This window comes from Polyodon spathula, chromosome 10 (genome assembly GCF_017654505.1).
Source record: "Polyodon spathula isolate WHYD16114869_AA chromosome 10, ASM1765450v1, whole genome shotgun sequence".
Taxonomy (NCBI): Eukaryota; Metazoa; Chordata; class Actinopteri; order Acipenseriformes; family Polyodontidae; genus Polyodon; species Polyodon spathula.
The window spans coordinates 42761827-43050184 of NC_054543.1; the positions used below are offsets into that span (position 1 = coordinate 42761827).

The 288358-nt window shown below is 36.7% G+C and overlaps 14 protein-coding genes and 1 long non-coding RNA gene across 24 annotated transcripts in view; 5 read left to right on the forward strand and 10 right to left on the reverse strand.

Moving 5' to 3' along the window:
• LOC121322346 (transmembrane protein 163-like) overlaps window positions 1–1830 on the forward strand; it is a 31809-nt gene extending 29979 nt beyond the window's left edge. Inside the window, exons 7-8 of the mRNA XM_041262186.1 lie at window positions 1134–1275; window positions 1702–1830. Coding sequence (XP_041118120.1) covers window positions 1134–1275; window positions 1702–1762 — 203 coding nt within the window. The 3' untranslated portion in view covers window positions 1763–1830. The remainder of the gene's footprint in view (window positions 1–1133; window positions 1276–1701) is intronic.
• A 5525-nt stretch (window positions 1831–7355) lies between these two features.
• On the reverse strand, window positions 7356–88723 carry LOC121322345 (alpha-1,6-mannosylglycoprotein 6-beta-N-acetylglucosaminyltransferase A-like). The gene is made up of 17 exons (XM_041262185.1): window positions 88582–88723; window positions 68891–69308; window positions 61243–61410; window positions 43290–43366; window positions 42221–42310; window positions 40639–40710; window positions 39733–39894; window positions 38803–38972; window positions 35913–36047; window positions 32764–32897; window positions 29005–29138; window positions 19213–19362; window positions 15302–15448; window positions 14412–14528; window positions 13110–13184; window positions 9225–9382; window positions 7356–7660 (listed from the first exon to the last, which is right to left on the reverse strand). Exons 2-17 carry the CDS (start codon window positions 69117–69119, stop codon window positions 7462–7464), a joined length of 2217 nt encoding a protein of 738 aa, XP_041118119.1. The 5' UTR covers window positions 69120–69308; window positions 88582–88723; the 3' UTR covers window positions 7356–7461.
• Window positions 88724–95426: 6703 nt separating this feature from the next.
• Window positions 95427–114476, reverse strand: LOC121322347 (protein mono-ADP-ribosyltransferase PARP14-like). The gene is made up of 17 exons (XM_041262187.1): window positions 114230–114476; window positions 107472–107584; window positions 107188–107218; window positions 106613–106867; window positions 105651–105875; window positions 102710–104973; window positions 102297–102527; window positions 101732–101953; window positions 101409–101505; window positions 100589–100738; window positions 100221–100283; window positions 99835–100011; window positions 99094–99300; window positions 98233–98853; window positions 97843–97991; window positions 96588–96762; window positions 95427–95991 (listed from the first exon to the last, which is right to left on the reverse strand). The coding sequence occupies exons 1-17, from the start codon at window positions 114414–114416 to the stop codon at window positions 95705–95707; spliced, it is 5454 nt and encodes a 1817-aa protein (XP_041118121.1). The 5' UTR covers window positions 114417–114476; the 3' UTR covers window positions 95427–95704.
• Window positions 114477–115824: 1348 nt separating this feature from the next.
• LOC121321962 (protein mono-ADP-ribosyltransferase PARP9-like) lies at window positions 115825–121677 on the forward strand. The gene is given in 8 exon segments (XM_041261348.1): window positions 115825–116770; window positions 117259–117486; window positions 118000–118221; window positions 118640–118663; window positions 119162–119783; window positions 119938–120077; window positions 120303–120459; window positions 120874–121677. Coding segments are annotated over 8 exon segments (2586 nt in total). The 5' UTR covers window positions 115825–115885; the 3' UTR covers window positions 121182–121677.
• A 95-nt stretch (window positions 121678–121772) lies between these two features.
• Window positions 121773–128470, reverse strand: faima (Fas apoptotic inhibitory molecule a). 2 transcript variants are annotated; one of them, XM_041260369.1, is made up of 5 exons: window positions 128389–128470; window positions 126318–126453; window positions 125826–126054; window positions 124845–124894; window positions 121773–124212 (listed from the first exon to the last, which is right to left on the reverse strand). In XM_041260369.1, exons 2-5 carry the CDS (start codon window positions 126426–126428, stop codon window positions 124063–124065), a joined length of 540 nt encoding a protein of 179 aa, XP_041116303.1. In that variant the 5' UTR covers window positions 126429–126453; window positions 128389–128470; the 3' UTR covers window positions 121773–124062. The 2 variants fall into 2 exon arrangements, with proteins under 2 accessions (XP_041116303.1, XP_041116302.1); XM_041260368.1 differs by lacking the exon at window positions 128389–128470 and adding an exon at window positions 127433–127710.
• A 4402-nt stretch (window positions 128471–132872) lies between these two features.
• Window positions 132873–154225, reverse strand: LOC121322349 (extended synaptotagmin-3-like). Of its 3 annotated transcripts, XM_041262190.1 has the most exons (24): window positions 154004–154225; window positions 153516–153906; window positions 145980–146021; window positions 145746–145880; window positions 145553–145629; window positions 144218–144287; window positions 143704–143793; window positions 143098–143153; window positions 141671–141791; window positions 141117–141293; window positions 140789–140871; window positions 140601–140649; window positions 140188–140277; window positions 139816–139878; window positions 139653–139721; window positions 138510–138581; window positions 138117–138203; window positions 137311–137460; window positions 136286–136701; window positions 135685–135783; window positions 135163–135294; window positions 134255–134360; window positions 133774–133823; window positions 132873–133552 (listed from the first exon to the last, which is right to left on the reverse strand). In XM_041262190.1, exons 2-24 carry the CDS (start codon window positions 153843–153845, stop codon window positions 133516–133518), a joined length of 2601 nt encoding a protein of 866 aa, XP_041118124.1. In that variant the 5' UTR covers window positions 153846–153906; window positions 154004–154225; the 3' UTR covers window positions 132873–133515. The 3 variants fall into 3 exon arrangements, with proteins under 3 accessions (XP_041118124.1, XP_041118123.1, XP_041118125.1); XM_041262189.1 differs by having other exon boundaries at window positions 153516–154225; XM_041262191.1 differs by lacking the exons at window positions 132873–133552; window positions 133774–133823; window positions 134255–134360; window positions 135163–135294; window positions 135685–135783 and adding an exon at window positions 135967–136092 and having other exon boundaries at window positions 153516–154225.
• Window positions 154226–160523: 6298 nt separating this feature from the next.
• On the reverse strand, window positions 160524–163528 carry LOC121321411. The gene is made up of 3 exons (XR_005950936.1): window positions 163441–163528; window positions 162918–163031; window positions 160524–161178 (listed from the first exon to the last, which is right to left on the reverse strand). It is a non-coding gene; the product is annotated as an uncharacterized LOC121321411 (long non-coding RNA).
• Window positions 163529–164080: 552 nt separating this feature from the next.
• LOC121322326 (cilia- and flagella-associated protein 221-like) lies at window positions 164081–169357 on the reverse strand. 3 transcript variants are annotated; one of them, XR_005951024.1, is made up of 7 exons: window positions 168884–169357; window positions 168429–168509; window positions 168044–168151; window positions 166883–167051; window positions 166186–166344; window positions 164866–164966; window positions 164081–164229 (listed from the first exon to the last, which is right to left on the reverse strand). XR_005951024.1 is itself a non-coding variant. In XM_041262139.1 (5 exons), exons 1-5 carry the CDS (start codon window positions 168998–169000, stop codon window positions 166316–166318), a joined length of 504 nt encoding a protein of 167 aa, XP_041118073.1. In that variant the 5' UTR covers window positions 169001–169357; the 3' UTR covers window positions 166150–166315. The 3 variants fall into 3 exon arrangements, 1 of the variants encoding a protein (XP_041118073.1); XR_005951023.1 differs by having other exon boundaries at window positions 164081–164966; XM_041262139.1 differs by lacking the exons at window positions 164081–164229; window positions 164866–164966 and having other exon boundaries at window positions 166150–166344.
• An 11058-nt stretch (window positions 169358–180415) lies between these two features.
• On the forward strand, window positions 180416–199531 carry LOC121321963 (secretin receptor-like). The gene is made up of 16 exons (XM_041261350.1): window positions 180416–180452; window positions 180714–181133; window positions 181696–182194; window positions 182427–182535; window positions 192119–192220; window positions 192949–193081; window positions 193621–193724; window positions 193982–194079; window positions 195382–195514; window positions 196317–196470; window positions 196898–196958; window positions 197069–197138; window positions 197253–197344; window positions 197644–197782; window positions 198014–198055; window positions 199247–199531. Exons 1-16 carry the CDS (start codon window positions 180416–180418, stop codon window positions 199418–199420), a joined length of 2367 nt encoding a protein of 788 aa, XP_041117284.1. The 3' UTR covers window positions 199421–199531.
• A 2832-nt stretch (window positions 199532–202363) lies between these two features.
• On the reverse strand, window positions 202364–205593 carry LOC121321528 (voltage-dependent calcium channel gamma-like subunit). Its single transcript, XM_041260513.1, has 2 exons — window positions 204833–205593; window positions 202364–203197 (listed from the first exon to the last, which is right to left on the reverse strand). The coding sequence occupies exons 1-2, from the start codon at window positions 204851–204853 to the stop codon at window positions 202622–202624; spliced, it is 597 nt and encodes a 198-aa protein (XP_041116447.1). The 5' UTR covers window positions 204854–205593; the 3' UTR covers window positions 202364–202621.
• A 1683-nt stretch (window positions 205594–207276) lies between these two features.
• Window positions 207277–211433, reverse strand: LOC121322354 (acyl-CoA-binding protein-like). Its single transcript, XM_041262198.1, has 4 exons — window positions 211310–211433; window positions 208590–208707; window positions 208272–208334; window positions 207277–207614 (listed from the first exon to the last, which is right to left on the reverse strand). The coding sequence occupies exons 1-4, from the start codon at window positions 211316–211318 to the stop codon at window positions 207541–207543; spliced, it is 264 nt and encodes an 87-aa protein (XP_041118132.1). The 5' UTR covers window positions 211319–211433; the 3' UTR covers window positions 207277–207540.
• Window positions 211434–211655: 222 nt separating this feature from the next.
• c10h2orf76 (chromosome 10 C2orf76 homolog) lies at window positions 211656–216252 on the forward strand. 3 transcript variants are annotated; one of them, XM_041262196.1, is made up of 6 exons: window positions 212028–212135; window positions 212446–212586; window positions 212992–213042; window positions 214994–215031; window positions 215353–215434; window positions 215566–216252. In XM_041262196.1, the coding sequence occupies exons 1-6, from the start codon at window positions 212126–212128 to the stop codon at window positions 215640–215642; spliced, it is 399 nt and encodes a 132-aa protein (XP_041118130.1). In that variant the 5' UTR covers window positions 212028–212125; the 3' UTR covers window positions 215643–216252. The 3 variants fall into 3 exon arrangements, with proteins under 3 accessions (XP_041118131.1, XP_041118129.1, XP_041118130.1); XM_041262197.1 differs by lacking the exon at window positions 212028–212135 and adding an exon at window positions 211656–211744 and having other exon boundaries at window positions 215353–216252; XM_041262195.1 differs by having other exon boundaries at window positions 212024–212135; window positions 215353–216252.
• On the reverse strand, window positions 215382–223955 carry LOC121322351 (metalloreductase STEAP3-like). 2 transcript variants are annotated; one of them, XM_041262193.1, is made up of 5 exons: window positions 223871–223955; window positions 220546–221026; window positions 219909–220436; window positions 218783–218947; window positions 215382–217380 (listed from the first exon to the last, which is right to left on the reverse strand). In XM_041262193.1, exons 2-5 carry the CDS (start codon window positions 221005–221007, stop codon window positions 217081–217083), a joined length of 1455 nt encoding a protein of 484 aa, XP_041118127.1. In that variant the 5' UTR covers window positions 221008–221026; window positions 223871–223955; the 3' UTR covers window positions 215382–217080. The 2 variants fall into 2 exon arrangements, with proteins under 2 accessions (XP_041118127.1, XP_041118128.1); XM_041262194.1 differs by having other exon boundaries at window positions 223866–223922.
• Window positions 223956–235778: 11823 nt separating this feature from the next.
• LOC121322142 (complement C1q-like protein 2) lies at window positions 235779–237604 on the forward strand. Its single transcript, XM_041261682.1, has 2 exons — window positions 235779–236568; window positions 237166–237604. Exons 1-2 carry the CDS (start codon window positions 235984–235986, stop codon window positions 237343–237345), a joined length of 765 nt encoding a protein of 254 aa, XP_041117616.1. The 5' UTR covers window positions 235779–235983; the 3' UTR covers window positions 237346–237604.
• A 32222-nt stretch (window positions 237605–269826) lies between these two features.
• Window positions 269827–277289, reverse strand: marco (macrophage receptor with collagenous structure). Of its 2 annotated transcripts, none has more exons than XM_041260434.1 (16): window positions 277118–277289; window positions 276719–276817; window positions 276011–276370; window positions 275816–275860; window positions 275352–275441; window positions 274946–275053; window positions 274663–274707; window positions 273484–273582; window positions 273320–273373; window positions 272851–272949; window positions 272696–272749; window positions 272423–272476; window positions 271557–271598; window positions 271084–271173; window positions 270599–270772; window positions 269827–270267 (listed from the first exon to the last, which is right to left on the reverse strand). In XM_041260434.1, the coding sequence occupies exons 1-16, from the start codon at window positions 277236–277238 to the stop codon at window positions 270137–270139; spliced, it is 1665 nt and encodes a 554-aa protein (XP_041116368.1). In that variant the 5' UTR covers window positions 277239–277289; the 3' UTR covers window positions 269827–270136. The 2 variants fall into 2 exon arrangements, with proteins under 2 accessions (XP_041116368.1, XP_041116367.1); XM_041260433.1 differs by having other exon boundaries at window positions 276719–276820.
• Between the last annotated feature and the right edge of the window lie 11069 nt (window positions 277290–288358).

Below are 288358 nucleotides of genomic sequence, written 5' to 3' on the forward strand. Positions count from 1 at the left end.
CTGTGCTGATGAGACAAAGAGCTCAGTTAATTTCACTTTATAGGTCAGAGGAGAAAGTAGTTATACTTTCCTTTTTTTTAATTTGGATAAAAACATTTTAATGTTGAATATAGTTTTTATCAGAGTGTTTTAAAGCTAAAATGTAGATTACATTCGGCCCAGAATTCAACATTTTAAGCATGTAAAATAAAAATGTAAAATAAATGAACCCTACCTGTAAAAGGGAATTATTTTAATCCTGTGCTGCATAACAGGCCCTGTCACACTGAAGAAAATCAATCCTAGTTCTGACCTGTAACACCAAAACACAATGACAAGTAATGCTTATTTGTTGGGTCAGCACAAAAAAAAAAAATCCTTTTAGGACCAGTAAATATCTTCCCGGGTAGTGAATTCTTGTGTAATCTTTTAAATTACATGAAAAATGTGAAATCCTTTAAATGAATGAAGGAAAATAGCATCTGGACATTGGTGTTGAACTAGTTAGGTTGTTGTCTATTGTTAACGCAGTTCCTTGCTCTGTTAGTCTGACAATAAGATACTTCGGGTGAGACTGAGACTCAGTAGAACAAACAAGATTGAGTAAACAAGTTTAATAGTTTGCAAACCCGAGCGCACACTCAACACACACAGGTGTTTTAGGAATACCAAGCTATGCTCTGACTACGCAGAGCCAGTAAGCACAATATATACCTTGTAACCTACAGTTATTGCGAGCCAATCACAGAAGCTTAACTCAATATTAGCAACAACTTGGAAGATTAAGATGAGACCAATCATATGCAACAATAACAACGTATTTAAATTGCAAGCACCCTAAAATAATAAGTAAGTCAGTGACAATTCTGTGAAGTGCCACGGATGCAGCTTGCGGTTGCTAAATAAAGAGAACTTCCTCTTTCTAGCTAGTAGTCAGTATCTTTCCATCCCTTATATGGGATGGAAAGGAAGTATGTTCACAAACAACTACCCATAATGGTGGTAATACATTATTATAATATTATACCTAAATCTTATAACCCGTAATAGCATTTAAACCTGAGCATGGAAACCCTAACCAATCATAGCAGTAGCAACATTGTAATTTTCCTACCACAGGAGCCCCTCCTCATCACCCTTTTTTTTTTCTCCAGCTTTTAACTCTCTTGTTGGAGGGATCATGGGATTCTCCATATTAATCAGCGCTGAGGTCTTCAAGCACCACCCTAAGGTGTGGTACCTGGATGGCATGACAGGAGTTCTCATTGGACTCATTATTTTGGCTTATGGAGTAAAGTAAGTTTAAATAAAATGTTCAGTTATAACTTCATTTAAGTGAACTTTTTTTATAGGTCCCACAGAGGACAGAAGAATGATCCAAAACACCTTGGCTCTTGGGTTAAACGGAGTTCGTTTTAGTTTATAAGAAGCTGTGTGCAGGATGCGGATTCCAAAATGGGCAGAAATGGGTGTGGTCACCTAAGTGGGCGGGGCCCAAATGGTCCAATGTGCTGTTGGTTAACACATTACACAACCACAAGGGGCAATGAGTACTGATTTGATTCCAGGTAAACTGGTAATGCATCCTGTGGCAATACATATTTCAGTTTACTGACACTAGTTTTTCTGTCATATGGATGGATGGATGGATGGCCCCTTGACTTCAGATTATACATGATGCAGTATCGTTGTGTAACCTGAAACCTTCACCTTGTATTGCAGGTTGCTTATTGATATGGTCCCTCGGGTGAGACAAACACACAATTATGAAACCTTTGAATGAGTCACCTTGGGAACAATGACAGCAAGCACGCCTTCCAGCCCTGTACATTATTAAAGATTTGGAAATCAGAGGAACATTGACCAGTGTTATTTATTTCATTTATCATGCAGTTTGTCATTGTTGCAGTATTTCATTCTTTGAACCCAGCATGTAGTCATCACAAAGAAAAGCAAGCAGGAAAAGAGAAGGCAGCATCACCGCTGCCTCCCTTTGAGTGGTTTAAGGTGGTGTGGAGTGAATGGGGATCCATCAGATTGTATATTGGACACAGCACCTGCAAGTCTTTTTGAATGTCGTCTTCAGCTGAATCATTTAAAATCTCTTGAAGACACTCTTTTTAGTCAGTTTTAATAATATAAAAATGAACAGAGTTAAAAGGAATATATTTTATTGGATACACCTATTCTTCAAGAAGCACACGAAAGGATATGAGACCACACTGGACAGTCATCTATTGAAGTTAAAGACTAGCTCTCAGGGTTCAACTTTTTAAAATCTTAACTAAAGGATCCCTATCCCCTTTTCATTATTTTCGTCATGTACAACAGTCCACAAAAAAAGAGCAAGGGGTTTTTAACAGGGACCATGATTTAAAAGCTTTAAACAGAGCTGCAGGAAAGGAAATCAATGTCAACCAATGTGCTGCCCTCAGACATCAGTCAGGAGGTCAAGGGCAGCAGAATCTACATGGTGAAATGAACTTTTAATAAATTGCTGATAAAAAGAAAAGCACACTTGAATGTTTTAAATGGTAGCTGACAGCAACTGCACTCTTTAATCATTATTTCACACAGGAGCGAGCTGCTTTGATGGTATTAGCTTTATTCCTTTAGCAGAAGTTTTGAAGAGAATTGCTTACAACTTTTGAATTGCTTTTACCCTGAATCTCTATAAAAGATGATCTCACCAGTCTGCCAGTAGCTGCAGGATTGAGTTACAGGATCATATGGGTTTTGTGCCACAGTTAAGTTTCAAATTCATAGTGCCTGCATACTGTACATTAGAATCTGCAGAAGTTAAAACTCTGCTAAGAGAAATATAGCAGTTTCTATTGACCGCCTGTCTGGACGTTAAGATTTTTTTTATTTTGGATCATGCTGTTCTTTGTTAATCACATTGTAAGAGTTTCTTTTGGCTGGAGTTTGAGATCAAGTTATGCAGTGTGTTCAGTTCCATTGTAGAAATTTGTTGTCCCGTGTTATGAGTTTACAAACAAGAGGAATTTATAATTCGTGAATGACACACGTATGTGCTGACGTGCTGATCTTGTGCGAGTAATGTATGATAGGAATCCCAGCGGTATGTATGGATCTGTATTTACACAATGTCCAAGATGTGCTGGAAACGTAATGCTCTCACTCTTCCTGATTCATCATCATGCCATTGTGTCTGTTTTTAGCAGTAGTTCTTTCTAGACCTGGGGTTAATTACAGTAATTGTGCAATGAAATGTACAAATGTAGTTGAACCTTGATCGATTGCAGTTCAATTATGCGTGTATTTGTCATTCAATCATTGTATATTCAACCACTTTTGCTGACCCCATTTGTTTGGAAAAAAAACAAACACTAAAGTAGTAGTATGTTTCTGTATTTGTGCCTGTGATTATTGCTGGTTGTTTAGAATAAATAAACATGTTAATCTGTGTAGTATTAATTATAGTAGCATAATTGTAACAAATTTTAATTGACATTTTAGCAAACAATTCTGCTGTAATTGTACATATAATTAATATAATTATAATTTACCCCAGGTCTAGTCTAGTCTAGTCTTTGAATTCTGCATTTTCTTAAAATGTTATAAAATATATTATACTGGTTTATGGGTTTCACGTGCAATATACACGGAATGATACTTTGAGGTGTACTTGGGCATATCATGGCCATTCTTTCTGTTTGGTTTTATCCTGTAAAAAATGAGAACATGCATTTGGAATGTTTACTTCATCAGTGTCAAATTAGATATATAAAATATTTCAGGGGTTGCTGTACACAGGCACCAAAGTCTAGTAATCTGTTGACGCTTTGGGTAAAAGGTCTACAAGAACTTCTAATAGTCAGGCAAACTGTACAAAAAGACACACACCAGTGTTTCAGTTTGCAACTGCCAAACTACTCTATCTGTTTACATTTTTCTGTTATATATATATATATATACAGAATTTGTGCAGAGCAAAGCTTGATCTGCTTAAAGCCTATAGTACTATAAGAGCACAGCATTAAGAGTATTGTGTTAAATGTATAGCTGTAGATACTGCATTAGCACTACTGACAATGTATATTTATAAAGAATACACACAAAAAAGGAACAGCAGTGTGGAAATTCTGTGTCACAGAAAAGGTTTATTGAAAAATAAAGTTTTATCCTGCAGTCTACATCAAAAACTTGTGTTTATTTCTTTCTTTATAACTTGAGTTTATACACAAGCAACCAGTCTGAACCCATCAGTTCATAAATAGTACTGTACAGAGTATACAATCTACCCGACCTAGACTGAGACTGCCGGAGTGTAGACACGGACAACACTCACACATTCAGAGTGTGCCAAACTGCTGCAGCCCTCTGTCAGGAATAACAGGAGTGACATTAGGCCGACTCGACGCATTCAAATTGCAGGACTGCATTTTCTTTAAAACAAGCTAAAAACATTAAAAAGGAATACTGTAAAGCCATAAATATTTGCAACTAAAATAACTGACGAATCACACCCATAAAACCTATTTTTCTCCAGAAATGTTGCTGACCTGTTGCAATATAAGAATGTATTGTGAGTGGAATTTGATATTCGTAGCAAAAAAGAAAAACGCATAATATAAAGGCTTGTAAATATTTATTGCTTTACAGTAATTGCAAAATGGATTCTAAATCCGAAACAGCTACAGGACACAATCGGAAAGGGGTTGAGGGAGACAGCTCACACAAGCAATACATTTACTGCAAGTTTTGTCGATTAGCAGACACTCCATCCTGTATATCCTTGCAGGCATGCTTTCTCTATGTTTACAAGAATTGTCTTCAACAGGGAAACTTGCATGATAGAAAAATCCACCACTACAATAACGAGCAGATGCATCCACTGGTGCTTGAAAAAACATTACACCTCACAAAGCAATTTACACATCTGAAAAACAGCACTGACAGCCTGCTTAGCCAGATCCAAACAAAAGATCTGTTTCTATGTAGACAGCTGTTAAGGTTATTTGTTTATTTCTTTAATTGATTTTTTTTTTCTTTTTCATTGAAGGTAAGCCCACTATTTAGATGGTATCAGACTATTCCATTAAATCTACTCAGCAGGCACTAGTAGTTTCTCTAGCTCTATCTGTGGACAAAACAACAGCAAATCTGCCCATCAAAGGCACATTATGAACTTAAACAGTATATTGGCTGCAGGTAATTGTCTCTATTTACAAACATTTAAGCAACAACATAATGACGACAAGAAATAATAAGACTTAGATAAAACAAACTAAGAAAACTATGCCGAATGTAATTGTGTACTGAGTACAATATAAAAGGAAGTTCTTACTGGCATTTAGAACATATAGGGCACATTTCTTATAGTTTCTTTCTCCCATTAAACCCCCCACATCTGTTTCAAGAGAACATGCAGCAATTACTGTGTAATTGAGTTCCCACTCAGCAGTCATACAAGGATGATTTTGGAGAAATAATGAGCATATAAATACCTTAATTTAATAAAATAAAATAACCATGCTTTTTAAAATCAAGTTGGGTGCTAATAAAAAATGGTTTTCATTTTCATTGCAAGTCATTATAAACCAGTAAGTCCCCTGCCATCAAATAGTCCTGCTTGTGACCTTTCTTGTTCAGTCTTCCTGTGCTCTGAACCCTATTTAACAAAGGCAGGCACATGGTATTTTTTTTTCTTTTTTAAGTTAAGGTTACAGTAAAAAGATTTACAAAACAAAACTTATTCTCAAAATGCATAGGTTTTATTTATTTTTTTAATATGTGGATACCAAAAATATGGATATACCATAAGAAATAGGGCCAACTATATATATATATAGTTAAGTCAATTAAATTATTTGTTAAATAAAGTATCTTTAAAAAAAAAGTTTTGTGTCTCATAAATAAACTGCAAAAAATAAGTAAATTACAATTTTTAGCAGAAATTTAAAGCAATAATTCTGTAATCAAAATAAATAAAAGATTTACAAACGCCACTTCAACAATATACAGTGTAATTATACCTTCAGTATTGTTTTAGCAAATATATTCCTCAAGACAGTGCATTTTCTTTTACAACACTTTAAAATGTTTGATTTTTCTGCTGCTTTCTTTGCTGTAATGCTACCTATATGAACCAAACGAAAAACAAACATTTTGCATCAGGAACAGCCTAAGCAACCCTGTTCATAGACTCCCCTCTACCTGCCAGAGGCTCACTGCCTTTCCACATGGCACGGCCCCAGGCAGATTTCTTACTTGGGGTTCTGTAATTAGGGTGTGAAGCACAGTTTAGTTTTGGGCTATTATTTGTTACCAAATACTGCCACCAAAAAACAGCGCCTCACACCTGCATCTTAAGAAGAGTGAAAACGATGCAGAAAGTTCAGGCTGCACTTATCTAATGGAGGTTGCAATAAATGACCTTTAACCTTTTGATTCCCAATGTAGTTCTTTTACAGAAGCAATTCACTGTGCCCTTAGGTTAACTTAGGTAGGTAAAAGAGATGACTGGAACCAGGCAGCCATCATAACTGGGGACATTTGACTACAAAGTGGAACATAAAGGTGCACAGATACGACACGTTTGCACGACACATGTGGATGCAACCACACAAGGATTATATACATATTGCATATTGTCACTTGGTAAACAGACTACGCCTTGTTTATTAACAGCTTACCTATAACTTCTACTGCTATATTCCCTACACACCCTCTTCCACGTAACTGGCTATAGAAGTCAGTACATTTATATAACATGAGATTTGTACACTTACAAATACAGTTAACATTCTTTTCTAGATTGTTAGTTTTTTTTTTTTTATATTACCTCAGGAGAAACTACAGCAAACCTAGGGCTAAATGATTTCTGTGGATGTCATCTGTTGAAAACCTAGTCGAAAGGTTTTTTATTTTATTTTTTATCTCTTGGATAATAGAAGCTGGACATTCAAATGATCCACTTTGTTATCCAACACCTTCTTTACTGGCCCCCCATTGCAATTTGAGATGGAAATGAATTCTCAAATAGGTAAATGTTCAAAAAACACATCAATGCCACCTTAAACATTTTAGCACCACAGCCAGCCTGGTCTGACAGTTCTTTATGCGAACATTTCTGTTAATTTATTTAAGTTTGATTGATTTGAGTTTGTGCAACTTCTAGTGCCTGGGTCATTGCAATGTGCACAGCAGTACAATCACTGGACCTCAATTGTGTATTAAGTGGCCACTTCTTTTGTCATCAGTCTCCATTTTCTCCAGATATTCTTCCATTCTTCTTTGTGTAGATTTCAAAGTTGTGTGCGGGTTAATTATAATTCTATTGTCTTTTCTAACATCAAACATTCCTTTTTGAAAAAGGATGCAAAGAGAAGATACGGGTTGTTTTCCTTTTGACTAGGCAAGTGTGTTTCTTCTCTGCCCAGTAGAGTGGGTCCCTGTTACTGGGCTGTGGACATGTGTGGACCTCTCATGTCATTGCTTCATGACGTTTGTCAGCTGCTAGAGACACCCCTGGCAGAGTGCAACCTGTCCTTTCATGTAGTCCCGACAAGGACAGATGCGTTTAAGGTTTGGATGAGCTCCAGCACAGCTGAAGAGCAGCAGGTCGCCCTGAAAAACACAGTGCTTCCTCCCTTCATCATAGGCTGGCACCACATTGTCATTTGTAGACTCCACGGTCTGGCATTCTATTCCGTACCTGAAAAACAGTAACAGCATCATCACTCAGCCACAGCTTTTTATCTTTAAATGGATCTTTTTATCTTGCCAATGAGGTCTTGCTTACTGTACAAAGCAACATGCCACTGTAAACCACAAAAGAAGATGAGGAAGGATAAACTAGGACATCTGGTGGCTGGAATCTGGAATTACAGACGGGTTTAAAGACATTGAAGTGGAGGGACACTATTAACCTTGCAGCCCTATCAGCATACAGCATTAACGTTTTACATGAACATAGCGGAAGACAATTCCTGTTCTGTAAGTTAAGGTTATAATGTGAGATGTGGGTGTGGGCAAAAGTAAAGCAAAATGCACATTAAGTTTAAACAATACTTGCTCTGGTCATTTAATTGCATATATAATTAAATATATTTGTTTAATATATTAAGAATCTCCCATTTTCTTGAACAACTATAACATGAAACCTGCAGCGTCCTGGTATCGCACACAATATACACTGTATGTTTACCACATTCTTCCATGTTTTTTCCAAGTATTTAGTTAATATTTTTCAGTTTGTTCACATTCCCCAACAGTAATGTTAGAGTTAGTGACAGCTAGAAATCTTCTTTCCTTGTGTCAGATTGGAATGATTATTCTACTACCTGTGGCGTATAAAAGCGTTATTTCAGGCTTTGCTGTCGCGCAGAAAACAAATAAATAATAAATCAATAAGGGATCAAATCTTACAGGAGCTATTTATTAAGCAAGGCTTTAATGATAAGAAACTTTCTTTAAAAACATATTCAAAACTACTTTTAAAAATGCTATGGAGAGCTTCATTTGGAGCACTCATGCTGCTTTATGGTTTGTGTAGCTCCCAGTGCTCCTTCAATGCGCATGTGTATGCCCCCCTCCTATATCATGCTTTTTCTGCTGGCAGTATAGCGTCATACTGCTAACACTACAAAACACTGTAAAGCCCCATAGCCATTACTGCCTATAGCTGATGTTCCTTTTTTCATAGCACCATCCAACAGCAATTAAAAAGCTACTGAGAATGACTGTGAACAGGATGTTTGCTAGAGGCTATAGGTATTTCATTATGTATTTGTTTTTCAATACCGTGGCCAAGGTTTGGGTCAAATCCGTTTTTTCACTTCCAATTACTTTAAGAAAATTCCCAATTCCAATTCCCATTGCCTTTTGAATCAATCCCAACACATCACTGATCAGCAGCATTCTGTTAAAATGAGCTTCTCACAACTGCAAGCAAATTCCTTAAACTGAAGTCACTGTTTGTTAGTAAATTAAATTGGCTTCAAATGAAAGCAGTTGAACAATTACTATGTTACTATATTACTAAAATATAAATTCCAATTATAAGTCTTTCAAAGGCATTAGAAATTGATTTTAAAAAGGAATTAGAATTGAAAAACAGGCCCTAGATCGGACTGTGGCTATGAAAATCAACAGGTAGTTTTACTGTTTAAGTCATACATTGATGCCAGTAACAACTGGACAACCCTAGCTCTGATTCACTTCAGTAAGAAATGTTAAATAACCCTCTAGTGCCTCATGTATTTGTATGAGGTGCTCACCTGAGCAGGTCTTTGTCCATGTTGAGGTGCTGGAAGAAGGAGGGCTCACAGATTAGCTGTTTCTCCTGACAGGCTTGTTTGCAGGACTTCCCCGGTTCAGTGACCTTCACCTGGAGCGCACTCAGGGGCGGCCACATCACTTGACCATGGCAGAAATCCTGCAAACGCAAGACAGGGATTATTATTTATTTTATTTTATATATATATATATATATAATTCACTTTGTGTGCCAGACAAACAAAATAATTTATTCCTGCCAATGCATTTCATTCCCTTAATGACAACCTATTCCAGTTCAATCCAGAACACAATGAATGGAAAGTGCTAAATTACCAAAGATGAGGTGTTTGGAAATGATGAGCTTCTTTTCACTACTGTAATCTCCATGTTATAAATAACACAAACAGTGGAAAAATACAATCTCTCATCTGAGACATCTGTCGGGGCCTAGAATAAAAAATGTTAACCACAATATAAATTTATTAACTTAAACATTTTTCATTCCCCCGAAGAGGCTCTGTTAAACTGAACAAGAAGTTCTGACAAAGCAGCTCATGTGATGTTTAACAAAGAGCTAAATGCAAAACATGACCGTACACGGACAAAGGAAACAAGAATGAAAACAATAGCAACTATCAAAAAGAAATAGCTGTCGCTCTTTCAAGCTTTTATGCCGTTTTGCTTCAATTATCCTGCTTAGACTTTCAGCTTCCGAGCGAAGAACCTCTGGGACCTTAACAGTACTGATTCAACCACAAGCCTCTAAGCTGCACCGACGGCTGCATGGAGACATGGGTGAGAGGCTGCACAGAGACACACGTGACAGGCTGCACAGAGACACGCGTGACAGGCTGCACGGACCAGCAACAGGACAAAGCGTGGCAGATACTGACTGGTTCAACCTGCTGTAAATCATCAGATCTTGTTCAGACAAACATGTTAGAATCTACCGGAGCATGAACTGTGTTAGACCCTATAGAGATTGAAGATTCTATTGAACAAACACATAAACTGTGTTATTGGATTCCTTATGGGAATTGAAGATTTCATCGTGGAAGAACAGAACAATAGGAAACTTAAAGGGACAATTCTGAACAGCAGGCTGTTTGTCCAGGCATTCAGGATTGTTAAGTATAGCCTTTGATCTGCACTTTTACACATCAAATCTAATTGCTTTCAATGTAGCTAATTAAGCTAATTGAATAACTAATTAAGCTACATTTAAGCTTTGCATAGGCATTGATAAAGGAACTAGCAATTAGATTTAATTGATGTATTTACATAAAGAGCTTTAAGTAATCTTGCTATTTTGATAGACAAGTATGTTTAGACTGTGATGTTTAAGGTTGATAATCAATAGATTTGATCGATACCTCATACATATTTCTGACTTGATATGACTCTTCTGTATTCAGTAAATTTCTGCTATTCATTAAACCTGCTTGTTGTTTGATTGTATTGTTCATTATAATTCCTTGATCTAAACAAACTTATTCAATTGGTACTAATCACAAGCACATAAACTATAATTAAGTTAATGTTTCTACAAGAGGATTCAGGAAGGTGCCATGGCTTTTTTTTTTTTTTTTTTTTTTTAGTGTACAGTACTCTTTCATGATTTGATCATATAAAAATTTTGCTAATTCACTGATAGACTATGTAGACAGTAAACTGTACATCTACTGTAGTAACAAACTGTAAATGGGTCCTTTACAAATGTAGTATTTCACAATTTAACAACACTGTACCTGTAAACACAGTTAAAAGGGGACTGTTGTGTGAGATTTTCTTTGCAATGCTTTCTGAGACAGCTGCCTAAGTTTACATGTTATATGCACAAGTTTCTATACCGATCACCCCAAGGCAGTATTGGACACCATGTTCATTTACACTCTACCAGGCATCTCCATTGAGGCCACATGATGTCTTAAACTAGTTATCTAGGGTCCTTTTTACAGGAGCATGAAACATTGGAAGCCATTATCCCCTCAAAGTGTAACCTATCAACATGCTTCACAGTTGTTGACAGGAGAAGCTATTTTAGTTTAATATGATAACCTTGAAGCCACACGTGCTGGTGATTATAAATAGCACTGTGTATGTTGCCTACAGTGTCTTGCAGGCAAGGTGGTGGTGTCAGAGAGGGGCTGCAGTGCCTTTCAAGCATTGAAACCTGGGTTCGAATACATCTTAGGGGTAACAAGGGAAATTAATTTGGTGGTCTGACTCTAAAGGTAAGCCCAAAATAAATAAAGTTCATGCACGCAAGACATAAGATGAAAGGGTCTTATTAGGTCATTATTAGGTTAGAAAATTGAATACAAAGTTATCATCAGATGCCTCATTTCCACTGCGGACCGGGGCTGGCACTGGCCAAGGAGACTGTTTTTCAAACGTAGCCAACCTCTGAAGTTCTTGTCCTGCCTCAAAAGGTCACTGGGGGATAGTATTGTGCTGTGCAGCAGTACTATAATCAGAGAAAAAAAACTGCCTGAACAATGGCTGGCACAATTGAAAGAACGTTTGTCGCTATTTATCTTTTTGTATTCCATCGGCCGTTCTTTTAAATTTTGTCCCGGCACTGCTGTGGTGTTCGACTGATTCCATGTTCGCCAAGGACTTTGGCTATTTTCTCGAACAAGTGTATATTCCACATAGCGCCTATTATTTCCAGAATTCAGAGTCAGCAAATTGTTGAAATAATATTGCACTGCAGGAGTGAAAAAAGCTTGAAATGTGTAGCTCTGTTCCAGCAGTGGAAACACATGTTTTTACGACCAGAGCAAGAGCTGTAAGCATGATAATAGCAGAGGTCTAAGCAGAAGATGGAGACACTTTCTACTTTGTGTACATGTAGCAATAAACAGCATTACAAAAACAAAGCAAGATGGATAAAGTAAAACACGTATATTCAATAATGTACCAGCAACCCAAAGAAAAGAAAAACGAGAGTTTCTCATCTGGAATAATTTTTTCACATTAGAATAACTGTCAGCACATCAAGGAGACTCATTAAAACAGGCTCTTTTGAAGCATTGTGTAGCTGAAGATGAATGGCACCAGTGTTAGTGAAGCATTTTCCCACATCACAGGAGCTGCCATCTAAAATATATATACATTCCAACCTGCTTAATTATGCCATTCCTCGGCTCGTCCAAATCAAGACAGATTACCCTTGAAGCCTTCAACTCTTAAGTACTCTTGTGAGTGGCAGGGTGTGCAAAGAAAAACGCTGTAAACAAGCAGCGCTGAAATTCTTGCATGTGCCTTGTGTGTGTGATGAATACTAGACAGCATCGCACTGCAGTATCCAGGAAGATTGATCCTTCTTGATTCACTGTTGAAGGGCAGCGTGACTCTGCCACAGGGCTGTCTATTATAGCAGCTTATCCTCAGCAAGGACCCGGAACAGGAAAAATGTGAATATATATATATATATATATATATATATATATATATATATATATATCGATTTATAATATCTGTGTTTAATTAAGTTTTAGGAGCTTTGATGTAACTGTTCCCAAGTTTGTTAAATTATACTGATGTTGTATGATGTAAGTTCATTATGTCCTCTAGCTTTTTGTGTGCTTTTCTTGTTGATCTGGCAACACAGATGCACCTCATTCAGTCACTGCATGCCCCATGGGTTGAACTAATTATCTCATTTAATTGTAATATGCAGTGCATTTTAAAAACAGGTTTCAGAATCACAGCTGGCTTCTATTACTCTACATTTCTACATAGTCTTAGGATTTAGTTTTTTTAAAACAGTTTAATCTAATTTGGCGGGGTGGGGGTGAAAACAGTGCAAGTGCAACCCTTACTAATGTATCCTATTAGTAAGGGTTTACTTAAACAAAAAAGAGAGAAAATTAAATGACCTGGTTTTCGATGAAAGCGTTGACTCTTTGCAGCATACCTTCGCAGGTGAACTCATACGGCAGATATGGCTCAATCTATTAGACAAAGGAAGACAAACCTGTAATTTTGGGGGTTTTAAGGGTCCCAGCATGTCACTGGATAGATGTGAATAGGAAACATATACTTCAAGGTAAAGGTTGCTACACAAATATGAAGAAAACAGAAACACACTGAAAAATAATAATTCTAACATAAGCTGCCTCTCTCAGCATACTGTATACTTAATTATTTGCTCATCTGAACTGCTCTTACTTATCAGATCAGATTGGAATAAGCCCATTAAAAGTACCTTTATAACCAGCAGGATGGCATTTCCCATGGTTGTAAATAGATTTTAAAACTCCTAATGGCAGCGCTGCCACACACATCGTGGTCAAAGCCAAGCTCAGCCAGTTATGTCTTTAACCTCCAGATCAGCTATTTATCCTGCTAAGGTCAGCCTTTTGAACTCCTTCAATTTCTGTACATCTCAGACTAGAAACAGCTGGTTTAAGGCCTTACGCAACAGAACACAACTATTTAAAAACGTTTTCAAGAAAATAAAACTGCACCTATCCAAAAAGCAGGACTTCTGTACAGAAACTAAAAAAAAAAAATGCAAAGGCCTACTGTATTTTTTTTTAGATGCCAAATCTCATTGACAAGTGCACAGACCTGGATATCTGACAGGCTAATCCAGCATCCCATTTCTAAAACAGTAACTCAAGAGCAGGCCCCTGTCCATTAACATCCTGGCATTCAGCAACTTGGACTTGAAGATGCCCTTGCACATGAAACAACCCAGTGTTCATTTGGTAAGGTCCTGCCCATGATACATGGCAATGTTCCTACCCTTCAAACCATGCTGTCCAAGGGGAGAAGAGAGGCACCAGGCACACATTATTGTTTGTTTCCCCTTTTTATTGCCACACACAACCACACATAGATTACCCTATAAAAACTTGTGATTGTCACTTTGACACCACTTTAGAAAAGTTTTGTTTTTGATATAGCTATATAAATTTGCAATACAATGTTAGTGCAATCCAGCTCCTTAAGTTTAAAAGACTTTGTTTGTTATAAACCCATTAACACCAACTACTGAAAATGTTAAAGCAAATTAAATTGTGTAGCTTTTTTTTTTTTATTTGAATGTAAAATGTTAAATAGACATACTGACAGTTTGGCAGTTACTTCAATCACCATAAAGCTCAGCAGGCAACAAAAACTAGTGCAGACACTAAAAGTGAAGTACATGACGTGAGCCTATACCCTTACTGTACCTTCTGGCTTAGAATAGCTTTGACTGCTTTCTCCACTTCAACAGGATCCTCGATGTTCACTGTCCAGACATGAGGTTTCCCGATATACACTTCTGCGTAGGGGTGCTGAGATGTTAACTAAAAAACAAATAAGCAAGCTTTAATACTCCTTGAATACTGTTTCAAATAGTTTCAAAGTCTGTTCCTCCATTTTAAAACAATATGAATAATTTTATGAAAATACAGCGTCTCAATTTTACACCCACCAAATCAGCTTGGAATTGGCTGATCTAGAGACATGATTGGGTCTACCATTTGATGTGGGTGCATGCAATGTGCAACTAACTCCATTCACACTGGCTGTGAAGAATTAATAAGCACAACATCTTGACAACAGACTTCCACAGAAACAGGGCTCCAAACTTCCAACATATGTTGAAAACAGTACAGGAGGAGTCACAGCTCCAAGTCCCTTCACAACACTAATTGTACTACTTTGATCCTGCTCCATTTTTGCAATTAAAGCACAAGCCCTTGCTTGTTTTAAAAGACAGAATCTCCTTTCCTGTTTTGCTTTGTGGCTGGCTGCCTCTAGCTCTATCCAGACTATAGCGCAACATACAGTATAGGCCTGCATACTGACTTATTTTCTTATTTACAAAGTAGTGTTAAGAGAATCCACATTGGCTCTACTACAAACAGAAATAATATACTGCACTGGTGAATTAATTCCCTGGACAAGACATTTATCTACTTCCTGTATCCTGTTCTGGGCATGAATTATTCTTTGAATAAGTATCTGGAGGTCTAAAAGATTACATTAACCCATCAGTGCCCACAGAGAAGTGTTTTCTATTCTATAAATGGGTATATCTGCTTGTTCATTAGAAATGAAACTTGCAGAATCTTACCTCTCTCAGAGTTGGCTTGCCTTTGAAGAAGTCTGTGTTCTTGCTGCTTTTCGGTGGGTTAAACTTTGGATTCAGGAAAGCGCAGCCATTAGCAATAGCTTCCAATGGAGCTGGCCCTTCATAGGGGAAGGAAAGGCCAACAAACAGCTGCAAGACAAAAGAGCAAGAAGAGCAATCACATGGAAAGCTGTTTCTAATGGTTTGGTATCATTTGAAGGTTCATTCCAAGCAAGTAGCGCACTACTGTACTGGTTACATTCAGTTTTACTGTTAAGTGTCCTAATGGAAGTTTATAATCCACCTGTGAAAAAATCATAGTGTGTTTTCCATTTCTGGCCAAATGCAACTCTCTGAATGCAAGATTATTTCACATTTCCTGTGAAATAACCCTACATTCAGTTCACCATATACATAAGAGGTTTTCAGCCAAATGAATACACTATATTACAGAATCAGCAAAATACCCAGATTGGCTTATCCAATCTGACCAAACTAACTCTTCTAAAAACGTTTCAGGAACATCACAATTATCAGTTTGTTTTAGACAGAAAGGGCACATTAGCTCAATGCAAAAATAAATCAAAAGAGGGTATACTGTGAAACACTGGCCAGAATAGCCCTTCTGTGGAATGCTGGAGAGGTGGCTGTGGAGTAACCATCCAGAACAAACAGAAGGTCACTTCACAAAGACACAGCCAACAACAGCCCCTTTCACTCTGACTCTAGAAAGTACGAGTCAGAAGTGTGATTACAGTTCAGCTGAAATACCACAGGCCTTCTGGCAAAGCAGGACATATAGTGAATTCTCAGCTGGTTACATAAGGGTGTAAATATGCTGCTCAAACTCTTTGTATCTGTTATTTGGCTGAAACTGCTGTTATGGAACATCTGTATCTTGGATCTGCAGTCCCAGTTTAACAACAACAGATGGCAGCAAAGATTAATAATAATGACAAAAACTACCACTGTTCTCAATTTACATGGATGCTGTCAGCTGTAACAATAACCTTTATTAATCATATTGTATTGACATTGTTTAAATTGAAAGAGAAACAAAACCAAAAACAACAAAAATCTCAATGAAACAAACAACACACTGCAAAACTTCAGTATTATTAATGTCATATTAAGGACAAAGTTACACACACACAAAAAGGCATATGCTTATCATAGAAACAAAAAACTGTATTTGGCATACTGGTCTAAGTTTACCAAGTTGTTTTTTCTTTTTCTCACATCAGCCCATATTCACTTTAACGTTATCTGAGATAACAGGCAAGAATTCAACCTCGTAAGTTCAAGCTGTCTAATACGAGACTGCCATAAACACCAAATGAAAGGAACGATTCAGGCTTTTCAGTGCCTTGCTTACTCCAAAGAACTGCATTTACTTTACATTTAATAGAAGGGAAGTAACTCCGTGCTGTGATACCCCACTGACCGTGGAAGACTTTGTACTAAAACATTCTTACGTTTTTAATTTGCATGTTTATTCCAATGTTACACACTCCTGTGCTAGGATTAGCAAGCCACAGCAGCCAGGCCAATTATCAGTCAGAAAGCAAATATGCTGAGTAAACCTTTTATTTTATCTTAACTGTAGAAACAAAAAACAAAAAAAAAAACTTGCAATGGATATCTAAGCAAGCACATTAAGTACTGGCTGCTCACTAATAGCTCAATGACTGCAATCAAGTTTGGTGTGCTTCACAACAATCCGACCTATTCATTACACAGTCACAGCTTAATATTAGCCAGTGGGGTTTGAATATCTGCTCTCTATAATTTGCTTTTTACTCCCATGCTCTGCCGTCAATGTGTAAAGTCACAGAACATATTTTAGATAAGGGCGATTAAGGGCATTTTAAAATAAATTTACAGCCTAGGGTTATTTGTTATACTGTTCACACATAGTAAATGCAGATCGGTTTTATAAGAATGTAATATTCAATACATTGCAGTGATCTTGCAGATGTGTTATGGCTTTACCCACAGAAAAAAGAGAGCTGCCACATCTTGGCTATAATCAAATTCAGGCCTAAACAAAACAAATCTGACAAAGGAAAAGCACTCATTCTGGAAAATACAGTATGCAAAACCTGAATAATGTTCAGCAAAGTGTCCTTATCAAGCATTAGAATGGCTGCAATTCCTGTACCAGCTCTACAGGTATTTCAGAGTATATATTATGTCCTGTAATGACTTGTCTGCAGCAAAAGACATTGCTCAGGTCACACAGGAGCAATGAGCAATGTGGTCTGATGAGAGGGAAGCGTCACTGTGGCAAACAATCTTCTACTGAAGGACTGCTTTATTTGTTACACTGCTGCCCTGAAACAGGTGGGAGCTGCAGCCCAGTGTTCCAATGTTTGTTGTCATCACACTGCAGAAACATCACGGAACATCGCAGGCAGACGATAAGATACGATTAGAACACTATGGAGTCACGCCGTACCACAATACAGCACTGCTCAAATATCCTGGGCTTCTGCTTTTCAAACAAGCCCCCTCACATGAACCTCATGTGCAAACCTTGCACACGGTGGCCCTTGTGTTAAGATCTCCTTTTCCAACTGTTTATGTAAATAATCACTATATATATATATATATATATATATATATATATATATATATATATATATATATATATATATATATAAAAAGCATTACAAAAACTACAGTGCTGCATTCTTTTCTAACCGTGTAAAGTTAAAAATGACATTGCACTTACGGGGCTTCGGACCTCCGCAGTAACTAAAAGCTATAATTGAGTTTTGAATTTTCAGAGGTCATGGTCAGCTACATTCACTCTGCATTAAACAGCTTCGGTACCATAAGGTGTTGTGCTGCATAACACTGAGGTGGCACTTTTATAAAGCACCTTCAGCTAATGGATATTCAAAAAACCCTTTCAAATGCCTGTCGGTTTTGTTTGCTGAATTTAGTCACTTTTCCTCTCATTCGCCTGGGTGTTTTATGACAGGTTTGAAGATACTGTATGTCTTTTCTCAGTTCAAGAGTGCAATTAGGGATTCAATCTGGAAACAGATATGATGCTTTAAAAAAAATAAGTAATATATATAAGTAATTTCAACAGAGAAGGGCCTGATTTCCTGATAATTGGTCCAGTTTTATATGACTCCACTACTAGTCTCTACGGCATATCTGAATCACACAACAGGGTATTAATCATCCTGTTGTGTCTCATTTCACCTATTCACATTCAATTTCTTGCAGGACTTGGGAAAGGTCATGTCCATTCTGCATGCACCTACACAAATACAAGTTTGCTTGGTTAACATTCAGAAAGCCTTTCACATCAGAATTTTTTTTTTTAGTTTGCAACTAACAAAATATTGACTTACAAGTCTAGTTATAAACCTTGTACTCATTGAGACACTACAACACCAAACAGCACCTTATACAGGGCAAGCATTGGTGGACATTACACAGGGTGTGCATTACATTCAGACAATGACAGGAATCAAAGGCACCATTCAGCCAGTCAGGTTCTGCACAATGGTTTCTGAATGACAACAGTGTGATTTGTGATCATATTAATACTTGATTCACCATACCTCATTTAGGTTTTACAAAACAACAGAACATCTGCAGGGCACATTGAGGCCTTACCGTATTGTTAGATGAGCAATACAGTAGACTGGGCTTGTAATGCAATGATATTAAAAATTCCCCAAAATATATACAATGCCACATTTTGTTTAGATTTGTTTGTAAATGACTTGGTGTTTCATGTGTTGCGTGTCTCAAACACAGCGCGATCCATTTAAGCTTCTTCTTCAGTGATGTGTGACTGAAAGGTTAAGTGAATAACATGCACTTCTTCAAACATCCTGCAGTCTAAGGGACTTGTGCACAAAGGAACAGCCTGACAACCTCTTGCCATTTACCTTGGTCTCTCTCAGTAGGAACTGTAGTTCCCGGCCACTGAGGATGCCATGGTTTTTCACGTAGCTGGGCAGGTGGGCTGTGCTCGTTCCGTGAACCGTGCCGTGGACCTCCGTGTAGGTTTGAATAATGTCCAAATATTTCTTCTTGTCCTGCAAAATTCAAAACTTTGCATGAGTAAAAATAATCCTCTGTACGGTGTTCGTGATGAAGCCCACCCCAGTGTGTGTGTGTGTGTGTTTTAAATGGATGAACAGATTGGTATCACAGGGAAATGTATTCCAGTGGGTAGGTATTTAAAAACTTTTTTTGGCTGCGTACATGACTAGGAACAAGATTATATATAGCAGCTTACAGTCGCTAAACTGAAAGGCCTGCCACTGAAGCCAAAACCTATGTACAGTAGTCATTCCCCTGAGCATTGTTTTAAGTGCTGAAGGTTTCTGTGATTTGAGCCACTGTAGCACGCCTTTTGCTCGTCATAATATGCCGCATATGTCTGAGGGCTCGACCTGTCAAAACACGCATTACCATTCCAGAAACAACTGGGAGGCTGTCTCAATGGACACGTTGGGGAATGGGAATGTGGAAATACCATTTTCCTCACTGAAATCCAGGAAGTGAAACTGCAGCCCTCAATTTGGATTTGGATAACTACACAGCCGGGGTGAGCTCAGTTCCTAGCAGTGCCAGTGGATACTCAAGAGAATCAATACACCAGCACACTGGAACAACAACATACTCAACTGCATAATTTATTTTATCACCAGTCTGATTACATTTATTGTAAAACTAGACACGACAACAACATGCTTCTCTGCCAACTATCAACTCTTTTGCATTCAGTAGGCATAGTATATTTCAGACATATTTAAGCCAAGAGAGAAAAACCTGATGGAAAATGTTTTTATTGTAATCCCTTTGAAATGAAACAAGTTTCTCACACCTTAAATACACACATTCAGTGACGGCTTATTCTGTTGATAAAACACATGACAGGTTAAAGCTAAAAAAAGGTCTCGAGTGTCAGTAGAAATTTGCTTGTCAGTGATAACCAAATTGAATTTGAGAATTACAGTAGGCTTGCCAAACTGAGAACTAAAGCAATCATTTTCTCTTTTCACCTTCTCTTTGGAATAATGGGTTACAATATGTACCTAATATGAACCAATAGCCTCATTATCTTCACAATTCCATGGGTACTTTTAAGTTTAATTAAGTGTACAGATCACTTGCAGTTCAAAGCTATCTTAGCTGTACTTGAAGTTACAGGCAGAAACTGGGTTGCACAATGTATTAGAAGTGCATTCTTTTTTCTAAACAATATAGTCAGTCTAAATGCAATGGTGGCGGATACACACAATGGCTTTTGCCTGTGTGGTGAAGAAGTGGTAGCTTTACTGGGTGCAGCCATCTGAAGCTCCTCAAACTAAGCTCAAACTAAAACACTTGGTGCAGTATTATTAACACGATACAGGGATTATAAGGTGGGAGACTGGGGTTTTGCAATTTCGACAGTAATGTACAGTATGCTTTCTTTCCAAGACAGAAACTGTTCTGACCTATAAATAATATTTACACCACTCTGCAAAAAGATATGCATCATACAGCGTGTTCATCGAGCTACCATGATCACAAATGGTAGTTACTACTTCATACATAACTCAAAAGACTCCCACATGGCACCCATCACACATTTTCTAAAAAAGCCCTCTAGACAGCTAAGCCTTTTTTTCACCATCATTACTGTATTCATGAGAGAATTATCAGGCATATATCCCCAGACAGGAAATACCGTAAAACAGTGTGAACAGCGGCACATCTAATACTGCCACCATTAGCTCTGCTAATCCTACTGCCGGTTCCTCACACTAGCACTACACTTTTTAGATGGCTGAAATGTTCATTTAAATCTTTTAACAGGAGGCATGGGAAGCTGTTGAATCTGCTCACTGAAACGATTTACTGTAGCCCCACTTCCAATATAGTTTTTGTTTTTAACCACAGCAAAATGTGATAAAAGACACTATGAGAAATCTATTAGGATAGACTGCTGCATCTTCGATAAGACTGTCTTAAACTGTTTTGAAAAACTGAAGTTTATTATTTTTTTTTATTTCAGCATTTTCCAACGCTCCGGATTTTTAAATATTTATTACCGGCTATTTGCAAAGCACTTTTTCTTCGTAGCGATAGAAGACATAAAGCCTCTGGGGTTTTGTCTCAGTCAGTCAGTAACTTGCCTTTCTCATTCTGTATGAATAAGAAAGTAGGACTTACATTAAACACAGTAGACTTTGACAAACAATCTACAGGATGTTCCCAATATACAACAGTTCACTTCACAGAAATCAGGTCATTTCTTATTAAAAAAAGTCCATGAGTTCCAAGTGCTAAAGATGTTTTTAATGTATAATGTTAGCAGTTTTTTTTTTTTTTTTTTTCCAAATACATTTTTCATGTCATGTTACTTTGCTGAGCTGGGTTTAAATTTCAGGCATGTTATTTTGTCTTTCTAAATAACCAAATCAGACAAAAATGCTTTCATAATTATTTTTGGCAGATTTTTCTAAACGGTAAATATTTTCAACCATTTAACAGAGCAACAACCTACTTCAAACACATTTTGACCCTGCAAAATAAAAATAAAAATTTTCATCATGTTTTTAAGATAACCTTCATTCTGACATCTAGATGCTTCTATAATACTGTATCATCCCAGCTTACATTGGGGGGATGGACAGATGACAAAACAAATAATATGAGCTGTACTGCAAATGATTGTTTGGCTTAGCTTTAGACATCATAAGCTTCTTCCACATCCCATCCAGCAGACATAATGAGTCCTCAAAATTCAGATGCAATCAGGTACTGAATGCATGTCAGCAGTATTAACAGCTTTTTAATGACTTTACAGTGATGAAAATATGGAAAGCAGCAGATTATACACAAAGGATTTACTTTACCAGTGCAGACTGGTTAAACACATGATGTCTATTTGCCATCTGTAAATGTATTATAGACCTCAGGAATCAATCACTTGTTTTTACACTGCAAGAAAATGGCAGTTACATGTGTGTGAGAACAGTCTGTACAGTACAGTACCAGAATGAACTGCTGGTCAACACCTCTGAAAAAGATCCATGTAAAATACAAGGAAATCAGGCTTTAATATTTCTGGGAGGTATTCAAATGTTTTAAACAATGCACAGTAAGACCAGCTGCCCTCCCTCCCATGACCATGAAGTTCATTTGGTTACAGGTAAAATACATTTAAATTGGCAAGCACGCTGAAAAGTAAAAATGATGGCATGATTACTAACTGTCTGGGATATAAGACACTGTGAGCTTCAGGATAATTTACAACTATAATAATTTATAACTACATAAGCAACAAATGAAAACACTACTCAACTTTCCAGGCATTTTGCAAATATATTACATGTTCCCCGCCTTATTGTAACATTATCTCTGATGCTGCTCGACTTCCAGCTCTGTTTAATCCCCTTACAATAAAATCCTTTGTATCCTACAGCTTACTGTCACCTAGAAAATTGCATCCAAAAATACAGAGGACAATAAAGGTGGAGAGAATCGACACTATTCCTTAGATTTACTGCTGGAGTCGCTTTAGAAATTGGAAGGAAATTGTGAGTACTTTCTATTTATGAAAAACAGTGTAAACCAGGTGCACAGACATATGGAACTAGACAGGCTAAAACTGATGTTCATACCATCAGATGGACAAAATTACTCTACCAGATAGAACAATTTTAATGTGTTCACTAATTAGCATTCAAGATAAAAAAAAAAAAAAAAAAAAAAAAAAAAAAAAAAAAAAAAAAAAACTAAAACCCAACAGTTTCCTTCTCGCTAGCTTATCTTTGTTTGACACTAATCACAGATGCTTCAAAAATACAGTTTTTACCTCAAGGGTTTGTGTGTAAATTGCATGTATATGCTGCGTGAGAAACTTTACCATGGGCTGATTCAGTCATTTCCTTACTATAAAGCTCACTGATGAAAAAAGTCAGCACAAGATAATTCCTACTCTTAAAAAGAAAAAAAAGTTAATCACCAGTTATTTCAAATAGATTAAGGTTTATTTAGAAACTTTAAAGCCTTACATGTGATCGTACGCCTTCCAACATAAAAAAAGTTACCACGGCAATGTAAAAAGAAAAGGGGTGCAGTATATCAGGTGTTAATAAGAGGATGCACCTGTTCTTTAAAGGCTGAGTGAGAACAGCACCATATACTGTTGGTAGATCAAGCAAGATGGGTAAGAAACTGACTATTGCTAACTAGTATACTATTGCTAATTAGTATTATCAAAGTGATGTCTGTATAGATAGCCAGGGATATGCCTCTCATGCAGGGGATAGTAAAGGCACTCATGCTCGTATAACTGATGCTGTTAACATGATAAAAAGATACTAAAATGAATCTAATTTGATTGCTGCATGAAGGCATTAACTGGATGCTCTTCTAGCTCTTCAGTAGGATCACACTGTTTCACAGAAGAAGATAAACAGTAGTGCTTTTATAACTCACTCAAATTGCAACAGCTAGCTGCAACCAACAGGGAGGACAAAAATAGCCTCACAAATATTACTGGGAACAAACCAATCTCTGAGACAAAGTGTGCGTGTAACATGATTCACATTCTGGAACAAGACTGCTTGTTAGCTGGAAGTCTAATAAAACAGTTCCTGAACAATTAAATATGGTGTTAGGACTGAGGAGACCAAGCATTAATTAATAGCAGTATCAATGTGTGTGTGTGTGTGTGTGTGAGAAAGAGAGACAGAGAGCGAGCGACAAAACAGCATGTTGGTTAGAATTGCTCAAGGGAGGGGCCAAGCATGAACGCAAGGCTTGTCAATAATGTATGTGATCAATATACTGCACTGGGTAACTAAGATCACACCCCTTTGTAAAGCTCCATGCCACATAAAAAATAACCTGAGACTTACAAACACTTTGATCCTTTCGGTCAGCTCTATAAAAAGGCAGGCCAATTTTTCTGCCTGAAGAGAACATGAACAGCACTGTTAGAGGGATAAAATAACCAGGATGCTGCAAAAGCCCTTCCAAGTACCGTTTCCATGGAGATAATGCTGCAACTAAACTGAGCTGACCCGACTCTCGAAAACAGGCTGCTTATCCAGCGGCAGTCAGTCAGTCTGCAGACTGTGTATCAAACCAAAAGAAATCTGCTCCAAACAGAACAGGACTGCTCTTTCAAACAGAGATGTTGTCTGACAAATAAATCAGTCAAATACATTTTTGATACAGCATTAGCATGAAATGTGTGAGACTCAAAACAATATCCTGGCAGACCTAAAGTAACTGTGTGTCAGAGTGTAATCTACCCACCCACCCCCAGGACATTTAAATTGTAGCCACTAATCTCAGACAGATCTTGAATATTTTCACTAACTTTGTTGTTCAGTGTACAATCCTCTATAGATGCATTACAAAAACAAAACAAACATTAGGTGCCAGGTAAAAATACATTTGAACGTGTCTTGATATCTCTGGATCTGCAAACAAAAAAGGCAAGTTAACACTGCCATCCAGAGACCTACTGTTGGCAGTCTGATCCCATAAATTAAAGTTGTCACAAAGAACTAGGGTGGCCCGCCTCAGTTTTATTGTCAGTGGCCTGTTATTATTATTTGGTGTGTAGTTTTAAATGCATGTACAGTGGACATTATGCAGTGTCCATACTGTAAGCAATGAAATTACTAAAGCATTACCCTAAAATAAATTATATTTGACAGCACCTTCAGTCAAGATGTTCAGCTCAACAATATCGCAGCTCAAAATACAAATCTATCATTGTTAATGGTGGATATGACTGTGATTACAGTAGTGCAGTAAATATCACTGGGAGCTGTCAAATAAAACAATAGTTAAGACAATTTCAAGAGACTTAATTAGACTGTAATAGTGGTGTCAAATCGACCTGACATTGCCTATTTTATCTGAATAGACTCCTTTGTCTGTTCTTCTAAATTGTAGAAAAGTCGTAGCTAAACAAAAAAAAAAAAAAAAAAAAAGCTTTTTGAAGCCCAAGGGGGTTACATTTTGTAAGGAACAGTCAGATATTCTTGACTTATTAGCTGTACATTCAAGTATAATGAATTCTTTCCCTTTAGCTGTTTGCACATGACGTCAGACAGCTCTGACCATGACTTTCAGTCCTAAACAATGCCTTACTCTGTTGCTCTCCATTACTGATACTGCTTGTGTCCCGATATCACAGTGCCCTATCTACAGTACAGTACAACCCCAGGGAATACAACCACTGTTTTTAGAGGAACAATGAGAAAAACGTAAGCCCGTAGTTCTGGAAGGGAGATGAGTCACCAGTTTTTACAAGCTAATATAGATAAATAATGTATGAAGTAACTTTATGATAAATATGACACATGATTGAACATTTAAGCACATACATTTTTACAGCAGCCTTAATTACAGCCCAGTGTTTACACAGTTGTGCCTGACGAGCTGTGTTATCAGAAACAGAGCTGCCCTACTGATTTCACACTTTATTTGATTCCGCCTCTCTTTTTGCAAGGTCATCTTCTTGTTTGCCATTCCTACCTTTATTTATGTGAAAATGCTTTATTTTGTAAATGTGTCAGAGGTAGGTAATTATACACTGCTTTCATTTTCACTGAAGCAGCAAGCGATAACATGTCATAGAAACCAACAGATGCTAATTTGACAATTTTTTACTGTCAAATCTAACTCATCATTAACATTTCTCGTTATATGGTATACACTGTAATCTCAGAACAGGTGAAATAACCTCTAAGCTCAGTGTTGTCTGAGCTTATAGGTTATTTCCTAAGTGTTAAAAACAAAAACTAAAATGAAATGATTATTTTTCTCCCCCCATTAGGCAAGCAGAAAGAAGACAGATGGTCACTTTCTTCTTGAAATTTTATTTTGTATGTTTTATTTTTTGAAAAGGGAATGCACAGTCATACCACTGTAGAACCATAAGATGCAGTTTATATTTTTTCCAGTTCTTGCAACAGGATGCACTGATTGACAGTATCAAAGGACTTCTTTAAATCCAGGAACAGTGCCCCCACCACAACCCCTGATCCCGATCACGCAGCTCTCCAGCACTTTCTATAAAAACTAGATTAGCCTTGCCCTAAAAAGCAAATGGCCAGTCACTAAAAATATCCAATAATCTCAAAATAATTCACTAGTTGCTTCGCAGTTGCCCTTTCCACAACCTTAGCTAGAACCGAGAGAAGGGCAATGGGTCTGTAATTACTAATCTCATTTCCATCTCCAGATCTGCCCTCTTGCCTCCAGATGGAAATCAACCCTGTTGGAGTGACACGTTAACCAGCTCTGCAACAAGCTGAATTATCCCATCACTATTACACTTTTAAAATGTTGTATAGATGTTGCAAAAATATCTTTAACTTTAGAATCCTTCAATTTGTTAATATCTTTCCCTATTTCACTATAGTTTGTAGTATTAGGTAGTAAAACAGAACTATTCTGATAATTACACTAAAAACTCTGAGCACCCCTGTCTACTAGCTCAACAGGTCCAAAATCATTAGCCAGAAGCCTATATGGAATCCATGATTACACTTAATGAGTGCCAAGTAATCCCCAGAATGACCTATAGCTCCGTTCTTATCACTGGGGGAACTTGAATTCTGTGGAACAAATAAATCACCCTTACTCCGAGTACTAATTTACCAAGCTAACAAAACATGTGCAAAAGAAAAAAAGATCACCTCTTTTGTCAGGGGATGCTACAAGCTGTCTATGAATCATTTACCAGAAATGTAATAGCAAGTCAACATTCAGGCAACTTCAGTAAGGAGCTGAGCTTTTTGACAAACTTTCCCAGGTCAAAGAAGAAAGGCAATAAAACTGATTGTGTCAGCAGTGGCACTGTGAGCTAATCAGAACTAATGCAAATGTCAGACGAAGGGGACGGGGGATTAAAGCGATTCATTTGAAGCAACTTCCTATTTAAATCTAACATTTTGATCAGGATGCTTTTCAGTTTTATGACTGAGGACTAGCATATATAATGTTCACAGATTTGCCAAAAACAAGTCTCTCATATAATGGCGTTATTAAAGCACATTAATCCTCAGTGGTGCACCTCACAAACATAAGCACTGTATTTCCACCAACTGCTACTTTCAAACTGTACAGAGAATTAAAATAATCTACAGAATATATAAACACTTTGTAATATGTATTCCAGACAACCATGTATTAAAGATCACCTGTATAGAAGAAACCTGTTTACAAAGACCAAACCATGTTGTATAACAAATGCATATTTTCCATAGTATATTGTTTATGTACACACACACACACACTTTTATAGTGTTTATGAGTCAAACAAAACTTCACACAGGGTGCAAGTCAAGAACAAACAAAATATTTGGGCACTTTTAGTTTAGTAAAAAAACAAACAAACAAACAAACAGACAAACAATAATCACTATTTAATATCTGTTTCAACACTACAAGGACTTATAAGGTAGGTTTTGTTACACTTTCCTTCCTTGTGGAAATTTTCTTGAACCAGCAAGGACTATAAACCAGCCCACACCCACACACAGAAAGGGTTTTTATTTAATTGTGTGTAGATTTGTTTTGAATGAATAGGAAGTAGTGTAATTGCACCTGACATTCTGTAAAAAAATAAAATAAAATAATAATAATAAAATAAAAAGCAGTTTTATAGTATGAACTGAACTGAACTGAACACCAGCCTGCTGCTTAACACACAGCTCGGTATCTTACTGAATACTCAGCTAGCTGGATCTTCCTCCCACAACATTCTGAGAAAGCATCTAACAAAAATCATCTTAACATTGATTAACTCTCAAGCGCTGCACAATATGTTTCTTCTGGCTAAACCAGCAGCCCAAGCCAGTTAATGGCATGGAGCTGGAACAACGAATCAATAGTTTCAGAGGAACAGAGCCCTTTTTATCCATTTTATTTGTGATTTGCACGCAGGCACCTCAAGGCAATGAAGAGGACTGTGCCATTATTATGCTTATTTACCAAGAGGCACCTTGTGATGTGTTTCAATCTGTTTCATCCCAGGAGGGTTAACAACACTACACTGCGGAAGGGAACATTTTTAAACACGAAGCAGCAATAAAACCAGGAAACTACCAGCAGATTAATTTTATCTATAAAGGTATATATCATTGTTATATTATATATCATTATCAACTTCTAAGAGCCCTTTGCAAACTGTACTGCAAGCACCTGTATTCAGTTCCAGGATAGCTACTGGTATCATCTGTTAACAGTCTGTTTTAGTGCAGACGATCACTAGTTTTAAATTAGTAGCTGGAGGGCTTAGATAGTACAGTTTCGTATCTCATATAACCAATGCGGCTAAATTGCTGTACGAAAGTACGTCATCGAAAGGCGTGTGCTAAAGAGACAGTGGGGGTTGTTTTCCACTGCTTTTCCCTGCATGATGCAACCTCATTAATAACACTGAAAATAAAAATGGCTACAAATGTTTGCTCAACTTCACCCATCTTCGTTTGTATGCATGTTCAATCCCACAATTGAACAAGACCTTTTACTGCCACACTGCTGCTTCCTCAGTCAGCTATACCTGACAAAATTACACTGGAACGCAGAGAGCCATCTTTTACTACACCTCGCACAGACCATCCAGCTCAGCTACACCTGGGAAAAAGCAGTGAAAACAAGGCACTAGATAAGTTTTTTTTTTTTTTGGAAAAAAATTAAGTTTCGCTTACCTTCCAGAAGTTAGCCACTTTTCCATAGACAAGGGATTGATTTTGCCTTTTGATGTCATCAATATGCTTTCTGTCACTGGCATTGAGGTGCTGCTCCACCACAAATCCAAGAAAGCTGTTGTCTGGTGTGTGCGCTGCAGGTAGAAGATGAATGACACATCATATTCAAAACCATATCTTTTACTAGTCACTGAATATGTTGACTGTTTTTTGTGCTGTAAATTACAATATAAATACACAGGAAATTCTTTGTTTTTTTGCTGTGAACACAGCCATGAACTCAATGTGATGCTGGAAAGTAACAACTTGCCGGACAACAGTTTATCTGATTTTATAATCACCCATTTCTATGTGACACACCACAGCTTGCCCACTGTGATTTTCACTGGTGTCATTATTAAATTCTTCTTGATATAAAAATGAATATTAGTCACCCGGATTAAAATGGCTTTGGGGTCCACCATTTATTTTCCAAAACCTAACTGGCAGCTTAGTAACATTATAAATCTGACATCTGTATAAGAAATTTAACCTTCAACACACTGTGTAATAATCCCAATTTCCCATCTGGATCATTCCTCTAAATCAATGGCAGAAGCTAGATATAAAATGAGCAACAGATGTGCGCAGGAGTGTGCAATGAGGAAACTGATCTCTAAGTCTTCAGTAAAAATAAATAAATAAAAAACTAAATTGCACTGCAAAATATAATTTGTACTGCAGTGGAAGAGTGTAATTGAACATGGAACAATGCAAAGCTGCTTCCAGGGCATTGATAGGCACACTGTTTATTTGCGTCTGTTGCCCAGGTCAACCCTACTTTATCAAAAGCACTGTGAAATCGCATACCCGACCTGCATGACACTGGGTCCTGCCCGGGTAGGTTCTAACCAGGGTACAGCAAGGGGCTTTAGATGTACTAACATCTACAAAACCACAGGTAATTTATTTCTGTAATTTATAATAAATATGGGTCCTCAAACCTAGGCTCTCCTGGCTCTTGAAAAGAACAAGCCCACGAGGTGAACCTCTTCTGTGCCTGTCGGGAGAGGGATGGATGATCTGTTTCAAGACCATATCACATCATCTTATTGGCATAGTGACACTCATTATTAGTTTTTGGAAAGTGCTGGGATGCTTGCTACAACAATGTTTTCCACAGCTTCTCTGTTCTCACCAGAGGTCTCTGGGGTCTAGAAGCTTGTGGTAATTTCTTCTGGACATTCCTTATTTCTACCCTGTCCTGCTCACAGTAGTTCTGTTTCAAAAGGAGAACATCTACACATTACATGATATTAAGTTATTCTACTTAGAAACATAACATATTTAACCCCTGCAAGAGAGATGCTAGTATAATTGTCTGTATCGTCTTTTCATGCCTTCAAGCACAGCTCTGTAGCACACTGTGCACCAGCCTGTTCCTGAATAAAACCACCAATATGTGTTACACATGCAGTTAATAATAATCTCGCTAACATTTTGCTAAACTATAGTATCTGTTATAGAGGGTTACGCCAGTCAAAACAATATAATAGTTGTTCACAACTGGATAAGTAACTAAAATAAAATCTTACTGTTAAAATGTGTTTGAATGGCAGGTTTGTTCGGATTTGTAGATTTATTTTGGGAGGGAAAACCATTTGGTCACAAACTGGATTAATGGACTAACAGCTTTACAGTTAATTGCATTAGAGGATTGGACAGAAGCCTCCATATCAGAAAAATCCTGTATGGTCAAGTGAGGACCTGCAGACGACTTATTATTGCATGTATCCATGGCAGACCTGTAAGCTTCACTTCTGAGATGATAATCAGCCATTTTAGAGATTGGTGTTTGCACACAAAATACTACACTGATAAATTAATGTTGGCAAAACATTTAGTTTTGAACACAGCTTTCACAGTACTTTCACCTAATAGAATGCACCAGGCTGTGACAACTGTTTCCATCAGTTAATTTGTATAAAGAAATCTGGCAGATAAAGAAATAATACACTGTACATGTGGAACAGACGTTATTCTATATGACTTCCTTGTTTTTATAATCAAGTAGCTTGATATACTATAAATCAAATAATTAAGCAAAGTACATCCTTATTGAGGACTGCTTTAAACTAAAAAACAGTAAATATCGAGCTCATAATACTGCATGTCCCACTATGAAAGTGTGATTTTCCTTTCACAGACTCGAGACTCTGTGATCATTAAACCTCAGGATTCTGTATGGACAACTAACAAGGGTATTCAAAACATAACTCTAAAACAAACTAGTGCAGGTAACTCAGTTACACAGCTGTTAGTAGCTCATTGGTAAGAATCCCTCCAAGCTGCAAGGTTGCAGTTCAAATGTAGTTTTGGATTATTCAGTCTATATGATCCCATGGAGCTGTTGAGAGTTCCACGTCTTTAGAATAAGATGACAGACACACCAGTCCAGTCGCTCTGCAGATGCTAATGAATACTTATTTTTGTAATTATCAGGATTAGGTGGCCTATGTCATACCCACCAACTAGTTCTCCATCGTTTCTGGTGAAACAGATCAGGAAACAAAAAGGGATGGTCTATTAAGCTCACAGTTTTGCCATCACCAATGTATCTCATGTAACCTCTGGTAATTAACTGCTCCCTGTGGCAGCAGTTACAAGCTGAAATAGTTATTTACCAGTAACGCCTGCCCTGGAAGAGACTTCTATTATCCACATATTCATAACACATATGCTAACGAATGTTCTCTAAATCCTGGCTCCACTGCTGGATAAGCCTTTCCAGGATTATATTACAGGTTATTTGACTCATAGTTTCATCATCTACTTAATGCAATTGATTTTGAAACTATCACCGACATATGACAGAGATTATATATATGTAAGTATGCCAAGTATGTATACATGTTTGTAGGATTATGACAAGAAAAAGGCCCTTTGCCCTTTGAAAAAGTCCATAAATATTTCATTTCTATCAGATGCATTCTACTGGATCTAAACCTGCACATTACCTGCACCTCGAGTATACCATCAACTCAGTGATGGGAAACAGAAATTCACAGCACGTCTGCAGGGGGCTATACTGTATATAAAACAACAATGAAATCATACCTGAAGGTACTTTATCCTCCCACTCTCCCAAAGAGAAATCTACAGCAGCAATATAGCAAGGATCCGAATAAACTCCAGGGTCAAACTGCATAAACAGCTTGATTTTCATAGCAACACTCTTCATTCATATACTATAAATGATAATAAGTACTGTCGAGTCCAGGGTATTTCCTAATACATGCAGTCTGAAGTACAAAGACTGACATTCATTGTCATGAGACTGCTGCCAAGCAGGGGAAATGGCTGTGGAGGACCTGTTTCCTGGTGTATCTTGGTTCAAGTATTTTCACTTTATTATAGCACCCTCCAAAAAAACAGTTCCTACCCCAGAAATAGCAGATTCACACATATAGCTAACACTGCAGTACAGATACCTCAACCTCTGACACACAGAAGGTAAAGTATGTTACAATGTTATCTTGCCATAATCAATACATCAGATATTATTTGGATAAACACTTATTATTCAACAGGCAAAATCAATTAACAATGTTATAATGACTTTAAGAAACATTCCAGACTGCCACACTGGTTATCAATACAGGCTACTGTGCTTTTTTTAATTTTTATGCAGCGGAAGGCTTTTGTTTTTACAGATGGACTGGCTGGTGATGCAGTCTCCTCTACAAGATAAAGAAGTACAGACAGGACAGATTCACTCACGAAACATGGTGTTGAACTGTTGGGGATTCAGATTCCACTTTCCCCAGGGGGTCTTGTGTCCCTTCGACTGTGCATACTGAGCGTGGTTGAACTCGGGCTCAGTGCCAAATGAATCCAACACACGAAGCATACACCTAAAAAGAGGAAAACGTGATCAAACGTGAACTCCTACATGCAGTGATTCATTTCAGAGACATTCTTGTTTCCTCAATGGTGCATTCTGGCACATTGTTTCATGGTTCAAACATGTGCTAGACTAGTAGTGGTCTGCTTGTAGTGCCTGGCAAAGTACTACATTAGTGCAATGAGGGAGCTTTATTTCAGTAAGGCAAGATCAACAAGAAAAACTGACATCAGGACCCTGCAATACAAGACTGGCTGGAAAACAACTGGTATTTGCTAAGCAAATCAATTAAATACTCTGATGCTAAATATTCTCTTCCACTCAACTTAAATATACCCCTACTGCTTGAAATCACTCACGTTATACAGAGTAGTGTGCAAAACTGTGGGACCAGTCTACTAAAAATTACCTTTGGAAGCTATAAAACAAACTGGAATTTAATCGAAGTGCATTCTAAAGAAGTTGCGAGCACAGATAGCTGAACTATGGAAAAAAGCAGTAAACATCTACACATAAATCAACAATAGTTTAAATATTGTCTTTCAGAGATTTAATTATAATCTTTTGATACTGAAGCTATTCATAAATAAGTTAGTATTCCTCAATTTAGCTGCATATTTACTATTACTTGTTGCATACTCTGATGGGTAACTTGACAATATTACTATTTATTTAGATGCTGCCTTTATCCAAGACTACCCCATTCATTTATTAATTATTGTCAATTACAGATGATGTTTCTCTGTACTTGCTGATTATGCTTCGGATACCACACCTTGACAACTGAGCGATGCAAGCGATTTTACTCAAAGTTTTTCCTTCTTTATACAAGTTGAGGTTGTTATAATAATAATAGAAAACACTAATGGAGGCTTTGAGTAAACTGTTGATGCTCATAATGCATCAGAGTAGAAAAATTCAACATGACTAAGACTTTTGCAGCAGTGTGTATGTATGCATGTATGTATGCATGTCGATATATACAGCTCTGGAAAAAATTAAGAGACCAATGCAAAATTATCAGTTTCTCTGGTTTTACTATTTATAGGTATGTGTTTGGGTAAAATGAACATTTCTGTTTTATTCTATAAACTACTGACAACATTTCTCCCAAATTCCAAATAAAAATATTGTCATTTAGAGCATTTATTTGCAGAAAATGATAACTGGTCAAAATAATAAAAAAGATGCAGTGTTGTCAGACCTCGAATAATGCAAAGAAAATAAGTAATTTTTAAACAACACGACACTAATGTTTTAACTTAGGAAGAGTTCAGAAATCAACATTTTGTGGAATAACCCTGATTTTCAAGCACAGCTTTCATGTGTCTTGACATGCTCTCCACCAGCCTTTCACATTGGGTAAAATAACATCCAGGTGACTTGTATTTGAAGCTACAGATGTTAAATTAGACCAGCTTGAAATGTGAATGTCAGACAATACACATATTAAGCATTACAAAAGGTACAGATCTCCATTTTCCTTGTATTGGGGAAGAATTCATTTAAACTGGATGATTTAAGTCTTTGGACACAGAAACTAAGCAGTATTATGATGACTCTCGTTATTTTTTAAAATGACTAATATAGTTGACAGATTTAATTCTCTGAGCAATTTATTCACTGTCCCATTTAGATTTATAACACCTTTACCATAGTGATATCACCATAAGTATCTCAAATAGTATCTTCCCTAATAAAAGGCTGCTGACATCGCAGCAGTAGTGAAAAACCAATGTACCATAACAGTAAATTTATTACAACCCAAGAAATGTCAGGAATATGAAATATTCAATTTTTCTATTGAAAACAGGCCACTGAAAGCCAGCTGTTATAACAAGCTATGACAGCCAGGGATGTTCAATGCAAAGGATTGCAATTACAGTTATCATTGCATCTACAATATCTGCTTTAGACAGAGGGTATGTTGCACAGATTTTCATTAAGAATAATCCTGCATTCAATTGATCAATGTCCACATTGTTAGATCAACAGAAACAGCCCCCAATTTAGTGGTACATTAACTCATTTGTTTCATTTGACACAAATACTATAACATTACACTTATGACTTATCAACCAAAGGACATTCTGCCTTGTAATGTAGTTCTACTAAATTGCACAAATTTGCAGTTGATTATACAGTATGTAGAGGAAGGGTCCGACCATTTTATTGGGAGTTACCCCCAAGATTTGCTGGTACATTCTAATATGGAATAAAACACTTGCCACAGCCTGCGTGGTCCCCAGATCTCAGTCTGAGTATTGCTGTAGGAGTAGCTGGACAGTGGAATCCATCAGAGCCCATAAGTGCTAGCATCCCTGATACAATTGTACACTGCATAATGAATGGACTGGTATTCTATCAGATCCACAGGAACGCTGCGGAATCAATGCATCTATACCCACGCTGTACAGTAGCTGTAATTCAGACCAACCAAGTACCAGAAGTGTCAACCCCCCCAATTGTACATTTAACTTCAACTTATATAAAAATATGAGAGATTAAAGGCAGCACATGAACTACAATTTAAATGGCTAGATGGGTGGGAAGGTGGGGTTGACCAGAAATGCAAATTATAACTTACCCAAAACGAAAGCAGAATTTTAAATGCAAATGTATGTTAATCCTCTTCATGCTGATTACCATTTTACTGCACTCACTACCAAATACAGTACTGTGTATGTCTGTCTAAAACAAGGTGGAAGGCAAGGATTTGGAATCAACCCATTTTAAAATCAAGCGGAGCTTAGATGGCAAGAACAAGACGCAATGGGTTTATTATATAAGCTCCACCATTAACTGTGATGTTTGCAGTCGCAACTTGTCATTCTATCAGGAACAGAGTACAGGAAATTCTAAGCTGACTGGCTGATGGCAACCAAACTTTACAGAACGCTATGTACAGATTTAAGTCACACGGAAAAGAACAAATAACCTGACTGCATTCTAGCAGAAACAAAACAGAAAAAAGTAACTATGTAATAAGTTACTGTGATACAGGGAGAAGCTGAGCAACACTTACTGGTAATGTACCCAGGAAGGACCAAGCGTCTTCTTGAACTGAGTGAGCCCAACAATATCGATGTAAATCAGCTCCACCACTTTATCACCCTTGGTTGGGCAGCCAGACTTGTTGCCAACTACCTTTCTCATTATCCTGCAGAGACGGAAACACAAAGTGACGATGAAAAACACAACCAGGCACGCTGAATAATTTATGAACCAAAGGATATATTTATATAGGCCGCAAACTACAGAATGAGTGTGTTCGGGGTGGGGGCTGGGGTGGGGGAAACACATTTAAAAAACTGGGAAAAGAACATTAGCGCATAAGCATTCCTTAATGGGAGAGCAAGAGACGCGTGTAAGCAATGATGTATGGTAAACAGTGCTGCATGTTCCTTGCTTTTGCACTGTGCCTTGTGATTAAATGGGAGGGATTCCACTGTTCTGTTCAACTGCAGCAGAACCTGCTGATCCATTCCTGTGATACCTATAGATCCATTTCTAAACACTTTCAACCAGAACCAACTACCTGATATTGGTTTTAGTACTTTTTCTTCTTTGTAGTAGTTCCAGAAAGGCAGAAGCACAGTACATAAAAGTACAAAACGACCTCTTCGCTTTCCTTTCGTTTAAAGCTGAAGACTTTACAGATAGAGCGTCGTCTATTAATTATTAAACCAAAAGGTAATAAGTTACGATTGTATGCTTGACGATCAGATTAATTTGACTCTAAGGAACTTCCCAGAGGAAACCAAACCTTCCAATTTAACTGGGGCACTGTACAAATGTTATACTGTATACACTGCCTTGATCATGACAAATGTTACACTGTTGCAATTTGAGCCATTCCTGAGGGACATTCTGCTTTTTTTTTTTTTTCTCAAGTCGTACCATCAGGTAACCACATTCTGTGCTACTGACATGGTAGTGGAGATTTGGGATTTTGTTCTCTCCTTGGTGACCACATGGATAATCTTACACCAGGTAAAGACATAGGCCTCCATGTGTGGAGAAGTTTGATAAATATCACTGTTCCCCGCTTGCACTTTTATTTTGGTTTCATCTTTACAGTTAAAGCAGTTTGAACAGATTGTCTAATTAAGGATGGCATCTGTGCACGCACTCTAGCTCTGTCATCATTTTGCAAACTTGATATGCCAAATAAAAAGTTTATTCTCTACTAATTTAAATAAAAAAATAATACCCATATATATATATATATATATATATATATATATATATATATATATATATATATTATATATATATTTTGTAAACACATTTAAATACTACATGCCAAACTGGCCTTGGGAAACCAAACTTGAGAGGCAAGGACAATAAGCGTATTACGTTGCACTATGCAAAAAGGGTACGACCACAAAAATGCATTCCGTCACACTACAAATAATTCCTATACACACACTGTAACACAGTGGATCTCAAAAGTATTCACCCCTCTTGGACTTTTCCTCATTTTATTGTGTTACAATATGGAATCAAAAGGGATTTAATTAGGAGTTTTTGCCACTGATCAACACAAAAAATGTCCATAATGTCAAAGTGAAAAATAAAATCTACAAATTGTTCTAAATTAATTACAAATAGAAAATAATTGATTTTGCGTAAGTATTCACCCCCTTTGCTATGACACACCTAAATAAGCTCTGGTGCAACCGGTTGTCTTTAGAAGTCACATAATTAGTGGAATGGAGCCCACCTATGTGCAATTAAGGTGTTTCACATGATTTCAGGTTAAATACACCTGTCTCTGGGAGGTACCACAGTTGGTTAGCACATTTCCTAACAAAAACTACATCATGAAGACGAAGGAACATTCAAAGCAAAAAAGGGATAAGGTTCTTCAAAAGGGCCAATCAGGGGTAAAATATAAGAACATTTCCAAGGCACTGGATATCCCCCCGGAGCACAGTAAAGTCCATATTAAGAAATGGAGAGAATATGGCACAACTGTGAATCTGTCTAGAACAGGCTGTCCTCAAAAACTGAGCATCTGGGCAAGAAGGGCACTAGTCAGGGAGGCCACCAAGAGGCCTATGGCAACTCTAAAGGAGTTACAATTACATCAAATCTCAGCTAGAGTTTGCCAGAAGGCATGTGGGAGACTCTGAGACCAAGTGGAAGAAGATTCTATGGTCTGATGAGACCAAAATAGAGCTTTCTGGCCTGAATGCTAAGCAATATGTTTGGCGCAAGCCTAACACCACACATCACCCTGAGAAAACCATCCCTACCGTGAAGCATGGTGGTGGCAGCTAGTGGATGCTTCTCTGCATCAGGGCCTAGAAAGCTCGTGAAAATAGAGGGCAAAATGGATGCAGCAATGTACAGAGAAATCCTGGAGGAAAACCTGCTGAAGTCTGCAAGAGAACTATATTTCATTAACTGTGGCTTAACCCCTTGCTTTTTACTGATAGCAATAAAAATACAAATTCTAGGCCCACTGACAAATAATGGGCTAATGTTGCTTTGCCAAGTGTGTGGAATTTATTTAGGACACCAATCTTTCACATCAGTGCCAAGCTGCCACTTTTTGATTGAAGTCTTTCTTGGGCACTTCAGGATCAAAGCGGTTCAACAGAAACACAGCCGTCAAGGTTTGCCATCTGAGAGGCTTTCCGAGCCTGCCCTGACACCTCTGTCTCACCAGCTTCTTGCTATTCTCAGTCCCCCCCCCCCCCTCCAAAGAGGGTGAAGTAATCTGGGTGTTAAAAAGGCAAGCTAAAATGAACAGCTTTCATTCACAATGAATGAATCCTATTTGAAAATAAAATGCCAAAGCTTTCATTAAATTCCTCACTCTATTTAAGACATGTAAAATTCAAACATGTTTCTTTTACTTATTTATTGTACTAGATAACTAGGTAAACTGAAATTAATATGCTTACTCCTTCAGCTCAGCCAGTGATGCTGAGATCCGGACGTCATGGCCCAGTAGGTAGAGGGTTGTAATTAAATCACTCCACTGGACCAGCTCACCCAGGGGGCCACCACTGAATGCATTCTCCGCAATCTTGAAACCAGATTCCTTTGTCAAGAGACCCAGGTGAACGAGTATCTGCAAGAAAGAAAAACAAAACTGATGTTAACAGTTGCTTTGTGAATTCAGGTAATTACACTGCACAACATTTTAATCCACAGCATGGGGAAACATTAAGTACATTTGCTCATTACTCCTCCAGTCAGCAAATCTTTACACGCAGCTCTCAATACAAAACCTGAAGCAGTTTATTAGACTTTATTTAATAGTATTACCCCAGAATTTAATAGTGTACCAAAACTATTGTTTCTATTTCAAAGTCTACATCCATAACTACAAAAAACAATCAACGGTAGAATATGTATAAATACAATTATTTGACAAACGTTTACTCACTTCGCTTCGAGTTAAAATGTTTGTCAATGAAATGTCTAATATATTTCAGGAACATGCAGTAAAAACTATTCATCAAAATACCGTACCATTCATGGAATACATTTGTGTGGACAGTGAAATTAAGTAAAATATATTTTTGTAGCAGTGGTTATGATGCAAAATTTCATTAAAATTACATTTTAACATTTTTTGTGGTAATATACATCGCTCCCACAGAGAAAGTGTTGTATACAGTGATTGCTAGGGAGTTTTGCAAACACTCCAGAGTTTACAAATGGTGCTTTGAATATTTTTGACTCAGACTGTCATAATTTCTGCCTTATGTAATAACAATCCATAACAAAGATCTATAAAACCTGAAGCAGCCAAAGCAAGCACACAGCCATCTTACACATGTGCAGGCTGTAACGATTCAATGAATTAAGTAATTGATGAGTGCCACCTTTTTCCGCTTGTGCTTCACAAGGTTCTGCTTCTCAGCCAGGGATCGGATGGCTCCCATCCAGGCATCTGCCATTCTTTTTATCCGCAGCATCATCCAGCGGAATTCCTCACGCCTGGACATCACTCTGTACAGCTCCTCAAAACCCGTCCGGATTTCAGACTGCAGGGAGTGGGGGAAGGGGGATGTAAGAGAGAATCCAAGTGGCCTTCCATTGAAGAACATGTTCGTCTTTTAGACTTAGAACAGAAACCCGCTCACCGCTGGCTGTACTGTGTACCATTAACCTAGGGCTCTGCAGTGAATACCAGGTACCTACTACGAGGTACTAGGCCTGAAATGACAGTGTTTTTCATATGGTAATCATAAGATATGTAGTCATGAAAGATATATAGTCCTTCCATCGACAAAATGAATAAAGACCCATTAACACCTGAATAACTGAAAATCTGTTTCCAAAATATCATCGTGACAGAAAATCATTGTACATTTTCAAACAGCTGCAGACATTTGTACTGTGAAAGTCTTTACAGTAAGGATGTAACGGGTACAGTCATTTACCATCTCCTAAGCTTTATGCTATATTTTACTACAAGTACATTACAATTAAGTTTATTGTAAAACAAAGTCAAGGCGATGCCTTCGAGGCAACTTTTTTTTTCTTTTTATAAATTTAGTCGTCGCCAATTATTATTTATTATTTTCTCCACAATTTAGTCGTGTCCAATTAGTTTTAGGCTCAGCTCACAGCTACCACCCCTGCGGGAGGGGCGAAGACAAACACAAACACACATCATTCCCTCAGTACTGAATCAAATCAGCTATAGATGAAGCTACTCTGCGGCTGGCGGCGGAGGGGTTTTTGTGCAGTGCAGACTGGAGGTCTGGGGGTGTTCTGCAGCTTACCTTTGCCATTTTGTTAGAGTCTTCATTGGGATTTACTGCCCTCCATGGAAGCCGAGGACACCAGTTTTCAACCTGGTTGTAAATTTAGCAAAAAAAAAATCAGAATGCATACAAGAGCTGCTAAATATCTTATTCGAGAACAGAGGAAATATAACTAAAACGCAATGCTGGATAAACTGGAGTGTGCCCCAGTTTAATACTAAACCAGTATTGTTTTAATGCTAGTTGGTGTAAATAATAAAAATGTATTCTATGAATCTGTATGTCAACTAGGAGACATGACAAAACAGCATATTTAGTACTTATGAAAATGCAAACAAGAAATGAAATCAAGAAATACAACATGAATGCACATACTCTGTAACTAAATGATTCACTATGCCTGCATCAGGGGGATGCTTCATAATAATGGAGAAATGTCAAGCTCTAAAGTGCCCATGCTTTCATCTGAATGAAGAGCTTGCACAGTGCAGAGCTGACAGGTTTTATTTTAAATTCAGCAGAAGATAGTATCAGCAGAACTGATTTAATAGATGTAATTTGCAATAAAACAAACCTTCACTCAAAGTATTCCAAAACAAAATTACAAAATAAAACAAAAATGTCCAGCTCTGTGATTTAATCAAAAGATTAAAGTTTTCAAATGGTACACATGATGTTTTTTTAAAATAGAATATGTGCTGTAAAAAAAATTATGGTACCAAAGAAATTAAAAAGTAATCCGAGATCCTAAAATGTGTCAGTGAAACAATAAGATTTAATAAACAGCTGTGCAAGCTGTGAAGATATCAAAGGAAATGCTTTCTTAATAAAAAAGATGCTTGTTTTTAATTTATATTTTAATATGTCTGGTATGACACCTTCTGATATATTTCTGTTTTTCTAATTTTTTAAATAAATTCACAAGTTAGAAGTGAAATTGGGCTGTACAGCACTTTCATATTGCTTCTCAGGCTCAGATTCCACAAGACATATCAGTTTCATACAGTTCCCTTTCTCTGAAGAACCATTTCCTGTGGAAAAATCTACATTATCAATTAGGACCCATCATTTAGTTTCTCGCCAAAATCACCTTTTTTGCATTTCACGATACCATAAGACAGTTATATTTGGCAGCCAACACAGCCCATACATCTCCATCTGCGACTGAATTAGAATTTCTTTTCACGCTTACACCCAAAAACATTTAACCCCTTAACCTTTGGTGCTGAAAGTTAAACCCTAGATTAAGTACGTTGGATGTTAACCTGGTCCTGCCTCAAGGTTAATGGCAGCTTATTGTCTCCATAAACGATTGGCTGCTACTGTATATTTCACTGCAACTGAAGGCTTTTGTTAATGTTGTTAATGTTCTGCAGATTTTTCATTTATCTCTGCAAACACAATCTAATAGATTTTTTTCTTCTGTAACTCTGCAAGTATAATTAAGAGATGCACCGGTCATTTCCCAACAGAACACTGGCTTGGGTTCCCCAGGCAACAATTATACATTGCAGTTTAATGTTTTTCTAAAAAAAAAATAAATAAATACATTGTATACTACAGTTTATTTTGTCACTTCAAAACAAGCAATGTAACTTACCTCACTGAGATAAATATAGAAAGAACAGGTGGACCCGTCCACACCATAGCTGCCATAACACGAATCTGACTGCCACATGTCCTTCATCCACTGCAGGGAGCAAGAGACAGGCATACAGTTAGACTTCATTAAAGATAGCCACGAGAGTAATATTATGAATGACTAGGGACAGGAAATAAACACACCAATCATTTATCAGGTTCATCATGGAGACACTGATATGACTCTTCTACCTGTTTATCAGGCTGCCATCTGCCCATATTTTACATCTGCACTCCAGCTTGTTTTCTAACTTAGTTTACTGGCACTAAACATGCTGGAGGTAGAAAGAGGGCCACTCTAAAAGACCACACAAGAGCCAATTCATGTGTGAAGGTTAATACAATGCACAGAGTACATGTAATCTAAAGAAACATGTTTTTAAATTGAATTCATTATTGCTTTTTATTGCATTTATGAAACTGATAAATTCCTCCCTCAACCAAGATAACAGGCCAATCTACGTGGGCCTATCCATTCAAATGTCCTAATGTAAGATTAATTAATTAGTCGATAGGTTTTACTGTACAGCTGACAGCATCAGAGAGCTAGCTGTCTCAACCCTAACTGCTTATCAATGACTTTAACGCATAGTGATTCCTGACAGCCAGTAAATCGACACATGTTTATTTCATATATTCTCAGTCTCAAAAGTGTACGATGTATAAATTATCAGTGATTCTCACAGTACATATCTACGATATATATATATATATATATTAATATATATATATATATATATATATGCAATGTATGCCCAAAGACATTTTTCGTGTCTACTATGTGGTTTTAATACAACCACAGAAAGTGACATGATGGTGTCTTTCACGACTACTAAACCGCATGTATTCTTGGCGGTCGTTTTTTTTTTTTTAGAGCTTTATAATCTAGCCACCAGATTATTTAGCTGGATGGAATTAAGCAGTCACTAATTTAAAAAAGGAGTAGGCGGCTGGAGAAGACACAGTCAACAGAAACAGAATCTGCTCTCAGAGATAAGACATGCAGGAGATGCTGTTTTCTGGCTTACCTTCACTTTGCCCTCGCAGTGAGGAAAGCCATCCATGGGAGGCAGTTCACACTGTTCTTGGGCGCCATTAATGAGATCTGCAGAGGAAAAAAAACGATTGTGGTTAGCTTACACGATAAGCACATAACATGGAGTTAGCATTAGTGTTACATTACTAATGAACTCCCAATCTGGCAACTTCGAAATGCCAACATGCTGAAGCACTTTTTTCTAGCTATCATCTGTGGTTAATACAATAAAAGGACTGTTCAATTAATGTCAGCTTCCATTTGATTCCAACTAAAATTACTGCACATTCAAGAACCTGTTGCAAAATGCAAACCTTTTCCATTGTATTAAATAATACTGTAAACCAGGGGTACTCAATTACATTCTCTGGCAGGCCAGATAAGGCAATGTCCAAACCTTGGAGGGCCACGGGGGACCTCAGATGAGCGTACTGGTGGTGGGTTGTTTAAATGGTCATGAAAAGTTGACTATCGAATCATACTTTATATACAGCAACATAACTTTGGAACAATACACTTGCACCAATCAACTAATACATCTTGGAAATAGCCACTTACAATGACACAATGTCTGATCACCATTTAATAATAAAAATAGAAAATAGCAAATACATTGTTTCCTGATATTTTTCTGACACTATTCAAAACAACAAATAAACAAATACCTGCAAACAAATAACTATATGTAAAACTGTAATATTCTAGAATAGATGGTGAAGGGTTTATTTTGCTCCACTGAATTAACTATAAAAGCAGAAGATGACAAAACTTACAATTATGCAGTTTTTTATGTGTGTATAAAGCAGAAACAGTACAAAAGCAGACCTCGCTTTTTAATTAATTATTTTTTAATTATCCCTGCCATTGTAGCTTCTTTGCAATAAACAAAGTGGCAAATAACACCTTTTCATAAAGTAATGGTATTACTGAGTTGTTGTTTTTATTTTTAAAGCTGTGCACTTGAAAACCGTCAAATTTAACTTAAATAAACTCTAAGAAATAAATGTGGAAAAGGAGGCATTGCACATGTTTACTACTCTCCTCATAACAGAAAAATAGGATCACAACAAAACGTTGATCACTGTATGTAACATTTCCCTTGCTAGTTTGGCCAGTGTCTGGAAAGTGTGAAGCATTTCCAAGTGATGTGCATTGCCTGTATCCCCTGTTTCTGACTTACTCGCCAAATCTGAAGCCTCCATTTGTTTATGTTGTGTTAATACCACACATCAACAGCCATTTCAGACAAAAACATGGATTTTTGCCTTCAGATTAATCTGCGATGATTGTAAGAATATTCAGATAGTTTCACCGCACTAAAGAAAATAATATTAACTTTTACCGCTGTTTTCATATTTCACACTAAGCTAAATGGGCGGGGATTTGTGACGCATGCCAAAATAAAATCTCATCAGAATGAAAGCTGACCAATCGGCTCACTTGTTCCTGATTAGCTTGCCAAAAAAAAAAAAAAAAAAAAAAAAAAAAAAAACCTTGTTAGGGGAACAAATACCCTGTAGATAGCGACAACGTTACAATGTTGCGTAGCAGCAATTTCAGCTTTCGTAATGAAGGACAGCTGATGCACAACGGGCCAAAAGGAAGGCTCTCCAATTGAAATGAACCCTATTATTTTAATATTAGTAAATTTAATAAGGGCAAGACTGGGTTTATATTAAAATTAATGTGCAGTGAAGCATTATTACTGAGTATACAATAATAACAGTCTGGATTAATGCATTTCATTATTATGGGTATTTGCACAGTAATGGTTTTGCTGGGGAACATCAGCTACTTGACACACCCTGCTTATACAAGGCAGTGTTATCAACAGCATCCCCTGCAGGAGCACAGCAGCAGGGCTGAGATGCACACTGTAATGTTAAATGATTCAGGAAGTACAGGGGAAGCAGTCTTACTGGCCATACCCAATGAGATGTCAGTGCTATTTAAAGATGCATTACATCAACCACGCATTCAATTATATTAGGAGCAAAAGGTTCAACTGGAACAGTATTTTAAAGGCAGACTATGATACACAACTAAAAAAAAAAAAAAAAAAGGAAGAGATAGTGTTGTACAACAGTTTGCAGACCACCTCAGCCAAGTATGCCTGAAAAATGGCTCAAACTAAATCCCTTAGTGTGAAATAAAAACATACTGTAACATAAAATCAGGAGGGGACACACACACACACACACACTTTATAAAACAGACATACAGCAGACATTTACTATGATGTTTTACCACCGAAGGTTTGATTGTTGGTTCATCTTATTCTATACCAAGAAGCAGGTGGAGCCAACAGAATTGAATCATGTGAAAAATCTACATACTGTAAGTCAAAGATGTATAATAGGTAAGTTTAGAAAGCAAGCGTACATTTTCCTAACGCCCCTCTGTGAAGACTACAATGTGGCCCTGTGTGTGTTTCTTTGAAATGAGACCACATTATTGTGTAGGCTACTCTGTGGATTACTGTGTTGCTGGTTTCATAACCACATATTTCAAATGATCAGGCAATAGATTAAGGCTTGGCGTCTCGTGGTGTTTGCATGCTTGCAGTTGTTTGACAGTGGTGGCCAAGCAAACAAGACATGCATACAATACACAACATGCAAAAACATTTTCTGGAACAGACTGGCTCAAGCATAGCAACAAAAGCATTTAAATGAAAATTAAAAAGTGAAAATGCTCAGAGACTCTTTCAATGATTTACAAGTATGCTATGAAGCTAATAAAGTGTAATTATAAAAACAAAATGCATCATAATTTACTAAGCTTCAGTGCAACTTTTATTTCTAAAAAGGAATAGCAAATATGGTTAATTTTCTTTTTAAACTACAAATACTCAACTGGTATGTTCTTAAAATACATGCACTAAGCTGTTACTAACCAGTTCTTTCAAATCAGATATTTCGTTTTCTTCTAGGAATAAGCAAGGAGAATAATTTACAAAATTACAAGATGCAATATTTAAAAAGGTCCAAAATTTACCTCTAGTCTTATACATAGTGCTTCTGATTTTCAGTTTTAAGCAATAAACCCCCTATACAAATGAATTACAGTAACCTACAAAAAAAAAAAAAAAAAAAACTTCATCGCAGTGGCAATGTCCCTCCTTCCTGGCTTGTACCTCACACTGATTCGTTCTGAATACTTTAAACCCACCCAACTACTGAGTGGCAGCAAATTCCTACATTCCTATTGGAGGGTTGTAACATGCCTGTGAGATTTAAAACAAGATGTTCTTGCTTGTAAGATTTAATGCTCTATTACAGTACCACGATAGGGAGTATTTAAATGCTCGTGGAATTTAAAACAGAATTTAAAACAAATTGTGACGAAACGCCTAAACACACGAAAAAGAAAAAGAAGAATATGGCCGCCGTGACCATAAGGATTTCATTGTTGAGAGACAGCAAAAGAAAGAACATTGAAGTGTGCAAGTAGTGTTGAGTTCACATATTGTGACAGAAAAAACAGCCACGAAAGTACCTAAAAACAATAATTTCATACAGTATATAAAAAGTGAAAGCCCCGAAAAAAACAAAACAATTTACATAAAACTCAAAAAGCTAAAAAATAAGCACCAAAAAATAAAATTAATAAAAAAAAAACAGAAGCCCTACTTATACAGTACACTTGAGATTGCAACTTGCATTCTGCAGTGGCAATGTTTTGTTCCGGTTCCAGTTTATTGGGCATGTAAAGAACCCATGTATTTTTTCAGGTTGACACGACTTCATCAGACAAACAGATCTAACAGCATGTACTTCTTTTACTGTATCCTTCACTCTCTGAACACTTCTCCGGATTCAAAATCGATGTTGGGACACTAAACCCATACCAGATATTTTAATTAGTTTAGGAGTCCAGTAGCTTTTGCATGTGTAATCAATCCACTGCAACGTTAAACCTTTTTTTTTCTTTTCCGATCAGCAATTTTTTCAGCTTGTTTGATAGCAAACGCTTTTGATTCCAGGAGCGACATGAGAAGGTGCTTAACTATATTGCAGGCAAACTGGAAAAAGAATGCGCTTGTCAATGTCAAAAAATAAAGGACAAATAACCCTCATCACTCTGTCACTACATTGTTGGAGTGACAGAAAAGACAAAATATCAGATTAGTTTGTTTTACATTTGTACAGCTTCACTTGACGTTACTGGAGAACTTGTATCTCAACCTACTTGATCACAGCTTGAACACTAACAAAATAATTCATACTTCAGGTCTCCACTGAAATCTATCCTAACACAGCTTGTACTTCAAGGTGCAGTAAGGTGATCCTTCACCAACAGGCAGGGTTGCAGTCAATTCCCAATTCCCATTCCCTTAACAAGTCTGTTAGTTTAACAAATCAGTGACCTTTTAATTGAAGACTGGGAAATTTGTATTAAGGTTTCAATACTTTTCAGTAATTACAGTTGGTAATTTAGCCTGAATTGAAGTCCAGTCAGACATTACATGATCCAATTTGAGTCTGTTACAGGCCTTATACAGTGGCAAGTTACAAATCACATGGGCTTTCGATTTATCTAAACTCAAGGCAAATCAATCTACATGTACATGTGAAATCAGCTGACAGTCCAGTGTGATGCCTGAAACAACACGACTAAATTATATAGAGATGTAAATATAGACTGTAGAGGAGGCGCATAGTAGGAAACTATGGCCCTCAAAGGAAGAACTACAGTTACCAACGGTGGATTATAATCCCCGAAGCGCATAGTTATTGATGTTTTTTTGGCACAGAACTGTCCGTCTGATTTTCTCACTGCGGCACTGAATTCTCAGAGGAGTCTGATGAGTTGTGAACGTTGTATTTATTTACATCACTGATTTGTTTGAATTTTGGAAGTCAGAAAACACAAAAGCGAAGTTTTAGTGTTTGCAGCATCTTTGCTTGGTAGTATGTTTTGTTTATATATTGCTTTGTTGTGTGAAGAGAAGAAGGTCATTCAGTGCGATGACATAATTTGAGGGAGTTTGTGATCATAAGCGGCGTCACAGGGACAATAGTTGGATCTATTTTGGACACGTGATGAGGTTTTCACCAATCACATGCCAGAATTTATAAAGGATATTATATATATATATATATATATAGCCCCTCACTGTACTACGTTTTTGGATATATCGTGGTCCTGGAGGCACCCCATTTTTACAATCTAACTGCGCGTGCCTTAGCTGCAATAAACTGTAAATAGGCAATTGCACTTAGAATTACTGTTCGTTTTATTTCATACAACACATCACAAACTAAAACATACAAAACAAATAAATACAAAGCATAAATATCATACTGTTATCATATACGCACGTATTGCATAATAACACAAAGCAAATTAAATATCTACTTGCTGAAGCATTTTTTATTTTAGCCAACAAGGTGTTCACTTGTGGCAGCAATGCACTAGCAAAAGTCATAGGGCAGTGACGTCAGCTCTCTAGCAATAAGCCTCCTATGTTTGAAATGGGATTATTTCAATGCAGCGGGTTTGTGCATTTCAGAAAGGGGAGGAAGACTCATGTAATTAATTGGAGACTTAAGCTGACGAGATGCAATTAAGCTCCGTAGTATGAATTAAAATGGTGTGCTGCTTTTTATACAAAAAATAGAGGATTTATATTGGACTCTTTCGCCCCAGATAAAATGAGGGAGTGGTTGTACAGTACTTGTTAGCTTATTTGTTTTTCTATATTACTGCATGCAAAAGTATGATTCGATAGTCAGGTTTTCATGACCATTTAAACAACCCCCCACCAGTACTCACATCTTCAGCACCCTGTGGCCCCCCAAGGTTTGGACATTGCCTTGTCTGGCCAACCACAGAATGTAATTAAATACCCCTGCCTAAAGGTCACCTTTGCATATCCAACTGCAGTGGGACCAGAGTAAGGTAGGATATGTAAAAAGGTTGGATAACTGAATCCTGTTTTAAATACCATTATACACATCTGTAACAATTACTATACTCACACAATTATTATTTTGAGATTCAGCCTTTATTAGGGAGCTCCCCTAAATACCTTCTTTAGAAAGACAGTGTATTAACACTTGTGGGTGCCGTGTGGGTGCGTGCGTTCGCTGCTGAGTGACAGGCAGGAGGTTAAAGTTGATACACCCCGCTAGTGAACAGGATTATTTACATATCAACACACTGAACAGGTCATACAACACGTACAACACAGTGTACAAAAAATTTGGTAGGATCTACAATCCCTGAAGTAATCTTCTCTGTTCAATAATAAAACTAACGTCGCTGAAGAGATCAATCAAGAAGGATAAATGGCTAGGGTGGATATGTGATGGGTGGCTATGCAACGGATTACTGTACACACAATGACTAATTTATCAAAGGCACAGCTGTGTGTGCGCGTGTGTGTGTGTGCACAGAACAAAAACGTATTTATTTATTTTTTTAAGAGAGTGTGTTTGAAAGGGAAATTTTAACCTAATACGATGTGTTACCTTTACAGTATCAACTAACAGCATACAGTACTTTCCATGTTAAGTGGTACCACCCTCAATTGTGTCAGCATCTGACGCTACTATGTGCTGTCTCTGTATTTGTTATGGTGGGTATTCCGGTTGGCTGACACTGCTACTGTAATGTGTACTATAATTATTTTAGGTAAATTATTAATTAGACTGTCAACAGGAACAGTCACGGAAGGGGAAGACACAGCCTTTATACATGTAGAAAAAAGGATAGTGGCTTGGAATTTAGCAGAAGTGTTTAGAGCTTTGCTGGTCACATAAGATGGAAAGGAACACTGTAGGTCTGATATGTAGCTGTGAGGAAAGCCTGGGGGCCTGGTTTATTCTAGAAGCCTGCAACTACAAGGTCACATAACAGCTTTCAACTGATATTTTTTTCAGCAGTACCAAAGACTACAGATGTGCTTCCGATAAACAAGAACTATTTTATTTATTTATTTATTTTTTTTTTTTAGAAACAAGTGTGTGTGTGTTTTATTTTTCTGACATAATATCCTTGATCAAGTCATTCGTAAGCCAGAGTCCTGGCCTGGAAAGTTTGAATTTGTAATTACATTTACAACTCTGCCACATCACATTATGCAGTCATGTGCTCATAAGATGAGGGGATAAACACAAAACATCTGGATGACATCCTTAAATTTAGCAAAACATTTCACAACTGGTAAGCAAGCTGTTATTAAAAAAAAAGGCAAATTGCTAACAGTATTTTACAATTCCTCTGCAGTTTCTGTAAAAGAAAAAAATTATTTGTTAATAAAAACATATTAAGTATTAATGAAAACAAAACAAAACCACTACATCAGCAAGGTCTGGCATGTTGTTTTGTCTTGGAGTCAGTATTAGTTGCTTCTAGTCTGGTGGCTCATCCACTCTACTATAGATAGCGAGGAGTGATAATAAAAACTAAAAACAAAAGCAAAAGAAGACTAAACCAATTTTTCCATGAAATCACTGTACTAAAATCCATCAGGAAACAGAATGTGTACCGCTACAAGTTGATATCCTGCTGACACGGAATACCACGCTGTAACACAACAAAAAGTAAGGTTTCTGTAGGGGTGTAAATCGTTTAAAGTTTAAACGTTTGTAAAGTATCAAACTTTTTTTTTAATTTTGTAATCGTTTAAACTTTGTCAAAAATATGCAGGTCAAATATTAAGAACCGGGTGTCTGCAAATAACGGCTACTGGGTTTTTTTCTGTATTAGGTCCTACCCGTGTCACGTAGCATCATTGTCATTGGCTATTCAACTCCCAATGCCCAGCATGCTTTTGGTCACATGACTAGTCTGCTTCTACTGAGGCTGGATCTAGCGTGAAGGAGGTGGGGCCCAGGCATGCAAGCGAAATGTTAGGAAATGCAATAAAATTCAGGCTGAAAACATAACAGGGTTGATTATTGAGACGATCGTAAATGGCATGCAACCAGTTTCTATTGTGGAGGATTCATCTTTGATGTCATTTGTTGAGCCAGATTACAGAAGACTGTTTTGATCGTACTTTTATTTATTTATTTTGCTATTCTGACACTCGAGCGATGTTAATACATTTTTTTTTTTTTTAAAACAGAAGATTGCTTCGATTTTATGTTTAGTTATTTACTTATGTTTTTTACTGCTGCATAGAAGCCCATTTCTGCCACTAAAAAAACCCCAAAAAACACAGAATGTCTCAGAATTCCAACTCAGTATCTCAGAATTTAGAGTGATGTACTTTGTTTAGCTATGCCACTTGGTGTAAAGAGACCACACACTTCTGTATACATAAGTAACATACATGAAGTTATTATATAAACTGTGGCCGGTATTCAGCAGTTTCCACGTGTCAAACAGACTGGACTGATTTCTTTTAGAGTAGAGTGTAAGTGACACATTTTATTTAGTTTTTTTTTTAATAGCTTTTTTTAATAACAGTAAACCTCTTCTTTTATTCTATAAAATAAAATTTGATTTTTTTTTTTTTTGTTTTTTTTTTTGTTCAATATATAAACAGAAGAGCCTGTCCATGCATGAAGAATAATTCTTATTTTATGAAAGTCTGTGACAGAAAAAAGTGAAATGCATCTCTGCTGTCACGGCACACTGGAATGGACTGCCGCTTTCACTAGCAGAAGCTGGGCCACGTAACTCATAAATTGTAACCAACAGCAAATAAAAAAATAAAAAAGAGATCTACTTATTTCGATGTGAATAGGCCATAATGTTAATGTAGTTTTCAAACTTTTTTTTTCTCCTTTGGATAGTTGGGTCGATTTTTTTTCTTTTCTTTCTTAATTTACCATTATGTTACACTGGAAATGTACCAGATTTTACATAAAACAAGGCAAAGGCTAGTGACGGCAGGAATATGAAAATTGGCGCTATATTTAAATGAATGTATTTATCAAATCAAACATGTCCAATATATATATATATATATATATATATATATATATATATATATATATATATATATATATATATATATATATATATATATATAAACACTGTGCAGTTTATCAGGACAGAGATACTCTGTCATGCATTCATCTCCTCTTGAATCGACTACTGCAACGCTCTCTATGGTGGTCTTCCGTCACGGGGCATAAACCGACTGCAGCTGGTTCAAAATGCCACTGCTAGGATCCTTACCGGATATAAAAAAACATGGTCACTTTACCCCCCATCTTACCCAGCTACCTGTAAATCTCAGGATCACTTTCAAAACTCTCCTGCTTGCCTACAAGGCCCTTCATCACACAGGTCCAGAATATCTCTTCAACCTGCTGACCCGCTACGTCCCTGCACGCAAGCTGAGGTCCTCTGACTCTGGCCTGCTTGTTTTACCCAAGCAAAAATGCACCACACTCGGATAGCGCTCTTTTAGCTTCATAGCCCCGACTCTCTAGTACTCTCTCCCAGCTTTAGAGCGTGCAGCTCCCACAAATGCTCGCTTCAAATCAACTCTCAAGACCCACTTGTTCTCTCTTGCTTTCAATGCTCTCTAAGCCTGACATCAGTTATTAGCTGCTGTCTAAATTGCTATTTCAGGTTTTCCACTCCATCTTATTCATATGATTCTGCTTGACACACACATCCACAATGTTTAGAATTCACATCCTAGCCTTTTATTTAATGTATTATGCCTGTATTTCATGTATTTGTATTTTACATACTGTTGTATTTAATGTACTATGTCCTGTATTTCACTGTATTTAATGTATTATGCATTGTTCCTCACTATCTTGTAAAGCACTTTGTGATGGTGGTCCACTATGAAAGGCGCTGTATAAAATAAATATTGATTGCTTGACTGAATGCAGCTGTGTTGTGTTCAATAAATGTTCAGTAGAACGAAGACAAGCCAGAAAATGCATTATGTTTGCTTTAAAACCAATCTGAGATTAGACTGCAGCTGCCCAAGCTTTATTTACACTAACTTCTGACAGTTCACTGAAGAGGATTCTGAACTTATTACTATTGATCTGAAACACATGTATCCGTGCTTGCTAGCAGTACAAAAACAAAACTTGAATCCAAATGAACCATTCAGCCAGGAGGAGAGTTCAATATTAGACAATAAACATGGCATTTATAACATTGCGGTCCTGCACAAACAATACATTTAATATTAGCAAATATGTTTCCACAAGTGATTAAAACATTCAAAAAGCAATTTTATGTCGATTATACTGTATATCATTCTACATTGTAGCCTTATTGTCTGAATATGTCAGAATAAATCAAATAACAGAAGAAAATGCATGCAGGAAATACAGGCATTTTTGCATACAAGTTGAAGTGAAATAACAGCAGTAACTGAAATGTGAAACACTGTAACCTTCCTTGAGGAGAAATGAAGACCTTTCGAGGAAATTCTGCTGCTATATATAAATTAAAAATAAATAAATAAAAAAACAACACACACAGGGGCATTAAAGATGCATTAAAATTCAACTAGTGGTCTTGCTGACAGTTTCCAAAGCAAATCAATCAGAGGGCCACCTGCCATCTTCCACCCATGCTGCTCTTAAAGTTGTCTATTGCAATTACAAATAATGTGAAGAACAAACTGTGCAGTGCATCATTGTGAGCAGTGTCTAGCAGAATCCACTACAGGCATCTCCATTTGTAAAAGTGCAAACAGATGCGGGATGTCCATTATGAAAAGCACTACTTACTGTACCTTGCTCCACAAAACTAAACATGTAACAGAGCAAAATCCAAACACATTTTCCTTTACGCTTGACAGAAAATGGGCCACCATTCAGTGGGTCCCCAGTGAAATAGAATTCCTGCTTAACGGTTTTGCATCACCGCTGTCAACCAGCCCAACACCATGTCAACAGTGTGTCTAGCCTGACACAGACTGGGTTTTTGGCAGACTAATAAACTTCAATCCACATCAAGTGTCTCCAAATAAAAGGTAAGATAGACCTTGAAGATTAGAACTCTTTCAAGGGGATTAATTCCATTGGAATGACCCTTGGTTCCAATCCAGCATTCACATTACAGGTTTATCTGTCTATCTGAGAGCCATGAAGCCCTGTCTGCTACCCAGAGTGCAATGCAGTAGTGTGTGTGTGTGTGTGTGTGTGTGTGTGTGTGTGTGTGTGTGTCTGCACCCTCTACCTCCAAGAAGCCAACTAATATAGTAATACAATATATAATATAGTAACTAATACCAACTGTATGGCTCTACTGCTCAGTGCCAGCCAGTAAAATCAAGATTTAAGCATTAAAAAAAAAAAAAAACATTAGCTCAAATTACCTAAAAGTGTCTTATTGAAAAAATTCATTAGTTCTAACTTAAGAGGGACTTTGGTTGAGAATTCAAGCAGCAGCTCACATTTATGATTCCTGGCATCGCAAGTCACCTCAAAAGCTCTATTCTGTATTATGGCAAGAGAGGCTGTTGCTGGCTGAAACGTGCATGGGGTAGACATCTACTGTAGTAGAGATTAACTAGAAGGGTATGAATAATGCTGCTTCAAAATATGCAGTTAAGGTGACCCCCATTCCCTGGTACACTCTAAATTAGCTGTTTTGGTTGTCCATGTACCAGTAATAAATACTGTACAGTGTGTGGTGAAAACGCTTTATAATGAAACATCCAACAGTTTTCAAAGCAAACTGCAAATTTCAAATCCTGGCTTGTTATACTCAAAGGGGGATGCTTTCAAAATATAACTAACTGTACAGTTGTTACATCACACACCCTCATACCTATTAACCTACAGTAAAAAACAGGGAAAAAACGTGATTTTCAATATCAAAAATTCATAGTAAACCTATCTTTGTTGACGCAGGTAGTTACGGTTGTAACCGATTTGGTTTCGAAGCTGTAGTTTTGTCCTTGTACCAAATGAAAACATTTAGTTTTGCTGAGCATTTGGTAGATATTGAATACACCAGTCGTAGCTTGCCAAAAGCAAGACAATGAACACAGAAGATTATGGATTTTTTCCAATTTTTGTGAATTAATTCTGATAGGGACAAACAAAAACTAAAACAGGTGTCTGATTTTATTTTTCTTAATTGATCTCCCATCAAGCTACCAGAACTTTTAAAGACAAGCAGATTGTGGTATACTAAATAGGGTACCCTGAAACCAATCACAGCCATATAACACACCTCCACCAGTGATTTAATGAGCAAACAACTGACGTCTACAGTAATGAGGAACAGTATACCAACAAGGACCAAGGGAACTGGACTAAAAATAGAGCAATAAATAAAGGGACATCAGTCTCAAATCTATTACTCTTAGCCTGGAGGTACATCATGATCTACAGCTGAGAAGTAAATGAGTAGAGTAAAACCTGACACACTAAACTTGTTTATTTTTTTGGTTTTTAAAGATTCAATGACAGAGCTGGTTAAATCACCTATCGTTTACAGCACTGTGCCTCTGGAAGCCTGCAGCCCACAATGAATAGCAGTCCAAAGTACACCATCCCATTATGGGCAGTAAAAAAAGACAAAGGTTTGAATCGGCATAGAGACTGAACTGCTTCCTCACCCCACTGAAGGTTGATCAATCTAGGGCATGAATAGGACTTCTTAGGGGTAGATTGGACAGTTTCCAGGGCAGCCAGATGTGTGACATATCCAGTTTACACTGTACTGTATTAGGATTTTAACAAAAAGGAGCTTAAATGTACTTTGAAAAGAAAAAAAAGGAAATGTGTCCTCTGCAACATTATTAGGCTTTCATTGTGTTTGACACTTTTTTAAAAGACTATTTCCTCTTATCCAGAAACTACAGCTGGTGTTAACAGTATACTTTTCTGAGCACACATATTAAAATGGCTGGCTAAACCTGGCCAATCCTGACTGTGCGTACTTTATGTTATATGTATTGGTGCATGGGGTGTGATACTTATTATTATTTAAATGTATGTATTTGGGCACGGTTGTTTTTGTTGATTCTCTGCCAAAGCAGTTCATGTGCAGACTGTGCCTGGCTATGATTGAATGAATTTTTTTTTTTTTTTTTAATTTAATAAAATTTTTATTTTTCTTATCTTCTCCCCAATTTGGTAAGCCCAATTATTGTTTATTTCAACCCTGCTCATCGCTGCCACCCCCGTGCAGTATAATCGTAAATCTCGAAAAACTACTCACTTCTAAATCTTTTGTAGTCATTTTTGTATTACTTTAGTATAAATACATGTTAATCTGGATTCATATGTTGTTTTTTTCTGACTTTATGTTGCCCGTTTTCCCATTGGAAATAGTGATATTTTGAAATATCACTGTCCTGGTCACAAAAGCAAAGTTTGTGGGGAATAATAGCCATTTTCTATACTTTTGAGGCATAAGCAATTAGGAAATAACACTTACTACCCAGGAACAAAAACTGCGTTACATAGGGTTATTAAACCGTATCCATCACTGTGCTCTGAAAATTATTGTGTTAGTTGTAAAGTGAACATAGCTGTGTAAGAACATTTATATTTTCAATGTAAAATTCCAGTACCTGAATGAAACTTGCAGAAAAAATGTAAAGAAATATTGCCTTTTCTTGTATCAAGGTCCTGTGGAAGAATATAAAAATGAACATGAAGAAAACTCATGCTGCTGAACGCAGGGAACGCTTTCAAACTTGGGGGCGTGGCAGCACCAAAACCAGCTGGTGTCCAGCTGGATGATCTGCTGAGTGGGTTAATAGAGAGCCAACAACCCCTGCCAGGTATCCCTGATGATGATCACATGAACAGCTCCAAGGACTCGGAGGAAGAACAGAAACATTACGATACATTTGGTAAGATGTTTGTTTTACTATGGGTTTTTTCTTCTGGTATTTATTGTCAACATATTATTCCATCATCAATATTACACAATACTATAAATTCTATGATTATTTTTCAGAGCCAGATGAACAGTTCTGGTGAATGCTGTATCATGGAGGAAGTTGAAAGAAGAAATGAGGAGGAACCAGCTACGTTATCCCGATAAGCCAGTCCATTTCTGTTGTCTACTACTACAGTTGGAACAAGAGTTTGCTCTTCTTCTTCAATGGGGTGGGGGGGTGGGGGTCTTAGTCACCTTGTTGTTTCAAATAAATTGTGCAGCACAGCTGTGGCAATGATAACAATACAGCACTTCCTTGGATGAAAGCGAACTGTCTTTTGTAGACACTGGAAGCGACTATTCCACACACCAAACATGCGTTCCACAAGGTTTCTTGTACGGACATTAGCTTGGTTGTACCGTTGTTGGGAAACTTCTGCTGCATTAAGGTGGGGCGGGAATAAAAAAAAAAAAAAAAAAAAAAAAAGTGCCCTGTGCATAGCCAGTGTTGCCAAGGAAAATACCACCACGTTGTCCTCTTTCGAACTGAGCATACAGGGAAGAATTCTGAAAAATTCATGAGTTGCACCTTTCCAACGAGCAACAATGTTTGAAAACAATAACTGAGGTGCACACACCTTGAACACTGATAGAAAACCAGTTTTTCTGGTTTCTGTACTCCTTGTAATCTTGCATTGCCAAAACCCATCTAATCAGCCAGCTACTTTATGGACTATTCTGCATACAGTTGGTTCACTGACACCCAACAAACCCCCAGTTTCCCGATAAAAATTTCCAGTAGCCAAAAACCTCAAGGTGACCAGAACAGGAGGAAGAGGCTTCCCCCTGCACAGATGCATGAGACAGCTTTGGCTCAAGTAACGTTAGTAGCTATACTACATTTTCTTTATACATCCGAAAACGATCACGGAAGTTAATGTCATTGTAACAGTTAACGGATCACTTCCGTCTACCAGCATTCTTCTCTCTAGTCTTACTGGAACACGCCTGTGACCATTAACATTGTCCAAGTACTCCACTTTCTTCAGGCACCGAGGACAAACTGGATTTAATCTGAATTTAAACCTACCCCCTTCCAAGTTTATTTTAAGCCTCCATATAGTTCTGAACTACATATAATCTACCTTCATGAAACAAGTCAAGAACTACCATACTCTTGGAGTACTTTAAACCTTGTTTAAGAAATTAACTTTTCATTAATCTAGATTAAATGTGCAATTTAGTCCAGGATCAGAGCTAATCGGAATCTGTGAAACCACCCAAAAAAGCACAGCTGACTAATTCCTAATGCTCACCAAGCCTTTGGAGGAATGGAAGGTTTCAAAGGGCTTGCCACACCCTGATCCAGGTATGTCACTGAAGAGGTGGTTTCTAATCTGCTGTTTCATTGTTCAACAGTGCAAAAGCCACCCTGTTATTTCTGTTCTATTTCACTAATGTGGTGAGTGTATCTTTTGTTGAACATAAGTAATACGCAAGTTGGCACACAAGTGTGGTCAAAACAAACAAAATCAGTTTTTTTTTTACCTTTTCGTTTTGAAGCAATGCACTATCTGCAACCTTTTTCGTTTTTGATTGCTGACTCAGTCTAAATGCTGCTGGATCGTAGCTAGACGTATGTTATCCAATGAAACACTGCAGGTTGTACAAAATAGTTTGCCACCAATAGAATGCAAAATTATTGTATACGATCCTCTGCAATAATTATTGTAGATTTTTATTATTAATTTTTGACACACAAAATGTTCACTCGCTTAATCAGTTGAGATTTCCTAGGATACTAAACCCACCCAAGATGCCCATATCTACCAATCAGTGAAGAGAGCCCAGAGTGGTTATTGGCTGCTGTCAAGTGTCAATCAATAAATCCTGTCCAGTTTTCTTTTTGAAATTTAAACAACCTGGACCTATACACATAACTTAATTTGATTTAAGTGCAGGGTACACAAAATAGACAGTTTTCACGTTGAAGAATGAATTTCACAGTTCGTGTCACGTTTTTAAAGGGCTAGTAATGCACTGTATAAGTGTAAGAGAATCCATGTGTGTGAAACGCTTCTCTGAGAACTCCAGTATGTGACGCATTTTTGGTTGCGACGTGGTATGTAGATTGATTCGGCCTATACATGTATGAAAGAGATATTCTACATATCTTGGTTGCTGTGTGGGCATTAATTCAATTAATAATAAACCCACATACATGTACGAAAGAGATATTATACATATTCAAGTATGGAGATGCAAAATAAAATGATCAACTGTCCCTGTCGAAAGTTCTGTTGCAGTAAAGAGGAGGCTACCTCTATTGTTTGGAAAAATGACGATATAGTTGTATTCACTGAAGATAATGCAAATCTAAGTGACTATGCAAAGTTATGTAAAGTTTTGATTAAAATATGACAGCAAAAAGTGAAATGCATCTCTGCAGCCGCGGCACACTGGAAGGGGCTGCTGCTTTCACTAGCAGAAGCTGGGCCACGTAATTAAATTGTAACCAACAGAAAATAAAAAAAAAAATCTAATTATTTCCATGTGAATAGGCCATAATGCTAATGTAGTTTTCAAACCTTGTTTTTTTCTCCTTTGGGCAGTGGGGTTATTTTTTTTTTCTTTCTTAATTTACCATATGTTACACTGGAAATGTATCAGATTTTACACAAGACAAGGCAAAGGCTAGTGACGGCAGGAATATGAAAATTGGAGAGTGCTATATTTAAATACCAATGTATTTATCAAACGTGTCTTAAAACATCAGGATTTGTTTGAATGAGTTTTTATACCAAGCTCTGTAAAAAGAGGGGCTTATTGTTCCTTTAATCTGTTACTGTGAGGGAAGTTTATTTTTATTTTTTTTGAAGCATTTTGACTCAATAATGATCGCTAATCGTGGTTAGAATTTGCACGATAATCGATGTCAACGTCAGGGTTCGATTTACAACACTAGTTTTTATACTGGCGAGGGATAACGATTTATAACGTGTACACTTCATAGGAAGCAATCTCCTTCACATGCATTCGGAGAACTGTATGCTTAACATACATATACCGGAATAACAGTATTAAAGTGACAAATGTCCAGCAATAATTCTTTTTTTTTTGGTGGAAACTATATTTATTATCAAACAACTTGAGACCCCTGTATAAATAAATACTTTTTTTTTTTTTTTTTTTTAAAGGACACACAGTAATAATTGCTTTTATATGCCCATGCAATTCAGTGAACATGTTAAAAAATAACGAACGTTTCATTTTACCAAATGAATGTGTTGCACAAATACATGTGTCATTTGTGTAATGTACTGCTGCAATATTCTACATATTTTCAGAGCTCTGAGCCAACAGGAGGGCTCTAGTGAACTGGTTATTTGTTTTGCATCAAAGTAAGAAAAAGTCAATAAAGTATTGAATATCTTAGCACTTTAGCACTGTATTGCTGTATTTGCTTTACTCTACTCCAGATGATGAAAGGTGCCTCTGTATAACATAGGAGGGGGAATGACAATAATGTTTTATTTAAAAAGAGAACACAATAGCTTTTCATCCAATAGCAGGGTGCCTAGACTCAAAACCAGTACAACTGCAGGCTATTTTTTATAGCACTCTAAAGATTGCACTGACCTGCTAGTATAAATAGATTAATGACCTGTCTTTTTTTTTGTTTCCCAAAAAAACCTTGCTCAGCATGTACTGCTCTTTTAAACTTTTACTCAGTTTGTTATAATTTAACAATATTCCAGGGTAAAATGTTTAGTTTTTTTTTTTTTTTTGTGGTAATTTTATCTCCATGTATAACAAAAATTGAAACACAAACCATACTCTTATTTAACAACAAATGTGATACTGGAAGAATTTTATTTTTACTGCTGTTACAGTAAGATGATTTTCTTCTTTGCTTTTAAATATATAAAGTAGACACATATTTACAAAGTAATATTCTTCCACTATCCCCATTCTCTATGTGGTGAACACAGTTCGTTTTGTGCAAAAATCACTTTAAGACAAGAGAGAGGATTAAAGTTACATAACTGTATTTACAAGGAGAAAGAATAAACACTGTATAACAAACTTTTAAAAAGCAGGACTGCCACATTTCAAAAAGGGACAAATATTTAAAACAAGAAATGTTGTGTTTCATCACATACCTGCCACATTGACTTTCTCTGTGTTCCCTGGGATGGGACCAACAGTGATGGTGGTGTTTGTCGAGTTTCCCCCCGTGCCATTGAAAAGCAGGGTGTCCACTTTGGATTCAAGCCTCCCCAGTCGCTGTACAATGTTATCTAGGAGTACAGCCAGAGTCTTCTTTAAATCTGTAGAAAAAAAATACACACACAATGATCGCTGGTTTACAGTTAGTTATGTCACAAATGCATTACCGTAACTGGTATCACCAATGGCATTTGAACACATGTTTAAATTAATAGTAACTACCAAGCTGAAAGAATTACAAAGTGTTTTCTGTTTTCAAAGGGGTTCTTTGTGCACAGTTCTAACTTGCTCTACACTTTGAAGTTCTCTTGTCTGTTTTAGATGACAACTTGTACTTGACTTCCCCTTTCATGAGCACATATACAAGCTCATCTGTAGTTCACAAGCACTTGGTTCCTAAATTAAACATATCTGTGCAGAAAATGCAGTTGGGTAATCAAAATGGAAGTAATACCGGCAACTTTATGTAGAAACAGTTGTGTAGCATATGCATACTAATTCGAACTCTGTTTAAAATGCTGAAGTTTTTTTTGACAGCCAGAGTAAAGAAGGGACCGAGAGCAGCTGTGTCAATCTTTTACGTTTACCACCTTGCAAATTCTGGCAAGGTGGTAAATTGGTGCAAGGCAAAACAGATGGGATGCATATTTCTCATTTCTATCAATTGTGTCATTTGTGGTTCAGAGACGGACGTGTTCTTTTGCTTTTCAACACAAGTAAAAAAATATTCCGACGTTTGGCCCAGCCCTACTCTTCATAAAATACACAAAACACAGCTGTTTAGTGTAGGATTAAACACACGTTCTTTACTATAAACTGCACCTGTTCAGGAAGTTGACCACTTGTTCCTTTCGGGGCTTTGGCTTCCTTGTTGGTTGTGTCAGAATTTTGCAACGTACTCTTTTTATAATTTTTATATTATATATATACACACACACACACACACACACACACACACACACACACACACACAGAGCACACTCTTAAACTCAGTTGTTGCGTACTCCTGTAAGTCGATCGTTATTGCACTGGGCTTGCAACTTATAAAATAATCGAGAAAATTTAATTTGAAGTTTTAACGAATCAGAGCAGTACAACTGCTCTTTTCAGTTTATTAAATGCTTTAAATGGATTGAGTAGTTACACGCTACTTCAGATCACTGCTAATGGACAGCCTGGGCGTTTCCAGTGCCTTTACAGGTTTAACAGTATTAGTACTTCAATACAGTAATACGAATATGGTAATTATACATTTAGCCTTCAGGCGATAAAATGCAAAAAGCCAAAAACGGCCATTGCTAAATTATAGAACATTTTATATATATAACATTTTATAAAATGTTTTAGAATTTAGCGATGTTATATTATTTCAATCAATACAGGTTAGTTTAAATTATCCTATTCATGTCAAATAACTCAGCACGTTCCCAGCAGGATTGGAACTCTGCGCCAGGCTCAGCTCGGACTGGTTCTGCGAACACCACGACAGGCCTGTGCAGATCTGCCAAAAATATTTTCTAAAACACATTACAGTCATTACATTATTTGTTGCAGTTTCACAAATATTCAATATGTATCCCAAAGATCAGCCTGCTTCCAGTAGCTGTGACAATCTTGGTTCAGTTTCTGCTCTCAGCGAGTCAGTTTCTCCTCACAGGTGTGGGTGACAGTCCTTAAAAGCCTGATACCTGCAAAAACTTGCTGAGCTGGGCTCCCATCTCTACATTCTCATTCCCATCATCAGTGGGCAAACACATTTTAACTGAATCTGGGCCCATCAACGGACCGCACACCCTTGCAACCGAGGCCTACCATGCAAAAGGATCTAATGACAGCACAAAAGGGATGTGCCAGAACGGTCTGTGACCATGAACAGGAGAAAAAAAACAACAAAACACGCTGCTATCTGTAATGCACACATGGATTAATCATCAAATATAAATGGAATGCTTGGAATGGAAAGCCAGAACCCTTGCAAAGCACAGTGCTTCATCATGACCTGAAGCATTCTTGAAAAGCAGCGATAAGGAATGCACAGTTCTAATCTTTTAAATGATACGATTATATGGGCACCTCCATTTCATCCTGTAGAGGATACAAACTAGGGATATTGTATTTAACGTGCTTTGCATAAGTCAGATTAATGGATAGTAGATCATAACATTGGAGCTTTGCTCATTATTATTATTTCATTAAATGAAATAATTTCCAGCTGTATAAAAATACTGTACATATCAGAGAGGTTCCAGCTATTGCAGTAGGACTACAGTACAGTAGCTGAAAAGGAACACATCTCAGATTTCAATTAGACCTATCCAACTTGGTCTGTAATGGGCAGATCAAGTGGCGTATTGTAAAACTAAACCATGACATAATTCTGCTTCCGTAAAATGGGCTATTCAATAATTTACTAGAAAAACTCAGAACAAGTCAGGGCTTTGGTTCTTATTGGATTTTATAGCCAGATGTACTGTTGGGAGAACTAATCTATTGTAAACCATATATTGTAAAACTAATGCAAACAAACAAAGGGCAAGCAACATAATTACTCAGATTAAACCAGCCTACCAGCTCATAATAGGTTTAACAGTAAAATCTGTTCATTCACCGTGGAAGACGGCACAGAGGTTTAAAATTCAGCAGACTGCAAAATTTGATGACGAGTGGCCAAAAACTGCTTGTTTGAGGATATGTACTGTATATCAAACCAGATAGTTTGGAATATATAATGATGTACAGCACAGTACTGTGTGGGTTCTTTTGATTGCTGAGACTTACTAGACTTGAAAAACAGACAGTTCCAGGGTACAACACAAGAAATTGTCAGTTACAGTAATGATATTCTTATGTCTTAATAATAACAAAAATAATGATCCTCTTTTTGAATTTCTGATTTATTTTCTGAGGTGCAGTGTAACAGACCTTGAAGGTGTTCGTCTGCAAATATTAGCAGGGGTATGTACTTTAAACAGTTTACTAGCAGGACATGGCACGCTGATTACAAAGCTACAGCTCTCCAGACAATTAAAAAATACAACAGTGAATGAATGATCCATAATGTACAGAATTCAGCGTTAATTGAGCACTCAGACTACTAGCGATACATACAAGGGGACTGTTCAGCCGTGTTAAAGAAAACCTTTAGAGGAGACCTAAGCATTAGCAGCACTAGTTTAACATGTTCCCCGGATCACAGCTTTGAAATCCAGATGAGATCATATGTGTTCCAGTCTCCACGGACAGATCGGATTGTTCTCGCAGACCTCTCAAATCCTGCAGAGTCCACTTAGCGATATCTTCTTATGGCAATGTTGCCTGTCCGTGTGTATTTCAGTGTTATATGTTGCGTGTTGTGTGTTAATGTTGGTGTATAGTCATTGGTACACGGGATATAAATGGGTCTGTCACACGAGTTGTTTAAAATGTATGTTTGTATTTAGGCAGGAAGATTGCACAGCACTTCACGTGAAGGTAAAATGTAATAATATGCGAGCACAGGGAATTGCACTTTATTAATTCACTTGCTGTTTTACAGAGACTCCAATTGAATGATTGATTAGCAATCGAGTCTCAGTACAGCTGCATAAAAGCTGCATGTTTTCACTCACTCTGGGTTGTGTGTTCGGTGAGTGGAGAAGATGATTGGAGACAGAGGTAATAATAATAATAATAATAATAATAATAATAATAATAATAGTTAAATATCAGTTCACTGTGTTTGTCTGTGTAGTCCGTTTTGTTCGTCTCTTTATTTTGGTGAAAGTGCTGTGTCCTGTGTGTTTTGTCTTTACAACCTTTTATTTTCTGTCTGTTTCATTATTAAACGCTGAGTGAAACCAATCGCTCAGCTTCACCAAACTCCAAACTGTTGTTTATTTCCTGGTTCCTGGTTTCTGGTCTGATGTCACCTACTGCAACCGTCTTTGTGACAATAATACTGTCATACTCTGCAAAATGACACTATAATACAGAAGGCAGTGATAGCCAGTATAAAAAGGACATAAAATGTAGGACTTAATAAAATACACATGGGCACTAAATAAATAAAATATACACAGGCACTAAATCATTTAAGCAAAAGACTGTGGTAAATTGAATGCCTGGTTAAAAATAATGCATCGCTAAATTATTTCGCTTTCTGGACTAATTACGTCATTTGTAAACTCAGTGGGATCCAGGCGACTTCTGTGTCTGCGATTTACTTTTATCTCTTTTCAGATTAATTTTTCAAGCAATGTTTTGCAGATTATTTTATTTAGACGTCAAGCAACCTCAATCTATCTAGCCAGCACAATCACACTCAAACATGAACACTGGGTTTTCTTCAATTTAAATACAGCCAAATCGTGTATGAAACAAACTGTCTTGCATTTTACAAATAATTAACAAGTAATGTGTATACAAAACCTTCAAAACACAGATTTTTTTTCAGGCGACTTCAAGGAGGAGTGCACCGCTTCTATGTGCAATGAGCAATGCTTCCGAACTGTGTAAACGCAATTTGTAAGCCAAAATGTCACAAGACTGAAATATGGAAGCCATATGATTGTATCGGTTAATGCCACAGGAATAAAAATCATATATACAACAACTCAAAAATATTACAGTAAGTGTTCTCAAATAGTTTGATACTGTATACTGCACATCAGCAGATAAAACTAATCACCAACCCCCACGGCATGGAAATAAACACCCTGTGCTTCCATTAGCAATTAAAGAGCGTGTATTGGTTTGTCAATATTACAATATAAACATATTCCCTTACACTGTGTGGTAATCTACGCAATCCCGTATTTCCAGGCTTGTGCATAGGGATTTAACCTGGCTGCTTCATTCCAGAGGAACTGAACTGGAAAGCTTGGCTACTTCATCTCTCTAGACTGGTCACTGTAACAACTGAGTCACGTGTCTAAAACAAGCTTCCTTCACCTAAGTGTAATGTACATCTGTAAAGACAACATGTTCCTTTATTACCTTGGGAATAAAGATAATTGAAATTGAATTGGTGTTGTGTTCAAAGTTACTGGCTCCACAGAGAAGCCACTCTAAAAGATGGACTGGAGACCCCAAATAAGTCATGCACACTCTTACAGTAGGTCAAAATCTGGGGTTGATCCTCCAGTTGCTGTGGGGTGAACAACAACTACACTACGCTGTGAAATTCAGATTTTTTGCATTAACACATCTTTATTATAATAGGCATTGCTTTGGAACGTATGTGTCCTAAGCATACAGCATAGACAAAAATCACTACAGTACAATAGAGTAGAAATCATTTTTGGTCATTAATGTAATATTTGTGTAGTTCGGCATCTGAGAGAAACAAATATCTTCTTCTGTATTTTAAAAGCACACTTCAACGTAATGTGAGCCTTAATAAATTTGGCAGTATATTGTAGCAGATGCAGGAGCATTTTCTAGCTGTAAACAATAAACCAATTTAAAATGTATTCACTGCACGTTTTCTTCTTCTTAATAACCAATGCAGCCTGCATAATTCACTGATGAATGGATTTAAAAAAAAAAGAATGGCTTTTAGTCATAGGAGCAGCAGTTTCTATAAACATTTTCGGAGTGTTTCAAACAGCATTTGTTGTTCACGAGAAGGTAATTTTGAAATCCAAGCTAATCACTGAATTGGAAGCATTATTTTCCGCCCCATAACCACATGTAAACTGTGCTATTCCAAAGGTTCCACTCAGAAAATGAGTGCTATTAAATGTCCAAGTCCTACGAAGAAACTGGATTAGCCAGTATGGGATGACTCATCACATGGTTTCTAGTTAAGAGAAGTCAATGCCGTCTTTCTTTTTTTCTAGTATTTCCCCATATTTATGTTTTAGAATATGTACAGTACACAAGAACAATTACTGTATGGACCAATTTTACAGCCATTTGCTTAAAGAGTCCCATTCTTTAAATAAAGTTCTTATCGGTTGGCTTGACTGTTAAAATTCTTGCCTTTTAGTGCTCTGCAAATACGTGAACACATTATCACTTTACCCCCAGAGGTCTGTGCATGCAATTAGGCTACTACAATACTGGATTATTACATGAATAAGCATCTGCAAACCTGAAGCACGCCTCACACACCATTAGAGTATGACTTACTGTAAAAGATAAACCTACGAGTAAAAGTGGATATGTTTTATCTCAAACAATATCACATATGGGTTAATTAATGACAAAAATATATAATGAATGTACACCATTGTGTAAAAGTCCTGCATAGAACTGCAATACAGTACACTAGTAAATGTATAGACACACTTTCTTATCTCTAGCTTATTTCATCCCTGTCGCAAGATTGTTTCTTTGATTGCAATAAAAACTAAAACACAAGTGTACATTGAAATATTTAGGGCATTGTTAAAATGATAGGTATACCAGGTACAGCAAAACAACCCCTTTTCTTCTGTTTGTTTGTTTTTACAAAATAGCACTTAAGAACACTGCAGGTAGCATTCCTTCTTCCAACAATACTGAAACAGGCAGAGATCGAATGTGTTTCAATTTATTCTAAAAAGAGTTTTGGATCAATAGTAATCAGATTTTTCTAATGAGTCTCCTATCTTAAAAGATCAGGTCTATCTCACGGATGAATCATTTCTTGACAGTTCAAGGCTGATCGTTGCAATGTGTTATCGCATAGCTGTGCCAAGCTGAAGCCACCTTCTACTGAACTGTACCTGCAGCTGACTAACACCTGCTCACACTGTTGTGCTAAATCAATTATTTCTCTTCTTACCAGATCTGTCCTTTCTAGTAACTATAAAATCATAAGAGACCTAGATTCGCTCTGTGTTGCACTGTACATGCAATAGCCTAAAATTAGAGCGGGTGTTTGAAAATGATAGAAACAAGGAGCAGGTGTTGAACCACAGCTTCCCATTACAATCTGCAAAATATGAATATTGCTATCTCCCTACATGGCACATTCACCTAGCTTATTAATCAGTGTATATCATTCTTCTAATCAATACATTTACTGCAGCTGTTACTTATATAGATAGACCTTTGTATACACATTGAACAGTATAGAATAGTTAATTCCACACCACCATTTTTGTGAAAAGTAAATCAAACTTTTAACTGGTAACATACATGTAGTCTCCTTAGATGAACCATCTAGTCTCTTCTCACCCACATAACTTAATCAGTGGACGTTATTATGGCAAGGCCCAGAGTCTACTCTGGGCAGTTTTGTCTGCAATTGTCTCTGAAGGACGAAAAGGCAAAGTAACCTCAGACGACTTTCCTTCAAACCTCTTAGGACACATGAGGAAAAAAAAAAAACAGATCTGTACAGGTATGTTCCCCTGAAAGCGCCCTAAAACTGTTCCCATAGTTCTGTCCTTTGCAATAAATTAATACTATACAAGCAGCACTGATAGAATCAAATGTAAAGGTGAAAAAAAGCACAAATTATACAGTTATAAAACAAAGCACATGCACAATATACAACATCATGCAAATGATTCCATACAATATACAACAACAGTAAACTAGACTAATCATTATCAGAGCACATTTAAGGTGCACCATTACCTAGGAAGCTAAACAAAAAAGTGTACTACCCACCATACGCTGTCATTGTCCCAACATAGGGCCCATCCACCACGTTCTGGTTTTCCTCTGCCAGTGCTTTGATGTAGCGCTTGCTGAGGTCCAGGATTTGCTCCCGAAGCATGCTGCTACTTTCATGCTGAGTCCGCTGCTGGATGGTGAAGTGTAGGAGCATCATGCCCCATATGAAGCCAAATGTCACAAGGAAAAAGCCAAGCTTCTGGGAGGAGAGCTTCCAGCCCATGATCACAAAGTGTGAAGGCTAGCAGAAACAATTTAAACTGCGTTACAAAACGCCACACAGGCCTCAAGAGAGGAGCCCGTTCATGGTTACCAGGGTTTGTTTCTGCCGTTGCTGTTGTGGCCTTCCAGTGAACCGCATTTCCCTCAGTTAGTCAAATTTCCAGTCAAATCAGTGGCACACAGCTTCATCCTGGAAGGGGACAAAAACAGGATATGTTAGGACAGCGTTCTAAAACTATGATGCTGTAATCGAGTCACTGCCAAAAACTGGAAGACCTGTTAACATCCAGTTTAAAACGTTTGTCTTAAAGCCACACAATTACAGGAAAATGTGGATTTGTACTTTTTTTTCCCCCTCAATAGACCAAACTTCCTTTTTCCACAACAACTTTTAAATCAGTTAAAATCTGCTAAGGAATTAGAAACATTTTACACAGCACTGTACTGTATATGCTCATACTGTTGTCTTACATCACAGAAAGAAAAGATCCAACTGATATTAACTAGTACTACCCTATCCCCTTGGATGGGCAGATTTCCAAAATTTATTATAAATGTGTGTTGGTCAAAGGCCTACAGTGCCAATAGAAAGTCTACACCCCCTTTCAAAATTTTCACCTTTTGTTGCCTTATAGCCTGGAATTAAAATATATATTTTTTTCATTTATCTACACATCCTACCCCACAACTTTCAAGTGAAAAAAATATTCTAGAAATTTGTAGAAAATTAATTCAAAATAAAAACTGAAATAGCTTGGTTGGATAAGTGTCTACCCCCTTGTAATAGCAATCCTAAATTAGCTCAGCTGTAACCAATCACCTTCAAAATCACACACCAAGTTAAGTGGCCTCTACCTGTGTTAAATTGTAGAGATTCACATGATTTCCAGATAAAGTCAGCAGTTTCTGTAGGTTCCCTCTGCTGGGTAGTGCATTTCAAAGTAAAGACTCAACCATGAGCACCAAGGCGCTTTCAAAAGAACTCCGGGACAATGTTTTTGAAAGGCACAGATCAGGGGATGGGTATAAAAAAAAAAATATCAGAGGCCTTCAATATCCCTTGGAGCACGGTCAAGATGATTATTAAGAAGTGGAAGGTGTATGGCACCACCAAGACCCTGCCTAGATCAGGCCGTCCCTCCAAACTGGTTGACTGAGCAGGAAGGAGACTTATCAGGGAGGCTACCAAGAGGCCAATGGCAACTTTGCAGGAGGTACAGGCTTTTATGACCAAGACTGGTCAAAGTGTGCATGTGACAACAATATCCCAAGCACTCCACAAATATGGCCTGTATGGTAGGGTGACAAGAAGGAAGCCATTACTCAAGAAAGCCCACCTTGAATCTGTCGCAAATAACGCTGAATCAGCTAGGCTGGTCAGTAAAACATTGAATCCCTTTGTATGGAGAATCTCAGTAGCTAAGGCTCATGGTTCATCAACTGATTCAGATTCAGTTGTATTGTGTTTGCCAACTGATGATGTGAGACAGAACAGTAATTGGATACCAGAAAATACAAATAACAGTGAGTTTTGGCCTTCTTCAGTATTCTGGATGGAAGGCATACCTCGCAAAGTGACCTTGTGTGAGCAGAAAGAAATGTATAGTAACAATGTGTACAGATCCAGAACTATTGTACATGGTGCAGAAGTAACCCTGACACATAACTTAAAACATAATCCTTGCCAAAGCAAGTCATCAGTGACTGGGCCCAGACTTTGTCCGGCATGCAGTCATTTGGCTAAACACTGTAGAATCTTGTTTGAATGCACTGATTCTGTTGGAGTTTCTTTCTCTCATTTAAATATAAACCCAAAAAGATATTAAGAGGATTGAATGCATGAGTTGTGAAAGGGTCACTTAGTAAAATGGGCACATCTGAGAAAATTAGAATGTGAGGAAGGTGTCCCTGCTAAGCGTGTACAAGTGTCTTGTAGGTACAAAGTCAAGGCCATGGCGACTCACACCTGTGATGCAAGACGATGGATTCAAGGGGCTATTGTCGTGTTCGCTGAGCCAACCCGAGCTGAACCTGAGACCGAAGTGGAGTCCTGCTGGGAGCGAACTGAAACCCCGGACACGGATTGGATGATTTAAAATGAAATGTATTAATGCAATAATATGTGTTATGATCCTTTGTAGTGTTTGTATAATCTTTAGTCTGGGAAATTATGTAAGTGTGTAATCAAAAGTAACCCTTAATGCTGTTTTAGTCAGTAATTGTGAAACTTATGTATTTTCTTTATATAAAATCATGCGGTAGAAACTGGTACAGTTTGATACAAGTGTCCAGTTTTGGGCAGTTTCTTATCAAGATGGGCTTGGTTCCCAGAACTGAATGCTAAGTTTCTACAGCACCCTTTTTAGCCTAAGAAAATGTTGTTAAATGTTGAAATAAGGTTTAATATGCTTGCTTTTTACTAAAAACAATGTGTGTGTGTAAGACCATATGCTTAACACTGCCTGTTATAATAATATACATGAAATTGTTTCTCATCAAGATAAGTTTACATTTAAAATAGTTAGTAATTGTGTGCCATAGGGAATAAACTGTTTAGTTTGACTCTGAGTTAAAAGATGATGCAACATTGTCACAAAGATGGCCGGAGTGGGTGGTGTCAGACCAGAAGCAGGAAAATAAACAAAGACAGAGATGGATTTTGGTGGAGCTGAGCAAATGGTCTCGCTCAGCATTTAATGAATTAACAGACAGACAGAAAATAAACGGTTGGAACAATACAAAAACACAGGACACGGCACTGGTAGCCAAAATAAACAGAAACAAAAAACGGACTAAACTTAACAAAACGGCGCACGGACAGACACGGTGAGTTTTGAACACACAAGTATTGTGCTGGTCCCACCAGCACGCAATAGCAATTGTAATTCTCCTACTGTCTCTCCCGTTCTCCACTCACCGAACACCCAACCCCGAGTATGTGAAAACGTGCATCTATATATACTTTTGTGCTGGGATTCAATTACTAATTAATTATTAACTTGAATCCCAGCATGTGAATTAATAAAGTGCAATTCCCCGTGCTCACATATTATTACATTTTACTTGCACGTGAAGTGCTGTGCAATCCTCGTGCCTAAATACACATATACATTTTAAACACTCCTGTTACACAGACCCGTTTATATCCCGTGTACCAATGACTACACACCAACATTTAAACACACCACACGCAACACATAACAGATAATATACACAGGGGCGGGCACTTTGTCACAAACATAAAGAGTTGTTGTTTGAAATATAAAATAAGAAGCTTAAACAAATAATAAAAAGTAATTTTAAAAGTAGAGGATAGGTTTTGAAAAAGGTAAACTTTATGTGAACTTTCTTCCCGAATTTTCTGTGAGCCTGTTTTTTAGAGAAAGCCATGCCTGGTAAAGGGAGGCATAGTTGGCACGCAGAGCGAGAATTCTTTTATCAAAAAGATTATATCGTCAAGGTTAAAATTTAACAAAGGAAATTATCTTCTCACCCTAGAAGAAGGGGGAACGTTGCTAAAAGACATTAATTGTCGCTGGAAATTAGGAGGATTGGTGTGCCACTAGCGAACCAGTTTTAGCTGGTTTGTGTGCCGCTGAAAAAAATAGGAGGTCGGCCGTAGTTCAGCTGAGTTCATGCTGTTAAGAAACTCATTGGACAGAGACATTACAATCTTACACTTAAATAAAAAACAAATAGATTATCTATGAAGAGAAACTCTATATTAGAAAAACATAAGATGGAAGTTCCCTATAATATCTGTTAAGCATACACCTGTAAGGACAGAAGGAAAATTAATTTGAAAAATAGGATGATATGAGGGAATATGTACTTAGGCACCAAATACACATAATCAAATATAATCATAACTGATAGTGTTGTATATATTTTAAACAACACTCATATACTCAAAATAACATTATTCTCTTTGTATGCACATATAAAATAGAGGAATAGCAAGGGTCTTGTGAACTATGTTTCACCTAACTTTTTCGATAAAGGAGGGGTCGAGAAATGAGTGAGTGAGATCATGGTCAAGTGTTTGGAACAGGTGTTATATTTTGAAAAGTTGTTGGCATATGGCTCTAAATTTTTAGGCTGTTGCGTGCCAAAGAAAGATAAGAAGTATCTCTCCATGTATTTCAATGGAGACAAAAACCTATAAAGCCTCAATCAAGTCTTTTACAATGAGGTACCACAATCAAGACTCTTGAAGAAGCTTGGCAGAGTGAAGTGGTCCATCATTTGCAGATCTCCACAAGACAATTCTGATTCCTTTGTTCACGCTACTTTTCCTTAAAATAGGAGATAAGCATATTATCGACATTATTATATCTCACATGTATTGGTTATATTGCTATAAGGTATTGAAACTGTGTTTTAGTTTTTGAGAGAGTGTTATATTGAATGAACTGAAATATAGACGTGGGTGCTCTTTTAGACCGCGTGTATAGCTGGCCCCGTGGCTGCACAAATACATATAAGTGTATTAGGTCATTGGCGTGTGTATAGCTGGCCCCGTGGCTGCACTGATGCACGGAGATGTGTCATGCCAATTGAAGTGTTAATGCTGAATTTGCAACTAACTTAGAAACGCTAATTGTTATTGCATGTTTATGGATTTTGTTGGTATTCGCGAACTCTTTCCAATATTAAAGCATTTTAATAAAGCGAAGGAGCATTGCTCTGATTCGTAAAACTTCAAATGAATGAGTCTTGAGTGTTTTTCTTGATTAAAATATGGGTTATATGGACATACATACAAGCTCGTCCAGTGCTCGAACACAAACCACTAGGAGTTTATATCATCTCTGTCCTCCTAACGTCTCCCCTGAAGTTAAGAGTGTGTGCAGAGTGAATAAAAAGAGTACGTGAAAATCTGTGAACGCAGCAGACGTGACAAATCCCTTTTGAAGCATGCAGAAAAACACTCAGGAGATTCTGTAGCCATGCGGCAAAACGTTTTGTGGTCTGACAAAACTAAAATGGAACTTTTTGACCTAAATGCAAAGTGTTATGTTTGGAGCAAACTCAACACAGCGCATCATCCAAAGAACACCATCCCTACTGTGAAGCATGGTGGGTTATGGGGATGTTTCTCATCGGCAGGGACTGGGGCACTTGTCAGGATAGAAGGAAAAATAAATGGAGCAAAGTACAGAGAAGTTTTTGAGGAAAACCTGCTGCCCTCTACAAGAAAGCTGAAACTGGGACAGAAGTTCACCTTTTAGCATGACAAGGGTTGCATTACAAAAGAGTAAATCCTGCAAGTCACAGCAAGACAGGTGCAATAGTACCGTAATACAATCTTGTTTGAGCCACAGCACTCATCTCCTGTGACTAACCAACATGTTAAGTGAAAAATAACAAAACGAATTTGTGTAGCTGCAGTATAAGGAAGGTCAAGAGCAAATAATAAGAAATCATCAGCATTGTATGAGAATAACATACAAATTTGTCCATATGACATGTGCTGAAGTCATGACTTAAACCAGTACTAAGGCCACCTTTTGCTTTCCATTGAGGTCGAACCCCGTAAACATTTTTAAATTACACTATACTATACTTAAGGTTGACTTGTTTGCAATGCCCTATTCATTTATATATCAGTTACAGATGTGCTGTAGCATTTGCAACGGGCTTCCCTTTAAGTTTGTTTTAATAGTAACAGGTTTAAAAAAATGAGACATTTACATGATTTAGAAAAATCCATGTTTTTCACTGCAAAAGCTTGTGTTGAAATATGCAGTATAAGCGTATTACGTTTACATTCAAAAGTGAGATACAGAGCTTACAGATTATACTGAGGACCCTGCTGCATATTTACAGGATCCCAGTTACAGTAGCAAACCAGCATTACAGCCAACATGCAACTTTATTGGATTTCATAGGAGTTTAGCAACTCATGTTTTGTATTTATTTTGCAACTCATTTTCTAGTTTCTGAAGATAACTTTATATAAAAAAAGCCATCGCTGCATAATGAATTTAAGTGATCAGATGAGTATACAAGCCAATATGGAATTGCGGCCATTATTCTGAAGTATTTGATTTAGATCGAAATACCAAAGCAAAGCAGGCATACAGTTATTATTCAAGGAACCTTGAGTGTCTTTTCAGACTCAAGCACAGGTCATTTCCTCAAACCCTGTTGTGTTTCTGTCTCAACATCATGCCCCATAAACAAATAAGGTGGCCTAAAACTACATGACACCGCCAGACTTTATTTTGCAGTCTACAGTCATTTGCAAGTATCGTTTTTATTTACAGTACAGCCTTCCTATCATTAGAGTTGATTTGCAGCCCCTTTTAAATAATCTTTGCTCACATAATGACCGAGCAGCTGCTGCAGTGCACCTTTCTCTCAGGCAGTGCTTCGCCTGCACTCTTTGTTGCCAGAGTGGTACTTGAAGTCTGTCCAGCTTGCTGTCGAGATGACAACTTATCTGACACCAACAGGATTGAACGAGCAGCACATGCCCCTTTCTCTGAGCTAATGACTTATCTCAGTGTTCTCAAGTTCGGTGTCTTTATCTCGCTACAAAGAAATTCCGCTGGGAATTCCTGCTCAAAAACAGAGCGAGTAGGTATTTTATTCAACGGAAAAGGCAAGATGAACCATTCTGCAAGGTAAAAAGCGAATTTTGCTAAGGCATAGAATATTGTTTGAGGGAAAATTTAAGCAGACAGAAACGTGCAAACAGAGACTCAGCCTGGAAAATGGATGAGAAGTTATGAATTCTACAACAGTACAAATCACTTCAAATTTGCTCTTTTAGTAAGTATCCTGATAACAGCAATAACAGGAATGGAAATAAGGCTCATATTGCATAGCAGTTTGATCTATTCCAGGTTTTACTGCGAGTTTAATAAGACACACCTGAGCTTGTTGTTACCTCCAGGACTAATCAAGTACATGTTCAAACCTGGAATGGATGAAATTGCTATGCTTATTTCCATCCCAGAATACTATGCAAAATGCGTGGCATTCCCACAGAAACTGGGTCAAAAAAAGAGGACAAGCACAGTGTTTTACAGAGTGCAGAAGTACCACAATTGCATTTTGAAAATGCAGGAAGACAGGTCTATTTGGTGTCCTAGTGACTATAAACTGAATATGAACAGCTGTTTTACATTCCTACGTGATTCTCAAGATAAATTATTTCTAAATTCTAAACCCCTTTTTCATAGTGAATACTCTTACATACGAATTAGGCCAAATTGTTTTTTCAGGAAATATTATTATTATTATTATTATTATATTATTATTATTATTATTATTAATTAGTCATTTAGCAGACACTTTTATCCAAAGCAACTTAGAGACTAGATGGCGAACTACGCATCACAACTGCTGCTACAGAGTCACCTACAATAGGACCTCAGTTTCACAGGGCGGCTCCTCCGAAGAGACATTGTAATTTGTAAAGCACTGTAAATCAGTAGAATCCAGCAAAATGGGATGAAATTACCCGTTTTTTTGGTTAACAAACTGCAACACACTGGTTTAAAAATGTAGCTTTTTATAGGTATGTAATTCAGTAAACCTGAACTTTCAGGGTCACCATCTTCATACCATTCTGTACAGTACAGTGGATGTATCTGCAGCAGAAACTGTTCAGTTTGAAAAGAAGTCTGAAACCATTATATTCATCTCATCTCGATTTCTAACCTTGGGCATAAGTATGGAAATAAAGAAAATAATTTAACTGAGCCATTACATGTTCTTGTGTTGTCTTTTATCAGCTGTCTAATTCAATCATTTGAAAGAACAAGAATAAGAAAAAATAGCCCAGCTCTAGCAAACAAAACAGGTTACAGTAGCAAGCATCAGAGTGCAACTCAAGCCTTCAGGAAAACGACACTGTTGACTATACAAAGCAGGTTAAATTAACTTCTGCTGCCTGGGAAAGTTCTGAACTCAGTCAAGACTGCTCAGTGTTCGAGGTATCGACCATTTTGGTTGCCATGGTGACTTTTTTCTCGGTAGGCACTTTCAGACGACCACCTTTCTGCTGGAAATTTTTTTTTCTTTTCAAACAATTTTTATAATATTTTACAACAATATTTAGATGTTTCTGTTTTCACCCAAAAAATATAGTGTTACAGAGCATTTCTCTTTGCAACCGCATAAAAATAACCAATCCTGCAGCAGAACTATGCTTATATTGAAGGCATCAAAGGGGTGTACTTACTAAATTAACTTTAACTTAAAAGAACAACAAATTCTACTATGACTACTACCACTAATAACAACAACAACAACAACAATACTAATAATAATCATGCAGACCAGTGCGGTCAAGTCAGGTGGTAAAAATTGAAAGGAGCTCAAAATATCAGCTACCGGACCATCTGAAGTTAAAAGCAGCAGCAGCGGCACAAACAACAATGAGAACGAATCAACTTCTGAAAGGGAAACGCCCTCAACATCCGAGTCTTGAGTCGGTGAAATGAACAGCTCAGAAAAGACAATTTCAACCATCATGGGGTGCCAGCAGTTCAGCTGGTTACTTCAACAATCTGTGCTAATGCACAGCAGTTATTGTAGGCAAGCAGGGCCACAAATTCCCGTGAATACTGATTTTATAGCAGGCTATTCCTCTTAAGAAAAAATCACTAAATATATCAGCACTGTGGCATGCTAAAGATCAGCAGAACATTTTAGGAAAGCAAACCTAAAGAGCAGAGAATCTCTATGTGTTTTCATCAAATGGAATCAAACCACAATTAAGCACAGTAAGAGGACATGTGCATACAGACAGAATCTGTGGACTGGTTTACAACGACTTCAAGCGCAACATTATGTTTCTTGTTCTCAATGTAATCCAAGTGATGTCCCTATGGTACTATAGAATATTTTGACTAGTCTGTTGGTGTTCATTTCTTTTTTAATTTAATTCATTTATAAAGTGTTCGCGCACAGCACTGTGACGGAGGCTACTGAAATCTGTTTTTCTTTTCTTTTTTTATGTTTTTTAAAATGAAAGCAATGGCCCAATAAAACAATGCCAAAGTTTGCCAAACTATAATGTACTGAAGTGTTACTTACAGTATATGCTGTGTCCACAAAAATTTAAAAAATGAGTGTTTGTTTTGGTACTGCCTTTAAAAATGTTTTTTTTTTTTTTTTTTTTTTTTTTTTTTGTCTGGAAAAAAAAATCTGCATTTAGAGCCCAAGTATCGTGTCTACATTATTCAGAAACATGCCTGGATATGTACATTTTTCTTTGTTACTTAATTATCAAGGTTTACCAGTTATACATTTACATGGTTATTATTTTGAACAATACATAAGTTTGTAGCTATTTAAATTAAGTGCAATAATAGACGACCATTTTATTTTTCTGGTGAACATTTTTGGACCTGCAGGATCTTACTTCGAGCACTGCTGAGAGGAACAACCGAAAAAGACAAGACCATATGGCATAATGTTTGTACAAACAATAGTTTGAAACACGGTAAACAGTAGCATTACCTAAATTATAAGATTAACTATTTAGAAGTTATGCTGAAAAGACAATCACCTGGCTTGAAATCTTCTAGTAGAGTAGTGAAGCGAAACTAAACTAATTACTGTAGAAAGTGATGCTGGACATTTACAGGGCCTGCAAACCTTATTTTTATATTCATAAAATGGCGTACTGGCTATTACCGTGGAACAAAAACATCCTGTACAGTATAATATTTTGTCCAGTGCAAATTAAATGTTATCAGACAGAAACTGTACAAATTGAGATTCAGCCCGGCAAAGTTAAGGAGGCTGAGAATTCTACAATGGCACTACAAATCATTTCATAGTCTCTTTTGTGAACTATCTTTATTACAGCAATGCTATCCAAAATGGCATTCCTATTCTACTTGTTTACTGGGTTAAAGAGGACAAAGCACAAGCCCTTTCAGTGTTTCAGTGGGTGCAAAAGTGTGAGCAATTGCATAAATTTTACTGCTTCATTTCTTGGGTTAAAATCCAAAATAGGCAAGTTACTACTTTATCCACTGCTACAGTATAGCACCAATCACTCTGAAAGAAAGAGGATTAAGCACAGTCCAGGACCTGGTAAACAAGCAGAATGTGGAACATAATCTGCAACATAATACAGTTTGACACATAAAACCCAGAAGCAGTCTGTTACAGTATATTGCTTCATTCACAACATGAAGCACAGGTTGATCTTGGTTAAACTTAACTGGTGTAACAATCCATTTCAAAGCATGAATGTGGATTACAGTATAAACTACTGATACTGCATTATGCACGTGAAGGTTTTCCTAGTTATTATACTGTGCTGTTATTTTTTAATATTGCTTCACTGTTTTTATACATTTATTTATATATAGGGCTTAATTTAGTAATTTAATTGATTCAATTTAGTCATTTGTTTCTGTTAAACAACTTAACGGGCTTTGAAATAGGCCAGTCAAAAGCGGTCGGAACGCAGTGTGACCGAGAGGGCGAGGTTACTGGGCCACCCAGGGCAGAAGCTACTCCTGCCCCCTCTCAATATACCGAACACGTGGCACTCAAGCATGGACATAGTGTGGGGCCAACACAACGTCACCTCACTAGTGCACGCTTGGGGACAGGTTTGGTCTATTGAAGGTAAGGATGTTGAAGGTGCTGGGGCGCTAGTATTTCCGAACTTCAGTATCAAGGGGCAATTACTGTATAGGGTAAACCGTGCCAAGGGCACAGGACAGCCTGTAACACAATTAGTGGTTCCCTCGTCTTGTCGGCCAGAGGTCACGAGGCTGGCGCATGCTATCCCTTCTACGGGGCACCTCGGAGCTGACAAGACAAGGGAGCGAATATTGGCTCGATTTTATTGGGTAGGACTTCATACTGATGTGTCGAAATATGTAGCCACATGCCCAGACTGCCAGCGAGTAGCGCCGGGTCAAGTGCACTCTGCCCCTTTGGTTCCACTGCCGATTATTTCCACCCCCTTTGAACGCATTGCAATGGACGTTGTGGCCCCTTTGCTACCTTGTGATTCCGGGTATAAGCATATATTACTGGTGGTAGATTGTGCAACGCGATACCTAGAATAAGTTCCATTGAGGTCTACTAGTGCAGCTGCAATAGCCAAAGAATTATTGTAGATTATGGCTACATCCCCAAGGAGACTTTGACTGACCGTGGAACTAACTTTCTGTCGAACACGTTACAGCAGGTTTACAAAATATAAAAAATACATCCCATCAGGACATCTGTTTACCAGCCACAGACGGATGGTTTGGTGGAACATTTTAATCAGACTTTAAAGCAGATGCTGAGACTGTTTGTGAATCAGGAGCAAAAACACTGGGCATAGCTTCTTCCCTACCTCCTTTTTGCAGTGAGAGAGTTGCCACAGAGTTGGACAGGGTTCTCACCCTTCAAGCTCTTGTACAGCCGACAGCCTCGCCGCATCCTCAATCTGTTGAGGTGGGGGAGGAGCATAAAGGCTTGTCCAAAAAATTTAGTGCAGCACGTGCTCCTACTTAGATATCGCCAAGATTTCATCGCTCGTTTGGCCCAGGACAATCTAAAATCGATTCAGCAACGGCAACAGCTGCATTATAATAAAAACTCACAAATTCAAACTTTTCAACCAGGAGGCAAAGTAATGCTGCTGCTTCCCTCCTCAGAATCGAAATTATGTGCTAAATGGCAGGGGCCATATGAATTGACTCGGGCTATTGGTAAAGTGAATTATGAAATTAGACAACCCGACAGCCATAATGAAAGGGACATTTATCACATCAATTTATTAAAGCCCTGGCAGGCAAGGAAGACTTATTTATAGCCCCAGGCAAAATATAGGATGACTTAGGCCCCTGTCTAGAGACCCCTAGCACAATAGTAATTTCACTGGAGGAAAAATACCAGATCAGCAACGGGAACTGCGTAAGCTTATTGAGGAATTCATCAATGTTTTTTCTGACTTGCCCGGCAGAACTAACCTTGTTGAATATGACATTATCTCTGACAGTATCACAGTATGACAGAGACCTTACCGCACCCCCGAAAGTCGACAAAGTGGTATTAGCAAACAGGTATGGGCATTGCTCGAACTTGGGGTGATTGAGCCTTCCAGGAGTGAGTGGTGCAGTCCAACTGTGACCTACCAAAAAGGATGACAGCAACCGCTTCTGCGTTGATTTCCATAAGGTAAACGCAATTGCTAAGTTCAATGCCTACCCCATACCTCAGGTCGATGAGCTTCTAGATAGACTGGGAACAGCAAAGTCTATTTCCACTCTGGACCTGACAAAGGGATACTGGCAGATCCCCTTAACCCGCAGTTCTAGAGAGAAAACAGCATTTTCAACCCCTGAAGGGCTGTTTCAATTTAAAACCATGCCGTTTTGTGTCCGCTGCCTTTCAGAGACTGATGGACTAAGTTTTACACCCACATCATGAACATGCAGCAGCATATATTGATGACGTGGTGATTTACAGCTCCACCTGGCAAGAGCTTTTCTAGGGTTACAGCCAATCATTCAGTCTCTAAAGGTAGCCCGGCTGATAGCTAACTTGGGAAACTGTGCGTTTGCCAAGACAGAGACTCAATATTCTGGATTTTTAATGGGGAATGGAAGTTAGTGTTACGTGTGGAAGAATAAGAACGGGAATATTATTTGGGAACCAACTGTAATGTAAACAGAGAAACACACGCTGCGGTATTGCCTGTAAACATTGTTTATTATTTACTGTTGTTACGCCATCAGTCAATTGGATTACAAACCATTAAACAACACTGCACCTGGATTATAATCGTCTGTTTGTTTATTTATCACCAGCACACTGTTAACCACTTTGCCACAATGTTTATAAAGAAAAAAATAATTTCCTTTGCTTGTGAATCATTTCTCTCTCTTGGCGTACTTTAGCGTAATTACCTTTCAAAAGAAAACAGACTGTATTTAAGTGTTCCCTACAGAACAGTAAGTTGTCTAATGTTAAGAGAAGAAAAGCATACAAACCAACGTAATCCCTGACAAAATGCCTCTTTATCTAGGTCGATCTATTTATTAAATACTCATTGGAAAACAAGTATGACAAAAAAACACCTCACAGATATTAAATTGACAGTTTACAGTGTAAGTAATACAAATATATTTCGTAAGCAATCAAAAACGACGACTCATTACTTTCAGATAAAGAAAAAAGTCTATTCCACTCCCCCTATATTCATGCAGTCACAAAGGTTGTCATGCCTGAAGTCACCTTGCACTGGAGCTTGCTACACACAGCAAGATGCTTCACAGACCAATAATACATTTGGTACTGAATAATACTGTCTGCCTATTGTACTGTAGGATCCTCAAAGACTATTTGTGGAACAGACCCAAGCAAGTGACTGTGCCTGTACAATTTAAGCCAGGGCTGGACATTTTAATTACTCTGACACTGTTTTGACATTAGTCTGAATTTATTTAGTATAAAAAAAGGATGAACACTGCTAGAGCTACAGTACAGCACCTTTTTATGTCTGTGTTTGGTAAATGAAAAAATAATACTTTCATGATCACATAATTAAGGTTCTTTTTTTTTTTTTTTTTTTTTTTTTTTTTTTTTTTTTTAAATCACAAAATCAGGGGGATCACACAACATAAAACCAGTATGTTTTGAGATGTTTCTGTAACTCATTAAAAAAAATTAAATTAATAAGTCAGTGTGACAGACAGAGAATGAATCCTAGTCAACAATCTCCCTTCCGACCTGTGAGGGCACTGTGTAACAGGAACAGTGTGCCCTGGACTGGATGGTTTGTCAGTTCATTCCAGGGTGAGTCGGAAGTCAGCCATTGAGAAAAGGGGCAGACTCAAAATAACAGAAGTCATTGCCTTAATGCATTAGATTGTGTGTATGTGTGTGTCTTCATTATTGTTATTATTATTTTGGGACTGAACTCTGTGGGTTTTAACTGTGCCTCACACATTGTTGCGTCGGTCCAGTTACTGTTATTTGTAGCACAAATAGAGAGCTGTTTTTCACCGTGAAGTGTGTGGTGTTTGTTATTACTGAGCATTGCAAACCACTTTGCCACAGTCAGTCACTGATTTTAAAAATGATTAGGACCTACAGCAATAAGCTGTTTGGACCAAGACACCAATCTGGAAAACCATAAGAAGCAGGGTTACGGTCAATCCCTGTTTTTCAATTAGAATTGCATTTCCAAAGCCTTTTTAAAATCAATTCCCAATTCCAAACACCCCATTAATCAAACTTGCAATAGCAGTATTCTGTTAAAATGAGCTTTTCTCAGTGGCAACAAATTACTTAAACTTAAAGTCAGTAATTAAAATGGCTTCAAACGAAAGCAGTTGAGCAATCACAATTATGTATGCACAATATCATTCACCCCTCTCTAGTAGAATCTACAGCATTTCTTGTGTCCACTCCATTAGCTGAGACTGACTTTGGCTACAGTAGCACATACAGTAATTCCTACCGTTATAATCTTGGAGTGCTGCTGATGGAAATAATCAAATTGCTTTCTGTCCAGGTGGCATGGAAAACAAATCATAATGTAGTACATAGTGCATTTTTTTAAGAGATCATGGGTTGTGTTACAGAGTGTGGTTGCTGAAATTAGACATCCTATTTTATCTGCCCTCCCCACTTGAGCATTCTGAACTTCAATGTGCTCTTCTAAAGAACTCCAAGTGCTAAAACATTTGGGAAACCAGATGACATTTAATATTTATGGAGAAAACAGATATAAAGAGCTTTAATTTCACTTGTCAGCTCAGACTTTTTAACAGTCTCTTGGCAAGGCCACAGTCCTACATACTGTATGCATTACAATCCTGGATCATCACCCGAATGAGTAGAAGCACACACACCATGCAGCTGGGAAAACAGCTTGATGCTCCAGTTGTGATTTTCACTTTATTTACAGTCAGTCACAATTTACAGTATAAGACAAAAAAAAGATTTGAAGTTTCTTTTTTTTTCAATATTATTTCTGTCAACAGCAACAAAGTGAAGTAGGCTTACATTGCGCAGCGTCCTTTATTTTCTTTACTGCAGTAGAAACTAAAAAAAAAAAACACAACATTGCTGCTGTGTTGTTCAGAAAGTGCATGCAGTTGTGTAAACCACAGACATGCTCCTCTTACCTCTCATAAGACAAAACAGCACTACTGCAATAGCGGGCTGCACAGTATCATACAGATATAGTGTCACTCGCTATATTCTAGGTCTCTGTTGTAAAATAATACAAATTTGGAAAAGGATAGTTACTCCACTCCACTTACTTACTCCACCCTAGATATACAGATTTGCAAACTGCTTCAAACCTTGCCTGTCTTGAAGTACTTGTAAGTGAAAAGCTTTTCTGCTAATGGGAAAGTCAACCTTTACTTATCCATAAAAAATACTTTGATTATGCCGCTGCTGAAGGTTGCAGGTTTACTGTACTATTTGAGGAGATGCTTCACATTTTGCTACAGTAAATGACCACTGTCCACTTTTACTTTTGAATGCTGTAAAATGACCTGTGAACTAAATTAACCAAAGGAAATGTGTTCCAGACTGTTTTGCTTTTCAGCTAGAACCGATATCACTGATTCTCCACTTTTGCTGTAGAGGTGACCTTATCTAAACAGATATCTATGTTGCACTGAACCATACAGCAACCATTTGCATAACTGTAGTTATTTTATATTAAAAAAAAAAATTAAAAATTAAAAATCCTGACACCGTTGTTTTGAGCAACACACCAACTTGTATCTAGAAAACTACTTCAAAAATGGCAAACCTCTGTTTTTACCTAATTGGTCCTACCTAGTTCATCCTATTCCAATCTGGTTTCCACAGGTGTCCCACAGGGCTCTATTCTATGGCCTCTGTTATTTAATAACTATATGCTGCCACTTGGCCAGATAATCCAGCGCCATGGAGTTAGTTTTCATTCTAATGCAGATGACACCCAGATTTATTTTCAAACGAAATCTAATACCACAACAGCTGTTTCTGTACTCTCACACTGTTTGATGGAAATCAAATTATGCTTGCAAGAAAATTTTTGCAGTTAAATTGCAATTTGTTATTTTTGATCCTTGCCTTACTTTCGAAGCTCATGCTCAAAATGTTACAAAGGTGTCTTTTTTTCCAACTGCGTAACAGTGTTCAGCTGATATCCCGAAACAGCCTCTATACACGAACCTCCAATATCTCTCACAAGCACCTGGGTACATATTGTTACGATATCACAACAAAAGGAATAAAGTTTTTTTTTTTGGGTGCATATGTATAGCTAATATGTATCACCTTACAGTACAATAATACGACAAACAAAATGGACTGAATGATAATACCTGAAAATAATCATAAAATTTTTAATAAAGTAGCCAGCACAAATATAGTATTAGGCAGTGAATTGCTATGATCGCCAGCTTATTTTGAAAACCCTGCATTCGTTGTCACTATTTTTGCTTTGCAAGTCACGTTGCTGCTTGTGTACTTGGACAGCGATGTCCTGGTTGTCTTTTCTCGGCAGTCAGTCACGTTGCTGCTTGTGTACTTGGGCAGCGATGTCCTGGTTGTCTTTTCTCGGCAGTCAGTCACGTTGCTGCTTGTGTACTTGGGCAGCAATGTCCTGGTTGTCTTTTCTCGGCAGTCAGTCACGTTGCTGCTTGTGTACTTGGGCATCACTAGGCTATACTCGAATTTAAGACGCAGGCTATTTTTGAGCAGCAAATTTTTTTTTCAAAAAGTGAGTCTTAAATTTGAAGGAATATGGTAGTAAACTCTAATATTGATGCGATCCACTGATGGCTTGTGTTTGATGGTAATGACGACACATTCAAATTAGCTGTACTGTTTCCTTATTCTTATGTAGGTTATTAAAATATAGTAGGAATATAGGGAGCTATGTAAGATACAAGATTATTTGATTATTTTCATCTCACTCAAGGCCGGAGTGACCAACAGATGCTTTGAAATCTTGGTGGGATGTCATATATATATAAATGATGTTCTATTTAAATACCTAGCCTTTGTTTAGTATGAAAAAACTGCGACAATATTCCATTCAACTGTCACTGGAAACAATCAAGGATAATGACACAAATTAGCTTGGGAACCAAATTGGCAAATCTAACTTCCTACTTTAGAATAATTAAAACACCACCAAACTTCTGAAATTCTAAAACACATTACTAAACTTATTCAACACAAACATGCATGAGAGGCTATGGGTGACATGGTCTATATTTCAAACTGTACCTTTTTTGAATATTTTTACTTTATTTGTACATGGAAAAATTAGAAGTTCAAATTTCAAAAGGTTTTCTTGTCTTTATAGTTTAATAATCATTGACAAAATACAGTGCATGGCTGAGCACAATATTTGTTACTCTTAGTAAGGCCCTACTTTATTAGGTTCTTAGTATTTTACTAAATCACTCAAATAACACAACAAGTCTACTGTGATGATGAAAGCATAAGACTTGTGAATTAAGGGTGGCCATGAAAGTCATTTACATAAAGCCTCAACCTTTAGCATACCATAGCAACACATTTAATAGCACATGATGTTACTGGAACTCAGTTCAAATGCAATATGTTGTTCCAGTCGCATGGATTTGGGATGTTTTTCACACTTCCAATGCTACATTTTTACTTATTTTTTTATTTAGGGATTCAAACATAGATTATGATGACCTACCAGAGAGACTGTAATGCAGCAATTCATCCATCCACACAGTTTAGATCAACTGAATAGTCCAATTTTACATTTATAATAATAATAATAATAATAATAATAATAATAATAATAACAACAACAACAACAACATCTTTACTTTTAAATACCACCTTTCACAAAGCGCTTTACAGAGGTAGGATGTGATCTGTGCATTATATGTACCGAGTCACTTATAACAGGATATCGACTTAACATCTCATCCACAGGATGGAGCACAAGGAGGTTCAGTGACTTGCTCAGGGTGACACAGTGAGTCCGTCAGTGGTAGAGGTGGGATTTGAACCAGTGACCTGGTTACAAGCCCTGGACTTTACCCACAGGACCACATTGTAATTTAGCAAAAATATTCAACATTCAAACAGAGGCCTTGTACAGTATGTATCAATCTTAAACTGTTGACCACTGCATGTTTTGCCAGTAGAAGTTATTTTGAGTTTGTATAAGGTAGGCATGAGAAGTATTCTAAAACATCACAAATTACGCAGACATTGGATTGGATAAACTATTTCACCATGAGGGTTTACGCCAAAGGACTGTGCATCCTTTCACACCTCCATAGAGTTACTTCAGGACAGGGATTTGATAGACTACTTAGCTACACTCAACAGAATCCTTGATATTGGATTTGTATGGTTGCTTTTTATCAACAAGGTAAACAATACCTACACTGACCTGTACTGCTGGATAAACACTTGCTTATGTATTTAAATGTCATTATAACAGCGAGGTTAGTTAATCTGAAGTCCCTAATTAGGGCGTACACTGCACCAGCCAGTCATGGTGCCGTTTACAGTATTCTGGTCATATACCTTCATATCTGTATGTGAAAGGAGTTCTGGGGTCTCATCCCGTTTATGACATCAATCTTAAAATATATACTGCATTACACTCTAGATATTAAACTGAGGATTTTGGTTAATTGTTAAATACCAGAAACTGAAGTAACATACGGGTCAATAAATCCATAAAATCTGCTTTTGTTATTCGTTTCAACAGATTGTGGCAAAGTTAAAATAAGTAACGATAGTGGGTAGCTAATCCTATAAGAAACAAATTCAGAGAATTGGGATTATCCGAACGCTGAACCAAACAGCTGGTAAATGAACATTCAAACCAAACGTAAATAAAATGTGACGCTCACTTGTTGCTCCAATATAAACACAAAGCTCCAGAGCGAAAAACTTAAAATATGGCGTTGTTTGCAGCTTCAGCGTAAGGACTACCCAGAGTTGCTACTGCCCAAAACAACATCTCCAGCAACCCACGACTTGAACATAGAAATTGTAACAAGGTGGAATTTTATATTTAAGTATTTTCACAAAATGAAGTGGTTCGAGCTCAAACGTCGTGCAGCTTTTCCCCCTCGAATTAGCGTTTCCAGCGATGTATTTTATTTGTAGTAGCACACAGTTCATTTGACATTGACATTGACAAATAGCAGCAAAATACGCAGGTGAAGTATCTTCTCAGGCACTACGTCCGGTAAACTGTAGTGATGATAACACAGAACAGACCCGTACAGCTTCTGGTCATTCAACACAAACCAGTGTTTATATTTTAATTAGAAAAAAAAAGTCAAAATACGGGTTCGGGTAAAAGAGGTACATCAACAACCTCTGTCCATATATTTCCTCCTAGTACATTAAACTCACAGCACAGGCAAGTACTACTAGGGTACGCGCAGAGAACGCTGCGTCTCACTTATTACACCCACAAAAAACGGACTGAAACCCCAATAATGGAAAAAAAAAAACGGGCTTACCTTTTTTGCTGTTAAATTTCAATCAAAAGTTAGAATCCACGCTACTAAAAGGTGTTGAGTATGGAGATAAATACCGTGAATGAACTTGTATGGCTTCCGTTACTGAGACAGCACGACTGTTCCTCTGCAATGAACCAAACGAAACAGCCACTAAACGAGAATGAAGTCATCCAGGGACTGTCTCTGTTTTCGCACTTGTCATACAAACGAAAGGATAACAAAGCTGCATTGCTTTGAAAACATACGTTTCTAATCTACAGCAGAACCACAGCAAGGTGTACAGTAAAACACAGTAAAGCACAGGTAACCCTGGAGAAAAGAAATTGTACAATGTTATAAGCATGGCAAAAGCACGATTGCTTATTGTGTCTTACAAGTGTCCATATGGGATAAAACTGATCCTGAATGTACATGGGGGCTGATTATAAATATTAATAATATTTAACTTAAAAAACACCGTACTGTAAATTACAGACAGAAGATAATTAGGTGATTAATGCAATCAAAATATTCAATGAGCAATAATGTAACATTTAAATATATGTGAACATTAAACTTGGACAAATGATACAGATTACAAAACAATACAGTTTTTTTTTTTAAATCGAACCTTTAATAAGCATCTCAGAAATGGAAACCGCGTGCGCTCTAGTGGACAAAGTAAACTTTGTCCCTTAAATTTTAGTTCACTCATGTGCGTTGAGCGTCATCTAGTGGTAGTGGGGAGTTTTCTTTTTTTATATTCTGTTGCAAAACAAAATACGTTTCAGGGACAGAATGAAACAGGTTTGCGACCTTTCAGTGTTTTGAATCAATGACAAATGCTGATATTACGATTAAAGATAAACATTGGCCTCCCACTGTCACTGAACATATCTGTAATGGCTTTATTATCTTTGTATTGTGCACAGGGGCGTGTACAAGGAGGTGGGGGTGGGGGCACTGGCCCCTCCAATGTTGCTCTCCAAAATCTTAATTTCAGTGTATTGCGTTTGCACTTCCTGTCACTGACACAAACTGAACGTGTACCCTGATAACTTGCAGTTATGTACGCGCGTGTACTCGGTTTGCACACGCCGCCCCCCCCCCCCCCCCCCCCCCATAGCTTGCAGTTAAGGACTGGCGCGTTTGTACCCTGAATGTTTGAGTCCAGCTGCAGTAGTACAATTAGTGGGGGAAAAACGCACATTTTTTAAATTATGCTATTTTATGCTACACTGAAAACTGTTAATTTGCTAAAGTGAAAGCAGTACAATTTATTTGTATACCACATTGAGCCCTTTTTAACACTCCGAACTCAGACAATGCGATGTCTTTTCCAGAACTATTGAAGGCCTGTAAGGACGACCTGGATCTCCTGTATCCTGATGTATTCGACCTATTGGTGCTTTTGGCCACGCTACCTGTTACAGCTGCAGTAGGGCATAAAGATGTTTCAGCGTTAAAAAAGCATCACAGCGTCTGGACTTTCATTGGCGAGTGTAATGCTGTTTAACCATATCAACACACACATTGTGTGAGTGTGTGTGTATATATATATATATATATATATATATATATATATAGTAGCGATCTCGGATACCAAAGGCAGGTGCAACAAACAGGGTGAGGCAATCCACACACAGACAGAGGGTGGGCGCGAACCCAACACCTCTCTCATTAAAGCATAGAGCCAACACCGCTGTACAAAGTGCCAGAGAAAGACGATTCTTTTACCAAGAACAAGTAAAGAACTGATTAATTCTCAATGGTTGGAGGCCAAGGAAAAAGCCTCTCTTAAGAAAACGTCATTAGTACAATGGCTTAAAGTTTGCAAAATGGCATTTGAGTGATGGATATTTGTTCTGGTCAAATGTTTTGTGGAGTGATGAAACAAAAATCGAGCTATTTGGTCACGCTGATAATTGTAGTCGTTACGTTTGGAGAAAGTCTGGTGAGGCATACAAAGAAAAGAACATCATACCTACTGTCAAGCATGGAGTTGGTAATATCTTTCTATGGTGTTGTTTTCCTTCTAATGGCACAGGAAATTTAGTTTGAATACATGGTAAAATGGATTCCATAGCACACCAAAAGATATTGGCCAATCACCTGAAACCTTCCACTGCAAAACTTGGTTTAAAGTGCAACTGGGGGCTCCCGAGTGGTGCATCCAGTAAAGGCTCTCTGTGTGGAGTGCACGATGCGCCGTATAATCTGGAATGTGTCTGGTTCTAGTCCAGGCTATTCCTTTGCTGACCAAGGATAGGCGCTCCCAGGGGGCAACGCACAATTGGCCAAACACTGCCCAGGGGGAGGGAGGGCTATGTCGGCCAGGGTGTCCTCAGCTCATCATGCACCAGCAACCCCTGTGGTCTGGCTGGGTGCCTGTGGGCTTGCCTGTAAGCTGCCCGGGGCTGCATTGTCCTCCAGTACTCTAGCTGGCTGCATGATGAGTCTGCAGTGTATAAAGAAGCAGGTGGCTGACAGCACATGCTTCACAGGACATTGTGTGTTAGTCTTTGCCCCTCCCAATTCAGCGCAGGGGTGGTAGCCTTGAGCTGAGCCTAAAAATAATTGGATATTTCTAAATTTTAAAAAATAAAGTGCAACTAGACATTCCAACACAACAACAATCCAAAGCACACATCAAAATCTACTTCAGAATGGTTAAAGAAGAAAAAAATGGAATGGCCTAGTCAAAGCCCTGATCTAAATCAGATTGAGAATCTCTGTATATACAGCTCTGGAAAAAAATAAGAGACCACTGCAAATTTTTCTTAAATCAGCATCTCTACATGTATGGCAGCCATTCCATTCCAGTGTCTGTTGAATTCCAACACAGGCACACCTCATTCTACTGAATGAGATACTGATTAGGGGATCACCTGAACCAAATCTTATTTAACGAGGAAAAGTATAAAAACCACTCCTGTGGTCATCACTATCCTCTTGCAATAGGACCAGCTAGATGGCAAAACAGTGCTAGTAGTACCTCAAAAGTAATTGGAATCAAAAAATAACTATTGACCATGCCCAAAGAGTTGAAAAGAAAAGTTTTGAGTGAGGAAAAGAAGGGTTCAATTCTGGCTTTACTGGCAGAGGGATACAGTGAGCGTCGGGTTGCTTCCATCCTTAAAATTTCAAAGACGGCGGTTCATAAGAACAAGGTCAGGCAGCACACATTGGGGACAACAAAGCTACAGATCGGCAGAGGGCGAAAATGACTCTCTACTGACCGGGATGACCGCCAACTCATTCGAATGTCACTCAGCAACCGTAGGATGACATCAAGTGACCTATAAAAAGAATGGCAAACGGCAGCTGGGATGAAGTGCACGGTGAGGACGGTTCGAAACAGGCTCCTAGGGGCAGGGCTGAAGTCGTGCAAAGCTAGAAAAAAGCCCTTCATCATTGAGAAGCAAAGAAGAGCCAGGCTGAGGTTTGCAAAAGACCATAAGGATTGGACCATAGAGGACTGGAGTAAGGTCATCTTCTCTGATGAGTCCGATTTTCAGCTTTGCCCAACACCTGGTCGTCTAATGGTTAGACGGAGACCTGGAGAGGCCTACAAGCCACAGTGTCTCGCACCAACTGTGAAAGGTGGTGGAGGATCGATGATGATCTGGGGGTGCTTCAGCAAGGCTGGAATCAGGCAGATTTGTCTTTGTGAAGGACGCATGAATCAAGCCAAGTACAAGGTTGTCCTGGAAGAAAACCTGCTTCCTTCTGCTCTGACAATGTTCTGCAACTCTGAGGATTGGTTTTTCCAGCAGGACAGTGCTCCATGCCACACAGCCAGGTCAATCAAGGTGTGGATGGAGGACCACCAGATCAAGACTCTGTCATGGCCAGCCCAATCTCCAGACCTGAACCCCATTGAAAACCTCTGGAATGTGATCAAGAGGAAGATGGATGGTCACAAGCCATCAAACAAAGCCGAGCTGCTTGAATTTTTGTGCCAGGAGTGGCATAAAGTCACCCAACATCAATGAGAAAGACTGGTGGAGAGCATGCCAAGATGCATGAAAGCTGTAATTGAAAATCAGGGTTATTCCACCAAATATTGATTTCTGAACTCTTCCTAAGTTAAAACATTAGTATTGTGTTGTTTAAAAATGAATATGAACTTATTTTCTTTGCATTATTCGAGGTCTGACAACACTGCATCTTTTTTGTTATTTTGACCAGTTGTCATTTTCTGCAAATAAATGCTCTAAATGACAATATTTTTATTTGGAATTTGGGAGAAATGTTGTCAGTAGTTTATAGAATAAAACAAAAATGTTCATTTTACCCAAACACATACCTATAAATAGTAAAACCAGAGAAACTGATAATTTTGCAGTGGTCTCTTAATTTTTTCCAGAACTATATATTGAATTAGGTATTATATTCATTTATCCATATTGAGACATATATGACAAGTGGAATCTCTGTGATTCACTTTCACTGGGATTCCAAATCCTGTTTATTTATATATATATATATATATATATATATATATATATATATATATATATATATATATATATATATATATATATATATATAAAAAAAACAGGATTTGGAATCCCAATGAAAGTGAATCACAGAGATTCCACTTTCCACTCAAGACGAGGAAGAAGAAAAAGAAAAAATAATAATTGTTAACATTATAATTTGAGCAGAACAATTTTAGAATTGGGAATGAACGGATAAAAGTGGTGAAGAGTTTTTCCTTTCTTGGGTCCACAATTGATGAAAATGGAAATGAGATCAAGAGATGTTTAGTATTAGGTTTGAGTTACATTACATGAGAATAGATAACTTCATGCTGATTTGAACTTGGCTTTCACCAAGATAAGCACCAACTAAGACGTGGCTTTACAGTAAACTAATGTGATCCATCTGCATCTCCATCCATTTACGTTGCTTTCCATCTAATGATGTAGATATCCTTCTGTCTGGTGTTGATGGCTGAAGTGTAATGCTGGCTCCAGGGAGCAGCTTATTTTGCCTCCCCAACGCATCAACACACACAGCGGCCTCGATGCTGGCTCTGGGGATCAACCACAGTGCGGTCTCTCCAGTGCATCAGAGCTAAGTAGGGTACATCTCTGGGGTCTTCAAGTGGGCACCTTCCATCCTTGGTGTTTCGTCGACTAGGCCACCACACCTCATGAGGTCCTTTCTGCTGCTTCAGATAAGTTCTTCACTGTGTGAGGCATTTCTTATCTACTGAACCCAACATCTCTGAGAAACCAGGTTGTAGAGTGTGCCACAAATTCTCGACAACCCACCTCCACTGTGTAAATCCGGACACTCCATCCTCGCTGTTCTGCTTCAGCAGCTAGTTGAGCATACCGAAGTTTCTTCCTCTCTTACGCCTCATCTACAGCATCCTCCCAACTCTATCACATGAACAAGGCATGCTGATCCAGACCACAAGACAATGTCTGGTCGAATGTTAGTGGTGGCAATCTCAGGTGGAAAAATAAACCATTGACCAACATCTGTCAGCATTTTCCAGTCTTCCAGTTGTCCTGGGCGAGGCTTGGTTTTAACACCTTTTCTTGGTGGTTTCTCTCTTGGATGAAGGAATATTGTCTTTTGTGTGTAATGCTTTGATGGAACTGGTGGCAACTTATTGGTCAAATTGCACTTGTCTTCCAATACTAGCCGGCGATGAAGTGCAGCGATGATTGCTCTGGTTAAGATTTGGAAAGACAAAGATATAACAATAGAGACTAAAAAGAGGCTTGTGAAAGCAAGGGTATTCCTTGTGGCTTTGTACCGGTGTGAGTCATGGACGATGAGGACAATCAGAAGAAGATCAATGTGTTTGAGATGTGGTGTTGGAGAAGAATGCTAAGAGTGGCATGGACTGACAGAAAAATGAACGCTTTAATAATGGAACAAATTGGTGCAAGACTACCACTGGAGGTCATGATTCTGAAGCAGAAATGATCTTACTTTGGCCACGTGATGAGAAATGAGGGGTTGGAGAAAACAATCACGCTAGGAAGCAGTGAAGGCAGGAGAAGAGAGGCAGACTGCGGATGAGATGGTTGGACGAGATCAAAAACAGGACTATCTCTCTGATCTCCGAGATGCAGTTATGGACAGAAATAGGTGGAGGGTGTTCGTCATGGAGGTCTCCAGAGGCCGTGTCCGACCTGACGGTACAAGATGACAGGGTGATTTGAGCAGAACCTTCCTGTGGAAGTGTGCCCCACCCTGTGTGTATTTTGTGTTATATGTTGCGAGTGATGTGTTAGTAGTGGTGTATATATGGGTGCATGGGATGTAAATGGGTCTGTGTAGCATGAGTGATTTGAAACATATAGTTGTATTTAGGCACAGGGTTTGCACAATCACTTCACATGCAGAAAAAGTATGTAATAGTATGTGAGCACGGGGAATGCATAAATTAGTTCACATGCTGGGATTCAAGTGAATAATTAATTAGTAATTGAATCCCGGCATAACTGTATGTATAGAGGCACGAAGAACTCATTTGGGGTTGGGTGTTCGGTGAGTAGAGAATGGGAGAGAGAACTAAGTAAAGAAAAAGAATTATAACAACTGCTATTTTGTGCTGGAAGGACCAGCACGATACTTGCTTGTTTTGACTCACCGTGTTTGTTTGTCTGTTCGTCCACTGTTTGTTTAGTGTTAGTCCATTTTGTTTGTTTATTAATTTTGGCCGAAAGTGCCATGTACTGTTTTTGTTTAAATCTTTGTTTGTTTATTAAACACACTGAGCGCAGCCATAGCACCTCCGTTTCACCCCATATCATGTGTTTTATTGCTGCTTACTGATCCTAAGGTCACCACCTAAGACACCCGTGACACTTCCACATTATGTCAGTCAGTCACAGAACCAAAATCATAGATTTATTATATTTTTTTTATCAATTACTTATACAGCGAAAGTTATAACAGGTCAGTGGCAATAACATATTACAGTCATTTTAGGACAGTAATGCAACACAACCTGTTTATTCTTCCCTAACTTTAAAAAAAAGCAAAATTGTTAAATGGAAAAAATGATCTAACTCTTCACTTGTATTGATCTTTACACTGAAATGTTGGTGGCACTCACATATATTTTAAATGGCTGATTTACAAAGGAGAATGGCCTTTTCCTACAGAATATGTATTAACGGAAAGTGATTAAGTACTCTGGGTAAGCTTGTACATCATTGAAGATGACAAACATGGTAGGATTTGCAGCATTGTCTGTTAAACTGTCGTACAAATCAGTGGGATCTGCAGGATTCTTGGCAGGAGGAACGATCATTCCAGGTCTTCCATTGGTAAACACCCCTGTGAGGACTCTGGTGAGATACATGTACTTCTGTCCTTGTGGATCGGGTACAGAGTAAGTACCACTTGCAGAATAACTGGCATTAACTGCAAAATAGGTTCCATTCCCATAGGCTACAGCTGTAATAAAATGCATATTTTAGGTAAATAATAGAAGTACAATACTGTTATAATACATTTACCATAAAATTGGTCTAATAAGCCACATCCCTTGTTAGGCTGTATTTTATATATGTTTTGTTATAAATGCTTTGTTTTTCGTTATTCATGCTTAAGTACTGTACTTAAGAAATGAACAGACAATAATCCAGTTAAATTCTAGCAGCACTCATTTCAAAATAACATAGATATGTCATAATTGTACTGAAACTTGTTGTCTTTAAAGAATGTACTATCCCATGCCTTGAACTGTACATTCATGCATAAGTACCCCCCCCCCCCCCCCCCCTTTTATCCAAGACACACCAAAAGCTGACAAAAAATGACTTTGACATTTTACAGTATTAACATCAAGTAAGCAAAAGTATCCCAACATATGGGGAAAGGGAAATTCTTGTATTATGTCTCCATGTACTTCTATGAACTGTAGGCAATATAAGGGTATACGAGAGAAACACAGGAAGCATTGTTGCTATAATGAGACCTTATGGTATAAACACTTCTACTCAAATCTCTGAAGAATAGGTAAGATAAATGCAAAGACAATCATAGTGTACCATTCTTTCCACAAAAGCTCCGGTTGAATCCATTGGAGTTAATTGTTTTTATTGTGTCACAAGCCGTGCCGTGGAATAACTGCTTTTCGTTATTGCCCTTGCCATTTTTGTCATCAAAAGCTTGCTTTTTTATTTGGTAGTTCTTCCAAAGAAAGGGATTTTGAATTCTTTGAATCTAAAAAAAAAAAAAAAAAAAAAGCAATTGCAGATTACATTATGTTAATTTAATAAGAACATGTCCTGATTAAAAACTCCTTTCTGTCTTTATTATTGATTCCGTTTTCCCATAACCTGATGGTTTACCAAGTCGGACCTATACTGCACATCAGAACTTTAATGTCAACAAAGGATTCCAAAATGCCTTTAGATCATTCCATGATTATCCCAACCTTACCTTCTATGTGCATTCTGTGGGGTATTTTACATGAAATCCCTCAATAATAGAGCCGTAAGTGTTAATGAACAGAGTTTATAACAAAACAGTACTTACCGCTGCTGCCTGTTGGCAACCTTTTCTTGTATGATACTGGTTGTTTGAATAACCCTGTCTATAAATCACTCAATCTGCTGAACGTTAATCAGAAACTCTCGTATCAGCAACAATGTAAGTGACTGGCACTGCTGCCGCTCACAGCTTTGCGCGTCAGCAGGTTTATGAATGCATGACAGTTCATGAGGGCATGTCTTCCCGGTAACTGCAATGGCGAACAGTCTGTATAGAAGCAGTTTTTTATTACATAAAATACCATCAAAAGTATTTTTTGTGTGCGAGACTACTAAATACTATAATATGGCTCAAACAACAGGAAACCGGTTAAATAAAGCAGTTGGGCAAGAACATTAATGTTGTCATGCATACTGTATTCATGAACCGGATCACGGCCCTAATCAAAACACTGAACTTGCGTGAATGTTTCTGATTAAAATGTTGATGAGCCAGTATATTCAGTGATAATTAGACAGACAGGGTTATGCATATACCTCAGACTTTATGGTAATAAGTGGTCAACACCGATGTGTAACCGAGGATTTGTGAATACAAATATTAAAACGATCGTGATTATGATGAAAAAGACACAGCAAACAGCATGTTCAGGAATACTTTAAATACCAAACAACGCTAGGAGCAGTATGTACAAAATGGTGCACCAAAATCCAACGGTAGCCAGAAATAAACATTTACAAAGCCAAAAGCTCCAGAGAGAGCGAAAGATAAACCCATTGTATCTGTTTACAGTTACGGATGTATCTGTACCGTTATAATGGTAAGGTTTCCACAGGTTTTTTTAAATAAAGCTTCCACTTCTTGGTATTCCTTTGTTGTTGGTTGTAATTGTACAGAAATATATCCTTTTGATCCCTTCATATCATCCCAGTGGCTTGGGTGTTTTTCCAAGTCTTGAACTGCAAGTGAGATAATAATGTCAACAAAATACCAATAGTTAAAAGTGACAAAAACCTAGCCTAATATACATACATTAAAAGCTAGTGTATGTTTTCTGAGCAAATCTGGAAGCTAATGGAAAGTCATTAGGTACGATACTTTAGTGAGGTTTTCGAAAATATCTTCCAAGATGCTTACCTAATTACCTGCAGTCAGTAATACCATAGAGCATAAATATTTTAAATACACTTTGAAACATACCTTCTGTCTTGTTGACTCTTTTTATTTGTATATGAGTGTCTCGGTCATCTACTGCAGGGCCCTCTGGCAAGAACACTTTAAAGTTTTTATTTTGAATCTTTACTGTGAGTTCCCTTTCCTCACTTTCCACAGCCTGTTCTAGTCTCAGGTTAGTGAAGATGTCGAATGGCTCATATTTGGTTCCCTGCTCATACTGCCATTCTACCAAATTGCTGGCCAGCTCCGCCTCCCGTTTCAGGGTTTCTTCATCTCGAATCTTCTTGAGCATATCCTGGATTTCCGTTACTGCAGTCAGCACATCTCTTGTGAGCCCTGCCACTTGGATGGAAGCCTCAGCTTTAGTACAGTCAAGCTTCACACTGATCTGGAGCTTCTTCTGCAGTATTTTTATTTTCTCACATTCCTCTTCACCGAAATAACAGATATACTCATTCCTGATTGTCCTCTCATCCTGTTCTTTAACAATCAAGTCTGTTATCCAGGACCGAGCTTTTTTCACATCTTCTTCTGTTTCTCCACATATCTGAAAAACTGTTGGGTCAATATTTTCTTCCATAAACACAAACTCTTCAGTGCCTTTTTCCTCCACATCAGAATGTCCAACTAACCATTTCCCGAATGCTGTGTTGTGTTAAAAAGAAAAAGAAAATCTTGGAATGAATAGTAAAGACATTTGAGCACTCTATAGAGTTCACATACAAAGACTGTTTCTTTTACAAATTATGAATGCTTTTAAACAAAACATGTGCAGGCTACATATAGTATTCTGGAGAGCTGCACACCAACATGTAAAGTACTAAGAACCTACAAACTGGATGGGCAAATTGAGTAGGCAAAATAGAGGTTAAAATCCCAACTTACATTTAAACCTGGACCAGACAGATTCCTGATCCGGCAGGGCTGTGCCTGCTCTTGCTTGCATGCTTTTAAAAAACTCAGTAAGCATCTGAGGCTGGAAGATTATGATTCTAACTTTTTTCAGAGACTGTGCTGTTTTCTGGCTTGCAAAGTCAACCACAGAATCCAGCATTGCATCAGCGACAACTGAAGGATTTACACCCCCTTGCCCTGAGAAGAGAAAAGTAAAGAGAAGCACAAATAATGAACCACACCTGAATAACCGGGTGGACGTCACCTTTAATCAAGTATAAACTCTTATTAGCTGTCTGATTCATACCTTACATATTAGCTTTGATCCATGGATAAGGCAGCAATATTTGATATATACGTAGGAACTTGCTTATCCCACTGAGGTTCAGCCCTGTTAGCTCCAGTGCAGAATCGAATTGTTTTGAACTTTATATTTTCACCTTCAAGATATAAGTTGCCTACATCTAAAAGCTTGGTATTACTTGTATTTTAAAATATATAATTGTTTATTATTAAAAATGTCAGGGATCATCTCAGCCAGTTACATTCTGGACAGATTGGAAATGATTTCACCAGTAGAATACTCTCTAAAGCTTCACTTCAGAATCTTGAAACTCGTTTTAAACAGCTACTTAAAGTTCAAGCTGTCTAAAGTGATCCAGTCCAAAATAATACAAAAAAAACCCTGAAAACCGCCTGACATTAACTCTTATATTGTCCATAACAGCATACCTGTTCCAAGAGCAGGAAACGCTACCGATGTGAATTTGTTTTGTTCACACAGCTGCAGAACTTTTCCTACAGAATCCTTTATTTTAATGGGGTCGTTTTGTCCAGGAATGTGAATGATCTTCTTGCACTGTAAATTTCCATTTTTTGTAATTATTATCCCATTATTAGGCTGTGCACCTGTAAGAGCAAAAGCAATGTGCATGAGAATGAGGGATGAACACAAAAAAACGCAAAGCAATGCAATTTGTTCCTATAGTTGGATGTTGAGTGATGAGATATATACAGTAAGGGTGGGGGAAGCTCGCAAGGCCTGCTGAGTACTCTACACAACATTTACAAATTCAACATAAAGATTTTCGTCATCAACACAAGATTGAAATTCCTACCTAACTGTGCGCACTCCATTTCAACCGCTTGACCAGCCGCCTCTAAAATTGCCTTGGATACACCTGAAAGGGATTTTAAAAGAGTGAGAAAGTACATTTTAGACACACTGTTCAGATCACATTAAGAATTACTCAGTGTTAAGTAGATTAGAATTACAAACATGTTGCAATTTAATAATTTTAATTTAATACACATCTGGTTTATTATCCAAACCTTTATTATCCAAACTAAAAGGGACCAATTTTGTTTGTAAAATAGAATTGTTTGGCTAATAAAACTATTACTGTAAAATTATTAAAGGTCCCATTCACAAAATTGTTGTATCTTGGATAAACAAAAAAGGATTTGAATCTGAATAAAATATGACCTGTTTTAAGGGTAAAGTCAGTGCTGGATGAGTTTACAATAACATCAGTTGTTTCCTTTGTGATGTCACCTGTTACCACTTGCAACTGAAGGGTTCCCATTAACATTTCATGTACACCTAGACTGGGATTTGAGACTTGATTAACGAAACCTAATAGGAAACAAAGAAAGTATTGTTGTTAATATACTGGTACTGTATTTTCACCCAGCAATATATTCCACTAGTGCCATAAATGACAAAACCAGTTTGAGAGCAAAATGTTTACAGTCTAAGTTGAGATCATTCTTAATTGTTTTGAAGTACTTTACTGTTTATCTTCACTTAATATTTTGTACATATCTTTTTTTTTTTCTTTTTAAATAAAAACTGTAATTGTGACAATGACTTTAGATATTGGTTTCTTTCTTTTGACCCTGGGAATGAAATACTGTCTATCACTATCTATGACAGGGAATGCATCCCACCACAGTTTGTTTGGTTTTAGTTTAGGTTTTTGTGAATAAAGTTAGATGAAAATGATTAATTTTGTTAATTTGGCAGGAGTGTGGACAGGCTCAGATTGACAAATGTATTGCCAATTTGAGCTGGGACAAATGCATGAAAGAGAGGAATTAAACTGAATAAGGTAAAAGAAAGAAGAAAGGAAATACAGAAATAGAAAGTAGGAATGTAGTTTAGCGAGAGGTTCCAGAGCGGGACGTGCCTTTAAAAAGGAAGTTGGGAAGAGCCACAGCCACCTTTTATTTGAACAGTTATTTGTATTACATTTTTATGTAACTGCCCATGCCCACGTGTTCCTGTATTTAAAAAAAAAACTTACCTGCCCCGTGTTGAGCAGATGCAGAAGAAGACCTGCCTGATTGTTTGACTTTTTTAGTTTGGCCCTGGAACTTGTTTTTGAATTCATCCCTAAATGCCTGGTGGAACAAAAAAAGCTCAATTAAATTGTATTATGAGATGGGGGATTTCACATATTTTATTTGTGATTGTAACCAGGTATGCTCAAAAACCCCTTTAAGATACATGCATACTGCATTGAGACAGATTCAATTGTGTGAACAACAGTGATATAGTTGATTTATGTATATATATTTTTATGTGCTTTTGGCACTGCTAAAGGTAACATTAAATGTGTACAGCTACCTGAACTGTCTGAGTATCACTGGGGTGCACCATAAACACAACCTCCTGAAGGTGCTTTCGGTTCCATTTACTGCTAAACTTCAACACTTGTTCCATCATGACTGAGGCTACCAAGGGTTTTGGAAACCCCAAATTGCCTGCTCCAATGGCAGGGAAGGCAAGTGAATTCTGCTGCAGATTTTCAGCTTCTTCGAGACACTCTTTAATGATTCCTTTCAAAATCTGTGGATAAAAATGGTTAAACTAAATGTTCTTACTTTGATACCTAAGAATACCTAAATCATGAGAAACAGCTGATGATAAGATTGTAAATAATAAAAGATTCACTTCACACACTGTGGAAAAGCTCATGCACTTGATTTAGTAAACAAATGTGCACTTGGGATAACTTTATTACAGCCCAAGCTCCAGATCTCTGTTAACATAAAAACGATAAAGGATTGTATGAAAGTTGTTATGCTAATTCTTAATTCTTATTATTATTTTGGGGGTTATTGCTCTTTATGAAATTAAAAATTAAATAAAAAGAAAAGTTGAAATTTAAAGTAAAAAGATAAAACTGCACCTTTTCGCCTGTCTTTGAATCCCACCTGGGACCAATCACATGAAAGACAAAATCACTCTTCAATTGACACCCTTTCGTTTTCAGAACCATCCCTTCAGCAGGGGTGGATTTCTGGGCCGCCTCATGCAACAGGGTCTGGAGTTTTGGACCAGCTGCATTAAAAATGGCATTTGAAACAACACCATTGTTAAGGCTTAGGTCAGCAGCAATGGTATTAACAATGACATCCGTCTGCAAATAAAAACGAAAAGAAAATCAGTGTGACAATGCTGGCCAAACTTTTCCCAGAACATATTTAAACTTCCTAACTAACAAGTCATATTTTATTGATAGCTTTTTTTAGAAGATAATGTGATTGTAAACGAAGGTACAGCTGACAAGGAACATGAAAGTGAAACAGGTCATCTACTTACTGATGTATCTTGGATGTTTCCTTCTCTTAGGATGATGGTCAGACCTTCTTTTGTTTGGATCTCCTGGAATCCATCTCTGCTTTCCACCTTCTTCAAGGGTCTCCTTTCTTGAGGAGCAGGTTTAACAGTCTTTGCTCTCACTTGTGGTACATAGTCAGCAAATACTTTTTGGGCAGCAACAGTCATGGCCTGAACTGTTTTGTCATCATGGTCAACCAGGTGTATCTTCTTCAAAGTGCTATCTCTATAGATATCTTCACAGTGTTCATGAACACATTTTACAATTGTTTCAGCACACAGCTCCAAGGGAAACCCAAAGATTCCTGAGCTGATAGCTGGAATAGCTATAGACGTACAGTTGTACATTTCTGCCATGTTCAAGCTTTCCTTCACAGCCTTCTCTAAATGATACACCGATTTCTTAGCTTCTGCTGCATTCCACCTGGGCCCTAAAGCGTGAATCACGAACTTACAAGGAAGACTGCCAGCCTCTGTTAAAACTGCCTGACCAGGTTTCAATTTTCCTTTTTTTTTTATATAGTGATCACACTCTATTTGTAGCTCTGGTCCTGCTGCTTCAAGCAGCGCTCCTGCAGGACCTCCGATATGCTGCAGTTCTTCATTAGTTGCATTGACTACAGCATCTACATTACATCTGCACATATCACCTTGATAAACAGAAACAACCAACCCATCAGACAGCTGCACCACGAAGTGAGATGAGTCAATTTCCTCAACTGTTTCCAAGAAATCGCCATCATCAAGCATCACCACACAATTAGATTGATGCATGGCTGCATTAACATACATTTCCTCCTTGTCTTTAAAAAACTTCTTTGCCCCAGGCTTCTTGATCTGCAACACATCAGAATGAAGGGATCGAACTATATTTTCAAACACCCTCTTCACTTCCAAAACAGAAGACCTTGGACCTTCTATGTTGATCTTTGGTTGGTTAGTCTGAACAGCAAAGTCGATTTTGACATCATTGTTGTTGGTTACCTCCCACCATAGATCAGTTTTCTTATCTTGGATGAACTTGATGACTGCCTTGGACTTCACAATCACAAATTCCTCCACGTGTGTGTTCTTGTCGACAAAATCAGACAGTTGCTGGCACACTTGCATCACAGAATCACAAAATCCGGCGATGACAATTTGTTCTTTTAAGATTTTTATTACCACTCTTTTCTTTGGGCTGTTGTATTCCTTATCTAAACAAATGTTTAAATGCACCCACTCTTGTTTCTTAATCACTTTGCTGTCTTCTACATCAATGCACTGAAAATGTAGAACTTTCTGAATTTGCTTTTCGGCGTCAATAAAAGCCCTATCTGTGTATACTATAATAGAAACAACACTTTCCTGAGTCTCGCACATTGCGTTGATGCCATTTGCAGTAAAGATGCAGTATGATAGGTCCTCGTTATCCACCTCACTAAGAAAGCTGACAATATGAGGGTTGAGCTCAACTTGCTTCCTCTTCATGTGCATTACTGCTTCCAGTACTTTGCTCTTGACACTGAACACCTCGGCCGGCAAACCAGAAAGGATCAGACTCTCTGCATCTGGTTTGTAAGCTAGCATGAGCTCTGGATGATCCTTCATGATATTCTCGTGAAGTCCATCGTGCTTCAGTATGTTATACATGGCAGGTACCATAGGAACCTTCTCTGTCACGCTATTCTGTTCCCTTTCAATTCGTTTAGTGGCTTTGTCCACAATCTCAGTCAGAACCCACCGTAGTCTGTCAGCATCCTCTGCCACTCCTGCTATCATGACTTTCCCCTGGACCATGTCAGGGGCAAGGATTACAGTATCTGTCACTGCACTGCAAATTTCCATTTCACTTATTTTCCAGACTGAAGAATTTACATGGCATTCAAAGGACTTGTACTTGGAAATAGCTTTTGAAAACACACTTGAAGCATCATCCTTCCAGGCACTGATATGCTTAGCAGTCAATGACTTTTGCTTCAATAAGGCAGGAGAGGGGCTGATATTTACTAATGGCCTGCCAGACTGCTGCCAGTTCAGTTCACAGAAATGTTCAGCCATTGTTTCATTTATATCTGTAACGTGTGTCTTCTTCGTGTTAAGAAACTTCCAAACACTGAGATCAATATTCTCAGTAAACGGGTCTGGCAGCTTCCACTGTGGTCTCTCTTTCCCGTACAAAGCTGTGCCCAAAGAATCATAATAGGGATACAACTTTACAGCTGTTTTACTGATTGTGTGTGGTTTTTCTCTGATAGTCTCTAGAACTGAAAATGAAAACAGAACACAAATGAAATGTAAGCATATTACACAAGCATTATAAAATACTGTCTATAGTGACCCCTGGTTAATTGTGTTAACTATCTCTTTTAAAATTAACATTTTAATTTAACTATACGAGAATGTCTTTATATAGAATGCATTTTTCTGTGGAATACTGAACAATGACAGAAAAACATTCTGTTGTTATTTCTCATTCTCAAGCCAAGTTTCAGTAGCACTACTTTTTAAATGGAGAAAAAATCCCATTGACTTTATAAAACTTTACATAGGCAACCCAATTCTTAGGTTGTACATTTTTTGAATTGTGACATTAACAAGTGTTTTTGTCTTTTAAATGGTGCTAAGGACACTTTGGAGTAAAAGGCTTTGTGAATTCCCTCTGGTATGTATTATCACTGTAACATATAACAGATGTTTTATGTCAAGCATTATTAAGAGTTACTTTGGCGACAATTAAATTGTTACCACTGGTCTTGCTGATTATGATGTCTCCAGAACCCTTTGTTTTTTATCATTCTTTTTTAAAATGGGTTTCAATCTATTATCCCACATATAAAGTGAATGTAACCAGTATATTTCCCCTGCGATGATATATATAGCATACAGTGCAAGGTTAACACAAAGCTCTGGCGTAAAACAGTCGGTACATTTTGTGACCTACCCTTATGATCCTTAAATGAGATTACTGCTGACATGTCTTCTGGCATCATTGTGATGCTGTCCACTACTCCTGATCGTTCGAAGTATAGACTAAGCAGCTCTTCACTGGTATGAGGGGCGAGGTTTTCCACTTTAACACTCCGCGTTACTTCAAGGGGTTTCGCAACTATTTCATTTTTTTTAAACCTCTTGTCTTTGACACAGTTTGTAAGAAATGGTGGTGCATCTATAAAGAATATTAAAAAATATATTAAGCAGAATTACAGATGACAGTCTCTGCCACGCCCACCTATTTCAATATTGATGCTATGCATGCTGGCAGAGATAAAACAGTGCACAGAAAAACAGAGGGCCTCTGACAAAGGCTTGGAGAACATTGGAGATAATTCAAGGCTGTTATCGGGTTCACGATAGACAGACAGACTGTTGGGCATGATCAGTCCACATTTTGAGTGACGGCCCCATAAACTGCTGCAGATATCCTTGCAGATAAGACTCTGCTAAACTGTCCTGTCTCTTATTATGAAACAAAGCTGTATCACACCTGCTGTAGAGTTGCGTTGCATTCAGTGTTGGTTTCGGTCTCAGCGATGCTAACCCAGTGATCTCCTTATTATTTTTAATGTACCTCTGTTTTCTCTCCAATTCGAATGTCACCTCAGTACTGCTTCCCACGTACTGTACCATCTCAGGAGGATCGAGGATCGACAGGGAACCTCTGTTCCCACTCTCTAGCCAATCACCCTTTTTCAAACAAATAACCCAAGCAGCTGCTGTTGCCAAGCTACCATGAACCCCAGAGACAAGGCCCAGCAAGACTCAGTGGAGTTGCTTTTGCGCAGTGAGGAGAACTTGCTCCCTGGCCTCTGGAAGTGAAAGGCCAATGCACACACCAACTAAAACCATTTTTATAAACCATTTATATAGCTTTCCCACTACCCCTGAACCCCTGCTTATTCTTACCACTGCTGGTTTTGAAGGACACAACAGCTTTGTTTATGTGATGAATGATCTCCAAACTGAAATCCCCATTTTCTTCGGATAAATTGGAGATATTCTCCACCATCATTCCCAGAATTTCTTGCGTTATGTTCTCTGGAAAATTTTCCAGCAAAACTGCAGTAAACTCTGGTATCTCTTCACAGACTTCTTCAAACGTCGTGTTACAATGTGAAGCTGTCTGGCTCTGTCTACTCAATCCTTCAACAACATCTTCAACTGAAAAAGAGGATATATTTATTGAACTCTGATGCTTCTGCTAATTAACCAGCTGACAAATAGATATAAACCATGAACAGGGTTTTGAAACTGAATTTTGTAACAGATTGTCATATATATTTAACCACACACAAACAGAATCCAGGTCAACATTAACATAATCACATAATGTGCATAATGTGCTTTTAAATAACAAATTTCAAGTAAATATATTTTCTTATCAAAGGAAATAAATGTAAAAATGATCAGTTGTCTGGGAAAACATTTAAAGGCTTGAGAGTCTTAAACAAAAATGTTGATTTAAATGAGCAGTAAGTTACCTTCTTCTGGTTTGCAAGGACTTTCTTTTTCCTGAAACAAAATATATGAATAAATCAAATGTTCTAAATATAACCAAATGCACTTTTCAACACTAACTGAAATGCAAATGCTATAAAAATATTTTTAGAAGAAAAAACAAGATTTGTAAAAACAGAAATTAAACAGTACCTCATATTAATTGGGCCACATTTTAGCTGGTATTATGTCTTATTTAATAAATATGTAAAGAAAGGAAAATCTTGATATTTAAAAACTATTTTTTTAGACCAAGCTGTCTGCTTACTGGCTCAAGTGTTGGGTTCTCTTCCGCTTCCTCCTGCAGTCTCACAGTCAGACTCACGTTTTCTTTTCCAACATTCAGTTTATGATTTTGTTTCTCAAGAACTCTTTTCCTTGCTAAAATGGGAAAATGGTTATTATTAGATTTTTTTTCTAATACAGATGATATATTATTGTATTGTGACAAAGCAGTTCCTTCTTGGTATGCTGTGGTCACAAGTTTGAGCAGGGACAACACAGTTGACACAAAACTGCAAGTTATTTTAAACAGGATGGTACATTTTCAAGTGCAAGTCCAATAATCAGAGCTGTAATGCCAGTCCAGAGCTCATAAACAATAATCCGGTAGTTTTCCAAAACAAGGTCAAAACAGCCAACAGGGTTATCAGAACAGTCCAAAGTCATCCACAATAAAGCAATCAAGAAAATCCAAGTAAAAAAAAAACTCTCACTCTCTCACAGCAACAAACTCCTTCACACACCTAATTACCTGCATGGGATTCTGGGCTATCTAGTTTTTATTGGGCGACCATTTTGTGAAGTGTAGTTCTCAGTGAGACCTCCATTACGTGAAAGGGCAAGAGCTTAGCAAAACCTCTGCCCTCACATACCTCCCATTGAGGACCATGCCCTGCGGTCTACCACATATCCAGTCCCCGTCCCCCCCGTCCCCCCCCGGGGTCGAGCGACAGCAGAAAAAACAGAATGGACATGGGATAATACATCAACATTTCCCACGTCTTTCCACATCCCATGTTTGAGGGTGAAATTAAAAGGCTGTAAACTAAAAAAAACACCTCATCACAATGGCATTTTTGTCCTTAGATTGTGCATCCAGGTATGTGGGGCATGGTCACTGATCAAGGTAAATCGTTGGCCCAGGAAGTAATGTCGTAAGCTTTCCAGAGCCCATTTGACTGCTAGACAGTCTTTCTCCATGACTGCATAATTATTTTCCCATGGCTCCAGCTTCCAGCTCAAGAATAAAACAGGGTCTTCAACCCCATTTATCTCTTGAGGCAAAACTGCCCCCTGCCCCACCTCTGAGGCATCTGTCTATAATAAAAACTCTTTACCAAAATCAGGGACAGCCAAGACTGGATTGCTACAAAGAGTGTCCTTGAGGTTATCGAATGCCCGGTCTGCCTTTTCATTCCACTTAACCATATAGGGTTCCTGGCCTGGCCCTAGTCATTTCTGTTAGTGGGGTTGCTATGGTGGTAAAGTTTGGTATAAACCTTCAGTAGTGCCCTGTTATGCCCAGGAATGCCCTCAACTGTTTTTTGTTGACCGGTTTGGGCCAATTCTTTATGACTTCCACCTTTGATGTCTGTGGTCTGACCATCCCTCTCCCTACAATGTACCCCAGGTATTTTTATTCTTCCAATCCCTATAGTTGCCCTACGAGCTTCTGGGACCTGATATGGTCTCAGATTTACTTTTTTCCTGGTACCGTCATCATGTCATGAGCTACCATCTCTGTCCTACCTGGTATCTCTGAAAACACTCTTATTTTTTTTCACCAAATCCCTCACATTGTACATCTGCTATGAGGAAAGTGTGGGTGCTGTGTTGATTACAGGGGTCCCTATTGGTGGGGTGGGATATGTTTTGATTGTCATCAAAACATTTCTATCTCTCCAAGCTTTCAATAAGTTGATGTGATATATCTGTTCGGGGTGCCTATGGCCTGGCTTTTGGACCCTATAGTTCACTCCTCCCACACTCTCAATCATCTCACATGGCCCCTTCCATGTGGCTAGCAGTTTACATTGAACAGTGGGGACAAACACCAACACCCAATCTCCTGGTTGAAATGTGCAATTTTAAATTAAGTTAATAGCAGTGCTGCAGTCAACATGGCAAAATAAATATGCACACACTTTTAAGAGTTTAGTTTAGTAGAAAGGCTCGAGTGAACAGGATTAAGACAGCTGGCCAAATGCTGACAAATAGCTTAAAATTGCTGTCCTTTCAAGAGATATGTGCGATTTTCTGGAGTGCCATCACTATATAACTGCAAGCCCCGACACTTTATCCTGTGTAAGGTGGAGCAGAGACGAGAGGATACTAACTAGGCAATGGTAAGTACCTGGCTGACTTTCATTGTATTTAGTCATTGCTTCAAATGCAACCCTGTTCTCGCTGGTTTGGTGAGGCTGTCTGATTTTTTTAAAGTGCATTCACTGCGAATATATGTAAGTACATTTATTTTCTGTCTACTTGAAACATTTTAAATGGTTTACATGAGAGATATAATGGTTGGGAGTGTTTCCGTCTATAGACAGTTTTCCGTCTTAAAAATATTTTGTGTACTGAAAAATGAGTGTGTGTTTGGAATGTTTACTGTAGGCGGGCATTGGCGAAAAATAAAAGTTGCTTTCAGCTTCTTGCAATTTACCATGAAAAAATAGGCATTTTATTTTCCTTACAGTATTTCACACTATGAAGTCATACTTGGTTACTATGGCAACGCGGTCAAACAAATACCGACTTCATGATTGGTTTTCCGAGTCATACGAATATGATGTTACAATTTATTAATAATGTGAAAGAATCTGTTGTTTTAAAACTTCATAATTATTTCTACGTCTTATTAGAAATGTAAAGAAATACAAAAACATGGGTTTTGTCTTTATGGTTTGCCGTTATACACTGGCCCTTTACTGTCTACTTTTGCTAGTGTTTTGTCTTCCACGTCCAAGTCCCGTACTTTCTTCACAACGCTACGCTGTTCTTCTTCCCCTAAGTTCCTAGGAACAGTCTTACCCTGACCGCTGGTTCGCCAGGGCCTGAGGAACGGGTGTCTGTCTTCCAGCAACTGCTCACATGACTCTGCCATATAGTATTGCTCAACAAGAGTGAAAAGACTGAAAGGCAGAGGTGGCTTCATTCTGAATGACCCAGCGACGAACATCTCTGGAAAGGCATTGTTGGTAATGGTCGAGGACAATTGCGTCCATAATTTTGGCAGACTGGTATAATGATTTGTGTGTATCGGTGTGCTGCAGACGGGTATAATGATTTGTGTGTATGGGTTGTGCTGCAGACTGGTATAATGATTTGTGCGTATCGGTGTGGTGCAGACTGGTATAATGATTTGTGTGTATCGGTGTGCTGCAGACTGGTATAATGATTTGTGTGTATGGGTTGTGCTGCAGACTGGTATAATGATTTGTGTGTATCGGTGTGCTGCAGACTGGTATAATGATTTGTGTGTATCTGCAGACTGGTATAATGATTTGTGTGTATCGGCTGCAGACTGGTATAATGATTTGTGTGTATGGGTTGTGCTGCAGACTGGTATAATGATTTGTGTGTATCGATGTGCTGCAGACTGGTATAATGATTTGTGTGTGTCGGTTGTGCTGCAGACTGATATAATGATTTGTGTGTATCGGTTGTGCTGCAGACTGGTATAATGATTTGTGCGTATAGATTGTTCTGCAGACTGGTATAATGATTTGTGCATACAGATTGTTCTGCAGACTGGTGGGTAGCTCCAGTCTTGGAGGCCAGCTCCTGGATGCTTGCTTTTAATTCTTTGGTCACTTTGTCTTGCTCCTCCCTAAGCAACTGGTTTGTGGAGTGCTGGAACTGTAGTGCCTCCTGGTGCATGTGCATTGCCTCTTGTTGCACTGTCTGCTCGACCCTGGTGGCCTCCTGCTGGGCTGTAACAGCTTGTTCCAGTGCCTGTACAACTGCATCCTTTTTTTTTTTTAACTGTGTCAGTGTTGACAAATGGTTGCCCGCATTCTCCACCATATGTGACGAAGTTGTTCCTTCTTGGTATACTGTGGTCACAAGTTTGAGCGGGGACAACACAGTTGACATAAAACTGCAAGTTATTTTAAACAGGATAGTACCTGTGTGTTTATTTTCATGGGCAAGTCCAATAATCAGAGCTGTAATGCCAGTCCAGAGGTCATAAACAATAATCCAGTAGTTTTCTAAACCAAGGTCAAAACAGCCAACAGGGTTATCAGAACAGTCCAAAGTCATCCACAATAAAGAAATCAAGAAAATCCAAGTAAATCAGTAGTCATAGTAGTGCCTGTTACATAATAAATGTGAGGGGTATTTAAGCTCTTATTGTGCATTGTTTGACCACAATATTATCCATATCTGCAGGCGTCACATGCTCCCTTGTGACAACGTTCCAACATCTATCTTCAAAACGTTCAACATGCTGAACAAAAATCCTACCAATTTGGCAAGAAGGTATTTTTATATGTTGTTTTCTTGTCTGACAGCGACTGTCCAATTGCAAACCCTGAGGAAATGTATCAGCCCTCCTCATCATTAAATTGCTATTACCCGTCAATAAACATTTAGAAAGCCTTCAAAATTAGGATAGTTATTATTTCACACATATTTATGCCATTGTTTAAAAAAAAAAAAAAAAAAATGGGGAAAACTTCCCTCAATAAGACAAGGCAGTTTGTTTATGTTGATTTAAATAAAGCCCTACATGAATTCACCCACATGCAATACAGACAGGAAACAGTCTGGACGAATTATACAATGAAGGAACAGTCAGAGTAGAGGAAGTAGAACTTTTCACTTCAAAACAAGCTTCAAACAAAAAGATAGTAATAATCAAATTTAAACGTGAGATAAATATAAAATAAATAAAATATAATTTGCTTATATTTCTTTGAAGCCAAATTGATTCGATCAATTCAGAGCTCTTTCTCAGTAATGAACAAAACACAAGTTAAATATCTTTGTTAATACTGTACAGCAGGGGTTTTCAACCGGGGGTACTTAGTTCTAAGGGACGACTCAGAAACACACAAATAAAAATTAAACTAAGGCCCGGACCAAATCAAACCTTTGACAACCTGCTAATCACAATTTACAAAACTGTATTTAACAGAGGATTTGGTTTTTTTTTTTTTCTTCTACTCAAAAACACCCACCATCAAATTAATTTGCGATTAGCGGGTGGGTCAAAGTTTTGATTTGGTCCTGGCCTAACAGAAAATAATGATCTTGAATTTTTTTTTTAACGGTATTATATATTCTTTAAACCACTTGCATACTGATTTCATTTTTGTTTAGCAGCTCAACGTGAACCGCTAATGAAACCATAACACAAAAAAACCACAGAATCGATCACGTCCACATTTTCCACCTATACACATGTGGGATTCCAATTTAAATGACTAAAGATTCCTAAATACTGTCTTTTAATTCTGTGCATCCAAATACGTGTAATTAAGTTTCAAGAATGAAGCCTACTGTTTGGGTTTCTGTCTCTGCAGTTTGTCAGTCCCCAAATAATATATTAAATAAACAGGGGGGGAAAAATATGTGTTAACCAGATTATTCTGCTTTTTAATGCAACGGTACCATTCAGTGAGTGAAAATTGTAAAGGGTAGTTTTGCTGAAACTTTCCAACTGAAGACGTACAGTTTCAAAAAAAGGTTGAAAAACCCTGCTGTACAGTAAGTACTAAAACAGCAGGCCTCGTTGCTATAAGCATATGGTACATGTGGGCATATCACCACACGAGGGCACTGTTTGCATTCTAGTGAAATAAACAGACTCTTAGCAGGGGGTTGGTTTTGACATTACTATCCTGATACACTGTTTTAAATAAATTTTGCAATCGAATCAAATAAACCCACTCAGCTCCTCAAGTAGTAATTATCTGATTAATGCCTACTATTAACCCTGTGCTGTTACTGAGCCTTGAGAACCGGAGTGCCCGCATCTGAATGTAATATGTTTGTTTCACCATTGAAATATGTACTAATATAGTTATTATAAAATATACAAATGCTAACACTTGTGATAGGAGGTCTGGAGCTACACTGCCCTACCTTTAAGGAATGTTCTGTTAATGAAAGAAAGAACTAAAAAATGAGAATGTTTATGAACCATCATCCCAAAACAGACCTTAATTAAACAGGGACTGTAGTTTCAAGATTAGGGTTATTCTAATAATTAACTGTAAGGCTTCTTCTGTATTACAAAAAGCATAATATCCTGATGCACTGAATTACTTGCAAGCCTGCAAGCATACTGAAGTAATGGTATTAGCAATAATACTAATACTAATACGACTACTAATAATACTAATAATGGTGATGATGATGATGATGATGATGATGATGATGATGATGATGATGATGATGATGATGATGTGTCTACTACACAGCACGGTCCTAGCTTGTCTAATATTGGTTTATATATTTTAAGAAACATGCAATAACTAAAAATGAACTGCTAGTATATATGAATGATACTTAAAATACCACTGAAAATATTTATATAATTGAATGTTTTCATGCAACTTGTCAGCTTTCCACTATGATTTCATTATAAATTGCATTTTACATCTTAATTGTTATTTCTGCGATTTATAAAAAGCTATTCACCACCCCAACGAAATGCACGATAACAACATGCTGAGTGATAGGGGCAACTAGGCTAAAAAAATACAGAGATTACCCAGCACTGCTGTTAGCAAGGGTAGTAAAAACGAAGTGTCACAAACAATTCCTTTAATCTGTTTTATATTCAGAATCCTACATTCTCAATTTCTCAATAGCGCTTTGACAGCAATCTAATGTATGCTTGGCACTCATTGGCGATTTATAGATGCATGTTTGCTCCAAAAACATTATTATTATTATTATTATTTTATTATTATTATTATTATTATTATTATTATATAGTCTACAAAAGCAAAACCAGCCGTTCAGAAGACATTTCAGAAAGCAAAACTAAACATAACCAAGACTTGTACATACTCTCTTCGCTTTTAAACCAAACAACGGCGTGTTTTCTGCTAGCGTCTTCATACTCCACTCGACAGTCGCCTCCATTCGATTTCTTCTTACTCTGGAAGTAAATCTGAAGTTTGTTTTTAACAGTATTAGAAATATCAGCGCTCCAATCACCTTCTATAAAGATTGGGTATGGATACGTTTCCGCCATCGTTACCAGTGGTAAAAACTGCACTATTTCATTGCCCGCTGAGACATAACAAGTTCACTTTGTTTCACTTTCCATTTCTAGGAAATTCCCCTGCAAGTACAACCTTATACATAACGCACATTGTAGCCAGTCAGCTAATCACCACACCTATTGTGTGCAACCAGCTACTAGCAAGTTACAGTTGCTTATAAACGTTTGTCTACAAATTTTGCAAAAACGTATTGTATATATATATATATATATATATATATATATATATATATATATATTATATATATTATATATATATATATATTGGTTAAATTAAATTTTCCATTTAAATAATAATGTGCATGGTGTTGGGACGGGGATATGCACCTTTTCCATTATTTCTATTTTACATATTTTTCAAAGTTTTAACAGGTATGTGTTGTACTGCATATACAGCAGACTGTAACGAATTGAAATCATTTTTAACCATGAACAGTATTGTTATCAGAATATGCATAGTGTAGACCTATGTGGAATTTCACACAGTATAGCTATAAAGTCAGGTCTGCACATCGTGTCCTTTTAAAGTGATATAAGTGATATATTTTACATGGTGTGTTGATATGTTGTACATATCTTTCTCAAGGGATTCTGCTATCTGAATTTTTGCTGCACCACACTATCAATTCACATCATGTGCAGTTGGTATTAAGACCCCACCTGAGCCTCACTCACTTTGTCCCAAATGTGACTATGTGCAGGAAATGTCCTCCTCTGGAAAACAGAGTCTGTAAAACTAAACTATAAAACAGTACAATAATAATAATAATAATAATAACGTATTTATCAAAGCTAAAACTATTTTAAACCTAAAGCGGAGAGGAAATGTTCAGACTTTTAAACCATTAGAAATTATTTGACTGTAGATTTTAAAACTTGAACTGTTAGCCGTTTTTATTTAATAAATACAGTAACTAAAGCGCTGAGTAATTATATTAAGATGGTAGTTTTGTAAACTAGACGTTGACAATAGTGTTTGAAACACCTTTTGTATTTTGCTAGACCTACAGCTCCTCCGTACAAAGCAGTAACAAGAGCAGTTAACAGTCACTCTTTCACTTTTGATTCCTTGTACGTGGGTTGTTTTTGTTTCATGCAAATGAAGGCTTAATCATATAGAAACTGATTCGGGATCCTGAAAAGAAAGTTAATTAATCTCAAGTAAGTAAATACAGTACGCGCTTTTAATAACGCCGTGTTTGTAAAAAAATAATGTGTTTGGCTCTATCGACATTCGTTTTTATCCTGCATTCTTCGTAAAGTGGGTGAGCATGTTCGATAAGCTCCTGCCCTAGACTAGGTTTTCTTGTTTTAGTTTCTTTAGTTTTTACATTGTTTAATAGTATTTACTTTCAAAATCGACGACTGGGTTGCAGTCTTTTTTTTTCACTCTTTTTTTTTCACTTGTAGCTTTTTCAAAGAATAGTTTTAAGGAGAGCATGATGAATATGAATGAAACCAGCATACAAGTTCCAGTTGATAGTGGAATCGCTCAAACTCTAACTGAATCTGTGGGCTTAAGCTATATTGTGAGGAGCAAATTTGGATGCAGTGCTGTTCTTAAGAATGCCAAAGCTATTGGATCTCACCGTGGAGAAGGATCTTTCAAACCTGAAATAAGGTACTCGAAGACACTGGACAAGGGGGTGAAGATCTCCGTCTGGAAAGATGATTTGACCACACACAAGGCTGACGCTGTGGTCAATGCAGCTAATGCTGGATTACAGCATTGTGGTGGCCTTGCTGCTGCCTTGTCAATGGCAGGTGGGCCAACTATACAAGTGATGAGTGATGAACTCATAAGAAGGCGAGGGAGTGTCTCTACTGGTGAAGCAGTGGTTACTAGAGCAGGACACCTTCCCTGTAATTTGATTATTCATGCTGTTGGCCCTCAGTGCAAACCACTGATCGGTAAAAGAGAACTGGATGATGCATCAACTCTACTCAGAAAAGCTATATGTAGTGTGATAAAGGAAGCAGAGAGAGAATGTATTCATTCAGTTGCAATTCCTGCTTTAAGCTCAGGTTTATTCTGCTTCCCCCTACCTCTCTGTGCAGAAGTCATTGTAACTACATTAAAACAATATAACAGGCATAACTCTTCAAAGAAGAGTAGTGTAAAAGATATCCGCTTGGTGAATCACGATGATAAAACAGTCGCTGAAATGGAAAAGGCCTGCAGAACGTTGCTTGGCCCTGCAGATGACAAAACAGCATTCTACAGCGGCGCTGTAACAAATGACACGCCTACCCAATCAGCAGATTCAATCCGAATTCGAAATGTCACTCTGCACATCAATCACGGGAGTATTGCAGATGAGAAGGTAAGGTCTCAATTCCATGCATGTGCTATTGCTCCAGAAAACCACCCAAAACCACCTCCCCCCCAAAAAAACTAATGATAATATCCTATATATATATATATAATAATTAAAACACATATGTCTTACATCTTGTTAACACGAAACATCCAACAGCTGTTAAACAATAAACTTAACATTATTAGAGCAGAATTTAATATATTCATGCAAGGCTGCCGCCACTTTTTAAAACTTTTCTCAGAAACAGTTTTAGATACAAGCTTGTTATGAAAATTCCTCTGACAGATGAATTAGTAGGGCTTTCGTGTCAATTTTATTCCACTGTCTTCTTTGCAGTTGGTTCACAGCAGTTTTAATTATACAGATCTTACTCGCATACGTGTGTAATATTTGACAACCTGTTTCCAATTTATTCTACCAGAGATGACTTTCCTCTTACATTATGCCTGAGTTTGAATTGTTTTTGAATACGAATGTTTTTGTTTTTGCAGGCCAATGTGATTGTGAATACAGCATCAACAGATCTTAATTTAACCCAAGGATATGTTTCTCTTGCAATTCTGAGTAAAGCTGGGAGTCAGCTTCAGCCTGAAATATATAAAGTAGCAAAATCACATGCATAGCATGGTGCTGTGATAAATACTAAAGGATTCCAAATGGGCTGTGATTTTCTATATCACACTGTATGCCCACACTGGTCAGATCGCCAATCATCAGAGGTTTGTACTGTGTCATGATTTTATTAATTTAGAAAATGAAACAGCACTTTGTATAATGGATGTACAGTGTTTTACATTGAGTTATTTGGCGATATCTTTGTTTGTCTCATTCTTGGTCCAAAGTAATGTGTTTATTGCCAATGTAAAAGACAGGCATAAGTTCAAACTGGCAGCCTTTCTGTTCCCTAATGAGCACCTTCACCTCATTTCACAAGCAGGGGTCAGCATTACCCCTGACAGCAGGGCGTGTTTGTTACCGGTTCAGAAATCAGAACCTATTTAACCTATCTGTTTTTAAGTTTTGGAATATTTTGAAGAAACCATATTGTTGTGAATAGATGTTAAATTGATAGTTGTTAGGTTTTGCTTCTTGTTATGTCAGCTTGCTTGTGTTACGCATACGGTTGTGTTTGTTTTGTTGTATGGGTGTTTGTTTCTGCTGTTTGTGTGTACCACATACATGTGGTGTAGTGGAGCATCTTATTTTTCATTTTTTTTTCTTTTTTTTTACAGATACTTTCTCATATTGTGATGCAGTGTTTATGTATGGCTGAAAGAGACTGTGTGAAATCCATTGCATTCCCTGCCATTGGCACTGGGAATCTGGGTTTCCCTAAAGACAAGGTGGCAAAAATCATGATGGAACAAATTTTATGGTTTGCTGAACACATGTATAAGGGCAGTAAACTTGATGTCTTCTTTGTTCTGTATCCACCTGATCGGGACACTGTCAAGGTAATGGGTGCATTTGGCTTATAGTTAAGTCAATGCAAATAGTGCTATCCATTAAATCTGCATAAAAAAATGAGGTGTTACAAAGAAAATCTTTAATATCCAAAAAAACAAATATCAGAGGGACGGAGATACTAAATCACCCAGAGAGTGGTGAGGGTAATTGGTTACCTGGTGACATTTCTAGGCGGCACAGAGAACTGATTTAGTGTAACACAGCAGATGAACACATTGGGCTTGTGGAAGTGCAGCAGCCATCAGTAACTCAAGGAGTATAGCTGTTTCTAAAACAACAGGGAGAGATTTCCTGTTGATGGTGTTGCTGTTTCTAAAACAATAGGGAGAGATTTCCTGTTGATGGTGTTGGTGAATATTTATCCATATGAATGCCTGGCCTATATGTAATTTTACCATTTTGTAGGCCTTTGAGAGGGAATTAAAAGCAGTTAAAGAAAATTAAAGAGTGCTGGTAGCCAAGCTTTTGACAGCTCGACCAATGGTAAGCATACAGATTTCATCCTTTCAATTACTAGGGCTTTAAGGCACTTGCCTGTAACCAAGTAAAGTTCAGCTTCTGGGTAGCACTTCCTTGTAGGCGGAGGTATTTCAAAAGTAATTATTTCATTCTGGTATGTTAATTAAACATCAGTACAATTCTACATGGTCCTTATTCACAACCTATTTGTGTTAACTGTCATCTATTGTTTTAGCCATTTTTGACACAGCTGCCTCTCCAGAATGCCAAGGCTATGATGATCACAAAATCAGCATTTAAAAAAAAAAAATCATATACTTGAAAAACATTGTCAGTCATAGTAGTGCCGTGCTTTTGTTTTTTAAATCATTCCAAAGGAGGAATAACACAGATGGTGCTGCAGAGGGTGGGGAAGATGGTTGAACATCCCCTAATTTTCCAAAATTCCTTTCCCAGCTAAACATTTAATCCCTGCGTCACAATAACTGGAAGGATGACATGTCCAGTTCACTGGGTACTAATAAGCAAGGACTGTGTGTTGAAATTTGTGGAGAAGATAAGGAAGCACTAATGGAAGCAGAAAAATGGATTAGACACACCCTGCTTCATTCTCAGGAACGTCTCACCATTCAGAACAATCACATATATTACTTTGGCCAGAAGGAGCATGATGATCTGTGTAGAATTCAGCATAATTACAAAGTGTCCTTAAAAGAAACAGTAAAGGATGGAGAAGCGAGTTTAAAGATTACAGGCACTCCCCAGAAAGTCATAAAAACAGTGCTGGCAGTTGAGAAGCTGTGCTGTGAGGTGCAGGAAGAGTATGCCATGGCAGAAGAGAATGAGATGTTGCAATCCCTGGTCCAGTGGCGACGTGCTGACATGCCTGCACTGGCAGAAACAGAGATCACTGGCAGTGTAGAGAGAGCATACTTGTCAAGGAAGACATCACCAGTCATTGTCATTAATGGACAGAACGTGAAAGTCTCTTTTAATTTCGGACAGCAAAGTGCGACAGCTATGACAGACCATGGAAAAGCTTACAATTTTGAAAGGAAATGGAAGTACAGATGCTGTGCGTTACATATTGGTATTTGTAAAAACCTTGTATACTTCTGTTCTCTGCATTTATATGTAACTCTATTCCTACAGTAAAGTATGTTCTGAACTTCATGATGCTGACACTTGTTCTGTCATATTCCTGGAAAGATTACATTCATTTTATGTTTTTCATTTCTGTCTAGGCCTGTTGGATACAGATTACGCCAAGATATACACTATCTCAAATGGATCGTTTTGTCAAAGGATAGTTGAAGACCCTTCCAAAAATCAGCATAAAGAGAAAGTCCAATTATATAAAAAAACTGGTCTTGAAGTTGTAAAGGTACATGAAGCCATGAAATAAGTTGGTAATATATACTGCCATGTAAAATCTTTACACAGTAGGCTTATATCTACTGATAGCACAGACGAGCAATATGAACAAACTTTTCCAGTCTGTGTACTGAGCAGACACACCAAAGTGCTGTACAGTTCAATTAGTCTATAGCGGTTAAGTGAGATTTCAGTGCTAACAGGTAAATTTTTATTATTTGTTTAATTTCTTCAGATTAAAAGCATAAACAACCCGCTTCTGAGGATTCATTTTGAATTGAAAAAGAATGCTCTGGGAGGAAAAGCACAGACTCTGTACCACCGGGTCCCAGCACAGTTCTGCATTCCAGTATGCAGGGCAGGATTTTGGAGGGTATATTCCCAGCCAAAAAGTATGTTTTTTGTATTATTGTTATTATTATTATTATTATTATTATTAGTAGTAGTAGTAATAGTAGTTGTAGTAGCATGCCATGACTCTCGTTAAAATGTACCAGGTGCTTCTATACCTACCCTCTCTGTTAAGAGTGTTCACTTGTGCACAAATAGCAGAATTCTTAACATAATAAGTCCTCTCCAAACTGGTGACATAACTTTGGGTATGAGTATCTTGATACGCCTGTATCCGAAACTGATGAAACCAAAAGTGAACATATAGAAAAGCAGAATATTCATGTGGCTGAAAGAATACAAAACTAACACAAGCGTGGCTTACACAGGGGCCTAATGCAGGTGGATGGCATACAGTATCAGATAGAGTGCTTTGTAAACATGAAGCTTCTTTAATATTCCTGTTTTCTTTTCAGAACAAAATTTGGGAGCTGGCGTATATTTCAATGAAAAGCTTGATACATTGATGAGAGACCAGAGTAATGATTTTGAGAGTGATGCACTGATTTACATCTTCGAAGCGCAGGTTGTGACTGGGAAAACCACAATTGGCTCAGCAGAATTGATTGTACCCCCTGGTCAGAGTGAAGACCGTCTGACACGGTACGATAATGTTTCCGGTGGAACGTCCACACGTGTCATTTTCAACAGTCGGCAAGCTTATCCTGAATATTTAATTACGTGCAGACAGTCACCTGCCTCTCCAAGAGGAAGAAATGTTTAATGACATGCCTGATTTCAGAGGTTCCTTATAACACAATTGTCCTTTAACTTTTACAGCCTTATTCAAACTTTATCACTCACATGTGTGCTGAAATAAAGGATTGTTAGATTTATGATCAGATAATCACTGTTAATGATCTAAAAAATACTGTTTAATCATTTACTTGTTTAAGATATATGTATTGCATATGATTATATTCTTGTTTATCTTAAAGTTTGTTTTTCCTTGTAATTGTGTTAATTGACAGTTCTCTCAAATCTAGAAGTTATTTTGTGTTAAAAGGTGGAAGTGATGTATTGACGAAATATGGTTCAAGATCACTGCTTGAACCACTTTTATAAGCAGTTGACAATAATAAAAACAGTAGCTTTGTAAGCCTTTCACCCTACTTGGTGGGGGAATGTTACTTTGAATACACTTTTAGCAAATAGGGGAAAATTATAATTGTAAAATGATATGATCTTCAAATCAAAAAATATTTCTAAATAAAGTAAAATTACAATGCATTCTGTATGGTTTTACTTATTGTGATATTTTATATTGGTTTGTTTATACTAACAAGAAACAGCAGCTCTTTAAATCAGAGAAATACATAATGTAATAACATTGTAATAACCGAGTAAATGTCAATGGTTCATTCTCTGGTGGAATATATATATATATATGTATATGTGCCATGGTGTTTATATGTAATTACACTGGATGTTATTCACAGGGCCATTACTGTGGAATTACACAGTTCTCACCATGTAAGAGCAGGGAACATGGTTACTGAGTTATTACAATAAAATTACTGTATTCTCTTGTGAGCCGAGAAACCAAGTCAAGCAGACAAAAGTGAACACTTTTAAAGTTTACCTTAGTAATTTACACAGTAAAAAAGGTGCCTTTTGTGAAAAGTACAGGATTGTACAAACTGTGATCTTAAAGCTGCATTTTAAATTACAAAAAGTAAATGTGTATTTTTTTTTTTTCATGGCAACTGCACCTTACAGATATTTTCTTTTTTTGTGAGGATGTTTATAATCATAGGCAAGTGTTATACAAGTAAGCAACATCAAAAAACAATGTTAAAAAATCATGGTATATCATCTGACAAGTCATATATATTTGATTATAAATTTGTGTTGCAAACCAAACATAGTTTCATGCTACATAAAAAAGGATTACAATGGCTGAATGTTAAATAAGCCAACTTGTTACAATTAATTTCATTTGTATTTGTAGCAAAATTAGTTAAAAGACTACCGTGTATTTCTGTTCATTTAAAAATAATTTTAAAATGTGTATTTATTGTAAGTTGATACAAATACACATGCACAATGCATGGTAATATAGTTTACATTTCCAAAAGCAGGACACTAGCAATGCTACAGTACATTCAAAAACTTTTTTTTTTTTTTTGCTGAAGGTTAATTAATGCGATAATATTGCATTATCTACAAACAGTCAACAAAATAATGGTTCACACATATTCATCTTTTCTAGAAAATGTACAGTATTTAATTTGATAAGGATTAAAAAAAATAAAACCTGAGCTGTGAGCCAAGTGCACCCTTGTGTAAATCCTAAACTGAAAGTACAGTGCTTCCCCTTTAAACTGCGGAACAGGTTATAAGGTGTTACGGTCATGGCTCCCATTTGCCCCATAATGCCATTACAGTAACAGTGGTATCCTCTATAAGGCAAAACACAAACAGCAGTCTCTTAACTATGGCTCCCAACTGCAGCGTTATAAAGGGGAGCACTGTACTTAATTCACACTTGATCTTCTCAAGACTGATACTTTAGGGAAACAACAGAGTACAGTGTATAATGTCACAGAACCTATAAACATTGCAACATTACTTAGCTGTCATTTTTTGATTTTAAACTATTAAAAAACAGTTTCAGTGACTCGATTAGTGTTCACAAATTAGGCTTCTTAGCTTCTTACCCAGAGGAATTCTCTCAGAGTTCTGAGAACATTAGATTTCAAATAGTAATTCAGATACAAATTGGGAGAATGATATACATCATATCACATGACAGTATGTTGGTTTTCAATAAAAATAGAAACATTCAGGAAAAAGTAGAGTACAGTAATATACACACACACACACACACACGCACACGCACACACACCAAATATGTTCATGTGTTCAGCTCTAAAATAGAAGACACTTTCAGTCTTAAAAATAATGAGAGGTTTGAAATAAATGACCAAGACACATTTTACTAATTGGTGGCAATGTTGATGTTTTTGCAAAGTCCCTGGACCCAATTCACAGCAGACTGCTAAAGTAGAACACAATTTTGAAAAACCTAATTAAAAATACCAAATAATATGATTTACATTGTCCTTACAAAGTAGGAATACAAAAGATGACAAGTAATTGAATTGAAATTGTTCTTAGCAGGGTTTACTTTATATCTGGAAAGACATTATGTCATTACAAAAGAACAGAAAGAAATGTTGGGCTACAGCAGAGGCTCTTTGTACAATCCATTAAACCTCAGGTTTGTATTGCAATGAGATATAATAAAAATGATACGACATGAATTGATGTCTAATTCAAGGCAAATTTAAAAACGCTGCTGCCAGATCCATTTCTTTCAAGATATTTTGTAAAGTACAAAAACACTTTCATTGCCACATTACATCCTTCAGAAATATAACCTGTTACACAACACAGTTAAAATTAATGGATTATTGCAGCTTCTTTTTCACATTCAATTGTATGCAGCACACTGTGCACATAATCTAACATTATTTCAATTGTGCAATCGTTGGGTTCACTTGTAGATGGTTTGGGACCGGTTTGGGAAATTCTTAACAGCTGGGATTATCAGCAGGCTTGGTCACATTTGTAAAGTGAAATCCTAGTTATTTAAGTGAATATCACTCTGCTGCCTCTGGTATTTCTGTCTCATCCACGATTAGAGAATGGATTATGCCCTCCCTTCGTTTCCCACTGCTCACTGCCTTGATATAACACTCATGGTCTCCGATAGTAAAATGGGTCTCTGTGCCATCGTCAACAAATTCTCCCTGAAACAAAGCATATGTATTTCATTGTTCAACACTGCCAACAGGTAAAGAGGTCTTTGATTTTTGATATGCAAGCTATCAAAGTCTGGGATACATGGTGTATGAAGTAAATACATCTCTATGATACCTCAACAAGTGTGGTTAGTTGTTTAGTATACTATAGTTACTACATAATGCTTTATAACATCATGTAGCATTATCAAGGATAACACTTGAGATACTCATTTCAAATTGGGTGTGGTTCCCAACTTTAAAGCTGGGACAGCCAGTACCTACCAAGGTCATCAGAGAGTACAAGGAGGACCTGAGAATCAATACCTGTATCCCATGAGGACTTGATCAAATGAATCCATTAAAAAGAGAAAACGCTAATAAATGATTTAAGTAAAGCTGCAGCATGCTGTGCTGTTTGCTATACCTACAGTGTGTGTTACAGACAAAAGGTGATACAACTGTTTGATAAAATGTATTTTCAACCAAGAGACTTCCCCATCATTCTAAGTTCTTGTGAATACTATTCATGAAATGTATGATCTACTTTAAATATTTAAATATTAGTAGAAGGAGATTTGTTTTTTCTATAGCCACACAGTAATCTAGTATTAAACAATTAAGTGTATTCATATACCTACCGCAGTTTCCATTTTTTTCCCATTGCACCATATGTCCATCGTATCTTTCTCTGGTAAAAACAAAAAAGAATAATACTTTTAGAAACCTGTGCTTAGACCCATTAAAAATGTTTACTGCAAACAGGATGTTACTGTTACAGGGAATGTATACTCACTAGCTTTGCTATCAGAATCTTTACACCCTTAAAACTATATATTTTTGTAATGTTAATTTATTTTTTAAAACAGTCAATGTCATACACTGGTGAATGTTCCTGGAAAAAATTGCATGTTTTGTCCATTTTCAGACATTACAAATGCTATTTTCTGCCTAAAAACTCAATGTTCTCTGTCTTTTTTTATAATCAACAACTACACAAGTATGTAAATTACTTTCCTCAGTTACTGTACACACTGAATAATCTACACACATCAATAACAGCCACAGGCAAAATGCAGCTATGGAAACTTCCCCATTGTTCCCAAACCGGCAAATGGAAGCTGTGAGTCATCATCTTTGTTGAATTATCATGCATCTCACATATATATATAAAAAAAAAAAACACAAAGCAAAAAGTTCTTTCTCAAGGGCCACAATTCAGGAAACCTGCCAGAACTGTAATGGCGGTCAGTCCTTCTCAGAGAGTGGCCTTGACTGAAACTGCTATAAAAAAAAAACAAAAAAAAAACCTAAAAGTTCAGAAAATGCTATTCAAGGATCACTTGTTTGCTACGTGCCAATTGCAGTCAACTTCCCGGTTGGGATTTGCGCAAGGCTCATTTAACACAATATGTTTCAGAAATATGTGATCACAGACAATTTCCTCGTGCAGTTTCCTCATGATCAGCTTCAATGCCTGTGCACCAATGACAGAGAAGGGCAGCTTTAAAGTTCTCCAAGGGAAACTTTGCACAGCTGCCACAGCTGCTCACCCATATTGCTGTATGCATTTAGTGTTCATAAACATGAATTACACACTACATAAACCAAAATGTACTTACCTAGTACTATCCGACAGTCCACTCCATCCAGGTTTATTACCCATGTAATGGAGGTCTTGGATCTGTTTTCCATGTATTTTTTGAGACTTTTCCCGTTAATTTCAAGCGTATATTCATAGGCAAAGCCGCTAACTGCATCAATATTGATGGTTGCTTTAGTTTCAGTTCCTCCAACACTGAAAGTTTCTTTTCCAACCAGTTTGAACATCCAGTCCCTCCTTAGTACCTCCTGATAAAGAAAACAATAATGAAGGCAACAGTGACGATGATATGGATGTACTGCCACCATGTGGAAATAATGTGATGGCTGTTTTGCGTGTTTCAAATGGTGCAACTAAATGCTTGCATCAGGTTTGTTTTTAGTATCACTAGCATGTATATTTTCTATATTATTACATTCTATACTATAAATCAAGTAGGAAATGATTATTCCAAAAACAATTTTAAATTTAGTACCGACCTGAATCTCTCTCAGCTCTACATTTGACCTACCTTTCCATCCACATACACGACACGTTTTCCTGAGGTTGTCCCATGCTCAAATTCAATTTTGTGAACGCCGTCACTTAAGGCCACTTCCCAAACTGCCACCAGATCTGTCATCTTCTCCAGATGGCCGTAACGAGACCTTGTTAAGTAAAACAAACCAAACAAAAAAAAACCCACTTTCAAATAGATAACTACAAGTCACATTTTCTTCTATTGCTAAATATCATCTCAAAAGCAGTACCACATACTGTACAGCACTGAACAACAGCTGCAAGTTCAGCAGCAAGTCTATTACTGTAAGAAGCTTATTGACGCAGAGGAACCCATATACATGCTGTGGAATCCATAGGACAAGGTTAAGAATAGATGGAATGTCACTCCAAATAATGGGCCTTGATGTCAGCGTCATTAACATTAATGTTAAAATAATGCTGCTGGGTCCAGAAGGGCTAATGGATACCTTGGACAGCCTAACAGGGCTTAGGCTGCCAAACACACAGGTTAGAATCCTAGAATGATCTGGACCCAGGGGCTACATACAGACGCAAAGATAACATGATCTAAATTCATGCTTGTTTCTTGTATGAAAACAATTTTAACAAAATGCAACACAATAGCTATGTGATTGAATCAGGCAGGGCACCCACAGCAACTGTACTTATTTACACAAATACTTAGGCCTACAACCCCCAGGTAAGCAGCTGGAACTTCAGTATAAAATGCTGCTTAAGAGAGCTACAGTAAGTCAAGTACAGCAATTAGATGAAGACCTTCAGCTTCAGTTCAGGTTGAAGAAATAAACAACAAGAGCATTATTAAACATCTAGCGTCTATACTAACCTAGCACAGTTACAGATAACAGTTAAATCACGCCTATATATGCTGTAGAAGAAACAACAACGCAGAGTTTTGTAAAGGTACATTATTCAACCAGGCTTTACTTATTTGAATCTAAGATGCGCTCCGTGTGGTTAACCGAATTTGTCAAGCGTATGCATTATTAACGTAACTGTTTTATTACTGTGTCAGTACTAATGACTGCAGTGATACGGCTGCACATTAATGTACACGACGAAACATTTGCAAATCTAAGAACAAAATGGACCGCTGCATCTTACCTGCTCCCTGTTGCAGGTCACACCTGAGCTTCTGCTGATCTGTGTAACGAGAGTAGTACTGTCACTATGGAAACTACAGCTTAGCTTCAACAACCTTTGGTTTGTTGTCTTTATTAAACTATACAACCCTACTCCACTATGCAGACCATTTTATCTGTGCACAGGAAATAACATGATTTTAAAAAAAGACATTTAAAAGCGTCATCAGCTTCAATTTTTACAATTGTCTAATTCAGCTCCCTAACAGAGCTGTCCCCCCATCACAGTGCCGTCATTTGTTAGCAGAATCCCCCAGCGTTCTCGCGACAGGATCCTCAGCCCCCTCCTCCTCAGGGTCGGGTGCTGAGTCACGTGATTAATGTGTTACCGGAGAAGCTGAATGGTGCGTTTTAGATCTCGCCAAGGATGCGCCGTCAGCGTGTATGTGTGGCTCTGTGACCTGCCTTGTAGCGGCATCGCAAACGTTTGTTCGGGCTCTCATACACCCAGTTTACCCCTCCATTCATTTGTTTACAACTTATTCCTCTCTCCTAAGGAAGGCACTTTCAACATTGTTTGTATTTTATGCAAAATAAAACATGTTTAAATATGGATAAAATATTTGCATCAATTGTCATAGTATTAAATCTACTAAAAATAAATACACTGACAGTAGAAATGTCATTATACAGGGTTGTGTTCTTTATTTCCCAATTAACCTGTTGCTAACACTCACCCGTACATCATTGTGTGTTTGTAGGTAGAAACAGATCTAATTATATCTTAAATATTAACATTCCTACATAAAATGGCAATTTTCAAATAATTACTTAATTATAAGGGATTTCAAAAATAGCACTCTGTCAACAGACTGGGTTAAATATCAAGTTAGAATTTGCAACTTTATTATTTTATTAAATGCAAATCATAAGTTCAGTCAAAATGCAGTGGTCAGCCGATGCAAGTTGTCTCTCTACCTTTCAGTACTCCTTTATTGTTTACATCCGAGTCTTTGTGTCCCAGATACTTTGCAGCTGCTCCGTGCATAAAACTGCAAGTAACTGCGTGGCTGGAACGCACTCAAAGCTTCTTCCGTCTCATCTCTAAGAACCAATAAGTTTGCATTAAAGAGAATATAGGCGTGTCCTTCAAGAGGCGAAGCGTTGATTGGTTTGAATTTGGCTGCTTTTTAAACTGGCTTCTGCTTTCTGGCTTGCCTTGTTTTGTGTTGGTGTAACTCAGATTTTCATAAAAGAAGGTAAAACGAGAACAAAACAAACAAACAAACAAAAAAGGACATATCGGACATATTATTTAAAATGTTTTTAAATATAGGCTTCAATCGAGATACATTTATGTTTTGTATGCCTACTTTTTATGTATTTATTTATTTTTTACAATTATATTAGGTAATATTTTTTTTTTTCACACACACACACACAGAACATGTATTTTGTGCAATTTCTGGGAAATTAATTTATGAAGGTGATGAAAATGTTTTTGTTAGTTCTAACATTGTATTATTCAGCAGTATGTCCAGTCTCTGACAATATCCTGATAGAAATATAAACATCTGGATTTTTTGGACACAGTAACTAGTGGTACAAAACACCAGTGCCATCAGAATCAATTTACATTTACACAGTACGATATTTCATAGGGTTAATTGTATGATACGATACTGGCAAGATAGTCATTTGAACTGACCTGCAGACTTCAGTGTGGGTACTGCAACATAACAAGCTGCAGTAAAGTTACTGCAATCACATACACTCTGCAGTTTATTATTACAGTGTACTTATGTGTATGCTATGATAATACTAGGAAATAATGTTTAGCATATTAGAACACAGAACTCTTTTACACCCTGGGGCTTTCATTAGTACTCATGTAATGTATGGTACTGCTGTTAGATTTTGGAACAGTAGTGTTTTATATATATATAAGTATATATATATATAATATATATCTTGCAGGATATATATATATATATATATAAACGTCCTCGTTTCGGCTTACGTCGTCGTTCGCGTTTGGGTATAGTCGAACGTACTGGGTTACACTGCTTAAGTTTTTTGATTCAAAGTAAACCCATTCAGCTTGCTGACCCAATGGAAGACAAAAACCTAACAGGTAATAAATGACTTGTGTTTTAATTCAGACTATTTTTTTGCACAAAATATATTTTCTAATATTGTATCAAAAGCACAGAAGTGCTTTTTTAACCCTTTCTTTTGTAATGGTACTGGTACTGAACATTATAAAGATCTTCTGCTACATGTAAGATTCTTTCGAGGTGCTAAATCCTGGGGTTTAAAATTATCACAGATAAATTGTGGTGAAAATAAATGTATAAAAATTGAAATTGGGAAATACACAAACAAAATCAAAGAGAGAACATTATTATTATTATTATTATTATTATTATTATATTAGCATGACTATTGTGTCTGGTCACGTCACAGGCTGACGTTTGTTCTTGTTGTGCCATTTTGCTGTACTATTATCACTATTGTGTTGGCGTTTGTTAGTGTTTTTCATCTGCTCTGTTACTATGGTGCACTCTACAGCTTTGTGGCTTGTTTTTGTTTTCTACTGTTCTCTAGTTACCAACCATATTCTCCACCTCTCTACCAGCTCCCAAAGGAATCTTGGAACACCTGTCTGATACTGGGCTTCAGTGTCAAATGTAAATCTACCATGAGCCCCATGTTTGTTAGAGAACACAGTGTATTTATTCCTGTGTAATGTGCTGTCTTGCAGATGTGGTTCTCGTGGATAAAAAGTCTGCTGCAGAAATTAATGACCCCTAGTGGTCATTTCTAAAATAATTTCACTTTTGAAACTTTTTTTTTTTTTTCAGTGTCTGAAAAAGTACAGTAAGCCTTGTAAATAATTATCACAGCAGGTTGAATTATAATTCTGAGTTATAGAGAACACATAATAGGATATGGAACAGGTAATACATTAAATTTGAATCATTTTAGAAAGTACAGCATATCTGGTCATTTAACATTGTTTTTGTAATTTAAACAGAGGAACCATTGTCTTGTTTTACACAAAGATGAGGTCCAGCAGCAGCAGGCTCGAGCTGCACGTCAGTCACAGCGAGCTTCTGATCTGGAGAAAATCCTGGATGGCGTCAAGACCAAGATTCAAGACCTGGAGGATGACTATATTGCGAAGGTCGCTCAGCAGCAGAACCAGATGAAGCAGCTACAGATGGATAAAAGGGACTTGCAGGTATTAGAGCACTGAAAGTTTAGTACAGTGCAGGGTGGGGATATAGAGTCTCTCCACAAACATTTTATTATTTCTCAGCTGCAGAAGAGGCTAGAGTGTGTTGTAAATAAAGAAGAAAAACACACAACTAGGCAAAACAAAGTCTTTCAGCAGTTTTGCAAGAGAAGAGCCAAAGAAAGCTCTGTGCTTGATCAACAGTAAGTAATCAAAATGCAAATTAACAACTGCGCATCCAACTGATGATGGTGAAAACTGTCCCATGTGCGATAGAAAGGTAAGTGGTGGGGACACTGCACAGCTGAGTGTGGTTTTCATCTATTACAGGAAATACTGATGAGTTCCCAGGAAGAATTACCAGTTAGAAGAAAAAGACAAAAATGAAATACTAGATGCAACTCCAAATTATAAAGCACGTCTCAAGTTAAACAATTACATCATTTTTTATTTTATTTAAAACAAACTGGATTTGATTGCATGCGGACTCAAATAGAGAGCAGTGTTAGGTGTGTAATGCATTTTTACAATGTATTCATTCAGAATATGGTATACTTCCTAGATAAATGAATAAAGGGAAATCACATTCTTTGTTTCCAGGGTCATCAAGAAATTGCATACACTAGGCTGGTGTTGGCATTGCCCATCACAACCTCATGCATGCACAGTGCGAACTGGTGGAGATAACCTTATACCAATTTCTTCACCTCTACTCATGACATTGTAACTAACAGCTTTCTCCCTATTTTGCATTCCTACCAAGATCATCCTTTTACCAGTTTATTTAACAAGAATATTTAGATAAAGTAAATAAAGCCATTGCTTTTTTCGTATAATGTCCAAGAAAACTCTACACTCAAGTTTGTATAGTTAAGAGTTCCTACATGATAGTAGGAACATCTTAGAATACTGTTTTTTTTGGGGGGGGGGGGGGGAGTTGTCTTTGCCTATCCAGATGACTCCACTCCACCCATGCGTTGGTAAATATGGTGGGCAAACTGTGCTGTTCAATAAATGAAGGCACAGTCCAGCAAGTACAGCAGCTGCTGGGCACCCGTGACACTGAGAGGTAACTATCACTCCTTAATAAACAAAAGAAAAAAAAAGTCAGCATGCAACTGTGTCAGATTGTTTTTATAGTATCAGTAGGTTGGAAGAACATGAGTTTTTTCCAGCATTTCAAGCCCTTATCCAGGAGTTGCTTCAGATTCTAGGTAACCAATACAATTCAGTAAATTATACATTCCATGGTGCTTTACTAGAGTCAATACCTAATATTAAGCTTTGTTGAAATAAAATGGTTTCGATTGTAACAACTGAAGCTTGAATTCCGTTGTGGTTTTGTCAATCACCACCCCAATAAGCATGTAATATCAAATGTTCCCATGCTTGTTTCCATATTTCATCAGTGGTACTGTGCGCAGGGTCAATCGCTCTGTATCATTGCACACATGTTGCTATGGCAGTAGATTATGTCCTTAAATACATAGATGTATTATTTCAAAGTTGTAATACAGAAATCTTGATTTTATTCTACAGATGTCAACCACCTGGATGATGTTCTGCCACCTGTCCGTTCACTTAAGTGATCACCTGAATAAGATGAAAGTTTTTTTTTTTTTTTTTTTTTTGTTTTATACATTTTTAACCTTATTTTTGTTATGGTGCTAAACTATATGTATTGTGTTTTTTAGAACTTTGACATTGTTCTGGTTTTATTTTTGTGGAATTTTAAATTTGTTTTATTATTTGTTTGAATTACTTAAATTACTCAATGAAATGGATATTGCATTTGCTTCTGTGTTTGAATTCGATCAGACTGCTGTGCATTTTCTAAACAGACCCTTAGCGAGGTGGCTCAGTGGCTTGGCAATGGGATTCAAAGTCTCAGAGAACAGTAAAAAATGATACACAAGAAGTTTAGAAGTATTTAAGATATTTAATATAAATGTCATTGATTTTTTATTTTATTATTATTATTTTTTTTTTTTTAAGTAATATATTACAACACTTTGCATCCTTTCACCGCTTATATACAAGTAGGAAATGGCTAAATAATACTGTATACACCATAGATACAAGAGACACATCAAAAACAAAGTGGTGTTCATAAATTAGCTTGGCAAAAAAAAAAAAAAAAAAAGACAAAAACAGCTTTTAACATGTTACATATGTGGGTACAAATGGTCTATTATTCTTTCACTAAAGTTAAACAGGTATTTTCTTGCAATTGTTTTAAGGTAAAACGGTCTGTATAAGTACATTTGACACAAGCAGGCTGTGCTGACATCTATTCTTCTCTGACATGAATAAAAAAAAAATAATACAAACGTTTTATATAAATGCTGAGACATTGCAAGTATCTGGTAAATCCATGTTAGATGTGTTAATATTGGGGCTTCAAAACAACTGTTTTTACAATAATGTTTTATGGTAATCTTGACTAGCAATTAAATTTTAGCATGGGCTGTACTATTCATTACATTTGTTGGATTGTTTTATTTTTAATGGAGGTGGGAAATTAAAATGTACCAAATTAGGGCTTGAGGGTATTTTATCAATCCTTAATTAAATGATTTAGATTCACACAGTACATTTGATGAAATGCAAAAATAGACACCAACAGTGATAACCATTAGCTCCAATGATCCATGTAAGCATTTTAATATGTCTTTTCTGAAAACTTATCCCGATTTGATTTTTTGTGAGGATGTACTGTAGTCAAAATGGCAACTGTATGGATTTGCAAAGTGGTACAAATATCAAAAATTTAGCCAAGTAAAAAAAGAAAAAAAAAATATAAGAAAATTAAAGCTGTCCAAATCAATGAAGGCCTTGCAGAGATACTTGGGCACAAGGAGTTCTTCTCAGCTTTTTTGCAGTCCATCCAAAGACAGTTCATACCTGCAAAAGAAGAAATGTAAAATGTTTTGGAGCATTCACTGTTTGCAGAGCCTACAGTAGCATCTTCTGTATACAGGGTATATGAGGGGTTTTGTGAGGTAAGCCTGCCTTTTGTTTGTTATTTCCATTGCTGGGAAATCAATGATTTTGGCCATTTCTGACAATGCAGATTTATGCACTGGAGAAAAATACAATTATTTTAACAAAACAAGATTACTCACCACTGTGTAAATCCCTGGATCAAATCCTGTTGGGAAAGGTCAAGCAAGACCTGAAAGCAAAAAAAAAAAATTCGGATGTTGCACCAGTCTTAGCAGTTTAAAGAACAAATGTCCCACCGAGTCACTCTGCATTGGTGGCATAAGGATTGTATTTGTGTGATTGTCTTGCTTATTGAAATCTTTTGAAGGGGCAGTATTTTATTCAGGGACACAAAGACATTTAGTAAACATGGGATCTGTGGGGCTAAGAGGATTATATATATTTCAGGCAAACCAAGATTTTTAGTAAACAAGGGGTGCGAGTAGAGTTAATGGGTAATACATGTCTCACACACCAGCAAATAATCATCGTTTCAGGAGACTGGGCAGAGGTTTTTTTTTTTTTTTTTTTTTTTTTTTTTTTTTTTTAAAGTGGGATTTTACAACCACTTGGCTTATTAACTGTATTATTATTATTACTATTATTATTAGCCAATCTTACCTTCCCAAGTTCTTTTCTTTCATGTGATGTGAATGACTTGTTGTGCTTTACTGCAATATCTAGCTTTCTCCTTTGGGCTTCTTCAAGAGGTACAGAGTATTCAAACCTTAAAGATGAAGAGAGGTATTTATGAGATGAGATTGTATGTATCTGTCCTGTCCAAAAAAATAATAGTATGGCTTTCTCTCATGAATCACTCTTGAAAGAAGTAAGACAGCTGAGGTGGGGTTAGAATTCCCTGTATGGGAAGGAGTTCAGGGTTTTCTTCAAGACAAGGTGGTTATGTTGGATGTAATAAACTGCACGTGTACCCCGATGTCAGCTTTATTACTTTTCATTAAGCTGAAGGAGCCCTCTGCACAGGGAGCCGCATGTTTGTTTTTGTGTTTCCTTCTCACTCTCCTCCACTGAATGCTTTCTTTGCGAGATGGTTTCATGTTACAGCTGTTCCCTGTTCTTGGCTGCTATTGATTCTTTGGTCCTGTCTTATAATCAGGAGTGGTTTACTCTAGATTCACGTTCAGGAGATATAGATTATTTTCTGATAAAAGGCTGTATAATGCTGATATGGCCACGTAACACAGAACGCAAGGGTGTCCATTTCACAGAGCCACAACACCACCATCCTAAAGATGACAATGTCTACAGATCTCTTCAAATAATAAAAATACATAAATTCACTATCAATAAAGATACATATTTTGGCAATATAGTTTCCCAAATGTGTCCATAGGCTGGGAAAATTAACATTTCAGCATGATTATATTATTGCTTGATACACAATACAGTGCTTGTAAACATGGTATATGCCTTAAGCAATGGAGAAAATAAGCAAGCTTTTGATCAACAATTAACTTAGTCAGAAAACACAGAAAGACAGGCAATATATTTTTTTTTTTATTCCTTACTTCTCATCAAACAGAGGGTTGACACTTTTCTTTTTCACAGTTGTTTTTTTCCTTGAGGACCAACTCCTTTCTGGAAACAAATAGATCCGGACATATGGATCAGATCCACCCGGGGAGGCGGCTATTAAATTCCTGCATATGAATATGAAAAATAAACAAACAAAACTATGAGTGTGTGTGTGTGTTTGAAAGGAATTATATTTATGGAATGTATTTCTGTGGTGGTTGTAACATTGTGTCGTGAAATTGGTAAACTGCTTAGTTGTCTGATTTGTAGCAAAGGATTATTTCATATCTTATTTAGCACTCCAGTATGGAGTTAGGTTTTGTTGTTTGTTTTACTTTGTGTTTGGATAACACTCTGATGGGGCCTTGACTCCAGTAAAATATCTTAGTCCAGCGCTGTTTTACACGGGAGTGGAACAGTCCACTAAATCCAACACGCTTTACAGCAGGTCCGAAGATGTTTGCTGTTCTGGCAAAAAATGTAGCGGGATAAAATAAAAATAAAAATTACATTACCTGCAAGAATTAACAAGCACAGTCAGACTCTTCCTTTGGGGTATGTAACGCACAGTCATCTGTATCTCCCCCAGACCACCAGCCTGGTAGTTTGTTCCACTGGGAAAACATGAAAATTCACATTTCACTTCTGCCAAGCAATGGAAGGATTACATTATAGGTTCTTACAGTTCACATCTTTACTGTACATTACAAGAGGTTTCACCAATCATGCATCGTTAACAGTCCACATGTGAAGCCAGGTCAAGAACTTGCTGTTCACTTACAGTGCACACATTTCCCAGAAGTGGGTGCATTACCTGGGGGAGGGGGGAAATGCTGGGTTTGTCAGTTTGTTGTCTTCAAAGAGTGGAAGGTTTAAGCCCCAGATCTCTAACGAAAGGGACATGTCTCATCAAGCCTGCATTCCTTTTAAAAGGATTGAAATCCAATCACTACAGCACCATTCATTCAACCTTAATCCACAACATACAATCTGAGGCGGTATTTGAATGCAAGGATTTCATTTTCAGTCACTGAACTTGGTCTTCAAGGTGAACAGCTCTTAGCAAATTCTATAAACCAATAGGAAGGAAAAGACAACAACAAATTCACAACTTACTTTGGAAACGGAATCTGGTCTTCTGTGAGGTCAAAACGGGAAGAGCAAATGGACATGTCAATACTCTGGGTATCGAATCTTGTGCGTGGCCGTGACACAGAGGGCGTCCTCATGATTGCCATTGTTATAGGCTTCGATTCCCCATTGGAAGAGGGTCTGCGATTGTAGTGGCTGCTGCTCTCAGCCAGGTTATCCCCAGAAAGGGCACTGTTTGGTCTGTTAGCTGGGTGGGTTTGCTGTATTTGCTGTGTTTGGTGTGCTGGGGGAGTAGGGAATACTGGGTAAGCTGGGTGTGCAGTTGGTGAAGGAGACTCATTTCTACCGCTTTTCTTCTTTTTGATTGACAATGGGCCTTTCTTTAAGGCGTTAAGGCCAGTGTAGACAGTGTCAGGGTCTGGCTCCTTCACAGCGAGGACCTACAGAGAACAATCCAACATTATAATTGTTATATTGGTCAGAGGAAGTATGAAATACTAATATCAGAACAACAGGATAATGTCAAAATATATCACTTACCCCCAAGACAATACACTGTAAAACGAAGGAACCCTGAATGCTTTACTCGTAGGTTTGATTTACATGAATTGTACAGTATATTCAATGATGCAAATTTTAAATGTCCATGCAAATGAGCAAACCCAGACCGAAGGAAAGAGTCTTCATTAACAACCAGCAACAGAGGAAATAATGCACAAGTGGGTGTTCTGAGAACTGTGGTAAAGAATGCCTATATTATGGGCAAAATGATGTACAAGAAACCTATTCATAGAGTGGCGGACAGCTTCTTGTTCTAACAATACACACTTCTTTGAGTGTAGCAATTAACTGGAAAGTGGAAACCAATAACCAGAACCAGGTCTTGATGACAGAAGTCTACTTAGAGTAAATAAAAACATGTGTTTTCATTGACCAAATGTGGCAGCCACCACATGCTCATCACCCAATAGAACTGACAGTGGGACACCAGGGAGTGCCAATTGTTCACTGGTATGGAAGGAGCTGAGAGCTACGATCAGACTGCCTACCCTCAGCATGGCTTTCATCTTGATCATGCTGCTGGGTCCAGCTTGCTCCAGCTGGAAGCGCTGGTCCATGGTCATTTCTGTAGCAGTCAGCAAGCGCTTGAGGGGGAGTGACAAAACACCCAGGGCACATTTCTTGTCATCGTCTTTAATCTGGTAAACAAATAACACAGAAACTTATGAAAGAAAACATTAGTTATAAAAAAAAAAAAAAAAAAAAAAATTGTACTTGTATGTTATAAAATGGAGAAAACAGGGTTGGCTTTAATCGAATACACCTGCACCCTGTCCAAAAACAAACAACTGCAGCCGCTTCCGTCATTTTTTTGTGCCATAGTTATTGACTTCTTGGCTCAAGATCAGGTTCGCTTTGTACTTGTAAGCTGAAGTTTACATTACACCACAACTATACAGTTACACAGCCTGTAACTATGCAAGACGGCACAGGCACAGCAGTTAAGATACTGTACAAAAACACATGTAGGTGGAGTATTTAACGTATTAAAGTTTTTGGAAAGTGTGTGTGTGTGTATATATATATATACACACATATATATACATATATACATATATATATATATATATATATATATATATATATATATATATATATATATATATATATATATATATATATATATATATATATATATATATATATATATATATATATATATATATATATATACACACACACACACACACAGAATATATACACACAGTGTAGCAAGTGGTATATCATTTTTTGTCAATTGCATATTCCAGATAACCCTCTAAAATCAACAAATATGAAATGAATAGCCCAATACCTTGACTGCAAGACACTGAGAGTGAACATTTTTGATGAAGAAAGTAAAGGACTCCTCCCACACTGGATCTTTGGTTGAACGGGAGACCTGTAGTAAGAAAATTGGTTGGATATTACCATTATTGCAGGATCACATGTAGGTCATTGCATGCATGGCTGAAATGTTGTGATACAGTAACGAAAAGGCAAATCCATAAAAGGATTAACATCATTTAAATATACATCAGGGGGGTTTGGTAGGAACAAATACTTTAGCACAAAGATGTTGTGTACTGTAACTTCAGGAAACATGGAATGCGTTTACATTAGTCAAGATAATCATGTCTTGTCCAATACTGGTCCAGTTTTTAAATCTTGAAAGATTTAAGGAGTCTATGTTGAAACTGTTCAGTACCTTGCTTTTCTGCAATTCTTTGTCTATGGAAAACTCCACATGTGATGATGGCTCTCCGTTGGTCTTCTTTGACTAGGATGAAGACACAAACAGAGATAGGGTGTGGGATTATGGGACATGCTGGCCCCAAAAGAAGACAGTTTGTTGGTTTATGCAGAGACTGCCAGTGCAAACAACCCTAAAACCATGGAGCCCATTTAGTGAGTTTCTAGCAAAGAGAATCCCTTTGGCTTATTACAATTGGTGTGGAAAAAGGCATTGCTGGTCCAATCACAGGCTCACCATTATATTGAAAACATCCTTGTCTGCATTCAGAAAACAGGCAATATAACAAGTTCCTTAAAACATAGCTGGGCAAGGAGAGACACACACATTACAAAAACTATTTAAAGCACATCCTCCCCATGAAGGTGGTGAATATTTTAATAACGAAAATCACTTTCATTTTACTACAATATACAGTGCAATATAAAAAAAGCAATGCAATTAGGTACATAAAACATTGTTTGATGAAACAATTCAAATTTACAGGTTTTGTTTCTTACAACAAAAAATCTAATACAATAGCTTTAATCCTAAACTTCAGGACATCCAAGGAAAGCAATCAGTTAAGGACTAAGACAAAATAGATTTTTCAACTGAAGACAATTCAAAACCACAACAAACTGGTTGATACAATTTTAGGGTCTTCTTACATCTAGAAGGCCCTAAAATAGGCAAGCAACAGGGGGCGCTGAGATTCAACCCCACGGGTCTCTTCAGAAGCTGGGACTGTACTGGGCAAGAAACTGACGCTGAAGCCGAAGCTTGTAAGGACTTCATTACCACACAGTCTCTTTCTGTTTGGGCCAACACCTCTCTTTGCTCTAGGGTGTATTTACAAAGCAGTCAGACAGGTACCACAAGAAAAGCAGGGCTCCAATTACAAGCAGAGTACATACCCAGCACACGCAGTTCAAGCTCACACCCGTCTGTTCTGGAAGCAATAGAGGATGAGCCAAGCGAGCCAATGAATCACTAAGTCAGCCCTGCTATTAACAAGCTGGGAACACCCTCTCGTTTGGTCTAGTACACGCCAGATATCCTAATCCGTTTTATAAATGACCACTATTTCAATACATGTCAACTAATGGAGTTCCTTGCCTTAAGGTACTTGGGATTTTTATTTTTCTTCATTCCATGTTCATTGTTGCTGTATTCAAAGTGATTTCTCTGTGAACAGATAAACAGAGAAGTAAACATTAACAATATACTGTCAAAAACAAGATGATACTTAAAAAAAAACTGCACAATGAATATTACTTACAGGTAGGTTGTAGGCGCTGTCCAAATACACAACCAGTATCGCACATGAAAGACCTTGGTTATTCTACAAGAGAAAAAACAACAAAAAAAAAAAAAACACATGTTCTTAATTCACAAATGTTAGTTAAACCACCAACAGTTTTTGACAGCTAAGATTTACAGACCTGCTGATGTTGACATTTCTAAGAGTTTTAGTTCAAGGTAATAGAGGGTCCTAATTCTCCCCAATTAAAGGCTATTTTATTGGCATGAATAATGATTGATACAATAAACTACTGTAAGAATATTAAACCAACTTTAAATAAAAGACCAAGTTAGAGAAGTTAAGGAAGTTTACAGCAGTATGATGTACAGTCCTGTAAGTGGCTCCTACCTCCACCAATCTCTCCGGGTCCACCAGTAAAGAAAGCCACTCCAGCTTCAAGTGCACCTTCCCTCTCTCTATGTCACTCAGTGGGAACCACTGTGCAAATATGTGAATATAGAAATAAATTATAAAAAAGGGACAACTAAGAAGATACAACACTTTTACTAATCTGTTGATGCTCTAACTTGTCTTGATGTCACTATGAAGGATATCACCATGGAGATCTAACAATGGAGGTGGAGATGGCATGGCCATGCTCCGAGGAAGCCCCCTGGTAGCATTCTAACAGTTGCCCTGAGGTGGACACCAGCCGGTATGAAAAAATGGCTGTTGACCAGTTGAGGTGTGATCGTTTGTTCCACATGCGACACAGAGGACCAAGTAAAGTATGCAAGTAAATAAACAAAAACAAATCTTACCTCATCCATGACTCTGTCTTTCATCACCTCACCAAGTTCTATGACAAGACTGGAAAGAAAAGAAAATATTTAAACCAACGTGAAGAAATCTGAAAACAGGTGATTTGAGTTACAGATATGCCACATGGGTTAGTTAAATACACTGACAGATGCAGTAGAACGACTACAGCGGTAACAGAGCAGCTCACCTGCCAAGAAAATCATCTTTATCGGGGTCTTCATCAAACATCTCCAGTTCTAGATCTTGCCCCGGAGCCTCATGCACCACAAACTGAAATAGAAGAACCACCACATCTTGGCAAAAAACAGAGAGCAGCCATGTCGATGTCAATTTCCTGTAATGCAAGACACCTCAGTGCCACAAGCTAAATTAATAGATAAGTTTGGCATAATGGGACAATGCTAACATTCAAATCTCAGGTTATTATCAACATTATTGGTTTTATGATTTAATTTTCCCCATTCCAAATAACTAGTGCCCATTGCCTTTAAAGCTCTGTGTATGTTGGTACCCACCTCATAAACTTCATGCCATTTGGGGTTCAGGTTTTCCTTGATGGTTTTGCTCCGATTGCTCTGTGTGCCGACCCTAAGATTTGCATATGGATCAGACTTGCCTTTTACCATTCCCATCATGTAGGTATCTTTTGGTACCAGGTCTTCGGCCTCGATCAGATGAACTCTTACCACACCCTGAAAACACAAACATTCGGTCCTTAGAAATGGATCTCCACTCGAGGAAGCCCATGAACAACATTGCTCACAGTCGACACCTGTTGGGAGGGAGTTTGAATTGCATCAGTTTTTTTTTTTTTTTTTTTTTTTAAACTTCTAAGGCAGCATTTGCATAGTGTGAGAAAACTACTACATAATTACAGTTAATAGTAGGAGATACGTTTAATGGTTTAATACCTCATTGAAGTTATAAATGGTCGCCAACTTGAGAGAAAACAATGAAAAGCAGTCCAAACAGCAGCATTGCACAGCTGCATCTCCATATAACTGAATCTAATACCACAGTAAACTTGCCCACATTCAAAGTGAGGATCACAGGAGAGGCGCGCACTCACACTTGGAAGAGGGAACCTCATCTGGGCCAGCTGCACCTGGTCAATGAGTGGGATGCAGTAGCGGTTGGGTAAAACCATGTAGGAGGAGATGATATCCAGAATTGCACCGTCCGACATGTCACTGAACAAAGGGGTACATATCCACATGCTTATTACTGGGGTACACTTTCTATACCGTGTAATAAAACAATGTGCAATCAGGGTTGGGGTCAATTTCTTTTTTTAATTCCTATTCCTTTTTAAATTCAATTCCACATACTTCATTGGAATGGATTAAAAAGGGAATGGGAAATTGATTTTAGAAAGGAAATTGACGGCAACCTTGCCTGCAATGTTAAATCGTTTCAAGTTCTATTGAATAAACACACCCACAAAAATAACACAACTACATTAAGCTGTTACTAGCTACAGCATCGTGATCCCCCATTATTTTGATAATTCACAAATTTGACTACAGTTAGGCCCGACAGCAGCAAACTGCATATGTGCTATACTGTGTATCAGCAGCAGTACAGTTAAAACATTGGACAATTCACCATCTTCAACGTTTCACTTTTTTTTTTTTTTTTTTTTTGTTTATGTGCATGACACTTCGAGGAAATATTTAGGAAGCGGAAGCAACGGTATAGTATGTAAAAGTACCTTGAACTGTATTTTTTGTGTGTATGGTACCATCTTACCAGGTTGACAAGAATCCCACAGTAACCAACTGCTCCTATAGTAATTGTAATGAAATGTTTAGAAACTTAAGCTGTAATAAATGTGGGGTGGGGGTGGAGTCCATCAGTAACATTAGTGTTACTCACTAGATGCGACTGAAAAATGACAAACTGTTTTACAGTAGGTATAGTGACTTTTTATTGTGCTGATTAACAACTGACATCACGAAGATGCTGTAAAATGATCTGTCGTTCTTGGGCAGGTGTTGTGACTCTTGGTCTCCCAGTTCATGGCCTGTCACTGACAGAGTGTGTCTGGTTATACCGTCTCGCCAGGTTTGAAATCGCTGGCTGTGAGCACCAAAGACAGTGAGCCACAGTACGCTGCCCTAATCTAGCCTCCAACATGCAGACTGCACGAAGGTGCTGCTCTCAACACACAGTTTTTTTCTGTGGTTTTCTTTATCGCTTTTGTTCAAGATTGCAAGTCAACAGTTGAAATCACTCCATATCCAGTGTCCAATCAACTAGCTCACTAATTAGGTGATTGAGTGCATATGCTTCAGTCATAGTCACTCAAGTGTGTCATGATCAAGGATGAACGATCGAGTGATTAAAAAGAAACCAAAAACATTTCGGCAATGTCCATCATTCACATACATTATTTTTTTCGATAGTAAATGTGTTAAAAAGATTCGTGCCATCAAAGATTTTAGCGACAATTCTCTTAACGAATTTCAGTATGTATGTACATACATGTGTAATCACTTTAATCCTGGCACATCCAGCAAGTTTGTTAGTCCAGTCCAGTCGATTTCCAAAAGCTAGGTCAATAAAAGTTTTCGAAAGAATCTTAGGAATATGAATCTGTTCCCAATTAAATACTATTACAATATAATAATAATAATAATAATAATAATAATAATAATAATAATAATAGCGTATTTATCAAAGCTAAAACTATTTTAAACAAAAAGTGGAGAGGAAATGTTCAGACTTTTAAACCATTAGAAATTATTATTATTATTAATAATACATAGGGGAAACAGTTAAAGTAAAAAAGTTAAGCTGGGATAGCATTTCCACTACCACAGGTACAAATACAGAATTAGAGCCACTCATATCATGGCCGTCATCTACTGTATAGTATGTACATAATGTAAGTGTGACACAAACAAATAGACAATGTCTGCCTATCACACGAGTCAGATACTGTTGACATGTTCTTCGGTTTATGGGATATAATTCATCTGTAATTGTAACAGCTGCCAGACACATGCATAAATGTTTACCATCATTTAGTACACTTACAGGTTACATAGTAAGCAATTTTCGGGAGAATGAGATGAAATACAATAGTAAAAAACAACTTACTGGTCGTCTAATGAAGAAAAACGTCACTCCTCCCACCAAGGGGGACTGGCCAATAAGCGGTTCCAGAATGACTCGCAATGTGCCGTGAAGCTAAAACAAAACACAGCTCTTTCAAAACCTTTCACTCTTCAAAGCTCTCTTAACCATCCATCTCTCCTGGTCTTGCCTATTGGTTTAAGTATGCAAAGATAGGATCTACAACCTGAGCCAAGATCAGGGCCCTGCTCAAGCGTTTACAATGAGTTCATTAAAGAATGAATATCAAACTGCATTTTATTCCTCACAAGTGTGAAGAAATCCTGTCTCTGCTTTCCTTTTATTTGCACCCGTTGGCACTTTTGCTTTAGTTGGTCATATGCCAGACTTTACAACAAAAATGTTATTTTTTTTAATCTGTAGTTTTAAAAAACACTTGGGACATACTGTAATAAGAAACAAACAAAGGGACAAAAGGGTTTTAACTTTAAGCACGTCCACTGAATTAATGGCAGAAATCAACCCAAGTCATTCCTACCTGCATTCCTTTCACACCAGCTTTGCATATCTTTTTAATCTCCACATTGATTTCACAGTTTGCAGTATAACTGAAAGTAGAAACATTGCAATGGTTTCAGAGCAGCGCAGTAGTGCACGCATCATTATTTAGTTCAGAGGATTTGTTTTCCTACATCTCCCTTGAATACCTGCAATGTCAGCACCATCCACTTATACCGGTATATACAGCACAAAATAAAACCCAGTAAGGTCAGTATGCTTTATTGCATTCTAATCAGATGTTTTAGTTAAATGTTAATTATTGTTTTTAAAAAAAAAAAGTCTGAGTGAAAGCTGGTCTCATTGCATTAAATGTACACACAGGTCATAACTAGTTGATAACCTCAGGCAACACCTTACACATCTGCACAACCACGAGTACCAGTATTTGTTTATTTTCTGTGGATGGTACATCATGAGAAACTACTTACTTTGGTTATGTGTGCAATGTACAGATTGTCTTCTACAAGCCAAATTATATCAATCAGACCTGAATGAATGTCCTTACCAAGTTTCACTACAATTGGATCAGTGGTTACTATATATAAACGGGTGACATACAAAAATCCAGTTATGATGCAGCTACCCAATAATGGCTACAATGTACTCCCTGCTAGTTACAACCAAATCTATAAGTTGAGAAGAATGGCTTTACACTTTCAGTTTTGTTCCTTTACATTATGTAAAAGAATACAGTATGGACCCGTGTTCAATTAGCACAAAACAGGCCATAAGAGAATTATGACAGGGTGCATGTTTTGTATTTGTTTATTATTATCAATAATAAATGTATTTTATACATGATGGCAAAAAGCTGGTGTTATTATCGATTACTGTTTGACGGGACGAGCGAGGTTCAGTACGCCATTATTTGTTTTGTTGTTTTAAAATTACCTCGTGAGAATGCATCACTGTCAGCTACTAATTGTTTAACTGGCTCACAGTCACGCAGATTATGAAACTTGCAGACTATGGCTGAGGGGCAAGATAACAATTAATAGCTAGTTAACCCCTCGGCCATAATATAAAAGACCTGCAGTTTGGCTGCACAGGTGAAGTGTTCAGGGAGTGCAGAACGCGAGTAAGAGAGCAACTACCAGCACGATACTTGTTGCAGTTATTTGTTTGTTTTGGCCCACATGCCATTTGTATGAAAAGTGTTTGTTTAATAAAAGCTGAGTGCCACTGCGTCTCAGTTTCGACCAACACAATTGCCTGTTTGTGTTACGTTCATTTCCTGGCCTGAAGTCACCCCACCAGTCATCCTCGTCACAGAAAGGAAGAAATAAGTGTGTGTTTTGAAATGGGAGTGTACCTGATTTGCAGGTCCAGGATAACTTGTCTCTTATCAACTCCTTTGGAGCATGCCTTCACTCCATTGATCTTGAGGGGCTGCATGCCAAAACAGATACAATTCAGGTCAGACTGGGTATATAAATATTTGGAGATATAGAAACTAAAAATAAGTTAATGAACTGGTAATTAAGAGAGATCCCCGCTTCCTGTACCTTTTCTCCAAAGTGGATCTTGGTAAAGGTGAAGGTCTTGAGGTGAATGTTTGATGCTCGGACTGCCGGTTCAATGCTGTTACGGAATACCTTCTCCATAAAGATCCCAAAGTAAGGCCAGGCTTGATCCAGTATCTGTTAAGAAGTAGAAAAATTCAATCCTGTGGAAATTCAGCTGCCGGGTGTTTTTTTTATTTTTTATTTTCAAGAAAGTCGAGTTAATTCCTTCATTACCTGGTTCAACCAGTCTGCCTTCTCTACATCTGGGAAATTAACCTGCAAGCGTACAACACACATGTTAGGAGTGTACTATACAGTATATGCATTTAAAATGAATATAGAATAATCATCACGCACAACGAGACATCTTTAAAGAAGCCGTCTGGTGCTTGATTGCTTGCTGCAATTTGTTAACTAAGCGCCTTGTCAACGCTATATTAAATAAATAAATAAATAAATAAATAAATAACAATGTACGAAATCCGTTTTAAGTGAGGCATAATTTTACAATAAAGTTAATTACATTAAACTGACTGTTGATAATCCAGACAAATGTTAACATGGCACATTGAAAATGCGTGCTACTTTGCAAGGTTTGGAGAAGGCATTTCTCTAAAAGCTGCGAGTGACGTCAGAAAGACAGCAGCCAAACTCTGGGTAACACAACGCAGCATTGAAACGTGTATTCTGTGTTGTTGACAGCTTCTTTAAAACCATTATTAAAATACAGTATCAGTTCAAAAAATATCTTCTTCAGACAGTTTGCTAAGGCTGCAAGTACCATAACTTGACTTAGAAGCAGGTTTTCAGTTGGAAAATGTGTTAACCGTTGCAAAAAAGTAATAATTACAGTGTAAAATAAAAGTAACGGTATCAATACCGTAATGTACCTAAACCGCGGTAAGTGAAAAACTTGTATACCGACCAATCCCTATTAAGGAAAAAAGATCGCCAAAATGGTTACCGTATTCCTTTGAATTTAAGACGTACCTTTTAAAACAATGTGTTCCTTGCAACAATAGCCCTGTGTGAGGGTGCTTAATACAAGTTTGAGTCCTTTGCTGGGTAAGAGAATTGTGGTCGCTGGTCACGTTAGACAGGTGGTCGCATAACACAGTTCAATAACAGCACAAATATTATTGGGAGGAATTTAAAGTGGTCTTTAAATAAATGTGGTGGCATGAGCAGGTTTCACTGTACATCGGTTTTTACAGTATATATTTCCTACCAGAAATATGCCATGTGTTGAATCAGAGTATATAAATGTTAATACAGAGGCCATATGAAAATGCCCATTCTAATTTTACTATGTTTACATAATACAAAATCGGATGTAAAACTAAACTCGTGCCCAGTCATCATCTCTTCTACTCTAGTAAACACTGACATACTACAATGCTGTCAACAAACCTGCACACTAAATCTAAACTTAAAAAAAAAAAAAAAATAGAAATAAAAAGATTTAGTGCTAGAACAAACATGGATTCTTCATGCAGCTCAAATATGCTTTCAAGAGCCAGACGAATCAAATACAGCATTTTATTTTAAATCAGGAAAAAATCTGAAAGCGTAATCCTGTACCACACTAAAGGAGCTCTAAAATACAAAAGCAGTGCTGGTACAGAAGACTGCTTTTTTTTTTTATTATTATTATTTATGGTCAGTAAATATTGTGCATTGCATAAGTCTGTGGTAGTCAGGCTTTGACCAGGTTTTTGGTTTCAAAGAATTATTTTTTTGTATTCCACTAAGGTAATGCTAGTGAAAATGCATTTAAAAAGAACTGCCTTGTTTCAAAAATAATTCTTTGTTTGAATAAATGTCCCTTGAGCATGCGCACTTCGAATGTTGTTCTATCAAACTTACTTTAGCAGCTCACAGAACAGGTACTTTGTGATCCACCTTATTTAGACTATTTGAAATATGCAAACACTCCAAGTCATGAATTTCAAACTGTGCTGCAATTAATCTAATATTTAATTGTTTGTAATTGTACATTTCTAACAGGGAAGACATAGGTTAAATGATGCTGCAGCATGTAAAACAGTAGCTTTCTCCTTCACACTGGTGGATAGATGCGTCGTGCCCATTTGTTCCAAAAGATGCAGAAAGTTGACCAATAAACCATTTTTAAATCCTATTTAGTACGCAGTATTCATAAGCTGCGATATCTTTCCATTTACTTTAACTGCACTCCTTTTTTTTTTTTTAAAACTCTAAAATCATAAGTTAAAATTAATGCCTCTGATGTTTTCTGTTTTTTTGGTGACATTTCAACAGGGCATTTTACCTTCTGAAACCAAGCGTCTCTATTTTAGTTGACAAAGCTGAGCCTGCCATCCTTGAAGTACAAAATCAATAAGTTTTAGAAAACCATGAACTAAGTCAGGGATAGCTGGCTGGAATGCACCCTGCCTGACTGCTTAGCAAGCCAAAATGTTTTTAGCGCTGAAGGGCACAGACAATTCAACAAACAAAAACAAAAATTACTATTGATAACTAATTAGTCTGTGAACTACCATAATGCATCAGGAAACTAAACAACTTCATTTTAAAACCTTGTTTGGTTCCCTTATTGAAGAACAACGTGGGGAAATAACCGAGAATGAGAATGCATTAAAATAAGTTAAATGCCTATCAGGTACACCACCAAATCAGCTAAACCATTTGAAATGCCGCAATTAAAACTTATTTTAACACGGTAGTCACACGAGACTAAATGAATAGAGTACTTTCTAGAGTTAGAGTTTAGAGAATAGAGTTTCCTAAATGAATAGAGTACTTTCGCATTGCTAGGCGCTTAGGGTTTACAGAATACACACAGTATAAATATATATATATTATATATATAATTATAGAATATACATATATATGACCTATATATATATATATATATATATTATATATATTATATATATATATATATATACACACAGTCTGACACACACACACACACACAGCATACTGACTTGCCAGATTTGATTTCTCATATTATGCGCTCTGTGTTATGTTATTTACAGTACATGGATATAGTGAAATATACTGAAGAATAATTGCTTATGAAATGGATAATTGTCTACATTTAAAATACGCAACTCATTTTAAAGGAGATCAACAAGTTGCTTTGCAAGTGCTGCATTACCCCAAATGTTATCCATTTGCTGCCAGTGCAGACTAGCTGGGTGGAACACATGCTCTTCATTGTACCTAGACAAACTGGTTTCTGCAATGGTGCTTGCCAACACGGCATCACCATGGTGAAAGTCGTACCAGTCTTGGTGGTCATCATGTCACTTGTTTATTTCCAATCACAGAAACAATACTCCTTTTGTTTCTGTGTATTAAGAGCGTTCTTGTGTCATTTTTTTTGTTTCTATTTGTTAATGCGATTTCTTATTGATTCCAAGCAAGGGGTGGGAGCTTCAGAAATGAAGGCTGCTCTAGACAAAAAGGCTCAGTGTGTGCGGGGGGGGGATAACTATGAATAAGAAATCCCCCCCCCCCCCCCCCCCCCCCCCCCAAAAAAGCGGCCTGTAAAAGGAGACCCAGAGACAACAAAATAGTTTTCTTTAACCTCTTAATGCAAAACACACAGGCTGGTTTCCAAAGCCCTTTAAACCAATGAGGAAATTACCAGATTTTTCCAAAAGGAGAGAGAAAAAAACCTGTTAGATTACAAAACTACAAACAAACATGTCATGTTTCCAAGGCAGTTTTAGTAAGTTAGGGTGTTCATTTCTCCTTTTGTAACAGGAACTGGTTTTTAACTTTTGAAAACAATAATTAAGGCTAATTTGCACTTGAAGTAAAACGTTTTCAAATAAAAACACTTCTTGCCCTACAGAAAGCTGACTAAACCACCAATAAAGCATGTTTACATCCTATGTAGTACACATGTGCAGTATCTATAAGCTGTGGAACCTTTCCATATATTTTTTATTAGTGGGATAGTGGAGTTGGGTAAAACTTCAACCTATTTTGCTCCAATACAAGTTAAATTGACATTAATGCCTCTATAAACCATTTCATTACTATAACAATGAGCCTTGTAGAATCGGTTATCAGTTTTCACAAAACCATGTGTAAGAGGTGCTCAAAATTACCAGCCTTTCAGGATATACTGTATTTCTAGGACAAGGTTGTATACAGTATATCATGAAAGAAACCTGCAAGCTGATGCACATAATATCTTGCATGCCTTGTTGCAAAAGAGGAGAGAAAAACAAAAGCCTTTGACAGTAGTTTTTATTTTGCTGTGCAAGCGTGGATTTAATGGCTTAACCATAAAAGGAAATACTTATTTTTGTCCCAATTTTATGGAGGGGAGAAAAAAAATATCAACCTTGGGTAATGTTTACGCTGTCAGTTTGTTCCAACCATTCGAGCTTTTATATAAAAAAGGAGACTTTACACTAAAGCTCTTCTGATCTTTTGCCCAACGGATTTTGACACACCTACCTACATCTTGAGACTGCATCTACAATAACAGAAAGCGGTTAGCCTACATTCCCCTTTGGAGAGTCACTACTGCTAGGAGTTCAACAGTACTGTTCACTGCACAGAACAGATCCCTATTTGAACCTACGGCATGGAGCACCATCTCCACCAGAGAAGGGTAATACTGAAATCCTACAAGCATCATTATCAAACTTGCTTTGTCCTCCACTAAAATACTCTAACTGAAGCCACTTAGCAACCGAGAAACAAATGAGGACAGTAACCCTTCAATTTGATTTCTATACAGTAAGTTTATATGCACTAATAACCTGCCACCTCAAACATGGAAAGTGTCATCTTGTAGAAATCCTTGTAGACATTTTTATAACAAAGAATGCATAAGAAACCACCCTCAACATGACCACAGTAAAGGGTGGACTGGGGAGCGCTGTGTACAAAACACACCTGCACAGAATGCTGCAAAACACATCCAGAGAGATCAGGACATTATTGCAAAACAGAGCTGTAGTTGCACTTGTCGGGGGGGGGGGGGGGGGGGGGGGGGACCACGGGGGGGGGGGAGGAGTCATAAGCAAAAAAAAAAAAAAAATACGCATAGTCATATAATAGACGTATCCCCCCCCCCAGCTCAACACGGCCATCACGACAGTAAAAGTAGACACAATGAAGCGTTCTTCCCTTTGTATAAGTTAGTGATCAGCAGATGTGTCAGCCGCACAAAGAGCACAGCATGTGGTTTTCACAAACACTGCTGTGCAGAACAATTTTTTTTTTTATTCCTATGCATCGGGATGCGGGAAATTTGTTAGGAAAATCGGGACTGTCTCGACCATATCAGGACTGTTGGCATGTATGCTTGAGGGGTAACTCCACAGTCCACATATGGTAATGGATACTATCAGTTTTCAACAAACATAAGATACTATCCAGTGGACATTTCTACTAGAATGAGAATGCTGCTCTGGGCAGAGTTTTTCTCAGCTCATGCTTTCAATAATGATAACAGATAAGTATGTTCCTAATTGTTGGAAAAACTAATGAGGTTCCACTGGTAACAGAGGGCCTGGTTTCTTTCTCTGCTGGCCCTCCCTAGCAATAACACAATGCCACCACACCCACAGGCCTGCACTGGAATTTAACTTTTTGGCTCCATGCTGTGCTTCATATCTTCAAATCGAAACCATGGGAAATTAAAATCCTGTTCTAGCTACCCCACAAACACCAAGCACAGCCTCACAGCAGCAAAGAGTCAAGATTTTTATGCTTACGAGTTTATAAATAAATAACAAATTGTGTGTTTCTGTAAGGCTTACAACACAATTTCCAATTTTTTATTTATTTATTTATTTTTTAATTACATTAACACATTTCTTTCAAACTGGAGGACGGATGGGTGAATGGCTTAATCTGTTCAGTCAGATACTGTGTGGACAGCATCCACTCTAATCAATTGCACTCCTCACTATATCCCAAATAAAACTCTACAATCAGCACGGCCCCATTTATTATTAATCAGTGCTATGGGCCGACTCTTTGGGATTTGGAGAATATTTCTGTTTTCTGCAAGATCTGATTTAGAATGGGAACTGCATTTCACCGAACAAGCAAAATCTTGTTAACTCAGCTTCACAACCTTGAGACAATAAATGACTTCTCATCTTCAGGATCAGATGGCACTACAATAATAATATAATCAATCCTTCACACAGTATAGGGTTTCAGTGTATGGATGGAAATTAAAGCAGTTTCTTGCTCTACACTTGCCAAGATGCACAGAACCACCAAACAGCATCACCGAGTCAATTCCCAAAGAAAGACAGACCAGAAATGGTCAAATTGTCTTCATCACACACTACTTCTAAAGTTATGTACTGCTAAAACATTTTTATTTCATTTTACTTTTCATGCACAAATTAAAAAAAAAAAAAAAAAAAAAAAACTTTTTAAACGTTTACGCAGAGAGCATCTTGTTTACGAGGCATGCCCCAATAAAATCCTAAAATTAGGTTTTAAAATGTAATTGTGAGAGTTAGGCATAGAAATGCTATGAGGTTATCTATTTACAAATAAGTCAGGCTTCTACATTTGTCCTAATGCAACCTTTCACACAGAGATCATTAAGTGTAAAACACAGGGCTTTCTAAATAAGACTCCCTATTGCATTGCAGTTTGAGCTGTTCCAGTCTGTACCTTTATTATGTCCACTTTCTCTCTCTCTCTCTGGTTTGACTAAAGTCTTAGTAAAAATCAGGATTAACTTAAACCACTTTGTAACGGAAGTCTTGTTTCCTCCCTGAATCAGACGTGCCCCCCCCCCCCCATTATGGTTTACCGAGTAAACCAAGGCCTTCCGTTTCAAACAGGGTTGCTGAAAGGTGGGTAACCACTGGAAACAAGCTCCTCCATCTTAGGGTGGGTTTCCCCCAGTGTAGTGGATTTACATAAAAAAAACAATCCTGTTGTGTCTGCTTATAGGAGTATTTACATCCACAGGCTTCAACCTAACACCAGTACAGTCTACAGGTCAGTCACTATCATTTGGAATGCCACAGGATTACATCACCATGATCCAATAGGCAGTGCTTTGATGAAGCCAAACCCAGACAAGTATTTCCTGTCAGGCAAACGTTTATTACAATTGTTCTGTACAATTAAAAGTGAAGGTCCCTTAACAACTCCTATAGACCATGTAACAACCTGAATTCAATACTTAAAATGTATCATCTCACTTCAAAGATTTCAGCTTAAGAAAAATGTCCTCCTTTTACTACTTCCGATTGACAACACAAACAAGCTTTTTTCATTGGCTCAGGCCTTTCTAGCTCAAAAGACCAGGAAAACGTGAAATACAAAATGATCCTTCTCAATAATGAATTAATACGGCAGCACTTTACTCATAACTGCAGTGGCTGTGATAAATTCAGGCAGATGTAATTATGGGTTAGATTGCCATACTTGCTTGGAAATCACGCAGCACCTAACAGCTTTAGTTTAAACTTCTTTGCTTGTAAACAGGGTAGTTCAACCTATAGTAATAGTCAGGGATATTAACAAAAATCCTGCACTTTTATTACAAATGCTACACACATTAAACAGCATTCGCAGGGAGAAGCTGACATAAAACCAGCGTCACGTTTCAAGAGAATAAACCTGGGGAAATAAACGAATACTGGAAGATAGAAGACCACAGCAAGTGGTACAGAGTGCCACAAACAGGACAAGTACAAGGTGGCTATTAACAGTACTGTAATTTGATCCATCAAGATGATATTTAAGTAGCAGGAGATAAAAAAGTGTGTTCTGTATACTTACCCATGCAGGCATGTTGAGCGCCTTTAGTCCTTCTGTAATGACATGTCGTTCGTTGTCCAAAAAACCCATAGCTGCAGCAAAACGGGCCAATTTGCTTGCTCTGTTTCTTTTCCACCACATCCACAGCATCAAGGCAAACAGGACCCAGCTGATGCTCAAGCCCAGGTACCCTACCAGGTACACGGGGAACAGGTAGAGGAACACCTTCCCGAAATATATGAGCATTTCCACTACAGCCTGGTTAACCGCACTCGATCCATTGCCGGAATCCTCAGTATTCGCAGGCGTTTCAGAAATTCTTGGCACACTCTGTGAAAAAGAAGTGCTCATGTTTCGATCTTCTTTCCTAGACTCACTCGCAGCTCTAATTTTTGCTAGATGTTTACCCGACCTTAAAATAAATAGATACAAAAAAAAAGAAACTGTCAAAAATGGGTCCACCCTCTGAAAACTGTGTACAAGATAAATAAATAGAAAAACAAACCCACGTTTGTTTCAACCCAGATGAACAACCCGTTTAATCACTCGGGCACAGATCATCATACTTTTTGTATTTGTGTATGAATTGCTTTCTGTCATTACTGCGATTGAAATGAATATTCTCTGCTCTTTACTGCATTTTAACTTCCCGATTTCACTGTTTTTTCGCTCGTAGTTCATTCCCTTGCCTCCCAACTCCAGGTGATTAAGTTTACACAAATTGCTGTCCTCCCTTCCACACCCTTTGATCAGTGCGCAAATGCGCTTTAGTGGTTTGGATTGGTTGGAGCGCCAGACCGAGCCTTACCTACACAGCTGGAAGTTATCAGGATGCAATGAATTTGACGCTCGCACACTATCACACCATGCACGCCTACTGACTCAACATTTGTCTCTGCGGAATGCAAAATACTGTTTATGGCAGAACGTTTTTGCCACGAGTTTAAATAATATGATTGCAGCGTGTTTATGGTCGCAGTGTCATTGCTTATGTCAGATTTATAGCCTGTACGCCTGCAAGCATTTCTGGATATAATTGTGCAGCCTCTAGTGGTGTGATTGCAAGCTGTATCCCGTGATAGTGATAATAATAATAATAATAATAATAATAATAATAATTTGGAATTGTCATTAATACCTTATACAGTTTATCAAATCACCAAGCTCTCGTAATACTGTCATTTGCATTGACTGTTCTTTATAAGCAACCATAAAAATACACTGCAGCAAACCTCAGTTCCAGCCTCACACAGCGGGGCAATCCACAGAGGCGCGAACCAGGGACCTCTCCTACTAAAGCATAGCGCCGATACCGCTGTACAAGGAGCCTTGACTCACAAAATGAACCAGTCTGACTGCTTTGTATTACAATTACTGAAATACTATTGTGTAATTCTAGGTCTCTTAAGGTGCTTTGACTACGAGTTCAGGAACTGCTTTTCCATTCTAGATTCCTGCAATAGACATATATAATGTAAGTCTTTATATTAATAAACGGTAGCACCATCTAGTGCACTACATTGTATTGCCTGTGGTTGTGTGTGTCTGTGTGTGTGTGTGTGGTTGGCAACTAGAACTGAAGAGCAGCTCCTAAACTCAGGTTTTGAGAAATTGCAATTAGATTCACTTACGCTACGCACCCACACTGCAGTTGGCTTGCCAACCGTATTTACAAACGACACTCGCTGCGGTTGTTTGTTGTACACACACACCTTTCATTACTGAAGTGAGTGCACTCCCTGTTTAAACAAACCACTGAACTCGGCCCATCATTACAGGCCGGTCGTGAGGTTCATTTCAGTTCAAACACGACCACCAAAATATTACGTATGGGATATGCCTGTCTATTGGTAGGTCTTCACTGAGCTCTCCATACCAGAGCTGCCCATAGGCCCTTTCCTGGTTGACAACCCCGCCTACTGAGGAGTTAAAACCGGCATTCCACAGAAATCCTTTCTCTTTTTGCTTCTCAAGACGGTAAGGTAAGACTTTTGTGTTGAACTGAGCATTTTGTGTAAAGAGCTTCTGAGTCGATTGCAGTTCCCCTGCATTCGTGCTGAAAGCCGGCTTGCCGCTTTCCTGGAATCAGTGGCTCCAAAACTGAAGCCTCGATTTTTTCCTCCATTTTTCAGCAGCCTGCTTGCTTGCTTTGCAGGCTGCCTTTCCTTACTGTTTGTCATGTGTGACAGACTGCCTGTGCAGTACTGATTTATAGGACTGCCTGTGTATGTCTTTTCAGTCTACACTCTTGGGAGAACACAGTTCCTCTAGGCTAGGCCTCCCTGCATCCCTGATGTCGAGTGATTCCACCAGCAGCAGTCTGGGTAGCTGGACTGGGCCTTGTTTGTTTTGATTGTCACTGCACGTCCTCCTGTCTGACCATTGTGTCTCCCTTGAGTACGCTGCACGCTGTTAGGGTAGGCACCGCTGTAGATCTGCCCCCCATGCTTCAGTACCTCAGTGCACGCTCAGCCCCTGGTACTTCAGTGCCTCGTTGCACACGGTGCACGCAGTACTCAATGCACACGATGTTTAGCGCCTTCGGTGCTTGGTACAACTGGTGCACGCGGTGGTCACAGTACTCTCTGGCACCCGGAACTATGGGTCTGGCCCCTGAACGGGACTGCAGGTCAGCCCTAGGGCTATCAGACGTGGTTGTGGGTACGTTGCAGAATGCTAGGGTGGATTCCACTAGGTCGTTGTATGCCTACAAGTGGAAGTAATTTCAGAATTGGTGTCTGACTAGAGGTCATGACCCAATCTCTTGCCCCATGCCAGTTATCTTACAGTTTCTGTAAGAACTACTTGATGGTGGTATGTCACCTTTGCACATTGAAGGTGCATTTAGTGGTTATTTCTACACGCCATGCCCCTGTAGATTCGATATGTCCAGGCTATCTGGCTATCTGCTTTCTTAAAGGCACTCGGTGGTTATGCTCTCCCAGGAGGACCGTTCTCCCCTAATGGAGCCTTGACATTGTACTGGGAGCTTTCACAAAGGCCCCGTTTGAGCCCATATACTCCATAGAGTTCAAGTATCAGTCTATGAAGACAGCCTTCCTCTTGGCTATCGCCTCCGCTAAGCGGGTCAGTGAGCTACAGGTGCTGTCTTTGGGACGATGGCAGCAGGGTGTCACTGCATGCAAACCCTGCCTTCCTCTCCAAGGTGATCACACCGTTCCACATGAATCAGTCTGTGGAACTGGAGTCATTCCACCCACCTCTGTTTTCTTTGGAGGAGGATAGGAGATTGATACGTGTTAGCCGTTTGGTGGTTTACAAACACAGACAGTTATTAACAGACACAAACAAACAAAGCACTCACGAATATATTTTAAACACAGTTTTCTCTGGGTCTCTCGCGGTCCTTCCAGTCTCTAACACAAAACCAAGAGAAGGAGTAGATTGAGATTCTTTGGCCCCTTTTATGCCATCACGCATGACCCCTTGGTAAACGCGTGCAGCAGTCTCTACAATCTGCAGCTGCTACGTCGTGTCCCTTCCAGGTCAATAACTTCTTGCAACGGAGTCTCACCTTTTTCCAGGCTGACCGACTTCCTGACCCTGGAAACGAACTGTCGGGCCAGCCTGTCCAAAGGACCCTACTTTCGCTGCTTTGAGCCCTCACAGGTCGGGAGGGAGATTTACAACTAAGATTCATTATATTTCTGTCACAGTCATACTGACCAACTCTTTGTCTGTCACGGTATACAGCCCCTAGGACAGCCCCTCTTGAAGCAGTGACTGTCGCACTGGATTGTGGACACAGTCTCGATTGCATATGACAGTGCCGGCTTGCCCCCACCTGGGAAGGTAGCCGCACATTCTACCAGAGGGTTAGCTACATCTTGTGCCCTCTTTAGAGGGGCCTCACTGTCCGATATCTGTACTGCGGCTAGCTGGGCATACCACATACTTTCTCCATGTCCTTAATGTGGTAGACACTTCACTGCCTTCATTAGGCACGAGGGTCCTTGAGGTCGCACGCTTGCACTGCTAACATTGGTTAGGCGGTTCTGGTATACATTTCCCATGCGTAATGTTGGTGGTGGTCGTCTTCGACTTGAAAGGGAATGTTAGGTTACTTACCGTAACCCAGGTTCCCTGAAAGAGAAGACGACCAACAACCGCAAAGTCACATTGGTCGTCCTCACGGGTTCTATGCAAAAAGAGAAATGGCTTCTGTGGAATGATGGTTTTAACCCCTCTGTAGGCGGGAGCTCGGTGAATACCAATAGGCAGCCCATACGTAAAGTTTTGGTGGTCGTCTTCACTTTCAGGGAACCAGGGTTACGGTAAGTAACCAAACGTTTTGTGACATAACATGGAGGCTGTTTTATTTATGCTTTTGGAAGAAAGTGCTGTACGTAATCGAGCGAGAGCTCGTCAAGCACAGCTGTGCTCTTTTCTGCAAAACCAGAGGAGATGCCGTTTTGCCTTTTCTGCACTGCTAAATACAGTGGTGACTATCTGCAGTACCATGATGGTAGATTGAAATATTTGACGACCTTCGGACCAGAATGCTAGTAGGAACGACTTGAGTGGTTTCCAAATGACTGGATTGAAAATGTACGCAAGTCTAAGGAGTCGTATATGCGTCTTTGTCGTTTACTGAGACATTTTCTGGAGTGCCAAAACACACGGATGAGATGTTCGGTATCGGTGGAAAAACGAGCTGCGGTCGCGCTGTTGCGTTTGGGGATACGAATTGAACCATATTATTTTATTTAAGTTGCAAAACCAAAAAAATATGTATTTTCTTATAACAAAATATTATACAACTGTACTTTGATTAAGTAAAAAAAAAAGTGTACTATATGTATGCACTATTTACGATTGTTAGTGCGCATTAACTAACCAAACTGTATTAATAATAACCGCACTCGATTCTTGTTCCGAACAGGATTAACTAGTGCGGTTGTCACTGCCCTTTGTAACCGAACTGTGTGTGTATACATGTGTATATATGTGAACTCACAACCGCATAGAGCCTGTGTGTATACGTAGCCTTAGAATGACTGTAGTGTAAATCAAACGTGAAGCAGGCAGTAAAAAACTAATGCAGTCCAAGTTGAAGCTATTTTCTCTTTAAGGAACATATTCAGTAGATTAGCAGTTGTGGAAACAGAACCTTGTCATAGTTGGACAATATATTGTTGTAATAAGCACTGTAAACTTCAGCCAGTACATAGCTGTATTATGATTTGGCACCACAGTACATAGTTAGATTTCAGATGATCCAGGTTTGCTGCTGTGTTAGGTTCCTGACTCACTGATTTGGTTAAATAAATAAACTGTCCTTATGCTCCCCCTAGCGGCAGTATTTCATGAGAATTTCCAACACTTTACACAGAGATGTCCCTAAGTTAATAAGGGAATTTCTAGGTATAACACAAATAGATACTGCAGTACTGTATGCGATTTAGACAATAGTACAAATTCACTAAGCTTTTGACATGATAGTGGAGATGATAGGAATTTGGGAAATGCATTGGGTTTTATTCCCCACATTGTAGGGTCAAATACATGAGTACTCAAATCATTATTTGAATAGTTTATACTTTATACTGATACCTTATACAAATATTGATTACTTGTAATGGCAGCATATTGTTAATTTCACACACACACACACACACACACACACACACACACACACACATATATATATATATATATATATATAAATAAATCACATTAAACAGATTTGCAATCAAATTATGAGAAAAAGGGGACAAATACGAGGAAGTCAGATTAGCGTAGTCTCGAACGTTATAGGACTAGCTTGGTCCACTTAAAGTGGATATTTTTTATTTATTTATTTTTACCTAAAGCATCTTGTTTGGTAAGCTGCAATCAGTACTAAACTTGATCTCGTTTAAAGGATGATCCCAGTGATCTAATCCACCTTGGATAAACTGCAATTGGGATTAGAAATGGTACTAACATTTGGTACACTGCAATTGACCCTGATTGTCTATATCATGTTTGTCTGAGTAGATGAAACACTAGTCATTATAAAGTGTCATTGTTTCTTTGATAATAACACTGGTTGTTCATTGACCAGGTTTAGTTAAGCAATGAACCTGCTGTTCCCTTAATAATAAACCTGTAGGTACTGAGCATCATTCAGAAACATGTTTTACCCACTAGATAAAAGACCAGAGGAAATCTTTAACAGTGGAAAGGAAATACTACACATTCATACATAAACATATGTTTAACTAGAAAACTAAACCAATGGTGTTTGTTCAGTTTGTCAGAATATGAAAGAAACTGTAAATGTAAATTTAATTTAAAGTTAATAAATAAATTCCTCCCCAACATGCTGAATATCCATCTAAACCACACCTGCTGTTCTATCTTGTACCTGACAAGTATTAAGTTTTGCACTAATTTACATGCATTTCTATCCAGAACATGAATATTAATTTCTCACAAAGAGGCACTTTAAAATTGGTACTCATTATTTGGCACAGATTTAGTAGAACTGTATATCTTTTTTCATTGAACAACAAAGAGGTCAATAAAATGTATCGTTTTATGACACCCATCATTTTCCTGTTCAAGGCCAGCACTCAGTTATATTTAGAATTTTGCAATCACAAGGTTGTGTTCCGAATGTGCCTCCCTATGATGGAGGGTTTGACTGAATAGATATTGAATTGAACCCAAGTATTAAAAAAAAAAAAAAAAAAAAAACCATTTATGTAATTGATTAACCAAGTGTGTTGTATCTGGGAGCAGGCAATTGAAACACGCTCCAGCAGGAGATTCAGTGGACATTCAATCATACACCCCAGTCTGCAGTACTGGTATTATGTATAAACAGTGTACTTTTGTACTTTGAAGACAAAGAGATGGACATGTGAACTTTGAAGACAAAGAGATGGACTTGTGATCATATAAATCTAGACCTGTGGAGCATGGAGGCACTACAATGAAAAAGGTTTGCAGGTTTCAATTATAACTGTTCAGCTCAGAAGAATATTTATCTTTCAGTTGTAGTTTAGTGTTTTATAATACATGGTGTTATCGACAGTCACAGTAATAATACAAACGTACATGCTGCTATAAATCACACTGAGCATTCATGAGAGCTATTGTAAGCAGTACAGCTTTTTAATTTGTTTTATTATTCTTATGATCAACAGCTAGATGGGGCTCAAACTATAGAAAACAGACTACAATATATGGACAATTAAAAAAAAAAAAAAAAAAAAAAAAAAAAAAAACTTTAAAAGGCCAAGTTTTTTTTTTTAATAATCCCTTTATAGTAAGCAATGATGCAAGACAATATACAGCATGTATTACAGCTATATATTGTATAAAAACTGCTGCTGAATAAGTTTAATCAAAAACATGTATTAAAACAGTAATGTAAACAAATGCCTATTTAAATATGACAGCTAATATATAAACACTCAATCAGTTACATTTTCCTCAGTAATTTTGAATGTAATATTTTATAATCTGCTATAAAAAGACACATTAAGAAAAAGTGATATTAGCATTAAACAACCTTTAGTCAGTATTGCAGTAAGACATCAGCCAGTCATATATTTCATCTTTTCCATCAGGCCTGGCCACCAACTTCAGTTGCTTCAGCTGAGTTTTAACTTTTGTTCCAAGTTTATTGTTCTGGGATTGTAGATATTGCTCCAGTTGCTGTTCTCTTACATCTCTGTAAAACAAAATGCATACAATGAAATACAACAAGAACAACAACTAAAAATGTGAGTTTAAATTGTAGTTATCTTACTGATCAGAGCGTTGCCTGGGAGAACATTGCTTTGCATCCTTTGTCTTAAAATAAGAGAGTGTTAAACTTACACAATTCCTTCATTTGAAAACAGCACTTTTTTTTTTAATGATTCCATTGAGAAAACAGGAATTTAAGGGGTCGGATCACATTTGGACATGCCATTTTGCTGTGTTCCAAATCTAACAAAATCGAAACACGATCTAGAATTTTCATGATGAGAAGAATACCTTGTGAAACATGTGCCTTGCTCCTCAATAGTTGATCAGCTTTGAGCTGCACACCTTGCTGTTTGCTGCGAACACTGCTGATGTTCCAGACACAAAGGATTCAAAACCAAATATGCGAACTTTTTAATCATGTAGACATGTGGGATTGTTTTGGGGAATTATGTACTGCTGACAATCATAGAGTATTGTAATACAAACTTCCCTTTTTCACACTTCTGTAAACTCATAGAATTCATAATTGGTTTGTTGGCACTGAAACACAAGTCCAAAAGTGTAGGTAAAATCTGTGGATGTTTTTAAGCGTTGTTGTTTTAAAAAATACTGTAAATATTACTGATAACTGACATCCTCTAAACTGGTATCATAAATTGAATTTATATACTAAACAAAGGCACTTAAATAATTTTGATTAGGGTGTAATGATAAACGCAAACTTATTGAAAGATCAATCCACAATAACCAACACAGTCCCTAATAGAAATCAGCATCAGTGCTTATGCTGCATGACTTGCTGTACAATACAAATGTAAATGATTAGTCACTTCTACAAATACACTTATGCAGTACATGTATTCATTATGCTAATCTGGATATAGGTTCATTGGCATATATTGTTGTCTGTATAGGAGTTTTGCTTTATAGACATGTACTGATGAAAAAAAAAAAAGGTTTCTCAAAAAACAGCAAGAACATTTCATTTTGTTTTATAAGTCATTGCCAGACGATCTTTGCATATTTTTGGTAAATATACTGTAGTACCTACAGGGAGGAAAGAAGACCCTACTTGTATAGCAGGTTGAGCAATTCCATGTTTTATCGTGAACTTAATTAGGCTCATCATGGTTAAGATAGAGTGCCGTCTAATTAAGCTCACAGTAAAACTCTGAGGAATACGAGTGTCATTTCCATCCCTGGCCCACCTTCTGGCTCAGCTTTCAGGTTTTAAACAAATATATCAAGGGCCACTCCTTTCTCACTGATGGTTTTCCTCATTCATTTTTTGTTATTACAATCAGGCAAAGACTGTATTTTGGGAAGGAGAGAAGAAAACAAAGCCACCTGTCTATGGACAGTATAATTATGTGGTGAAAAGAGATGTACAACAATAAGCTGTGCTTTACTTTTCCACTGATGCACCTCATTCTTCACTATTCAATTTAAAGTCCTGGTAACCATAATATTATCATTTGTATCTAAGGCCCTTGCTTAAGGGAATTCAATTGTTATTAACTAGATTCCAATAAAAATAAGAAAGAACATGTTTTTTTTTTGTATTATCCACGATAAGTTTACAGTGTTACAAAGCCGGATTCAACATTTCTATCTCATTATGTTGTTACTGTTTGAGCATAGATCACCAAGTCTGAATCTGTGGAAAACAAAACTGAAACCCCTTCCTGGGGTCCCACTGAAGCTTTCTAAACAAATTACCTCTCGTCTTTTGCTGATCTATCTTTAAGCTGTTCTGTTGTTGGTAGGCTTTCAATCATTGGAAACTCAGCCTTCAGCATCTCAGGTGTGAGAGAAATCCCTTCACTGTCATGCCTGCCACACACGAAGAACAAGAGAACAACCAATTGAACCAAGTAAGTCCACAGTGGCTAACAATATCACATGTTAGCTTTAGTTGTTTATAAAATGACAAGAAAACTGTTCACTTGGGGGTGTGTTAAAAAAATAAATCAGCACCTGCATTATTCCCCTGTCCTGTGGCAATATTCAATCAACATTTAGAAATACTAAAATAAACTAAATTAATTCAATAATAAACATTTTAGACTATAGAGTGTCTTCATTTCTAAATGTAGCATTCATTGAGTGTTTTGTAGTTATGGACAGCATTCAATCAAACTTTTCGAATTCATTTTAGAAAAAACAAACAAAAAAGATCTGGAATTTATCGAAGCTGTAAAACAATACACATCCATATTTTTTATTTAGGTAATTTGCTTACATGGCCTCTGTGACGGAAAAATGAGTTCTGGTGATGAATCTTCCTCCCAACCTGTGAGGGCGCTAAAGAACGAGAGGAGAAGTATCTGGAAGGGCTGGCCTGACAGTTCGTTTCCGGGTCAGGGAAGTGGGTCAGCCTGGAGTGAAGCGCGACTCTGTTGTAAGACCGTATTGATTTGAAAGGTAAACGAGAGGCAGCTGCAAGTAATAAGGCAGCTGCAACCGTTTATCACGATATCATGCGGGATTACATATAGGGGCCAGGGTAACGCTGATCTTCTCCTTCGTTTGGGTTAAACGAGTGGAGAGAGAGAAGGACTGAGAGAGGAGCTCTCAGAGTGGATTGTGTTCGTGTAACTGTCTGTTTTTGTATTCAGCACTAGACAGTTAACGCACATCTCCAGAGCTGTCGAAAGGAGAGCACTATCCGGAGCACCACTGCACTGAGCACCTGCACGTTTTCGATCACCCAGGACTGGTGACCGTACCGTTGTTTTTGTTCAGGACTGTGCCCTTGTTTTCATTATCCCCGTGCTTTACACATTGTTGTGTATTGCCGGGGATTTATTATTTTTGACGGTCGCCAGGCCTGGAAAAGAGCAATAAAGCACTTATTCACTGAATCACTGTTGTCTGTTCATCACTCCTGCACCGCATCACCGCGACATCTGTTCCCCTTACCAACCACTTTGCCACAGCCTCCAATACATCTTCTTCGATGTCTTCTGCTAAGCCATCCAGTGCTGGAGGGACTGCAGTAGGAAGTAAATCTGTGCCAAAAGGGTCTGATCTAAAGTATATATAAAAAAAAAATCAAAAATTAAAATCAACACCTTGTCCCAATAAATCATTATCAACTGGAGAGAATCCTATGTGTTTACTTCATAGTCATAACATAGTGAAATGATGGACATCAACTAAAAGGCGGTAATAAAACAGTTAAAAGAGTTTTAGACAAAATACAGCTTTGGGGTTGAGTAATGTATAGGTTGCATTGGAATCTGTGTATCTTGTCCTGCTATACCTTCTAGATTTTTATTTGTATGTGTATGTAAAAAAATGACCCTTGTTTTGACAGTGACTTCTTAATTGTATAATCACAAGCCTGAACTTGAAAAGTGTTAGCTTTGAAAAAGAACAAGTATAATTAGCCAAGGTTCCATTTGAATTGATTATCTGTCTTCAGCACTTACCTCCATTCAGTTAACACAGCAGAAAGAAATGCTAACAGTATATTATGTGCGGAACGTCACATTTATCAAACTACAGTGGAGCACAACAAAGGCTGATGTGTGGCTAACTACTAGAAGCGTAATCAAAGTACATGCATTTGTACTGAGTAACTGGCTCAATGAAAGCTTCCATAATTAAACAAGATCAATCATCAAGGGGCAAGTCAGTGAAGACTGAATTCCAGCATGCTTACTCTTGAGGTGTCCATGAGCTGCTCAAGGTTGCAGTTAGAGACAAAGCAGCAAGAGATGCCAACGGAAACTTCTTCCACGCCATTACACCGCAAATCACCTCCTGGTTTAACAGGAGTCATTTAGTCAGATTCCTTGAGTACTGTACCAGTGCTGTACTTACAGTGTATACGTCAAATGTCAAAACTAGTCTGTTGTTAACTTAGTGAAGTGATGTCATGCACTCTGCTCCTGTATAGCTAAATCACAAAAAAAGAGTCATTCAGAACATTTCATATAAATATGAATTAATGGACTGAAGGCCCTTCAATGTAGATTTAAATACTGTTAGTACAATGAGCTTGTTCTTCTCAGCTCATCAGGAAGATAGGACTGATAACCACTTTACAGGAAGAGTGAATCAAGGGATGTGTGATTCAGAATTGAGTGAATTCAATGCTCTATCGTATAACCACTGTTTTAAATCATTAGGTTACACTTTAAGGTGTAAGCTGTATCAGTGCTTCTATGTCTGTTCTTGTATGAAGCAATATAAATACTTTTCGTCTGGGTGTTTTGTTTGTATGTACTGTATGTGTGCATGTGCTGAAACTGTCATAAAAGATAAAAAAACAAATTATTTGTGTCATGTGTATATCATATGCTCTTAATAAATACATACTAATGTAGTTTGTATCATTTTCTTTGGTATTTGATATTTAAATACTGTACAAACATAAAAGCTTTCATTCCATGCACTGAACTTTCAGTAGGAATATTAAACAATATTTAATATGTAAATGGAAGTAAAGGTATTTGTATAAGCTGTTTAAGTAGCTACCCAAGCACAGCAGTGTTTTCTGTATATCCTACTGAACTGTTTAAAAAATTCCTTTTATGCAATTTGTGTACTCCATGATTTTTTTAGGATATCATTCTTATAAATGCTCACAGAACCCTTGTCTGAAAAAGTCAGTTGTAAGCCTAGCTCATCTTTTAAACATCACTCATTGTCTCAACCAATCAGGTTGCAAGTAGAATGGCTACAGGGCTTTCATACACAATGGTGTCTATTCAACTGATTTAAATGGTAGCAGATCTAAGACAGAAATACACTAAAGAGATGTAATTATATCTGTTATATCTTTTTCATAGCCTTGGTGCAGAAAGATCCTGAATAACACAAACGGTGTAATTATTTAGATTTGTATAACGTTTTGATTGGTTTCAGGATGATTAACTATTGCCCGTGGTCAATCACCTAGCTGGCAGCGGATAATAATGCATAAATTAGATCATACCAGCTCACGTTTGACTCAAATAAAAGTGGTTTAAATATTTACCTCTTGATCAAGAAATTTCTTCTGTGTGCTGGGAACATTAGCCCTTGCTGCAGCATCCTTGATGACAGTGTATCTTGGGACTGGGCACAGGTGAAATTCAAGGTCAGTTTCTAAGTAGGAGAGGGGCTGCTTAAATGCATAAAGACCAGGAGCAGGGTTCTGCAAAAATAAAAAATAATAAAAAAAAAGAACAGGTTGTCATCATTATTAAATAAGCTTCAACCTAAAAAGAATAGTTCATCATTGAGAGTCAGAATTGCTTTGTATATTATTGCGTACAATGTTGTCTCCAATATAGTGTAAGACTTTTACAAGCTTGTATTTAGTTTCAAAACAAAATACCCAAGTTACATAAATCCACAATTACTATACATTTAGAGAATAATGAACACTGTTTTAAGAAAGATTTTTGTATGTTATATACAACAAGTTGGGAAATTGTCATTTTACAAATGTAGTTTACAAGAGGTATTCTTTTATAAGTGTTATGTACAACAAATGATGGTAAACCAGACCCTTTTTTTTGTGCCTTTTTTAGCCCGTCATCAACATTCCCACAAACAAAGGTGACCAATAGTATATCAAGAAATCCCAAAACAACCTCCCCCAAACGTACCCAGCAATGGCTTTAGTTAGTGTCTGTTGTTATAGCATTAAAGATTAAATGAAGAAAAAAAAAACCCAATTTATTTTTCACTTATGAAAATCTTTAGAAGATGGCACTCAGGGGATCTCAGTAGAGCTTCAGGTGGGGTTAATGATAGAGCAGCAGAAGCGTTTTTCTCCCATTCCAGGATCTGCTCTTCCTCTAGGTCAGCTAACTGGGTTGCAGAAGAAGGCAAGGTCGCTGCTGGGATCAGCTCATCCTAGAAAAAAAGAAAGCAAACATGTAAATATTTGTCTGTAAGATTTACAGAGGGTGCGTGCCCTTATAAAAACACAATACGCACCATACATTTTGGTCAACAAGCCGTTTACTTTTTTGAAGTTGTAGGTAATAAACACAATGATGGCGTATACAGTAAATCAGCACATAGATTGGATGAAAAATCACTACTGTGTATGAAATAACCTTTACTCAACTGCTTAAAAATGTTTTTAGCCAAAGTATACAGATAGTAGTATATCCAAATATTTGTGTTAATTGTGTAGGTTATCTTTTACTTGCCTACTACATTTGTTTGGGTAGGACTTGTTTAAGCTCAACAGCTCTTTCAGGGTTCACATACTATGATGTAATTGAGATAGAAGGGTAATTATAGCATAATCTAAACATTTGGTTTTCAAAAACACAACGTGGGATGTTTAGTTTTGTGACTGGTAAAATACTGTCTGTGTGGAAGAATAGGCCAAGCTCTGGGATACTTATGAATGTCAACAACGCCATAAAATAGCTTCAGAGGAGCACTGAAAAAAAAAAACAATCTGAATTATCTGCAAGTGCCTCTTGTCTGTCATATTTGCCCCTTGTCTGATTGTTCCTGTCAGTTGTTTGTAAACTTTCCTTTGGCTTCTAATGTGAAGATGTAAGTGTTGTCTGTATGGTCTTTTTTTCTTTTTTTCTTTTTTTTTTTACTGCATTGTATACTCTTACTGCATTGAGTTTTTGCTACATAATATAATTAAGCAACAACAGCAGGGGCTGTAGGATAAGAAAAGGTACAAGTGTTACGAACAACGTAATCTTTCAAATGAAAAGCCAACAATTTCATAAAGAACTTAACACATTTAAATAGCAGCATATATATTAATACAGGTTGGTGCGTATTCTCATTAAAAATCACACTAAACAAATGTTTTCAGATCTCCAGGGACATACAGCTTTTTGATTTTAAGAGAAACGGCTAGCTTGGTTTACCTCAGCACCTGACCTAAGAAGCCGAGACAGTGTTTGGGGAACACAACTGGTTGATGCATCAAGGGCTGACTTTGTTTGATATCCCATCAGTTTGAAGTGCTGGGGAACCTAGTGTTTAATAAAATGTGAAAATGTACAAGAGAACACACACATCTCATTCAGATTTAGTTAGCTGAGAAGACCAGTAAAAGTTAACTTGTTTATAGATTTTCAACAGCTGTTTAAATCATTAAAATGGAACCACAATGCAATTGATTAATATTGTATTATTATTATTAAAACCAAATAATAATAATAATAATAATAATAATAATAATAATAATAACAGAAACATAAGAGCTTTTTAGGTCAAGGATTTAAAAATGATGGAAAGACAATCACAAACCTTTAAATTGTAGAATGGGACTACTGGTTTAAATTTTACTTCAGTTGGTTTGACAGGTACAGGTCCCAATGCGTGAGGAGCCTATGATTAGAAGAATGCTCTTATTAAGAAACATTTTAGACATTTGTAAATACAAGTTAGCCCCTAAACCAACCATTACAAAATATATTTTGTTAGTTTAACAGTGTCCTTCTAGAAAAACTTTTCCATGTCTTGCCAAACTATATTGGCCAACAGATGTGGGACATGTTCATCCCAAAGTCCACACTGGCTCAACAGATATCCTGGAACTTAAAGATATTGTACAAGATAAAAACAAATGGTCCTTGGTACCCTTAAAGAAGATTTGATATACAGTACATACTCAAAGCAAAGGCAAACGCAGTTATTTTTTTGCAGGTGGTTAACGCTATGGCATACAACTAAGGACAACTGGAATTTGCAAGATTACTTACAAGTTCATCAGTCTGGTTAGGAGGTGTGTAGATGGGAAAGGTGAAAGGAAGCATGTTTTCCAATGACAGTTTCATAAGGAATGGCTTATCTTCGACACCAACATCTGGAAAGACCATACTGGAAAAGCTGTCCTCTGATGAATGCAAATACAGTTTTTGTTAGACGTCTGTATTTTATTTATATCTTTTTTTAAAAATAACATTCTAAATGTTAATGGAGAATCAACATATTAGAAAATAAAATGTTTTGCGTCTGTATCACTTCTTATTAATTGAATAATTCTTTGGTTGAAACATTCCTTGCTTACCTGCTACTGTTGTTTTACTGGTCTGTCTTTTAATACTTTGAACTAGATCGTTTAACGAAAGCAGCCTGTTGTTCATCTGACAATGTAACAAGATCTAGGAAATTGAACTGAAACAATATTCAAAAAGACTGAAATGTACATTAATTAACATTATTTACACAGTTAAATATTGAGTACTCAAAGCTTACAAAGTTTATATGGCACTTACTGCAACAAACCTTTATAAAATATACAGGTTTTACCATTAGTATTTTTTTTTATACAGCATATCATTTTATGTATCATTTTATTTAAATTGTATGCGCAAAAACCTATTTTCTTTAACATGATGTTGAGTATTGATACATGTAGGATGCCCTTAGTCATACATTTTTATTGGAAACAATGTTAATGTTTACCAGAGTCCTCCTTTCTGCCGATTTATCCAAAATGGACTCTGGCAGGATAATAACTCAGGAGATGTTCTTTAATATGTTGCTATTAAGTCACATAGCATGGATCATAAGTCTTTATTCCTATATTTAGCAATGCCAAGTCTTTTTAGTGTGCAGGCTGACTGCTTACAGTACATAACTACCCTGCCATTAGTCATCATAACTGAAGCAAGATGGCTTTCACAGTTTGGCTTAGACATGCTTATGGTTCTCAGTCTGTATTTCTAAATATAACTTCCTCTGAAAAAATAAAGACAACTGTTTGGCATAAGGATACCAACACTAATAAATGTCTCCAGTAGGTGATAATTCCTCAGATGGTTTGTAAAAATGTATTAGAGAGTTATCGAATACTGAACAACGGGATGCGAAGAGTGATGTTTCTAAACAGTGAAGGAAGTGTGCCTTTTTTACATATCTGTTAAACCACGGCCATAGCTTGCATGTGCTTTATACAGTGACTTGCTTATGTGATAATTTGATTTTGACTGTTTTATAGACTTATTCGTTATGCCTCTCTAATAATAAACACGTGCATATAATTTGTAAGACCATGTTTAGCAAAATGCCATCTTATTATGCATATTCACAGTGCTGCCATTGTGCCCATAGTACATTATACAAGATGGTTTAATGTGAAAAAAAGACAGCAAAGATAGCTTCTACTTTTTCTGTGCTTTAGTGATCATAAAAGGTTATGTGCACATATTCATACATACAGGGTAATGGGTTGCCTGGTATTGAATAACATACATATGCGTTTTCAAAGCTGAATGTGAACTTGGTTGCTATAGTGTTTTCCTGAAAGAGAAACAGCACAAACACACACACAAAGAACACATAGCGGTGCATGCTATAAAGATACTATTTCTTTTAATTTACACTATAATAAAATCATCTGCACTAAACATTCATAATTGCACTTCATGTTGCAGTGCACATATATCAGTACATTGGCACCTGAGATTACAAAGGTTGAAGAGAGTTAAATATCCACTTTCTTCATAGGGCAAAAGTTAGGTAGAGCTGGACTTTAAGATCTATTTTATTTCTGGGTTTACTCTCTTAAGCTATCCAAGTAGAGGTAGATATGAATACACTTTGTTCAGAGAATGTGTCTACTAGAGGTATGTACAGATTCCATAAACATAGACTCTGAACTGATAATAATTACTTAAGGTGAACTTGAGGAGGTTCCAGTCTTTGTTTAATTTGTGGGTAAATAAAATAGCACCAGACTAGAGTACTAGTTATAATACAGAGTAAAAGCCTATATAATATATATATATATAAATTGTTCAATCTTTATATAAATATTATTATATATAAGAATATGGAGGTTCTCAACGAGAAAGTTAAGCTATAAATACGAAAGTACCACCAGATATCAACAATTACACCCCAATATCTACAGGTCCCCAACCTCAAGTCATTTTATTGTCTTGAAAGGAAAAATGAAAGGCACACTTAAATCATTTTGGAAAATAAACAATTAAATAAAATTCTGTTTTGGACTCCAGCGCTTTTAGAACTATAATGGTAACATACCTTTCGAGCGGCTTGTTGGAAATGGCTTAGGGCTCTGTGTCTCACTTCCCAGGGGTTGTTTGAATACACATTGAATTTTGGTATGGAGGTAGGAAACTGAAACACATTTTTTTAAAGGTAAAATAAAAACATCTAAATTATTTATGTATGTCTATATATGGTATGCATTTAAATAACATATGTACAGTTTACAAAGCTAACAATCTATATAACTTAGGCATGTGGTTCCCAAATTGTGTCAGGATCCAGAGGTGGGCAGTAGAACCCTACTTGGTTGGCCAAGGAAGAAAGATTACAAAAGGCTGTATAATTCAAATGACTGATTCTGTTAAATATTTATGCCCCATTAACAGCTAAAGGGAAACTAGTGGCAGTACAGTAGGGTCGTTTGACAGAGGAAAGACCTTTGTTATTTTGAATGAACACTTAACATTTGCGTTAATATTTGAACAAAAAGTATTACAATGGGCTTCTGTGCCAAATGGAGAGCAAAAAAAGTCTAAAAAAAAGATTCTAGGCTACACCAGTTATAATGCATGTGTGATATCTACATTGGTAGAATCAGGTATATTGAAAATATAATTTATTTTCAATACTAGGCAAAGTTGTTTACTCTATACTTGTTAACCAAGTGTGTTAAATTGGCTGCTCATTTACATAAAAGTGTATTTACCTGCCCCGCAGTTCGCAGAACTCGTCTGAATGATACCCAAGACTGGGTTCTTTCCAATTCTTTTTCTATAAATGGGTCCCCTCTTTTTATCTAAAAAAAAGAAAACATATCTATGCAGCTTATTATTTTAACATTATATACATCAAGTATAAAAAATGAGAAACAGAAAATATGTATTTACAAATGCATAAAGAGAATATGTATAAGACAGAGAGAAATGATTGACAAATATTCCAGTTACTGCTATCAAACAAAAATGCTGCCTGGATATGGTTAGAAAGCAAATATGTTCTTAAGCAAAGGAAACATTTACATTCATGTGTTCAGTTAAAACACTGTGTATGTTTTAAGCAGCCCCATTTTATTTTTTTAATTCAGGATGGCGCGTAGTAAATTTTAAGTGATCTATCATGACTGGGAAAGAGTCAAGATTCCAGAGGAAAACTATAACAAGAGAAGCTTGTGTAATGTCAAAGCAGAGTTATTTGTTTTTTTTTGTAGTAAGCAAATCATGGATCCCACAAAATGGTACTTGTGTCAATATAAACAACAGCTTGGGAACTGATAACGTATGACAGTGTTAAAAAAAAAAGAGAAAATAACTTTTAACACATCGTTCCAAGTTAAATGTTTAAATTGTTTATACAATAAATTAGCTAAACTATGAAAATATATAAAATCACCAGCTCCATATGTCGACATGTGTTTTTCTTTTCTCACTGAATGTACAGTAAATGGTTAGCATATAAGTTTAATTTACAATAATATACTTTTTATGATTTTTTTTTTTTTTTAATAAATGATCCAGGATAGCATTCGGTCACGTCATTCTCACCATCTCAGCTGATTGGCTCTTTTTTCCAGGACATCAAAACGAACCCTTTGCTCAAATGAGGGTTCTTTCATTTGTCTTGTTTTGTGCCCATCACTGGCATGGGACAGTGCTTAATGCAAGAATAATAGGATGAATAAAATATGGACACAGAAGACATCTGTGACACATATTTAACTAAGCTACTGGATCATTACAAATATTTTTAGACATTACTTTTAACGTTAGTAACTATGTTACTAAACATGTACACATTATTAGTAAGACAATAAAAAGCTTTATTGAACTTTCAGTGTGTAATAAAATATAATGCTATAGCTTGCTTAGTTAATGTTAATCATATACTTCAAAACAGGTAGACAATATTTAATTAAATACTGATACTCCTGCTCTTAATTCACATTACCTTCTTCCATGTCTTTAGTTCGTAGATTTCCTGGCTGTTCAATTAAAACTTTAGCCACGGAGTTATGATTTGATAAATCCACTGGAAGTTTCAGGTTCTGGTACACAATCTCCTACAATTAGTCAAAGGACAATGTTAGTGTCATCACCCCTTGAAAAGAGATACTGGATTTCATTATTTTAAAATTGCTGCTGTTCCATTACCATTGTTTTTCCAATAGATGGCACAGGTTTTAATTTTCTTTTTGCCCTGGATAAGTGTACCAGTGATATTTTCCAGGGATCAAGCTGCTGCTTTAATAAAGCGTCTTTTGTTTCCTCATCTTTGTTCTTGGTTCTGAAAAAAAAAAAAAAAAAAAAAAAAAAAAACACAAGGGATATTTTAAAAAGGTCTGCATCTTTGATATGTTCAGAGGTTAAAATAAATGTTAGTTAAATTTCCACTGAGCAACAACCTGCAATGGAACTTTATTGCGAGAACGATAATAGCTGTATACCAAACAATAAGACCAAACAGAGCAAAACATTATTTTGTTTTATTGTTGGTTTTTAATTTGTCTTATACCTTGTGAGACTGAAAAAAAGTAGTTTTTAAGTAACAGTGATAGTGATGGAAACTGTTACTTTTTATAATCTATATTTCTACTGCTAACAATTATAGCGATATATCTCTTCTGCAATTATTGAAAACATGATACATGCCATGTGATTAGCCTCTGGTGTTGACTCTCTCTGACACTGTAAAAGTCAGCAGAGAACAAAAGTTTTTGTAACCTTTGAACTGCGTTTTAAGTACGGGCCAGATATCGGCACCTAATCATATTAAAATTAATTTCAATCCAGCCTGTTATTTATTAACCTCTCAAAGCTGTAAACATGAGTGAAAACAGAGTTGTGGTAATTGATTGATTACAGCAACTTTCTCATGGGAACAGAAAAGAACAGATATTCAAATTCAAAGGCAGATGCAATGTTAAAGTTCAATTTTAATGAAAAGCTTACAGTATTTTCTTAAATAACACAATTAATATTTTCGGGGTTTCCTTGCAGTTTAGAAACTCAAAATTTTCACTCCATTGTTGTGATAATGTGGCATAGCATGTAGATATCACGCACAACCCTCATGTTATAGGAAGTGTGTGGCCAAAACATGGTACAAACTGAAAAGGGTGGGTAAATCGCTTTCTCACAATAAAAAGCCAAGCAAATCGACCAAACATAAAGGGTTTTTTTTTTTTTTTGTGTGGAAGCATGTCCAAAACTCACACCTTATGTTCACGAGGCTTCAGCAGTGAAGATTCTGCTTCTGTTCAAGCAACTTTCTAATATAACTGTGTAAGCACGCAAGGTGGACATTACATTTTTGTGCAGTATGGAATACAAAACACTTCTACTTTCATACTGCAACTTACATCTGTAGTATGCATGTGTGAAAGTTTTTGATAACTTTATGTAGCACATGTTCAGAAACATGGCTGTCTCTTGTGAAAAAGACAATATCTGATGAAAGTAGTACAGTGTATGACAACCTTCACTGATAAACCTTAAGACTTTCAATCACTGACTTCAATCAGAATGCTCCATTAGCAGGCAGTTCTACATGTTTTGTTATACATTAAATGTTTAGCTTAAGTTTCATCTTACATAGCATCTATCATTCACTGCCTCAAGTACAACTTTCAGCCCCCCAGAAGAAAATGAATCTTACCCTGCAGAGATGTGAGAAAAGGTAGGTTACTGTGAATCTTCTTGTGGGAGTCCGTCGTTTCTCTAACTTTCCTATAATCCCTCCAAAACGCGTAATACCTATGATAATCTCTTGTACTTCCACCAGAACTGTAACAAAGCTACCTTTTTTTTTCTTAAAGATCCAACGGAAATAAGTCTATATAAAACCCTGGCAGGAATTATGTTACTGATAGTATCCTGGAGGATTATTAAAAAGTATAAATCATATTATCACACATTTAACAATCTGATAAAAACAAAACAAAACAAACAAAAATAAAAGTGTTTATTTTGACCATCGATATCTCTAATCTTGAAATTAATGAAAGGTCTAAGAAAAACATTAATCAAATAACTTGACATGATGGAGAAGATCTAGTTATCTAAAACTAACCAACATTATTCTTGTTAGCGTCCTTCATCCTGATAATCAACGTTTAATTAAATTAAATATCTATACTACAATTCCAATTAAAGCACAGCATAATGACATCACTACTTTTGATTTTAAAGTGCATTTTGACCTAAAATATTTCTACTATGACAGTATAATTTAATCAACCAAAATATACAGCAAATACAATGCACTAAAAGAAAAAAGGGGACATAAATAAAACTGTAAAGCTTTAACTAAAATCTGAGGCATGTGCTATAACCCTGGATCACTTAAGGGCATTATATTGATGACTGAATCAAGGCAGCTGGCAGCCAGACTTATGCATGGATACACCAGACAGTTATTACTAAGTTATTTTCATTCTGTACATTGTAACAGCCTTCCAATAATTAGATGAACAGCAGTCATTAATATTAAGCAAGAATTATCTTGTCTAGAAAAACACAACTTATTGACACATATGACCTGAAGCAATGTAATGTTTTAATTCAAATTCCTTTTGAAACAGGCTGACTTTGAAATCGTGGTTTGTGTTTGTAATGCTCTTTCATATCGGGAGCTGGCCTTATAGAAAAATACAGCAAATATGGGTAGGGTCAGAAAACATGTATAACACATTAACAGTTCAACAACACATGCTTTTAACAACTGAACTACACATTTAATACTAAAAAATCAATATAAATTGTACTCCGAGAAAAACCTGTTGTTGGTCTTGCTGAACAGATAAAGGATTAGAAAGAAGTAGACTAGGGTTACCTTAGTGCAAGGCACGGAGATGATGTCCCAGTGAAGGTGCAGACATAAGGCTTTGAATTGAATTGTGAGATTACGAGCTGCATTGTTGTCTGTGCTGTTCCATACGCAAATGGGGTAAATGTACCATTTGCTGGTATGATTCCTAAGAAACATAAAACAGTGATTGATTTACCTTTTAACAGAATGATCAAAACAGCTCCTAAATATAGTGACTAGGAACTAATCTTTTAGGAAAAAAATATATATATATATATTGGGGGACATGTATCAAGATGGACCGACACAGACCAAATGGGCTACCTCAATTGAACAATAGGTAGATCATTTGGAGCTGCAATGACCCGGGTTGACTAAATGTCTTGACTTTATATTACTATTATACGATGGATAAAACCAACTATACATAAAGAAAAGGCTATAATTAACCAAATTTATTATACAACCAATACAAACAATTGTACACAATGAAATAGCCAGTAGCAAGCTATAATTCCATCTTCAGGGAGATCAAAAAGGATAACGCGGACCCTAAATACTCTCCTTCTCAGTATCTCCCTGTTTCTGGGTTATTCAGAAAGGTTAGGAGTCTGTACTCTCCGTTGTAAGAAATGCCCCTGAACATTCATGATATTACTAATTTCATGGAAATCATGTATTTGACTGCCTACTGTGAAAAATATGCATTTTATTTTCCTTATTGATTTCATACTTTTATCAAGTAGAAACAGTGCTACAGTAGCTGTACATGGTCCGGCTCAATGCCATGCATTTGGTTACTATGGCAACGGGGTCAAACAAATACCGGCTTCATGACTGTCGAATTCCTCATACTGTACAATGACATTTCTACATGCTACTAATGCGTGTATAAAGAGAAACACAAAAAATGTGGTTTTGTCATTTCAGGTTTGCAGTTAACGTTTCTCCCGTGTCTAACATTTTGGGAGTACAGGCAGCAAACTAGGCTACAAATTACACGGCCATTATAATTGATGTGCCAAGCTAAGTTTTAAATCACTCTTTGGGGATCTGGACTTTAAAAGAGATCTGATTTTGACAAGCAGCACTGGTCATTGTCATACAATGAAATGCTTCAGACTGCCTGTCTAAACAGCTACTGTAAGACTGAAAATATGGAGTACATCAGTTTGCTTAAATTAGCTCAGATGAAAAATTTAGTTTTGATTGTATTTTTTCCACTACATAATATACCATAAAACACCTAGAGCATAATGTGTAAAAGTTCTGGTTTGCATCAACCCTTGTTTACTGGGTTGGTAGGACTATATTTTTTATCTACAGCAGTGGCTCTTTCAAGCCATACTAATCCAGAGCTATGCTCTAAAACGTTCTTTAACTTTACTGCCATTATGTAATTGGTTAGATTCTGGACAGGTCAATCCAATGGACTGAAGACCTCACAAGTGAGTACCAAAAATAAAATCATTTTTCTAAACTGCTTTTAGATCCTCTTGTTTCATCATTATCTTGGTTTTATTATCTAGAGGATTGTAAATTGTTGAAAGACCATTCCATCAGGCAATACAATATATTATACACTCAATTCCCCAATCCTTCACTAAGGCAGATTATTAAAAACAAAAACAACAACAAAAAAAAAACAGTTTATTATTCTAGGCTGGCAAGCCACCAATTGTGCTTACAAACTTACAGTAATAAAATAAAATAATAAAAAAAAGATTTCTTGGCTTGACAACCTGATAGATATACATTCATCTTTACAGACGGTAGGCTTGCAATATGCTTTGCTTACAAACTAATAATTTAAGCTGAAGGATGAAGGATACATGCACAGTCTGTACTCAGATGTTCCATCTGTTACATCCATTTCACCTAATACTGTTTACTTAAATGACACAGTGCTTATGGCTTCGGTGTACAACAGGGAGCAGATGATCAAATTCTTCATTTATACCTGGAAAGATGCAGGACAGGTCAAAAAGTGAAACTGCCAGTCCAACACCCTACAATGGCTCATTTTCAGGTGACATGCTTTTTGATAAAACAACAACAAAAATAAAGAAACAAAAGAAATTGCTGGCAAATATGAACATATTGGCTCCTGAGCTATTTTTACTTCATTTTGAATTATATTTCAGCTAGTTAAAGTCATGCTCACACACAGAATGGGTTTTGTAATTTTTTAAATTTTGGGTTTGTAAGTGTAAGGAATCAAAACACTTCTTGACAGATGACATCCTTCATGTTGTATTGTCTACAGCTCTACGCATTAGACTGGGCTGTCAGAATGTTCCTAGCATAAGCAGCACAGTTTTTATCTTAACCATTGTATATCTGTTACCCGAAACACAAAAATTCAGCAAATGTGGATAAAGATATACCTTACCTGAAATGGTTCAATGGTAAAGGCTTTGTGAGGTTGAATACTGCTAATCTCAAACTCAAAGTCAATCAGACAGCTGCAGCTCAGCGGGATAACATGGGTCTTGCTGGAGGAGTAAAAATAAGAGTATGGTTTACTGTACAAGATGACAGAAAACTAAAATACAGCCAATTCTGGTATGGCTCAGAAAGAATAGGGCCAGGGTATCTAGAGTGTACAGCTCAAAAGCTTCCCTTTAGAACCTCTAGGCTTGCAATAGACAGCTTTGGCATTTTGACCATATTTGAAGATTTGCATTTTTTTTAGTACTTAGTAACTCGCTCATTTATTTCTCATGGATTGATTATAGAAGCTCTCTGGTAGTTTGAAAACATAGCATCAATCTTTCTATAGAAATCTACAATGTCAACTGAAACATTTTATGCTTGGGTTTTTAAGATTTACATGGCTTGGCACTAGTCAACTTCCTTATACAACCCCAAAACGTTGGGGCTCCAGGTGGTTAATGAAAGTAAGTTAGCAGACTTGGAAAGATTATTCCTTCTCTAAAAATATTTAGCACATACATTTAGAATAACTAATAACATTAAACTTTTTCATGAATATTGCTAAAGATGATGAATGTTAATTACATGTGTTACATGAAGACGCATGCTGGAAAGGTACAAATATATGGTTAACCTTGGTAAACTATAGCAAATGCATAGAGTACGCATAGTAAACACATGATAAAATGGGTTCTGTTTTGGTTGTGTTTACAGTAAGACTCCCAATGATGCAGAAAGAGACTATACATATTGTTTTCATTTCTGTTAATTACAAAGTGGCAAGGACCTCAGTGTTTTCAAAACAGAAGCTACCAGTTAGATACAGCTGCAGCTGACTACACTTTAACTAGACCTAAATGGAATTTGCACGCATTGTTAAACACTCATTACATTTTAATTACATGTTGCAAAGCAAATATCTATTAGGCTTTGCTATTTATTGGATTATTTTTACCCTTTGGAATCAGGGTTTTTTGTGCCTGTTAATCCCCTTGGCATAAAATAAATACATTAGAAAAATGAGATTTCACAATTTTATTAAGCTGCTGGCAGGCACATGGGCCATGTAAATAACAAGTATGTCATTTATCACGGCCATATAACCATGTATACACAGTTGCTAATACATGTCACATAAAGAATGAAAAGTGTAACATTGTTAATAAAACATTAAAGGGAAATTTTTTCCTTTCTTATGCCTATTATTTCACCATTTTTCTTTAGATTTTACATCACAGCTGTTTCCTTTCTGCGATCTAGTGTTGCTAATCCCTAAAGGCTCACCATCCAAAAAAAAGAGAGAAGAAAGAGAAGCAATCACAAATAGCAGTCCTAATGACTGGCAATTTTTTATGTGACAAAAAACATTTCACATGTATAAAGACAGCCAAAGGGATCAGCCACATAAATATGTGATATTTACAAAAGGTGCTAAGATTTACAAATTATCGGAGCTAATATGAACAAGAAATATTTGGAATTTCGAAATTATGACAGTTCGTTTAGAAAAAGAACAAATAACAGTTCTGAATATTTACATTAATGGATTACTTGGTTATTTATTTTTCTATGTAAGCGTTTTCCTATATCACTCATTTTCTACAAGACATATATTGACCTTATTACAAAAATCGAAGGCTTCAAGATACGAGTTAACCAAGAACAAATATAGATACAAATATCCAACAACAGAAGATATTTCTTCAAATACATTTAATGATGGGTTACTGAGTGGAGCATTTACAGCAGGCATTATTTTATATTACAGTTCTCCATCTCCACACTAACTAGTTATAGTATTAGAAAGCTTGCAACTTTCTCATATAAATTTATGCACTGAAAACATCTGAATTACTCCATCTGCTACATTTTGTCAGTAAACCTCCCTCATTCCAGTAGCAGCAATGACTCTTGCCTGATGGCCAATACACATAAATCTGTGCACTAAAACTGACAGTGTTTATCTGCAACACACGAAACCCAATATTGTCTTTTCTGGAACATATTTATCACATGCTGACATTGGAGATCATAAAATGTTACGCCAGGAGTCCTGTGCGAACCAGCAGCAGGGTATCAATCTCTGTCATAAAAACGTGTGTGCCTGCATAGCTTTGTAGTCTTCCTATGAGAAATAAAGCTTAGTCACCTGTTAACACATTACAATATCGTCCAAACTATATTGCAAAATAGTCAAAACAGGATGTGTCTCCTTTCAAAAAATGCATTAGATAATCAATACAAATATCAATAAATGTGTACATCTGTTATAAGAATAAATGTTGGGATTACTGTTACTACACTCTTCCACACAAATATAAAATGTAAAAACAGGGAAAGACAATAAATCAACTAAATTTGAGTGCTTATGGAGCGAGCCACCAGCTTCCTTCAAGTCCCTCGGAAGGCAGCGCCTGAACAACGTTCAATGTTCAGACCGGTGCAAGCTTTGGCCACCAACCCTTTCCGTTGTTCCTGGATTTTATGGAGGAGGTCAAGTTCTCCTAGCAGAGACCAGCCTCGGTGCTAAGCGTCTCCAAGAGCGCAGCTACCCTGGCCTCCTTGCAAGGTGCAGGAATGCTGGGACTGGACAGTTCCTGCCAGTGGATTCCACCATAGTGGCTCTGGTGCGAGCCCCACCCCAGTGGACGGCCTGTCCAAGGACCCTGCATGCCCTCATGCACAATGCAGACTCACTTGTTCGCACAACACCAACTGCAACACTGCACCTCAGACTCCTGGGTGCTCGCCACCGTACATACCGGTTACACACTGCAGTTTTGCACGGGACCTCCTCCCTTTCGAGGGGTATTGGTCACATCCATGAATGACCTTCTCCAGGTCTTGGCTCTCAGACAAAAAGTAGAAAAACTGCTTGTCAAAAAAACACATCCGTCTCGTAGAACATACCTCTCAAAGGGAGGGGTTCTACTCGAGCTACTTCTTGGTGCCAAAAAAGGACGCTGGTCTTTGCCCCATCCTAGACCTGAGACACCTCAACGGGTTCTTGAGGGAGAGGAGGTTACAGATGGTCACACATCGCCACATCCTCCAGTCTGTCCAGCCAGGTGACTGGTTTACAACATTGGACTTGAAGGATGTGCATTTTCATGTTCCTATCCATCCAGTGCACAGGAAATATCTACGCTTCGTCTTTCAGGGGAGCATCTTCGAGTTTTCTGTGCTGCCATTCGGCCTCTCCTTAGCCCCCAGCACATTTTTGAAGTGCATGGATACCATTCTAGCTCCCTTGCAGCTGCAAGGAATCAGGATGATGAATTACCTAGAGGACTGGTTGATCTGTTCCCAGTCCCAGGAAGGAGCAGTGGCCCACACAGTGATTGTGACACAGCATCTGTCGAGGCTGGGTCTCACCCTCAACGGTGCAAAAAGCCAACTAATTATGGTGGAAAGTATGGTCTACTTGGGTCTCTGGCTGGATTCCCTCATGATGCGAGCCTACCAGTCGGACAACAGAGTAGCTGCCATCCGCAACTGCCTGGCCCAGTTTCAACAAGGGTCCACAGTAAAATTGGTGTTGTGCCAAAAATTACCTGGTCTGATGGCCACAGCTTCAACAGCCACCTAACTGGGGTTACTCCACATGCTCCCGCTCCAGGTATGGCTCAATCCCTTTTGGCTACACCCCAAGTGCAACAGACACCGTTGGCTGACCATGTCTCGTCTATGCTGGGAAGCCCTACGCTGGTGGAGGAAACCCTTTCACCTAAGCGAAGGCATAAGAATGGGAGTGAATGTAATCGTCAAGTGATAAAGACAGATGTGTCCAACTTGGCGATTGGGGGGCAGTCTGGGTAGGCAGAGGAGTCTGAAGACCCTGGGCAGGCTGCTGGGCATCCCTGCACATAAATGTGCTGGAGCTGAGAGTGGTCCACCTCACACATCAACATTTCCTCCCTGTGCTCCAGGATAGACATGTCCTTGTCCTCATTGAAAACACGTCAGTAGTTGCATACGTGAACCAAGGGAGGGCTTTGGTCCCTGGGGTTACACCGCATAGCCTTTTGGCTGTTGGTCTGGGCACAGAGGCACTTCCTATCCCTCTGGGCTGTCCATCTCCCGGGAGTGGTGCACTGGGCAGCAACTGCACCTTCAGGTGGTGCAGCGCATTTGGGAACGCTTTGGGGAAGCCCAAGTAGATCTCTTTGCCACGGCAGAGACGACCCATAATTACGGTAGTAAACTTTTATAAGGGACAGACAATTATTTCTACACTTGTCCTTAAAAGACATAGAACTAAACACCCCAAAAAATAAATACATAAAAATGAAATTACATGGATTTTGTAACCTAGTGCAGTGGCATATCAATTACAAAGAGAAACTGGTTCCTCTATTTGTCTTCCGACATTACTTTTCCGATCTGTTGGACAAATTCAAATGTCGGTACAATCCTTTATGGAAATATAAATCAGGGAGGTAGATTAGGCTTTTCTGTCTTTCTCATCGAGGCAAGTCACCAAAACCACTCACATGCTTCACAATGCATGCATGCATTCATTCATTTATTTACTTTCATTTCAAATTACACACCATGTAAACAGATTCAAACAAAGAACAGAGCTCTTACACACTTTCTTTTTTTTATCATTGCAATCAGGATAAAATAAAATATTTGACTAATTTATGTTGCAATTCCAGTTTCTATTCCATGAAAGCAGGAACATTCTCACCTAACTTTCTGTATTCGTTTTATAATGGTTAAAACAGTAAACAAAGAAAAAAATTAAGATCAAGGACAATTATGACACCTGTTTCCTGCGTTACAAGTTACAAAGATTTACAGGAGGGTAAATTCTTATGTCGCAGAAGATAAATATCTGAACATGCTGTTTGCCTCACTGTGAGTGCGAGTCACTGATACAGCTTATCAGCACAGGAGAACACAGGATATAACTGATGACTACAACCAAGAAATAAAACATTTAAAGATGCAGCATTCCCTCAACCATGTTTAATGTTAAACTACAATCTAATGCCTTGGTAAACCTATAAACCTATAGTTGACAACAGGTTGACGATAGCAAATAGCTGACCTTCATGAAAGTCCAGGTTATTTATTTGAAAAGAAGCAAGGAACTTCAGAGATTTGTCAATCTGGTGGGAATACATGGCTCCCGTATATTGCAATATGCTTAATACTTTATCAATATACCTTATTTTAGACTTGCATGCTTGATGTCTTTTCAATATTTTCAACACAATTTACACCACACAAAATACATCATGTTGAGTTTTTATTTATTTATTTTTTGCAGTATCGTTGTTGTAAACAGCAATAATAAATCTAAAGGACACTGATTACTGTTAACATCTCCTAATCCCAAAGGAGGAAGCATCTTAAATTCTGATGCCATCTCCACAGTTTACACATTTTATAAAAATAAAAAAAAATCTTTATGGTCTGCTGTTTACAGATAATAACCGGCTGAGTGTTTATTCACCAACTGTTTGTGAGCTATCCCTTATCTTGTTTATTAGCAAGATTGTCTTTTTATAAACTTGTATCACGTATACCTTGACACGTACAAACTGACAGCAAACTGAGTTCTGAATCTTGATTTATTTATTTTTTGATTAAGAGGTGCACAAAAATATTGTCTTCTGCCATCAGAGATATTCAACCATACAGTACATGCTGTATTCACTTTTTGAATAGCTGTCTTTATGATGATTTGTATGGTTTAGAATAAAACAATAATGTCAAGACAAATATATAATAACTAGATAACAGTCTCTCAAGTGGATAAACTGATTTTATTAAAGTCTGAGACAGCTGAGGGAGACTTATCTCCAAGTACAATGAAGGCAGAAGAATGTGCCTGAACATATTACTAGGAGATAGTAGGTGTTTACTATTATCTAAGTGTGATTAGGTGTAAAAAAATAAATACAATTTTCACTGACTTGGTGTGCATCAATCAGGCTGGATATTACAGTAACTTATTTAGTAAATATATTATATGTAACTATGTAGGAATGGGTTTTAAGGTTGACTTTAGACAATGAAATAGAAATAATATTTAAACTAACTAAAAGAAAATATTGATTGGGTCAACATCCCAATATCCTATCGTTTGGAAAATCAATTTAAACACTGCCAGTTACTAGCAAATGCTACTGTGTGTTTAATGTTAATATTTTACCTCTGCCCGAGGGGAACCCTGGAGACGTTAATGTGTGAAGGGAAGTCCAAATCGTTTATCACTGGATATGCATGTATAGGAATGAGAAGGGTATCATCCTAGAAAACATAGCACATTTTCTCTCATTGAACAGAAATAAAAACATGCTTGACATCACATTTAAATCAACATTAGGTTTTCAGCATGAATCAAGTTTGTAATGCAAACTTGCTGTGTTCAGGTTCAGTAGCAAGGCAAATTCCACTCATACTCGCAAAGTAAATATTTTTTAGCCATTGCATTCTTTTCAAAGAAAAAAAAAAACAATGATAAACCTACTTCATAAACAAATTTGACACAATTACAACACGAACACCCCTTTTAATGTTCACTTTCTTTAACCAAGGATGAGAGAGTACGTAACTAGAACTAATCGAAAAAGTTCTCAACATCACTGTAGAGAGTTTATCTGATATCATCCACAAGTCTGAACACATTCATACAATATTTAATTAAACATTGCCTAATGCTGCTTGCATTATAATTAAAAGCAACTATAAATAACTGCTCGCCATTCATCAAAAGTGTCGCCATTCATCAGGGCAAAATTGGACTGTAACTGCGTAAGAAAGCCCAGGGACCAATCGATACATTAATGTACTGCACCACTTACACCCCCCTAAAGGCTTTTATTAATCAGTTGAAAATATAGATCACAATATACACCTGTATTATTTTGCCTGAGGTATAAAAATATAATTTCATACTTGTTTCCAAAAGGTGATTTGGTACTTCTTTTCCTTTCCTGAATTCTTCCACCAGCTGGCCCAGTGGGAGAGGTGTTTTTTTTTTCTTAAAGGTCTTACTAAATTGTAGATCTGGTTGAACCACCTCCATGTTTCCACAGCTATTTTAGCAGCTCAACAAAGCAGGCTTTCAGAACCTTTGTGCTAATTTAAAAAAATAAAAAATAAAATAAAATAATAATAAAAAAAAATATTATTTATATATACAGCCTTAAGAATATATATGCTAACTAAAGACATAGCAAGTTTTTGGAGAAACACTCCGTGGGATCCCCACATGGTGATGCAAGAAACATTAGGTTAATAATTTGGATCTTTCTTGTAGCCTAATACAGTGAAACAATACAGAAGTACACAGGGTCTGGATCGTTACTTAAAAAAAATATATAGCATACTTCAGCAAAGACTTTCATCAACATTATCAGTAGCATGATTAAACCATGGAACACAATCCAAACCAATAGGTTAGTTGCAATGTTACAGATAAGAATTAAAATAATGCCATTCTGTGGCTATGTTAAACATCTTACAAAATAAGCATTGTATACACACATACAGTGTACACTCATAATCCAAATTCTTAATGAATTAATTTCAAATATCCAGATAGATAATTGTAGTTACCAATCTAAATATACAATATCTATGTTTAAATACTTAAACTTGTTTGGGACAATTGTCAAGTGACCTTACACTTGACCTCACATGACTTCTGTAAAGGGAAATTGTACTGCATATAAGAATACCAAAAACATGTTGATTACAGGAAGAAATTAAGGTATAAATCAAATGTAAGATTCTTATACAGCTTTAAAATGGGTTATGTCCCTATTTAAAGCTAAAATGAGATCAGGTTCTATAATAGGTTAAATAAAGTCCTCAGCTTGTTTGCCTTACTTTGAGATAGTCTTTTCTTCCTAGGTCATTTTAACTCAACAGTCAAAGCATGTCAGTCAAATGGGGAAACTGGTTAATGTCAGGAGAGAAGGCATTGAAAGGGTTTGCGAATACAAGTGCACAACAGTTAAAATACTAATAATTATTTTGAGCGCTAAAACAAAATATACCAACAATATGCAATGCGTGCTACTTAGATGTAACACTACTTCCTACAGAAGAGTTATAATTACGTCTACAGACTTTGCGGAGGTGTGGTAAAGCACAATAAAACCGTGGCAAATTCACAGTACACGAAGTAGGGCTATGGTACATTTTAAAACGCGAATTTTAACACTATTTAAATGTTAACGAACTTCAATTGTGTGTACTTCACCAATACACTTGTTTCAATTTAAAGATGGTTATATGCCATGTACATACATATCATACACGTTTGTTATGACAAAAAAAAACACAACCCCCCCCCCCCCCCCCCCCCCACCCCCCCCCCCCCCCCCCCCCCCCCCCCCCCCCCCCCCCCCCCCCCCCACAACAATATAGTAACCCATTCCAAATACATATGATATCGGTTTAAGATATAATAAATATTTTGAAAAATATTTCCCTACAGAAGCAGCAGTAAAATGTGGCATTTCCTGAATTGTAAACACTGTGCCTCTTCCAGAACTTCCTCCAAACATTCTCGTCGCCATGGTAATAGTAGTTACCAACTTCCTATCTGGGACGTAAACTGGGTGGAGCTTTTCATTAACCAGACCTGTGCTGCACGAACAGTAAGTTTCTAGCAGGTGGTATTATGTTTGTTACTGTGGCAATAATCTGTTATTTATGAACGTTATAATAGTGCAAAGCGGCCACTGAATATGCGGCATAATGTGTGGTTTTGACAAACTCGATGTCAGTGGACAGGGCATGGACTCGTACGTAGGTGAAGTTGTTGAGATAAGCAGGTATGTCACTGTAAAAAAGTATCCCCATTTACTGTTGTAGTATTTCTACCTCAGTGTGTGAAAAGTACAGACGCTGATCTGTCCAGCAGGCTGAAGTTGTATTAATATTGGACACGAATCACAACTGTCAGACACTTGGTAATACAGTAATATAATTGCGCCAGCTTCAAATCTTACTGAAAAATAAAAAAATAAAAAAAAAATGTCAAGGGAATTCTTTATAATTTACAAGGTGTACTCTTTGCACCTTGCTAAATAAAAGAAGAAAAAAAAAACTGCCTGGGTACACTTAACCCTTTAGCCTCTGGGTGACATTTCATTGCATTTCAAGTGTCTGTAAATATTCTAAGATAGCTCTAATTAATTTACAGATATCTGAAAATCAATTACATGCCCTGAAATGATTTGCAGATAACTTATTTAAGGCATTTTAAAGATACAGTTTGAGATATCTAAAAATCAATTTAAAATATCGAAAGCTCGAATTAATTTGTACATATCAAAATGTGTGCATAGTGACAAATTAACATTAAGGCATATCTTAAAACTTCATTTTTTTTAATGTTCCACAGAGGCGTCCCCTTTAGAGTTATCAAGCTTTAACTGACTTGTGTATAGTACATAACAAGCAGAAGATGTTTGTGGTATGACGGTGCCATCTACTTTTTTCCACATGTGATTTGTTTATTTTTTTCAGATATCTTAAATACATTTCAAGATATCTTAAAATAACTTCCTGTCCATTTAGAGATATCTTAAAATGACTTCCTGTCCATTTAGAGATATCTTAAAATGACTTCCTGTTTATTTAGAAATGTCTTAAATACACTTTAAAACATCTTAAGACAGAGCTTTTTCTCAGGAAGTCATTTTCAGAGATCTGAAAATAACGCCTTGGATAAAGGTCACTGCCAAATTAATACATACATCTTCAGACTGTGTTTCACTTAATTTTCACTGGACACACTCTGCTTGGCTAGTTACTATAAACAAAACTACACATTCATAAGTGTGACTTATTTAAAAAACAAGGACTACAGTAGAAACATAAGAACATAAGAAAGTTTACAAATGAGAGGAGGCCATTTGGTCCAGTTATTTTCAGTTCTGTAATATAATATTTTCAGGTGACCTTGATATTTAAGTCAAACCATATTTGCCTCCAAAAACACAAAGAAAATCAATAGGGCTTTTTAAAAAATAAAATACATTATATACTGAAACTTTTTTTGTTGTATTAATGCATACATTTACTAAGTGAGATGTATTGCTATATATTTAAACATAAATAGACGAGAGGCGATTATAATTCAGTAGATTTACATTTGCTTCAGTATCATATCACTATATCCATTATCTATATGCATAATTTATATACAATTTTAATGTAAAACAGACCGGATTTAGGGTTACATATCTGCGGTCAGGAATGCAGTGCTATAATTTAAAGCTACACCCTTATAAATGAAAGACACAAGAGGCATAAAATATGCTTTAATAGTTTCCTTTGCATATATTGTGTGTGCTGCTTGAGTTTGATCGAATGTTAAACAGAATATGTAAATCAGCATGCATTGTGCTTGGATTCTTCTACTAGAGGAAATTGAATACACTATTTAAGAACATAAGAACATAAGAAAGTTTACAAACGAGAGGAGGCCATTTGGCCCATCTTGCTCATTTGGTTATTAGTCGCTTATTGATCCCAGAATCTCATCAAGCAGTTGAAGGAACATACAGTGTCAGTTTCCACAACATTACTGGGGCGTTGGTTCCATAGCCACAATTTTCTGTGTAAAAAAGTGCCTCCTATTTTCTGTTCTGAATGCCCCTTTATCTAATCTCCATTTATGACCCCTGGTCCTTGTTTCTTTTTTCAGGTCGAAAAAGACCCCTGGGTTGATATTGTCAGTACTTTTTAGAATTTTTAATGCTTGAATCAGATCAACGCATAGTCTTCTTTGTTCAAGACTGAATAGATTAAATTATTTTAGCCTTTCTGCATATGACATGCTTTTTAAACCAGGTATAATTCTGGTCACTGTTCTTAGCACTCTTTCTAAAACAGCAATGTGCTTTTTGTAGCGAGCTGACCAAAACTGAAAAAAGTATTCTAGATGAGGTCTTACTAATGCATTGTAAAGTTTTAACATTACGCCCCTTGATTTAAATTCAACACTATTCACTATATATCCAAGCATTTTGTTGGCCTTTTTTATAGCTTCCCTACACTGTCTAGATGAAGACATTTCTGAGTCAACATAAACTCCTTGACCTTTTTTTTTTTTTTTTTTTAAATAGATTCTTCAATTTCATTATCTCCCATATGGTATTTATAATGCACATTTTTATTGCCTGCATGCAGTGCCTTACACTTTTCTATTATTAAATGTCATTTGCCATGTGTCTGTCCAGTTCTGAATGCTGTCTAGATCATTTTGAATGACCTTTGCTGCTGCAACGGTGTTTGCCACTCCTATTTTTGTGTTGTCTGCAAATTTAACAGGTTTGCTTACTATACCAGAATCTAAGTTATTAATGTAGATTAGGAAGAGCAGAGGACCTAATACTGATCCCTGTTGTACTCCACTGGTTACCTCGCTCCATTTTGAGGCTTCTCATCTAATCAGTACTTACTGTTTTCTACATGTTAACCACTCCCCAATCCATGTGCATGCATTTCCTGGAGTCCCTACATGGTCAGTTTGAGAATTAATCTTTTATGCTGGACTTTGTCAAAAGCTTTCTGGAAATCTATGTAAACCATGTCATATGCTTTCCATTGTCCATGTTGCATCAAAAAAAAAAAAAAAAAAATCAAGTAAGTTAGTTAGACTCATGTTAAACTCATTCAAGTGTTACATTTTGTATACATTAGCACTAGGCATCAGGTGTATTATTTAGAAGTGATTATGATAAGGCATTGTTAGACATAAAAAATTGACAAATGATCATGAATAACTTTGAATAAAATTAGTGATTCCAGATAACATCCCCGCCTAGTGGGCGTGGTTCCCGTTCAGCTGTTAAAAATAAATAAATAAAAAAATCACTGAAAACCTCTTTTCACCAAAGCTAGGCAAGAGCACGAAAGTAGCGACACGGTGATTTTACATAAGTGACGGGACTTTAAATGACAGTTTATTCAGATTCTTAACTTAAATTCAATGTTCAGTTGCACCGTTCAAACAGCCTAATAAACGGGTACTATACGTCAGTACATAACGATTTCTTTTAAAGAGCCGAGTGAAGCTTTGGTTACTAACATGTCAAAAGGGCTTTGGATTTAAATGGATCGAATAATATTAGATTTGACTAAACTGTCTGGAAGCCAGAGATGAAATGCACAGAGGGAACTAGTACCTGACCATCCAAAAACGCGCACCAACCGTGTCAAACACACAGGATCATTTTCTTCTGGATTTGAAAAAGACTAAATATGGTTCAAATGGATGATTCTAACCACCGTTCACTTTTTTAAAGAGTATCTTCAAAATGTGGGTCTTTGTTTTTCTGGTTTCCTTGGAATTTTTCATACCGGTAAGTAAACAGTTAGCCTTTTAAAAGACACGCATGTTGTGACTGGAATCAAGCCACTGTAAATGTTGTTCAATTGTACCAACAGAAGTATGTTACAAAAGCAAACATTTTATACAGCACACTATAAAGTGTACTGCATTATACGATGAGAAAACATAGTGTTGTAAAGCATGGCGAAAGCATGGCTATGATAAACTGCAAACAGCTGTGTGTGCACCATAAAAAATAATGTTTACGAATTGAAAATATCAATATGGAACAGCACCTTGGTGTTGTAGTGCAATGTTACAGAATATACTGTCTACATATGGAGACACACGATGCCCCAAAGCCGTATTTAAAGTGCAGTTCAAAAACCCTTGGGTACCTACAACAGTACACCATAATATATCACGGGGTAGCCTACAGTTGTACACCAGCACTCAAATATGATCAAACTATACAATATAAACAAATTAATACACAGTATAATGGTCAATAGATTAATTTCCAAATTAGTTAATCACGGATTATGTTTCTTCGGAATGTACATGTAAATTACTCAAACAGGGTAATTCTGTTACTTGTCTGTATTGTTGTCCAATGCATATCACACCTTGAACTGAGTCGAACAAAGTACAAATCACATTTCTGCACTCTAACTCAAGTACTGTTCACGACGTGCTGCATTAGTAACACTCAAGGACAGTAGTTTTTTTTTTTAATTATTTTTTTAATTTTAGAAAACAAACAAATAACAAATAAACAAATAATAATAATATACAAAATTACAGTTGTTTATAGTGAATTTGTAAATCACTGTTTTAAGAGTCATAACATTTTAAACTTCCAAATTGAACTTTTATTATTATTATTATTATTATTATTATTTATTATTATTTATTGTTATTATTATTATTATTATTCTATGTGGTATGAGCAGGCTTCAATTCATCAATGGCTTAATTCCAGTTGCGATTTCTATAGATGTACTTTGTATTAAATTAGTATATATAGGGGTTATCCACCACAGGAATACACCGCCTTAAAGTCATTACATTCTTCTGAAGTATGTAGAATATTATGTATTTTTCAGGGTTTTTTTTTTGTTGTTTTTTTTTTGTTTAATAAGCGATGTAAAAAAAAAAAAAAAAATGATGCTAAATAAGACAAATTGTAATAGGGACACCATATATATACACAAACACACACTTTTATGTGTTTGCAGCGTGCCCAAACATATAGGTTTAAAATAAATAAGATATTTTAACAAAAACATAAAATCCTCAGTTTATTTGTTCAGTCGTTTCCCATATTTAGAGCCTACCTAAGGTTTGCTTAGCAGGTGTTTTCAAACATATGACCCCCATGTTATTACAGTTTATTGAAACACTACACACATGTTGTCGATGTTTTAAGGTCAAAGCAATTCCACCAGAGTGTGAGCTGCATACTATTCTCATACGGGAAGAGGAGCACTGCAATGAACTTTTGTCCCAGGAGAAGCAGAACTTATCTGAAGTCGGATTGCCCCGGACAGGTGAGACTGAAGAAGCTGCCCTGTATCTCTTCTGCGTATTGATCCTGCTGGATTATTCCCCTAGGAGCAATGTATTGACACATATTGTAGCATCATCAAATGCATGGACAGGGAAACGTTGGAACAGGTAAACATTGTAATTTCAACAGCTGTTTAAAAACTATTAATATGATTGTGTAGAAATAAAACACTAGCTCCACCCAGTGGTATTTCTTATAATAAATTAAATCTTTTATTCTATGTCAGTATCTTAAAGACTGAGGTAGCCCTTCAATGTGCTGACTTGTAAAATAAAATGAAGCACCCATGCCATAAAAATCATGAGTGGCCACACTTGTGAACAGAGGCATTCTTGACAAAAGTTAACAGAAATGGAATGATGAAAATGCACTAAAGAACTGTTGTGTAAAATACTTGGCAAGTTAACTGGAATAAGAACTACGAATTAAAATAGAGACCACAAGCTAAAGATCCTTATCTCTGTTTTTAAATAATAGAGGAGATAGAGACAGTTATGGTAGGGTGTTTTTTGAACCAGTGTTGTAGTTACCTCTGTTCTGTTGCTATGCACACTTCACGTGTTTATAGCATTTGAAGGTCATTAATACTGTATTAACAAGAGCTTAAACCACGCCAGTGATAGTTCAGATATTTACAACATAAGTGTGTCTCAAAAAAATAAATAAATATGAAGGTTGTGTTTTTTGAGGTACATTATTTTATTTTTTTCATAGAATGCCAAGGAATGTGGGATAACCTGAGCTGCTGGCCTTCCTCTGCCATTGGAAAGACTGTTGCAGTGGCGTGCCCCAAGTTCCTCTTTGTGCTCACTGGAAAAGAAGGTAATAAATGGAATAGGACAGAAGACAGTGATAACAGCGATACAGTACCTTCACAACCTTTGACAGACTTTCCAGTCTGTGTCCTTTGGCGTACCAATGTAATGGGCAATGTTGTGTGATACACTACCATTACAGATTCTGTACTGTACCCTGTTGGTGAGAGGACATGAGGTTAAAAGCTCTAAAACTGCAAATGCAAGTTTAAAGTGTTAGTGAACAGGTTGTAGGGTTTACTTCAAAACACACCTGTAACCTTTAAATAGGGATACATTAAAGACCTTAATAGAAACGTTCGTCATTTTCATTTAGTTTCGCAACAACATTTTCACAATGAACGCTGCGTAGAAATCCTCTGACTGGCTTAGTAGATATTCGGTGTATATACAAACCAGTATCTCACACCCACATATTTCCTCCAAGGGTGTTCAACATGATGACAGTCAATATATTGTGCTAAACTCTAGAGTACTATTTAGAAACGTTTATTTCAAGCAGGTTATCCACAGTTTTATTAACCTCTTTGTCATTTTCTATGACAGGTTTTGTTTATAGAAACTGCACCGCTGATGGCTGGTCTAATTCATTTCCCCGACATGACGTCGCCTGTGGATTTGATACTAACGACACAATTGAAGATGACAAAGTATGAGGATTTCAGTTGCAACATTGCTGTCTTTATCTTCCTGTACCCTTATTTATGTATGCTGAAAATGTTCAGGCTATATAACCACTCATTGTTTAAGTGCTCTTATTTTCTTAATAGTTTTTAACATTTTACTTTTGCTTAAATGAGCACTGTAAAGTTTACTGCACAGTTCTTAGGATTCATCAAAATATAAGCAATGCACAGATGTGTGATAGCATCATTCCAGTAATTACTCTGCTCTTCCTTATCCACAGAACGCATACTACATGAATGTGAAGACCATGTACACTGTGGGGTATGGCACATCTCTTGTGTCTCTGAGCATCGCAATAGTGATTCTTTGTTCCTTCAGGTGAGGAATTGTTTATTTTATCCTCTGTAATAGAATAAAGTGAGAATAATAAATATAATATTGTGTATCATAATGAGATTCTATCAAGGGGATCTGCAGGGAAATAATAATAATAATAATAATAATAATAATAATAATAATAATAATAATAATAATAATAATAATAATAATAATAAAAACATCCATAACTATTAAACACTAAATTGTGCTAATTTTCAAAGAAACGTAATCAATTAAAAAAAAAAGTATTTAAAAAAACAAAAACAAAAAAACACACACATTTACGGAAGTGTCCTAGTGCCAATTAAAAAAATAAAAATAAAAAAAACACCTCCTATGTAGGACTTTATAGAAAAAAGGAGTTAAAAAGGCCTACATAGGAGATATTTTTCTTTTTTCTTATTTGACACGAGGACCCTTCCGTCCATATTTGATATATTCCCCTCAGATGAAAGTCTATTTATTGTTTTACTGTATGTCAAATATTATCTTTACTGTGAAGTGTGGCATGGTTGCAGTTAATTGTGTCAGACAGTGATTGACGTAGTAATGGTTTGCAAATAATCAGTCTGCTACATGATGGGTATCAGTTCTTGATAGTATCAATGCACTTTACTCACGTAAGAACAGCATATCGTGCATTTTATGAAAGTTTAAACAGGGATAATGCTTCCCTCTGCAAGCTGATGTTTGCTGATTTTACATTCACTAACTCAGTGTTTGCAGTTGCAGAGGGGGTAGAAACTAATAAACCATCTCGCTTCAGACATGCAAGTTTACCAATTCAAAATGACACGGTGGCATATTGGTTAGCGCTGCTGCCTCACAGCGCCAGGGTCCTTGGTTTGAGGCTGGCCTAGGGGTCTGTCTGTGTGGAGTTTGCATATTCTTCCTGTGTCTACGTGGGTTTTCTCAGGGTACTCTGGTTTCCTCCCACAGTCTGAAGACATGCTGGTTAGGTTGATTGGTCACTCTAAATGCCCTCGGTGTGAGTGTGTGTGTGTGTGGTGCCCTGCGATGGACTGGCGTCCCTTCCAGGGTGTAGCTCTGCCTTGCGCCCTGGGTTAGGCTCCGGCTCACCGTGACCTGGTAAAGGATTAAGCGGTTATTGATAATGGATGGGTGAATTGGAAGTTCTTCAGCAGAACAAAACAATGTAGGCAGTGAAGTTGTTTCTAATAAATTTTAAAATCTGGTTAACACAGTTAATTGCAGGTTTGGTGCAGGTAAAATCGAATTGTAAGTCAAATAATGTTGTTTTAAAGGAAAAAAAAAAGATTTTTCTTGTGTCTTTTCAAACAGGAAACTTCACTGTACAAGGAATTACATCCATATCCAGCTGTTTTTGTCTTTCATTCTTCGGGCTGTTTCAGTCTTCGTCAAAGATACAGTGCTGTTTTCTACTGAATACATTTATCATTGCAATGCATACTCGGTAACTATTTAAAAAAAAAAAAATAAAAAAAATATATCTATATATATATATATATATATATATATATATATATATATATATATATATATATATATATATATATATATATATATATATATAATGTCTCTCTCTCTCTCTCTCTCTCTCTCTCTCTCTCTCTCTCTCTCTCTCTCTCTCTCTATATATATATATATATATATATATATATATATATATATATATATATATATATATATATAATGTGTGATTTTCAGTCTTGTTAAAGACTAAACTAAACTGTGACTAAAGGGAAGAATAACAATGCAGGAATATTGTCTGTCATAGGGCACAATATAATGTAATCCGACTCTTGTAATGCATTGCGTGGCTATGTACCGTGAACACGCTTAAACTTGACATTCTAAAAACCAGTACATCCTGTGTTTTATTATTCTGTAATAGTACTTGAGGATAATGGAGTCCTAGCAGTACTGCTTCTGCTTCTCAGACATTATCCTTCTCGTAAAATGATATTATGAATTTAAAAAGTGAACAGTAAGATTCTGTCATCATAGTTATGTATGTATTTATGTATTTGCTTATATATGTCATTTATGTATATATATATATATATATATATATATATATATATATATATATATATATATATATATATAGCATATCATGGTACCACTGCTGACGATACACCAAACATTGTATAATTTTATTCAAAGAAACAATTTTGATCACGTAAGAGTAGATGCATTCTCGACAACATTTATGTGTATACAGTACTGTTTTTTTTTTTTGTTGTTTTCTGCAGGCGGGGTGTAAATTTGTCATGATTTTCTTTCAATACTGCATCATGGCCAACTACAGCTGGCTGTTGGTAGAAGGACTTTATTTACACACACTACTGATTGTATCTTTCTTCTCAGAGAAGAAATATTTTTGGTGTTACATAGCTCTTGGCTGGGGTAGGTTTTTTATTTTTATTATTTTATTTTTTAAATAGTTTTGTAAGATTATAAAAGTGAGATTGCCACAAGATATGCATTTCTAAAATGTGTTTTTGTTTGAACTGAATTGATTTAATTTCTGAAGTATTTCTATGTCAACTATTATTCAATTATGATACCAACTGTTATATGGTACGGCAACTATTATTCAATTCTGACAACACTTCTGCATTGCGAATGCATCAAAAAAAAAAAAAAAAGTATAAATCCAGTCAGTGTCCCAATATTGATGCTGTTGTGTGGCATACCGTACAATATTATCCTTCAGGCCCAGAGAATTCACTGCTTTATATACAGTTTACTTCATGTTTCTGAAGAATTAGGGCAAATTACAGAATATCGTCATTTCAGTCTATTGAATTCTGCTATTTTATTCATATTGTAGGTTCCCCCTTGGTGTTTATTACAGCCTGGTCAATTGCAAGACATTTACACGAAGACATAGGGTAAGACAGTATTCTAGTAAAACCTTTTTTTTTTTTTGTCTTAACATACGTTTAGTTAAAAATCAAATAAAAGCAACCATTGTATTTAAAATGTCGCTTTTGTATTGTAGATGCTGGGATACCAACAGTAATGGTGGGATCTGGTGGATAATTAGAGGTCCTGTAATTATATCAATTTTTGTAAGTAAAAGTAAAAAACTCACATTTTATTTTGTTATATACAGTAAAACTAATGAATGTTGACTAGTCAAGGTATTATTTTATCCTCATCCTTTAATATGCTGTCTTTTACAGATCAATGTTCTATTCTTTGTCAGTATCATACGAATACTGGTTAGCAAGTTGAAGACTCCAGATGCACGAGGAAAGGAATTCAACCATTACAAGTGAGTCTGCGTTTGTTTATTGTTGATTTTATACTTCCTAGATTTAATATCATTCTGAAAAAGCCTGGTATTCAAAAGTAAAAATGAGAAAAGAGTAATTCTTACACCCACCATATAAATACAGCTTGTAAATTCCAAACGATGCCACTGCACTCAATCATTCTGTTTAAAAAAAAAAAAAAAAAAAAAAAAAAAAGAAAAAAAAGAGTATAATGTTGCTTTAAAGAGACTCTCTACTCAGGGCAGTGTGATGTAGAATAATATGCTGACTGATGATATCACTTGTATTTCTTTTCTAGGAGGCTTGCAAAATCTACCCTTTTGTTAATTCCACTCTTCGGAGTGCACTATATCTTGTTTGCATTTTTCCCTGAAGATGTGACCACTTTAACCGTGGAAATCCGGATATTTTTTGAACTTGCGCTGGGATCGTTTCAGGTAAATACTATTATACCTTTATGTAAAGCTGTCAGAATGTGAAGGCCGCGTGATTTTGAAAGCACTGGCTTAAGCACACCATCTGTTAACAGTGACAGGTACATCAGAATCTCATTTATAAGCAGTGACTGGAATTAAATGCAGTGTGTCGGCTACCCTTACCAATTTCATTAACACATATGTTTGATAGGATATGTGTTTAAACTTGTCTGCTATCTCTTTCTTAAACAGGGATTTGTGGTTGCAGTTCTTTACTGCTTTCTAAATAGCGAGGTAAGTGTTATTCTATAATACAAGATGCATTTTAAACGTTGTCCACATGATTTATGCTAGATATTGCTCAATTTGTGTTTATGGTTTTTGTAAAGGGAGAATAGAATTTCACAAAACTTCAATAAAGGTGTATGCAGTTTTGACAAAAGCACCACCTGTTGATGAATATTGCAGGGTCAGTAAATCACCCATGGAATGAGAAACAGGCAGGATTAATATACAGCAGAGTAAAAGGGTCATTTCCGTTACTAAAAGCGTGAGTTAAAGTTACACAAAGAAAGCTCTGTATTTCCAGATTATATCTTTTGTCATTGATCCATTCTGTATTTGAAATGGATTCACTCATACAATACATATATGGGCTAAGACCCAATAATGATGTTTTTCATTTTTAAAAATTCTGTTATGTTAGGTTAGTGTGAAGTTTTAGTATACAAATTAATTTCATAATGTGGTAATTCATTTGTAATTACATAATACAATCTGTGAAAGAATTACCATCATCTATAGTTGAATATTGTTTCTTTAGACACAATAGCTGTGCATACATCCATTTATCACATGTGTCATAATTAAACTGAATAAATGTGTTGTGTGTGTAATTCTTAGGATCACTCACCTGCTCTTCATCTCTCCCTTGCCATTTAAAAAGCCTTATTGTTATTCATCATTGTTCTGTACAAAAGAAGTACAGGATTCATTATGCTTTCTGTATGCATGTCAGAGTAGGTCTTTGTATACATATATACAGCTCATACATATATTATATATTATAAGTAGATATATATATATATATATATATATATATATATATATATATATATATATATATACACACACACACACACACACACACACACACACACACACACACACACACACACACACACTGTATAGGGACTGCCCAGCACATGTTTTTTTAGCCAGCAGCTAGCAAGGAGGTATAACAGCAGAAGGTGCATACAGTGATCTTTCACACGCGAATATGGTATATAAACAGGGGCTAGAGCTTGCTTGTGATTGGTGTTGTTTCTCTCACAACCACAACATTAGAAAAATCAGAGTAGGTGTTGCTTTTAGTTAACATGGATTTAGAAGTAGGTTTGGCAAATTAAAAACCCAAACCAAAATGGGGGGTAAAAGTTTAAAATCTAAAACAAACTATAATACACTGATGGGATTCTTTTTTAGGCGCAATGCGAAATTAAGCGAAAGTGGAGACGATGGAAGCTGAAGAAACGTTTTAATGGAGAGTCGAGACACAGTCACATCTCCACCAGCACTGTGGGCAACGGGTCCACCAAAGTGTCACTGCTCACTCGAGAACAGAGACAACTCAGTCTGTGTGCTTCCACTGGGGTATGAAATTACACAGGCTACACAAGGAAAGAACTCCGCTGCAGCAGTATCCACGGATTCTGAAGAGCCATGACTTTGAATGTGATGAGTCACGATCACTGTGGGAGAAAGTGAGCACTTACATGGCACTAAAGCAACTAACTCTCAGCTAAGGTTGGCAGATGTTAATCAGCTCTTTCTTAAAAACTAATGAATGTTACTTCTGGTATGCCAGGACTAAGACATAATACTCCCCTCCTTATACAAAGCATCTTGGCTGCTGTTTATAAAAGGTTTACTGCTGAGTGCAAGTACATATTGTGACAAAAGAATAAACGTTGGGTCCAAAGAGCTACATTTTAGGTGATCCTTTTTTCAGGTGTCAGGTTGACAAGGCTTTATAAAATAATTATCAAATATGTATTAGCTTTATAAATCTCTGTTAGACTGGCCAGTCATTTAAACGTTGTTGAGGGAACTTTGTACTTCTTCATTTTAGCCCATCTGAAGTGTTGAGTACCAGTTCGAAGGATTGGTGCTGTGATGGATTAGTTTGGCACCTTGCCCTCTTTTCACTGATGTCAGAAAACCATAAATAATGTTGAATGTTCTTGGAAGCAACATACCTGTGTCCGAAGCAATTGGTGCAAATACTAATTTATGAATTAATATTAATGTTTGCATATGCTGGTGATCTCAGCAGGCCCCTTCCCCTTGTAAAGACAGATGGTGATGTTTTGAGAAGCCATTGAAAACAACATGTATATCTGAATGTTCCTATCTTGGCCCAAAGCTTCTAGCCCTGTAAGAGCATTGTAAGAATCACCTTTGCAAACTCCCTTTTGTTCCCAGACACTTTTGTACTTGGGGTCAAGAATGGTTCTACTCTAGAGAGGGCTTATGGGGAAACCAAAACAATTTATACCCACACTCTGTATATTGTGTTTCAGTTGTCCGCTTAGCAAGTGGCTATCAATCGGCAATACAATACTGTTTCCAAATGCCTGCCAGACGTCTACAGATCATAAGTTTTCCTAAATCGTGTTAATAGCTGTGTTACAAAACCTGAAAATGCCCCTCTGCCTATAGCCTCTACTATGCCGCTGTCCTTGCTACCTGTATTCGGTGACACAAGCTATTGTCTTTTAGAGATACTGCATTAAGAGTGTAGACATATTTATGTTGGTAAAAATAAGTTTTATACTTGTAGTAAAATACTGTGTGTCTTCATACTGTACTGTGTGTATGTTTGTTTTTTATTAGTAATTTATTGACATACTTTTATTTTACATGATGAATCGATCTTTTGGGAGCAAAGTTTAAACTTAAATTATGTATGAATAATTTGCAAATGTGTCATGTAGACTAAGCAACTAACAGAAACTAACATCTAGCTTAGTAAAACCTGGTTGTTTTATGATTTTGGATTTCTATAAATAAAAGATTTAAGCCAGTTTTACCAATAAATAGACTTTAGCTTTTGAAAGAACACTACATTATTACTGTCTTTTATTGTTATTTTATCCAGAGGAGTCAAAACATGTGCTTTAATCTTCTAGTTATTTTGTATGAGCTTTGAATAAAAGCATATGCATTTTTAATATTTAGTATTAATGAAAATATTTGCAGTTTTGTTATCAGGGTTTATGCTTAAGTTTGATATTTAATACTGTGTAACTTAAAATAGTTGCTTTGATTGAATTATGTTGATTTATATTGACAAGATTTTAAAAAACAAACCCAATATATTTTCATTCTACTTCCACTAATGATTTATTTAGAGATGTCACTTAAGTACCAGTGTTCATCATAAGGAGAGATGTGTTGATATATTTTACTGTTCCACAATTAAATTCTATCTGTACAAGTTCCTCAATTAGTGCTGCCCTGCTGGTGGCACATGCCAGTTGGACTCTCATGCTGTATTTCCTGCTTCAGCCTGAAATACCATAATGATGTCCGGATAATATGATAACATCGTTCAGGAGATCACAAATGCAACTTGATATCAGATTATTCTTGATCACATTTGCAGGAAATACATTTTTTAAAGAAACAACATTAAATATCCATTCAGCAGAAAACACAAACCAGATCTGTGTCAGTCTGGCTCAATAAGAAAATAATTTTCTGTGTGATAAGGTTTATTATGGTTCTATGGCTTTCAGTACAATGCTTTAACAGGAACGTTGTCCTAATGAATGCATTTAATAGCTGTTGTTCTGTTTACCTTTGGGCTTTAACAACATAGGCCATATTGAAGGCATTATGACAGATCAAAGTAGCAGTATTGCCAAGATCAGACTGATATACATTAACCTTGACACAGATAACAAAAACTGTAGCCAGGTAATTAACTATTGCAGCGCTCTCATTCAAAAAAAATAAAAACAAAAATAATAATAAAAAAAACTTTTATTCAGATTTATAGTTAATTTAATAATAAAAAAACTGCACATCTGTGTTTTAATAGATTTTGCTATATGAGGTCATTGTAAAATTAAAGAAAAGAAAAAGCTACTCAGAACTTTTGTGTTTAGTGATAGCTGTGCAACCTTTCCTTAACTGCACTTGAATTCAATTGACAGGGAAGACCGGCTCGGATTCTGGTGCCTATATTAATCCAAGCCATACAATTTAATTTGTTTACATAAAAGCACAATCACTGGTTTACCTGATCAATTTCTTCTAAAGTAAACACTAAAATGTTCACAAAATTCATGGCAGCTACAGGTCTCTAAAGTGGAACAAAAATGCCCTTCTCAAATGTTTGCATATGCTAACACTGACAATAACACTGAAAGTTCATATTCTGATGAATGTGCAAATGTAATTTTGGTTGATCTACATCTTTCGACATCTATTCAGTTTGCCAGGTGCTGTTTTCATATATATATATATATATTATATATATATATATATATATATATATATATATATATATATATTTTTTTTACTTAACAACACCTGTCAAACTCAACAGTCAAAAGATGTTATAGTACAACTCGTTTTGTGACATTAAGTTAGATTTCCCTTTCAGGAGAGCACACATTTAAAGTTCATTCCTTTCCTAAATAAAAGCAAAATACTGCCTGTGCTCATGAAAATAAATGTTACAAAAAGGAATTTGGATGACGTCAGTCCACATTTCCATTTTTTTTATACACAAAAATAATTTGCCTAAATCTTGAGCAAAACTTTATCTAACCCACAGGAACTGAGGTTATTCTACATCTTCCCTGGGTGAACTATAGGCAGCTGCATTAAACTATGAATGTGAATGCCGCTAATTCCATTTAGAAAGAAGAGAAACACGGCAGTGAATTGGCACCAGTAGGTTAAAGTAAACCCCATGAAGGAGACCTGATTCCACAGCCAGATAACAAAACTCAGCATCCCAGCAGCTGACAAAGCAAAGGACAAAAGAACAAGCTGAGATCCGAAAGACCACTTCTTCCTGGAATGGGGATCTTCACAAACTTGGGAGACGATCAACAGCTCCAGTCCAAAGATAGCCGCTACAACCCCAAAAGAGACAGCTGTTCGGGAAAATATAAGTCCAACTTGCAGTCCATGAATACTGGCCACATTCAGATCTGTAGTGCAATTGGGGACACCATGCTGCTCTATGATGCAAAAGTGCCAAAGTCCAAATACTTTGGCATTAGCAAAAAGCCAATGGCCATCACACACAGAAATAGAGGACAGTATGATCGCTAGTGCTATGCACAGAATAATTAAGCTTCTGGTGAAAATCTCAAGGAACTGCATTTTGGGTCTTCTGCAGGAATGCATCCTTTGTGTCTGAAAAAAACAAACAAACAAACCAATAAATATATGTATTACATTTGAATTGCAAAACATTTACAGCATGTTGTTATTCCAAATAATAATGAATTATTCTTAAAGTATACTGGAAGTGGTAAATCATCACTGCACATTATAAAAACATTGGGATGACTCACCTGGCATGCTCGCCTAAAAATGAATAGCAATGCTGACTTTTTCTAAATTCAAAATCTGTGCGATTGTCAGCAAGACTAGTCAATGAATAAGATCACTGGGAAATTGCGTTATTTGCTTTTTCCACATACTGCTATGGGTAGCATAAACAGTGTCCTTTATCAAAAGGAGCATTTTTGAGATCAAAACTTGAATTTACTTAAAAAAAAAAAAAAAAAAAAAAAAAAAAAAGTGTTGTTGTTATAAAATTCCCCAGAACAATGCTTATTCCTCCTGTACCACAGCTCAGCCATGCACAGAGCTGAGACGTTTCAAAACCTTTAGGACATGCCATCTGTCAAGAACTGTGATTAAAAAGAACTTAAAGCTACCAAAAAAACCCACATCTAATCTCAGATAAAGAGCTATTGACTCATATTTTTGGTTATGATTTTTTTCTGTCGTCACTGTATAACCTGGAAATCACAACAAAGCGTACAGAAGCTGAAAACAATTTCTTAATAGCTGTTAATTTACAAATAGGTTCCTGTTAGTAATATGAATTGCTAAAAAATACTGTGTTACCTAAATAATTTAAATACACGAGTATAAAGATGAAGGTGCACTATAAGCCTGACCTAGTGGTTTCTTTCAAAATACTCGGGATGGTTTTATTACTGTTTAGTGAACAAAAGAGTAATACTATAAATTTTCTTAAAGCCTTATAAGAATATGAAATAAGTAATAAATTGCAATTTTTTTTGCAATGGTTCAATTGGACATGTATGCCCTTTGATGGAAACAAAGGCTGTTATTTTATATATAAACCAGCAACTTATAAGGTGAGTGCTCTACCTAGTGGACAAAGCGTGCACTACTTTCCTCACAAATACTTATTTTAAAAACATATTAAGAATATCAGTGCTGACTGTATGCCACTTCAATCTATAGTACAGCAAGTTCAAATAAACCTGCCCAAGTACATTTCTTAATTCAACATAGGTTGAATTACCTTTTTAGTTTAAAGGGAAATCCATTTAATTTCATTTTGGTTTGCTCTTTTTTACTCTCTTTTTTACAAAGCCAAAGGGAGCATGGCAGCCAGGTTGCCTGGTGTAGACATAGCGCACCAGTTCCGGTTGGATTAATGCAGCCTGGTACAAATCATGGCATGTGCATTTGTTCCACAGTGAAACAAAGTGGTGGTGATGATCTGAGGCTTCTATAGACAGGAATGAAGTGGTCCACTGACCCCCCCCCCCCTACACAAGTATAGCATCTTATTAAATGAAAGAACAAAATCGACACGATTTTTTAAAATGATTTGTTCAAAGAAAGAATTGCACCTTCTATTTACTTTAGGAATGTTTGATAAAAGTTCTGAAACAGTTTAAGCTGTCACTTACATTGCAACTCCCCCTACCACCCCAAAATAGCATTTGATATGAATACAGGAGATGTACTGTATAGTACAGTACTTTAAACAAAATGCATTACCTGTATCTTTATGGCCGTCATGTTGTTCTCTTGCTGTGGAGCCGTCCTGTTCTTAAGAAAAGCCAGAAGAAAAACACTTGCGAATGAAATCTATGTTGAGAGTCAAAAGTTCAATGATACACTGAGTGTGGTTTATGATTAACAAACATGTAAGACAATGCAAGTTTAATGCTGATGCAGTGGAACAGTCCACTTTGCATTGTCCTTGTGCTGAATCAGCAGGAAGGGATATCAGTCTGCTGAGATTGTTAGCAAACTGATCACGAAGCAGTTTTAAGAGAGAAGGAAAGGGCTGGGCTGAAGTGAGAAGGGAACTCTCCCTCTGTGCTCACAGTAGATGTTTTGTTGTTTTTTACTCTCTGTGGTGTGGTGATTTGCGGAAGATGTCTGTTGTTGGGGTTCACTCTCCATTGACCATGTGTAATTTATTCTACTCACTTTCATGCATAAATAAAGTCCTTCTACAGTGCAGCCACTGGAAACACGAGCTGTAATCAATGAACTACTTATTATCAGTCATGATTTGTTAAATATACAGAGCAAATTTGGAGCAATGTTTTTTTGGGGGGTTTAATTAATATATGCTTGCTGTGCATTCATTTGTTTATTGTATGGTATATATTTATAATTTTCCTAAATGCTATTGTTTTTCCTAGCTAAATATATGAATTGAATTTAACACAAATGAAAAACATAAATTAGCTTGAAAAAAAGCTTTGACTACAGTATATCCATAGAGGAAAGGTTCTATTGGCAGAAGCACCATGAGTACAAATACTTTTGAAGCCAACCAGTCTCCAATCATCAAAAAAAGTTTAACTAAAAAAGTTATTTACAAGTGAGAGCCAAGGTTAAAATATACAGTTAAAATTCATAAAACATACCAACATGCAACAGCATGACAATAACAGGGCATAGTGATATGAAAATATATTTAAATCAGTGTTGCTTTTGTTGTTGTATTGAAACTTGACTGGGAAATGGGGGTTTAATATTGGTGACATATGGAGAATTAAAATACACTTTTTTTAATTGTGTCTATACCATCTTTTTTTTTCTCAGAATCAGAACTGTAGTTTTCCTCCATGGATGAGATTTTTTTTATTGTAATTGTAGATGGTTTGATGAACTGTGATGGGCGAGTGGATAATATATTTTGTCACCAGCCTCGCCCTTGGGTGTGCAAAGGCTACCTGGAAAAACACGAAAGGTTACATGCATCCCAGTACCGCAGCTAGGAAGTGGCTATGAGCCACGCCAGGGGAAAGAGCCCAGCCTCTCCAACCTGACCACGCACCCCACAGAACTAAATACAAACCGCTCAGCACTCATGTAAGGAAAAACACCCTAATCACATATTTTTTTGTTTTTAAGGGGAAAACCCAGGGAATGAGTAGCTGAGGACAGCCTTTCCTCCAGGCTCTAAGCGGTCGACTCCCATTTCAGCCACCCAGCTTTTGGCTTGCCTATGCTTGACTGAGCTGCCGAAACAAAACATGCAATATGAGAATAACACATTGAGCCTTTATGCGCTTGCTGATGATATGTTGGTTAGAGACGGATTCTCCTGCAGAAAAGCAACCAAGTTTACAATGCAACAGGTATAACAGAATGTAACCATTAATCTGTCCCATTGCAACACTCTAGACTTAGTGAGCATAGAGCAAATTGGTATTTCTCACATTTACATGGCACACTTACAGTGTTGCAAGGGGACAGCTTAATGGTTGTACACTGTCACTCAGGAAGGCATACCTCAGCCTGACATGGGAGTGACTTTGTTTTACTATTGTGCTTTTCATATGAATCACCCTGTTGCCAGTAACGTTACTCACTACTTTACACAATCTGTATTGTTACCTTTGCTTTTAGATTTGCCCTTCCTGGGTCATTTCACCAAAGGGTGAAATTGTTCCCACCCCTTTACTGGCTTATTTCCTGTCAATAACCAATCAACAACCAATCAGATACCGGGCCATATTGGACCACCCTGTCATATATTATTGCTTGCATAAACACCACATTTATTTGTATGCATCATCAGACTTGAGTCTGGGTGATGGAACACTATGATACCCAGTGTGAATTAAATCTTTATTGTCTTAGGTAGAGCAAATTACTTGAAACTTTGTTAGAAAAAGACTTTCCATGATCCAAGTTTTGTCTCCCCCCCCCCCCCCCACAGTAGAGTTACTCCAAATATGTAATTTGTTTTCTTACTTTATTGAGTTAAGTCCTTAGGTCATGAGCCGTATATAAAACATTACTAAGGTTTAACTTAACCAAAAAAAAAACAACAAAAAAAACACTACATGCAGATAACAGTTTTACATAATTCCTGCTTCCAATTTAAATTATGGCTCTCTGATAGTTCAAAAACACGTTACCTTAGAAGTAAAGCAAAATTAATCTTAAAACAATAATGCATCAACACAACAAAGCAGTAAAAAAAAGACAAGATTTATTTTGTCTTTAACAAATACGAGAACATGATCAAGTGGTTTGTTTCTACATATCATTAAACAAAATGCTGGTGGACAGCCTCTCAGAGGTGGTTCCTGTTTGGAGTTTTTTTTTAACAGAGTCACCACAGCACCTGTCATCTAACACGCAACATACCAGGGATATTCATTAAGGCAAATCGCACTGCAAAAAACAGACACAGAGGTTGCAGGCCAAGTGTTTGTTCTGATGAACACTGACAGTCTTTAAATGCCGTATTTTAATTTTAGTTCTTCAACTTTGGCAATATAGGCCTTCATTGCATCTTCCTTGCCCATTCCTGGTAAGCAAAACAGGAAAATCAAACATTACTAAAATAGGGTTGGAAAAAGTTTAAAAAAATAATAATAATAATATTCCATGACAATCTATACACCTCCCACACCGTCAGTGTAAGCTTTAATATGGGTTACCAGTATGTGAATAAAATCTCACCAGGCCCTGGTTGCTCACCGTGCTAAACACAATCCTGTGATGTTGAAGCAAGTGAAATGCTGCAAAGTTTGTGCAATCAGATAAATGAATGACACGTCCATATTATAATCCATAATTGATGGATACGAGTAGGTGCCATGTGTTGCAAGTACAGAACCCTAAACCGGCCCTTACTCTGAAATGAAAGATATTTTCTACTGGCAGAACTCTGGTAGGGTTAATCCCCTTTATCCAAACTTGTTCCACGTATATGAAATACACTACGACCTTGTTACACAGGAACGCTTAGCCACAGTTAAACAGTAAGAAAAATGCATTGCAGCCTGTGAGTGAGTTTCCCTGTGTGAAAAGGCCTGTTTAAATCTGCTCTCACAATTTCAATATAAATACGTCTTCTTTTATTGTTAAACCTCAATGTCTACAGTCACCTAGAAATGCATGTGTAGTTGCTTTGAGGTCATCACATTCTGAACAAACTCACACGCTTGTTTTCAATACAGACCTTTACGAGCCTCCCAGGCATCCCACTTGGCTTTTCCTTTGAAGTCCAACATGCCAGGCCGTGCTGCAAGAAAAGACAAGCAGTTTCATTCAAGCTTATATTGCAGCTGTGCCACCAAGTGAACGAATGCACACAAAACGCCCAGAACACCACGATGGAGCCCCTTGTGAACAACAGGGATCGTTTAAGGGATTTATCCCGGTGAAATAATTTGATAAAATGATAAATTGAGACGCAATATTTTTTCTGTCTTATGATGACTGGTTGAACGGTTCTATTTGATGCAAAATGCAGATCTCTCATAATGCAATTACATACCCGTGTTGACATCTCCAACTGTCGCTTGTTTGAACAAACTGTAAATCTCCAGCATTTCCTGGTCTGCGGGCTGAGATTTCAAATTCTTGACCTCCTCAGCAGCTTTATCAAAGTCGGCCTAAACAAAATGATGAAACAGAACATTTTACAAAGTACAGTAATAAAGCCTCTTTCAGGAACAGAGTTTATCTTTTAATCGTTTGGTGTTGAAAAAGTAATCAACATACGTCAAACCTAGAAATGACATAGCCCTTTAATGTAAGGTTCTTGCATCCATTCAATCAGTTGCTCTCTGGACCTGAAACCCTGAAGTGCTACAAATACAGCAGCTGCCCAATAGTTACCATGCCAAACAGAGCAGGCACTGACCTGAAAGTGTGCCAACTAGAACAAGGGTGACTGCAAAACACACAAAATCACTGTGTCAGGCAATAAGGCACAGATAAAACAACTGTCTAAAAGCACATAATACTGAAATCTCGCATGGTAAAATCTCAGAACGTTAAGCACTTATGCGAGGGGGTATCCTGGTAAACAGGAAGACCTTAGATCAAGCTTTTCAGACCACAGACTCAAAATTGCACCAGCTTTCAAGGTTTTTAAGAGTTTTTACGTAAACATGTAATACATTATCCTTTCATTTTTTTTAGCAGAAGATAAAAAGAAGCTTCGACAATAAAATGAAAAAAAAAATCTTATTATCAACTAACCTCCATTTCATATTCTGCAACAAACTGCTTATCAAGAGTTAACCATTAAAAAAAAAAAACACACACAGCAAAAATCTACACAGCAGCATAAAATCAGATTGCATTCTTCAGCTCAGGGTGTAGAAGTGTTTAGAGTCCCACATTTCACAAATCATGGAATTATATACATATATATATATTATATATATATATATATATATATATATATATATATATATATATATATATAAACATATATATAACACAACATAATTACCAAAAAAAAGTTATTTCAATAAAATAATATGTGCACTCTAATATGCAATATGAAAACATATCTGCTAGGCTATAATCTGGAAGAGTTACTGGACTGGTACGTCTACAAGCAATTGGACACTGGATCGGTTACGTCATTTAGCATCCGTCATCCGAAAAAGTCGTGCGTCATTCCATTACACACTAGATGCATTAACATCGAGCAGTGGAGGCGTTGTAATAAATATACCTAGTTTCATCCAAAAGTTGGGAAGCTGGCAATGAGCTACCGAAAATACTTTGCCATAATGACCTTCGACTCTGTGTCTGGAGCCAGTAATTCTGTCACTTTCATGTCTCTTTTCTGACTGTCAGCCCTGACCGCTCTCGGTTGCGCTGTCACGCTTCTTTCTGATATGTGTCTCCAGATTGGGCCATTGTTTCTTTACTTTCTCGACTACAATTTAAATAAAAAAAGTATATACTTGTAATAACCTATACTGCACAAAATCCACGTGTTTATGTATGATATCAGTTCAAAATGTCGTGTTTTTCAAAGTCTTTGTAATCTTTGTTGCATTTATCATAAAGTCATTTTTGTTTGGAGACACAATTCGTTTTTTTCCATGTTGTTCAGGGAACTGCAAGAATCCACGTGTCTTCCCAGTCGTTTTTCATTGGTCATTGTAATTCTTAACGCACGTCAAATCAGATCAAATCGAACTTGTTTCGATTCCAAAACTGACGCACCACCGTCGTACGACAATTACGGACATTAATTATGTTATTATATATCTTATATTTATAATTGTATTTATATCACCAGATTGGGTTTTCAGCAAGGCTAGAACCGCATCCATTCACAGCTGCGTTAGTTTGCATCACCGCCTGTGTGAGCTCACTGCGACCGGATTTGATACATTATTCTTTTCACTGCATATTACATACGATCAATATATAAAAATGAATGCGGGTAAAGCTGAACATTACTATATTAACATAAACCAGCACCCGTGTTAAGCTATTGAAAGAATACAAAGCGACTACAGACTAACCATAGTTACTGTTGCTAATGCCAGGAACAATGTACTGTGCCACTAGCAGCATCACGTGTTCTTTAACTGAACACTATCTGACCAATTCAGACAGTAACTACGGGTATTGAGTCCTCGCTTCTCCCGTTTACTTGTCTGTACTAGGCAGTTTCCGACACTTCATTTAAACGACTTGGTACTTTAGAGAAAGTTACTATACAAAATAAAAATAAAATGATTAAATAACCATATATGATTAAATAATATATAAAGATGATATATATATATTATATATATATATATATAGATATTATATATATATATATATATATAATCTATCACACACAACAACCCACCCACCACACACCCACTATATATTATATATATATATATATATATATGATTACATGTCACGGCGTACGTGCAGTGCCGCATGCGCACTCCTAATTAAACCAAGGTAAGGAAATTCAGACCCGTGCTATGCAAAATCTATACTACACAACATTAAAAAAGCAAAATGAGGATAACTGACTCGATGGCACATATGCCTTTTGACACCGTGAGTGTAAACCCACATGTCAAAAACAGACAGATGTTTGCACTCACTGCCTGACAGCTGTGCAAATACCTCGTGATGCTATATCAGAACAATGACCATTGTTCATTCACCGCCCCAGCGAGCACTAGAAGACTTCAGTGAAAAAGCACATTTCCAAAACAGTAACTTTGATTCTATTTTTACCTGAGACATGGTGCTTTTTTTTTTTTTTTTTTTTTTCAGAGCAGGTCCAGTTGAAATCACTTCTGTCTCTCAGGCAGCAAACAGACGTGACTAGCGTATTTCCTCACTACTTCTGAAACGCGTGAAAGGGGCGGAGAAGCGAGGGAGGACCCAACACGACACGCTTTCCTTATTGGTTGGGTCGATGGTGAAAGAAGAGAAGCAAGCAGCCTTGCTATAGTGCCAGCTGGGGTGATGAAACGCGACCAATGAGGTGAAGCGTAAATGCAACCCTGTAGGTGGCATACAAATGTAAGTAACTGGGGCATTCACAGAAACCAATAGTTCTGTATGTCAGCGTTCAAGCAATACCCAGCTCTTAACAGAAATGCGGAGATCCTGAGATTAAAGAAAGCACATAATATATCCAATTAACAGTACCGCAATTTAATACAGGTAATACGCAAAAAGAATATATTAAAATGACCAAAAGTGTTTTTTTTTTCTTTTTTTTTCTGGCATAAAACCATTAATTCAATAATAATTACTATAAGGACAGCAAAACGGTACTGTATTCTCAATAAAAAAAAATAAAAATAAAAAATGGATTTGCCACACCTCAAAATGCAAATAAACCAGCAAAGCTCTAACTCCCCCCAACACATGTTGGCGCTCCTATTTACAAACCAAGACGGCTTTATGTCCTAATCAAGCCTTATCTATGCTCTGCTCTGTGGTCGATTGCTTCTGGCTTTGGTGTCATTTGTATTTATTACGACTTGACAAACTCTACAATTACAACTACTAAAGCAGAACTAGCTTAGTCTTGTCAGTTAGATGTTACAAGGTAGCAATTTTAACGATGTTAGTTAATCGAATGATTTAGTGCTTTTCAACATATAGAATAGCATGTAGCTAGTATAGAACAGCTTACTCGCCTTGCTGTACCATAGAAATATTATTATCACAACTATGGTTTAAGTGCTTTAGAGCTATTTATAATGTCTAACATTAACTTGTCTTTCATAATGGTTAACATCACGTGTTTTATGTATGTATGTGTCTCTGTGTCAAAGTGTATAGCAACTTCAATCGAGTTGAAAAGTGTGTTTCTGATATAATAAGTATTGTGATTTTTTTTTTTTCTTTTAATATAGGCGCCTCTATGTCTTGCGAAGAAGTGGTGTTAACGGTGCGTCTGGTGCGTTCCTTTGAGCACCGGAATTTTAAACCTATTGTTTTCCAAAACGTGTCTCTGAACCAGACTGTGAATGCGTTCATTGCCTTTGTAAGAAATGGTAAGTACTGACCAACCTCAACAGCGAAGTAAAGACATTAATACGTCGTATTCAAGTTCGCATTTGCGAAATGAATGTACTTTTCCCTTCAAGTAGGCTTAGTTGCATGTCTGCCAAGCAGTTTTCTAAAAGGGCCAAAAAATAAAGCTATGTCGAGGTTTGGTGAATGTAAATAAAATATATTTTCAGATTTAAATTGACGGCTGGGCTGCAGGGTGAACTGTGGAAGTATGTAAATGTAATAAATAATTATATTTTACTGTAACATTGGACACTGTATTATGACGCTATCAGACAGTACATATGTGCATACAAATTATCTGTGGCAATGCATGCATGCATACTTAATTTTTTTTTATAAAGGGCCTTTACAATTATTTATACAATTAACTTCCTTTTCTCTAGACATTACTACTAGGCCAGGACTTCCTCCCCCATTTAAGAAGCATGAATATGGTAAGTTACTTCTTTTAATCCATTCCTGCATCTTTGTGACGTGTAGACAGACACTGCTGTACAGTTGGTTCCCGGTAAAGCAAATCTAAGAAGTCATTTTTCAGTATGATAAAGAATTAGTTTCACATTTGAAACTTGCTTTGCTGGTTTGTAGATCCTGACAAGTCTTGATAATGTTATTGCATTCAGTGACTTTGACCATTATTTGGCTTGGCAGGACCCACCTTTTCATATAAAGGCTGCTCTTTTAATGTGTGTGTGTGTGTGTGTGTGTGTGTATATATATATGTGTGTGTGTGTATGTGTGTATATATATATATATATATATATATATATATATATATATATGTATATATATATATAGTGTGTGTGTGTGTATATATGAGCAGGGAGAGGGTTCATTTCCTGCCTGCTAGAAAAAAAAATAAAACACGGGTCGAAATGCACATTTTTTTTTTTTTTATTGTTTAATTATCTCCCGCAACTGGGATGATTTCAAATTAGGACCAGGTGCAGGGTTTAAATAGTCAGCAGCCAGTATATTCAGGGCTGCTTCCGAGCAGTCAAAGTAAAGGTAAGTGCTGTGTTAACAGAGTTGGGTTTTGTTTATTTGTGTTTTGTGTTTATTCAAAAGTGCACGCATGCACTGCAAAATTCAATTTCCGTGTCTGAGTCTACGTTTTTAAAGGGGTAACTAATTGGTGGTGAGGTGCAATTCTATCACATCTATCTATCTACACTGAACAAAAATATAAATGCAACATGCAACAATTTCAAAGATTTTACTGAGTTACAGTTCACATAAGTCAATTGAAATTAAAACCATTAGGCCCAAATCTATGGATTTCACATTACTGGCAATACAGATATGCATCTGTTGGTCACAGATACCGTAAACAAAAAAAAAAAAAAAAAGGTAGGGGCGTGGATCAGAAAAACAGTCAGTATCTGGTGTGACCACCATTTGCCACCATCATGCAGCACAACACATCTCCTTCGCATAGAGTTGATCAGGCTGTTGATTGTGGCCTGTGGAATGTTGTCCCACTCCTCTTCAATGGCTGTGCAAAGTTGCAGGATATTGGCAGGAACTGGAACACGCTGTCGTACACGTCGATCCAGAGCATCCCAAACATGCTCAATGGGTGACATGTCTGGTGAGTATGCAGGCCATTGAAGAACTGGGACATTTTCAGCTTCCAGGAATTGTGTACAGATCCTTGCGACATGGGGCCTTGCAATATCATGCTGAAACATGAGGTGATGATGGCGGATGAATGGCACGATAATTGGCCTCAGGATCTCATCATGGTATCTCTGTGCATTCAAATTGCCATCGATAAAATGCAATTGTGTTCGTTGTGCGTAGCTTATGCCTGCCCATACCATAACCCCACCGCCACCCCACAACGCTGACATCAGCAAATCGCTTGCCCACATGACACCATACAAGCTGTCTGCCATCTGCCTGGTACAGTTGAAACCGGGATTCATCCGTGAAGAGCACACTTCTCCAGCGTGCCAGTGGCCATTGAAGGTGAGCATTTGCCCACTGAAGCCGGTTACAACGCTGAACTAGTCAGGTCCAGACCCTGGTGAGGACGACGGGCATGCAGATGAGCTTCCCTGAGACGGTTTCTGACAGTTTGTGCAGAAATTCTTCGGTTGTGCAAACCCACAGTTTCATCAGCTGTCCGAGTAGCTGGTCTCGGACGATCCCGCAGGTGAAGAAGCTGGATGTGGATGTCCTGGGCTGGCGTGGTTACACTGGGTCTGCGGTTGTGAGGCCGGTTGGACGTACTGCCATGGGATCCCTGGGATCTTTTATTTCAGCTCATGAAACATGGGACCAACATTTTACATGTTGCGTTTATACTTTTGTTCATTGTACAAACAATACACAATCATATTTAAAGTTTTTTTCTTTTTTTTTTCCCCCTTCCCTTTGTAGACACAATGAAGATCATTCATCAGGCACATGGAGCAAAGGTAAGGTTTGGCCATATATTTTGTTTTATTTACTGCACTGTACCAAAACAAAACATCTTTAGAGTAATATTATTTAATAAACAATTTTCTTTTGGCTTATGTACTGTATCAATTGTACTATATCAGTTGGTGAACCACAAGCAAAATAGTCATGTAGGTGGTTCTTTATGATCTGGGGAGTGATTTAAGGGATCCATTGAGTTAATTAACAAATCCATGTTGTTCAGTCATACATTTGTTTTGATTAAGTATAAAAATATCTCTCTTACTCTGCCAATTGGAATAATAATACAAAAAAAAAATCCCGTTTGGCCTTTTCAGACAAATGAATTAGTAATGAGTTTGGAAGATGATGATAAACTTCTATTGAGAGAAGGTACTACTTTGAAAGCAGCGGGAGTAGGTAAGAATGAATGCAATGACTGTACTATAGGTAAACTACTGTATGGGTGTGGGGGTTGTGGTATTAATTTAATTTCTTATTGAAGGTATTGATATACCACATTTTAATAATGACTTTTGTATCTCTTGTAGCAAATGAAACAGAACTAGCTTTCTTCTGGATGGAAGACTATGAAAGATATAAAGCAAACCCAACATCTATATGGTGAAAGGGACATACATTCAGAAAGGTTTTCAATTATTATTTTTGAATATTTAAGCTGGATTGATTCCCTTTATCAGTCAGTTAAGAAACTACGGCATTCAAACTAAGGAACACAGCCGCATAAAGTTGCCAAATTGTACCTGGCATTTGTTAACAGCTGTTAGTTTGTTTTTAATTGTGTGAAATGATTCAGCCTTTGGTTTTGACATGTGGTTATAACATGCATGCACATCTATTGAAGACCACCTATTTGTAGTTTAAGGGTAAGTTTTTAATTTTATGTGGCTTTTGTATTGCTTCATGTTTCCAAACCACAACGTGCCAATACCTCGGCTCGCATGCGTCTGATTCAGGATACTGGGCTGGAATCTACAGCTGCCTGTGTTGTTGGACTTGTGCTCCTGTGTCTGATGGCTGTTTGCAGCCTTTAAAATATAGATTTTTTTTTTTTTTTGCATGGAGAAGTGCTAGTTGCAGGTCTACATGAAGGCATGCAAAACGCCACTTCATCACAGCTTGCTTTTGAAGAGGTTTGCTGGAACAAAAGTGCCTCCAAAGTAATGTTTAATTTGATATAATTTTTTCAATACATTTCTTGTATGCCCCCCCCCCCCCCCCCAAAAAAAAAATATTACTACCCCTAAATATTTCCACAAAACATTGGCAAAAATTTCTGGAATCATTTAGGCTTTATTGGTATAATCATATTTTGGATTTGCAAACTTGTTTACTGAAAGATGATTGTCTATATTAATAGTTTGTAATTCATATTCCAAAAAATAAAAATCAGACGTATCAAAGTGCTCTCTATTTTATACAAAGTGCTCGTTTGATCAATGTGGATGTTCTTTAGTTATTGATAGTAAATGCTTATATGTGCAAGATAAAAATCAAAGAAGAATGCCACACCTTTGTGAACAATGCATGTGTATATAAAAGCAAGCTGTTTATAGCTGAAATGTCATTGTCAACAATGTAGACTGTAGCTTGACATTAAAGCTGTCTGATTTGTATAATGAAAATAATTTGAAATAATCTACTGTAATTCTTTGGGAACTGCACTTCCACCTGAACTCTATCAACGAGGAGGAAGGCTTGCTTTGTCTACTACCTTTTTTAAGGGATTAGCAATATTCTGTCATGGAAACTTGATACGTTACATTAGACTGTACAATGAAAGTGTAATATTTTTCGCCTTGTAACATGGTGTACATTAAAGTCATTTGAGTGGTTTTGACCTAGATATCAACATTAATACAGCAGACAGCCCAACTGCTACTTAAATTGAGTTTTAGGGGAGACTAGAAGCATGGTCTAGATTTGTTTAGCTGAGAAAAAAAAAAAAAAAGTGCTTGAAAACGGCTTTGGGTTTTTGACAACTGGGACTACTGTAACAGTGAGTGGGTACTGTGTGTGTGTGTGTTTAGCACACACTGTTTCTGTCACACATTGCTTGTGTCCTCATTGCTGAAGTCTTCATTGCAAAGACCTGACTCCTCGGATAACTGGAACCTGACGAGTCGTCCCTTTTCCCAACCTCTTCGGATCTGTGTCAGCCTTGTATTCACACAGGGTAACTGCAGGCACACTTTACAAAGCAGGACAGCACAAGGCACAACCAAAGCAAGTGTGAATGTTGGAGGCAGGTAGAATTTGTACTGGCTTCGGTCAAAGGCTTTTTTCCACCCAAAGGTTAGTGTGTGGAGTGTGGCTATTACCAAGGCAGTGTATCCCAATTTGGACTAAAATATAAAAACAAAATTAAATCATTCATAATAAAGCAATTAGAACATAAAACTATAAGACACTAAAATCAAGCAGACAAACATTTACTAGTGCATTGTTCTACCTGACTACCTTTTTTTTTTTTTTTTTTTTTTTTAATTTAATTTTTTTATAGTTTTACTTAACATTGAATCTGATTTTAAAAATCCCCAAATATGACAGAAAAATCAGTTTTGGAATTGGTGAAAGCTAATTTTTTTTTTCTTTTTTCATCTGACCTCTTTTTAACTTGTCTGTTTCATAGCACTCAAGTACAGAATATTAATTCACAAGAGGAGTTGAGTTCTCAAATGCTAAAATGAAAAATAAAAATGTAAATGTTATTTTGGCAGAGCAGGAAAGACCGAACCTTCAGGTGTAATATGACCTACAAGCTCATGTGAGCTGTATGAACTTGTAATTCAGTTATAATTCAGAATATTGAAATTACTTTTAGACCTCTATAAGGAAATGCTTTGCATCACCTCATATTTGCATTGTTAGAGCTTCCACTATTGATGAACATTAAACCAAAACATTTACAAAACCAAGAATTTGAATAATTGCTCTACTAAATTAATCCTGGGAAGGCAGGTACCCCAAAAAATTACTGTGTGCACTTTGAAGAATTGCTCCCCTTTACCAAGTCGGACAAGGACTTGCTTGGTATCAAAATAAAGGTCATCAATTCAAATGTAATTACATGTATGGATAACAAGTCTGTGGATTAGAGTGTAATGTGGTTCAGGGAATATTTCTGGTGATTCCTGCTTTGAAAGTGAAACATTGATACTATTCTCAAACCAGCTAAGCAACTGGGATACTTGCCCATGAAGTTGTATGTGCGGCTTGTAAAAAATACATTCCCTTTTACTGTCATCTTTTTCCACAGCGAAAGCCCTAGGTATGACAGGCAGTGCAGATTTCTTTGGCTTAAATCTTTGGCTTTGGAGTACCAGTATGTGACTAATCCTACACTGGGAGGATTAGCTGAATGTAAATACCAAGAAAAGTTCAAAAGCAGCGAGAAAAACTAAATCCCTTATAAATGGAACCATTATTGCGTGTACTCAATACAAACTAGTTTGTGTTTTGACAAAGACGATGACTAAGAAACTATACTGTAGTTGGTATCTTTCATTTTGACCATCCACTGATTAAAAAGTATAACGCAGTCAAATTCTTCAGTTCTTGAAGGTCAAAATGAGAGTATGCCTTTTCTCAAGGACGGGCGTGTCGCTATGTCGGTCTATTTTCATAACACTAAAGCGGTTTCCATGTCGTAAATAGAGTTTGGGCAGTTGAAGCAGCACATTTACAAAAACGTGTAAGCTTCTCTTACAGGGATGCTTAATGATCAAAAGACTACTTAAAACTCACCTGAATGAAGCTAAACTCTCTCCAGCTGAGGGAATTCCCAACTGAGGGCAGTGAGGTGACTGCTAGCAGGGAAAGAGCAGCCAGAGCCAGGATTCCCAGCGAGATGTAAAGTTCCATCCTCCAGACCTCCTCTTCCACCCAGGCGTTCTCTTCACCTTCCTTAACCTGCCAACAGAACCATCAGTGACTTCTGGAACAGGAAAGCATACAAACTGTCATTTTTAATCTTTCTAGGATTAAGTTCATTATATTAACACCCTGTGGAACTATTTTGCAGTAACTAATGTGGCCCACCAGTATAGGCATATTTGCAGCTCATTCCATGCAAATTTTTGGCTATTTTTCATTTTTATTTTTTATTACCACAAAGATGCTACTTGATACAGACATCCACACACTTTTAAATCATTTCTTTTAAATGTCTTGCAATAACATAGCTTTAATTCCTCTTTTTTAATGATTAGTAGTATAAATTATAGATTCCAAAATACAAAATAGTTTGCTTTTATTATTCTATACTGTTCTTTACATTTCCAATTGTTTTCATTGGGTTAGGGATTTTTTTTTTCTTCAAGATCCTTGCCATGTAATGATCTTTAAATGTGTCATTAAAATAAAATTCCACAAGAGGGCATAGCATTGTCTTGATGGATTAAAAATAAAAAAACATTATTTTTTCAAATGTCACAGAAAGCAGATTAAAAATGAATGCACTGAGGCTCCCACAGTGAGCAACATGACCTCTGGGGTTAGCAGTTCTTAAAATGTCAGGAAAAACAGAAGTCAAAGAAAGCATTAACTAAAGGAGATTGGAGCAGCACATATGGTACCAGTGTGCCTAAAGAATTTTATCACAGGTTTACCGCTTCATTTAGAGAGCTATTAGGATTTATAAAGAAATCACTGCATGTTAATTTGTAATAATCTTGACTGAATCTCAATAAAAGCTGTACTATTCAGATCTTTTTTTTTTTTTTTTTACATGTTAATACCTTGGTACACTGTATCATATTAAACTCATTTTACTAGTTCAAATTAAACTACAGGATCCCTCGACTGGGCTGCAACTGTATCCTGTGGAAGGGCTTTATAAAGACACCTTGCTAAAATGTTTGTCTACTTTTACCTGTCTAAAGGCCGCATTCAACAGCAGGTAGCGAGCGGACCTTCGCATTGGGAGGCACAGACTGTACACAGCATGCAGTGCAGCCGACAGAAAGCTCAGCAGGCCGATTTGCTTCCTGTGCTTCAGCCACTGGTCCAGCCAGTCTGGGAACTGCCTGTACTTGGTGTTGTATCGTAGCTGCAGAAAGGCTGCCAGGATTCCAGGCAAGTAAACCAGGGAAAGCATTACATAGGCCACACAGGGTAGCGTGAGGTTAACAAGTTCAATTGGCATTTTGTAAAAACAGTGCTCCCCCTTGGTTACGTAAGGATGGATCACCCTTCTGGTGAAGTTATAGGCATAGAAGAACACAAAGAGACCCAGGGAGAGCATCAGTGGGGTCTTCCAGGATGGGAAGAGGCGCAGAGGGATGTTTTCAATCTCTCTGGCAGACGAGAGTGAGCCCATATCCACAGGGATGAACCCCATACTCCATGCAATCTGACACACTGTATTTCTGGCTTCTCTGTTATCACTGCAGACCAGGACCTGTGGAGGTAAGAAGCAGGTGTGATTGTGTTTTAAAAAAAAAAAAGATCCCTTCTCCAAATCTATTCCGTTTAGTGAATTTATCCTACGGTGAAATGCATACAATTACCTGCTTGTTGCCGTCTTTTGGACCCCATTGCAAAGCCCAGGCTGATATCACGTTAAATCCCTTTACGACCATACATTTCGGGAACAGTGAGGCCAGGTACTCTGCATTTGATTCATGATGGTGGTTCAGCTCTGTGTTGTTACTGACGTCAATCAGTATTTTACCAGCAAGAGCCTCCTGTAAATCACACAGCGTGGAGTAGTGCTCCCGAAACACTGCCACGAAGATGACATCCGTCTTGTTTACAGCTTTTTCTTGTGTAGTGACTTCAGCTATAGCAGGAAACAGGGCCGTGCTTATTTTTGGATTCCGGCTTCCAACCACCACCTTAAACCCAGAGCACACAAGGCATGTCGCTAAAGAACGGGCAAAGTCTCCACTTCCCAATACCCCAACAGTCATACCGCTCAGCTCTGAGTAACTCTGGTCACTCTCAGACCTTCTTAACAGAGGTTTAGACATTTCTCCACGTGTGATTCCGCTTAAAGGAAAAGAGAAAAAAACAGCAGAATAGGAACATGCAATTCAACATTAGTGGTCCTTAACAGTGTGCAGCTGTACCATTTAAAATAAAAGGTCTTACAGGACAGACAAAAAAAAAAAAAAAAAAACTTATGTTATGTATCTGGTTTCTCAACAAGTTTGTATTCCCTTAATGATCTAACACGATACATAATTAAGAAACCAATTCAGAATGTTTAGTAATCTGAAGTACAGAATTATTAGTAATGTTTAAACATGTACATTGTCTGAACTTGTATGATTACTTAAATATACATTAACTAAGCAATGCCTTTGTTTAAGTGATCATGTCAAGTGGTGTATCAAAGTTCACTTTTAAGGTGTTTTTTTATGTTCCCAACACAATTAGATTCATCCCTTTTCAAGTTCTTGTTGCACTGGAAGTGTGCCATGCAAAGGAAGCAGTTTGGTTCAGCTACATGCACCCTTACTAAGGTTTGTTTTACCTTAGTAACATACTGGATTTCCTCTAGGATTCATCTGCAGCATTTACCAGAGCATAACATATTGTATTAACTTTTTGAAGCAAGCCCTGTGTATTCATACTGACGTTGCCGAGTTCATAACTCTCTGTAAGTTTTACAAGGCGATTCGAGTAGGTCAGATAAACAACTCCCCTGAAAGTGTGACAAAGTTACTGACTATCAAAATCAGGCAATGAGGAAATAATGATGTTATAAAATAACCCCCAACACTGTTGTAGAATTAATTTATGACATACATGCTTAAAAACAAAAGAAATGGAAGCTTGAACAAGGAAAAGCCTTGGCAAAGAGCAGGAATAGTCCAATGTGTGCCTTGGAGGGACCACCTTCATTGAAAGCCAGGTAGCATTCCATCCTAAAGCCTGCCCAATCCTTGGCCCCCTCTATGAAATTGTGTAGGCTGGAATTGATCCTGTAGATTTTATAAGAGTGCTAACAGTCATTAACAGCAAATCAGTCAACCCCATGTATCTGTTGAAAGAAGAGCTCAGGGAAGTAAAGCAAGTCCATCTAGTTTAGCTGCCTGAAGGGGAGGGCATACACTTTACTGTACCAGAGCCAATGTGATGTTTATCTGTACCACCCACTAACAGCAATTTTTATTCGGGCTTGTAATTAAAATTTGTTTTAAGAAGGATTTTTTTTTTTTTTTTAAATAAGATAACTGTCCCGTTAAACGTCCGTCATTAGCACTGAATATCAGTGTAGGCTCCTAGTTTTAATAGAATGAAATTTGAAAATAGAAGAGTTTTCTTATTAATGATCTCTTATTACTGACAAACAGAAAACTGATTACATGCTGAAGGAGGCAGACATAAAACAGATGGAAATGTCTCAAATGCATTAATCCAGACAATCTCTCTAGAAGCACAACTGTTTTAATAATACCCGAGTCACAGTCTGAGTCACATTCTCTGTATATGCAGGGAGGAAGAAAGTAGTAGTCAGATATTACAAAGCTTCCTCGGCCATTAAATGTGGTATTTGCAGTCTGTTTAGTTAATCTTACTTATGTCACTTTGCTTTCAAACTAATATGAAAAGCTGCTAGTACTGTACTTTCTGTATTTTCTGTGCTTTAGATGAGTTTTTGTAACATGTAACCTAACAGCGTCCTTCCCAAAGCACATTTCTTTTACCACTAAGTTATGGTAGCATGAACACTGTGGGAAGCATTGTGGTTTTTTTTTTTTTTTTTTTTTTTTTTTTTACAAAATGAGTTCAATAATCTCTTGTTATCTTATTTCGATACATTCTCCAGCCTTGACAGGTCTGGAACATAGTAGGCCAACTAATCTCTTGCGTTTTTCTACAACATCAATTAAAGTATTACAGTCTTAACTTTAGCAGAATCCTTAAAAAAAAAAAAAAATGTTGCTACTTATTCTTTTTAAAAATTATACCCATTAAATTGCAAACATTTTGGGGGAAAAAAAAATACAAAATCACACAATTTCATCATAGAATATACAGTTAATAAAAACGTACTTCTGCAAACATTTTTAGACACATTTCCACTGTTGTGAGGTGATAAAAACCAATTAATTTACAGCTATTGTGGGCATTGAGTTAATTTTGATGTGTTGGCAGCGGCTATATTAAAAGGTCATGATTACTGGTAACTGGCACATTACACATCCGTGTAGTCTGTCAAAGGGATGGACAAGGAGACGGCAGACAATCAACAACTTAGAGGACCCTGTCTTTCCACCACATGTGGAGTACCTCAGCATAGGAGTACTTCACAATAAGAGATGACAGAAACCGGAGGTCAGAAGTCTGCGCAAAATGCCGTTTCTCAGGCACACACACGATTGTTGCTAAAACTGTATGGCCAACGTAAGTTTTAGGTTTTTTATAATTACTTTATCTTATTTGTTCATACTTTGTACTTAATGAATATGTCATATGTGAACTAAAATTGGCACTGGGCATTAAATGATCAATCCTAACCTTGTCTTCACAGCCCAGAAATAGCACAAAGTAAAACGCTACCAGTTAGAGAGTTGCAATAATAAGCGCTCTTGTCTCTAGAACTTTTATTTCCAATTTTAGAGAGAACTTTTTTTAGATGAAACCCCCCCCGTCCCCGTCCCCCCAAAAAAACAAACAAACTGTCGATTCCTGCCTTGATCTTTCGTTTTGTACACTGAGCATACAAACTAATCTAGAGTACTTCCCCCAAACGAGACACAACCTAGAAAACCAGAGAGCATGAACAAATTACATATTTTAAAATACTATCCAGTTTAATTATCGTTTAACAAACAAAAACAAGTGTTCATTTTTTTTTTTTTTTTTACTGTTTACTCACATTACCTCAGCAGCGTGCTCTCGGCTCTTCCTCAGTTCGCTTTGACCTCCCCGGGCTCCGCCCACGCGAGGAAGGTGGAGCGGCCTCGCGCTGCATGCAGTAGTGCTGGCTGTAGATAAGAATGGGCGTGCTTCTTGTGCTGTCTCATTGTCAAACACCTCGCGTCATTAAAGACTAAACAACTGGTGAGAAAAAGGTGATAGCAGCAAATATTCTGTCTACAAATATGCCGAAACAGACTAACATTGACGTTAAAAAACTTAAAACAGTTTCCAGTTGGTGCAGTGTAATAACTGCGGTATTATTATTATTATTATTATTATTATTATTATTATTATTATTATTTATTATTATTCTTTTTGTTGCGCAAAATAACAACTAAATGTAAAATTATTCATTACTACTAGATTGTATGGGGCGGAAATCGGAAATTAGATCCATATATATATATATATATATATATATATATATATATATATACTATAATATCTATAGCAAGCATGTGATATAATAATAGCTATATATATATATTTATATGTATATATAATTATATAATATATTGATAGCAAGGCCGGAATAGTAATAAATTCATGTTTTCCTTATCAAGGAATAGTAAAAAACATTATATTTAGATATTCATATATATATATATATATATATATATATATATATATATATATATATATATATATAATGACTATGTGGTAAATAATCCATTATTAAACATGTAAATTTCAATACAAACTGAAATACTTTTACTTGGATAAAATGAAGCCGTAGAAACCATAGAAACTGACTTTTTTGGTGTTGTATCACAACCTCCCCCCACCAGCAATGTCCCTGAAGGCATGGTTTCTCAGGCTCATTGTACAGCACATTAAATCTGTGATCAATAATTAATAATAGTTTTGCAAAACGTTTGTTTGAACATGGCATAATGAAGTTGGATACAACCTTTAAACCTAATGGGCCTATTGACAGGTGCATCCTAAGGTCAAGTGGCAGTTGAGCTAAGACATGTTAAACATACAGCTAAAGATACAATATAATACAAACTTGTGATTTAATTCTTTCCACAGGTAGTGGTCTCAGGTTAACTCCTGGATTCAACGACTACAAACTGCACACAGTGCTCCACTGCAAAGCTTAATTTGGATGAGTAAACATTGTATTTTGAATCATTTATAAGCAGCAATGTTAGTTTTATTGCTGTGGAAAATCGTAACCAAATGAATTTGTAAAATGGAATAAAGTTCTGTTGTCAGTATTTAAGATCTGTTTTCCTTTTGGTTCATTTATTGACGGTATGAGTCAATTAGTTTTTACTAAACAGTACAGGTAATACTAAGTAGAGAGCAGCGTCTGGCATTTTGAATGGGATTTTCCATTTGGATTTCCATACTATTGCAGACAACAGTGCATGATTGTATTAGCATAATGATAAAAATACAGCAATGCAACAAAGACAGTATTAAGTCAAAGGTGGAAAGGCACTATGAGGGTAAAATCATGTATTATTCTAGCCCAAGTTGAAACTGAAAATATAAAATAAAGCAAAAAGGAAAGTATTACTCCAGGTCAAATCTTGTCAACACCTTTTCATCAGTTTGCCTTTGCTGAATGTAGAAGGTTAAACCCCAAGGCTAGTGGCTACAGCTGTGTTTTATTGATGGGTAGTTTAGGAGAATACAAACACAGTGTTAAGTGTGTTTTATCTAAGACATGAAGGCAGCTGGTAGAGTACATTAGACAAATCGGCCATTACAAGTGGTTTCTTTTTAATAAACATTTTCTAAATCGGAGGCTGCTTACCCTAAGGAATTTTTGCAAATCCGTCACATTGGGCATGCAGTCTTAAAACTGTGCATTGGTTTGTTAGATCTCATAATACATACAAAATTCATCTGCAACAAATCTACATTGAACCTCAATAGGTAAAACAATTTAAACAATTAAAAAAAAAAAAAACGAATCCAGAGGATATTAAGAGACAACTGGCTTCATCGTACATGTGTAAACATATATTGGTTCCCCTGATTATTTGTTAAAAATCAATACTAAACTTTCCAATGTAAGCAGTGCTCACACACTTGTACAGTTATTTACTACTTTGGACACAAATTCCATGAAATGGTAACAAATGTTTCAACAGTTCTATAATGTTACAAGGTGACGAATGTAGCAACATTCGCTACCACACATAAACTCATTCTATCCCATATGATTGTTAAAAGCTTCAGTGTTCCTTTGTAGAAGCTGGCGGCATATATATATATATATATATATATATATATATATATATATATATATATATATATATATATATATATATATATATAAGTGGTTGGGCATCATCCGTTGGCCCACCCGTCTCCGGCGCCTATGGTCTGGACATTTAAAAATGTGACAGGTAACTTGGCAAATTTATTTGAATAGTTTAGTAAGTTTACTTTAATGAACAGATTGCTACAATGTGTCTTGATGTTAGCACCAAGGATCTGACAAATGCATTATTTGCTGCTCTTGTTACATACAGAGATTGAACTGACAAAAACAATATGAGCTGGGAAACAGTGGAAAATAAAAGCATTCCACCCTTTAAACCTCCCTTAATTTGGATTCTCTAACCACCTTAATTCTGGCAATACACAGCCTATGAGAAATTGCATATCATAATGACTAGAGCCTGGGTGACCATAGTAGAAACAGTCAGGTTAAAGAAAAAAACAACTGAAACATTTTTAAGAAAAGTGCAGATGAAGCCTGGGGATAAGAGGAGTTTGCTAATAGTTAGCACCGTGTTGCAGAGGGTTAGTCTATCAAAGTTAACCTTATTGTACATGCTATTTCAGATTGTACACGCTGACTCTTTTCCAGAGGTCAGAGGAGGCCTGAGGCTTGCTAGGGGAGTTTTGTTATTTAGGGCATGGGCACCTTATGTTGAACAGTTCCCTGGGACACGGAGCAAAAGGGCTCATACGTGAGAAGGTCATCTGTTGTGAACCAGCAAGATGTTTCAGACGGGGCAGGAAGAGCACCATTGATATCTTACTGCAAACTTCAAAGGAGGAGAGATCAGGTCATTGATTCAGTGATAGCAGGACCTGGTTTGCAGAGCACTAGGTATTTAAACTGTAATATTGCACTTAAAAGAGATTACAGAGGAACATTCTAAACATCTGCTGGAAGAGGAATAGGGAGAGCATGATGGTTGTCCTGAGAGCCTGGTGGTACACTAGATGCTGTGGAATAGCTTTGGCTGTGTGCTTTGTACATTTTAGGGGCATGCACTTGTGACAAGTAGCATTGTGTGATGCAGATTCAAAACCTGATGGTGAGATCCGTCCTGCTACATTGATTGTGACTGGATACAAAAGACTGGCTGCAGCCGATCAGCACAGTTAAAGGGCAGAGTGTAATGGGTGGTGTTGTGTGATGCACTTTTGTGTCAGTGGTTGCAAAAAGTAGCAACAGTTTAAAGGCAGTAGTCATCATACCATTTAAGAGAAACTATTTGCAATCCATGAAATGATAGGTGACCACTTTTTGATCTAAAAGAACAAAAAAGTTTGTACCGCTAAGCACCTGTGGTGAATTTGGAGTTAATAACAGCAGCTGAAATTGTGTGGTCTGACTCATGCAAGGATACAGAATGATGTAGTAGTCATGAATAACATAATCCATGCTGAATCCCTTTGAACTGTAAAGAAGAGGTCGTTTTTCTACCAGGTTAGCAATTTACTATCTGTCTCCCTCCTGGCACTACTTCTGATGTTTACCAAGCAAAAAAAATGCTTGAAACATTGTGTAAAAAAGGGAGCTTTGATATTAACCTATTTAGATGAGCAGATTGTCCTTCTGCTAAATTTTGTTAGCCTACATAGGCATTTTAATGCCAAACTGTTGTCTTTGCTGACAGCATGCAAAATGACATTGAATGAAAACAAATTATTTATAGACTATATCAAAGATATTTTCTATCAAAGCATGTGGTATACTGCCAGCAAATATGTTTGTTGTGAGCTTTTACTTGGTTTGTTTAAGATATTTCTTACTATATTTTCTTACTGTATTTTATTTCTTTAATTCAATATCTAACATTACTAGATTAGCTTTTCGTGTCAATTTCATCCTCAGTTTCTTTTTCAAATAATTACTGTTATACCTTTTGTCCCACCTAATTAAAAAAAAAATAATAATATTAACACATTTCATCTAAACATTGCTGTTCTAACACTTATTCTCCAGTCACATCCCCTAAAAACAAGCCATTTCTTTAATAGTCCCCTCTCTCAATGATGTTTCATTTTTGTAAGCCTACTTTTCAGTTTAACGGTTTTTGTATGATAGCTCATGCATGTAATAAATTGTAATGCCCTTTAGTAGGGATTTTGATGTTCAATACTGTCGTTAATCAAGCTAATTATTTCAGGGTCAGTCCCAGAGCTCCGTAAGATGCTCAAAAGTAATGACTCGGCTATAGTTATCGATTGCACTAATGACAGGGCGATAGAGGAGGCCGGCCCCATGTCTTTGTGTATGTAGATCATACTCATACATATGTAGAGTCCTGTTTATCCAATTGTGATGAAACGTGTTAAGGGCTAGGAATTATTTCATAGTCTGTGGGCGCATGGTGGCTGTCTGGGGCTCTTCTAAGAGGTGAAGATGCATATTATGTAAAAACAGGGATTTAACATTTTGATCAATGTGAAACACAAATTACCTATTGACATGTCTAAGTCCTATTTAAAGTTGTACACCGCTATCCTTTAAGTATCAGAGTAAATAAATGTGTCAAATTATTTTTAGGAGTGATGCAATACAATGCTACTGGATGCACAGATATTTCAGCAATGCCCTATTCCTGAACTCACATCAACCTTTGGGAAACTTGTGATCGTATACCAGTATTTTTGAAAAATAACACTTGAAATATAAGTGTCACATGAGTTTTTTTTTGTCCACCATCTTCAGCAAGCCCTGGAGAAAGTTCATAACCTGCTTGACAGATTCCGTGCAATAGTCCCCCTTTAACTGGGCCTTGAGTAGTGTATCCAGGTCCAAGAACAGCGTGAAATCCATCACTGCTATTAAACCCATGCGCTAATGGCTGGGGCTCCTGTAACTTGCTGGAGTGAGGTAGGTTATGATATCTGGTGGCATTTGGCATTTGTAATAGCTTTAATTAATTGACCTTTGGCATAGAACATGGCGAGAAGTTGAATCACATCGGATGGCAATTTAAAATAACTTGTTAGAAAAACTAAAACAACTAGCAAAACAATGCAGCACAGTTCCTTGAAGATTAATTAAATTCAAGTTAATATACCTGATTGTTATTAAAAGAAAAAATGGCTTATATAATATACATACTGTAAATATGTAATGTATGTAAAAATCAATATAGTGGAGGTGTCCATATGTCACACTTTAGGGTTTTAAACACAGTATAGAAATCCAGCTTTGATTAAGCTCAGTTAGGACCAAGTGCTGGTCTGACTGTGTTTACATAGTATGTACATATATACAGTTTAATAAGGAATGGCTAAATATCTGAACCTTAGCATACTGAACATTTGATGAAGATGTTCATATAAATAACATATTGTTGAGCATTAAAAAAAAAAAAAAAAAAAAAAAAAAAAAAAAAAAAATATATATATATATATATATATATATATATATATATATATATATATATATATATATATATATTTTTAATGTGTTTCAGGGCTAGGCAAGTAATCACATCAAGATAACCCCCAACACAAACAATCCCACAGAAAAGACAATACCTAAATATAATACAGTACAGTTAAAAGAAACTCATATCCAAAGAATGCAATCATGTCATCAGGCTTGTACGTGTTTCCTGGTTATCTATATCTGCCTCCGCACTATGCTCAGATACAGATTGCCCAAAGTGTACATGTCATTGTAAATTAAAGTTGCAATACTGATCTGGCCACCATTTTTCACTGTTCCTCCAGCTCTGCATCAGCTGAACATTATTTACATGGCAGCAGTTTGTTGACCTTCAAAGGGGAAATTCAATTCCATAAAAGAGGGAGGCACCAATGGGCCAATTTCAACCTATAGAAAAAATGCAATAAAAATAAAAATGCTTCCAAGCGGAATCTTCAAACAAATCGTATTTAACAGAATATACCCACATTACATTAGTTTCCCAAACAATTCAAAGAGGCAACCTTTTTGATGATATTTTTCATGCCATACCTGATATTGCCACCTGTATAATACTAAACTATTATTTGTTTAGCCCTGAGTTTGTAAATGTTAAATTAGTGTCCATGTTACAGTTTACTCTGTTGAATGTTGAATGTTTGAAAAATTGGCCCAGGTCTTGCCTTTCATCTAGTTTCAGGGTGGAATTTTTTAGTGTCGCAAAGGGTCTTGGTTTGTAGGCCATATAGTTTCTTTGACAACTCCAGTTATTTTATTTTCTTTCAAAAACCACAACATATCCCTGACACAGTGCTGGAATGCATCAAGTTCTGGTGATGATAACAATAAAATGTGAATTGCAAATGTGAATTGCAAAAGTGAAATGCGAATTTTAATGAACTTCATATTTTCATGATTAAATGTAACTTACTGTTTAATAAAGATGATGCAGAAACTCCCCTGCTTTTCAGATTAGATTACAATAAGGTTTTTCTGTATCTAGGGGCTGGTCCTTATGTTCCCCGTCCTTTTATGATTTTATGAAAATTAAGCACTCCCTTTACCTCATGGAATGGACTATTCTGCAAAAAAAACTATTACAAATAATACCTATTTGTTGCTTTCTTTAACAGAAACCACATGGTCAACTTGAGAATATAACTCATTAGTTATAACAAGCAATAACGGTTTCTGGCAAAATTGTCATTATTCATTTTTACTGAAGAGAACTCCATACTACTTCTCCCATGCTTGCTTTTTACACACTTAAGAGAATTTTCTCCACAGAATCCCTTTCACCCTAATTGTGTTATACGGTGTAAACCCTCTGAAAAAAGATGCTGTGATTTATTGTTCTGCTTCTCTGAATAAATCCTAAAGCTAGCGATTGGAAGTAAAGTATTTGGTTAGCTCTTAGGATAATGTATTTGTCAAGTGAATGCAGGGATTATGACGCAGTGTCTTGTTAGTTTGGGATTACTGAATGTTTATTTTAGAAAAGGTTTGCATGGTTTTGTCTTTGCATAAATGTGCAAAATAAGGCAAATTTTAGATACTTGGATCCAAACTGGGCCTAGTGTACACAACACACCTTTGGAGGCCTGAGTTCAAATCTGACTCAAATCCAATTTAAAAGGCACATTTTACAACAAATATTTATTTTCACTTAAAAAATAGAAAATAATATGTGGTACATGCTAGGGTAAATGAAGAATACCAGACACCTAGGTTGTCTGTTCCGCTCGCACTGCCTATGCTGTTTCACCTCAGCAGTGTCGCTGGGATCAAAGCATATCGCTGTTTCTTAGAACAGAAAGCTTAATCTTATCTTAATTTCTAGTAGACTGTGACATCACTGACCATCTTGAAACAGTTCAGTCATTGCTACTAACAGCATGTTTCCAAGAGCAATATGAACTATGAACCATGAACTTGCCGTTATCTTTATATTTCCACTTGCAAAAAGGAAGACGATGACTTCACTAGTCATTTGACTCTAGTCTAGTAGCTATATTTGTGACATCCATGTAGCAGTGAATAACCACCAATTTTCGAGCTGTGTCATCGGGCAATGGAAGAGAGACTGTGACGATCCTCAGAACATGAAATGTCATGCTGTATTGTACTGTACTGGGAAAAAGGTTATGCATTTAATTTTTTTGTTTTTTGTTTGCAGTACAATTCTATACTGAATTCAAATCAAATGTTATCTTTTTCCTTGTATTTCCTTTTGACAGATTAATAGATCTTAATTAGCTTTTGGGGCTTTTTCGCGGGGTAGAGAAAATACCATTTCCAACGAGTTAAATTCCCTTCGAACTTGCAGACACATTGATTGCATTGACACTCCCGCTGCATTTCCAAACACCTTTGAATATGCTCAGCCCAGACAAACTAATGAAAGGCTCCTTGTTGGATTGTGAACTCTGAGCTGACAGGGAGGTGGGGAGGGGGTCACAGATCCCAGGGAGACACATATGTTTCCAATGCAAAAGCAGACAACTTCGTGCCTTGAACATCTAATCAAGCAGTGAAGACAGAAGGCTACAACACAAGCTTGCCTGGAAAAAGGACAGTTTTCAATACAGGTTTGTGCTTTTTCAGAAAGTACCAGTAAATATATCAAATCGAGCCCTCAGTACAAGTTATCTTGAGTTATGAAATACATACAAATGAGCACAGATCTGAAGTTACACTTGTAAAGGTTCAATCCCCTTCAAGCAGTATTTGTTATAACTAACATTGACCTGTTTACCATAACAGATGTTGTTGGTTTAAAAAAAGTGGAACTCATTAAGTACTTACTTTGATCGGTTCAGTTGGTGATGGAGGTAGCATCTTGAATAAGATTGCTCCCACAAAAAGGTCAGAATCCTGTGAAAAGGTCCATTATTCTTTATTTAAAAATATCAGTGGATACAATGCAATAGAAATTCATGCAAGAATTATTATTATTATTATTATTATTATTATTATTATTATTATTATTATTATTATTATATTATTATTATATGGCAGCAGTCCTAGCACTAGAAGCTGAAAAGGGAAAGAACATTGGGCTACAAACACTTCCTTTTTTTTTTTTTTTTTTTTTAGTTAGCAGGTAGCTTAGTTGATGAGACAGACTGTGAAAAGCTAAATCCCAGCTTCACAAGATAGGGATTAACAGATCTGTAACAAACGTGAAACCCTCATCTTGTCAAAGATTATATATGGTCTAAAATCATTGAAATCATGATTGCATTTATAAAAAAAGTAGCAGCATACAATATGTTCTAACAGCATAACATACTTTAGTTCTTTGCTTTTTACCTGGATATATTGGATATATTGTGAAAAGTGATGCATTTAAATCAAGGGAAGTAATGTTAAAACTTTACAATACATTAGTAAGACCTCATCTAGAATATTGTATTCAGTTCTGATCACCTCACTACAAAAAGGATATTGCTGCTCTAGAAAAGAGTGCAAAGAAGAGTAACCAAAATTACTCCAGGTTTAAAAGGCATGTCATATGCAGACAGACTAAAAGAATTTATTCTATTCAGTCTTGAACAAAGAAGACTATGCAACGATTTGATTCAAGCATTCACAATTCTAAAAGGTATTGACAGTGTCGACCCAAGGGACTTTTTCGAGCTGAAAAAAGAAACAAGGACCAGGTGTCACAAATGAAGATTAGACAAATGGACATTCAAAACAGAAAATAGGAGGCACGTTTTTTTACACAGAGAATTGTGAGGGTCTGGAACAATGTCCCCAGTACTGTTTTTGGAGCTGACACCTTGGGATCCTTGAAGAAGATGCTTGATGAGATTATGGGATCAATAAGATGGGCCAAATGGCCTCCTCTCGTTTCTAACCTTTGTGATGTTTTTATGCACCTGCATTAGGCACCGCACTTGCCTACACTAGTTTAATGTGCTTTCTGAACATGTAGAAATGTAAAGGTTTAAGAGCCACAGATTAAAATGCTCTCTTTCAATAAAAAATGCCTTTGAGTTATAGTCATACAGACAAATGCAAAGCTAACGATACTACTGCTGGGAAAGGGAACCCCTAGGCCACCTACTTGGTACCATATTGATGAACTTGCCACCTTCAGATATATTGGATAACCACCTGCTTTTAAACACATTTTAGTGATAAGTAATATAATGCATATGACTGTTGTATCTGAAAATAGTTTATGAATGTCATATTGTAACCAGGAGCCTTTTCACAAATCAAGTCTGTTTTAAGGTTTTTTTTCTGTTAAAGCCCATTTTCGTAAATTAACATTTGCATGTCAAGAAACCCTTTATAACTGTTACAGAGGGGGTTAGAGTTTGAGAGAATGTATAGAAACACTCTGCAAAAACAGTCCTAAACAAAATTCTCCTTAAAACAGTCCCTAAAGTTCTGTGCATCGAGCCCTGTATCTGTCGTCTGCTGTTCTCAGGACCCTCCTGTAAACAAGAAGGACTGCACATCGTTTATGCTGGTGTGCAAAAGCCAAATGGATGGGCGCATAAATGCATACACAACTAAACATCTAAACACCATTACCTTCTTGTTGTAAATCGTCTTTTAGTATACTAGATTTCAGGGGGGTTGTACAATTTTTTTTTTCTTTCAAATAAATAAATAAATAAATAAATAAAACCCTATCTAATAAGATTCAATGCTGACCAGGTGATCCACCTCCTTAAGAGGATGCTATACGTTTCTTGCTCATATTACAAATGCTAAGAAATTACTTTTAATACTGTATATCTTATTTCAGTAATTACAAAATTTACAGTACCTATACCGGTTTACGTTTAGAGTAAGTATTGGGGAAATTACACTGTTTGTAAATGACCTCGTTTAACAATAATTTTACTGATTTGCTTTTACCTTGTTGTGGGCTGCATTTAGAAGATTCAATCAAAATGAATAATAATGTTGGTTTAATGAAAATATGAAAACAGAGTTGCCTCCGTAAAGCTTGAAGTCTATTTATTTATTTATTTATTTATTTATTTTAATGTTAGATAATGCCAGGCGTTGTTCATGACCCACAGTGCATGTGTGCATGATCCATACTTCAAAATATCTGTTAGAAGTCTCAAGAAAAAAGAAAAAAAAAAAAAAAAAAAAAAAAAGAACTGATTTATGTTTAAATACTTCAAATCCACAGCTCTACCCTAATTTGTAAGTTGCGGATAAACTACACGTCTATAGTGACATATTGAGGAAACGTGTTGTCTTATCAATACATTATAAAGTGCGCGGGCGGATGCGCTTGTACTGCATGTCAATGGTAGAATTGTGGTAAATATAATTTATCATTTATTGGATTTGTAGGGTATTGAATAAACTATGAGCTTTGACTTAAAACCGTCTACCTAGCTCGTGCTGAAGAACAGCTCCTTTTCATCCCGATAATTATAAAAAGTAAATGGCATTTGTCACAACGTATTTTACAAAAATTGAATCAAAACACAAGGGGGGCCGTTTGTTGTACCCCCCCCCCCCCCCCCCCACCGCCCCGAAGAACTGTCCACAGACAGGATGTACCTTAAGCTGAAATTATACAGAATAATTATGTCTTATTAATCTAGAAAGTCTCCTGAGTGTCAAGTTTTAAACGAACACTGTGTTTAACATCGTGATACTACAAATTTATACAATGACTATGCCACGTTTACTTCTGTTATATTTTCCAGTTGTTACTATAAATGTGACCAAGCTGTTTCTAAATATAAATAGCCTACTTTAATTAATTTGGAAACAGTTTCGCAGTACCACACTGTATACATTCTCTTTGAGACACTTCATAAAATAACGCAATGGCGATTAACAAGGTTCTGATTAACGTGTAGCTTCATAGCATTGTGAATAGTTCCCACTGCACAACATGTACTACACAATATATTCTTAATACATGCACGACAATGTTCACGCGTTTGTAATGCTTTCTGATTCAATATTCTCAGGTAGTTATAATGCTCAGGGATTTGTAATTCATACATAAAGATTGCATGATTATTGTTCCACTATTAATCCAAATTGCAACAGGCTTTGCCCTGTGGTACTCGTTACGTCAGTGTTTTTTTTTTTTCTCCCCTTGTTGCACAAGGCTGAGATTGCTTCGAGGTTTCTCTTCTCAGCTCCAGAGCCATCTCTAACCCAGCCAAGCCAAGATGAATATTTTCCATTTCTGTTCTCTGAAGCATAGTAATGCTGGCATAGCTACAGTTGCATAAGGAAGATCAAGCTTAGGGTTAAAATACATTTGTTTTTATTGGAAGAACAGAGTTGCTCTGTTTCATCCACTCTTTCTGTTGGAAATTTGAGACCCTCGCAACCTTTCACCATTACTTCCCAAAGCAAGACGGATTTTCTAGCGCTTGCTTCTCGAATTTGCCAGAGGAAGCGACTCGTTGCTGCTGTGGTTGGTATCGTCATGGTGTTGGTTCTTATTATAGCTATACCGCTACTGGTCCAGAGTTCCAAGACCTCGGCTCACTACGAGATGATGGGAACTTGCAGGATGATCTGTGATCCTTACAGTACTAAGCCCAGCAGTGCAGCAGAGGAAGTCATGCAAGATCTGAGTGCTATTCCTCCCCCACCGCCTTTTGTTCAGGAGACTAGTAAAGGGGAACCTGGGCGCCCTGGAAAACCGGGGCCCCGGGGTCCACCTGGGGAACCTGGCCCGCCAGGTCCAAAAGGACCTCCCGGAGAAAAGGGGGACTCTGGAAAACCTGGGTTCCCAGGAACACTGGGTACAGGAGGCACTGAGTCAAGTGCCCTTAGTACATCAGTAAGTGGCACCAAGATAGCTTTTTATGTGGGTCTGAAGAGTCCTCACGAAGGATACGAAGTTCTTAAGTTTGATGATGTTGTAACTAACCTGGGAAACCAGTACGACCCAACTACGGGCAAGTTTACCTGCCACGTATCTGGGATCTATTTCTTTACCTACCATGTGCTGATGAGAGGGGGCGATGGAACCAGTATGTGGGCAGACCTTTGTAAAAACGGACAGGTTAGTATATGACCAGCACGAAAAGTGTTTGGTTTAGCAGTCGTATTAGTGTAGTAAAATGCGGCGGACGATCATTTTTGTTACTGTGTAGACTTCTCAAACATATGTGTAAATACATTGAATAGTAATTAGCAATATCATTTTTTCAACAAGCGTTCAAAGCGGTTTGATTTAGTTCAAATGTAAACTACTTCATGAATTTGTAGTTATTGTATAGCGCTTGAACTCCAAGGAGCCCTTTTAAAACACGGGCGCGCACAGCTTCAAACCAGAGTAACCCTTTATTATCCTCTCACAGGCGACCTGTTGGTCATATTAAAAAGACAAGCAAATCACGTCTTTACAGCAGTTCGCTTCCCTTTGTGCAATGATATATAAATGATATATAAAACATGTTGACAATTGCCACAGGATATTTGTCCTTATTGATGTATGCATGTATGTATGTAGTAATGTATTTATTAATTACATTTTAAACAACAGTCGTCCATTTCTTTCATACAGAGTTATATGGGTAATAACGTTTCGATAGTAATTACCACAGATAATTCCCATCACTTGTCATGAAACTTTGTGACTCTTGTTTGCCGTTTTCAGGTCCGCGCCAGTGCTATTGCACAGGACGCCGATCAGAACTACGACTATGCCAGCAACAGCGCAGTCCTTCACCTAGACACTGGGGATGAGATATATGTCAAACTGGACGGAGGGAAAGCGCATGGAGGAAACAGTAATAAGTACAGCACTTTCTCTGGCTTCATTTTATATCCCGATTAAATAAGCGAAGATTGAGCACTTGTAACGTCTCCTCTTTAATATCTGTCTCTACGGGTCGTTTATGCTTTTATGCTTAATTTCATGCATTTTTGTGGAAAACTGCAAAGGTGTCAATTTCTTCCTGTTCCAGCACATAGCCAGTAATAACGACGTAGCTCTTGAGATCATGTGTTTGAATGTGACCATATTTTGCTTGACAGTCTGTGGTGTATTTATTTAAAAAAAAAACAACAAAACAAAAACAAAAAAACAAAAAACAAACAAGAAATCAAATTAAGAAAGACTAAGAAAAGAAAACGAATATATGGACAAGGTTATGTTAATGGATTTTATTTAAACGTGTTCGTCTATTAAACATCCATGATTTCAATAAACGTTATGTTTTCTATACTGTGACTTGCTAAAATTATTTATGTGCAGAAATATAACACTTGAATATGTCTAGATCAAGTGAGGGGTCAGTGTATATTTAATTAAAAGGCTGGATATTAAAAAGAAAATCGTCATTTACAGTTTTACTGCAAATGTAATTTGAGCTAATTGTCACTTAACTGCAGTGTAGCATATACTAATTTAAAACCTGAAAAACTGAGATGATACTTGAATCCAAAGACAAACTTAACTTATTGATATATGCTATTAGCCCCTATGCACACAAAATTCCACGACTTTTTAAATGTAATGTACCTGTAACACAAAAATAAAGCCCTAATGTGTTTTGGCAAAATTTATTACAAACTACTGGAAACAGTTTTTAATAAGTACTGTTGAGCCATGCATCAGCTTATAGTAAAATTATTTAAAAAAAAGAAACCTTTAATAAAGAATATATACCAGTATTTCATAGTTATCTACCACTGTTGGACCATAAAACACAACAGGGGCAAATAAATGAAGACATATTTCAAAGTGCTGTCACTGAGCATTACGAAACAAAGCTGCTACGTGTGTTTGAAATCCTCTCTCAGTTCAATCCTATTTGGAGCATTAAACCTTGGGGAGGCATATCTTAGACATCCACCTCTTGTTTAAATTAAAAAAAGGATAATTGAAATGCAGTAGCATTACTAGGAGCAATAAGGTATATACCACTTTGCTTTATCCATGCTGCACTATGGAGCTATGTATTTCAAGCAAAGAAGCAGCTGTTCCCCCATTGTTGAAAGGGCAAAGAAAATGCCTTGCAAGGGAATTGGTGTTCACATTAAATATACACATTTGCTTCATAGATTCTTGAATCTGTATTCCCTGTTAATGCGTCTTCTTTCCAATTCAGATTCAAGACTGGCTCTGGGTGTCACTAGAGGTGGCAGGAGCTAAGAGGATGATGGATTGATGAGGCTTTGTGAAGGCATAGGCTTGCAGTGCTGGTTTACCCTGACAGTGATCTATGTATCCACATATTATCAAAGCGAGGACAAGGATTTAACCATCTTTACAAAGAGCTCCATTTTCCACTTGGCTGTCATGTTACTAATTATCAGGTTTGATTACTCACCTAAAAGACATATTGTTCACGTCAGTTGAATCATTCACAGACGATGACATCCTTTATTAAGGGAGGCGCATATATTCCCTTCTGTAAAGGTTTTTATATACAACTAGCATGTATAATATAATACTTGTGTACTGCATGGATACTCTTAAGGAAGAACTGAACCAATTGGATTGCCATTTCAGAACAAAAAACAAAGTTCTACTTTAAGAAAATCATTTAATACAAGTTTATTTTGAACCCACTATTTTTTGAAGACTGAACCAAAACACCAAACTTAAATAAGTAAATAAATAAACAAAATTGACCCTCAACAAACAGGAACTAACAGATTGTATTCAAGATGTCTCAGACTTAAAAATCCTTCATCAGCTCAACTATCTCATAGTGCAGTGAAAATGTGCTTTAAATAAACACATTCCAGTGGAATCGAAGAATTCAGAGGTGTAAAACAATACCAATTTGAAAAGAAAACATGGAAGTTTGAGAGATTCCATGGAATGGCGTGTCTTAGTATCATCTAAAATGAATGAATAAAAGAGATACAGAAGTACTAATATGAAAACAGTGTCTTTAGAGTTAAATACTGCATGTCTGTTCTGGTAAATCCTTACAGGAGAGCTACAATACCAGTGAGGGAGGAGGCAAAGAATGTGCATGGCTGGGCTACATTTCAGCTCAATATTACTTCAGTTTACTTGGATCTCAATCCTTTCAGTTCAATGTAAATGCCCTGTCTACTGTCTGTATACAGTGCACACCTTGAAGAGTTTATTAAAGACATTCTCCCACAAAAAGTATTTATCAATCAATTAAATATTATGGCAAATAGAAATACAAGTATGATGGGAATATGTTCTTATCACACTTGATGCACATATGACACATTCTGTATATCGTGCTTGACCCGTGCCTTTTCTCAGACTCCTTTGCTCTTCTTGAAATGGACCATGAAAGAATGCAATATCCTCTAAGTGCCATCTGAAATGTCAATTCCTCCCCGGACTCGCTGTTTCTGAACCAGCTTCTTACTTTTTATGACTTGAACATTTGGAAACAGCAGCCTGTTATTTTGCCTAATTTCCCATTTCTGCTATACCAGCAGAAAGCAGGGGGGTGTTATTGAACTCAACCCTTGATTAGGAGAGATGGTTGTGGTTTGCATTGTATATATAGGTTATTGAAAAATGTACAGTATATTCTGGACCTGAAAGTAATACAGTACATTAATGACACAACTAAAGAAAGACTGTGGTTCTCTGCCTTGACTGTGAATACACTGAGAATGTAAGGATACAAAGACAGCAAATTTTAGATCTCAGGAGCATTTTCAATACCAGTAGTAGTAGTAGTAGTAGTAGAGGTAGTAGTAGTAGTAGTAGTTGTACCCTTATAAGAGTTTATCATAGTAAAATCATAACAAAGTGTACTACAGCATGGATAAGTTCTCTTAATATGCAAACACATAGATCTCATCTTTGTTTCCTGAAATAATGTTTAAACAGATGAATACAGAGTTTGGTTTGAAAGCACCAGTGTCCCACACTGTTGTTCAGTATTACACAGAAATGTAATTTCTTGGTGTCAATTACTGTATTGCACATCCTTCTGTACATTCTTTTCCCAAGGATTGTTTAAACTCTAGTGGCACAAGCGTCCTCCCCTTGAACCCTGCTCGCCACTACAATAATACTGCAGACACTCAACTGTAACTCACTGCTGTAGTGGAGTGTATGACATTGTCAAGATCTCTTATAGCTCATGAGGCAATGCTGACATAAAACAAGATTAAATAGTATTCTTTAAAACCATACAGGACACAGCACTTCTTAATGAGCCACCTGCAGTTATTAGTTCATTCATGGGTTTATTTCCAGTGCTATTGCAGCAATGAAAACTCATGGCACTCTTCATTGTTTAAACTTTATTATTAAGACCTCCCGTTGTACTACAAAACTGTCCTTTTGCCTTTCATGTAAAAATACATTTACAACCAGTTCAGCTCTGTAGTCAACATTGTGTATCCACTAAATTAAGGATAACAGAATTTTCAGCAACTTAAAAAAAAAAATACAAAAAAACTTACTGTAGCAGCAAATTCCTCATTTCTGTTTTGCTTCCTGCTTTATTGGTTGGTCCATCTGAGAAAATGGGATAAAGTATATTTATGTTTCTTGCTGTCACCTCTGCGATGGTTTGATGGACACTAAATTCCCTCTGAGATTTGTTAATAAAGCAATGAGATATTTCTGGTCGGAAATATCCTTTGTGACCCCTAAAACAGATCAGGCGAAATGTCTCTCATTCCAAGTGAGAATACAGCTTCTGTGATGTAAACAGATGTGATATACTGAGATAGAATTGAAGCCCACATTATATATAAAAGCGCTCTGTGGTAATGCTGAGACTCTGGTAGTTGAGAGGCATGTCTATTTGCAATATCCCTCTCATTATTAAGGAGACACAGGCATACAAAGTTGCTCAATTCCACATAAAAGACAATCAATGCAATTATTATAAACACACAGACATCCTAAATAAGTTTGTCTGATGTTGCTTAGTGACCAACAGATCAAATAACACGGCAATAGGCTCAATAGCTGTACAGACAGCCTGACAAAATGGATAGTACAAACTGTCATCTTTACTTAGTCTACCACATCTGAAAATGCCAGCTGTGATCCCTGGACTATAAAATTATTATTGTTGTGAAGATTCAGATATGCACATAAAGAAGCATTGACCTCTACAACTAATTATAAATCATGTCGTCATTGTTTTCCAGTGCTTCATTTCATTTCACGTGTGAGAGGACTTCTGTTAGAGTGTACAGACAGCATTGTACAATACTATACAAGCCCTCCGATTACAGAGCCCTGAGATTAAACTCAAGATTTGTGATGTAACCGGACTTGGGTGACATATTCATGCTGGAGTTCTACCTTGAAATATTCATCTACTGAATGATTTGACGTGCAATCGATTAACATATACTTCGAAACTGTGTGTTGTTTGTTCAATGATATCCTGAAAGTACCCACTTAATTCAAGAAGACTAAGAAAAAATAAGCAATTTGCACCCTCAGAAGAAGAAGAATCAGAAGACTCATTAGCAAGGGAAGACTGAGAGTAGAAAGAAAGACAAGAGCATTGTTTCAGTTTATATCACTGATGTCGTTATTGGCAGTCGAAGGAACCAAATTATATTTTTAAAGGTGCAAATAAAATAAGAATGCTTTTCATCACTAATTGAGTGACACTGCTTGATTAGTGTGCTATCTCTCCAGTGACTTTGATACTAGCTCATTGATTTGAGACTGTAGATTATAGTGTATAGTTAACTGAAAGACTTTGGTACAGCAGAAAACTCTTTAATAAGGATGGTCTATTAATCACCTAGGTAGTGGTGAGTGCTTGGGTGGACTGGATTGTATACCTACCTATTCTACATTTATCCATCTTTTATGTGTTTTATGTGCTGATGGATAAGACTGGAGTGAAATCATCATTTGGTTATTTTATAGTTAGATAATCCTGACGTGGCATACACACTTCAATTGACATGATAGGTAACAGAGCCACAATTAAAAAAAGTTGTTAATTGTTGCAGTCATAACTTATATGCACTGCTCTGACAAAAGTATTGGGACACCAGGCTGGAAATAGAATGACTGGAGGTGGTTCTTTTATTGCCTCTTGCATCTCACTTAGACTTAAGATCTTGATATCGCTGAATATATAATCACCTCCTTTTTAAAACAATTGCTATCCATTTGATAAAAATGCAGAATAACTAGTGGTGGGACAGTTATTGGTCATTAATCCAACTCAGATCTTCTATTGACTCCACACAGAACCTTTATTCACTAAGTATATTTGGATCCCTGGATAGATAATCTTCCTTTCTCAAATGATTGTAATAAGCAGGCTGTCCCATGTGTGCAATGGCACCCCACATTTAATCCATTTGTTCTTCATATATATTTTGTTGTCTTGTACAGAGAATGAACCGGTTCCCACTGTGGCTAAGTGATAGTGGCTGCTTAAAATAAGAGGTTGTTGCTCAAAGCGTTTACTGGTAAGTTGGTGACCCCATAGTGAATCCCAATGGAAATAGAAATTGAACCTGTCTCACCCACAAGGTTTGACATTATCCAGAACAGGAGGTATATACCATAATAACTGCAATACCTGACTGGGAAGGTGTAATGGACAATAAAATACTGCATGAATGAAAATTGAATGCAGCCGTGCAATTGAATTGAATTGAAAGAAGCCGTGGGATCAAAAGTCCAGTTCCAAATAGACAAATGTTAGCATTCCAAAAAAAAAAAAAAAAAAAAAAAAAACACCATCACAATCAATTGGCATTAATGGGCACCCTTGCCAAGGAAAAAGAAAACCAAAGGCGTGGCTTATATGCAGATTTTTTATACTTGAATTATATTACATTAGACGCTGAGGTTTATGTCTCAGAAGGTTTAAACTGTGTAAACATTTGATTTGAGTAACTCAGCAAGGTAGCTGCTGGAACCGAATTAGGAACCCCTGCAAAGCATAGTGCTGCTGCAATGGTGATGTGAGTAAAAGAGGACGGATGTGTAGTTCGATATTGAATCAATATGTTATGTAAGGGAACAATAAAAAAAATACAAAAATGAAACCATATATAAAGATACTAATAGACTTTAATAGTGAACTTTTCTAAAAACATGTAAAATGTATAATAATACAGTGCTCCCTGGTTATTATAATGATTTGATAACGCACAAATGTGCTTGGCAAAAGGTCATATGCAATGTGATGGAAAACCTGTGTGTTGCTTACTTGGGCTTGATTAAACCAAACAAAAATACCTGTCAAAATACAATTAAAGTTGTCCAACAGCTTGTATAAAAGACTGTGGTATAATTTCCCAGTTTGACAGGAAGATTTACCAATGAATCCAGTGAGATTTACGATAGTGTTAGGGAGCCTTCACCACTCAGCTGTGGATTTGCATTGCATCGGGAGTGAAAACATGTAGAACACAATTTTCGCCAGTGAATAAAGTTTACACTTTGCTGTAAATCCACTTGGTAGGTGTCAACGATTTAGAGAACAAGCGAAGGTTAAACACAGTTATAAAATAATTTACAAGGCAAAGAGATATTGAAATTTTAACCAAGATGCAGGTTTGCCAGTTTTGAGTGTTCATTAACAAACCTGTTGAAATCAGATGTGGCTCCTTGGTGTAAATATAAAGACACAGACCTCTACAGTTTCCAGGCAGGGACATTTTGGGGTCCTTCCAGTGGCTCAAGTGTAAATCACTTTCCCTGCTTATCTGCCTATAGAGCACGCCATGTCACTCCACAGCCCTCAGTCTAAGTGACCTGCTTGTGTATACAGCACTAGTTAATGACCATCACAAATATGATGGACAACAGAATGTCCTACAGAATCAAGTGATCACCACTGTGCATCTCGGATAGGGAAATTAGCAGAAGTATATTTCTGGGACTTTATTATGACGGTAGGAATAAAAAGCCCTTTGGGGTCATCTATAAACACTGCCATATTTACCACAAGATGAGTGCTTGGCAAGAAGAAACAAGAAGCCAGGAAAGTTATGAATCCTAGTGTTTCTGCAAGGCATAACTCTCAGGAGTTAATGTAAAAAATTCATGAAGAAGAAATATCGAATTTGACAGAGAATTAAACGCTACGGGTAATAGCAGAATGCTAGGCAGAATTACCATCAACGTGTGACACATATGCAACAGCAAAGGAAAATAATAGATTTGGAGAAAACAAGTAACATAGTAACATTAGGAAAATAAATAATGTAATGTATTATTATATTATGTATCTGATTCAGGAGAAAGCCTTGGCAGTGGTGCCCTTTTGGTAACGTGATCTGCATTAAATACATGCTGTGCATTCACAATACATATATGTGTTCACTGCAATTACTATACAGTACTTAACTAGCTCAGTTTGTTATTACATTGTTAGGTTAACAAACATAAGTAGAGAGAATGCAATGACATTCCTACACTATCTTGCAGGTTGATTTTTCTAATTCCGTAACTTCAATAGTATGATATCATTAATGGTTGTTTGTACTGGATCAGAAGACTTTGACAATCCAGCAGTTAATTCACATGATTGCCGATTCAAATCTGTTACTGGATTGACATTTAGTTTTTTAGCTTTGAGTTTTCCTGCTTCTCAGCACTGCAATAATATCAGAGGTCTTCTGTGGTTGATTGCTCCTTTAATGTATGCTCTGCATATTAATCACACACACCCCAAACACCCAGGAGGAAAGTTTCAGAGCTGTTCACGTTTTGTATGCATTCTATGGTGTTGAATATGTTGTCAAAGTGACCCTTAAAATGTGATATTCTGCTCTGCATAATGATGTTCCAGTTTCTATGTGGTGCATTCTGTGAAATTTAAGCAAATACTATAATAGTTAATAGATACTATTTTAAGGCTTCACCTGAATATTACATATTTTTGCAACAATGGTGGACCGGCCTATATATAGTATAGTGCTGAAATAATCAATGACAAACCAAATTCATATAAAGGCCAGTTCACTATTCACAGCACTCTCTGTCGGTTCTTTTACATTTATAGACTGGAGATCTGCTTTTACAAAGACTAATTATCTTTAAAGACCATTTTACTGAGTACCTTAGTGATGAGAATATAGGGATTCCACTATAACACTTTGGTGTTTGTTTAGTGACCATAGTGTATCCTTCTCTGGACTCAACTTAATAACAAAAAGTGGTTGATCATTATTGGACTTGGGGAATAAATGCTATTTCTAGAAATTGAGCCAAAGTGTTATTAAGAGAGACAGATCTAAGGAGGCTGGAGGAATTTGAGGAGTATGTTGAAATGGAACAGTTCCAACACATGCCCAGAGCACATACTGTAGGATCAATCAATGCAGTTGTCTGGGTAGGAGAGTGCTTGTACACACCATCTAATTTGTAACAGTGCAACATATGAGATTATAACAGTTGTGCCCCTGCATGAAAAGATAAATTATAGCGTTGAGTATCACTCTACTGAGTCACTTTGACCGCAATGATATTGAAGCAAAACTGACAACAATTTAAAAATGCTAGAAGGCATCTGGGATAAAAATGACAGGGTTCTCCAAGTGTAGTACAAAAAGAAATGTCTGTTTATCAGTTTTCTGTCTTCTATGTATCAGAAGATTCACCCTTTACAGAACAAATATAGAGAGGGTAAATGACAAAGCACCAGCTGATACCCTCACCATATGTACTGGAATCATCTGGGATTTATACCAATGGGTTAACAGCATGGTCAGTCGGACTAAAGCTTAACTCCAGCAGACAAACATTGTCAGGTACTTTATGTACTGTATATAGTTTACATTCTGCAGTTTTCTGTTGTATTGTTTACTTGTATTCTACAAAAAATATCCTGTGGCATACAAAAAGGCTCTCCAGTGCTTGCAGCCCCAAGGATCCGGAGTGATCCGATGCTGGGTGCCAGTAGACAAGAAACGTCAAGAGGCCAGTAAGGCAGACACAGCTGGAAGGCACATTCTCAATATGGATTAAGGGAGATCTCATTAGTGTTCACCAGTAACGCCTCCGGTGAATGTTTTTTTTTTTTTTTTTTTTTTTTAAGGTAAGTGTACATGCATACAGAAACATAGGCTGACAGAGTGGCTTCTGAGGATTTACAGTTCATTATCTCAAAATTGATTCTACTTGGATCTGTGCAACAAACTGGTTCAGAGAATCACACGGCAGCAGGTGACAGAAATCAATTATAGCCACATATCAACTAGAGGTAGGTCAGAGAGTGCTTGAGGGAAATAGAACGCGCAACCATAGAGGTGGAAACAGACTGCTCTTCAAACCAGCTGGTGCTATAGCATTGTGATTGTGCCCCAGGGAAGTCTGCACCAGACATTCGACAGAGAGCCAGAGAGAAGGCTACGTCAGGAATGGTCAGGAATATTGAATACTGTAGTAGCTGAGTGAAATTACATTTTATAGATTGCATCTTCCATTCACATTTTAAAAGCAATCAAAAGTACATTCAACTTACCATGTTAAAGGATACATAAGGACGTTTTTATTTTATTGTGTTGCATGTTCCCATGTTTTGCTACAACTGTTTACGTAAGGTGTGTGTATTGTTTTAATTTATTTATTTATTTTTTTATTTTTTTACATTTTGACCATTTTTTAAAGATTTTAAATTGCATTCCATTCCTCAAGATGGCTTCCCAGGTAGCCACATGGACCTCTCATAATTACATTTCCCATCATCCTCCTGCTCACTGGTAAATCCATCTCAATTACATATGTGAGCAGGAGGATGATGGGAAATGTAGTTCTGAGAGGTCCTTGTGAGTACCTGGTAGGCACAAAGTGTAAAAAAAAAAATTAAATAAAAATTAAACAATACACATACCTTACATAAATAGTTGTAGCAACACATGGGAACATGTAAGACAATAAAATAAAAAGGTCCTTATGTATTCTTTAAGGCCTACATTATACCTGCAAACCACAGTATGAAATATAAACTTTTTTTTCCTAAAAAAAAAAAAAAATTAATTAATGTGCATACTTTAAATAAATAACTTGATATATTAATTGTTTATCTTTTAAAGACGCAAAGGTAACCCACATAATAGTCACTCTAAATACCAGTGAAGCTTCTCTTTGAGCAGCAGGTCTTACAATTCTTTGATTTCTTTCTTTATTTGTAAATTTAAACATGATATAATTTACTCATATTTAGTACATAAAAAATGTTTTAACAAGCCTAACACACATGTTCAAATAATAGACATTACATATTAATGCAAAGCTGATAGAAAGTTTATAACTAAGAATATCTTTTACTGAATGTGACCCAGAATTTCCATTTCTAGAGGATTCCCTGGCCCCTCAATGCACATCTGGATTCTGGTGATCTGGTAACAGACAAAGACTACAGCTGCAACGGATAGCCACCTTACCTGAATCTAACTTTAATCAACTTGATATGACAACACTTGTGACAGTACTTTCTGATGGGCAGTGTCATGCACGTTGATGGACGGCACTATGTCAGCATATCGATGGGCTGTCCTAGTATGTTGCGGCTGCTTACTCACAAAAGTAGCAGTTGTTATTGATAAACAGCTCTGTTCATATCATCAGAAGACCTCCAGTAGCACCCTGAAAGCAGTGGGAAGATGGCATGCATGTAGCTGCAGGGCTTGAACTTTTCAGTTTTTATTTTCCAAATCTCTACCTCCTTTTAAAAGTGAATTAGTCGTTGTGAAGCTGTCTCTGCAACCTAATAAAGAGAAAACTACTCATTATAGACTGGGTTTAAGATAATGTTTTTCTTTTCTACAAATAAAGGAGTTTTGAAATGATGGACTTGCTATCAGTGTACACTCCATAGAGACGAGAAGATCTGTCGAGACAACTCTGTTAAACCAGTGAAAATAACAAAAGCACAACGATCAGCAATGAGCGATTAACCTCACGCGTCAAGTTGTTTGAAAGAAAAATGAAGCGAAACAGAATCAGGCTCAGTCAAGACATGAAGGTAAAACAAACAAACCAAAAAAGGTGACATTGTTTTGTAATGAACAGCTTTTTTCTGAGTTTAATTTGGAAACAAAATCGGCTCAAATATGTTTAAAGGGATGCCATGTGATCAAAAATAAAGCCCCAAAACTTAAAAATATTATTTGTGTGATTCTGGTAAGCTGTTATCTTGGTTGACGTAAACAGACAACCTTGTAGTTCTCCAAAGATCACTATTAGAGCTGCTTTAGGATCCCACTGCCTTGCCTCACCTGCAGGGGGCAGCAGTATCAGTAGCAGCAGTCCTGTTATTCAGCAAATTTCATCCAGCCAGATTAATGATAACAAATCTGCCTATGTTGATCTCCATAATTTTATTGCAAATGTCGTCTATACTTTCCATACATGATGTAAATACATGCATTGAGAAACATTTCTATGAAATACAATGCTGCTTTATATAGATTTCAGTATTTCTTTTTTTTAAAACACCAAATAATCTATAAAATGTAAGACAAACCTCCTACTGTTTCAGAATATACAAGCAGACAAGTTAGACTGATTAAATCAACACTTTCATTGAAGCAGTGTATTTTAACAGGGTGAAACCCAAGCAGTTTAAGAACTGACAGTTATCCAAAAACACATACATGCATATAAAATAAAAGTGACCCAACTTGCTGCAATTAGCAATCAAATGAATAAAACTGCTCACGTCTTTTCACAGGTCAGCCATTCTTCCACTTCTCATAGCCCTATAGTTCAAGAGACAAAGAAATGAAGCTCTGATTTAAAAATGAGCTCTGATTAATTTAAGAGACAAGACAACCCTCCTGGAAATGAGCTGGGTGACAAATGGAGCCTGGTAATTTTCCTCTGTCTCATATTTTATTTTAATCTTTAGACTCTCCCCCCTCCCGAAAAAAAAAAAAAGAATCAGATGAAAATTGTAGCTAAAAAATATAAAATGTATTACTAAAATGTTTTTTTTTTTTTTTTTTTTTTTTTTTAAAGGGGAACACAGGACTACACCCCCCTGCACCTGGCTAGTATTGTAAATCAGAGCCAGATGCAGGGTATTAAAGAAGAGCAGCCAGTCTTTTCGGGGCTGCTGCCAGGTGAAGAAGCCTGATTGATGGTGTTCGATCATATTAAAAGGCATTCTGTGAAGCCTTGTGTTTTCTTTTTCGTATGATTTGTCAGGTAAACGTCTCAGCTGTCCTGCGAGTGAGTCAGGGAATTGACAAATGTATAGTTAGTGGTCAAACAGAGCTAGGTTTTGTTTTCGTGTTATTTATTTTGTAATAATTAAATTGTGCCTAGGCGACTTTTCTTTCAAATCTGTGTGTTGGGTAGTGTTTTTGAAGGGAAAAGAACCCGAGCGAGCCTGTGTGGCGAGCCTCAATGTTATATTTGTTAATTGAAGACAAAGGTAATCTGCAGTTACGGCCAAAATTTCTGCATCACCTAAAATTTTAAGATTGAGACACAATTAAAAAAAATAATAACATATATATATATATATATGTTAGCTGTAGCTCATTTTTATCCCAAATGTCAAATGACCTCTGAGCTCTCCAGAGCCTGGTCTCTCAGAAGTCACAGAAGAAAACTTCAGGGATAATGTCTGAGCCTCTGAGCTCTCCAGACTGGTCTCTCAGAACACAGAGAGAAAGTTTAAGGGTAACGTTGGAGCCTCTGAGCTCTCCAGCCCGGTCTCTCAGAACACAGAGAGAAAGTTTAAGGGTAATGTCGGAGCCTCTGAGCTCTCCAGACTGGTCTCAGAACTCACAGATAAAAAGTTCAGGGGTAATGTTGGAGCCTCTGAGCTCTCCATGCCTGGTCTATCAGGACTCACAGAGAGAAAAATTAGGGGTAATGTCTGAGCCTCTAAGCTCTCCAGAGCCTGGTCTCTCAAGATTCACATAGAGAAAGTTCAGGGTAACGTCAGAGTCTTTGATCTCTCCAGCCTGATCTCTCAGGATTCACAGAGAGAAAGTTCAGGGGTAATGTCTGAGCCTCTGAGCTCTCCACACTGGTCTCTCAGAACACAAAAAGAAAGTTCAGGGGTAACGTCAGCGCCTCTGAGCTCTCCAACCTGGTCTCTCAGGACTCACAGAGAGAAAATTCAGGGGTAATGTCTGAGCCTCTGAGCTCTCCAGAGCATGGTCTCTCAGGACTTGCCTCTACTATATTGGACTATTTGACACCCAATTGTACCAGTACTTGCATTAGCTTGTACTTGCACTGAACAGCACCATACCTTGCCCTATTCTACTGCTGCTCTTAATTCTAACTTTTTCATGTATCTTGTAATTGATTTTACTCTTACAGGTATCCATATTCACATTTTTTTTTTATAATTGCTCTTAAATCTTTGTTATCCATATATCATACTTGCTATGTGCTCTTATTGGACTTTACTCCTATAAGCAGATATTTTATCTATACGTTTATTTGGTCTTAGTCGAACTCACTCTTAAATGTAATTATTTACTGTATGCTTTATTTTGCTCTTAATTGATTTTATTTTCCACTGACTTTGTACTGTGGTATTTTGGATAAAGGCGTCTGCTAAGAAGTAAATAATAATAATAACTCACAGAGATAAGGTTCAGGCATAATGTAAATTGAACTCTGAGCTCTCCAAAGCCTGGTCTCTTAGAATTCACAGAAATAAATTAATGTCAGCCTTTTTTAAACATAGACACTTTTTGGAAGCTTTTTCATAATTAATATCAGCAAACTATGTTCGAATTTAACCACACACATGCGGAAATGTATCAAAGAATATCGCCGTCGCCTTGTTCCGGCGATATTTGCATCTGTAATGTCTGATAAAAAGCATACTGGGATACTGTCCTACTTTTCTGTCGTTAACAAGAAGCCTAAAAACAACTTTGACAGGTAAGTTAAAGGGTACATATGGACCTTTTTATTTTATTGTGTTGCATGTTCCCATGTGTTGCTACAACTGTTTACATAAGGTGTGTGTATTGTTTTAATTATTATAATTTTTTTTTACATGTTGACCACTTTTAAAAATTTTTAAATTGCATTCCCTGCTTCATGATGGCTTCTAAGCACAACATTCCCATCATCCTACTGCTCACCTGTAAATCCAGCTCAGTCAAAATGTAAAAAAAATAATAATAATAATTAAAACAATACACACACTTTACGTAAAAAATTGTAGCAACACATGCGAACATGTAACACAATAAAATAAAAAGGTGCTTATGTACCCTTACTGTATTTATTAACAATAAATAAATTTTAAAAAAAATGAGAAAAATATATGTACGGTATTGCTGTTTTTTGTATACCTGCATTAATTTGAACGCTCATTAATGCCAAACATTTCTATGTTCCCCAAGCTGTTCGGATGAACAGGTTTCTACAGTATGTTATTCTTAAGCATGAGTTGCACAGGACTGAAAATCAGGTGTCCTCAGAGTTGGTCAAAAGCCGAGGGCGTCTAGTAGTAACCTCCCAGACGTGGAATCATTTTCATCAAGAAAAGTTGGTAAATTGAAAATGAAATGCGATCTGTGGCCAGAGAAGGTGCTTCTGTGCATGATTTGTAAACAGTGTATCGGGTATAAATAACTCATTTTGTTGTACCTCCTTTTTGAAAGGCTAGAATACCCATTTTGTCCCTGTTCAAGGCATCCATTTTTTAATAGTCACCCATTACGTTTTGTATTTTCCCCGATCCCTGTTTGGTTATACCCAATCATTGGGTTTTACTGAACTGTAGAATCTCAGGACAGATCGTATCAATATTAATATTATATTATGGTTTATTGTAAAGTCTGTGTTGCTTTGAGGCGAATATTCTGGAAGTGCTGTATCAATTCCAGCATAACACGATTGATTAAAACATGATTAAAAAGACACAGAACAGCTGAGTGGAATTTTACTGAAGGACCCGGTGTCCTGTAAAGAAGTCGGAACACCTCAGAGAAAATGATCTGGGATAAAAACAAATGGACGATTAACTCAGGACTAAATTCCGACAAGGTCGATAAAAATTCCAAAACCATTTACTTATTTTTAGTCCTGTGTGTACTAGGCTTCAGTTAATTTTTAACTGTTGCTGGGGGGGGGGGGGGGGGGGGGGGGGGGGGGGGGGGGGGGGGGGGGGACTCTAGCACTGGTCACATGGCAGTGACTCAAGCCAATTAGAATTACAATTAAATGTAAAAGTCTATAATTACCACAAAAGATGCTAAATTCAATATAAAAGAGGAAATTAATTAATAGAAGTAAAGCTTATAAGAGACAAGTAGACAAATGTCTAATTTAATGCCTTCATCAGTACAATTGATAACCACACATGAGTTCATATATATATGTTTATAATTCTAACTAAATTCTTCACTAATTTACAGGGCATGTTCAGTACATCTAAAATGAAACAAATAGATGGCACTCTGGTTTAATGTGCGTATTTAGATTTCAGAATGCTTTGAACAAAAGGTAATAACTAACTACCACATACTAATGAAATTATATGATTTTCTCTGTAGGTTAACGGTTGCAAGTAGTGACGTAGGGCACTAAGTGGCTGAAAGATGTCAGTTTATGTGCATGCTATCAATCTTTACAGACCCCTACTTACCTGTCTGAAATGCTGATATAATGATGCATAATCCACTTCAGATGTTCAGCTGATAATGACCTGGGAAATAGAAATGTTAGCTACCCCTTTACCCACATGACTCCTGTGTTTATATGGATGACACAGTTGCAGCAACCTTGAAAATAATTAGGCTTCATGTTTTGAAATCTGCTCGGTAGGAGAAGCAGTTGGGCTCAACAGCCAGTTGACATTTCTCTCCATTCCCCTCTTTTTATATTCATGTTGGCAGCTTGCAGTCACACTGCTAGAAGAGGTGTCATGCCGTAGGGATGAATTTTCTATTTGGCAAAAATGATAGGTCTTTCTTTTTTTTTTTCTCGAGTGCCTGCTGTGTTAAGTAATACCAATGGGAAATGGAAATGAAGGATCAGAGATTTATTTCAGGCAATGATTTTTAATAAAAATAAAAAATAATAGGAGCTGAATGATAAATAATCATTTTATAGCATTGAATAATTGCATTTGAAGTCCTATTGGGTGCATCTCTTTACATTTAAGATTACATATGAAGTATATTTTATCTCTTCTTCAAAAGAAATAAAATACAATATGCCTAGCAAGTGTTTTATTAGGTTTTGCTGGCAAATGCAAGTGATTCACCAGTGTCATGTCTGAATGACTTCAAAACTTGCTGACAGACCATTATCACAAATGTGTCTGTACTGCATGAACAGTTACATACAGTAAATAAAGTGCTGTATGAATCGCTTTATTGCGAATTTGAAGTTAATGAATAAAAGCTATTTGAAAATATACTAATGAATTTTCTGAAAGGTATACTGAGCAGCTTTGGTTTGCTGGAGAATGTTTTTCTTGTTAACGTTTCTTATTGAAAAGAGGTTAATGTAATTTACCATAATAACACATGTCAAGTGGAATTGGAACATGAAACACATATGGTCCACAGAAACCAGATACAAAACATATTACTGTAGACAAACGCATCAACAGAAAACATACAACTAGTAGGGAACAACTTCAGTTAACAACTTTAGTTCAATTACATTTCCTTTTTTTTGCCGATTTTTAGTTTATATATTATAATCTATTTATAAACTGGTAATAAAAAAGTCAGTTAAAAATCAACATGTGTCGGTAACACTTTAGTGTTAAGTGACTATAAACAATCTATAAACCTGTTATTAATTAAGCTATTAACAATTATAGAGTCTGCATCGAAACAATAAGACTATTATTAAACACTTTTGCCATGTTTTTTGCTATTATTTATAACCACTTATAACAGATCCCTAAACTAAAGTGCTACCTGTGTATGAACCTTGAGGGATTTTGAACTCCAAATCAAGAATGTCATTGACATGTTGTTACATTTGTTTAAAGGGTTAATTTGTTTTAAAGATGCTACTTTAGTAAACAAGTTTTATATATTATCGTTTATTTTGTATTAATTTATAAATTGGTTACTACTATGCATTTACTAACTTTTAACAAGAAATGAGCAACATTGGTGAACGTGTTAGTAAACTACAGTAGTTGTAATCAGTGTGACAGATTAGGGGGAGGAGGTGGGGGCACTACACTCCCCAGAATGCCACAGGATTACCAGGAGCCAGAAGGGAGGCACCTGGCTACATTCTAATTTGTAGCACCTGAGGCCGATTAAGCCCTGGTTAAAAGCAAGGGAAACCCTGTACATGGAGCTGACGAAGAATGAACCATGTGTGGAGCAGATGTGTGTGTGTGTGTGTGTGTGTGTGTGTGTGTGTGTGTGTGTGTGTGTGTGTGTGTGAGAGAGAGAGAGAGAGAGAGAGAGAGAGAGAGAGAGAGAGAGAGAGAGAGAGAGAGAGAGAGAGAGAGAATAAGTGTTTTGCTGTCCCGCTGTAGTTACACTTGGAAGAAAAGTTTAGGTTGTACTCCAAAGTGGAGTTAGGTTTTTGTTTGTTTCTTTATTTTGTCATTAATAAAAGTGCAATAAAGTGCTTTCAAAATACTGTTCTGTGTCTGGGTCTGTGTGTAAAGGGTGAAAAGTGAGTCTCAGTCGGTTGGCTACGTTACATTAGTTAATAAACTAAAAAAAGTTTCCCTTGAAATGAATACATTCCTCCCAGAATTGTGCCTTCGCAATGTCAGTATCTTATGTCTTTGTTTTAGGGGCTCTGTACTCTCTGAAGTGATATAGATATACTATACATACTGTTTATACTGCCAGTAAGAAAGACATCGAAGAATAAAATTATAAAGTCTTATCCTCGGTAACTGCTGTTTGTGACTAATATATAGTTGAGGACCCACAGTATCACTTTAATAATCTTTCCTTCTTAGATTTTGACATTTACAGCTTTTCAAAGTCAGCTCATGTAAATTTTATCAACACTAAGAATATTCACAGGAGTTTTCAATATCTACCTTAGAAAATCTCAATTTAGTTTTTAATTTTACAACAAAGCACTGAATCATTTCTTTTGATTTCACCAGGGATTTTCAGAATTTAATACCATCTCACAACTGTCATGATCTAAGAGCCTTCAAAAGCATTATAAAACAGGTTATCATTGCTGTGTGGTTTCAAAGAAACCCTGTCGTTGTCCAACACCTATTTGAAGTGTTTTAAAGAGTGAGACACCGTGGGCATTGTGACACACCGCTAATTACAACAAAATGCTAAATGGCAGCTTAGACCAACTTATATAACTAATTACTTCAACACACTGGACTTTGTATGAGCAGCAAAACTTAAATAGAAAGTTGGTAAGATTACCAAAATTCATCATTCTACTCATGTGTAGTTCCACCTCTTTAAGTTCAGTTTGTGTTTTTTTTTTTATTTATTTTTAAATTATTTTTATTTTTATTTTCCTGCAGTGACCACTTAAACATAATTTAGAACTGGGAGTTTTTTTTTTTTGCCAATTTAAATTTAAAAATGTCAAAAACTCCTCTTTTTTGTGTGTGTGGAAAAGCTCAGTATAGCAAAGCAGGCTGTGGTATATAATAAACCCCTTTACCGTCATTGTTTTTTTTTTTTTTTTTTTTTTTTGTGGATTTAGTGACCATGCAAGACTTCCTGGTTAATTTGAACAATGTGCTTACAAACTAATTTTTATCCGGGATGCAGAATTTCATCTTGAAAGAAAACTACATTTTAAGGAAACTTTTTATAGAAGCTAAACATACAGCATTTATGTTGATTTATGGTTATAGAAAAAACTAGGATGCCCACTAGAGGGGGTTATAGACAAACGTTGTTATGCGATGAAGCTTCCTGGATTTTTACATTGGACAGCCTGAGCCCTAAGGGACTCAATAAAGAATATGACTGGAGCTGCTTTCTCCCTGATAGATACACTATTGCTTGGTAATACAATAGTTTAATTCATGACAAGATTTTTTGGGGTATGTGCAGCCGTGAAACCTTTTGAATACGTTTGGAAAACAGAATTAAACTGTGTTGCGAATGAGGTAATATTGAAATATATGATTATAAAGTAAAATAAATACATGTTTTTAAACATTTGTATTGCAATGTAATAGTAACTATTTGAATTGTTCTTTTGGAATGATTGAATCACTAATGAACTCATTGAGGCCCTGTGTTCATGGGTTTTAATGGCGATCGCTGTGTCTATTCACTCCAGCTTGATTAAAGGCCATCTGGCGGAAACATTGCTCTGTTTTTAACTGTGTTCTTTTTAAATAATAAATAATAAAAAATGGAAATTTGATCTATGATCTATTATTATGGTGTTGCACAATATTGGGATATTTGGGAGACTGATCCCAGAGGTAGCATCCAGGAATGGAAATACTGGGAAAGAATAAAATGGTCACTGTGTGATACGGGCTACATGTTTTGGACTGTATTAACAAACACACACCAAATGCACTGTTTCGTTTAGCCAGTGCTAGACTGAAGTGGAAAATCTTTTTTTCTGAATTGTGCTTCCAGATTTAGGTCATGTGGATTGATTTAAAATGAAGATGTAATGAATCAAGAGAAAGACATGGCTATATGTTTCACCAAAGTGTCAGAAATATGTTACATCTCTATTCATGGGCCTTGTAAATAATGAGCATCTTACTGAAGATCATAATCCATCACATTGATTCCTCCAGGGTATCAGTCAAGGCTCAAACCCTCAAATCTCCTACCAGGAGTTTTCCATCACCTCAGTTTCTGCATACTCAAGCTGTCGTGACATTTAAATTTTAGCAGCACTATGTTTTGACATAATAATTAAGCCTTCAGTACGATCTTTACCAGTTTTTGACATTTCATATTTTAATGGCTGCAAATTTTTACTTAAATGTGACATTTTTCACAGCTTCCCTTTTTTTTTGCCTAATAACACCTAATGCTTTTGAAATCATTGTAGTTGTGTTTCCTTTGGAAAGGAAAAAAACAAACAACAAAAAAAACAGTTTTGAGTGATTGCTTAACTTAGACATCGATTGTGTTGGGATAACTTACGCAGGTGGAGCCAGAGGCAGGCACAGTTAGAATAGATAGGGCAGCCTCATGATTGGTATGCAACCAGGTTTGTATATCAAGGTGCTCACTCTTAAGGTCTGCTTCACCCTTAAGGTCTGCTTTTATTAGGAGAACTTAGCTGCTTAACCCCAATTGGCCTCAATTATTTAGATTATCTCTGCCCAGGCGTATGGGGTGAAATCCTAGCCTCCTTCTGTATTCCTTCTGCGCTACTGCTTCCATGCAGAAGTACCTGACTTTCCTTTGGTTCACTTCACTCTGTATGAATAAATGGAATATCATTTGTTTTTGTGGTGCACATAATTAAATCCTAGGCTGGCTGTTTTTTGAGGGAGTCTATATAAAGCCCTTTTAAAAAACAAAAAAGAAATCAGTACTTTTTCTTCAGACTGTAAAAACAATCTATGTTAATTGCTGATTTGCTGTGCAAGGGAAATTACCATAATGACATATCACTTTTTAACTTACTCCTACAGAAATGATGTTTAGTTGCCCTTTAACACTTAAAGTGACATGCATTGTATATAAATGAGAGGAAAATCCCAGTAGACACATCTCAAAGGTTAACAACTCCACACAGCATTTTAAATGTGCGTTAGGATATTCAGTATACTAATGAACCTTGCAGCAAAGACCAAATATATTTGATTAGTAAGGGTAAATTGAATTGTGATTAGAGCATTGTGATTGCATATGGAGAAAATGATCTGGATGTCAGTTATAAAATCAGGTGTTTAATGGGAAGTTTATTCCAGCTTTAAAACAGTTTAAAGGCTTGTTGTATTTAGGAAGTGAGTGTGTGTATATATATATATATATATATATATATATATATATATATATATATATATATATATATATATATATATATAGACACACACACCCATGCACACAGATCCAGTGGTTCTGTTGTGGGTAGACAACTGACCAGAATAATTACATTTAACAACGGGGGACGCATAAATGCATTACGAATGTGTTTAGCACATCAGACATTATTTATCCATGTTTAAAAAAAAAAAAAAAAAAAAAAACTAAACTCCAAAAAAAAAAGACAAAATCAATATTCTTATCTTGTAGTACAGTTTTAGTTTGTCATACTGGGTAAGGTAAGGTACTGGGCATTTTTTTCACTGTGTAACTGTTTTTCTTTCTTATTTACCACTTAAGGCATGCTTTTAATGATCTAAATGTTGTTGTTTTTTTGTCGTTATTTGTTATTGGTATATCCATTTTATTATATCCAACATCTCATTGTCTCCTGTTACCAATTCAAAAAAAATCTTTAAGTTATATCACATATAATATATCTTATATATATATATATATATCTATTATATATATATATATATAATATATATTATCTGGTATATCCATATATTATATATAGACTGGAAAATATGGATATATTTATATCTTTTAATATGATATCAGACCAGCAGTCCACAGTCCCACAGCAGTCCATAGAAAAGAATTTCTGGCAATCAGAAAAGTAGCAGACAATGATTTTTCATGCAATTTCACAATGTTTTAAAGTTTAAAATGTCATTATTACAATTTTTGTTTACCAGGTATGCCTAAAAAACAAATGAGTAATTGATTTTGTACTTGTGTATTATGCGTACTTGAGTAATCATTATAGATACTTGTTTATACCTGTTACTTGGCACACCTTCAATGATGTTAAACCCTAATAACCTAATGCTACTTCACTGAGTTATCTGCTTTATTATTGTTTAACTCACAAGAATTATATATAACAAACTACTATTCTCAATCACAGCCAGAAAACCCAAATCATATTACATTTATTTGCTACTGTAAACATCTTCTTGGATAAATCCTTATGTAATCTTTCAGTAATCCTGTTTAATAAATTCCATCTAACAAAGGAAAACAAAAAACGCCTAGATCCTCATAAAGTCCCTTTTAATGCATAGAGGTAAAAAAAACTACAGTACTAAATAAAAAAACAGTTTAATCAGCAATTGGTTTAAAAAAAAAAACTTAAGGCGTATTCATATCTCCCAATATGCTGTTTATTACATTTACAGGAAATCAGCAGGATTTTTAATGGATTGTGTAAAAGCAACTGAGCTAAAAAAAAAAAAGTCAAACATATTCTCCCTTGATACACTGTAACAATTTTCTTTTCACTGTTCACTGTATGCATTTGTGATACCATGCTGAACGCACTTTCCCACTAAGCTGGGCTTTTTATACACTATTGTGTGATATGCATACATTTTTGGGACAAGCTGCCACATTTACTTTGTATTGTAATAATGTAAACCACCAGAAGTAAACTGAATTGCCACATTTAAGGGGAATTTACATAATGGGCCAGCCAATCTTCTTTCACAATGTGATGTTTTCTTTGCAAAATAATCGGCTTTGGTGATGGTTTCCCACTCGTGGAGCCGTCATTATAAAAGTAAAGGCTGGTTTAGCTGCATAAGAAGTCTCTGGCTGTTTCTCAATATTTAACACAAGATGTAACGCCTATTGATTGAACCTTATCACGTTAAGAAGCCATTTTACAAGGTTTCCATCCCTTTCTTCAGAACTCCTATTTCCAAACGTTGCAGGATATGGATCGAATCGCAAGAGTATATGTCAATAGTGGCAAGAAAACACATTATTACATTCCAAATGGTCCATAAGCCCAATTCCATAGACACTTACTCACCAGGGTGGATCAATGCAGAGACACACAAGAACCGACCCAATCAATAACAATACAGTAACTTAAAACATAAATCAATAGAAAACAAAAACATTGATGAATCCATGTTACTAGCATTTAAAACACTTTTTATTGCTGAGCAGTATATATTTCTGAGCAGTATATAAATATGGGCAGTGCATAAGGCTTTGCCTTTTATTTTGGATGGAGAAAACTAAAATAGATGTCCTTGATTGACAGTTATCTTTTAATAAACTAAAAGTCTAATTTCCATGAACTTAGTTAAATAAAGTTAATATATACAGTAATAATACTAAAACAAAAGCTTACCAGATGGTTTGGCAAGTTACAACATGTTTTGAAGAACTTTATTTTGGCACACATGGCACTGCTGACCTTTCCATTTGCAAATGCTTCAGCTTTGTATGTTTTTCAGTGCCAATTTTGACCCTTACATAAAATGAAAGGCAGTGGGTTAGGATTGCTAGATGAGTCGTGGTCCAGACTGCTCTCTCTATGCCTCTAGCGTAGATGAATTTTATCCAACTGGAACAATGCCATCATCACCCTTATCCAAAAGGACCAACTAAATGCTAATTAGCCATACACGATGTCTTCTGACGAACCCATAATGAATAGAAAGTGAATTGTCAACTTTCTGAAATGAGAATCACACATACACAAGCACACACCACCACATATTTAAAGATTTATTTTCAATATCTGTTCTGTAAAGCTGGAGAATTGAACGTGAGACCCCTGTATGCCTCTGTGGCAATGTTGCTGGCCCCTGTGCAAATTTCAGTGTTATATGTTGCGTGTTGTGTGTTAATGTTGGTGTATAGTCATTGGTACACGGGATATAAATGGGTCTGTGGAACATAAGTTGTTTAAAATATATATTTGTATTTAGGCACGAGGATTGCACAGCACTTCATGTGCAGGTAAAATGTAATAATATGCGGGCACGGGGAATTGCACTTTATTAATTCACGTGCAGTTCTACCGCGACTCCAATTGAATGATTGATTAGCAATCGAGTCTCGGTACAGCTGCATGAAAGCAGCATGTTTTCACTCACTCGGGGTTGTGTGTTCGGTGAGTGAAGAATGGGATTGGTGACGGAGGTTATAATAATAATAATAACAGTTAAATATCAGCTCACCGTGTTTGTCTGTGTAGTCCGTTTTGCTTGTCTCTTTATTTTGGCGAAAGTGCTATGTCCTGTGTGTTTTGTCTTTACAACCTTTTATTTTCTGTCTGTTTCATTATTAAACGCTGAGTGAAACCAATCGCTCAGCTTCACCAAACTCTACCACTATCACCCACTGCAGCCGTCTTTGTGACAGCCTCACAGAACAAAAGTGGCCTACAGAACGCCACAGGGAGACATGACCGACTGGCTAGTTAGTGAGTCAGGGACAAGATTACTTCACAGCTCATGACAGTTTACTTATTGCCTGTGGACATCTATAAACATTATCTTTCACAAATGTCAAAGTAGGTCATACAGTGGGCTAAGTATGTCCTGCTGGATAGTATCCTGTTCTAAGAAAAGCTAGTTACTGCTCCAGTTACAGATAATGTATGAAATAGTAATTATTGAGTCATATTTTGTAAAACTACAATTAAAGGGTCACTGTACAGGAATAGCAAGGTATTTTACTTAGTAATGACTGCCATATGGTTTTTATATTAATATATTAATAATGAACTTAATAAACTGCAATAGAATATAGTAATCGTATCTTTAATACTGCTTCAGGTTATTGTTTGAGTGTGCCAAAAAGCATTTTCTTCAATGAAAAAGCAGTTCTCAGTCATTGTTATATGTGATATTTGGTGACCTGGCCAAAAAAAAAAAGAAGAAATAAGCATTTATAGACCAGTTCATTTTTAAGTGTCAATAAATTTTTCACCAATAACTATATATATATATATATATATATATATATATATATATATATATATATATATATATATATATATATATATATATATATATATATATATATATATATATATATATATATATATATATATATATATATATATACACAAAAACACACCAGAGGTCGTGCTAGCTTTTCTGTTCATATGTTCCTGAAACGCACATGACCAAAATTTTAACTCCAGGAATGTGCATTTTAGTACATTTTTTTTTTTATGAAATTATAAACTCTATGGCATGTAATTGTTTAAAAAAATACCTGTGTATAAATATACATATAAACACAGACACACTTTTTTCTTTGTTACATATACTGTACTAACAGTAGACTGTTCGCATGGCAACGAGATGGGATTCTAAGCTCTGTTTGTTGCTTCATCTACGTGTGTTTTAATATGTTTCTGCATTCCAATAACAACAACAGAATCTTTTAAACGAAGATTCTTGAAAAACTGTACATCTGTGGCATCTGGTATATGGCTTTTTCACACAGTACACCTTGCCATCTCGATAAACAAGCCACAGATACTTCACCTCCCATTCAAAATTATAAGAACGCATTTTTGTTTGTGTTTCTGTGCATTACTACTGCTTGCAACTGCTTCAGTCACTGTACTCATAGGCAGAGGTAGATGGCTTGACATGCAGATGAGCAATCTTCTTCATGAGAATCCCCTGAAGATGCTGACTGCTTAGCAAAAAAAAAAACCTTCCGATTGACAACTGACTTGCTGTACACTCTGCACTAGGTATTCATTTTTATGTGTAAAAAATTCTGTAAGGCCATCCCTGTTAAACTAGTGCAAAAAATAACAAAAGCACAGTGTTAAATTAGACGACTGCAAAAATGAAATGCGAGATAAAAGTAGGGTCGGGGAAGAACAATTCACGTAATTTGTCAGATCTGTTTGAAATAAAATTAAAGGGACCAGAATTAGGCTAAGGCAAGATATGACGGTAAAAGCAAAGATTGTTTTGCAATTAACAGCTTTATCTGAGTTTAATTATAAAACAGAATCATCTAAATTTGTCACCTGATTAAAAATAAAATCAGAAATACTTCAAGCCCTACTTGTGTGTGTGTGTGTGTGTGTGTGTGTGTGTGTGTGTTCACATTTACTTTTATCAAAATACTTGTTTTATTTCTTAGCAATATGGACCTCTGTTAATATGAGGCATAACACATTATTTTAAAATAAAATGCAGTGCATGGTGGGACACTATCGTATTAATTTCTAGTGTTCATTTCTCTGCTAGGAACTGTAAGCAAACTATTCTAATCGCATTAGTGTGTGTACGCATTATGCCCGACTAAACTTGAAACGGTTCTTCAGTGTAGAAGCTAAAGTTTGAGCTGGATTAATTAAAGTGTTTTTAAGTACGGTTCTCGAGATCGGTTATGTAGTGTGGACAGGGGCTAAAAAAAAAATCCTTAATATTGCTGGCAAAGCCAAACATGAAGAAAAAATGAACACAATTAAAAATGTATTGTTATATTCATATTATAAGACTACTGTATAAACAGTACTTAAACGGCAAAATCAGATGTCAATCCACGTTTGTCTAATCAGTTTTTTAAACACAAGAAGGGGTGAACTACCACTTTTAAGAAAACAGGTTTTGCAGATCCTGATCAGCACCAACCAATGCAGTGCCTGTGGAATAAAGACAGAGACAGCTTTTTGACAGCAAAAAACCCTTCTTAAAGGTTTTTATTTTATTTTATTTTTTATTTTATTTTTTTATTTCCAACAATGACAACATTTTCAAAGTAAGCCACATTGAGAGCTCCACTGGGCTAAGTCTTACCTTAAAACATTGTTTTGATTGTTTAGATATATCAGTCAGGTAAAATTAAAGTAGTATCATCAAATTAAATACATATAAAGAAACCATAATGAGAGCGCATTAAAAAAAAAAAAAAGATCAGAATTTAGATTTAGAAACATACACTGTAATTGTTTTTGCAAGGCTTGATGCTGTGGCATTTGGAATTGCACTGAATGCCTTTACACACAGAAGCGCTTTCTCGTTTGACAATAATGAAGCCTTGCACAGCCCCAGAATCAGCTTTTGCTGCTGTAGGAAGAGAAAACGTATTTTCTTTGGGTAGTTCTTCCAAATTAGGAGTGAACCATCGAACAGTTTAAATTCAATTCGACTGTAAAAGCGTTGCAGAGATCCTCTAACAGACCAAAGAGCAAATAATGTGCCTCTTCTTCTATGCGTCATTCTTTTATTTTACATTCGTCATATTTGACATTTCGCAATTTGAGCAAAATAATTAGAATTCCAACCTTGTTTTGATTGTTGGGAAATATCACACAAACTGGGCAGAATACAATTGCAAAACAATTATAAAGTGCTTACAATGTAATTTTGAAACCACAAACTTTCACAACATCCTACATAAATCCTGCAGACCTCAAGCATTACATTTAACAAACAACATGCTGGTTTTACTTAAAGCTACTTTAGGTTGTCCAAGATTAGTGGTAATCTATGAAACCAGTCCTATTATTCATTCAGAATAAAGTATTTGTAGTTCAGTTATATATTTTCTGATGTCAAGAATGAGATCATATGAATGGGAGGACATGTATACTGGTTAATGCAGCAGGAGGAAGTATCCCTTTACCTTCTCAATTGTTTTTTTGCAGTCTTTTTAAATTAAATATGGCAAACCTGGGTGCTGGATGAGTCCACAGTGACTTGTGGTTTGATCAAAATTATTCCCTTCAGAAAAAGTTATTTAAGTATTATTGGACATTACACCCTGGACTCCTGAGATAACACGCTGTGAGAGAATGATAATTACTGTTTAGTATTTGAAATCAGTTTAGCTATTGAATGTTCACATAGACACATTTTAAAACCACAGCTACACAGTACATATATTTTTAATTAAGATTTTATACAGGTCTGAATTATAAAACCAATTTTCCAATTGTAGTATTTCTGGCATTGGAATAATAATAATAATAATAATAATAATAATAATAATAATAATAATAATAATAATATAATATAATATATATTACATATATACCAAATTAAATTTATTAATTATTATATATTATTATTATTATTATTATTATTATTATTATTATTATTATTATTATTATCTGATTAGATCAAGATAAAGCAAACAAGTTCTGTTATAGATTCTCTGCCCTACTCAGGCCCTGATAAGCATTAGTCTTGGAATAGTTAAATTAAGGAAATAATAAGTAGACCAACATTAGTGCTACTCCGAGTCTCTGAAGACAGTCAACTCTCTCAAAATAAACCTTTTAGTGGACAGTAATGGAATCAAGCTTGAATTTCGATCAGGGTTTCATATAAAAAAAATGCCAAATATAACTCGTCAAATCCTGTGCATTGAATTCAAAACCACTTGCTTTTAAATTGAAGATAAACAGTAGAGAATTGGAACACATCATACGGAAGAGGAAGCTTTGTGATTGTTTTATAATATGTAAAAACCTGTTCTTTTTGACACTTTCACATCCAAGGAGATAGTAACACTTCTAGTTTTATAATTGAAAGGTAATTTGGATTATTAAAGGTGTATCGTGCGGTTGGGGTTATTAGAGATGTATGGAATTGTGGCTGTTGGATCATTAAGACATATGATTCAAGCTTGGAGAAAGGGGTCAGTCCAGAGGTTACAATTTCAAATAAAAACTAGGATTGAAGTTTCTGGAGAAACTTTGTCTGCGTTGTAAAATGCGAGAGGTCAAAAGTCAAGGTCATTTTTGGATAGGGCATACTTTGTTTCCTATACAGGTTCTATAGTAAACATGATTCGCTCTGCAGTGTGTAAGTAGATATACACTGTCAAAACCGTGAATTGTCCAGTTTGACCATGAATCAGAGGTCAAAGGTCAAAGTCCAAAACATATTTTAGAAAGGTCTTAGTTGATGTCCTATATATGTTCAATAGTAAACATGAGTCTATCTGCAGTCTGTAAGGAGATATAAGCCATCATTTTGTGACCCCCCAAAAAGAGATCAAAGTTTAAAATAAAGGTTTTACATCAAGCACACACAAATCTGTAACTCCAATTGGTAATAAAAACAATTGTATAAATGTACAGATATAGGGCAATAGCTGTGCCGAATGCCAGGTTGATCATTTGAAAGCTGTAGGAGGAGATGCGTTGAGAAAAATGTGTCAGAAACAAGAATAATAACTAGAATAGAAGTTTCTGGAGAAACTTTGTCTGCATTGTGAAATGCGAGAGGTCAAAGGTCAAAGTCCAAGTCATTTTTGAAAAAGTCCTAGTTGGTTTCCTATACGTGTTTTACAACGCAGACAATGAAATGACAAGCTTGATACAATACCATAGCCTGGTACTTAATACATTATGAAACAGAGTTCAAGGTTTGAATAATTTGAATATTTTGCTATCTTTAAAACAAAATTAAATAGGCTGCTAACTTGATGCTCAGATATAATATATTATAAGCTATTCAACCACTATGCATTCATGTATTTATTTTCCTGGTTTTTAAATGATCTTGCGAAAAAAATTGCTAAATTTGACCTGGCATGTTTTTCCAGCAGATTGTGTTCAGTCAGTACTTTCATTTACTGTCAAAAAGGAAGTTAGATGTTGTGAAGATGGTCCTATGTGACTAAATTGGTATTTTAGTTCCTACATTATTTATAAAAAAAAAAAAAAAAAAAAAAAAAGATTGAATGAAATTCAACTTTTGTTAGAGAGACTGAATTTTTAAGCTGTTCAAAACTTTTATTTATTATGCTAGAGTAAATGTGGCTCTGGGTGTTGTCTTTTTCAATGTGCATTAAGGTAAGGAGGTTCTGTACAGTAAGTAGTACTGTACATTAGCACTACTTATGAATTGGCAATCTATCCCAGAACATCATAGAATCCAGTACTAAACTTGTAAAAACATACAATACAAAAGGGATATCAAGATAGATAGCCAATTGAAGAGAAAACCACACTAATCCCAGGGTTTAAAGGCTAAGGGACCTGAATTTATTTATAAATGAAATTACAATTCATATAATGTGTCTATATGACTTGTTTTATAATGAGTAAACAGCTTGGCAGACCTGTTGTGATAATCATGCATCTAACAGTAAATAATCAGAAGATGTGTGAGATACAATTGGATTACTTATGGGGTAAAAACTAGAATCTCTTGCAACCATACACCCCAAAAACATTGTACAAAAAATGTATTTCCATGGAAGGACTTCTGATTCTAACCCGCCTGCTTTTTCCAGTTGTAAATACTCTTTGTGTGTAAACAATAGTGCTACAGGAAAATAAGAGCTGTCATATATTGTATCATATGGTGGTACTGAAATCACAAATTTAAAGACCAAGAGAATGAATGAAGCAGACAGAGACACACACAACAGAACGGAGGTCTTTTTTTCTCAAAGGGTCAGGTAGAAGAAATTCCTGGGAGACGTTGAGAAAGCCTGACATTTTCCAAAATGAATATGATATCAAACCAACACATATAAAAGACCACAAAAAGAAAAATAAGTATAGGAAGCCAAAGTTTTGGGTAGGATCAGGAAGGTTTCATTCATAATTCAATTTAAAAAAAAAATCAGGTAATGGAGTTCACTTCTGATTAATCATTTATGGCCATGGTCGGTGTGATTTCGACTTTGGGATCATGCACACCTTTAATGGTTCCGCTCATTGTGCCTAATTGCAGATTTGATTTTAAAAGCCTTAATTAATAAATCATTGTCTAGACTAAGACAGAGATCCAAAACTGATATTTTTTCAGAAATTAGTCCCAACTACTGTAGAACTCTCTAAATATTTGCATAGACTATGTCAGTTTTATGTTGTTATTTTTATCCATGTATGTTTTTTAGAAAAGAAAATATTACCCGCTGAAGCTGGCTGAAGTCCAATCATTCATTTGGAAAGTTAGTTTGGGTTTTTGTGGTTTACTACTTCTGTTTCTATTGCACAGAAAGCTACAGAATAGAAGAAGGAAGTTTTTTAATGTTGTTGTCCTATATGTTACTATAAGTAGTCTATTCACTGGATTTTAAGAAAAAAAAGAAGATTGCAAAAGTGACATTCAAATCAGTTTCTCTCTGTCTCATCTATTTAGTGTTGCTATTACTGTTATGTTTAATAAAGAGTCAAGGGACCTGATATAGTATGATTTTGTTTTGTTTGCACCATTTTTTTTCTTAAAAAGAACACACATTATATAAACTGCCATCCTTTCAGAGGAAAGACATTTTGATGTAACAACTTCTGATATCCCTTTAAACATATTTTGAGCCGATTCGCTTTCTTAATCAAGCGCTAATTATCAAAGGAAGTTGTTTCTTTTTACCCTCATATCTTGATTGAGTTCACAAACGATGTGCATTGATCTCCCCTGATTCTATTTGAACCTGCATTTCACTCTAATCGCTGAATTCAGCTTATAAATTTCCACTGCGTTAGTTTCTAGTAGTGCGTCACTAATTTGAATAATGTGGTATTTAATTAAGGCTTAACAACTATTAATAAAGGTTTATACAGAAGGAGAGAAATGGAAAATAAAAATGACTATCTTAAGCCATAACAGTAGTACAGTATTTCATGGTAGATTTTGGAATGTCACATTTTTTAATTTTTGGCAGCTTGTCATTAAGTATAAAGCAGTATGTAATTCAGTATGTTAACATAATATTATTCAGCAGGTTTCTTTTGACTATATGAAGCAAAATCTGTTAACCCTATAGGGTGATGCAAAAGTTTTGTCCATTGCTGTAGTAAAACCCTCCTCAATGGCTATGAAAGTAGAGGTAGCATCCTGTGATTGTAGCAATATTATTCCTGAAAAATATCCAGTAGACCCTGTCCTTTTTTATTGTGAGATGGATTTACAACAGACTTTTAAGTACCGCACCAGTGGGTGTCATTTTATTGTGATTAAGGAGAGGCTATGCTAATATTCCAAGAGCTAGAAAGTATCATTGTATTAAAAAGGGTGTTTACAACAACTTTGTAAGATGTTAAAATGAAATTACAGAAAGGTTCTTCATCTAAGTTATCTAATCGTGGCCATCTGGGTTAAGAACAAGTGTAACTAGATTGTTCTACTTATCTCTGAGGATGGGGAAATGTAATTATTTGTTAAACGTTTCCTTTACATCTAATTGCATTGAAGTTTATTTTTTGCTGTCAATATGTGTTTCATGCAATTACCCTCGACAGCAATGTAATCATCAGCATCAATAGCTTCACTGTACTGGGAAGAAAAACCTGGTCACATTTTTACAGCTTAAAGATAAATCAAAATATGTCTGGTTAAAGATGTAAGATTCTTAACTCCAAATCAATTCCGTTTTCAAAGAGAGTTTATACTTAGTATGATTATAGTCAGAGAAGTACCTTTGCATTAATATACTTTCTAACAGTTTTGAGATTATTTTGAGAAGTATGTTGTAAAACTGCTCCTATTGTCATTTTGGCAGTCTTGGGGTTAGTGCTGATGTAGCTCTGTGCCCTTTCCGTGTTTTTTTTAATGCAGAATTTAGTTGGCTCTGTGTTATTTGTTCTTCTTTTTATTTGTTGTGAGTCCTGTAGGATGAGTATAACGTATTCCTAATATTGGTTGAGTTGCCACAGAATGGTCCATGTATACATTGAAAAAACAAAAAATTGGAATCAATATTTCAACAAGGTTGTGTTTTTAATAAAATGATACAATACAGTTATTATCAAACATATTTCAGGTAATTTGCTCACAAATAATAAATAAAAGGTTATCTTTTCATTTTCAAACAACCCAGCGTCAACAGTATAGCAGATGTTACATTATCTATAGGGTCATTGGCAATTACATTTCACAGAATGTGTTTTAAGCTGATTGGTACATGTTCAAAAGCAAGGAAACATGTTAAAAGCATGTCTACACTGAGATTGTAAATGCAAAAATGTTCTGAATGGATTTGCATTGGGTAAGTTTGGGTAACTACGCTACAATTTATCAAGCACACTGAACCCCAGCATCTTCAGAATGACCACAGTTGTGCTTTTTCCAGCCTAATGATTTACAAGCAGAAAGTGATGACTCAGTTCCAACACAAGTCACATCATCCAACAGGATCGGTCCTGTCCCTGTAAATGAACATACAAGCACTTGTAAGCAGACAGTATCACACTAAAACAACGGCAAGAGGCGACTGGATGGAAATGCAACTTTTCAGACAAGAATACAATTATTGTAATGGTATGAAACTAACAAGACTATACAGCACAATCCTTTAATGTTAGCTGTTTCTTACTGCTGTTTTGTACACTTTTCTAAGACCTGTGGTGTGTTCACAAAATACAACAAAAGCTAATTGTGTTTGTGATGTAAATCAGGTTTCTTGAATCTTAACGTATATACTTGCGTTAGATGTGCCAGAGGGTACTTAATGTGGAAAAGCCCATTGTTTATACTAACCTTGACCAGCAGTATAGAATGCAGTTGCTTGCTGGTACCCCAACATGCGGCAAAAAACTGTTGCAGCATTAATGTTCCAACCATCATCACATATTGTTCCCCATTCTCCATCGTAAAACAATTCTGCTCGTCCTCGGTTAGGAGTACCAACAATTCTTGCGTAGTGATATTGACCTCAAATGAGAAAAGAAATGGTAATTATTTATGTTTAAATATAAATACGACCATCCACAGCAGGGGACCCACTAAAAATACACTAAAACCCCACTAAAGACTGACCCCAACGTTGATTTTCATGAACTTGTTTTTAATCTGCTGCTTTTCAGGTTTTTACTTTTTAAACAAGCTTTGTTTCTTGTGGGTTTGTTGTAGGTTAATAAATTATGAATAGCCTCATATAAACTTCAACTAGATTAACAGCGGGTAGCATGTGTCCATGTCATGGCTATACCTTGATCAGTGGCCCACATATTCACATTGTGTACCTGAGTTTCCGTTTTCTCCCTTGGCTCCTGGTGGTCCAGCAATTCCTTGACTTCCTGTCTCTCCCTTTGGGCCTTGAGGCCCCCTTAGCCCTGAATAATAATAATAATAATAATAATAATAATAATAATAATAATAATAATAATAATAATAATAATACATATTTATGAATAGTCTGCAATTCCATTGGGGGATTACATGATAAAAACCGGAGGTATCCTCATTCATCTATTCCTGATTTAACTTTCCAGGTATAATGGAGGTTCACTGGGACAGTCCAGGACAGCTGAGGTTTTTTTTTTTTAAACTCACATCCCAGTGCATCCCAGTGCATTCCCAGTGCTCTGTATCTCTTTTCTTTACTTGGTGCATGACCAGAATGCATTGATGATAAAAAGTCTGAACTGTCCCAGACTGCCCCAGTGCACACACATGGTCACCTTAGGTATGTAAATATTAGTTTAATCACCCTTACCAATGCCTGGTTCACCCTTTTCTCCTGTAAGACCTCGAACACCTAAAGATTGAAGAGAAAAATGTCATACATATTCATTTATTTATTTGAACTCAGATAGTGTTAATAAGAATACATGCAGAAAGTATATGTTTGTATTCCTATACTTGTGACACTCACTATATTTTTATTTACTATTTCTAACTCCAGTCAGACAGAACTCCACACAGGGTGAAAGTTGACAACAAACTAAATATTTTGGTACTTTCAGGTTTTTTTTAAAAGCATATTTAGTTAATAAAAGGTGTTTTACAAAGTGGGGACATCCCCAGAACATAATTTTTCAGGAGTTACTATCTTTGTGGGGGTATTTTCTCAAATTTTGTCCCCACATTGATAGTAATACCTGTCCACACACACAGGTCCTCACTTTGAGAAGTACATCAGTGCACAGTCACATGAGTAAAAGGGAAATAAGCAGTAGGTATTAAAGCCTCTGCTCTTCCCTTCTCTGGGGCACTGTTCAGGTTTCAATAAATCCACTGATTAAGGTGTTGACTTCAAAAAGCTGTCCTTACAACTGAGTTCCACTCAATGGCTATTAACTTCCGCGTTGAATGTTCTAAAAGTTGATTGGAAGAATATTTTCCTCTCATCCAGGGCACTGAAAGTTTTACTGGCATACTGAGGCCATAAAAAGACAAACTATGGAGGTTAAGCTATGCTACTGGATCTTTAACACTTCAATACAAGTTGTTACTATAAAGCTGAAGGTTTGATACGGGGAAAGGGTGATACAACTGTTAATAACTAACAATGTATGTTTTTCAAAGCTATATATTACTGCAAAGCAGTATATTTAAAAAAAAAGATAAAGCCGCATTTACCTTGGTTCCCTTTGTCTCCTTTCACACCTGTATATCCATTCGGTCCTTGTATTCCTTACATATACAACAGTGACAATAACTGCATTAATAACATCATTGAAATGAGAAAAATAAACATGGGTGCCAGGTACCAAATGGATTCTGAGTGACAAATACTGTAACATAATACCATAGCAAATGTTATCTAGTAAAGGGTAGTAGGTATTTTTTGAAGCTATAGTATCTATTTGGTACACCTTGATTGAGAAATGGAATATTGAAATGTATACTTACCTCTTTCTCCTTTAGTTCCTTGTGGGCCTGGAGGCCCTTGCAATCCTGGGCTTCCTTTGGAGAAACAAGTCATGTTGAACAAACAGGAGCAGAGAAAAACAACTTGTGAAATAATTCTGATAAATGACAAACCTATTTTAAATCAATGAAGTTACCTGCTATTCCATTAATTCCTGGATCTCCCTTAGTTCCCTTCTCTCCTCTAACTCCTGAGCCTCCCTGAAGACCAGTCTCTCCTTTTGTACCAGGGGTACCTAAGCATTAGCACCAAAATATAAATCAACAAAATATATTTAGAGATCACAATTACATGTTACTGAACAGGGCTGACAACTCCTTTGTATAACATATGCTCTAACCAACACACAAGAGGAAACAAAAAAGAAGCATCTGTAAATCTAAAATCCAGGCAGATGGGTCCCTGGCAAAGCTACCAAGGGGCTCCAAGTTTGCCCAGTCCGACACTATGCTAAGTGATGGGTGAATTTATAATATCCTGAAAGAGAACCCGATTAGCTTCCCTGGATTGATTCGAGTTAAGGGGCTGCTATTGCAAACTGCATCTTTAGCATGTTTAACATGTATCCTGGATCAGAAACGTAGATGACTGAAGCATCACATCACCTTTTTCCCCTCTCTCTCCTTTCTGCCCTGTGGCTCCTTTTATTCCTGAGATCCCTTAGGAGAAAGAAGTCAGACAATGAGAAAAACGCTGGAAAAAAAAAAGCAAAACACATGAAGTCATTCAATCTGATAACAACTGCATTTTAATTCTAGGTGACAGTTACCTGGAATTCCACTTGGTCCTGTATCTCCTTTAATTCCTTTCTCTCCCTTCTCTCCTTGTGCTCCCTTAAGACCATCCTTCCCGTTTACACCAGGAGTACCTGTGTGATGAAGGTTTACAATGCACTACAGTACAACATAATAGAATACAATGCAGTGCAATGCAGTGCAATACAATACAATGCAATGAAAAGCACTGTACTGTAATACAATACAATGCAATTTTTAAAAAATCAATCATGGGGCCTGATTTCTCTATTTTTCTTTTTTTCAGGTTGGGGCTTTATTATCGCACTAAATCAGCTTAAATTTAATCAGTGCTAACCAAGGTTTTAAAATCAGTTTTCAAAGCACTAGTAATTTTAACACTGCTCCCCTTTTTTCTTCTGTTGAAACCCTTTGCTTAATTTTTATTTTTTAGTTTGGAATAAGCAGATGTTTCAAAGGCAAAGCTGGATATAAATTGTTGCTGCTCCTTCATGGAACCTAATCACTTCATGTGTTGTAGCTCAAAACTATTTCTTGTGATCTAGCAATGTAAGCGTTGAAACTTAATCAAATCGGAGCCCTTAAATACAAAAAACAAAAAACAAAAACATTTACTCACCTTTGACAAAACAGCATCAGATGTCTGTATAAATGTCATCTTAGAGCATTTAAAAACAAATCCTGAATTGGAATTCAGTAATATCAACATTTAAGAAATGTAATAAAACCGCTGATGATTTCCAGACCTCTATTGTAAAAGTTGAATCGTATATGACTGTGACTCATGCACAGGCCATTATTATTATTATTATTATTATTATTATTATTATTATTATTATTATTATTATTATTATTATTATTATTATTATTTTATTTTTTCAGGGAGAAGTAGCAAATCTGATGCTAAATTGAAATGCAAAGGGTCCCATGCTGCGTATGAAATGTCCCACAATGAGCTAAATGAACACAGCAAATGCAGTCTCATTGCAAGAGGCCCTATCAGCTATCACATTTTAATTGTATTTTAATAAGGCAAGATTCTGTTTAAGATAGTGTAAAGAAACTGTTTGGAAAACAAAGGCAATAACAGTATAATCATGTGCCCCCTATCAAAGAACATTGCTTTTAATTATGTCTCAGATGATATGTGCTGAAAAGCTACTCCAATATATTGTACAGATCAGGGCTCTTACCATTGTTCCCTTTCTCTCCAGGTGAACCAGTCTCTCCTCTTAAACCTACAATACAAATCGAAAAAGTAAATAAAAGCAACATTAAAAAAGAGACATTTTGGTGTGCTCAAGCATGTGCACGTTGATTTTACTCAACATATTCAACACAGATCTTGAAAGGGTAATACAGTCAAATCATGTTAATATCACATCAAAGGGACTGAGAAGAATGATGGCAATAGCTGGGGTTGACTTTTGTTCACCAACAACCTGGATAAATAAGCATTAAGCAATAATACTATACCGTTGGGCCCTTGCTCTCCTTTGTCTCCCTTTGTTCCAGGAACTCCAGTTTGTCCTGTTGGTCCAGTCTCTCCCATATTGCCTTTGACACCCTTTTGACCTTGAAGACCTGTTATTAAAAATGTTCATGTATTTTATTATCAGCCACTGTATATTTATTGAATAATCCTAAAAAATATATTACGTACATACTATTTAATTTATTTGCTTCTGCAAAATAAGACAACATTGTTATACAGCCTTATTAAGACATTCTTATAATTGTAGATAACAAAAGACTTCATGAATTTGTAAGTCTTACGCCTAATATTTCTCAAATGGCCATATTAGATTATACAGAGTAATGGTTAACTGATGGTGAAATGCTATACAAAAACAGATTATGAATTTCAGCAAAGTGATTTTACCTTGGTTTCCAGTTTCTCCCTTAATACCATTCAACCCTGGGAGGCCAGTCTCTCCTTTTACACCTGTATCACCCTTTGGACCAGTGATACCTGAGAAAAAAAACAGTAACAGAAGTTATATTAATGACAGCATACATTTAGTATGTTCAAAACACTAATAAAGTACATATGTAAAAAATAATCACATATGAATATCACAAGTTCTCCACTCACAGGTTTCATGTTGGGAAGTGTATTGGTCTTTGCTTTTGCTCTTACTTCAAAATAGGGCCCTTGGATTCAAATCCGATTCCTCGGGTCGTTTAAAAAGGGAGGCAAGGATTGAATGGACAAGGTGTCCTAATTGTTCCTATTTCCATTAAAAGATGTGTCCATTACTTGTGCTATATCTGTTCTGTTGATAAATATATGGGATATGAGTGCTGCAAATGAATGCATCTATAAAACGATCACAAATGTCTCACCAGGCAGGCCAGGGTCTCCTTTGCTTCCTTTAGGTCCTGGTGGTCCTAAAAAATATAGTTATTTCACTGTTATATATATATTATAAGATATATCTATATATATATATATATATATATATAGCTATATATATATATATATATATCTATATATATATTATTTTTTTTTTATTAAACTTATTTTCAAGTTTCGAATACCTGGTGTTCGAGTGAGGTTCTCCATTCTTATCACTAGATTACTGTTACTTATATTGAGGATTTCCAAGTCTTGTTTCAGTTGGGTTATCTTGGCAGCCTTTTCATCTAAGCTGCACAGTGATGAATTCATACTGCTTATCTTTTGCTGAAGGTGATGCACACTCTCCTGCATGCTGGCCCTTTCCAGTGTGACAATATCCGTTGCATTCTTGATGCTTGATAAGATGGACATATTCTCAGGAGTAAAACCATAGTGATCTGTTTTATTCAGCTGGAAGCTCTTGTCAGTGAACTGCTTTTCAAATGGGGCCAAATGTCCCTTCTCTTGAACCTCTTTTAGTTCATTGTGCAGGAGGTAAACTGTAAAAAAAATGTTGGTTCAGTGAAAAATGTATGAGGTTTTAACAAAATTAAAAACTAGAGTGGAATCAGTCAATACTATAGAGATGCACAGTCAATAAGCCCTTCACTCATTGATGTACAACATGGTTTCTCAACATCACAGGTCATCAAACTGTGTGTTGCCTTGTATGGGGAATTTCACAAACAGATGCACACAGGACAACCTTGGTAAATATGATTTCAAAAATATAATTAATAATGTATGTCTAAATATTATTTCTCAATAAAACATTTTTTTATTAATGAAGAATAAAATAAATGGATGTCTTCCATAGTTTGCACTTATGTAAGCTGTATTTTACTCACCTTTGTACGCCACAAGTCCATTGCCTGCGGTTAACAGGACAAGGTAAATGATGACCCAAGAAAGACACCATCTTCCAGATTTATTCTCTTTTCTTTTCTCTTCTAAAACAGTGTTCTTATTAAACAATGCTAGCCACAAAAATGTGAACATTTTTGCTGTTACCATTTTCTATTGTTACCATTAATTTTGTTGAAAATCTAATTGTGTTTTCAAAATACAGTAAAGTATTATAAAAAATTAAATAACATGTTAGAAATGATGATACAATACAGACATATGAACACCTCCACACCCCTAAACATATATCCATACACATGTGCATAATTATTAAGTGCACAAAGTGCTTGATAACTTTTTAGAAACAACTTGCAAGGTTTGTACCTTATTACCATACTTACCAATGCATTCTAGGTTAAAATGACTAGGCATATTAAAACTGTTTTTATCTAACTGATACAAAGGGTTGCTTTTACTTATTAAAATATTCTCCTTGTCTTCTTTGTCTATTGCAGTATTCATTACACAAAATCTACTATACCTATTTACTGATCTCTATTCACTGTTTGACTCAGTAATGATTTGTCAAGTCATTTCCAGTTTAAAATATGTCATTTTCCAATCCGGAACAAGATCAGTTTTCTAATTTTAGAAAATAACTAGCTGACCTAATCTAAAAGGATTCCCAGAAATGGGTAACTGAAATGAAATTGTGGATCAAAAGTCATGTGAAAAGGATTTTCTCACTTTTTTTTTTTTTTTTTTTTTTTTTTAATGTGTACAGAGTAGTTGATGGACACCTTATGTACAACTTAAGCTGGACTTAAAAGGTCACAAAAGTTCCATTGTAAGTTTGCATGTACATTAATAGTTATCAACTTTCTTATTGGCAAAAATGATAAGATGAATCAGAAGCTAGTTCTTCACAACTGACATAAAATGTTTTGGCATAATTTGTGCCTTGTGATTTCTTAATTTAAGATTGCAATTAAACAGTTACGTTATACCGGAGCTAGGTACATACTGACTATTTAACTTTATAAAACAAATTAATCTTCTCTATGGTTAAAACATCCATTACTAGATTTATCCAAATCTATTACTAAAAGATAAAGCATTTTCAAAAGCCCATATTTTCCTTAATACCTAAAAGAAATGATATGTTTTGGCCATAGTGTTGGTACAGACCATGTGGCTCCCAAGCTAAGCATCATTTAGTTTATGTACTGCTTTCACAGTCCATTTCATTAATCTTTCTCACATTTTTTCAATATGTACAGTATACGCCTTGAAAAAAAGGAATTAACCATTTGTGAACAAGTGGTTTGCAGTGCGCAGGTGTAGTGATGATGCAGTGCTCCAGAATAGACACACACCAGGCAGCTCAAAATGAAAACAGTTTTATTTATGCTGGCGTATCAAGCAACTCTTTAAATAACAGACACAGGCTCCCGGTTCATGTTAGTCGTTGTGAGAACAAACAATGATCATTAGACTGACAAACAAACAAAACACAAAACACTCATTGTACTTTTTACTTTTCTCGATCTCGCTCCTTGCAGTTTAACCATAAACCAAGGAACAGATCGCTGGGGCCACTGCCCCTAAATACCTTCCGTCACACCCTCGTTCAATGGTGAGACCAATCATGCATCCTCCTACCGCATTAAGGTGATGACTTCCAGTATCGTTGCTCCTCTCTCTTCCTGGATGGCCAGCTTCCGACTGACCCTGGAATCAACGGCTAAACCATCCATTTCGGGATACTCTGCTCCAGTTATACAGTGCCATCACAGATCAGAAGAGAGATTGTTGATAAGGCTTCATTCGCTCTCTGTCACATATCCCACCACTCAAAGTGGAGCTGAAGGAACACTTGGCTGAATTTACTACTCACTAGGAGTCTGGGCATGTGGCTACATATTTCAACACTTCATTATGAAGCCCTACACAATAGAAACAAGCCAATATATGTTCCCTCACTTTATCAGCTTCGAGGTGCCCTGCAGAAGAGATATTATGTGCCTACCTCATGACCTCGGGCCGACAAGATGGGGAAACCATCAATTTTGTTACAGGCTGTCCTGTGCCCGGGGCAGGGTTTACCCTATATAGTAATTGTCCCTTGATAATGATATGCGGATATACTAGCACCCCAGCGCCTTCAAAATCCTTATTTTCAGTAGACCGGACCTGTCTCTAACTGTGCACCATTGTGGTCCAGTAACCTCGCTTTCTTGGTCCCCAGCCTCGTTTCAGAGATGCACCTTCTGCACCTTTTCAATCCTTCTCTCTTTTTTTGTTTTCCTAGAATAAAAAATGGAAGTCAGCTTGCAGGGGGAAAATCTCAACAATAATTTCCCCTGCTGTGTCTCCCTTGCTGCCTTTTTTAATTTATTGTCTATATTGTGGCCAACACCGGTCCAGAATTACGGGGGGAGGCAGCCTTTCCACCACCCCCACTATGAGGTGGCGCTGTATCGGACCTACTGACACATATGTTTTTAGTGTGGGGTATGTCACCTTGTCCCAGTTGGAGAAGTGCTGGCACTGCTCCTCAGTGGTGGAACGAGAGGGCTCAGCAATCCGGTCTTTATGGAGACCTGGGAGTCTTCAAAATCCTCAACAAGTTTTATGGCGGCCTCCAGGGTGGCCGGGTTGTGGCTACGTATCCACCCTTGGGTCTCGGCACCGGCCATATGGCAAAACTGCTCCAGGACGATGGCTTTCTCCCATTTTCTGCCTTGTCTTTTTGGCAGAGTTGAGCCAGTGCATCATGTGGTCACAGAGTTTTTGAGCGATCACCCTGAGGCGGGTCATCCATGGCCTCCAATACTCCCGGAACCGCACCCGATGTGTTTCCCCACATGATTTTCAGGTGTTTGAGGATGGCCTGTTTGACCAGGTCATACTGGCTTACCTCCTCATTGGTCTTGACCTGGTATGCTGCCTGAACCCAGTTGGCTGGACCAGTACTCCATAGGCCATAACGCGGTGGTGGCCAACCGCTCAAAGGCAACCAAGCCTGCCTCCAGTTCATCACCCGCAGTCATCTTTTGTGCCCAAGCTTTAGGAGGTGTCATCACGGGTATCGCTGGTGCTTGGGGTGCATTTCTGAGTCTGCCCCTCTCTATCAGCGCTGTCTATCGCTCCTCCCTCTGTCTCTCCTCTGTCTTCCATCTCTGCTTCATTGCCTGCAGCAGCATGGTGAGCATTGTAACGTCCATCTCCCTGTAATAACACCACTTGTCAACAAGTGGGTTGCAGTACGCAGGTGTAGTGATGATACAGTGCACGGCCAATCGCATCTCCTCCAATCCGTGACTGTCACACTGTTACACAGCCTGAATATAATTAATGCTATGATGCTCTCTAGTGGAGTGAAATGCTGTAGCACCACAAAGCTCAAGTACAAAACTGAAAGGGTACTGTATACATTGAAATAAGTGCTTGTGCTTATCTATGTGGGTTACACATGTGCTTATACTTTACGCAAGATTAAAAATCCACCAACAAGGCTTTGAGATATTTTATTTGTATTATTATTATTATTATTATTATTATTATTATTATTATTATTATTATTATTATTATTATTATTATTATTATTATTATTATTATTATTATTATGCATTTGTTTTAATTGGTTATACTATCACAACTACAGTTATGTTCTTACACTTAAATAATAGCCACCAATAAGCCATTTTGTGCTCCACATAGGAATCTATGAAAGGTAAAGTGGGGTCCTATTACCTGTAAGTGAATTTGGAAAGAAGTACAGGCACTGCTTATAATGATGTGATGGGGGGAGGAGGGGAATTGAAAACAAGAAAGAGCTTCCCAATTGAAAATGTGCTACACAGTAAGTAAGTCTAGTGTGTTGGTAGCAGGGTAAGATCAAATTGGGAAAAAGTTTGCAAATGAGATGAGAAAAACTGGGCATTTTCTTTCTTTTGAAGATTATAAAGCCACACAGGCAAAGCTGTACAGCCGGATATCTATTTGTATTTCTGAAAACCTGTGTTTATTTAAGGTTGCGGGTGAAATAGGCTCCACTTTTTGTGGTCTCAAATCAGTAAAAAGTAGCAGACATGTCTAATTATGAACTGTATTGCACAACTGACCTTTCCTCCTTTATAAAGGCCAGTGTCTGTAGAGGGCATGATAAGAAAATGATCTTTCAGCATTCACACTGCTGTGCCTCTCATTGCAATACATTGGGATGATTTTCAAAGCTTTTTATGTACAAAGTTTGACATTTTTTGTGACTGAGGAACTTAATACTACACAATTAACAGACCTCAATAGTGAGGACGCAGTAACAGCATGTTTCTTACCTGTACAAGGTTTTAAGAACAACAATTGCCTACTCCATTCTTTCAACACTCCAGATTCTCATTTCCAATGCAGCACTAAGCCATCTAGTGGATGTATATTCTCCCTGTAAGCAGTGCCATGCATGGATGAAGGTTACCACAATGCAATATATGTTACAAGTCTCCAAGAACGCCAATGTTTACTTAAGTCAGTCTGGAAATAAGCGTGGTACATTACTATTAGGTGCTGGGGTTAGATAGAACAGTTATATTTGTATATTTCCTTTTTAACGCAGAAGTATCGGTTACTAATGCGATGAACAGACTAAAGATGTGATAAATAAACTGTACGGCACTATGTGGCATTTTAGGGTCTAATACTATTATTATATACAAAACAACAGAGGATGCACTTCTAATACAACCAGCTGAACATAATACTTGTATCCAATAGGACTCTGATTTGAGGTTCCAAATTAATAAATTATGCAACCCATAATGGGTTATGTTTCGATTCATTTACTGGCCACAAGGTGTCTCCCAAAACCCTAGTGTTGCTTTAAAACAATTCTGGAAAGCATTAATATACCCGATGTTCTTATTGTTGGGTTTATAGAATGCATGAATATATAGACAAGGAAAGCATGATACCACAAATAAATAGAAATGTACAATTATGAATATTAAAGTTACAAATAAATACAACTAGTAGAATCAGTTTAACATGCATACATCAAACGGTGGATAAGGGGAATTGGGTTGTGGTGTACTTCACCATTTGCCAAATGTACCAAGATTTTGACAAAAAGGTTTTTTTTTTTTGTTTTTAAATTCGTTCTTTTAGTTTTTTTTCTCGTTTTTCATGTTGGAGTTGGCCTCGTTTTAAAATTGTGTTTTGATTATAGGCAAATATTTCTTTTTTAAAGACAAATATAAAAACTATTATTCTCAGATAATCTATAATACATTTAAATTTGCATTGAAGTCAAAATAAAATTAACCAGTTTGTCTTTTTTTTTTTTTTTTTTTTAAACAAAACATTTTATTTGTTTTTTTTGGTTCTTGTTTGTCTTGTTTCTTGTTCAGTTGTTCTTGTTTGTCCTTTCAGGAAAAATAGGAGTCAGTTAGCAATCGCTTCAAAGATAGATAAACAAACACATAAATATATTGTATTAATACATTTTTTTAGTTTACTTCTGCTGGGTTAGGAGAATGTATAGTATATACATCCATCAGCCTTAGGCAATGCAATAATATGCAATCACGATGTAATCCAATCAAACTAATAACACAATTGTTCATTTACACAAAGGCCCTATTTAGCATGTGCGCAGCCGCCGTCGCTAGGGAAAAAAATGACAGCGTAAGCGAACCGCTGCGCTTGCGCACGAAAACGTGATTTAGAAGTCGGGTCTCCTGCGTTGGCTAAAGGCCACCGCGCACTAGACCGACCCGATAAGACACCGACACGTCACCGATGGATTCGAGCGTCAACAAGCAAGAAGGCATTCTCAATAGACCGAGGCGGCCGGTGTATTTAGTAGGAAGGATATATTTAGTATATTTGTGATCAGTAGTATTAGGCCTGTATGTTTAGATTGTTTAACGGGCTTGTGTTAACATTTTTATTATAATATTTTGTTACATTATTAATAGGCAGGCATGTCACTTGGCACGGAAGCGTATAGCTGCCACACAGAGCAAAACAATAACATAAAACAAAACAAAAAACAAACAAAAAACAAAACAAAACATGATCAGTCTTTTTTTAGATTGCCCGAGTGAAAATGCGGAGTTTTTTTATGTGTTCTCAAAACCATTAGGCGGCGCTTTAGTGTACAAATTACACAAGGGGATTCTGTATTGGCAATAGAGCCTTACTGCATGTTGTACATTGGGTGACCACTTAATATGTTAAAAAAATAGCCTATATACAATAGCTAAACGTTGGTGTGTTGTAATTCACAATACATGGCACACTATTAGCCGATTGTTTTTGTTTATTTTTTTTTTATTTTTTATTTTTTTTTATACTTTACAGAGGACAATACATAGGCTACTCAAAAGAAAAATCACATATTTTCCATGGAATCTGATTTGAATATTTTTGGAAAGAGCTATTGAAACATAATGTTGTTTGCCAACAACGCTGAGACAAACTGTTGTAAAATCTTGTTTTCGTATGTGTTGTTGTTTTTTTTTATTTTTATATTGCGACTTTTGTTACGTATTTTTGACATCGTAAAAAGGTATACCTGCACTTAAATGCTGCATTAGTCGCGTCAGGGTGAAACCCATTTATTAACTGAGATCAGAATAAAACAGATAGATTAGGCTCTTACCCCTGTGTCTGTTATTCCAGCATGTTTTCATCTTTCCGGAAGACCCCATGCAGGTGTCCTTTGCATAAGACTTTTGAGAGGAACCCCTTTTTTTTATCCAATGCGAGCGTGACTGGAATTCTTTAGCTTTTGTCACATATCACTCAGTTCCATTACCCGCCACTTGGAAGCAGCAAAATTGCATCACAACGCGAGTACAGATGGCAACCTACTAAACATAATTTGATTTGTAAGGGTAGCTAATAATTAGTTAACTTCTTCTTCTTCTTCTTCTTCTTCTTCTTCTTCTTCTTCTTCTTCTTCTTCTTCTTCTTCTTCATAAAAAGGAAGTTATGGGGTAACCCGCTACTTATTGAATTTGGACATTAAACATATTATTTAGTTGCCTTTCTGAAATCGTTTTAGTGTACACAAATACTAACATTTCTTTTTAAAAATGAATAGGCTTACTGAACTTGCAGTATAAAAGTCGCTGGGTCTATGGACAGTAGACAGCATTCAGCATGGATCCAGAACACAGCTTCAGGTTTACACGGGTATTGACACGTTTCGTCTTGAACATCTTTTCATAGTTCAGGTATACATCATATATAATGTAAGCAATATGAGAACTATATTTATTATGATAGAATAGAATTAGCATTAAGCTTTAACACAGTTAAGTGTTTACTTGTTTGGAAAACAAAAGCTTACAGAATGTGAATTATAATTAGAACTTTGCTTAGGCCTACATAACATTGCTCAGGAGTTAACATTTAATAAAATAATATTCCCGTCACCAAAGTTGCGTATGTCGTTAAAACAAGGAGACAGGTCATTATGAAGGTGGCTACTAAAATATCTGGCATTTGTTCTGCAAAACAGTTAGGTTATTATCGTGCGGGCATGGCGCATGGTTTAAAATGTAGTTTTATATCCCGCTGCTGATTTATTTTTCTCTACAAATAACAAAACGAACGCATTATTATTTGGCAGTAAAGGAACTTGCAGAAAATGCTTACCACGCGACTGTTGGGTTTCTCTTCTGTTTCGAACAGTCAGTGTTTTTAAGTTGCAATAAAAGGATTGGACAAAAGCATCCATCAAATAGAAACATGAACAAACACATGAATAAACAAACAATTGCCTATTGCAACAGTCTTCCAGGAAAATATTAACGTAATTTGTTGTCTTGGTGTTTGATAGTAAAAAGCTGATTTAAACCACACGTGTTTCAGAGGAGAAACGGCGCATTCCAAAAGCAGGACAAGAAGTGTTCGGAAAACGGCACCGTAAACAATTAAATGGTGAAACAATAATAAAAAGGAAATATAATTGTGGGTTTTAAGTGGCTGCAACGCTGGTGTGCTCCAGGGTCGCAATCATCCTTCAAACAGTGAAATACATTGATGTAAAAATGAAGTCTCATTGCAATAATGTTAAGTTTCATTTTGAGTATATTACATGTTAAAAAGGATTGAATAAATAGATAGCTAGTTAGCTTTATAATCTCTATGAAAGTGAAGTGTTTGGCACACGTGTTGTCAGTGGTTACTAGCCCGTTTTTACCTATGCAATATATTAAAGCTACGCATAACAGCTAATTTTATACTTTTTTAAAAATGTTTTAAATAATTCAAAGTAGTTATCTTGAGCGTAAAATAAATGAAATGAGAAAAAGCTACCACGTGCCCTCTACGCACTCACTGACTCTGAAACACTGCAGCAGGGCGGAATATGTTGTGTTAAACCGAAAACCAGCTTTATAACAACGCGGTGATTCGAGTGCAATAGAATAATACCCAATAGTAAACAAATGACACTTCTGACATTTGTGAAAATGACAATAAGCGATCGACAAAACTGACCTCTTTTTTGAAGTGTACTTGATTACGCACAAATAAAACTACCATTGAAAGCTTCAACGAATTAGCTTTCAAATGAACACAAACTCCCAAAGCGATAATTGAATTAGTCTATTGAAAGGACTGTCAGGTACAATGACGTGCTATACTCCGCAGATTCCCAGGGTCTATAGGCTTTGGGGACCCAGAATGTATAGTTTGACCTCACAGCTCATAATTATAATGGTGCACTTGTAGCAGAAATCTATTCGTATTCAATTCAAACAAAACCTCTGGTCACTCGGCCCCTTAGGAAGGAAGAAATCCATTGTACTAAAACAACTCATTTATACCCTTCATCAAGGACTTAGGTGTGATCTTATCAAAATCCATAGATATGTTTAAAGAACATGTTTCTATCTATAATATAATATATATTATATAGATATATTATATATATATATATATATATATATATATATATATATGTGTGTGTGTGTGTGTGTGTGTGTGTGTGTGTGTGTTTGTTTAAAAAAAAATTTTACAATAATGTTATGTGTGTTGTAATTTTTTATTGTAAATTTTAAATAATATATCATATATATCTATATATATACTATATATATATATATTATATATATAATATATATATATATATTTACATTTAAGTTACTAAATGTTAATAAAATTAATTAATAAAAGTATATCTATATATTCTTATTTATATATCTAATTATTATATATCTATATCTATATCTATATCATATACTTGTGTGTGTGTGTGTGTGTCATATGTATATAATGTTTAATATTATAGGCTATATATAACATTAAACATTAAACACTATAAATAGAACACTATAAATGTGTCCCTATAATTGTCTACAATTAATATTGTTGTGTTCATCTACCATTTTTTTTTTTTTTTTTTGGTAATTTTAAACAGTGTGCGTTTTTGATATCTAATTGCTGATAGTCTGTGTTTATTAAACCCATTTCAGTTGAACAATAACATGCCATGTATTATCTTTTGTTTACTGACTAATTTTTGTTCTGCAAATAGAACAATAATTTCGCTGGTCCCGTATGTAATTTGGTATTGTCTGAAATTGTCTAGTTAAGTGTGTTGGCTTTATGTTCTAATGTATAGAAAATTGAGATTATTAATTTTACTCAGCCAATACTGAAATTAAAATAGTCACCATGTCGATTTTTAAACGATTTTCAAGACATTTAGCAAAGGGTGTGAGCATTATATTCAATAATAAAAGCTACATGCCGCCAGTGCATTTATCATCCCATTACTGTAACAAATCCAGGCTCAGTACATGAAAGGTAAAATGAATTACCCACGTTGAGCCGTCAATAAAGTCATTTCTGTAAATGGTGTCTCCAAAGGCTGCAGCATTATTCAACCAGCTTTATCAGCAGCTTGGAAATTACGTTGAGGAGCTCGCAGCGTGTAATATGGTCCTGCTTACTTTGATTAAGCGCCTTGCCAGGGAATAGTGACAGTGCTTTTGACCGGGTTTTATTCACTCTCCTGTGATGAACGCCAAGCTGATCAGGCGGAATGAAGAGTAATTAAAACCTATAAATTATCTTTTGCAGCCCTTCTCAAGGCGTCTCTTGCAGGCAAGATAAGGCTCCGAGACCCCATTTACCGCCTGAAAAGGAGTGGCGCTCACAAAGGCTACGTGGCTAAATAGGACATTGATAGTGTCCTAATTAGAATTTAATTAAGTACCTACATAAGCTTTTAGGATAAATATTTCAATTTTGCTAACTTAAATAAAATTAAACCCACAAGACTTGCAGGTAAAGACTTGTTTGCTTCTAATGTAGTCTAATTGTAGTAACCTATAGACCTAAGTATGAATTCATTGTTTATAGAAAAAGGGGCATTCAGAACAGAAAATAGGAGACACTTTTTTACACAGAGAATTGTGAGGGTCTGGAATCAACTCCCCAGTAATGTTGTTGAAGCTGACACCCTGGGATCCTTCAAGAAGCTGCTTGATGAGATTTTGGGATCAATAAGCTACTAACAACCAAACGAGCAAGATGGGCCGAATGGCCTCCTCTCGTTTGTAAACTTTCTTATGTTCTTATGTTCTTATGTTCTAATATGCGAATGTCTTTTCCGCTCCTTTGTTTATGGGTTTAGTCTCAAAGCAAGCTATACACTGGCAATATATACAATCACAATCTATTAATGCTTTAGTTTAGATTAGATTGCAAGATTTTTTTTTTTTAAACTTGCAAATACTTTTTAATGGAAATGCAATGTGGAGGATGATTTGGAGCTCATAACTTAAACAGAGTTTTTGAATAAATTGTATCACGTAGTGCAGTATAGATTATGTCTTTACGTGATGTAGTGAATTTATAGTATTATCCACAGGTTTGTAATAACTGTGGACATATACGAACCTTCTGGAAGGTGTATTTATAATAGCCTGCTTTAAGATTGAAATGTATTATGTACTTGTAATAAACAAATTACTTTCATTTTACCGACAGCCGGCTTTAACTAGTGAAGTTAAAGAAAACACATAATTAAAGTCTTAAACGTTAGAAAATTAAAGTAGGTGTTTTAGTAATAATATTATTATTCGTTGAAAACATATAAACAGTAGCTCTCTCTTTTTGAAATACTAAAATATTAAACAGACACATGTTAGGTTACATTACGCAAACACAGGTTACAAACAACCATAACCTACGTGTGACATTATTAATACATTCCTTAAAGAGTGGTTTACTATGTGAACTTTATTGTATTCAAAAGTATAGTGTTTTCTATTGTATTTAATAGCCAGCATATTAAGTCTATTTTATTGGCTAGATTTGGCTGTCCTACTAAATACTACGAGTAAATAGTTAACAAAAAGCATCGAAGCTCAACCTGTTAGGAGACAGTATCACACAAATGCACTCCTCTGGGTAATAGGTTTTTGTTTTGTTTTTCTCAGCTGCCTATATTAAATATACAGTACGCATCTGGATAGATGTGCAGGCAGGGCACCGCGGTGAATCCCTTCTTTGGTTTCTAAAATCCATCTATTAAGAATTAGCAAAGAGCTGTAAAAGTGATTGGGCGACGTCACGGGTGTCAAAACAGGTTCCTTCAGCTGATTGGTCAATTTCACGTGTCT

Coding starts and splice junctions, on each gene's coding strand:
- LOC121322345 (XM_041262185.1), bottom strand. CDS start 69,119: ATGGGCTGGAAGCTCTCCTCCCAGAAGCTTGGCTTTTTCCTTGTGACA. Junction 29,139..32,763: donor ACAGTTCAACACCATGTTTC/GTGAGTGAATCT, acceptor TTCTACCTGCAG/CGCACACACCAGACAACAGC. Junction 14,529..15,301: donor GCAAGCCAACTCTGAGAGAG/GTAAGATTCTGC, acceptor TTTGTTTTTTAG/TTAACATCTCAGCACCCCTA.
- LOC121322347 (XM_041262187.1), bottom strand. CDS start 114,416: ATGGCGGAAACGTATCCATACCCAATCTTTATAGAAGGTGATTGGAGC. Junction 105,876..106,612: donor GTCCTTCAAAACCAGCAGTG/GTAAGAATAAGC, acceptor TATTCTTTATAG/ATGCACCACCATTTCTTACA. Junction 100,012..100,220: donor AATGGAGTGCGCACAGTTAG/GTAGGAATTTCA, acceptor TTGCTCTTACAG/GTGCACAGCCTAATAATGGG.
- faima (XM_041260369.1), bottom strand. CDS start 126,428: ATGACAGATCTGGTGGCAGTTTGGGAAGTGGCCTTAAGTGACGGCGTT. Junction 124,895..125,825: donor GGACTGTCGGATAGTACTAG/GTAAGTACATTT, acceptor TGTTTTTACCAG/AGAAAGATACGATGGACATA. Junction 124,213..124,844: donor GGAAAAAAATGGAAACTGCG/GTAGGTATATGA, acceptor GCTTTGTTTCAG/GGAGAATTTGTTGACGATGG.
- LOC121322349 (XM_041262190.1), bottom strand. CDS start 153,845: ATGAGCACTTCTTTTTCACAGAGTGTGCCAAGAATTTCTGAAACGCCT. Junction 143,154..143,703: donor TTTTCTTCATTAGACGACCA/GTAAGTTGTTTT, acceptor TTATTGACCTAG/CTTTTGGAAATCGACTGGAC. Junction 134,361..135,162: donor AACCCTCTGTTTGATGAGAA/GTAAGGAATAAA, acceptor TTCATCTTTAAG/GTTTGAATACTCTGTACCTC.
- LOC121322326 (XM_041262139.1), bottom strand. CDS start 169,000: ATGGTCTTTCCAGATGTTGGTGTCGAAGATAAGCCATTCCTTATGAAA. Junction 168,510..168,883: donor CTAACCAGACTGATGAACTT/GTAAGTAATCTT, acceptor TTCTAATCATAG/GCTCCTCACGCATTGGGACC. Junction 168,152..168,428: donor TCCCATTCTACAATTTAAAG/GTTTGTGATTGT, acceptor ATTAAACACTAG/GTTCCCCAGCACTTCAAACT.
- LOC121321963 (XM_041261350.1), top strand. CDS start 180,416: ATGTTACGCCAGGAGTCCTGTGCGAACCAGCAGCAGG. Junction 180,453..180,713: donor CTGTGCGAACCAGCAGCAGG/GTATCAATCTCT, acceptor ATGTAAAAACAG/GGAAAGACAATAAATCAACT. Junction 193,082..193,620: donor TGTGCTCACTGGAAAAGAAG/GTAATAAATGGA, acceptor TTTCTATGACAG/GTTTTGTTTATAGAAACTGC.
- LOC121321528 (XM_041260513.1), bottom strand. CDS start 204,853: ATGACGGCCATAAAGATACAG. Junction 203,198..204,832: donor TGACGGCCATAAAGATACAG/GTAATGCATTTT, acceptor TGTTTTTTTCAG/ACACAAAGGATGCATTCCTG.
- LOC121322354 (XM_041262198.1), bottom strand. Junction 208,335..208,589: donor AGTTGGAGATGTCAACACGG/GTATGTAATTGC, acceptor CTTTTCTTGCAG/CACGGCCTGGCATGTTGGAC. Junction 207,615..208,271: donor TGCCTGGGAGGCTCGTAAAG/GTCTGTATTGAA, acceptor TTTGCTTACCAG/GAATGGGCAAGGAAGATGCA.
- c10h2orf76 (XM_041262195.1), top strand. Junction 213,043..214,993: donor ATTTAAGAAGCATGAATATG/GTAAGTTACTTC, acceptor TTCCCTTTGTAG/ACACAATGAAGATCATTCAT. Junction 215,032..215,352: donor ATCAGGCACATGGAGCAAAG/GTAAGGTTTGGC, acceptor TGGCCTTTTCAG/ACAAATGAATTAGTAATGAG.
- LOC121322351 (XM_041262193.1), bottom strand. CDS start 221,007: ATGTCTAAACCTCTGTTAAGAAGGTCTGAGAGTGACCAGAGTTACTCA. Junction 218,948..219,908: donor TGAATGCGGCCTTTAGACAG/GTAAAAGTAGAC, acceptor TTCTGTTGGCAG/GTTAAGGAAGGTGAAGAGAA. Junction 217,381..218,782: donor GAGAGTTTAGCTTCATTCAG/GTGAGTTTTAAG, acceptor TTTATATTTTAG/TCCAAATTGGGATACACTGC.
- LOC121322142 (XM_041261682.1), top strand. CDS start 235,984: ATGGTGTTGGTTCTTATTATAGCTATACCGCTACTGGTCCAGAGTTCC. Junction 236,569..237,165: donor ACCTTTGTAAAAACGGACAG/GTTAGTATATGA, acceptor TGCCGTTTTCAG/GTCCGCGCCAGTGCTATTGC.
- marco (XM_041260433.1), bottom strand. CDS start 277,238: ATGAATACTGCAATAGACAAAGAAGACAAGGAGAATATTTTAATAAGT. Junction 276,821..277,117: donor TTTTAACCTAGAATGCATTG/GTAAGTATGGTA, acceptor ACACTGTTTTAG/AAGAGAAAAGAAAAGAGAAT. Junction 276,371..276,718: donor TGGACTTGTGGCGTACAAAG/GTGAGTAAAATA, acceptor TTTTTTTTACAG/TTTACCTCCTGCACAATGAA.